This window comes from Gobio gobio (assembly GCF_949357685.1).
Source record: "Gobio gobio genome assembly, chromosome: 15".
Taxonomy (NCBI): Eukaryota; Metazoa; Chordata; class Actinopteri; order Cypriniformes; family Gobionidae; genus Gobio; species Gobio gobio.
Window position 1 is genome coordinate 43,614,316 of NC_137108.1, and position 255,257 is coordinate 43,869,572.

General features: G+C 37.8%; 6 protein-coding genes and 1 long non-coding RNA gene across 12 annotated transcripts in view; 5 read left to right on the forward strand and 2 right to left on the reverse strand.

The window, feature by feature from the left end:
- The first annotated feature begins 2,039 nt into the window (after positions 1-2,039).
- mtmr11 (myotubularin related protein 11) lies at positions 2,040-54,809 on the forward strand. Its single transcript, XM_079837352.1, has 17 exons — positions 2,040-2,392; positions 16,752-16,821; positions 27,054-27,190; positions 27,385-27,454; positions 27,587-27,726; positions 29,911-29,995; positions 31,833-31,980; positions 33,392-33,479; positions 37,772-37,860; positions 37,951-38,075; positions 39,831-39,909; positions 40,293-40,363; positions 43,183-43,355; positions 46,726-46,896; positions 47,773-47,988; positions 49,239-49,538; positions 51,537-54,809. Exons 1-17 carry the CDS (start codon positions 2,336-2,338, stop codon positions 51,954-51,956), a joined length of 2,439 nt encoding a protein of 812 aa, XP_079693478.1. The 5' UTR covers positions 2,040-2,335; the 3' UTR covers positions 51,957-54,809.
- On the reverse strand, positions 54,589-58,958 carry LOC307138781 (uncharacterized protein). The gene is made up of 2 exons (XM_079837353.1): positions 58,695-58,958; positions 54,589-57,491 (listed from the first exon to the last, which is right to left on the reverse strand). The coding sequence occupies exons 1-2, from the start codon at positions 58,775-58,777 to the stop codon at positions 57,131-57,133; spliced, it is 444 nt and encodes a 147-aa protein (XP_079693479.1). The 5' UTR covers positions 58,778-58,958; the 3' UTR covers positions 54,589-57,130.
- Positions 58,959-76,600: 17,642 nt separating this feature from the next.
- On the forward strand, positions 76,601-126,191 carry sv2a (synaptic vesicle glycoprotein 2A). Its single transcript, XM_079837865.1, has 13 exons — positions 76,601-76,738; positions 101,039-101,777; positions 108,890-109,070; positions 110,784-110,935; positions 114,280-114,413; positions 114,527-114,616; positions 115,808-115,918; positions 117,193-117,281; positions 117,364-117,528; positions 119,549-119,682; positions 120,951-121,154; positions 121,255-121,414; positions 125,073-126,191. Exons 2-13 carry the CDS (start codon positions 101,180-101,182, stop codon positions 125,254-125,256), a joined length of 2,202 nt encoding a protein of 733 aa, XP_079693991.1. The 5' UTR covers positions 76,601-76,738; positions 101,039-101,179; the 3' UTR covers positions 125,257-126,191.
- Positions 126,192-137,383: 11,192 nt separating this feature from the next.
- Positions 137,384-142,985, forward strand: bola1 (bolA family member 1). Of its 2 annotated transcripts, XM_079836544.1 has the most exons (3): positions 137,384-137,455; positions 138,812-139,266; positions 139,930-142,985. In XM_079836544.1, exons 2-3 carry the CDS (start codon positions 138,829-138,831, stop codon positions 139,963-139,965), a joined length of 474 nt encoding a protein of 157 aa, XP_079692670.1. In that variant the 5' UTR covers positions 137,384-137,455; positions 138,812-138,828; the 3' UTR covers positions 139,966-142,985. The 2 variants fall into 2 exon arrangements, with proteins under 2 accessions (XP_079692670.1, XP_079692671.1); XM_079836545.1 differs by lacking the exon at positions 139,930-142,985 and having other exon boundaries at positions 138,812-139,453.
- A 2,421-nt stretch (positions 142,986-145,406) lies between these two features.
- Positions 145,407-194,662, forward strand: nr2f5 (nuclear receptor subfamily 2, group F, member 5). Of its 2 annotated transcripts, XM_079836547.1 has the most exons (7): positions 145,407-145,503; positions 152,070-152,127; positions 164,416-164,541; positions 169,381-169,498; positions 190,450-190,730; positions 191,438-191,684; positions 193,076-194,662. In XM_079836547.1, the coding sequence occupies exons 4-7, from the start codon at positions 169,495-169,497 to the stop codon at positions 193,390-193,392; spliced, it is 849 nt and encodes a 282-aa protein (XP_079692673.1). In that variant the 5' UTR covers positions 145,407-145,503; positions 152,070-152,127; positions 164,416-164,541; positions 169,381-169,494; the 3' UTR covers positions 193,393-194,662. The 2 variants fall into 2 exon arrangements, with proteins under 2 accessions (XP_079692673.1, XP_079692672.1); XM_079836546.1 differs by lacking the exons at positions 145,407-145,503; positions 152,070-152,127; positions 164,416-164,541; positions 169,381-169,498 and adding an exon at positions 179,908-180,980.
- Positions 194,663-243,193: 48,531 nt separating this feature from the next.
- Positions 243,194-255,257, reverse strand: part of LOC307138755 — a 30,830-nt gene continuing 18,766 nt past the window's right edge. The window contains exons 3-4 of the long non-coding RNA XR_013818058.1: positions 246,690-246,820; positions 243,194-244,093 (exon numbers count right to left, since the gene is read on the reverse strand). This is a non-coding gene — a long non-coding RNA (uncharacterized lncRNA). The remainder of the gene's footprint in view (positions 244,094-246,689; positions 246,821-255,257) is intronic.
- The window catches only part of rpz (rapunzel), an 11,050-nt gene continuing 1,974 nt past the window's right edge, over positions 246,182-255,257 (forward strand). The window contains exons 1-3 of one of the 4 annotated variants that reach the window (XM_079837306.1): positions 246,363-246,427; positions 250,160-250,218; positions 252,805-254,159. In XM_079837306.1, coding sequence (XP_079693432.1) covers positions 252,861-253,541 — 681 coding nt within the window. In that variant the 5' untranslated portion in view covers positions 246,363-246,427; positions 250,160-250,218; positions 252,805-252,860 and the 3' untranslated portion in view covers positions 253,542-254,159. Of the gene's footprint in view, positions 246,428-250,159; positions 251,126-252,804; positions 254,160-255,257 lie in introns of those variants that run through there. The other 3 variants (XM_079837305.1, XM_079837307.1, XM_079837308.1) reach the window with 3 other exon arrangements.

A 255,257-nucleotide genomic window follows, 5' to 3' on the forward strand; every position in this document is an offset into this window, starting at 1 on the left:
TTACATATCAATATTCCTATAGAATATTAGATATTATTATGAAAATGTTGCCAACTATTACTCCCATTATTGCATTTCTTTTTTCATTACATTAACAAGAACACATTAATATGCAAATTAGAGAAAAATATGCAAAATAGAGACATTCAATGGAAAAAAATACGTTTATGGCAATTTTACCCATTGCATAAAGTAAAATGGTATATCAATTAATTCCATTATATCTTTCATAACATGGTTGAGAATCATCTTTAATCAAAGATGAAAAAAAAAATCTTGAAACCTAAAAAAATTGATTGCTGAATGAAAAAAAAAAATCCCATTGTTTTTTTTACCTATTCGTGTAATTTCATGTCATTTTATTTTTTAATTAACTGAATCACGTTGTCCACTTAAGAGGACGTAGCATGGCATTAATAAAATATAATTTTTCAAAAAAATTTATTTGTTTCTTATGCTCTAAAGTCTAAAGAATGTAATGACATGAAAAAATACTTTGCTTTCCTGGGTCTTAGGAGGATAATCTTATAGATAGATGACTGACAGACACTCAGACAGATAGATGACAGACAGACAGATGATAGATAGACAGACAGATATATATATATAGATAGATGACAGACATACAGATGATAGACAGACAGACAGATATAGAGATAGATGACAGACAGACAGATATATAGATAGATGACAGACAGACAGATATAGAGATAGATGACAGACAGACAGATATAGAGATAGATGACAGACAGACAGATATATAGATAGATGACAGACAGACACACAGACACATAGATGACAGACAGACAAATAATAGACAGACAGACAGATATATAGATTGATGACAGACAGACAGATGGTAGACAGACAGACAGACAGATAGATGACAGACAGAGAGACAGACAGACGATAGACAGACAGACAGACATAGAGATAGATGACAGACAGACAGATATATAGATAGATGACAGACAGGTAGACAGACAGATAGATGACAGACAGACAGACAGACAGATATATAGATTGATGACAGACAGACAGATAGATGACAGACAGACAGACAGATGATAGACAGACAGACAGACAGATATAAAAATTGATGACAGACAGACAGACATAGGGTAGACAGACAGACAGATAGATGACAGACAGACAGATGAAAGACAGACAGACAGATGATAGACAGACAGACAGATAAATAGATTGATGACAGACAGACAGATAGATGACAGACAGACGACAGACAGACAGATAGATGACCATCAGACAGATTGATGATAGACAAACAGACAGATAGATATATAGCTCGATGACAGACAGACACTCAGACAGATAGATGACAGACAGATAGATGATAGACAGAGAGAAAGATAGATGGCAGACAGACAGACAGACAGACAGACAGATAGATGATAGACAGAGAGATAGATAGATAGATAGATAGATAGATAGATAGATAGATAGATAGATAGATAGATAGATAGATAGATAGATAGATAGATAGATAGATAGATAGATAGATAGATAGATAGATAGATAGATAGATAGATAGATAGATAGATAGATAGATCGATGAGAGACAGACAGACAAAGTTTTTTGGATTTTTGAATGGATTTTAATGGAAAAGATGCTTTTCCAAATGATGTGTTTATGTCTACCAGAAGGGGCTAACAGGGCTATGCTAACCAGCCAAATCTTGGAATGACCTATGATGGTGAATGCATCACACTGTAAATGAAAGTTCAAAACGAATGCATTACATAGTGTGATACTTCAGCCATCTGCTCTGTTGTGCAATACTGCACAAATATAGAAGAGGTCATGTGGATGTTTCACAGAAAATGTGCATGCACGCTATTTACAGTAGGCTGCATATACTACACTGAGAAAATAGTAAGAGTACTACGGTAGCATGCTACTCCGAGGATAGCCACTGATGTCCAAAAATGCTGTGGTTCACTAGGTTTCGAGAGCTGATGGGAGCAGCGCACAGAAGCGCATTGAGTGTGTTTCGCGGGACTGGCCCTTTAAGAGACTCGGTCCTGGTTTTCGTTACTCAGTAACACCCGTGTCATTTGACTATGGCGAAGGGGCTGTAAACAAACGCGGCGGAAAAGCGCGTTCTCTGTGTGAAAAATAGATTTGTGTTTGAGATGATTTCGCGTTTAGCTGGATATGTTAACATAGTACGGACGCAGAAATGTGCGAAAGTGATGCAGACAGAACGCGAACCATCCGCTTTCAGTAACATGGACCAGATCAAACCTTCACCACTAAACCTCTACCAAAAACACTATTTATCCTGTTAGTCCGGCTCTGTTTTAGGTTGAAATCATGTTGACAGGGTCCAAAACCACCTTTAAAGTGAGACAGATGGTCCCGGACATGAAGGTAAGCATTATGTTAAATAATAATAAAGCTATATGATTTATTTAGGAGTCTATTCTTGTTTTCTCATGTCTGCGGTATCTAATACGCATTAAAACATGTAAGCAAAATTGGTTTCGAACATATCTATGAACATGTATTTCATCGGTCAGTAAGTTTATAACAGATGCGTAAATGTTTATTTAATATCTGTGTAACTTTCATGTACATAAGTCACTTTCCCGGGAAAACTACATCTATTAAATTCGTAATTTTACCAGAAACTGTTTTAATGGATGTGACCACAATCTGCAGTTGTTGTATGAGTCAAAAAATAGTTTTAAACTTTTCCAAAAAAGTCTTTTTTTGTCTGGCGTATGAATTTGAACTCAAGTCTATTAGATGAATTAAACTAGCAGGTTAACTGGTTTAACTTTTGGACCTGAACTCCACTGGTGCTTACTATTTTTCAGATTCTGTGATTATGAATGATGGAATATAATTTTCTGTTCTATTCTACTCTCATTAAAACATTCATTTCACTTTATTTTAGCAGAAACTCTGGTTGAGAATCTCTGGTCATCTCTGGTTGAGTCAGTTTTTCCACTGAGAGAGAAATTTATAACTATAAAAATGCTCTTTAGAAGGAACACAAAATCATAAATCTGCTTTATGTCTGGCTGTTTGTATTGAACAGAGGCTTCTTTATTGGATTTTTAGTTGGGATTCATTTTTTCCTTTTTCTTTTTTGGTGTACCTTTTTGGTGTACTTTTTCTCACAGGGTGTGGTGAGTTTATTGTTGTGATTTCAGTCATGCATTTAGCATGCTGGAACTCATATACACATACACATCTTTGTCACAATTTGTATATATATATAAATAAATTACCTTTCGTTTTTGTATAGAAGAGAGGAGATCAGACATTCTGCCTAACATCTCCTTTTGTGTTTCATTGAAAAAAGAAAATAACGCATGGTCTGAATGACATGAGAGAGAGTAAATGATGACGAAATTGTCATTTCTGGGTGAATTTATCATCTACTTTCTTTAGTTGTAATCTGCTGGTGCTCACTTCTTTTTTCTCTCTGGCTATTTTAATCTGCCTCGGGGGGGAAAACGCTAGCAGATGCCTCCGCCCGCGGATTCTGGGGAGCGTAGAGGCCCTGATGTGCACAACATCTGGCTGTTGCCATGGAAACAACCTACCCAGAACTCACTTGGTGTGGGGATTGTAAATATGCACTTTGTGCAGTGTCAATACACGTAATGCAAGTGGCTGTTCCCTGCGCAGAAAATGAATCCGAGTGTCTGAGTGTGTAGATGGTGTCAGATTTAGTGGATGGAGCCCACCCAAGCTGGTGCGTTTGAGAATGGGCTGACCTATATTTTGCTCCAGTGCTGTAAATGAACAAATGGAAAAGGAATTGTGAATGTAGCAGTTGTGGCGAGACTTTACCACATAGGCTTTTTCATTTAAAAGTCATTACCAGCTCAAACCAGTCATAACATCATCTTTCAGAGCAGTGGCGGCGCAACATTTTGTGGTGGAAAATGGGAGAAGGACAATTTAATGTTAGTAAAATTCTCAGTTATTTATTTCATATCATATTATCTCAGAATGTGAATTTCTTGTTGCAATTTCACCATTGTAACTGAACCACCGCTGCTCTTCCCCAAATCTGCCTTAGAGGACAGAGAAGGCAAATCCGAAATGTGTCCGAAATCGTACTGTCTGACTAGGTACTGCTTTGCGAGCGCTAAAAAGTATGTTCTTATATAGTGAAATTCATATCACGTGACCTATCAGTGTCAGTTACGTCACTTTACTGCCATTCATAAATCCTCTCCCGTGGCCAAATGGCACCCTAAACACTTGCGGCCTTCCTACAAGTCCACACTTCTGTGGCTTAACGCCGCTTTGAATGTTGGGAAGAAGTTTGCTGTTGAGCTGGCTTCAGTACGGGTTTCTGCAAATGTGTTCATCGAGGGAGCATATCGACCGCAAAGGGGGCTATTGCGAGCACCCTTCTGACACCTAAAATGACAAATGGGACGCCCTATGGCCTCGTGCTGGGTTCCACTCCAGTTTTAGACACGCACTTGCGAACTTCCCTAAGCACTTCCCCTCGGGGGAATCCCTGCCACCATTTTGAAGTGCGGTCCACTTCATGAAGTGGACGAGGGAAGTTTATATGGACAGACCCTCGCTCCCTTGATTTTGACAGAAGGAGCGAGTCATATGTACACTTCAGGCAGCTTCATATCCCACAATGCAACACGAATGTGATGTCACAGCATATCGCGTTTAATTTACCCCACCACAAACAACTTTATGATAATTTAATTATTTTTGAAAACATTTAAAACAACCCAAACACACATATATACATATAGAATGAAAAAAATCAACTCCATAGTGGATTCGAAGTGATCAAGGGCTTAGGACGTTCCAGTTCAGTCCATTGCAAAGGTTCCTCCAGTAGTGGGCACTCATGCAACGTAAGCAATGACGCACATCCGAGTGAACGAGACGGAGGGAAATTAACGAGTGAAGGGCATAATAAAAATGAACTGGAACGCAGCAATGGACTTAATGTACACTCGCTCTCGGCAGCCATTGTAAGTCCACAAAACTGTAAGTGCATATGATGTGTGCCATTTAGGGCGGGGCCAAAGTGTCCAGCGAATGCACACTTCAGAATCTAGTAGGTCATCCGGGGACTTTTCGCCTACTGTTTTTCAAATACTATGAATTCGGGCATGCTACTCTGTTGGCATACTGTTTTTCGCATGCTATAGTAGGGAAGTATTCGATTGGAGACGCACTGTTGGTACCCATAGCCTCCATTAGTAAAAAATTTGCCAATCACAATTGAGTTTTTCAGTTTTTTAGAAAGTGTTTTGAGAGTGTTTAGAAAAAATACATGGCAGAGGAGGCTTGCCTCCCTTCATCAACCAATCACTTTAGAGACGTATAGTACGTGATATTAGTTTGAACTGCTCCCACTAATAATGTACCCACTACCTTAATAATGGAGAGTACAGATATTGAATATTTGATCGCCAACAAATTTACTAAGGGTGTGTAGTTTTGCTTGGTTCTTTTGGTCCAGACCTTAGTCCTGGTCCGCTTGGGGTGCGTTCACACTTGAAGTTTGGTTCGTTTGGTCCGGACCAAAAAACAAAAACAAGTCAAGTCAAGTCAAGTCAACTTCATTTATATAGCGCTTTTAACAATGTAGATTGTTTCAAAGCAGCTTTACAGTGTAAAACAGGAAAATAATGCAGCATAATTTTATTCAGCTGTATAGCCATTCTGGAAAAAACGCTGATGTCATCAGTTCATTTCAATTATCATACAGTGACAGTGTGGGCTTTAGATCAATAATTCGATCAGTAATTTAGTTTAAATGGTTAATTTAGTTTATTATTTAGATTTATTTCGATGTTTAGTTGAAAAATGTAGTGTAGCAAAACAAAACATATAGTCCTGCTCACATTAGCGTTCACACTGGCATTTTTAACAAAAGTTATCCAACCAAAGGCATAGGGATACGGTCACAACCTGATTGGTCGGCTTTTATGACGTATATTTCGTGACGGAGCTTGCTTATCGAACATTCAAAACAATACTGTGTATATATGGTTTTATTTTTACCTGCTAAGAACTCACGAAGAGCTCCTAAAATGTTCAAAACATTCAAAACAGCAGCAGGATTTCCTCCGTTGAATGCAGAAACGAAGATCTGCATATATTGATGAGGCACTTTACCTCCTCGTTGCTCCACGTTTGCCCTCTACTCATTTTGGATACACTGATCTTTCCGCGTCGTCAAATCAGCTGACTTGTAGCGTCGCATCTTGTGATATCACGTCCTGTTTGTGGTTCGTTTACATGTCTTTGGTCCGTGTTGCGTTCATATATCAATCGAACCGCACCAGAGTTCGTTTGGAAGCGGACCATAGACCCATCTTTTTAGCGGTCTCGGCCCGCTTGTTTGGTGCGCACCAGGGTTCAGATGGCAGCGTTCACATATGTTCAAATGAACCGCACTAACCGATCAATCGCACCAGGGTTCCTTTTAATCGAACCAAACATGACAAGTGTGAACGCACCCTTAGTTAGCGTTCACATTGGCATTTTAACATCGAACCTAAAGATAACGAACCTAACGCCATAGGGATATGTTCACAACCTGATTGGTCGGCTTTTATTACGTATTGCGTCGGAAATTGCCAAACATCCAAAACACGCTGGTCTAAATGTGCTCGTTGCATGTGCGTCGCCTACATATGATGGTATTTTGACCAGCTGAGAACTCGCAAAGAGCTTAAAAAATGTGTAAAGGAGTCAAAACAGCGGCTGGAATCCCTCCGTCACACACACAATTGAAGATCTGCTGTGAAGAGATGCGGTTCTGATGCCTTTGCTGAACTGTGATGGGCAATAGTGCGACTAAAGCCCTATTCGCACGGGATTAGTATTATCTGGGGACCTCTGGTGATTTGTAATAATTGCAGAGAATGTCTGTAATCTTAATCCCGTGCGAATCGGCCATGTCTGTAATATGTAAAGTAAAAATTCCCCTGCAAATTACCTACCATATTTCGCCAAACACAGAGGTCCTGTGATAATATTAGTCCCGTGCGAATCGGCCTCTCTGTGATTTGGCCGGGATTAGGCGGATCGTATATAATTTTTGCAAGGTTTTTGTTTCCTGTGCGCATTTTTATCTTTATCTTTCACGAAGAATGGAGCTAGGCTGCATATAATGCGCACCGTTATGAATTCCGTGCGGCCGCGCGGATTATACTTTCACTTGAATGAGCACCAATTTGGGAGTAAATTGCTTGAATGGTGTGTTTAATATTATTCTTAATGAAAAACACAAAAACAGAACAGTACAATGACAAACTCGCTTAAATGGGCGCTTTTACATTTAGGTTTGAAACTGAATCTTGATCCGCCGTGTATTGTTATTATAGTTCAGTTTTTAAGTGTAGCGTCTGTTCTCAAACTGAACTAAATTATTTGTATTACTATAAAACAATCAAAATGATATAGATACGACTGTTTATAATTTCATACAGCTATATCTAAAACGAAAAAACATTTACAAGTCTTGACATCATATCTGGGAGATAAGTCAGTAAATTCGAGTAAAATCAAAGGCTTGCTTATCCCGTGCGAATGCGCCACGCAAAATTCAGATGTGGGGGAGTAATTTCTAAATCACACGAGGTCCCCAGATAATACTAATCCCGTGCGAATAGAGCTTATGACGAGAAAAAACAGTTATGCTTGAGCTTTCTGTTTCAGCGCTCTCTGGTTGCTTGTTTGGTGCGCACCAGGGTTCATATGGCAGCGTTCACACTTATTCAAATGAACCGCACTAACAGAGCTATCGCACTAGGGTTCGGTTTAATCGAACCAAACATGCCAAGTGTAAAAACACCCTTATACAATTCAAGCAGCTGCTACAAATGAAGGAAGTTGCAGTTGGACTGGACATATAGGCTACAGCAATCAGCTTCACTAAACGGCCGTTGTTTTCTCTTTTTTACATTATGTTTTGACTTAAATTGACCAAAAAAAGCAATTTTAAAGTTTTTTAAATCGTCTGGAGAGGATCCCAGGCCGCTACAATTCGTGTGCTTCCTCTATTTTGAAATCCACGAGCCGTCACTGTTTCAGAGTAGAGTTTTAGAGTTCTTCAAATGAGAGTCTTGGGATCAGCCTGTCTGGAATTTCGATGGTTTAAAAAATAAAACTATAAATATGACTCACTGGTTCCCCCATGGGTCAGAATACAAATACACTGCTGTAGGGCGACTTCCTAGATCAGAAATATCTCATTCATTGTTGCTTTGTTTGGTTCGAGCGGAACACGCCATGTGGCGTATGTAATTACTTCAGTTTATGTTATTGAAGTGAACGCTGTCATCTGGTTTTGGTGCGAGACGATGGTTGTTTAAATAAGGGATTTGCTGAAGCTTTGTTTTTAAAAAAGAAAAGCTTAATTTTTTTTAAAAAAGACGGCGCATAACATAAACAAGACTGTGACACACCCTCTAATTGACCTTGGAGCTTTTCCGGCACTGCTTTTCTTTATGAGACATGGGTTTCTTTTACCATCATCTTAATAAGCTCCATAAAGAGAATGACGACACTGTAAGCTTTGTAAGACAACATATGGCTGGAATAGTGGCAGTTTGTACGTATAAAACGCAATTATTTTTGATTGCGTGACGTTGGCCTATCCTACATGACTGTCACAGTTTTAGGGTGATGCAGTTGTGTTCAGAGTGAGTTTTTAGTAAGTTGCTATGTGGTTGCTAGGGTGTTCTGCAGGCCTAAGGTCTTTAGATATGGCTCTGGTTCTTTTTTGTGGGATTTTCCCCACTCACTTGTTTTATCATTCACCAAACGAAATGTACACTTTGGAGCATTAAGGTTTTTTAAAAGTGTCAGTAATATTGTGAAATATTATTAAAATTTTAAATAACAGTAATAGTTTTCTATTTGAATATATTTTAAGATGTAATGTATTCCTGTGATGTCAAAGCTGCATTTTCAGCATCATTACTCCAGTCTTCAGTGTCACATGATCCTTCAGAAATCATTATAATATATGCTGATTTTAGGCACAGCATTTATTATTATTATTAATGTTTTGCTTTACAGTACTACCAATCATATAGTTTGGGGTCAGTAAAAATTGTATACATATAAAAAACAAATAAGTACTTTCAGTAAAAGTGACAGTAAAGAAATCGATTTTATTTGTTTGTTTTTCAAGAAATAAATTTTTCGAAGTGTCTATTTACACTTACACTGACGTCTGGTTGGGCCAGACAAAAGGACGGAAGACTGATTTGAGTGCAACATCAATAAAAATTAAGAAAATATTTGAAAAGTGTGGAAATAAAGTGTATAACGTGTGTTTATCGTGCACTGAAAAAAAAGTGTGTGGATTTACATGATTTAATTGTGTAATCGGTCCCACATGAATCAATCAAGTTAAACAAACATAATTTGTTCAAATAACTTCAACATCTTGGAATGAATACATTTTAAGTGACCCAATTAAGTAGTCTGAAAGTGAATTTTTAATGGCTCCCTGACATGATTCAGGCATTCAATTTCATATATTTATTAATCCACTTCAATTTCATATACTTTAATGTTACACAACTGAATTATAATACTGCAGTGGCTAGTTGACAAACTTTTAGCTAGCAATAGCATACATTAGCATCTTAAATGCTATGCATTAAAAGCTCCTTCAGCAAAACCGCTATGACATTAGCTGTATCAATCCATGGCCTAAGCAAATGCTCCACTCAAATTGTTCTAATAATTCCAACATAATTGAATATTAAACACTATTAAACACAATCAAGTCTCTCCCTTTCTCATCTTGCTCAAAAAATACATAAAATAACAATTTTACCTATAAAATAACATTTACTCACTCTTGATTTAGCCATATGCAAAGCATGCTGGGAACTAACAAGCCCCTCCCAGTCTCAGTTAATGCAACACAAATCATTCATGTAATCCCAACACAAATGGATTAAGTAAACTTTAATTTGACTTATTTTTAAGTGGACTGAACACAATCAAATTACGTTAGGACAAAATGTATAGCAATTGTGTTGCTTTAGCTCATTTGAATTATTAAGCAATTTGAAATTTATCGGTTTAGCGGTTAGGGGTAGGTTTAGGGAAGGCTTTTATGGTCCCAATAGGCCTTTATCACAGAGGAATTGAATACCGGAAGTGCGCGTCGAAGCAGTGTGCTGATTCTTCCGGTTATGCATGTTTTCAATGTGCTGTGAACACCTAGCTGAACAAATGACAATTAAAATAAGCATCTGGAGGATGATTTAAAAATCCAGACATTTTCCGAGACAGGAGAAGAGATAAACTGATCATTACTGTGTTCAGGATTTTCCAAACTCTGTTGAACTTGTCGTTTTTTAATCCGACATAAGCCGAGGGTCGTAAACATACGTGATTATTTCACCACACGGTGTCAGTGCACGTCTAAATAGTGTCCGCGATTAAGTGTGTGTGAGACCTGACGAATAAGATCTGAATGAACATATTGATTTGTATTAATATTTTAGTCATTGTTCTGTCACTTTTCAATGACAATCATTTCACTGTAGCCTACAGTATATGTAATTCACACATTTATGCCAAAATTCAGTCACGCTGTTAACGTATTACTGTTTAAGATTAATTAAATGCTTAACATTGTTTACTTTCTTTAAGGCAGTTACCGCGCATTCATTCATCTATTTATTACATGAAAATGAACCATGGTTTTTATTAAAAATAAAATAAAACATGGTTATTGTAGTTTATCATGGTATTTGTAGTAAAACTAATACAAATGGTAGTCAATCCACGAAAAAAAAAAACTATAATAAAACCATGGTTAACTTTCGTAAGGGTGTTTATCAGTCAAATTAATTAAAAAATGTAACAACAGGTATGAAATATGATTAGCAAGAGAAACGTTGATGTTAATGTTAATGAGAAGACAATCACTGGACTGCGGCAGGTTAGAAATGTATTTATTATTCAGAATGCACATTTGGATGGGAACATTTCAGCAGGCTGACGATATGAGACGTAAACATCCGCAGTTTGGAAATGCATAGGCCTACAACACACAAACATACAACTTCATCCCACCATATCAGTCTCACCCTCTCCTCTATTCTTTTAGTGTCAGGAAATGGTCAAATCTGAGGTAAGGATGTCATTATTTAGTATTAGAGCACGGGATCGCTGCAGTTACACCCGCATTTTGATTGAGTCGCGATGGGACCGGAAGTAGAGGTGCACTGCTTCGCTTTCCGGAAATAGGAAGTGTGATAAAGGCCTATAAGGCGGCATTCATTTAATAATTTTAACAAATATAATAATTTTCACTCTATTATTGCATGCTGATTAATGTACAACAACACTGAGGTGCAAATCAAGTCTGTCACTATTTATAAGTATAAATATCATCTAACTAGTGTAAATAGCAGATCGCTAAGATATAGTGCTATTTTCATTAAATAGAATCTATTTAAACTTGGTGTAAATAGCAGCTATCGCTACAAAAATATGCTATTTTCACTTAGTTCATATAGCCGCTGCCTTATTTATGGTTTTAGGATTAGTATTTAGTTTTAGTGTTAGTTGACCCTTGGAGTAATATTACACTTTTACAAGGAATTAAGAGTCATGGCTAGACAGGAATGATTTTTCATTTCAGGCATGTCCGTTTTATAAGAACAAAGGTGCTATTTTTAAACATCTGAACTGACATGCAGAGATAATGCTTCAAACATTTTATGGAAATAGATGCATTGTTCCCATTTGTTGACATTACTTTGCTGTAGAGAGAATGAGAGATGCACGCATGGAGCGCATGAAAATAATGAGCCGCTGAACAAAAGCTCAGCTCTTTAAAGCGTTGGGTTTTTAAGCGTCCCACCGGGCCTCTAGTTGCCTCATTTAGCTTTAGATTGATGCCCGGCACAAAGGCTTATTGTGCCTCTAGGCGATGACTAATAAACTAGTGTGAGGTTTATATGGTGGCATAGTGCATCCCCGTCCTGGCTGATTCAGGGGAGAAGAGGCCTGTATGTTCCCTCCGCTGCATTCTCTGGCCACAGAAACCAGGGGAAGCCATGAGCAATGGAAACTGCAACGAGTCTTGGCTGCCTCTGCCCTCAGAAGGAGGGAGGGATGTGTTTAATGGAGAAGAAAGAGGCAATGAAAGAGATTACACGATAGCGGTGGCGACCATGTGACTCGGAGAAATGAACCCTCAGCAGAAATGTGCTACTTTGGGGTTTTTTTTCTTCCCCATTTATCTCTCCTATACTGATTGCACTTTTATTAACTTCCTCTATATTCCTTTAGGAATGCTGCACAGTGGAATTTTGTAAGTTTGGGGGGGGAAAACAGAGTGTCTATTTACACCAAGTGCAAATAGCGTGCCTTGTTGGCAAGTGCTATTCGCACTAGCTCTGCCTAACAATGCCTGTTTGGGAAATACAATATTAAAAAATGTTTTCAGTGGCGTAGTCACTAGTCAGTAGAGCGTAAGGCTTAAAGATCTAGGTTTTGACGCAATCGACCCGGATTTTGCTATCTTCTCTTTTCCTATCACATCGGAAAGGCATTTACTTTCAATAAAAAAATAAGCTAAATAATAATAAAAGCATTTATTGGGTAGGAGTAGGTAGGTGGAGGGAGGACGTTTATTGTCCCATTTAAGGCGGCATCCATTTAATAATTGTAATAAATATAATCATTTACACTCTGTTATTATTGCATCCTGTTTATGTACAACAATACTGAGGTGCAAATAGTAGCCTATGTATCTGTCAAAAAAAGTATAAATTGCATGTAATTACTATTTACACATATTGCAAAGAACTACTTTTACATGGTGTAAATAGAATATATCACTATTTTCACTTAGTGTAAATATCATCTATCGCTAAGGAAATATGCTATTTTCACTGAGTGTAAATAGAATGTAGTTACTATGTAAATAGCATCTATTCCTATAGCCAAATAGTGCTATAGTGCAAATAGCTGCTGCCAAAAAAAAAAATATCCCCCTATATACAGATGCAAGAGTGTGTTCTATTAGTTATCATCATATATAAGTGTCTTCATTGTTGAACTGGATTATATATTTATCAATTTTATTTATTTATTGGCTTCTCAGAAACAAATGTTATTTAGCTGGTTTCATTTATTTATTGAAAATAGTTTTCTGTTCATTTGAGAGAAAAAAACTTCATAGAAAACAGTTCTCCTCCTCTGTGTAAACACTGGTAGGTGATAGGTTGTTAAAGTGCCTCTCTTATGCTATTTTAAAAGTTCCTCATTTTATTTTGCAGGTCTCCTACAATAGATTTACATGCGTCCAAGATAAAAAAACTGCCCAGTCTGTTGTCATTGGTCTACTCTGTTGTGATTGATCTACGGCTTATAGTGCGTGTTGGAAACTGAAAGGCCATAACCATATCTGAGTTTCAGCTCCGGAGGCTTTCTCAGCGCTTGATACACAGTGATACGAACAGTAACAATGGTGTCAGTTTTACCATATCAGCTTGAGTCCTCATCCTTTTGAAATGCATTCAAAGTGGATTCAAAGTGGATTCGCAGCTCAGAAAACAGCTTCTTCTCGACATGTCAACAACACAAACCAAACTCTTCCAGGCCTCAGCTACAGCTTCAGTGTTTGAGGGCGGGTCAAAGTAAACATTGTTCACGAGCAGCCAATAAAGAACATATACATGGAGTGCAGAATTATTAGGCACGTTGATTTTCTGATCATATTTTTTTTCCAGGCACATTTGACCAATTCCAAACCACAGTAATCCTAATAACTACTATTGATTTAGTATTTAATAATGTATAAGTGATATATAATTGTTCATGAAGGCTGGAAATGAAAATCACCTTATATTCAGGTGTGCAGAATTATTAGGCATGTTTTCTTTTACAGATAAATTGAGCCAAAAAAGAGATTTAACTCAGACTGAAAAGTCAAAAAGTATTAAATGCCCATGAGAAGGATGCAATACTAATGCAATACTAGACATTGCAGTTAAGGCATGACCATTGGACAGTGAAATGCTCGTTGGGTCAGCAGGATCTGACAAAAACATGTGGTGAAGAAAAGACACCTATTAACTGCAAAAGAATTAAGAATTAAGGTGAAGAATTAAGGGTGAAACCATCAGGAACCCTTTAGTCTCCAGCGCCACCATTTTCCAGAGCTGCAACCTACCTGGAGTCTCCAGAAGTGCAGGTGTCAGGATCTCAGAGACTTCAGTTAGGTAAAGAATCCTAAAAAATGACCCCCACTAAATAAGAATCATAAGCTGAAGTGTTGTAAAATACATGAAGCCTGCTTTTTTTATAGGCTTTATAGGTTTTATAGGTTGAGAATGACTCTTGAAGGACCAGCACCACATCCTCTAGTACCACTGTTTGAAGAATTCATCTTCCAGAATCTGGCAGTACGTTTTGGGAGTTCATTTTAGTCCATCCTGAAGTCCGTTTTGCAGAGATGGACTAAAAATGAACTCCCAAAACGTACTGCCAGATTCTGGAAGATGAATTCTTCAAACAGTGGTGCAAGAGGATGTGGTGCTGGTCCTTCAAGAGTCACTCTCAACCTATCTGTCCATAAAGCCTATAAAAAAACCTTCTTCATGTATTTTACAACACTTCAGCTTGTGATTCTTATCTAGTGGGGGTCATTTTTTAGGATTCTTTACCTAACTGAAGTCTCTGAGATCCTGACACCTTGCACTTCTGGAGACTCCAGGTAGGTTGCAGCTCTGGAAAATGGTGGCGCTGGAGACTAAAGGGTTCCTGATGGTTTCACCCTTAATTCTTCACCTTAATTCTTAATTCTTTTGCAGTTAACAGGTGTCTTTTCTTCACCACCTGTTTTTGTCTGACCCTGCTGACCCAACGAGCATTTCACTGTCCAATGGTCATGCCTTAACTGCAATGTCTAGTATTGCATTAGTATTGCATCCTTCTCATGGGCATTTAATACTTTTTGACTTTTCAGTCTGAGTTAAATCTCTTTTTTGGCTCAATTTATCTGTAAAAAAAAACATGAATAATAATTCTGCACACCTGAATATAAGGTGATTTTCATTTCCAGCCTTCATGAACAATTATATATCACTTATACATTATTAAATACTAAATCAATAGTAGTTTTTAGGATTACTGTGTTTTGGAATTGGTCAAATGTGCCTGGAAAAAAAATATGATCAGAAAATCAACGTGCCTAATAATTCTGCACTCCCTGTAGGCTGGCATAATGCAAATTTGTTACGTAGCTATGTAACAACAAGTGAGATGCAATTGCTGACAACTTTTTTCGACTCATAATATTAAAAGGGATAGTTCACCCTGAAATGAAAATAAAGCCATCTTTTACACACTCGGCTGTTGTTCCAGTGCCCTATGTCTTTCTATCTTTTTCGGACCTCAAAAGTAGAAATTTAAAAAATAGTCCTGCACTCGCTCCTTCCTATAATGGCAGTGAATAGCGACCTGGCTAAAACATTACAAAAATGATACAAAAGTATCACGCAATGATACAGTGAGACGTGCGCCACATATGGAAAGTGTTCAGGAGGCATACTATAAGGTTTTGCGAGAAAGAAACCGTATTATTCAGCCAAAACACTGAGCTCGGCTGTTACTGTGTGCGTGTTCCTGTGAGTGCGTGCGAGCCGTCAGCAGCCGCACTGTTGTCATGGTACCCAGGATAAACACACACACGCACCATTTTGAGAAATCAGGCTCAATAGAAACAAACGTGACTCTCGTCTTTTCTATAAGGTATATGATAAGAAATAATACTAATAAAAAAGTAAACCTCCTGAAGTGAATGTTGTGTACCGGTTTTCATGACGTAACATGGCGTGAACGGCTGCTGACGGTAACAGCCGAGCTCAGTATTTTGGCTGAATAATACGGTTTCTTTCTCGCAAAACCTTATAGTATGCCTCCTGAACACTTTCCATATATGGCGTGTGTCTCACTGTATAATTGCGTGTTACTTTTTAATATTTTTTGGAATGTTTTAGCCTGGTCGCTATTCACTGCCATTATAGGAAGGAGCGCGTGCAGGACTATTTTTTAAATTTCTACTTTTGAGGTCCGAAAAAGATAGAAGGACATAGGGCACTGGAACAACAGCAGGGTGAGTAAAAGATTACTTTATTTTAATTTCAGAGTGAACTATCCCTTTAAATCAAGCATAATACGGGCACTTTAATTGACCTCTGAACATTTGTATAACTGCAGTTACCATCTACAGGATGTAGCCAGATGCTTCTGGTTCAAGCTCTCGATATGGAAAAGTTACAGAAGGAGTGCTGAGGAGTTTTCCTCCATTGCGGTGTGTTAGGAGCTGTGGGTTCAGACCTCTGGAAGTATGTCACCCCTGTTATACTTCTGTTCTACTCGGTAGTGGATTGCAAATGAAAGACGCTTTGTTTTAAATTGGGGCGATAACATCAGCGTATGCAGTTTTAGCCTCTTGTAAATGAAGCTACTTTTGTGGTTTAGTTGCGCTGTGGAAATGAAACCTGAAAGACTATTTCGACAATTTTAGACCCCATTTCCTCTGTTAAAGTATCAGAAGGAAATAAAATATACGCCCAGACCAAACAATCATCCAATATTTTTCTGCTTAATTAGGTTGCTATTATTCTGAACCAGATGATTTTAATTAATTTTGAGATAAATATATTGTGTAAAATGATTTTCAGCAGTTTTGTAGCTTCATTTCTTTATTTCCTTTGTGGGTTTGTTACAGGAGCGGATGATGAGCCACAGTAGCCTTCATGCACGGGGGAGAGATGTGCTCGGCCTCTGCTGTTTACCAGGTGAAGTCTCACAAATATATTGACATTTATTAACAGGATCTCCATGTTTTATCTACGGGGTTATTTTTTGATTGTCATTTACACTAGCGTTCAAAAGTTTAGGATCAGTAAGATTTACCCCCGGTTTCACAGACAATGCTTAAGCTAATCCTAGACCAAAATGCACGTTTGAGCTGTTTTAACTGAAAGAAACTTGCACTGACAAATCTTAAAATATGTCAGTGGCATTGTTTTGTCTCAAGATGCACACCAGTAATGTTTTTTTCTTGGGCACGTTTATAAAAGTTACTTAAATGTCCTAATTGAACTAAGGCCTAATCCTGGCTTAGTCTAAGCCCTGTCTGTGAAACCGGGCCTTAATGTTTTTATTTATTTATTAGTTTTTTTGAAAGTAGTGCTCGCCATGGTTGCATTTATTTGATCAAAAAAACAATAAAAACAGTAATATTGTGAAATATTTTTATAATAAAAAAAATAAAAAAAGTTTTCTGTTTTAATATTTTTTTAAATGTTATTTATTTCTGGGATCCAAAGCTGAATTTACAGCATCATTACTCCAGTCTTCAATAATATTATACAAGTTTTACTGCCACTTATGAACAATAAAAAATAAAACCAGGAACAGATTTTTTAAACTACTTTTAATTATTCATACATTGGAGTTTGTCAAACTACAGTGAAACTGCACTGAACTACACTTTTGAAAAGTTAGTAAATTTAGTCAATAAACAATTAAATTGGATAAAAAAAAAAACATTGAAAAGCGTAGTGATAATGATATTTAACTATATATTATTTTGCTACCAAAATTTTTTAGTAAAATTACACATACTGTAGGGACTTAGGCCATGTGTCCATTAAAGTATTTATTTTCTAAAACCAGCATATTTTTCCAATAGTTTTCACCTAGCCGTCCAATCACAGTGGAGGAAGGTCGGGACAAATACCACAGAGACTAACCATTTTATCTCATTTAGGATTTTATTCACAGAAATATTGATCATTGCACACATCAGTTGTGGTAAACTTAAGCTCAGCCTCAGTCATGCTTGCTTGACGTGCGAGAACCAATGAGGTTCATTCTCGTGTTACACAGCACGTTTGAGCTTCTGCAAGAACCAATGAGGTTCATTCTTGTGTTACACAGCACGTTTGAGCTTCTGCAAGAACCAGTGAGGTTCATTCTTGTGTTACGCAGCACGTTTGAGCTTCAGCAAGAACCAATGAGGTTCATTCTCGTGTTACGCAGCACGTTTGAGCTTCTGCAAGAACCAATGAGGTTCATTCTCGTGTTACGCATCACGTTTGAGCTTCAGCAAGAACCAATGAGGTTCATTCTCGTGTAACGCAGCACGTTTGAGCTTCAGCAAGAACCAATGAGGTTCATTCTCGTGTTACGCAGCACGTTTGAGCTTCCGCAAGAACCAATGAGGTTCATTCTCATGTTACGCATCACGTTTGAGCTTCAGCAAGAACCAATGAGGTTCATTCTCGTGTTACGCAGCACGTTTGAGCTTCTGCAAGAACCAATGAGGTTCATTCTCGTGTTACGCAGCACGTTTGAGCTTCTGCAAGAACCAATGAGGTTCATTCTCGTGTTATGCAGCACGTTTGAGCTTCTGCAAGAACCAATGAGGTTCATTCTCGTGTTACGCAGCACGTTTGAGTTTCAGCGAGAACCAATGAGGTTCATTCTCGTGTTACGCAGCACGTTTGAGCTTCAGCAAGAACCAATGAGGTTCATTCTCGTGTTACGCATCACGTTTGAGCTTCAGCAAGAACCAATGAGGTTCATTCTCGTGTAACGCAGCACGTTTGAGCTTCAGCAAGAACCAATGAGGTTCATTCTCGTGTTACGCAGCACGTTTGAGCTTCCGCAAGAACCAATGAGGTTCATTCTCATGTTACGCATCACGTTTGAGCTTCAGCAAGAACCAATGAGGTTCATTCTCGTGTTACGCAGCACGTTTGAGCTTCTGCAAGAACCAATGAGGTTCATTCTCGTGTTACGCAGCACGTTTGAGCTTCTGCAAGAACCAATGAGGTTCATTCTCGTGTTATGCAGCACGTTTGAGCTTCTGCAAGAACCAATGAGGTTCATTCTCGTGTTACGCAGCACGTTTGAGTTTCAGCGAGAACCAATGAGGTTCATTCTCGTGTTACGCAGCACGTTTGAGCTTCAGCAAGAACCAATGAGGTTCATTCTCGTGTTACGCAGCACGTTTGAGCTTCAGCAAGAACCAATGAGGTTCATTCTCGTGTTACCAAAGCATCTCAACTGAAAAAAGCCGAAACGCTCTCAAGTGTTTTCAGAAGGAGGGCCTGGTGTTTTCAGCTGGTTAAAATACTTTGGTGGACACATTGTGAAAACCAACGAGTGATTAAGGAAATCATATTTATGAATCAGTTCTTTGAAATGAATTTATTCAGTAAATACAAATCATCTGAACCAAATGATACTTTGAAATTAATCTCACTTCCCAACGCCACATGAGAGAGGGGAATATTCTAGGAGAGTGTGTTTTTTTAGTACAGTGTGACATACAAAAACAGTGATGTAGTGTTTTGGCATGTGACTCCGCTCTTTGTTGGAGTGTTTTGAAAACCCTGCTGAAAAATGTGGTCACGTTAGTAGCTTCACTGCTTTTAGGTAGCTGATCCCAAAAGGAAAGCACCAGGTCTGGATGGTCGTGGTCTGTGCGGGAGAATAGCAGTCTGTCTTTGTGGGTGTGAATGGGTTTAGAAAACAATCGCTTAGTGTGCTGAGTGTGTGTCGAACCCCAGCAGCCCCTCACCATAATCTCAGCGTCAGCAGTGTGTTAAAGCAGCAGCTTTACTCAGGAATGTTGGCATGGCGTGAGTCCGACCCGGACAACCTAATCTGTAACACTTCATATCAGCACTTACACTCTACGGCCCTTTGGGAGGATAGAGCGTTTCCCACGTGTCAACATTAAATAGAGACGCTACTAACCTCAATGCTCTACTCTCACACAGCTCAGTCTTTGTTGTTATTCAGCTTTCATAGTCTAATACTGTTTGGACTCCAAACACACATACACACCTGTCTGTGTTTTTACTTTTCACTGTTTACATTTGTGAATTAAACAAAATTCTCAAGGACATTTAATACCAGTGGCCCCCAAAACGTTAGGCACTTAAAATATAAAAGTAATGCAATAGGTTTAGACATTTTGACATTTTAAAGTGTGAATTATTTTCATTGCCCGGCCAAAAAAAAAAGTCAATGTTTGGATTTAAATAAGCAGAGTCTATGATTGGATCATTATTGCAGAATTGATTATGTTTCTATCATGGTTATATGTTTGCCAACAGTTCTTCTAACCCTAATTGATGGTTGTTTAAGAAATGAAAAGCTCCACACTCCATGTGGGAAGACACAACATGGCCATATTCCAGGATGACAATGTCAAGATGCATCAGGCTCAAATTGTGAAATAATGGTTGGGAGGGAGCATGAAGAATCAGACCTTAAATTCATTGAAAGTCTTTGGGATGTGCTGGAGGAGACTTTACACAGTGCTGGACTCTTGCATTGTCAATACAAGATCTGGACCAAAAATGTATGCACCTCTTGATGGAAATAATTAAGATAATTAAAAAACAATAATTAAACTTTTGAGTGGTATATAGACTAGTACAATATAGACATAAATACAGTAGTAAGATATAGACAGTGTTGACAGTATAGATAATATTCTTGGTTGAACACTAGCGCATGTCATGACTACTCTTTTGTTGTGGGATCCTCATTCATTTGAATCTTAGAGGTCTAAGCTTATTGATATCACAAGTCGCATCCATCCACAGTGCTTTGAATATGAAGTGCACAAATACAGATTAACCATTCGGAGTCAAAGGGCTCACATTGCAGATCCCCGTGGACACACACGCGGTCTCCTCGCCAGTACAGTCATGTCTAAGACTCAACGTCTATCCGCACGATCTCTGATAACGCTCCAACACAGGACAGAGGAAACTGAATCAGTCCCTGGGAGGAACCGTTCAGAGGATTTTGAAAGAGTAGATTATACTGTACATACTGCTGACAGCCTACTATTTTAAAAAATGTATGTAATGCAATGATAAATTATTCAAACATGTAGTACGCTGCATTGTTGTAATATGACCTCATTATGTTTAATTCAGAGGATGGCATCCAGTTAGCATCTCACAATCAAAATTAGGGTCATTTTGCAATTTTTCTACCAATTTCACTGCATTGTGTGATGCAGCATTTTGTGGGGTGGTCTTGTTGTTGTACTGCTCATTTCGGCTGATGCTTACAGAAAATCACATGGTGCACATATTGCAAAAATAGTTTGGGTAGTATAGTAGTATGCAATTTTAAACATACCCCATGAGATATTTTTAAATTGTTATATATAAAGTTAACATGTTCTTATTTGTGCTGTGAAAAGAAAGGAATTTGTCATTGGCTGTTACTGCAGCAGATGTTATTATTTAGCTGTGTTAGTGTATTTTTTAATTAGATTTTGTGGTTTATTCTTGTAACTGGGACAAAAACCCCAGTGAGTTCTGACTTCCAGCAGTAAACCAGCTCAAAATGACCGACAGGCAGTGAAGTTTTGTTATTGGCAAAAAATATTAGCGTGTGTGTGTGTGTGTGTGTGTGAGTTTATTATTTTTTTGAATTTATTTATTACTTTTTTAATTGTATTTATTGTTATTAAAAAAAATTTTTTAATTCATTAATTTATTACTTTATTTTTTAATTTATTAATTATTTATTTTTATATATTACCTATTATTTCTAATTTGTTACCTATTATTATTCATAAAAAACATTTTTTAACTTCTTATTTAATTTTTTTATTAAAAAAATATATATTTTTCATTATTTATTAATGTTTTACTTAATTTTTTTTATTGATTTTTATTTATGTTTACGAGCCCAGGTCTGATTTCTCCAAAAGCCTAATTATGTGATACCTATCAGGAAATAGGGACATTTTTGCGCTGTTCTATAAAAAATGGCCGGAGCTGTTGGGTCTTCTTTATCTTACTGATTTAAAGTCACTGTAAGCCAATCCTACTAGTAAAACCTTGCTGGCAATGTTTTAAGCAGAAGCATATGAAATAATATGGTAGATGTTTGCTTCTTTATAATTGGGAATGCTAGATGAGGCTATGCTTAATGGTTTATCATTCACCTAATGTCAAGCGGTGTCCTAACCTAGATAAAACCAGGCTGATGTGAATCTGAGAGTTTTTTTAATTACCTTTTTTTCTTTTTAATTTTAGTTCCATTTTTAGTAGTTTTGTTGTGATTTGGGGCATATTTTCATCATTTATTTAAATATGTTATACACTTTTTAATATGCTGTCCCGTCATATATATAGTGAGGAAAATAAGTATTTGAACATCCTGCTATTTTGCAAGTTCTCCCACTTGGAAATCATGGAGGGGTCTGAAATTGTCATCGTAGGTGCATGTCCACTGTGAGAGACATAATCTAAAAAAAGAAAATCCAGAAATCACATTATATGATTTTTTAAACTATTTATTTGTATGATACAGCTGCAAATAAGTATGTGAACACCTGTCTATCAGCTAGAATTCTGACCCTCAAAGACCTGTTAGTCTGCCTTTAAAATGTCCACCTCCACTCCATTTATTATCCTAAATTAGATGCACCTCTTTGAGGTCGTTAGCTGCATAAAGACACCTGTCCACCCCATACAATCAGTAAGAATCCAACTACTAACATGGCCAAGACCAAAGAGCTGTCCAAAGACACTAGAGACAAAATTGTACACCTCCACAAGGCTGGAAAGGGCTACGGGAAAATTGCCAAGCAGCTTGGTGAAAAAAGGTCCACTGTTGGAGCAATCATTAGAAAATGGAAGAAGCTAAACATGACTGTCAATCTCCCTCGGACTGGGGCTCCATGCAAGATCTCACCTCGTGGGGTCTCAATGATCCTAAGAAAGGTGAGAAATCAGCCCAGAACTACACGCGAGGAGCTGGTCAATGACCTGAAAAGAGCTGGGACCACCGTTTCCAAGGTTACTGTTGGTAATACACTAAGACGTCATGGTTTGAAATCATGCATGGCACGGAAGGTTCCCCTGCTTAAACCAGCACATGTCCAGGCCCGTCTTAAGTTTGCCAATGACTGGATGATCCAGAGGTGTCATGGGAGAAAGCCATGTGGTCAGATGAGACCAAAATAGAACTTTTTGGTCATAATTCCACTAAACGTGTTTGGAGGAAGAAGAATGATGAGTGCCATCCCAAGAACACCATCCCTACTGTGAAGCACGGGGGTGGTAGCATCATGCTTTGGGGGTGTTTTTCTGCACATGGGACAGGGCGACTGCACTGTATTAAGGAGAGGATGACCGGGGCCATGTATTGCAAGATTTTGGGGAACAACCTCCTTCCCTCAGTTAGAGCATTGAAGATGGGTCGAGGCTGGGTCTTCCAACATGACAATGACCCGAAGCACACAGCCAGGATAACGGCTCTGTAAGAAGCATATCAAGGTTCTGGCGTGGCCTAGCCAGTCTCCAGACCTAAACCCAATAGAGAATCTTTGGAGGGAGCTCAAACTCCGTGTTTCTCAGCGACAGGCCAGAAACCTGACTGATCTAGAGAAGATCTGTGTGGAGGAGTGGGCCAAAATCCCTCCTGCAGTGTGTGCAAACCTGGTGAAAAACTACAGGAAACGTTTGACCTCTGTAATTGCAAACAAAGGCTACTGTACCAAATATTAACATTGATTTTCTCAGGTGTTCAAATACTTATTTGCAGCTGTATCATACAAATAAATAGTTAAAAAATCATACATTGTGATTTCTGGATTTTTTTTTTTAGATCATGTCTCTCACAGTGGACATGCACCTACGATGACAATTTCAGACCCCTCCATGATTTCTAAGTGGGAGAAATTGCAAAATAGCAGTGTGTTCAAATACTTATTTTCCTCACTGTATATATAGTTTTAGATTTAGTTAAAAATAACAACAATGAAACTGTTAAAAGCATTGTGGAATTTAATGCATTTTCAGTTCTCATGAAACTGGAATCCTAAGCTCTGTTTTTCTAATAGTCCAGTAATCACTGTGACAGTCTGATCTCTATGCTTCCGTCCTATTCTCTCTGACATCTGCGTCCATGATGCCTCAGGAATGAGCTTTGAGATCCAAAGCACCCTTGAGAGTCATAAAATTAAGAAACTCGCCTTTGAAAAGTGACCAGAAGAACCCAACTCATTTCATGTGTTGAGAGCGTGTTCATGCCTGACTCTGGGCCGGTTTAATGGGCTCTACCAACTTTAAACTTCTGTCCTATGTCTTTTATTTTTTATGATTGTGTGAGTTTTATGTCAACAGAATCATAATTTCCTTCAAACTATTTTTGAAATACCACATATCCTTTTATATATGTGGCCTACAGAGCTTTTGAAGATTGCCGTTGAATTAAAAACCAGATGTTTGTGTAATTCCTTTCATAAATATTAGTTCCCACATTTTCCTGTTTTATCTCCACATTTTACTTTTCCTGTTGCTATAGTAAACTTTAAAGGGCCCTATTATGCCTATTTTTACAATTTTGCCTATTTTTACAATACCTATTTATAAAATAAGTCTCTGATTGTCCCCAGAGTATGTGAAGTTTTAGCTCAAAATATCCCACAGATAATTTTTATAGCATGTTAAAATTGCCACTTCTCGGGGGGGTGTGGTGTGTTTGGGTTTTTGGGTGTCCCTTTAAATGCAAATGAGCTGCTGCTCCCGGCCCCCTTTCAATGCTTCTAGAGCTCATGCTCCAGCATACCGGCAACAACAAAACAGTGCAATCTCACGCAATGAAAATGATCATTCTGATAGCACGTAAGACGTAAGGGCAGCATGAGAGAAAACAGGCAGAGACAATGGTAGCGTTAGCAGCATTAGCCGTACAGTGCCTACAAGCTCTTTCAGAAAGGCGATTTGGAAGGACTCACAACATATGACACGTGATACTTACTTTGTCTGGACTGGATCTGAAGTTTGCGCACAAAGTGTTGGTATTGACCATCTTTCAGAATCAACATTTTTGAAAATCCAGCGTTGAAAAGACCCTTGTTTGCAGGGTTGGGGAGTAACAAAATAACTTCTTATTAAATGTAACTTACGTATTTAAAATATAAAATTTGAGTAACTGTATTTCATTACAGTTACATTTTAAATGGGTGGTAATCAAATTACAGTTACAGTTACAAGTGATTCTTTTGAATTTGAATTTAATTTATTTAATTTAAACATTAATGTAAACTGTTACGGGCAATTAATGTGAACAGCAATTGGTGATTCTCAGACTCTGACAGTCTGCAAAGCATCCTAAGCTACAGTTCTGCTCATAAGTTTCATACCCCTTGCAGAATATGCATAATTTTACAAATTTTAACAAAATAAGTGGGACCACAGAAAAATACTTTTATTTAGTACTGTCCTGAATAAGCTATTTCACATAATAGATGTTTACATATACTCCACATGACAAAATTGCCAAATTCAAAAATATACATACCCTTGAATCTTAACTGTCTGTCATTACCTGGATGATCCACATCTGTTTTCTGTTAAGTAATTTGTTTAGGTAATTGCGACTATTTATCTTACAATTCCGACTTCTTTTCTGAGAAGTCAGTGTGAGATATATACTCGCAATTGCGAGTTATAATGTCCATTTATGAGGGGGGAAAAGACTGACATTTTTCCTCAGAATTGCGACTTTAAATCTCGCAATTATGAGAAAAAAAAGTCAGAATTGTGAGGAAAAAAAATTGCAAATACTGTTTTTATTTTTATATTGAGTGGCGGAAAACAAGCCTCCATGAAACGCAATGCATTAAGAGTAGGGGGTGAACATTTTTGACCAGGTTGTGTGAAAAATGTTCTATTTTGTTTAAAGATTTTTTTATTTAGTACTGCCCTTCAGGAGCTTATATCTAGACAAAATGAGTACAATTTACCGTGTTCATACAAAATCAAAAGTTTATTCACACCCCAAATCTTAATGCATCTTGAGCATCAATATCTTTTGCTTTTTTCTAAGATTGTCTGCATTTTTTGCTTCAAAAATATTGTGGAAAACTGATTTTGTTTAAAATAATATGCAGAGGAAAACCAAATCCTTTGTTACTGTTAATATTTTCTTATATCTTGGGCTTCACTTTCTAACTTTCCTTGTATAACACTGACTTTTCAGCCATGGTACGTGCGCACAATTAGACAAAACATTAAGTAGTCCTTGGACACATTCGCACACACCCAGACAACCCAGACAAAACATTAAGACGATACACATACACCCATGTCTTGCTTGATTTTATATTGAAATACCATATATGGTACGGCTTGATTTTAGGTACCATGATTGGATGCTCAAGACATCCTGACAAATGTCTTTTTACTTAGACATTTCTTCCTTAATAAATTTGAGAATGTTACAGTCCTGCACTGTGTCTGTGTTTGCTTGAGCATTCTCCCGAGATATTTCGCACTGCAGCTGCTGCCACACAACACAGGGGTTGGAATATTGGACATCGACTGATGATTGAGAATATTGATAGTCTACCTAAAAGTTCAATTCTAACAGTTAGGTGGTCCTTTTGTGCTACATACCTAATTCTTAGTATTCCATTGTATTCTAAAGTATTTAGATTAAGTTACAAAACTTGTGTAATCTAACGAAATACATTACAAATGACTTTTTAAAGCATGCATTTTGTAATCTGTAGTGAAATACATTTTAAAAGTATCCTTCCCAACCCTGCTCGTCGTTGAAGCAGTACGGCGCAAAATAATTAGCGCAGACGTATTAGACTTTTACAATTTTCTTTGGGACATTTCCTTTTGAAAATGACATTTGACCACAATGTCCTCAGTGTCTGAGGGACGGGGCTTCTCCCTACAATGGCATTATTGTAGGGGGGAATCTGAATCAGCTTGTTTTCAAGAGACTGCTGGGAATTATAAAAACAAAAATGAGTGAGTGGATTTTTACCATTATAGGATGGTTGTTCTCACACACTGTGGACACACATCGGTGTTCAAACACCTTTATAAAAGTGAATTTTGCATAATAGGTCCCATTTAAGCAGTATAGATGACTCCAAGCTAGCAGATATGGACTAAATGTTTGCACTTCATAAGCATGTCGTTTTCATCGTGTGTGATTCGCTTGTGTTCGTCTTCAGGAGAGTGTGTGCTGCAGCGGGCCGTGCTGGTGAGGAAGAAGCTGTCGGCTAAGGAAGGAGGAGGCTGGTTGTCTGGGACTCTGTTCTGCACTCATTTCAGAGTAGCCTTCGTGCCTCAGGACAGCCAGAAACCTGACGTGAGTGCCACAGATTGCTGAGATGTTTCCGGAATGAGAATCCCAGCGCTCTGTTTTTCCTGCGAAAGTTGAGCCTTACTGTGAACTGTGAAGTGCTTTTGGTGCTTGCTGAAGTTTATAAAGTCTCTGGCAGTCTAGTGTAACATCCTCTGCAGACATATTTATCTTGATGGCTTCCTTTTCTCCTTCTTCAGGATAATGCAGATCCCGTGCTGCTTGGAGATCATGATGTAGCTCTCGCCTCTATTGACAAAGTTGTGGCAGGTGAGGCAATCTTTACTGATAGATAGATAAACCATCAGTCGGTCGGTCAATCGGTCTTCATGAAACCTGTCAAGAACACATCTAGGTCACATTTTAACCCAATGTTTTAATACATCTAAATGTCTGTTGTAGTGGGACCGTCTCGCAGCAAGCTTGTGACCCCTACCTGCTCTCTGAAGTTCACCCCGGAGGAACTGGTGTTGTACTGCCGAGACCTGCGTGTTCTCTGCTTCCTGTTCGACAGACTCACGCCTGATACTCAAGCTGTGGAGGTTTGTCTTAATATAAGGCCAGACATACACCGCTGTTAAAAAGTCTCATATGCTCAACAAGACTGCATTTATTTGATCAAAATAACAATGGGAATATTGAGAAATATTATTACCATTTAAAAGAACTGTTTTCGATTTTAATATATAAAATTGTATGTATTCCTATGATGTCAAAACATATATAATATATATTTGCATATATAATATTTTGCATCATTACTCCAGTCATCAGTGTCACATGATCCTTCAGAAATCATCCTAATGATGATTTTCTGCACAAGAAAAGTTTATTTTTCTTATTATTATTATTATCAATGTTGAAAACAGTTAATGCTTAATATTTTTGTGGAAACTGTGATACATTTTTTCAGGATTCTTTGATAAATAGAACGTTAAAAAGAATAGCATTTATTTGATCTTATAACATTATAAATGTTTTGCTGTCACTTTTGATCAGTTTAATGCATCTTTGCTTAATAAAAGTGTTAAAAAAATCTTAAGGACCCCAAACTTTTGAATGATACTGTGCTTTACCCTAATACAGATATCATTTTTTTTATCATTTCAGGAATGTACATAGGCAAAATATCTTCTATTAAAATCTAATTTAATTTTTAAAGTGCCAGTGAACCGGAAGTAGCAACTGAGTTTTCTTCAGTGCTGTGGTGTATTTCCAAGTGAAACGGAATATTGAATAGAGGGCAGGGTTTTACTTTAGCGCACCTCCTCTCCATCTCTCGCTCATAGCAGACTAACGGTTTGAGGGGAGTGGTTAAAAGCATAGTTCACCCAAAGATTAAATTTAGCCCATGATTTACTCACCCTCAAGCCATCCTAGGTGTATATGACATTCTTCTTTCAGACGAATACAGTCAGAGTTATATAAAAAAAAGTCCTGGCTCTTCCAAGCTTTATAACGTCAGTGAATGGCTGATCTGTTTTGAAGTCCATAAAGGTGCATCTATCCATCATAAAGGATATCCACATGGCTCCAGGGGGGGTTAATAAAGGTCTTCTGAAGCGATGCGCGTGTGTGACAAAATTATCCATATTTTAAACTTTAAAAACTAAAATATCTAGCTTCAGGCAGACGGCCTACGCAAGTGTAGGAGCATCGCAAGCGTTGACGCCTCTCGCGGTTCATACAAATATGGCTGGGCAACAAACTCAAGCCCCTCTTCTCTTATATTGAAATCCTCCGGCATTTCTTTTTAAAAATTCTCATTTTAGACTTCTAGTTCATGACTGGTGTTTTGTTTTGCTCTATCCTTGGGTCATGGGTCTGTTGAAAACGCTATATAAATGCATTCCATTTTTACCATTTATCCTCTGCGCTTCGTCAATACATCATGCATCAGGTCAAGGGTTACTCTTTCGGCTTAAATCGAAGCGTATGGCCGTGTCGGAAGCTAGTTATTTCAGTTTATAAAGTTTAAAATATGGATATTTTTCTCACACAAGCACATCGCTTTGCTTAGAAGGCCTTTATTAACCCCCCTGGAGCACTTTTATAATGGATGGATGGATGCACTTTTATGGACTTCAAAACAGAAACAGCCATTCACTGCCGTTATAAATTTTGGAGGAGCCAGGACATTTTTAATATAACTCTGATTTTAATAGTCTAAAGAAGAATGTCATATACACCTAGGATGACTTGAGGGTGAGTGGGCTAGTTTTCATTTTTGGGTGAACTATCCCTTTAAGGATATTCAAACCCAAGCCGTCAAACTGACGTCGTCGGAAAAGGAAAGCCATTCCAGACCGAAAGTAACTTTTCAGATTTTGATTAAAGATTACCGCAACAACAAAAAAATTCTGTGTATTAACTTGCATGGATTAATTGTTCACCCTAAAACCTGTACTGTGTGCTGACAAAGTAAATAGGGTCAATTTTGATTTCATGAGGACATTTTAAAATGACTATTATTATTATTAATAATTATTATTATTATTTAAAATGAAAAAAATAATTTATCCAAATACATGGTTGCTTTTGAATGGCTATCAATAAAGAAAGTTTTTTTTTCTTAAACCAGGTTGTCTAGTTAAAGCATAGCCATCCCAACTGCTTACCTTGAGCTTGAAGTATTTGCGTTTACAGTGCATACTTGTTATATGTTTCAAGTCTTTATTGTTGATCAACATACTAATGACTGCCTCACTACTTTAACTTGCTTTCAGATTACGTATACCATTGCTAAGACCTACCAGCCACTGAAACCTGGGACCATCCTCTCCTTCCAAAATGCTGCTTTGGGGAGCATTGGTGAGTTATTAATAATCAATGCAAAAAGCCGTTATGTTTGTAATTTTGTAATTTATTTTATTTCAAACAGGGGCAATGTACATTAATCAACATTCATGAATGTAAATGTACCCAAATTAGCCCATTGGCTAGTTTTCATTGGTAGTCCCTTTGCTAGATGTTATTAGGCCTAAAAACTAAAGAGAAAAGAAAAAGAAAAACTAAACCATGCATAATATTATGACCTAAAGAAACATTTTTAAACTTAATGAGTCTTTTCCAGCTATGCAGGTTATACTTATTTAAAATGGAACAGTAGTGAAAACTAAATATATATATATATTTTTTTTAAATGTAAGTGCTTGTTTATATAATAATTCAATAATCCAATGGTTTTAGAACTATGGAATGTGTGTTAGACCAGCTTGTCAAACAATAAGTGATATGAGAAAGAATCATAGAGTGAAAGTATATCTGTGCAGCCTCATTTGATAAAGAATTTCTGATAAACCTAAAATTTGCCAAGTTAGGTTGTGGGTTTTGAAACCAAGACAGGAGTCCAGATGTACCCTTAGGTATATACATTCTGAAATAATTTATAATCTCTCTCCCCAAAGGAAAATATCCTGCTCTATATCAACACTTTGTCCTTTAGAAAATAACATACAGATGGATTTTGACACATTTAATATCAGATAACACCGATTGAGCCAGGATGTAACTTTTGCCATAATCATCTGTCAACTTATTTGCAACCTCTTCTGCATTTTTACCAGGTGTAATGAGACACAACTGATAAAAGCGAGCGAGGAGATCAAATCCTGTGTTTATAGATAAAGATAAGCTGTAGATATTATTTTTGGCTTATCTACATTGCGACTCCAGAATCCTGAGGGTTGTCAGAAGATGTTTTGCAATGTTTATAATTTAGAATAATATGTGAAGTTGATCTGATCATTGAATCTGATTAGACCGTTAGCATCTCACTCAAAAATGACCAAAGAGTTTCAATATTTTTCCTATTTAAAAAGGCTCTGCGTAATATCATTGCTCCGCTGCACCCATGGTACAGCAGCAAAGTTCCTTGATTATTACGCAGGAATGAGAGTACAGTTGCTAGCCATATCGGCCTAGAAAATCACAACTTTTAATTTTTCGTCGAAAACGGTAAAACTCAATAATGTTCCTTTAATAATGAGCTAGATGTTATTTTTACTAAGTATTATTATACAGATGAATATAAATGGAAATGAGTGATTCTTTCTTGTGGTCATTTAGTGAAAATTAGTGTGGAAAACATACAGCTCTGGAAAAGATTAAGAGACCACTTAACATTGATTTCTGAACTTGGAGTGGTCTCCTAATTTTTTCCAGAGCTGTATAAATATGTTATTGTATTTTACATCTTGCATGACACATTTTGAATCTACTTTGCTATAATGGCCGAAACATTTTTTTTTTTCAAGAAATTTCAGAGCAAATACATAAATATTGTGATTTTATATTTTCAAAAAGCTGAATAATTTTCAAATATCATAGTTTTCTCCCTGTTGTAGCCTATGTGACCCCCATATTTGACATTCAAACGAATCATAGAAGGAAATGTGAGCTAAAGCCACATCTCTGAGAAGGAAAGTGACCGTCAACCAGATGAATAATGGAAAGTAATCTGAAACAGGTCACCTTCTAGCCCTTTTTCAACCTTGTCAAGGTTTGTTTGTAGTCAGTTCATGTTCATTGCACCAGTCCACTTGCTCTCTAGCAAGCAAATTGAGTTTGCAGCTATCGGGAGGTTTTGCACATAATCCGGATCTTGTAACCAATCCAAACATTCAATGCCTCTCTATGCCGTCTATAGAAATGAAGCAGTTCCTAAGCAACAGGAGGCGTGACCCTGCCATGAACTGGTTTGAGAGTTCGTTGGGTTGGGAGCAGGAGCTGGAGAGGACAGGTGCCACCGGCTGGAGGGTCAGCTCTGTCAATGACCGCTTTGAGATGTCCACCAGGTAGAGATCCGCTTTCAGACCTCCTGTGCTCAGATTTGTATTGACATTAGAGGGTGTTTTTCCGCTTTTTAGACACGACTGATGTTCTGTGTTTCATAACCGGTTACTAAATGCTGTTCCCACACATACTCCAAGATGAAAAACCATTTGTGTGTTAAAATTGCAATTCATACTTCTCATCCCATTTTTGTAAATTAAGACAATTTACACAAATTGGATGGGGAAAAAAAGCTAAATAATAAAAGTTATCATTTAAACATTAACTGGCCACACTTGCTGATTTTTATATACAAAGTAATAAAGTTAAATAACAGCTATATGTGCAGTAGTGGCCAAAATCTTCACATCTTCACCCTTTATTATTAATAATTATAAAAATGTGTCAACGATTTTGTGCAATATATTGCATAGTTGTGGTGAAGTCAATTGTTTTATTTGAATGATTAAATCATGTCAAATTGGGTGGACATAATTTTGGCCAGGCAGTCATACAAATAAATTATGAACAAAAATAAGAGACGATCCATGAAATATTAGAAATAACTAATTATGTTGTAGTCAATTCTATGTGCTGTGAGCTGTGTGCATTTGTTTCTGCATAAAAATATAACCTGTTGCCCCTTTTTTGCGTAATAATTTTGTCAGATAAATACTAAGTTAAGTATTTTGTTCTTCCCCTATTTAAAATATTTAAAAATATATATATTTTTCCTCATATTTTGATGGTTTAATTGAACTTTGTAGGGTCATTAAAAGCAAATCCCCAAACCAATCCCCTCCGAACATCACACATAATATTTTTTTGTAAAGAAATTAATACTTTTATTGAGCGAGGATGCATTATATTGATAAAAAGTAACCGTAAATACATTAATAATGTTACAAAAGATTTCTATTTAAAAAAAATGCTGTTCTTTTGAACTTTCTACTCATTAAATAATCCTGAAAAAAGTATCCGTTTCTACAAAAATATGAAGCAGCACTGTTTTCAACATTGATAATGATAAGAACTGTTTCTTGAGCAGCAAATCAGCATATTAGAATGATTTCTGAAGGATAATGTGACACTGAAGACTGGAGTAATGATGCTGAATACTCAGCTTTGCATCACAGGAATAAATTACATTTTAAAATATATTACAATACACAACAGTTATTTTAAATGGTAGTAATATTTCACAGTTTTTACTGTATTTTTGACCTGATAAATGCTGACTTGATAAGACTTTTTTCAGAAATATATATATAGAAAAAAAATCTATTATCTTCTAGAGTAGAAACTTAAGTCTATATCTATTTGTGCCTGCAAGTACAGTGAGCTCACCACATAATATCATGTTTGCACAAGCATATCCAATCATAATCGCATGTGGAAACTGCTCACACTTTTTTTCCTTCTGTGTTCTTGCAGTCTGCCCAGATTCAATGTGGTTCCTCAGAGGGTCCTTGACACGGAGCTCAAGAAAACATTTGCCCACTTCAACGAGGGACGCATCCCAGTGAGTGCCTTGACACACACTACATGAAATTAAATGTGACATTATTTACTTCTTCAATGAATGAATGTTCCAAAATGGAATGTTCCTAACTTTTGTTTTCATAATACTTTATATTGTTATCGTAATCATAATGTAAATACTTTCTACCAAGGCTGCAGGGCAGGGCAAAATGATATGAACTTAAGGATAAAATCACATTTCACACAGAACTTTGTTTCACCTAAAATGTGTCACATTGCAAAAGTAAAGTCTTTGAATGATGTTTCATGTTGTCCTTAGTAATAGTTCATCCAAAACTTAAAATGGTCATCATGTACCCATCATCATGTTTTTCCCTAAGTGCATTCTATTTTTTCTATGTTAAAAAGGGAACATTTGAAGAAATTTTACAAAGGTATTTTCTATACATTGACAGTTTATAAAGAGTAAGTCTGTCAAGCTTCAGAAAAAGACATAATATTACCATAAATGTAATATGTAATATGACTTTAAAGGAATAGTTCACCCAAAAATGAAAATGATCCCATGATTTACTCACTCTCAAGCCATCCTAGGTGTATATGACTTTCTTCTTTCATCTTAAAGCAGCACTAGGTAACTTTTCAACCTTCATAATATATTTTCAAGACTCTTGTGATGATACATCGACTTACAATAGGTTGAATGACACGTCTGCGATAGCCTGACGGGGTCTGTATCGTTTTTAATCGTACTTCTAAACTTCGGGTTTCAGGTAGTAACCCGAGAACAAAAAGAACTACAAAATTCGACTGCTTTACGGCATATAAGTCACTTCCACCACCACCCCCACTTCCTTAAATTCGGACGTGCGAGCCCGAGCCCAACTATCGTTTGTTTGCCGGATGTTATAGTCATGGCCGAAGCAGCACAGAAAAATAAGAAAGCAAAGGTTTTGTCGGAGGAAAGCAAAAAGAGGAAACGAGAAAGTGATCGGATTAAAGGCAGGACGAGGATCAACATTGGGCCAGCGTTTGCTTATTGGCGTGAGCTGGAGGAGGAGGGGCTACATTCTTGCAAGTAAATACATAAGACATACAAAATCATATTTTAGGATACCTAACATGTCTGTGATATTTGTTTATTTGTCTTGCCTCAAGCTATAATGCAAATCGATTTTTCAAATTTGCAGATTCATCTATGGTAGCTTGATATTATAATATTGACGATATATGGTTATTACCTACCACTCAAACATTGAATTGAAGTATCATATAGATTCTGTAAAACGGGAACCAATAGACTAGGCTACTATAATGACGCTGGCTTGTAAACGTGAGCATCGCGATCATTTGGCGTTTGAAAAAAATAAAACCCATGAAATTATATTCATATGACATGCTGAAACATATGCCACTATACCTGGGATGAAGACATTTCACACGCGACGCAAGCAGAACGCCTGAATGTGAACTCCAGCAGTGTTCAGGGCTATCATGGTTGTCATGTCAACAAATGCACGTGCGATGCATCCCCTGATGTAGAATGACAGTTTACGACAGTAGTAGAGGACAATACTGTTTCCCAACTGTAGGGGGACCCCGAGAGCAAAACCTACCTAATGCTGCTTTAACACAATTGGAGTTATTATATTAAATAATATATGTAATTGTAAATAGTTTTTGAAGCTCCAAAAAGTGTATTCATCCATCATAAAAATAATCCAAACGACTCCAGTGGGTTAATAAAGGCCTTCTGAAGTTGAGCGATGGGTTTGTGCAAGAAAAATATCCATATTTAAAAAATATAAAGTATATATTGACAGCTTCAGAAGGCATTTATTAACCCACTGAAGTCGTATGCACTACTTTTATGATAGATGGATGCGCTTTTTGGAGCTTAAAAAAATCGTCTCTATTCAATGCCATTACAACACTGGGAAGAGCAAGGATGTTATTTAATATAACATAAAAAATCATTTAAGTGTTTACCTCACATTATTTTATTTAGTTTTTAAAGTTAAGAAACTCAAAGTTTAAGTAAGCAGAACTTTCTTTTGTACTCATACATTTTAATTGCTCTTAACTTGAATGATTTGAGTAAGTAAATTCATACATTTAACTTAAAATTATCATGTAATCTCAATTTAAAGGTTTTTAGTATTGGAAACTTGGCTAGCTTTAAAGGGATAGTTACGGTGGCCCAGTAGTGCACAACACAACGAAATTTAAAAAGCATACACAAGTTCACAACACAATAAAATAAACCCACAACACAACGAAAAGTCCACAACACAACGAAATAGCCACAACACAACGGAAATGCTCCCGACCACTAGGGGACTCTCGGAGTGCGGTAAAGTTAGTTTTCCTTGCATTGTTCTATATAGATTCGCCAATCTTACAAATATTTAAACACTACGATCAGTTTTAAGTGTGCAGTTGTATATCGACATGAAATATCAATTAAAAATCACTTGCATGCATAATAGCTGCATATTTATACTCGAGAACGCTTTGACCCGCTGCCTCGGCGCTAAGGGAGCGTCTGCCAATTCCACCAAGTTGAAACATAATTTGTATGAATTAAATTAACAGGGTTTTTTTTTATTTTCTAATTCCAATGTTGTGTTGTGCATTATTAAGTCAATTTTACCAATACAATCAAGCTGTGGAATTTTAACATGTCTGTTTTTAAATGTTAAAAGTAATTTTAATTCATACAAATTATACGTTTCAACCAATTGGTGGAATTGGTAGACGTTCCCTTAGCGTCGTGGTATCGGGTCAAAGCATTCTCGAGCATAAATATGCAGCTATAATGCATGTAGGTGATTTTAAATTAATATTTCATATTGATTAACAATGGTTAGCCTACATACTGTTAAAACTAATTGTGGTATTGATTTCTTTGTAAGATTGCCGACTCTATAGAACAGTGGCAACTTTACAGCGCTCCGAGTTCCCCCGAGTGGTTGGGAGCATTTCCGTTGTGTTGTGGCTCGATTTCGTTGTGTTGTGGCTTTTTCGTTGTGTTGTGGCTTGTTTCCGTTGTGTTGTGGCTTGATTTTTTTGTGTTGTGGCTTTTTAGTTGTGTTGTGGCTTGATTTATTTGTGTTGTGGCTTTTTAGTTGTGTTGTGGCTTGTTTTCGTTGTGTTGTGAACTTATGTTTGCTTTTTATATTTCGTTGTGTTGTGCACTACTGGGCCACCGTAGATAGTTCACCCAAAAATGACAATTAGCCCATGATTTACTCACCCTCAAGCCATCCTAGGTGTATATTACTTTCTTCTTTCTGATGAATACAATCAGAGTTATATTGAAATATGTATAATATTAAAACGCCTTCTTTATTCATCTTACGGAAAGAGCGTAATTGGTGCAACAGTGGCGTTGGACGTGGCATAAGCGTTTTGAACTGCGAGAGGCGTTACACTTTCTTCGTAAGTTGAATACAGAAGGCGGTCCGCCGGAAGCTAGATATTTTACTTTATAACGTGTTAAATATGGATATTTTTCTTACAAAAACCCACCGATTCGCTTCAGAAGGCCTTTATTAACCCCCGGAGTCGTGTGGATTACTTTTATAATGGATGGATGCACTTTTTTTGGTCTTCAAATTTTGGACTGCCATTTCCTCCCTTTATAAAGCTTGGAAGAGCCAGGACATTTTTGAATGCAACTCTGATGGTATTCGTCTGAAAGAAGAATGTCATATACACCTAGGATGGCTTGAGGGTGAGTAAATCATGGGATCATTTTCATTTTTGGGTGAACTATCCCTTTAACTAGATAATTCAGTAAATGCTAGGTAACACAATGCTTTGATAGCATTGGCATAGTTGAATGATAAAAGCAATATAGGACATTTAACATATATCTGTTCTCAAACTAATCTCATGCTCCACTCGTCACCATGATGGGAACACCCCCCACCCCCCACACATAACAGAAAGTTGAAACTCTTCTAAATTAGCTTAGCAAAACTTTTGAGTGCAGTGGCAAAGCATGCTGGGAAATAGAAATCCAAGCCCAGTTTCAGTTAAATATAAGTTTGTCTAAATTAAAAGAAACAAGTTCATAAAACTCAAAACAATGAACAAAATTCAGATTTCTCAAAATGTGTCAGTTTTGAGAACTCAAAAGAAAAAGAAAGTTCTAAATACTCATAAAAGTTCATTTGAATGAACTAATTTGTTTCATTTAAGTTTACTCCACTCAAACCCTTAGGGTTTACAAGTGTGTTCGGCTGTTTAATATGGGACAGCTTGGTCTACTGAATGTCAAATTTGTATTGTTTTATCATTTATAATAAATAATTAAACTCCCCTCAGCGATGGTGCTGGCGACATCCTCGCGGCAGTGACTTACTGCGAATGGCCAGCTTCCAAAATAACATCTACCATGAGAAGGACGACATTAGGTTTGTCATTTTATTTTTTTCAAGATTAGACATCCCTTAGCAGCAGTCAAGCATTCATCGATAAACAGAGCCCTTGTCTGTGATCTTCAGGAACCTGGAGTCGGTGCTCTTTGGCGGTCAGCAGCTGTGTGTGATTGTGGATCTGGGAGAGGAAATGCCATCACCTGCAGATATCCAACTGTCTCACACGAGACTCCGGACTCTTTGTCTAGGCGGTCAGTACTTTGAGTTGATTTTTGATGACCTGATGATACCCTGGTTAAATTTCCAGGCTGGGTTATGCTGGTTTTTCCAACTTAGTGATGCTTAGGCAAGCTTGATGGGTGCAGCAGCACATCAGCATCCAAAACCCCTTTATTTTAAAGGAGTCTTATTAGGCTTTTTTACATGTTCAACTTTCTTTAGTGTGTAATGTTGTTGTTTGAACATGAAAAAAAGTCTGCAGTGTTACAAGTACAAAGTCACTCCAAAGGGAGTTATTCTCTATATCAGTAAGCAATGTTTCTGAACGCCCTGAAACGCCTCCATTGTAGTCTTGAGTTTCCTTCTGTGAATGTACACGTCATTATTAGTTAGTAGTAGTGTGCTAAAACTTGTGGTTATAGCAAGGGTCGTGACATTTCCCAAACACGCTCAAAGCAGTTGACCAATTACAACACACTGGTCCAGCTGGCCAATCAGAACACATTGCACTTTTTGGAAGGAGGGGCTTCATAGAGACAGGAGCTAAAAAGAGCGTTACTGACAGACTGGGAAGACAAGAGCTGCAACAATGTCAAATATGTGAAAAATTATGTTTTTTGAACATTCAATTATGAAAGCAGACCACAAAAACAAAATTAAGACTTTGTAAATGGGCATAATATGACCTATTTTAAAGGAATAATTCAGGAATAATTTACCCAAAAGTGAAAATTCCTTCATTTAGTCACTGTTGAGTCACTGTTGTTCCAAACTGAGACTGAAAATGTCTTTCGTCATTCGCGGTTAAATGTTGTGACTTTGTGCAACAGCTGTTTTGAGACTGGGAGACTTGGGTGGGGATCTGAAGATTTTGTGTACAAAGGTCAAGAGCTTCTATTGCTTGAAAAGATCAATTTTAGTCTTACAGAGATACAGTCTTATTGTTTTGTCTGGCTTCACATTCCTCCTGTGGTTGAACCCTCACTGGCCGCAACATTCCTCATAGTGGTGCGAGTTCAAAGAGCAGCTCGCCCAGTCCCACCACAGACTTTTGTTTCTCCACATTTTTCTAGTGTGCGCTGCATTTTTGCATTGTCAGTTGCATAATACCATAGAATGCTGGAAAATTCCAATTGGTTCAGTGTAGCCAGGCTGATATTTGGCCATTGTGAGATTATCGGCATAGACTGTGCAAGAAAGACAGCAAAATGTACATTTGTAGTTGCCCCTTGAGTTAAAAAATATTGGCAAACGTACCAGTCTGTCAGTAACGCTCTGTTTAGTTCCTGTCTCTATGAAGCCCCTCCTTCCGAAAAGCACAATGTGCTCTGATTGGTCGGCTGGACTATTTTGCATATGCATAATATTATTAAAATGCATAAATAATTAAATTAGGAATATTGTGATGTGTTCGTTCCCGGAAGAAAACTCAAGATTACAATCGAGGCATTTCATGGAGTTTAGAAACTGTGCGCACTGATATAGAGAATGACTCTCATTTTTCACTTTGTGCTTCATAACTACCTAATATGTGGTAAATAAGTGTTTAATTTAATTTGAGAAATTTTATGTACGTGTTGTTTTGTTATAATTACATTTTGTGATGTGAATTGTGCATTTTATATTTCTATCTATTATTTATATTTATTTATTAGCCACACTTGTTACATTTTTGTTTTATTTTTACATCATAAAATGTAATTATATTTATATATTAGCCATTGACCAGTATTGTTTCACAATGTGTCAGTCAATAAAAGGCATTTTTTTCCCTCTCTGCCCTACAGATATTTCATCATCTGTATCGGTACCTGATGACAAGTGGCTCTCCACACTTGAAAGCACTCGCTGGCTTGACTATACCAGGTATATATATATACATATATATATATATATATGTGTGTGTGTGTGCATGATATGAATATAAATTGAAACCATATCACACTTTGGATGCATCATGAAGAAATGTTATCTGATCTCCTGACTAGCATACCACTATTGCTCTTTCTGCACCATATAGTATGGACATGCATGTGAATCTCGTCTATGCATAAAACACCTGGAAGACCTACACTGCATTTGCTAAAAATGTGCAGTTATGCAAAAGAGCATACTGAACCCCCCACAATGCAATGCACTAAATTTGAACTTTTATTTCCAGTGTGATGTGTTTGATGTTGCCTTTATCAGTGTATCACACTGTCTGTGTGCTTTACCCTGCTGTGTTTGATGTGATTGTGTCTCCACAGGTGCTGTCTGAGAAAAGCCGCAGAGGTCGCTTGTTTGCTCAGAGGAGGTCACATGACTGTTGTTCTCCAAGGTTAGTCACACTGATCATTAACGACCATCTGACCTGACTCTGAACTTTGCACCCCAGGAGCACACAATGACTCATGTGTGTCTTTACTGTTCACACACATACAGCAAAATCCAATCTGTGCTGAATATCAGTGAGAAAACATAAACGAATATAACCTTTGGCCTTTGAGTGTGCACTACTGTTCAAAAGTGATTTAAAGCCCTTTTTTTTTTTTTTTAATTCACGTATTTGACATTGTTGCAGCACCTCTCTTCCCAGTCTGTCAGTAGCGCTCTGTTTAGTTCCTGTCTCTATGAAGCCCCTCCTTCATAAATCACAATGTGCTCTGATTGGTGGGCTGGACTAATGTGATGGGATGGGATGTGATGTGATGTCAACCGCTTCGAGCGTGTCATGCCCTTACCATAATGATGAGTTTCAGCAAACTACTAACAGGCCCTATGGGATTCAATTCCTGTCTAAAGTGTTGCGGTCACGGATAAAAACATAAGCATGAATAAAACATTTTAAAACGCATGTAAAAATACACTGCACAAACTGAAAAAAGAATGCAAAATGATCAGAATAGCAAACAATGTGGTCACAGATAAAAATATAATAAACGTTAATTGAAAAATGAAAGCGCATTTAAAAAAACAACAAGCATGAATCAAAACATTAAATGCATTAAAATTGATATTGCTCAAATCTTTAACTTGTGTTTATATGTTCTTAAAAATTGTTTGTTTTTATTTCTATTATTTTGTGCTCTCTTACATTTTGCGCTCATATTTTATTTTTTGTACGCGTGTGCTGTTTTTCTCTTCGCTCTTCTTTCCACGTTCTGCGCTTGCTTTTCCAAATATTGCAGTTAGCGTTTCATGTAAATTAAGGCGAGCTTAAGCGCCACCATTGGTCCACTAGTTCTAGATTGACAGCTCCTTTAACCAATCAATCGAAGAGGGAAGCTGTTGTTTTTAAATTTCTGATACATGCTTATTTATTTTTTAAATAAGATACTTTAGGATGTGTTCACACTGCAGGGCTTAATGCTCAATTCCGATTTTTTGAAAAAATGCGATTTTTTTGCAAGGCCGTTCACATTTCCAATTAAATGCGACCTTTTGTGATCTCCTGTGTGAACGTGAAATGACCCAGAAGTGACCCGCATGCGCAGAAGAGTACTCAACGGTCAACGACGTCACTTGTTGTTTACGGAAGTAGCCAAATATGGGTGTCAGCATTGGAGTTCGTTTAGCTTTATTAAAGTTATTTTCGCAACGGAGCCAGCACCATTACAACCTTCTCATGTTAAGAAGAAAATTAAAAAAGAGGAGGAGAGCAAGGTTTTTGGCCATGGCGTTTTGTGGAGCAGTGGTAGCAACGTCGGTACAGAGAAATGTGTGTGTGCGGAGTCGCAGCCAGGAGTGGTGGGATACTGATGTGAGTGGCTTTACTGATACCGAATTCGTCAGTAACTTCAGAATGACCAGATCCACCTTCAATTATGTTTGCGAGTGCCTTCAGCTAACTTTGTCACGGGAAGAGACACGTCTGCGGCGGCCCATAACAGTGCAGAAACGCGTTGGAGTTGGAGTGTATTGGCTAGCAACAGGTGCGTACTTCTTCTTTTATTGGCGGTTAGCAACTATTTCTTGTGCATTACCGCCACCACTGGACTGGAGTAAGGAACGGGAGTTACAATTATGACGTTTGTCGCGTATCAACGACGTGCGGGTCGGATACATGTGACCTGGCAGTTCAGACTGAAGACGCATTTCAAAAGATCGGATATGTATCGGATTTGGACCACATACCCAAGTGGCCTGGGTCGCATTTGAAAAGATCGGATCTGTGTCGTTCAGACTGTCATGAAAAGATCAGATACAGGTCGCATAAGGGCAAAAAAATCGGAATTGGGTCGTTTCAGCCTGCAGTGTGAACGCAGCCTTAGACGGGAATGTAATCCCATAAGGCCATGTCCATTTATTTTGCATATGCTTAATTATTTAAATGAGGACTATTGTGACGTAACACTAAAGAAAGGTAAAAATTTTAAAAAGTATAATGTGTCCTTTTTATAATACTTTAATGCAGCAAGTATGTATTAAATTGATCATAAGTGACAATAAAGACCTTTCTAATGTTACAAAGAAATTCTACTTCAATAATATGATGAATGAAAATGTGTAAACTAAGTGTAATTTTACCTTTCACCAGTTATTTAAATTTGAGTATTCTAGCAAAAGTCTTGGCCTTTTTTTCATAATGCACTCAATTGCAATTTTTTTCAAAGCCAATGTTGATGCTACTTGAAATCTGATCCTTAACTGCATTTCTCAAAATCTTTATATATCATATCGCAAACTAAGTAAGATTGCAGTTTGTAACAATAGGATTTCATCTCTTTTTAACGACTCTTAGCAGAAGTTAAAACATACCACACAGTTGTGATTTATTCTTTTTCCTAACCCATAAACCAACCAACAGCGACATCTGGCAGTGCCCTTCAATTCTTTAAATTCCCATTTCATTTTACAGTCCTCTAAAACGTTTGTTTTTCTCCACGTGACCCGCAGCTGCCCTCCAATACACATCAATATTCGGTGTGTCTTGACAACCAGTGAATAACTTCAGGAACGAGTTTCTCAGATGAGGCTGACACACCCATCTATCACTGTAAAAGCCTGTTCACCACATGTGTGCTGAGCAGAGACACTGAGAGACACCACGAGAGGGCGATGAAACACCCTCATCCACTCTTCAAACTTAAGGTGTAAAGCTGGAGTGTATTGCGAATAATCAGATGAAGCATTGGTTTTTGCTCTGTGTTTCCTCAGAGCCGGAGGATCGAGACATGAACTGTGTGGTCTGCAGTCTGGTGCAGGTGATGTGTGACCCTCACTGCAGGACTGTGGCTGGATTCCAGGGCCTGGTTCAGAAAGAATGGATCACGTCCGGACACAAATTCCTCAGCCGGATCAACTACCACCGTGAAAGTGATAAAGAGGAGGTAAAAGAAAGAGAGGCATAAAACAGGTTCTGTTCTAAAGCCTAGGGATCTGCCCACATACATTCAGACTTTTCTTATAACAGTGCGAGATAATGTAGACCAGGGGTTTTCAAACTGGGGTCCTCTAGAAGGTTCTAAGGGGTCCCCAGAAAAATTCTGAGAATAAAAAGACAAAGAAAAAATGGATAAAGTCTCATTTCTAAATGTTTCTCTATTTTCTTGCCGTATACATATTTCCCAGAATTGTATATGTTTGCTTTGTATCTTTAGGGAGTTTTTCTCACTATAGTCCCCTTTATCTTGCTCACTGGGAATGTAAGGCAGTTTTCTTAACGCAGTACATAAGCTGCTTGCATACATTTATTGTGAAAGTTGCTTACATAATACATTTTTAATTTAAAATTATCTTCTTCAGGTTTATGCATCCAACATTATAATTATAGCTCATTTAAGTTTGGAAACAATATGTTGTATTTATAATGTCATTCTTACTATTTATCTAACTATGTTTTTTTCATATATAAAATAGATAGGAAGGGGGTCCCTCGTAAAAGGTTCATCATATTTGGGGGTCATTGGCATCATAAAGTTTGAAAACCCCTGATGTAGACAACCGTTAAAAAATTTGGGGACCGTAAGATTTTTAAATTGTTTATGAAAGATGTCTTTTGTGTTCACTAAGGCTGCATTTATTTGACTAAAAATACAGTAAAAACAGTAATATTGTCAAATATTTAAAATGTATAGTCAAAATAACTGTTTTCTATTTTAATAATTATATTTTAAAATGTTATTTATTCCTGTGATGCAAAGCTGAATTTTCGGCATCATTACTGCAGTCTTCAGTGTCACATGATCCTTCAGAAATCATTCTAATATGATGATTTGATGCTCAAGAAACATCTATTATTATTATTATTATCATCAATGTTGAAAACAATTGTGCTGCTTAATATTTTTGTGGAAACCGTGATAGATTTTTTCAGGATTCGTTGAAGAATGGAACATTCAAAAGAACAGCATTTAGGTAGGAAGACAGAAAGGCGGATCACTAGGTTTTGGACATAGCCAGAAGATTTATTGTTTTCAGCAAAACTGTATATTGTTATCTTCCTTTCCATCAATGTTCTGGCCCAAATTAAACCTCATAACAATGAAACGATTCATGTTCACTGTTAAATAAACTGATGAAACTAGTTGCAAAGTTAAGGATAGTGTACTAGCACAAAAATACACTGCACACCTAAATATGAGTGAAAGTGTATTTTAAATTCTCTGTTGATTAAAATAAACATTTTAAAACTATATTTCCCCTGACATTTTTCATTAACATTACCAATAAACAGTACATTTGTTACAGTATTTATTGATCTTTGTTAACACGAGTTAATAAAAATATAAATGTTTAATGTTTATTCATATTAGCTCATATCCAATGATTAATATTAACAGATATTTGATTTTAAAGTGTATTACTAACTAAATTATGAATTTACAATAAGATTAATAAATGCTTTAGGCCCCGATCACTCAGAACGCGTTTTCGAACCTAAAGCAGGCGAGGCGCACCGCACCGCACCGCCTTTTATTGGTCAACGTTTTTTTCATTTAGAAAAGAGCAGTGCGCTGCAGGTTTTTTTCATGTTGCTAGGAAACCCCTGAATCAGCTAGTCCAGTCAGTCTCATCAAGGTAACGGATGCCACAACGGAAGGTCCACCTCTCCATTCATTCGATTGGACAATAGAAAAAAAACGCGATGACGTTGGACGCTTTTCCGCTCAGAGTTGCGCTGCGTCCCAATTCGCATACTATCCGTACGAAATAGTATTTGAAAAAAGAATTCGTATGTCCCAAATCATAGTATGTTGAAAAGAGTATTCCAAAGATTCCCGTATGGTCTACTATTTCCGGTCAGAATTCGAAGTGCAGATCGATGCGCACTCTAACGGCTGATATTGCCCACAACCCATTGCGAGATGGACGAGGATTCGATTAGAACTACAAACGTGGATAAAAAGTGTTAAAAAACTACAAACATGATGGTTACGCAGTAGAGAGGATTAGATAAAGGGGTTTGAGTGAGCAATTATCAGTATTTAACCTGACAAAAGATATTTATTCAATGTTAGCCTCATTATATTTCACCGGCAGCAGCATTGAGAACTTTTGTAATGATACGTTTGGCCATTAACTTTGCAAACACATGAGAGGAGTCTCTGCATTAAAGACCCACGAATGGCAGATCAACGTGCGATTACATTTCTCTCCGATACGGTAGGAAATTAAATTGAATGTGGAGGATTTGAACTGTGATGATGATTGACAGGGCAGTTTAAACGGTGACGGGACGCACGTAACTAAGCAACAGAGTCCGTTAAAGATGACGAAGCAGTATGTCCCAAAGCTTGCATACTCTTCTGCTACACACTCAAAAGTATGTACTTTTTATTCACAAAAAGAGTACATACTTTTAGGACGTAGTATAAGTAGGCGAATTGGGACGCAGCATTGATTTTTTTTCAACTTCAGGCGCTCAGAGCGTTCCTTCTAAAACACGAGGTGCAGCAGGCGGTTAAAACGTGCGCCGCCAGTGGCATAACGCTCTCTGCCAACAGAAATCTATTCAAAAGAGGCGCCTCTCGCTGCAAAAACGTGTTCTGTGTGGTCGGGGCCTTAGAAGTATTCCATTTGTTTTATTTAATTGTTAGTTCATGTTACTGTGTGTAGTTAACTAATGTTAAAGTCAACATGAGAATTCTTATTTTTTATGGAAAATTGCTGTTTTTATCATAAATTATTTATTTGTGAAGTGGAAAAATAATAGTTTTATAGTTATCTAATACCTACACACTTTGTGTCTTGTATGAATGACACGTTGTCAATGTATATGATGTGCTGAGGTGTGATCATGCGCGTCAAAGGGATAATCCAAGTAACTTCCCCCTCCCTGTCAGTGACATCTCTTCTGTGATGTCATGTTTTCTAGCGTGAGGGCGGGACAACCTGTCACTCACATGAGATCGATCAATAGCAAACCACAATAATCCAATCAATTCCCTGTGGATAAAATCAAACCCCGCCCTACATTTTTCCTTGTTCGTGAAGCTGTCACTCAGATAAACGTTGCGATAGGGAAGAAAAGATTCATGCCAACTTTAACAAATGGAACCTTATTGTAAAGTATTACTGTGAATTTTTTTTTTTTGTGCCCATCATGAGGTTGTGATGAGCACATATGATGACTAAATGGGCTGTTTTAGCTGAACTTTTTCTTATTTCTAAAAAATAAATGCTTATGATACTTCAATTTCTGTTTGAATTCAGTCCTGTTGTAAATGGGTTGTATAATGTATCTTTGCCCTCCGGCAGGCGCCTGTGTTCCTGCTGTTTCTCGACTGTGTATGGCAGCTGTGGGCGCAGTATCCCGCACGCTTCCAGCTTACCGAAGACTACCTGCTGGCGCTGCATGACAGCGTGCACCTTCCGCTCTTCAGCAGCTTCCTGGCCAACAGTCAGAGGGAGAGATGTCGCCGTACACAGGTACAGGCGCTGATAGTTTCACAACACGCGTCACAAAAGTTGCAAACTACATTAGAGCCATTTAATGCAGCAATAATTTTGTTTGTTATGCCTTGCATCACCCTTAAGGGGTTAATTTTACAATAAGGCTTCATAAATTTGTACATTATCTTCCTTTTTCATGGCTATTTATCAAATACATACACTACTGTTCAAAATTTTGTGGTCAGTAAGTATTTTTTTTGTTTTTTTATGAATGAAATTAATACTTTTATTCAGCAAGGACATATTAAATTAATCAAAAGTGACAGTAAAGAAATGTATAATATTGCAAAAGATTAAATACTGTTCTTTGAACTTTCTATTCATCAAAAAATCCTGAAAAAATTACCATTTCCTCAAAAATATGAAGCAGTACAACTGTTTTCAACATTGATGATAATAATAACAAATGTTTCTTGAGCAGCAAATCAGCATATTAGAATGATTTCTGAAGGATCATGTGACACTGAAGACTGGAGTAATGATGCTGAGAATTCAGCTTTGCATCACTATATTACATTTTAAAATATATTCAAATGTAATTGTAATATGTCACAATATTACAGTTTTTAATGCATTTGTTATCAAATAAATACAGCTCTGGTGAGCATAAGAGGCGACTTCTCAAAAAAAATCTCACCGACCCCAAACTTTTGAACAGTTGTGTAAATAAATGAACACAATATTTATCTGAGTTATTATTTTATAATTTGACTGATAGAAAGAAAACATGGAGTGATGCAAAGACTAATCTACTTCTAAATTATTGCTACAGTAAAGCCTAACTATTCTCTGTTTATTAGATAATCTTTTGATCATTAAGTATTGCATATTTCTATTGCATTTTCCCTGCAGCATCTTCCCCAGAGCTACACCCCAGTAAACGGCCTGAGGGAATTGCCCATGGGCGCCCCGGAGGAGCCGGTAGACCCACCTTTCCCCCCGGTGTGGGACTGGGCCCTGCAGTACAGCAGCCAGAGACGAGCCCGCTTCACCCAACCAGTGTTGCAGCCCGCCTGTCCTCCACCCGTCCTCAACGGAAACCTCAACACCAACCTGGACCGCAGCTGGGTAAGATTTATCAGACGTTAACAGTGACATTTCAGCAATTATATATTGCTCCTGTATAGGAATAGGGATGTTGTTGCGCAGTGGTTAAAGGTCTGGCCTGTTAACCTAAAGGTTGTAGGTTTGAATCCTTCTAGAGGCAATCTAAGATCTATCACCATTGTTCTCTTGATCAAGGAAGTTAAAGGGATAGTTCACCCCAAAATGGAAACGTTGTCGTCATTTAAACTAATACGTTGTCTGTTTTCCATACAGAAAAGTCAATGATTATTTATGCCGCCAATCTTCAAAAAGCTTATATTCCAAGTCTTGAAGAAAATCATATGAGAGCTGTGTGTGAGGAACAGACTGGTTTAGTTCTCAAATCTCATTTGCATTTTTTTAAACAACTGAAATTTGAGTGCCATGTTGGAAGTGCAATACCATATTATTATTTTTTTTTAATTAATGCTTTTATTCTGCAATTGATAAATTAATCAGATGTGACAGTGAATACATTTATAATGTTACAAAAAAATTATATTTAAAATAAATAATTGATAATAATAATGTTTCTTGAGCAGCAAATCATCATATTAGAATGATTTCTGAAGGATCATGTGACAGTGAAGACTGGAGTAATGATGCTGAAAATTCAGCTTTGATCACAGGAATAAATTACATTTAAAAAAATATTAAAATTGAAATAATATTTCACACTAAATGCTGCCTTGGCGAGCATAAGAGACTGTAGTGTACAAATCACCATCCACTGTGTTTTACAGAAGGCAAATAAATAATAAAACAGAGACAGAATGACATGATCACTGTAGAAAATTAAATGTGACTTGACATGAACGTGAGAAAACAATGACAGACTTTTAATAGTTATATAGTTAATAGTTTTCCAGAGGGATTGTCGCTGTAATAAGTACACTGTACAAGCATCAGATATGATTTCTGTCTTACTCCTTCCTTTATATAGAGGAACAATATTGAATAGGGAATCGACAGTACAGGACAGAGAAATTAATTATCACATAATAGGCATTGCTTGTGTCAAGTTAACGATCATTGATTCATGTTTTCTGGGCCGCCCTAGATGGCTGGAAATCAAAAGGGAGGTTCTTTAAAAAGGAGGCCAACTAATAAACCTGTGCCAAAATGAGGTCATTTTCTAATTTGGATGTCAACTGAGTGTACCGCTTCATTAGCCTGTTAAAGAGAGTGATAATGCTGTTGATTCCCCCCCTCTCTCTCTCCTTCTCTCTCAGCACAACGATGGCCTGCCAGGTTCTGTGTTCCTGCTGTCCCGTAGCATATTCTCCCATCCCTCCAACCTGCTCCCCTGGAGGAGTGGCAACTCCGGCTCTTACTGGAAGAGCCACCGCAGAGCTCCTTCCTCTGAGAGTCTGTCTGGGCTCGAACGTCTCATCAGAGCCTGTTCGCTCTCTGAACCTTCGGAGAGCAGCACAACCCTCCACGATCCATACGAGCCCCTGCTGCCCCTGCTCTTAGGGCCCTGTGTCAGAGTATGGAGGGGCTGCTATTTACGGGGTGCGCTACATGCTCAGGTACACTGCTATGGTGTTCATTTTTTGGATGTGACCAGACAAATGTATTTGTAAGGTTGTGAATTTAATTTAAAACAATTTGCAAAGCTGTGTTTTCATCTCCTCTTTCCAAGGGAAGAAAATCATCACTTTCTGAGGGGAATTAGTTGTATCTACTTGGGAAACTTGGGAAGCCATTGTGGCTTTTTTATTTGATTTTAACAAACAACAAATTATTTACAGTTTTTAGATTCAGACAGAACACTTTGAACTTAGCTAGCAATCACCTGGATGTGCATTATATCTAGAGCGACATCATGTCAGACACTTCTTGGAGGTGATAGTAGCCGATTTTAAATTTATATAAATTAAATATGTGGATGACAGGCAGGCAGATGGACGGACGGATATATAGATAGACAGAAAGCTGAACAGACGGATATATAGATGGATGGATGGATAGACAGATGGATGGATAGACGGAAAGATGGATGGAAGGATCGATAGATAGATAGATGGATGGATGGATGGATGGATGGATGGATGGATGGATGGATGGATGGATGGATGGATGGATGGATGGATGGATGGATGGATGGATGGATGGATAGATAGATAGATAGATAGATAGATAGATAGATAGATAGATAGATAGATAGATAGATAGATAGATAGATAGATAGATAGATAGATAGATAGATAGATAGATAGATAGATAGATAGATAGATAGATAGATAGATAGATAGATAGATAGACGGATGGATAGACGGATGGATAGAAAGACAGATTGATGGATAGTCGGAAAGATAGATAGATGGATGGATGGATGGACGGGTGGATGGATGGATGGATGGACGGATGGATGGATAGACGGATGGATAGACGGATGGATGAATGGATGGATGGATGGATAGACAGACAGACAGACAGATAGACGGATGGATGGATGGATGGTTGGATGGATAAATGGATTGATGGATAGAAGGACAGATGGATGGATGATAGAAGGACATATAGATGGATGGATGGATGGATGGATGGATGGATGGGACGGACGGACGGACAGAGATGGATAGACAGATGGATAGATTGATAGATGGATGGATGGATGGATAGACGGAAAGATAGAAAAATGGATGGATGGATGGATCGATGGATAGAAGGACAGATGGATGGATGGATGGATGGATGGGACGGACAGAGATGGATAGACGGATATATAGACGAATGGATGGATAGATAGATAGATAGATAGATAGATAGATAGATAGATAGATAGATAGATAGATAGATAGATAGATAGATAGATAGATAGATAGATAGATAGATAGATAGATAGATAGATAGATAGATAGATAGATAGATAGATAGATAGACAGATAGACAGATTGATGGATTGTCAGAATGATAGATAGATGGTTGGTTGGATGGATGGATGGATGGATGGAAGAATGGATGGATGGATGGATATACAGACAGATAGATAGATAGATAGATAGATAGATGGATGGATGGATGGATAGACAGACAGATAGACGGATGGATGGATAGACGGAAAGATGGATGGATGGTTGGATGGATGGATAAATGGATTGATGGATAGAAGGACAGATGGATGGATTGATGGATAGGAGGACATATAGATGGATGGATGGATGGGACAGACAGAGATGGATAGACGGATATATAGATTGATAGACGGAAAGATGGATGGATGGATGGATGGATGGATGGATGGATGGATGGATGGATGGATGGATGGATGGATGGATGGATGGATGGATGGATAGATAGATAGATAGATAGATAGATAGATAGATAGATAGATAGATAGATAGATAGATAGATAGATAGATAGATAGATAGATAGATAGATAGATAGATAGATAGATAGATAGATAGATAGATAGATAGATAGATAGATAGATAGATAGATAGTTGCAGATGCTCATGTTGTTAATGGCTTGTGATTGAGTGAGTTTTTATAACATCAGTCTCTCTCCACTCTTCTCCTGTAGGCTTTCTCTCACCCCATGTCTTCCTGCAGTCAGCATCCTTTAGAGCAGCTTTCCTGGGAAGTGCAGCAGCTCCGAGAGAAACTGGCTCAGGCTTCTAACAGACGCCCGGAAAACCAGACTAAACGTCAGGAGCCACGCCGACTGGAGTCCAACCTCAACCAGAATGCCAACAATGGGACCTTCCTCTTCTCCTCTTCCTCTAGAACGTCTCAACAACAGCCGTCACCCAGCCGAGGTGCGGGCCTCTCCTCCGCCCCACCCAGAGCCCAGCGGACGGCATCCGATCCGCCCAGGCCTGCACAGAGGAATAACGGCAAGCACACGTTTCTATTCGGCCACCAACAAGAGCCGCAATCAGGTCTGCGTTACATTCCCTCCCCTAGTGCCAAACTTCCCAAACGCCCAGGAAACACACACTGATCTGGAGGAAGCGAGGAAACGGCACCCTCTGGTGTTTGTGTTACTAAAGCGATATATTACGGTACAAACAGAAACTGCACTAGAAATCTACACCACCATTCAAAAGTTTGGGTCAGGAAGAGTTTGGGTCAAGTCTCTTGTGCTCACCAAGGCTGCATTTATATGATCAAAAATACAGTAATATTGTGAAATATTATTACAATTCAAAATAACTTTTCTATTCCTATGATAACTCCAGTCTTCAGTGTCACATGATCCTTCAGAAATCATTCTAATTTGCTGCACAAGAAACATTAATGATTATTATCAATATTGAAAACAGTGCTGCTTAATATTTTTGTAGGAACTTATGCCTTTTTCAGGATTCTTTGATGAATAGAAAGTACAAAAGAACAGCATTTATTTGAAATAGGGAAATTTTGTAGCATCATAAATGTCTTTACTGTTGCTTTTGATCAATTAATGCATCCTTGATGAATTAAAGTATTAATTTCTTTTTTCTATTCTTTTTTTTACATCACTTACCCCAAACTTTTGAATGGTACTGTATGTGCTTTTGAAAAATGACACTTTTTGTATGAGCAGCTATGTAGGATTTAGTAAAAAAAAAAAACAGCCTAGCAAAAAAACATCGACAATTTATGATGTGAAATTCTTCCTCTGCTGTGTTTAAAAAAACATTTAAAGCTGCACTATGTAAGTTTTCCGTCCACTAGAGGTCGCCTGTTCAAAACAAAGGCGTAGTTTGATGACGCCACGTTTGAGTGCAGAATCTTGGGACATGTGGTCTTCACCTCACAACCGGTGGAAAATAATCGGTATAGGACTCGGGCAGAAATCATTTTTCATGGATGCATTTATTAACGTTACTGTAGTATAAAGCAGAGCAGGACCGAGTGTTGTGGAGCTGAGGAACCGCTGGAGCAATTGTTTATGAGAAGAGTGGCGGGACTTTTATTATGACACAGTCACCGGCGCCACTTCCGCTTTTCCGGTCATGAGTATGAGGTAACGCCGCTCTGTTTATCATATTAGACATATTTGAGTGTGTTGAAAATTATGTTATTACGTTACTCTGTGCGTTCGCTCGGCGGCTGCTGTGACACTTGTTCACACTGCAGTGAGAGTAAAGCGTTTCCGGAAAAAAAAACCAGAGGGTAACGCAGATATGACGCAATCAACAGGCGACTCCCTCACACGTCCCGGTTCCTTGGTTAAAATAGCAATTTCTCATGATTTACAAATAGTTGGAAACATTTGGGAAATTGTAAGTACTCAACCGAACAAAATACATAACACTGGCCTAGTGGTTTTTGGATATTTTACATAGTACACCTTTAACTAAATGAAGTGTTGGCCAGTGTTTTAAGAGCCTTTCATTTACTCACATTGTTCCAACCATATAATGACAGATTTGTCTCTCTTTTATTGCATGAACTATTCCTTTAGGTAAAACTAAAGAAAAGAAAAGTAGATTGTGATAGTAAATATGTCTGCATGTTGTGTGTGAGGTTCATGCCAAAATATTGATCTGATAACTGTGTGGGTCAAGAAACGTGAAAGTTCTAGCTTTAAGTAGTTTATGTAGCAGTAGTTCACGGTACGGTAGGCTAGTAAAATAGTGATTTGTGTTTCCTCAACCAAAAAAAAAGCGGGAAAATGGCTGCTATCACGCTAATAATATAACAAGGGAGGTCTGGCGGTTCCCTGAACGGCCACAAGATGGACACAAAATAATCGTCAGCCTCAGTGTTGAATGCAAATTAAGCATTTGAACGGAAACAAAATGCTGTATCGCCTCAATATTCACAAGCAAGGCACAATGCTGTCCAGTGTGTTGTGCACTTTTGTATTTTATGAAGTATTAATGCAAAACAGGAAGGAAATGGAGACTAGATGCAACATTGTTGACATTTCGAACATTATTTATATGCTGACTCCTAAGTGTTACTTGTGTTTTTATAATCATTTGGTCATGAGAGTCAACTCAATTCGTGTATAAAGAATTGGGGGGAAAAAAAGGTGTGGTCACATGCTCATGTTGAATGACATTTTATATCCTAATTTTTATATTTGAAACTTCTGCACAGCACACACTCTCTGTTCTGAATTCCTCTGGACTTGGTTTTTCATTTCCTGTGGTTTATTTGCTTGATGTTCTACAAATGACAGTGTTCGGAACTGCTCATCATTCTCTTACAAGAATAGCTCACCCGAAAATGAAATCCCAATGCTGTTGTTTTTGCTTATTTTGTGTTGTAAGGTAAAAATAACAGCGTTTTGGTACAACATGAATGTGACCGTTTTCATTTTTAGGAGAACTTTTCCTTTGAGGTTTGACGGAGAGAACTCGCGCACCTCTGTGATGTGGGTTACGAGACAGATCCGTCTTTGTGAGACTGGAGAAGTGTTGCGCCACTGTGACAACAGTGACGTTCTAAAATTGAGAGAGTAGCTCCAGAGGTTTGTGTCCTACTTTTATTTCCCCTGCGGGGAAAAGGTGCTGGTAACATTAACATACGGCACCGTGTTCAGATTTCACCCGATTGTTTCTCTCGCAGCATCCGTGATTTTTCTGAGTTTCAGCAGAAGTGGACTTGAAATATATTGCATCAACATATTTCACAAGACTGAAATTGAGCAAAAGTTTATTTGCTAGCACAAGAATTGCTTGCATTTAATGAAATGACCCAATGCTTGTGCCTTGAAACTGATTTCAGTTGTTTTGTACTTTTCATCCTTGCATCTGCCACAGGGACGAATCATTACATATTGTCATTTTTTTCATTCCTTATTCTTTTATAACAACCTTTATTGGCACATTTTAGATAAATAAATGCATCTTATAGTCCTAACACTTTTTGTGTTTTTTTCTTAATAATGGTTATTCTGGCGTATTAAAAATATATGACAAATGGGTTCTGACATAGCTACTCAGATCTTATCAAAATATAGATATTTACAACATGAGCACTTTGCAAGAAGCATTACAACATTTAAAATTCATGAATTGCGAAATGACTTAAATAATTGTTAACATCAATGCCACTCGTTACAAAAAATACTTGTATAGGCCTACAGATACACACTAGAGCTGCACGATTAATCGTTAAAAGATTGCAATCTTGATTCGAACACTTTTAAAGTCTATTAAAGGCACAATATGTCGTTTTTCACCGCTAGAGGTTGCCTATTCAAAACACAGGAGTAGCTTGATGACGCCGAGATTGAGCATAGATTCATGGGAGTCTTCACCTCACACACAGCTAGTGGAAAACAATCAGGATGGGATTTGGGCAGAAATCATGTTCATGGGTGAGATTATTAACATTAATGTAGTATAAAGCATAGCATGGCCGAGTGTTGTGGGAGCACAACGAGGCAGCTGGAGCGATTGCTAATGAGAGACTAGCGTAACACATGACTGGAGAGCAGCAGAACTTTTATTATGCCACAGTCGCCGCTTCCACTTCTTCCGGTCAAGCGTATGTTGACTAACAAAGCGCTGTTTTATCATATTAGATACATTTGAGTGTGTTGCAAAGTATGTAGGCTACTAACGTAACTCTGTGCGTTTGCTCAGGCTATGAGACACTTGATGCACACTGTAGTAAGCTCGATATTATGGTAAAACATGGTAATCGCAGTAAATCAAGAAAACAAGATTCAAATAAGACTAAACGTGTTAAGCTATACCACATGAAAACATACTATAGTATATTATAGTAAAATTACTCTAGTAAATACTATAGTGTTTTTGAACCTTAAATAGACAGTAAATTAACAAAGTGTAGTAAATACTATAATATACTACAATTTACTGTAGTATCTTTACTATGGTTCAAAAACACTATAGTATAGAGTAATTTTACTATAATATACTATAGTATTTTTTCATGTAGGATATAACAATTATTCGATGTATCCAAACAGTTAAAACATATAATATATTAAAGCGTCTCTGGTGTTTCCATGGTTTCTATAAAACCGGAAATCGAGGGTAATGCAGGAAGATATCTTTGATAGGCGAGGCACGGACATGGTCTTATTTCTCTGGATTTAAACATTCTTAGAAACATTTGGGATAATGTAAGTACACAAGTCAACAAAATATAAAACATTGTTCTAGTGGTTTTTGGATATTTTCATCCAAAAATCTTACATATTGTGCCTTTAAACCTTTGATAAAATGATACCGGGACATTGGTGTTCGCTGAGAGAGCAGATATCATATACAGTAGTAAACAATCTTTTCAACATATCATTATTTCACAGAATCTGTGTGTATCAAATACTCAAATAATTACAGAAGTTCTGAGATAAAAGGTATTTCGTTTATATTTTGAATATAATATTTCTGATGTTTACGGTAGAAATTAAAATGGCGCTCGACACGTCGAATAGCGATTGTATCGATTACATTGTTACGCCATTAGGTGGCGACAAGTGACTGCTAAAATGTATTTGTCATTTAATCATTTATTCAAGAAATTCGTTTAAAAACCCTGATTCATCCGGTAACGAAACAAGTTAACGAAACAAGTGAAATATTTATAAGGGACCGATTTGAAACAATTCATTCTTATTAAAAACGAAATGAATTAACATTTGTCAGCACCTCATGTGTCACATCACATGTTATTTTGTTCTGTTCAGAATCGTGGGAGACTCGTGATCTATTTGAAACACACACACAAAAATCGTGCAGCTCTAATACACACTTAGGTAAGCTTCACTGTAAATCATCTGGCATTAAAAACAAAATACAACCTGAATCTACTATCTATGAACAGCCAGTAGTTTGTGTAATAACTTCCACCAGTAATGGAGTAAAACACTCTTACTTTTCCTCAATTATGACATTGGAGAGCATATGAAACCTATTAAACAATTCACTTACGACGCAGGTCTCACTTAACAATGTATTCTCATGTTACAGATAATAGATTCAGAATATTGAACCATGAAGCTCAGTCCCTTGAAAGCAGTAGATCTCAACCGGCACACGTCACACCATTAAAATGAGTTATTGTGTAGTTGTGTGTATAGTTAGAAAAGCAAGCTTATAAACATGAGAGGAGAAAATTCTGCCGATATCTTTTGTTGTTTGCATCTTTTGTGTTTCCACATGATGTCCGATGTAAAACCTGGGTCCTGTTGAGAGAACCACTGCATTAAGTGACACAATTGTTCCCACAGGCCTCGACTAGCTGCTGCTTTTGATTTTCGAAGGGCGAACAGTGGGCCATGCCTCCTTGGCAGCTGTGGGCTGAAACGAAGCCCCCCAGGTGACGGAGGGTTTTGCACATTGGGCAGGGATATTCGGCCAGGCCTTCTATGTCCTCAAAAGCCAGGTTGACGATCTGATCGGAGCAGGGGTCGCAGTAGAGGTGGCCGCAGGAGAGACGCTTCAGCCTGGCCTCGTAGGTGATGCAGCACTGGCAGTGAGGAACATCAGAGCCCACAGACAGACTGCCGGTCAGAGAACTGCTCTCCATGCTGGCCGCCTGACTCGAGCCGAGCTTCGTGGACGACCTGCCGGACCAGGGGAAAGAGAAGTCACAGATGACATCTCTTTAGGATTTGAATTGTTTTTCTGTATTGTTGTAGCTCGACTGGAATAGCATTCTGCTAGCAATGCCAAGAAACTGCACATGCACATCAAAGTGAATGTGAAAGCTTTTTAAGTTGGCGTATATTTTATCATGTAAATGCCAGAGCAATAGCTTTTTCTTTCTCTTAAAGGTTTCAACATAAAATCAGACATTTCTCATCAAAAACTGTTGGGTCTAAAAGTCTAAGAACGCACTGAAAATATGGCATTCAAATTCCAATTTAAAATGTATTTCATTAAAACACATTTTTCTATTTCTAAATAACATTTTTTTTTTTATTAAAATTTTTAAATGAAATTGATTGGATTTTTCTCAGTAATTTAATTTCAAAATAAAATCAAATACACGGGGCCAAAAAGTCTAAGACCACAATTTAAAAAATGGAAAAATTATCTGGAATAAATGTATTTTTTAATTTAAGAAACATTCGTAAGTATTTCATTTTAAAATGTTCAATTTAGTTTTATGCTCAAATTATGCTGATATACATACATACATACACACACATATATATATATATATATATATATATATATATATATATATATATATATATATATATATATATATATATATATATATATATATATATATATATATATATATAATTTTAGGAGACACTTCTGAGACTGTCCTCTTTTAGGAGAAATATGACATGCTCACAATGGAAGGGAGTGTTGCGTAACCTGTAGTGTTGTGACCATGGCATGAATCTCACCTTTACCAAATCCTTCATCATTTCAGTGTTAAATTCAGCCTCGAATAACAGCTTAGACCAGCCTAAGACGGTTTGCCGGTCTAGTTTAAGCCAGTCTAACAGCCTGATCAAGCTAAAAGTGCCCCAAAACAGCCAGACCATAGACCATCAAAACATAATTAAGGTATCTTATTATTGTGTTGATTTAGCAGGGCATGTATGCCGTGCATTAGGTTTTGGTTCAACCATGCATCGTGCAATCTACACGCATTTTACAGCGACAGTGCACATCTTTGTAAAGATGATGTTCGGAGCAGGTATTGCCATAGCAACCCATTTATAGTCTGCCATTGTTCAGTCAGCCAACACGAATCCTGCCAATGCATACTAACACATTCACAAATAATGCGCACCGACATGACGTACCTGTGCGAAGAGGACGGAGAACCTTTAAAACAGTCCCAGCTCAATGTCGCAATGATCTTCCAACACATGTTCATTCCTCTCATGGTAAATGGCTGGAGTGATGATGTGACATCTGTGCAGCCGACTCATAGTTTTTAAACATGTTCACGCACGCGATCAGACACCCAGAGCGCCACGCGCGGCCGGTAAATAGGTCATTAAAACGCAGTTCACGACGCGATCGGTGGTTTATCGTTCTCGAGGTGGGAAACAGGTCGATAAATCAATAGGAGGCGATTGCTCTCGATGGTCAGCGCCAGTGGGATGCAGATAGAAACTGAGCGAGAGAAAGAAAGGGGGAAATCTGCTCATCACGCGCGCGACTCTCTGGTGAGCAGCGCTGCGCGAGCGTCTCTACAGGATTCTGTTTTCAGAAAGTTCAATACATGCAAATTAAGTCATAACTCGACCCCGGTGCGCTTAGAGATGTTTTATGGCAACGTTTTAACATTTGTTAATTAAAACTATGGATGCGTCTCAATCAGCCCCCTAGTTCAGTAGTGAGGGCACTAATCAGGGAGTCAGCCTATTGACTTATGTCCTGATCAGTGCCCTGACTATCATATTTTTATGTTACTAGGCTCAATGGTTGCTATTAAGTAGGCTATTCCAATTATTCATAGGCCTACTTTTTTTTTTTAGTTACAATTAATATTGGTGTGCATTAGTAACATTTTAAAGTGTCATAGTCTTTACAACAATTGTCTTATTTAATATTATAATGAACTGCACCGAAATATGCAAATAGGCCGCTGAACTGGAAAATTAACAATTTGAAGTTGATGTTTAAATTAACATGTTCATCCTCACTGTAGGTGCACCCTTTTAATAAAGTCTGTATTGTATTTTCTTTTACCTTATTTCGTTTGGTTTTAGTTTTACAACCTGGTCGTGTTTACATATGTTTTATGTGACTAGCTGCTACCAAATGATGGATGAATCTGCACCAATATACAGAGTTTGATTGGATTTTTGACGTCATGGTAAGAATTTTCACCTTTATTTGAAAGGTCGATTAACCTTTTTTTTTTACTATCATACGTATATAAATATACAGTGGGGAGAAAAAGGATTCGATGTTGCAGGTTTGCTCACTTACAAAGCATGTAGAAGTCTGTAATTTTTTTATCATATGTACTCTTCAACTGTGAGTGACGGAATCTAAAACAAAAATCCAGAAAATCACATTGTATGATTTTTAAGTAATTAGCATTTTATTGCATGGCATAAGTATTTGATACATCAGAAAAGCAGAGCTTAAAGGAACACGCCGACTTTCTGGGACTTTATCTTATTCATCATACCCCCCAGAGTTAGATAAGTCCATACATACCATTCTCATCTCCGTGCGTGCGATAACTCTGTCTGATGCACCCACCGCTAGCCTAGCTTAGCACAAAGACTGAAGGTAAACGGCTCCAGCTAGCCTACTGCTCATTAAGTGACAAAATAACACCAACATTTTCCTATTTACATGTTGTGATGTGTATAGTTACATCGTGTACTAAGACCGACGGAAAATGAAAAGTTGTGATTTTCTAGGCCGATATGGCTAGGAACTATACTCTCATTTCTGTAATGATCAAGGAACTTTGAGCCGTACCATGAGAGCAGCGGTGCAATGATATTATACAGCGCCTGAAAATAGGCTGACTTCCGTCAACATATCCAACGTGTAACAGACTTCATTGAGATAAATCTTATTGTTTCTGTGTACATTTTTGACTTCAATTTTGACGTCAGGCTATTGACGTCACATTTCTGTGTGTTTAAATCATAGACCGTAAAAAAATATGGACGACGCGACTTCATTGACTTCCGCTGGCCAAAGTTGAAGCTTTCATAGGCCCGCTCACGGCGCTGACATCTTGGGACCGAGTCTGCGCAGTAGTGATCTCGGGACCGGAGTTGCGCAGTAGAGAACAGGAAGTAGAGGCGCGATTATCAAAAGCCCGCCCAAACTCTCGCAGATGCAGAACAATTAATGTTGGTGTGAAATAAACAGTTATGGAAGTGTAGAAATTAAAGCTAAAGCTCCAATCTCCTCCCAAAAATCCAGAAAAAAGTCCGTTAGTGCCTCAGTGACAACTTCACTCAGAGAAGCCGTCAATCTCAGCTGTCAATCATGACGTCACACCCCCCGTTTTTATAGCATCAAATAACTCACTAAAACTAAACTTATTTAAAAAACGAACACTTGAAATGAAATTATTGTAATAAAAACTGCCTAAAATGACAGAAACCATCTTTAGGAAACAATTATTTGAAGTGTAATTAAATTGTTTAGTGTGTCTCGCGCCCATTCAAATACATAGAGGGGTGGGGTTTAGGAGCTATACTGGGACCGGCCACCGGGGGGCGATCGAGGCGCAGAAGCTTCAATTTCTGACTGGAGCACTACAGGCTTGGTTTAAATGGGTTTAAAGGGTAACTAAACCCCTGCTCAGAGCTTAACTCCACCCACTGGCAATTTTCAAAAAATGCTGGAAAAGTGGGCAGAGCCCGGCGGACACAGAGACAATACTGTTTCCCAACTGTAGGGGGACCCCGAGAGCAAAACCTACCTAATGCTGCTTTAATCACCCCCGAAAATGCATACGGTGTGTATGTGCTTTTTTACTGTCATTTGTAATGAGTATTTTGGGGTATTTCGCTGTATGTTAAAGGGGCTATATGCAACTTTTTCCCCAAAATAAACGTAACAATAGCCTTTTTATTTTACCATTTATGACTCAAACATCTCCTGATGAGCATACTGACACCTTGTCCGCTCACAGTGGGTGCACCTATAAGCCTGTATCCTATTTTTACTATTTTCTGGCGGGTCGTCTTTTCCCGCGCTGTCTGCGGATGTGACGTCACCACCGCTGCGAGAGCGAGCAGAAAATGAGAGCAGTTCTGTTTTTTGGCCACAGGTGTCAGTCGCGAGTTTAAATTTCAGAAAAACGCATATAGCCCCTTTAATGATAATGCTATGAAGAGAGAGAGCATTTGTGTATGGGGTGTTAATGCGCACTTCTTTGCTTCATTTGTTCAGCTCTTACGGCGATTTTTTGGAGATCAAACAGTTTCAATAAACTCAATGAAACATCATTAAAGTCTCGCCATCATTCGTACGGGTCCATTACACAACGTGATAATCTGCTTGCACAGAGAGCGCTGGGGACTATTTACAGGTGCTGTATAATATCATTGAGCCACTGCACCCATTAGAAAGCAGCAAAGTTCCTTGATCATTACACAGGAATGAGATTATAGTTCCTAGCCATATCAGTCTAGAAAATCACAAATTTTCATTTTCCGTCGGTCTTAGCAGGGCCGTGCAGAGAGTTCTTCAGAGGCAGGGGCTCAAATGTAAAAAAGGGGCAATATGTAAATATGTATATATTAGGGGTGTAACGGTACACAAAACTGACGGTTCGGTACGTACCTCGGTTTTGAAGTCACGGTTCGGTACGGATTCGGTACAGCAGTTTTACAAAATTGCTTTTTATTAATTTTTATTCAACAGTGGTTTAATGAAAAAAAATTTGTGTCTGTCCTTAAATTAATTCAGTTATAACTAAAAGTTTCTTAAAGATAATGCTGTAAACTATATAGGGAGCCCTTACATATTGCTATTAAAGATTAACAACAGAGCCCAAACTATTAGCCTAAATTCATTTGCTATTTATTTTTAGATATAAAAATCAACACTCAAAAGCTTCACATAAGGCAGTTTTTGCATTAATATCTAAATCTATTTTTTTTTTTTTTTCTCCAACTCGTTGAAATATAATCGTTTAGTGGCTGTAATTTTCATGACAGGTTTATACATTAAATAAACAAGACATCACTAACAGGGTAAGTGGTATATAATATATAGGCTAATATAACGAATATATAGGCTAATATGGTGCATGTATTCAGTGAAAGAGTTAATCTCTCTAGTGAACTCACAGCTGTGGACACTGAATGACTTCTGAGGTAAATGTGATTCTACATGACATTGTTTGTTTACAAGCTGTTTTATTGTCTTTCCGCGGTTGAAACACCGATGGAGCGATTACACAACATATGATACGTTTCAATAAGTTGTAATGTATCCTCAACATACCTTTAGATATTCATTTCTTTAGGAAGAGATGATCGCGTTCACTCGCGCGCCGCGCGCTGCCGCTTGAAGTTGAACTGATACGCGTCTTTCTGTCACGTCACATAATAGAGCGTTAAAATGGCATTTATCGTTTGAATTTCGTGATAAATGGACTGAATACTTAATATGTTCGTGTGGGAACTCGGATTGAAGTGTGTTCCGCGCTTTAAACAAGCCGACTGTTAACTGTTATAGATTGCCCAATGGAATTTGAACTTGCTTTGCCAGATCACGATTGTTTGGTGTATATACATGACAAACGGGCATTGGTGAATTGTGTAATACTTTAAAATATATAATATATAGATTTGTAATTAAATCAACACATTAGCTCTGATTATGGATGAAAAAAAAATATTGGTTTATTTTTTCCCGTAAGGCCACACACTCTCTGAAAGCACCATATTTGGCTCGAGAGCCGCTTCCGAACAGAGGAAAATCAGCAATCAATCAAAATGCACGCAACCCATAGCAACGCGTTATGGCAACGCCTCAACAGAAATTGTCCGACTTTTGAGCCGTTCGTTTCTATTGTATACATTGTCATCAATGTCATGTTATAATAATCACATTTTTATTTAGTTTTATTGACCACGATATTATCATTGATATTTGTCTGAGAGGGGCACTTTTGATTCATTTTGAAAAAGGGCAGGGGCTCGAGCACCCAAAGCCCCCCCCTCTGCACGTGCCTGGGTCTTAGTACACGATGTAGCTATACACATCACAACTTGTAAACAGGAAAATGTTGACGTTATTTTGGCACTTATTGAGCAGTAGGCTAGCTGGAGCCGTTTACCTTCAGTCTTTGTGCTAAGCTAGGCTAGCGGTGGGTGCGTCAGACAGAGTTATGGCACGCACGGAGATGAGAATGATGTGTATAGACTTATCTAACTCTGGGGGATACGGTGAATAAGTCCCAAAAAGTCGGCGTGTTCCTTTAATATTAGGTACAGAAACCTTTGTTTGCAATTATAGAGAATGAGATCATACGTTTCCTGTAGTTCTTGACCAGGTTTGCACACACTGCAGCAGGGATTTTGGCCCACTCCTCCATACAGACCTTCTCCAGACCCTTCAGCTTTCAGGGCTGTTGCTGGGCAATACGGACTTTTGCAGCTTTTCAGCACAGATTTTCTATTGGGTTCAGGTTTGGAGATTGGCTTGGCCACTCCAGGACCTTGAGATGTTTCTAACGGAGCCACTCCTTAGTTGCCCTGACTGTGTGTTTTGTCATGCTGGAAGACCCAGCCACGACCCATCTTCAATGCTCTTACTGAGGGAAGGAGGTTATTGGCCAAGATCTCGCAATACATGGCCCCATCCATTCCCCTCAATACGGTGCAGTCGTCCTGTCCCCTTTGCAGAAAAGCATCCCCAAAGAATGATGTTTCCACCTCCATCCTTCACGGTTGGGATGGTGTTCTTGGGGTTGTACTCATCCTTCTTCTTCCTCCAAACACGGCGAGTGGAGACCAAAAAGCTCAATTTTTGTCTCAGCAGACCACATGACCTTCTCCCATTCCTCCTCTGGATCATCCAAATGGTGATTGGCAAACTTCAGACGGACCTGGACATGCTCTGGCATGAGCAGGGGAACCTTGCGTGCACTGCAGGATTTTAATCCATGACGTAGTGTGTTACTAATAGTTTTCTTTGAGACTGTGGTCTCTTCAGGTCATTGACCAGGTTCTACTGTGTAGTTCTGGGCTGATCCCTCACCTTCCTCATGATCATTGATGCCCCACAAGGTGAGATCTTGGATGGTGCCCCAGACCAAGGGAGATTGACCGTCAACTTCTTTCTAATAATTGCACCAACAGTTGTTGTCTCCTCACCAAGCTGCTTGCCTTTTGTCCTGTACCCCATCCCAGCCTTGTGCAGGTCCACAATTTTATCTCTGTCCTTTCACAGCTCTCTGGTCTTGGCCATTGTGGAGAGGTTGGAGTCTGTTTGATTGAGTGTGTGGACAGGTGTCTTTAATAAAGGTAACAAGTTCAAACAGGTGCAGTTAATACAGGTAATGAATGGAGAACAGGAGGGCTTCTTAGGGCGTTTTCACACCTACCTTGTTTGGTCCGGATTATCTGAGTTTTCAGTTTGGTCCGAATCAAAATTAAAGGTGTGAAACCTCCCCCGTATCACAGTCCGGACCAAACAGACGAAATTTGGTCTGACGAAAAGAGGTAGTCTCGGTCCGGATCAAACTGAACAAAGGTTCGGTTCGTTTCTAGTGTGAAAGCATTTTCTGTATGGTTCGGACTTTCAGACCATTTACAGGAAGTTACTGTTTAAGTTTAAATATTATAATGTTATTTTTAAATTCAATGTAGGCTAGATTGATCATGAAAAGTGAAAAGATGCGCAATATGTCAGAAGACAGAAGGTCAGAAATGATTTTGAAAGAAATTTTGTATGATTTTGCTTAGAAAGCCTTTCTTTAATGTGAATTTCGTTTCGTATAAATTGTATCTTAATTTTAATCAACTTTTAATCAGATAATTGCCTGGATTTAATAGATACATTTAGCAAATAGTCTATAGCAGACAATAATCGCGGGAGCGATCACATGCTTTGCACATGAACTGGAGCGCGTCTCAAATAAACCGAAACTCAGCAGGCTACTTGTCTCACAAAAATGAGAAATACATGTAAATAAAACGTAACGAAAAGAAAATAGTCAAGCAATGCGCACTGTTCAATAGTGGCAACGATATGCGTCCGTTCATTCCTTCTTGTCAAAGACGCTGACGTCAGACGCACGTCCGTTTACAAACCAATCAATGTCCAGATGCAGCCCACATAGATGATGACGAGTGAACGTGAGTGTGTCATGTAATGTTCTTTAGTGCGCTTGCATAATTGCAATGTGAAACCAAACCAAAACTAACCGAATGTATAAAATGTGTCAAAACATGAACTTCGGTTCGGACATTGGTGCAGACTTTCAGGTGTGAAAACACCCTTAAAGAAAAACTAACAGGTCTGTGAGAGCTGGAATTCTTACTGGTTGGTAGGTGATCAAATACTTATATCATGCAATAAAATGCAAATTAATTGAGGGGCGTGTCTACGAATGATGGTGAGAAGAGAGCGCGTCATTATCTCGATAGGCGAGATTCATTGGTTTTGTTTTGTTTCGTTTCACAGAACTAATAGATGCTGGCTTTTGCTTGAATATGCTCGTGTGTCATGTTCGCTTGTTTGTCCATTTGCGATCGTATTGTCGTTCACTTCAGCGATGATAAAGACCCATTCATTTCCACATCCTACAAACCACTGTCTGTTTCACGCGTCAGCTCTGAGCTCCCAAAGTGTGTCCGAAAAGTAAGACAATAAACTCCTAATATAATGTTTGCTTTGGTTCCTCATTTCGTGATCAACATAACCCTCTAATCTTGTCATAATTGTAATATGTTCGCTAGTTGGTCTGTCGTGCTCGTGCTATCGAGTTGTTCATGAGAACTGTGTTTGTGTTTGTTGGATGGAAGGGATGACATTTTCACTGAACATTCGACCTGGATTACCATAGTAACACACATTGCTTTCACTTATTGATGACATCATACCCTCGGCCGGCTGGCACAGCAGATTCCGCCATAGTCGTTGCCTGGGTTACGTATGTGTGGGGTGGAGCTATCAAAATAGGGGCGAGACCCTTTTGGGTTAGGGGCATGTTTGTTTTGGGGATTTGAAATATCAACATCGTTACCAGAAAGCACTTACCCCACCTTTAAAGGGTTAGTTCACCCAAAAATTTAAATTCTGTCATTAATTACTTACTCTCATGTCGTTGGACACCCGTAAGACCTCCGTTCATCTTCGGAACACAAAGCAAGATATTTTAGTTGAAATCCGATCGCTCAGAAAGGCCTCCATTGACACAATGCACGGTACACTCTCAAGACCCATAAAAGGTACTAAAGACGTCGTTACAAAGTCCATCTCACTACAGTGGTTCTACAATAACTTTATAAAGCAACGAGAATAGTTTTTGTGCGCAAAAAAAACCTAAATAACGACTTATATAGTGATGACCGATTTCAAAATAATGCATCATGAAGCTTCAAAGCGTTATGAATCAGCGAGTCGAATCATGATTCGGATCGCGTGTCAAACCGCCAAACTGCTGATTACGTGACTTTGGCGATTCAAACCGCTGAATCGACTCACTGATTCATAACGCTTCGAAGCTTCATGATGCCTTGTTTTGAAATCGGTCATCATGATATAAGTCGTTATTTAGGGTTTTTTTGCGCACAAAAACTATTCTCGTCACTTTATAAAGTTATTGTAGAACCACTGTAGTGAGATGGACTTTGTAACGACGTCTTTAGTACCTTTTATGGGTCTTGAGAGTGTACCGTGCATTGTGCCAATGGAGGCCTTTCTGAGCGATCGGATTTCAACTAAAATATCTTCATTTGTGTTCCGAAGATGAACGGAGGTCTTACGGGTGTCGAACGACATGAGGGTAAGTAATTAATGACATAGCTTTCATTTTTGGGTGAACTAACCCTTTAAGTGACTTTAAACGTGGCGTGGTTGTTGGTGCCAGAAAGATTGTTGGGCTGGTTTTCACTCAACCATCTCTAGGGTTCACAGAGAATGATCTGAAAAAGAGAAAATATCCAGTGAGTGGCAGTTCTGTGTGTGAAAATGCCTTGATGCCAGAGGTCAGATGAGAATGACCAGACTGGTTCCAGCTAGAAAGACAACGGAGCAGAATTTGGCATAACCAACATGAAAGCACCTTGTATCAGCGGTTTAGGCTGCCTGTTGTGTAATGGTGTGTGGGATGTTTTCTCGCCACACTTTGGGTTTCTTAGTACCAATTGAGCATCATTTAAACACAACAGCCGACCTGAGTATTGTTGCTGACCATGCCCATCCCTCTATGACCACAGTGTTTCCATTTTCTTATGGCTACGTCCAGCAGGATAACGCACCATGTCACAAAGCTCAAATCATCTCAAACTGGTTTCATGAACATGACAGTGAGTTCTCTAAACTCAAATGGCCTCCACAGTCACCAGATCTCAATCCAATTGAGCACATTTGGGATGTGGTGTGGAACGGGAGATTTGCATCATGGATGTGCAGCAACTACGTGATCCTATCATTACAATATGGACCAAAATGTGTGAGGAATCTTTACAGCACCTTGTTTAATCTATGCCACGAAGAATTAAAGCAGTTCTAAAGGCAAAAGGGGGTCCTTTTACCTGTTACTGGTGTGTGTGTGTGTGTGTGTGTGTGTGTGTGTGTGTGTGTGTGTGTGTGTGTGTGTGTGTGTGTGTGTGTGTGTGTGTGTGTGTGTGTGTGTGTGTGTGTGTGTGTGTGTGTGTGTGTGTGTGTGTGTGTGTTCTGTTAAACCCTATGGGGACCAAAGGACTGTAATACCAGTAATACCAGTTTTGGCCTTGTGGGTAAATTATTTTGGTCCCCATTCATCACGTTTTCCATATTGCATGAGAATTGTGACTTGGTTAATAATGTAAAACAACCTCTTTAAATAGGTTTTCCCTTCACCTAAGAAGACCTGGCAAACTATTTAACAAACCTGTGTGAGATAGCATCTAAAAGTATATTTGAAACAAAACAAACAAACAATTTCTTTGAAACACTAATCTTACTGAAATCTTTATGATGTCACTTAATAATTTGGAACACAGTGTGTGTGTGTGTGTGTATACACTGATCAGGCATAATATTATGACCACCGACAAGTGAAGTGAATAACACTGATCATCTCTTCATCACGGCACCTGTTAGTGGGTGGGATATATTAGGCAGCAAGTGAATATTTTGTCCTCAAAGTTGATGTGTTAGAAGCAGGAAAAATGGGCAAGCGTAAGGATTTGAGTGAGTTTGACAAGGACCAAATTGTGATAGCTATAGACGAATGGGTCAGAGCATCTCCAAAACTACAGCTGTTGTGGGGTGTTCCCGGTCTGCAGTGGTCAGTATCAAAAGTGGTCCAGGGAAGGAACAGTGATGAACCGGCGACAGGGTCATGGGCGGCCAAGGATCAATGATGCGCAAAGGCTGGCCCGTGTGGTCCGATCAAACAGACGAGCAACTGTAGCTCAAATTGCTCAATAAGTTAATGCTGGTTCTGATAGAAAGGTGTCAGAATACACAGTGCATCTCAGTAGCCTGTGTAACCCTGTCCACCGCCGAAAGCGCCAACAGTGGGCACGTGAGCATCAGAACTGGACCACAGAGCAATGGAAAATGGTGGCCTGGTCTGATGAAACATGTTTTTTTATTACATCACGGGTACGTGTGCATTGCTTACCTGGGGAACACATGGCACCAGGATGCACTATGGGAAGAAGGCAAGCCGGCGGAGACAGTGTGATGCTTTGGGCAATGTTCTGCTGGGAAACCTTGGGTCCTGCCATCCACGTGGATGTTACTTTGACACGTACCCCCTACCTAAGCATTGTTGCAGACCATGTACAGCCTTTCATGGAAACCGTATTCCCTGATGTCTGTGGCCTCTTTCAGAGGATAATGAGATTCAAGTTTATTGTCATTACACATGTACAAGTACAATGCAACGAAATGAGTTTGGAGCAGCCTCCGAGCCGCAGCTATTTAAAGCGCCGCCATAATGTGCCTGCCACAAAGCAAAAATAGTTCAGGAATGGTTTGAGGAGCACAACAACGAGTTTGAGGTGTTGACTTGGCCTCCAAATTCCCCAGATCTCAATCCAATCGAGCATCTGTGGGATGTGCTGAACAAACAAGCCCGATACATGGAGGTCCCACCTCGCAACTTACAGGACTTAAAGGATCTGCTGTTAACATCTTGGTGCCAGATACCACAGCACACCTTCAGGGGTCTAGTGGAGTCCATGCCTCGATGGGTCAGGGCTGTTTTGGCAACAAAAGGGGGACCAACACAATATTAGGAATCATAATGTTATGCCTGATCAGTGTATACACACATACACACACACACACATTTATAATATCATGTCTCATATACTATATGATGAGAATTACTATTAAATATAAAGTGGAAGCTTTTATAAACAACATGCCATCACTGTGTTAAAGCTTTAAAAGCATTCGCCTTTTCGCTTCATTAAGCAAATTAGATGCTATTCCAGTCTAAACTGAAGACTTCCATCTGTTTAATTGTTTAGGGCCGTCCCGTACAGCTGGAACAGCTCTTGATGTGGTCTGTCTGTTTTGTAGCTTGTGTTTATTTAGACATGCAGTGTGTTTTGCTGATACTGAAGAGTAGACCGATCTAAATAAGGATTATAATATTAAGGATATGACATGCCAACAGGCCCCACAGCGGCTGGGACCAGAGAAACGTGTGCTCATTGAGATTTCAGAGACATTTTACTTCTTTTCAGTGCCTGCAGCAAAATAATCATGAATTATTGGCATAGAATATTTCCAGAGCAGACAAAATCCAGCTTGCTTTCCTGTCAACACTGCAGTGTGGCACTTTTTAGGGCACTAAAAAGTCAGTCTGCAGGGAGCCGTTAACAACAGTTAGTAGTACATCCTCTTTCTTTATAGACTGGAACCCCAGAGCACAAATGAAGATGTTGAGTTGGAAGCAGAAGTTGTTTTAATAGCTGAAAGGTGCTGTATCCTCATGAGACGGAGAGGCGTAATTCAGCATTAATGAAGTAATCCATTGCTGTGACAAGCTTTCGAGGAATTCAATAGAACAAATAATTTCATTGCACTTATCTTGGCTTGTTACAGCTTGATGATGATCACCCTATAAGGATGTAGCAGCATATGGGTGATTTGGTTTCTTCATTTTCCTAACATTCGGATGAGGCGGAATTATAAAAAAAGCACAATGTTCTTGATTAAATTGTTTACTTGCTCACTAAAATGTTAGGCACTTCTAAAGGACCACAACATAACCAAGTGCTTTGCATGCTCTTAAAGTAATCATGAAATACTGTTTGCAGCCCATTTTTTATTTGGAATAGTGTGCACCAATAAACCATGCACAATATGACCAGAAACATGCATTAAAGTAAATAGGCCAAATGCATACTGACTTTACAGATGAATTGTCTTTTTTCCCCCTGAATAATTCAATATTGATTGGCCCATAGCTCTTAGATGGAGACTTTCTAAGATCTGTTTGCAAAGTAAGATGGACTAAGAGCAAACGCAGACGGCTGAGCAGCGTTACAATTAAAGCCTACACTCTAAAAACTGCTGGGTTAAAAAATAACCCAACCTCAACCCCACCGCTGATGGGTCACTATTGGACAGGACACGCACTGGGTTGGTTTGACCCAAATGCTGGGTTTTACCGTTTGACCCAACCAGTGAGTGATATTAACTATTCTGCAGGGTCAAATATAACCTATACATTGGGTTATTTTGTTGTCTACCACAACTTGTTACAAATATAGGTAACTATTCATATTAACTTCTCGAGTCAGAAGTGAAGAATCCTGAAAGTTCCGCAAATAATAAAAAACGAATAAACCAGTTGCTGGGTCAAAATAACCCAACCAGCTGTTTATTTGTGAATGACCCCCTTACAATTGATTTGATCCATGCAGCATGCAAGTGTGTGTTTACAGTACTCCAAACAAACCAGAATTTTGACCCAGCATAATCAACCCAACAATGTGTTTACAGAAACAACCCAGAACTTTTTTGAGTGTGCTGTATCATATTTGATATGCCTCTAATTTATCAATATGATCCAAAATGTCCTGTTGCACACAATCTACGATGCCGTTTGTCATCTGGTTGATGGTTTATACTTTTTAGCAAGTAAAAGGCCTTTTATACAATTCTAAAAACAGTGTGCACGTGTCGTTTAGATGTAAAATCTCTACTGCTTTTAATCATGTAGAAATCAGATTAACTTTTATATTGTTAGTAATATATTTTAAAGACGAACACTTACTGAAGCAACTTATACATTTACTTGATTATCAATACATACTTCTTTTTTTTAAGTAAAAATCATGTTAAAATATGAGTATTAAATCCTGCTTTTGAGGAATATATATTTGTTCATCTCTAAATCATCATTGTATTGAATTACATTATATGTTTTGCCCCTACAATACAGAACTTTTCTCATAAACTATAAGCATTTAATATCATCTTAAAGGATTAGTTCACTTCAAAATGAAAGTTTCCTGATATTTTTCTCACCCCCATCTCATCCAGACGTTCATGTCTTTCTTTCTTCAGTCGAAAAGAAATTACGTTTTTTGAAAATGTTCTCCCCATCAAAGACTTCCATGGCAACCAAAATGTTGAAGGTCCAAATCAATGCAGTTTCGAAGGGCTTCAGAGGCTCTGCACAATCCCAGACGAGGGTCTTATCTAGCCAAACCATCTGTCATTAAAAAAATAAAATAATAATAATATACTTTTTAACCTAAATTGCTCATCTTGCGCTGCTCTGCGACGTGCCAAGGATTGCGCAATCACGTGGTCAAGTACACGTTAGAATCAAGAGGACCTTCTTGAATTAAAAAATGTAAAATGTGTTCTGCTAATAATGACATATATTAAGTAAACCTGGCTTTCAGATATTCAAAAAGCTGACAGAAAATTACCGTTTTCAATATAAGAAAAATGTAAGTACAGTTAGTTTGACCTGTCATATCACTTTAATTTAGAATATTCTGTCAAACTGGTAAGTTTTTAGGGGCTTAAATAAAATACAAATACATCATATTTAAACAAGTAATTGTTAAAGGTGCACTGTGTACATTTTAGCGGCATCTAGTGGTTGTAAATTGCAATCGCCCACCTCTCACCCCTTCCTTTCGAAGCTCATAGAGAAGCTACGGTGGCCGACACAGGACAAAAATGTTGTCGTCGGGGAGAGCAGAGAGTGACTAGCGCTCTGTAGAGAAGTTTGTCCATTTAGGGCTACTGTAGAAACATGGCGGCGCATCACTGTAAGGGGACCCGCGGTGTATGTAGGTAAAATGGCTAAGGTAATAAAACATAACGGTTCATTATGTAAGGTCTTTATACACCACTGAAAACATAGTTATTTATATTATATTTAATTTCTGTCAACATATCCTTATGAAAATTACACACTGCACCTTTAACTAGGCTATGTTATGGATTCATTCATATGCAAATTATCCCCACCCCCACTCGCTCGCACAATCTCAGAAATACAGTCGGCCAATTTACTGAGGTATCTCTGCACAATGGCGCTCTTCACAACGTTGGACACATAACGGTAATTAATATGATTATCCTTTTGCTTGACTACGTTATTAAACAGCTGATAATGTGTTGCTATTGTTACACAAACCATGTTCCCTTTTGCCATCTCAATCTGGCTTCAGTAGTCAGCATCCTTAGAAAGACTTTGAACAACTTAGAACCTGAGTGGAGAAAGGCATAGTTCATCATAACATCGTAAGACCTACATCACATAATTCACCCACTATATTGCTAAATGTACCCGATTTTTCATGTCAACAGAAAAATATACCAGGATAAGGTATCTCTTGAGACTCTCCTGCTTCAGTAATGATATGCTAAAGCTCGCCCCCCTCGTGATGTGATTGGTTACAAGTTTGTGACATCAGAAACACCAGCGATTTCAAACCACGTTTTTGATACGGTCTTTGGTTCACTGCTGTTTTAAATAGAAAATACTCAACAATGGTGTTGACTTGTGAATTTGCACATGGTTGTCTTAAAGCATATTAAAAATAGACATATAAACAATATTAAAAAACTTGATTTTCACCACAGGGGGACTTTAAAATCGGACTATTGTTTCACATGTAAGGCTTTACAGGGTTAAGAAAAGTAAAATGTCTCTATTTCATCAGGCCATTTTAGAAAAGAAACTCTAGGTTCGCATGAATGAATCAGTTCCCTGTTGTTTTGATGTAAAGGTATGTGATGCATTAGCTTCTTGAGAATCCTGGACACCAGCAGATGTTCCTGTTGTCAGCAGGAGAATGGTGACTTGCAGCCTTATTTGAAAACCAGTCACATCGTCATACTGCCTGTTGCTAAGCACTGCATTAGCCCATTATGACCGATAATACTGGCACTTCTGAAACTACGTCTGACAGTCACAGGTTTTGCAGTGCATGTTTCATCGCAGATACCCAGTCACTCCACAACAGATTGCAACATTACCCAAAACGATGTAGAACCAGATTTTTCCAGTTTTGCAGAGTTCATGTTCCATACGAGGTGTACTGCAAAACATCAGCTTTTAAAAATGAGGAAGGAATCAGCAACTGTAGCTAATATAACCAAAGCACCTCGTCATGTAAAACTGGGTATTAGGAAACTGCTGCCAATTATTTGACAATTATGTTTATAATAAATACACAGTTTCTTTTAAGAAAATATAAACTGTTGTTCATGATAAGTAATATCCCGTTTTAAAACCAATCATTCTAAGTTTTGATTGGATGAGATTGTTGTAAAATGCACACAGGTGTACATTTCTTGACATTCATACAGGCTACAGTTAGACTTATGAATTATATTATGTGGCAGAAGAATATAATTTTTTTGGTATATACTGAATATTTGTGTCTTATATCATATTTGTGTTCCATAGTGCTTCGCTATCGTTAATAAAGAATTTATGTCTGACTGCATGCTTTATTGCTGCAAACCACTGTCAGTGATAGCTGTGGAAAAAAATCATAGCCTCATGGCATATTTAAGAGGGTCTTGACATAAATATTGGCTTATGTGATTTAGTATGTGGTTTTGATAGTCCACTGTCCCAGGGGTTTTCAAACTGGGCTCTGAGGGCTGCAAGGTCCATGGAAAAGTTTAGAGAAAAACAGTGTAAAATAAAATCATAAATTAATAATAATTAATAAAATGTAACTAAATAAATAATATGCATTTGATTTAAATTAGGCTATCAATTTGATTAATCGCGATTAATCACATCTAACACAAAAGTTTGTGTATATATATATATATATATATATATATATATATACATATATATATACACACACACACTGATCAGGCATAACATTATGTGCGGTGAAGTGAATAACACTCATTATCTCTTCATCACGGCTCCTGTTAGTGGGTGGGATATATTAGGCAGCAAGTAAACATTTTGTCCTCAAAGTTGATGTGTTAGAAGCAGGAAAAATAGGCAAGCGTAAGGATTTGAGTGAGTTTGACCAGGGCCATATTGTGATGGCTAGATGATTGGGTCAGAGCATCTCCAAAACTGCAGCTCTTGTGGGGTGTTCCCGGTCTGCAGTGGTCAGTATCTATCAAAAGTGCCCCAAAGAAGGAACAGTGGAGAACCGGCGACAGGGTCATGGGCGGACAAGGCTCATTGATGCACGTGAGGAGTGAAGGCTGGCCCGTGTGATCCGATCAAACAGACGAGCTACTGGAGCTCAAATTGCTCAAGAAGCCAAATTGCACCTTGCAATTTACAGGACTTAAAGGATCTGCTACTAACATCTTGGTGCCAGATACCACAGCACACCTTCAGGGGTCTAGTGGAGTCCATGCCTCGACGGGGAATAGGAAGGAAGTAGGTCATAATGTTATGCCTGATCAGTGTATATATATATATATATACATACACACACACACACACACAATATATATTTGCAAACTTTTGTTAGATGCGATTAATCTTTTTGACAACGCTAATTTAAATAACACATAGCCTACTATTGAGTAGAAAAAAATTTAACAATAGAGACTAAATATTTTTCAAATATATTTTACACACATTTATAATATAAAATTCTCGCAGTATAAACTGAGTCTTCTTTATACATTAATATATACCATATATATATATATATATATATATATATATATATATATATATATATATATATATATATATATATATATATATATATATATATATATATATATATATATATATATATATATATATATATATATATATATATATATAGGTTAGCTGCATGTTATATTTTAGATGTGGCGATCCTTTGCACGAGGAAGGATGATAATATTTGGGGGTCAGTGGCAACAGTCGATGGAGAGAAAAGCACATTGTTTTTTGGCCAATTATGTGCACGAGTTAGAGCACGTGCAATCATGCACAGACCAGTGATTTCAGATTAAGTGCATGTTCTTAAGAGGCCAAGGCATTTATACTAAACACACACCATATGACATTAATTTATAAAGAATCACGACTATTTCCACAATCTTTTACTCGAGGAAAACAGTCGTTTCCGCAAAACCTTATGAATGCAGCTTGGATTAAACACTTTTTTTATCATAATAAAAACACGTTTTAATTAAAGCACTTGTGATGTTGATTGCAGATTAATTTAGGATCGCGCGCACATTAGAGAATGGTGTGCTCGAGACTAGGGACGAAGGGATCGCTCCAAGGTGCGAATTAGCTAATTCTACTATGGCGATGGCTTGGCTTATGAATATTAATTACGTAAAATCACGTTCGCGAAATAGACCTAACTGATTGGCTGAAAGGCAGAGCGTGAAAAGAGTGCAAATCACGTGACGTTCGTCCAGCCGTTTGACTGAAAGACAGTTGAGTGAGCCTATCGACGACCTTTAGTACGCGGAGAAGGCTCGGCTATGAATACTAACTAGATTACGTAACTGGACGCTCCAGGAAGGTTACCATGCGACGTCAGTGTGGACATTAATATTAATAAGTCAAGCGTTCGCCATAGTAGGAATCGTTAATGTTGTCGGTGTAGTAGGGTTGCACCCCGTTAACGTCACACGCGCCTTCGTTACAGGGTGAAGATACAGGCAATGTCACACAGCCATCCTCATCATCACGACTAAAAATTCTCCCTATCATATCTACAGTTATTCTTGACAGCATTTGGAGAAAAATAATAACCGAATCGCACTGGTAAGTGACGTTTATTGCTAATTCGTGTTATGGAGCTGATTTTATAATTAGTGTGTCTATATAGCCTAAATATGATTTAATGCCCGTCCATGTTTTAAATTACACATTTATATAGGCATGCATACGTGTTTTATGTTGTATGTTGCAGTTTTAAGCGTTTTTAGGGAGGAGATGCATTAATCTGAAAAATAATGTGAGCTCATCAATGATGGATGCAAACGTAATATTCATCAAAAATGCATCTTTATATAGACAACACTGTACGTACATGATATACAAAACTGTTTAAGGTAATATTTTATCATTGGCTCATGCATCATCTCATTAAACATTTTGTTTTTTTACGGTGAGCAGATTTTTTGTGCGCTGTATTTTTGCACTTGCACTACAACAAATTGTTACTTATTCACTGTATGTTAATCTTTATTTCCCATGTGTTAGAGAATACATTAAAAGAGCAATTGACAAAATACATATTCCCATAGAGACATATAAGGCACCTTAAGCCTCGCCCCTTCACCTAATATATCCATAAGAATAACACTGTTCGGGCTTTTCCATTTTCCTCACTGGCTGATTTTAGGCTGCTATCGTTTGCAAATGATTAATCCCGAGAAATATAGATTCAAACGAGACGTGTGGCTCGTGAAATCTTGAAGCATCAAAATGACCTTGCAGCAGACATGAAGAATGGAAACCTGGTACATGTGCGCGTGTGTGAGTGTGAATCTCCTCGCTGATTTATTCATTGCTGATTGCATTCAGTCTTGTCACGACAGCATGTGCCATTTGGTTTGACTGAATTCACAGTGATGCTCTGTGGATCTACATGTGTCCTTATTACTGCTCCTCTTTCAGTCTAATTATGCCTTTGAGCTGGAAATAACCGACCATCGCTGATGACGAGTGCATGCAAATAATGATAAGTGTGCTCGTTTCCTATGTAAAGAGTAGATTGTGCATATGCACAAATGGGAGTATTGCTAGAATTGTATGTTCTAGCAATGCAGAGATTTACGTTGTCATTAGTAGCCAGCAAAATCTGTTCTTGGCAATTTTTGGGTAAGATCCCGCTATACTGTACATTTTTCTGGTTGTCTATAATGGTTGACTTTGATGGGCATAAAAAACAAAACATCTTTGAAAAGTCAAAGATTGCTTTCAATGTTTAACATTGTTTAAGTTTATTTTTTTTCTTCCCCTCTGGCACTTGGTTATTTTTTATTTATATATATCTTGTTTTTTTTTTTGTTCCTGTTGTGAACTTGTTACATTCTCATTTCTTGGCATTAATACAAATAAAAATAAAATAGCTAGCCATATAGCCTATATGTTCATTGGTAGTAATTCATAATCTTTGTTTATTAGTATTGATATTGAGTTTTATGTAAAGGTTAAACATAAGGGGGTTTTCACAGCGATGCCATAGAAGAACCAATTTTGGTTCCCCAAATAACCTTTCAATAGACAGTTTTTAAAAGAACCATTTTACACTGTAAAAAATGCTGGGTTAAAAATAACCCAAGTTGAGTTGAAAATGGACTAACCTAGCAATTGGGTTGTTTTAACCCAGCTGTTGGGTTAAACGTTTGCTTAAAACATCGCTGGGTTAAAACAACCCAATTGCTGTGTTAGTCCATTTTCAACCCAACTTGGGTTGTTTTTAACCCAGCATTTTTAAGAGTGTATGAAGAACGTTTTAATAATATCAAATAATATAGAGAAGTTGTATGAATGTCAAAGGCTCTTCATACAACCGTTGATGCCAATAAAGAACCTTTACTTTTAAGGGTGTATGTACACTCTAAAAAATGCTGGATTAAAAACAACCCAAGTTGGGTTGAAAATGAACTAACCCAGCAATTGGGTTGTTTTAACCCAGTGAATGGGTCGTTTTAAACCAGCATTTGGGTTAAATGTTTGTTTAAAACAACCCAATCGCGGGGTTAGTCCATTTTCAAACCAACTTGGGTTGTTTTTAACCTAGCATTTTTTTGAGTGTAGAGCTTTAGTTAGTATTTGATTAGAGCTGTATTCTTTATATATATTTCTAGTATGTTTGAATTTAGCATGGCAGCAGTATTTGTGATTGTTTTTCTCAGTTGGAATAATCCCTTCTGCTTTTTTACATTGTGACTATATTCATAAGCACACATTAAATCTACTTTATCAGAGTAATTCAAATCTAAGGAGACTTATCATTGTCTTTAATTGGCCAAAAAGCATCACAATGCAGAATAATATTAATAGTAGTCCAAACTGTGGCTTAGTGATATGCAGAAGTCTGACGTGCAATGACCGGTCATTGGTAGGATGAGCTACCGCGTTATCATAACTTTGCTCCGGCCAGGCTCCTGTCGAGGACTTTGAGAGAAGCTGTTTCTCCTAATGTGAATTGATTTGCAGTCTGTTTGTGGTGCGCAGCTCAAGCTCCGGTCCTCTGGTGCTGCCTAGGATTGCAGTTGTTCCTCAATCATTGTGTGCTCTCTGCGCTGCAGTGCTCTTTTCAGAGTAACCTTGAGAGGAATCCTCAGAGGAGTGATGTGGCGAAGGAGGAAGAGAGAGAACAGGGTCAGGAAAAGGGTTTAACGGCACGGCAGGAGCGTTTGTCTCTGATCTCTGCTGCCTGGTGCTGATGTCTAATCTGACTGGGCCATCATTCAGGAATCAGGAATAGGATTAGCACTTGAGGCTGTTGCAGCGCTTTTTTATGTCCATGGAATATATTGGATAACATTTTTAAAGGTTGGAAATCGTGTTAGTTTTCAATATTTCCATATCCCGTTGTGCTGCTCTAGTTTTTAATATGAAAAACAATTTATTAAAGTCGGCGTGAAACGGAATTTGCGATAGTATTTTCTTCCCAATTGTTATTTATGTCTGAGTGAAACGTCTTCTCAAATTTGAAAAAAATTAGGGCGGGACTAATTTGTTTTTGTCCATTTACTGGATGGTTGTGGTTTGCTATTGGTGGATCTCATGTGAGTCACAGGTTGCTCCGCCCTCGCACTAGTAAACACGTCATCAGAGAATAGAAGAGATTTCGCTGCAAGAGGAAGGGGAAGTTATTTTGATTAAAGATTACGAGGTCACTTACATTTAAAATAAATCCTTTATAATAAAAACGGCAATATTCCATTAAAAAAAACAAGAATTGTCCAATTTGATTCAAGCTGTAACCATGGCTGAATCTGAAATCGTCCCCCTATACTCTCAAATAGGACCATTTTCTGAAGGGACAGCCATTTGTTGTGGTCTCCGAAACCATAGTGGACTTTATCGAGTGCACTCATTCTATCCCACATTGCACCGCAAGAATGAGTGTACAGCTGGGGCACGTTCAAGTCATAGATCGTAAAAAAATATGGACGACGCGACTTCATTGACTTCCGCTGACCAGAGTTGAAGCTTTCATAGGCCCGCACACGGCGCTGACATCTTCAATTCATTATGTTGGTGTGAAATAAACAGTTATGAAAATGTAGAAAATAAAACTAAAGCTCCAATCTCCTCCCAAAAATCCCGAAAAAAGTCTGTTAGTGCCTCAGTGACAACTTCCCTCAGAGAAGCCGTCAATCTCAGCTGTCAATCATGACGTCACACCCCCCGTTTTTATAGTATCAAATAACTAACTAAAACTAAACTTATGTAAAAAACGAACACTTGAAATTAAATCAAGTTTTGATTTCATGGTGACTTTAAGAAATATTCCAGGTGATTCTTCCTTCCTTTTTCGAACAAAACAGTTTATAGGTTTTTTTTGCCTTTGTGTGTTGAATATCAGGTCAAAATCAGGGCAAATGTTTGGAATGAAATCGCAGGCATGCCAATTTTTAGAGTGAAATCGAAAGCATCTAAATAAAAGCAGAATCTCAGAAAATATATTTACACACCGAGGTGGAGCCGTGTGTAAATATATTATTCCTATTCACTTTGTACCAAAGATCTATACATTACTCTCCTTGCATGTGTTCACAGAGAGAAGGGTAAAGGCTGTCAACAGAAGTGACAAATAACAGTGGCATCACAGTCCTCTTTAGATATGTGATTTATTTTGAATTATTTTCAAGGTTAGATCCAAATGTCCTCAGTTTCACGATGATGCAAATGGAGGATGAGGGGTTTCTTTGAAACTGCAATATGCTTACATTTAGGTTACTGCATGAGTCTGCATCATACTGTAATCTCTTACCCATTAATCCCTGCGGTAAAATATGAGCTTTTACAGAGGGAATTCTCATCATTCTTTACTTTATACACCATGCAGAATGTGCCATGACTACTTCTGCTATTTAAACCTGTTGAGTTATGTTTACCACTTTAAGGGTACGTCATAAAATCATAATTTAAAGGGTTAGTATACCCAAAAATGAAAATTAAGTTATCATTTACTCACTCTGACTGGCCTAGAAAAAGCTGTGAGGAATCAAGATTAATTAGAACACAACACAAGATGTAATATACTGGGTGAATATATCCGTCGTCGCCGCAACAAGAAGTTATCTCATTCAGATCTGCCAACTCCAGTAGAAGTTGAATAATAAAAAATAAAAAAAGTGGAGTCTCATAAACGTGCAGTCATGCACAGAAGACCAATGGCCAATGCCATGATTTTTGTTAAAAATACATTACATTTTATTGGTATTGTATAACCCGAGAACACTTGGAATATATGGCAAGTCGCATAGGACCATTCTGTGATACTTTTGCATCTTTTTTAAAAGCTTGATGCTGGTCGCTATTAACTGCCGTTACATGAACACCGTTACATTTCTCTTTAGTGGTCTGAAAAAGAAAGAATGGCATACTGCATTAGAACAACACTAAGGTGAGTAAAAACATTTCCCGTCATTTATGAGACACCGCTTCCTATTGATGGACTTTTCCGGCTTTCCGTGTTTTCACTGTTATACGGTAGGGGGCGTTATTGAATCTCCGGCTCAAAACTAGGGGTGCACCGATCCGATATTAGGATCGGATATCGGCCGCGATACTGACAAAATAGCTGGATCGGGGATCGGAAAAATGAACAGATCCACAAGCCGATCCAGGTGTTTTTTTCCGTCGCAGCAGAACCTACGTCATTCGTCAGCTTCACGTGTGTCGCATGCTAGAAGGGAGCGAGCCAGAGAGTCGGCTGTGTGGAGGAGATATTTCACGCTTGCCACGCCAACTAGTTCGTCGCTGTTTCGAGGGTATTACTGCAAAGTCAGGGTCTTTCCTGCATTGACATGTTTTTGACGGCCAAAGCCTAATTTGATGAGTTATTGTGATTTACGAGTGATGTAGAACAGATGCTGTGCTTGTGACAGAGAGACCGATCTGAGAGCTCCTCCCCCGCGCGCGCTCTCTGGGTCTTCAAAATAATCAGTGTTCGCTCTCATATTTCACATATTAATCCAAATCAAAAGCTCGGAAGACCGAAACCATGTTGCACGTGACACATTCGGACAATTTTGTCCTTGAATTATCACTGGGTGTGAATTGCACTCAAAAAACATTGACTCTTCTCTGACCAGCTGACATAAAGCATACTTTCAATAAGCGGGAGACAAATTATATCCAGTTATGAAGTGTTTTCTGTGTGTTGACATCTTTCGCGATGTTCTAACAGACGGGATTCGCACACAACGCGTCTGCTAATGTCCGATTCGTGACCTAATGACTCCTTTGAACCGAATCATTTTAACGACTGGCCAGAACAACTGATCTGTCCAACACTGAACTCATGAACTCAGTTTATTAATTTACTCAGAACGCAACTGAAATGAGAACACAAGTGTGCTTACCCAATTTAGCAAGAGTGAGTAGTAAGAATTATTTTTAATTATCAACAGTATTTCATCTTATTTCTGTTGACAATGTGTAGTAAAATAAATAGGCCTAGCCTACAATAATTTAATCTGGAGTGAGGTGAAACCAGAACAAAGTTGTTATTAGCTAGCTGAAAATTTTTATTAAATTGCATATGGCAGAAAATTAGACTATTTGTTAATTTGTAATGCTACTTTTTTAATATTGATATGATTATATACCAAAACAATTATCTGTAGTGTAAAAAATGTTTGGTAACTGTCAGATTACTATTGTATGTTTGACCAATACACTGTTTTTTGTTTCCACTGCTACATTTTATTTATTTAAAGAAGTTAGATTACATTCTATTTTAGATTTGAATGCACAATTGTTTTTTAAATAAATAAGAATTCAACACCTTACATACATCTGTTATTTTGTCTTAGTTATGTTTAGTTAGTAAAGTCTGGTGCCTTTAGTCTCTTCAAGGAAGGTATAAGGTGGAAGATATACAGTTTATTATTAATTCAACAATATATCGGATCGGTATCGGGTATCGACAGATACACAAAGCCCAGGCATCGGTATCGATATCGGGACTGAAAAAGTCGGATCGGTGCACCCCTACTCAAAACACAGGCGAAAAAGAAGCAGAAACAAGCAATAAAAGCAATGCTTATGCACGTTGTAGTCTTTGGTGAAAAAACTCAGCTTCTCACCTTTTTGTTCAAAATGTTGCTTTTTTTATGAAACTTAAACAATTCAAACAATTTTGTTTGTTTAAAAGCAGAGGCTCTGTTTTTTCTTTTGATATATTGCATAGAGACAGAGCGTATTTAGGCCACGCCCACACCGGGGGGGAAAACAATCCAACGCTCTCCATTGACTTTGCATTGCGGGAGGCTGCCTCATTGTCATTTCGGACTTATAACAAAAAACAGAACAATGTCTAAAAGCTGATATGTGACAAGTGTACAGCAAACAAGCTAAAAAAACACAGAAATAAGTTTTTATAAGCTGTCGACCCAAAAAAACGAGCGTTTAAGAAGATAAAAGTGGATACAGGCAATACAAAGTGAAGCTTCAGCAGGATGAATTGGTAAATTTTGGGATCCTGACACTCAGTATGTCTCAGTATGTGTATGCGTGTCGCTCTGTCTCTATGTTCAGATATTCATACAACTAAATATTCTGGGGCCATTAAAGTTTTGTGGAAAATTATAAAAAATTCTGGTATTGGCTGGAAAAAAAAACAGGCAGGGAAAGAGTTCATTTTCATTTTTAAGTGAACTAACTATCGCTTTAAAGCCGTTTAAAGTATATGTGACATATTTCCTAGTGAAACAGGATATACTTCAAGGAATAATGGGATGGAGCTTGTTTTTATCAATCTGGAATTGATTGGATTGCGATATATATGAATAGCTATTTGGTTTGAATAAAAGCCTAAATTCAATCTGTTCATCATATAAAGCGATCGGGTCCCTTGACTTGATATGGATTTACTTTACAGTCACTTTATGGACGTTTTGAAGTGTCAGTTTTGATTGAATAGACTTTCAATGGGAGGACAGAATTCACTCAGATTTCATTCAGATATCTTCATTTGTTTTTTTGAAGATGAATGAAAGTCTTAATGGGTTTGGAAAGACAAAGGGTGAGTAATAAATAACAGAATTTTAATTTTTGGGTGAACTATCCCTTTAAGAAAGTAAATAAGGTCAATTTTAATTTCATGTTGACTTTAAGGATGATGATTTCCTTGCATATTATATATTTCACTTTTCAGTGTTTAAATTTGTACTAGTGACATTTTGATAGAGTAGAAGCACTTCCTGTTTTTAAAGAAATGTTGCATTGACAACACCCATCCAAAAGTGGTTCAGTCCAGTTTGTGCTGGAATATTTCGGGCTAAAATGGAGGCAGGGCAGAGAGGATGCTGGTGGTGCTGATGTAGCAGAGGGCAGGAGTGACTGTGGCCATGGTGACAGCGCACACCGAGAGATTTGTTCCAGGGCTAACGTGACTCACAGCGGCTCTGTCCTTTCCTGCGAGACCGCTGTCGAGATGCTCCCAACCATACACTAACATCCTCCTCTCTCCTCCCTCTATTCCACCACACTCATTCCCAGATCCATTAACTCAAGGCTTCTGCTGTCACTCTCGCTCTTTGAAATACACCAGATGCAACGAGCTTTGGCCTTGTTGGCAATACTTTAGAAAGCACGTTCAAAGTGTGTTCAATTTATTACTCTTTGTAAGATTAGAGTTCAAACAAATATAAAAGCTGACAGAAGGTGAAGCAAAAATGTTGTAGAGGCTGGAGCATAAATAATATATGAAACTTTCTAAAACTGCTTTGTTTTAATTTTAATATAATTATACAATGTATATATTATATAATATCATACAGGTTTGGCACAAATTGAGAGTGTAAATAATGACAGAAGAACTATCCCTTTAATGCTTAAAATATACACTGCCATTCAAGAATTTGCGGTCTGTATTTTTCTGCTTTTATTTGATCAATAATACAGTATGATTTTGTAATATTATTACAATTCAAATCACTTTCAAATGTTTTATTTGAATATATTTTAAAATATAATTTAGTCCTGTGATGAAAAGCTGAATTTTCAGCATCATTACTCCAGTCTTCAGTGTCACATGATCCTTCAGAAATGTCTTTGCTCAGTTCAATGCATCTTTGCATCCTAAATTGAAAAAATGAAATCATACTGACTCCAAACTTTTGAACGGTAGTGTATATTTTTAAATTCTTAATTATAACAAGTTCCTTTAAAGCTGAAATGTGTAATTAATTTGACAATATCACCTAATGAAATTGCACAAATGAAACTCCTCCTGTTTTCCAATAGTTGAACAAACAGATAGTCCCTCCCCAAACTCACTCCATTGGCTGAATTAAGCTCTGAACATGTTCTTATCATGTTTGTTTGAGATTCACTCGTTTACTGTTAAATTCACTTCTGTTTATATCAACTGCTTCATCTCATTATAGTCAGTTATGCCAGGGATGTTGGTAATCTCATATTTGTCCTCGGTGAACCCCTGGGCTGTCTGTGCGACCACCAAACACATATTCCATCTGCCTGCTGTATAATGGATAGCTTAGTTTTAAATGTTGTACAAATAATCGCTCACAATGTTGAAAATGGCTTCAATACCCTGATAAGACAAGTGACTCAGCATGTATTGTTCCTGAAGGGCGCACAGTTAAGGCTTAAATTGCTTTTCAAATTATTTACATGAATAATTAATTCGCCTGTTAGGTGTATTAATAGGGTTATTATGTGGGATGACATGTAAAGGATTTATAATGCCGCCTTGTAAGAAATGTTTTAGTAATTTTAAGTCTGTAATTTAGTCACAAATATTGGTTAATGGCATTGCTACTGTAGGAATAAATTGTATGCATTCGTTTGAATATTTAATTATTCAAATTAGTTTTGAGTGTTTCTTCTCAAATCTGTATGTTTGTACCATGCGGCAAACTCCCGCAGTTTCTCTTGAAAGCCAATACGGAAGTGACTTAAACTGCAATTCATCGACTGGCTCCAGAAGGGAGCAGAATCTCATTGAGCCCCATGTTAAAATGCCCAACTTTACAGCAGAATAATGCATGTTTACAGCCTGGTACAAATTGTGGTTTTGGTCTATACAGCTAATTTTGCCCTTTATGACAACTGTGAGGGGGTGAATTTTTTTATAACTCATTCGTTTACATTATATAAAGCTTGAAAGTTCTGCATAATTAAGGGCGTGGCCACTTCGAGTGACAGGTGGATAGCCATTTATCTGCTGTCAGTTAGTCATCGCGCCACTTCAGCTCCGCCCACCTCCCGCCTTTTTGCCCATTTTCTATTATCCGGGAGTGACGCGCTGCCAAGATGGCGGAGGCCAGCTCGACCCTACTTTACGCTTCAAAACTGCTCATCAGAATCCTATGGGTGACGTCACGGACACTACGTCCATATTTTTTTACAGTCTATGGTGTGTACATACTGCTTTTGCATAATAATAATTATTATTTACCCCTCTTTATTTCTTCATTCGAGACAGATCCAAGCATATGACTTTTGATCAAATTCCAAAGTCTTGTCCATGCAATGAAAGTGAATCAGGTCCAACATTATTTGGACCCCACCTTTCTTCAAAATATCTTATTTTGCATTTTGCTGAAGAAAATGGTGGAAATGATCTGTAGGACCCGTCCTTAAAGGGATAGTTTACCCAAAAATTTAAATTCTGTCATCATTTACTCACCCTCAAGTTCTTCCAAACCTGTATGAATTTCTTTTTTTTCCTGCTGAACACAAAATATATTTGTGCTTGCACACACAAGAAATTTTTCTTGGGGCTGAAGCTTCCAGTGCACATATACAATACAAACACAACAAGAACATAGTAATACAAATTCTGAGATTAAAAATATGAATATAGCATTAAAAAAATATTAGGTCACAGTTAAGTTTAGTCAGAATAAACATTTACAGATTATAAACATATTTACAGTATGTGAGTAGTATGAATAAATATAAATATCTCCTTGAGTTTAGAAGATATTGCACTAAACAGTGGGACTATTGCACTCACAACTTACAGGCATGTCTTGAAAAATGTCTGTAACCAAACATTTGATGGGCCCCATTGACTTCCATAATTTTTTTTTTTTCCCGATATTATGGAAGTCAACGGGGTCCATCAACTCTGGTTACTGGCATTCTTCAAAATATCTTCTTTTGTGTTCAACAAAAGACAGAAACTCGTACAGGTTTGGAACAATTTAAGGGTGAGTAAATGATGATAGAAGGTGCGTCTCAATCAGCTCCCTATAGTTCAGTAGTCAGGGCACTGATCAGGGAATCAGTCAATGGGCTAACTCCCCGATCAGTGCCCTGACTACTGAACTAGGGAGCTGATTGAGACGCACCCAGAGTTTTAATTTTTGGGTGAACTATCCCTTTAAGATGGTTAAACAGTCAAAAGTTCTAGGTTTTTTTTGTCTTTGGGTGCGTTTGCATGGCTGTCATTAGTCATGATGGTACATACTCTTCCTCTCTCTTGGCGTGATGCAGCTCAGTTGGTCACTGTTGTTGAGCAGGTTTCTCCTCTCTTTGCCAAACTTTGACCGCTGACATTTAATTGGCTTAAATCTTCCGCCAAAGTGACACTTTAAAGAGGCCATATTATGCCTTTTTACAGTCTTTGATTTTGGTTTTGGGATCTGCTAGAATAGGGTTTCGTGCTTAGGTTAAAAAACAAATTTTTCACATATAACATTGTTGTACTTGCAGCTCCTCTCTTCCCATTCTATCAGTAATGCTCTGTTTAGTTCCTGTCTCTACGAAGCCCCTACTTCCTAAAAGCACAATGTGCTCTGATCGGTGTGTTGTGTTTGGTCAACCGCTTTGAGCGTGTTTTGGAAATGTCACGGCCCTTACCATAACCACAAATTTCAAGTTGGAAATGTGAAAAAGCATAATAGATTCTCTTTAGAGGAGCGCATGGTGGCAAAATATCCTATTTTAGAACAAGTATTTTTCAGTCTCAGCGCAACAGCTGATTTTAGTACAGATCATAGACCGTAAAAAAAACAATGGACGACACAACTTCATTGACTTTCGCTGAAGTTACTGAAGCCTCCGGAGGTCCGAATATGGCGCTGATTTGGGACCGAGTCTGCGCAGTAGCGATCTCGGGACAGAGTCTGCGCAGTAGCGATCTCGGGACAGAGTCTGCGCAGTAGCGATCTCGGGACAGAGTCTGCGCAGTAGCGATCTCGGGACAGTCTGCGCAGTAGCGATCTCGGGACAGAGTCTGCGCAGTAGCGATCTCGGGACAGAGTCTGCGCAGTAGCGATCTCGGGACAGAGTCTGCGCAGTAGCGATCTCGGGACAGAGTCTGCGCAGTAGCGATCTCGGGACAGTCTGCGCAGTAGCGATCTCGGGACAGAGTCTGCGCAGTAGCGATCTCGGGACAGAGTGCGCAGTAGCGATCTCGGGACAGAGTGCGCAGTAGCGATCTCAGGACAGAGTCTGCGCAGTAGCGATCTCGGGACAGAGTCTGCGCAGTAGCGATCTCGGGACAGAGTGCGCAGTAGCGATCTCGGGACAGAGTGCGCAGTAGCGATCTCGGGACAGAGTCTGCGCAGTAGCGATCTCGGGACAGTCTGCGCAGTAGCGATCTCGGGACAGAGTCTGCGCAGTAGCGATCTCGGGACAGAGTCTGCGCAGTAGCGATCTCGGGACAGTCTGCGCAGTAGCGATCTCGGGACAGAGTCTGCGCAGTAGCGATCTCGGGACAGAGTCTGCGCAGTAGCGATCTCGGGACAGTCTGCGCAGTAGCGATCTCGGGACAGAGTCTGCGCAGTAGCGATCTCGGGACAGTCTGCGCAGTAGAGAGTAGGAAGTCGAGGTGTGACATCAAAAGCCCGCCTACACTCCCGCAGATGCAGAACAATTCATTATGTTGTGAAATAAACAGTTATGGAAATGTAGAAATTAAAGCTAAAGCTCCAATCTCCTCCCAAAAAAAGTCTGTTAGTGCCTCAGTGACAACTTCACTCAGAGAAGCCATCAAGCTCAGCTGTCAATCATGACGTCACACCCCCCGTTTTTATATCATCAAATAAACCAAACTTATTTTAAAAAACGAACACTTGAAATGAAATCATCGTGATAACTGCCTACAATGACAGAAACCAACTTTTGGAAAATACATTTTGAAGTGTAATTTGATTGTTTAGTTTGTCTCGCGTCCATTAGAACACACAGAGGGGCGTGGGTTAGGACCTATACTGGGACCAGCCACCTGGGGGCGATCGAGGCACGGAGGCTTCAGTTTCTGAGTGGAGTGCTGCAGGCTTGGTACAGATTGTCATGAGCCTGTTGCTAGGTTAGTGGCACAAAAAGCTGCATTCACTATTATGCATAACAACTTTATCGCTGCATGTCGCCATTGACTGGCGGCTGGGTCACGACTCGCTAGTGGGCGTTCCCACTACTGGTTGCCTTATAATGTTTGTTAATGACATTCACGGATGTTACTCCATGTTGAAAACAACGAATCAGTTTTCTTGCGTTGCCGCTACAAATAAACATTTTGGAAGGAAATGGGATCAGTACATAAAATGCTTAATATTAAAGATGAACGAGAAACAGTGAGGGCTCTTTGGCATCGCTGCGAAAACGCAAGCGCCTGTCTATCTGGGTTCACGAAACCATTCAGGCTCTGAGTCAGCATGGCAAGTACAGCTGTGTGTACAGAGACATATCATAAATTATAAGAAAGTTGCTAACCGCTAAAATTAACTTCTCCTCCATCTTACCTCGACACTCCACTACAGGATGTAGTGATCACGTGTGCTCAAATGACTTCACCCCAATTGGATATCGCTCCCGAAATTCACTCTTCATTTGCATAAAGTTAACATATCTCAACTTGCATCGCTGGACACGCCTAGATCCTGTCGCCAACAGTCACTCGTGTCGCCAGAAATCGCCAGCTCCCTATTGCAGTGAATGGGATCGTGTCGCTTTGTCGCAGTGTCTCGCTGGTAGTGTGAACATGGCTTAATAAGCATACAAATACACAGCACATACAACTATTGGGTCAAATTATGAACTATTATTGAATTCAACCATTTTTTGTTGATCATTTTAGTTCTTAAATGATCAACATTTCTCTCGCTTTGTCTGCTTTTTGTTTCTATGCTCGTCACAGGGCATTATGGGATTGCCTTCTGTGAAGTATACATGAGATGCTTTATAATTTGGTCAAAATAAGGTATTTTAGAAAGCTGCATAATCATTTTCTCTAAATGCTAAATGGGCAACTGTGTGTATTTTGCTGAGTGGAACAATGCCGCGGGTTGATGTTTTTGGGAATGTAGTCACGGGTGCAGATGATCCTTAATGTGGCTATGTATTTACAGTACAGGTTTTTTTTTTTTTTGTAAAGAAAGAGAAAATTCAGCCTTCACAGTGGGTTGACAAACCCTGTTAATCTCAATGAATGTCAACATTCTGTCAAAGCTATTTGATGTGAGCCGGCAATCCAACAGCGCTCTGATCCTAAACATCTGCTTTAGGGATTTTCATTGACATTAGCCACTTGATGGAATTATTGTAACATGATATCAGATCATGACTTTATAATCAGCTTAAAGGGATGGTTCATCCAAAAATGAAATTTCTGTCATCGTTTACTCACCCTCAAGATGTTCCAAGCACTTCTGTTGAACATAAAAGAAGATAGTTTGAAGAACGTGGGTAACCAAAGAGTTAATGGACAGTCAATGGCTATAACTGTCTTTTTGCCAACATTCTTCAAAATATCTTCTTTTGTGTTCAGCAGAAGAAAGAAACTCATACAGGTTTGGAACAACATGAGGGTGAGTAAATGATGACAGAATTGTCATTTTTTGGGTGAACTATCCCTTTAACTGCGACTCTACACCACAGAAGGAGCTCTGAAACATAAAATTACTATGCAAATAATGTAGAATACAATTTATGTTATTAATCCTCATTTTCTGATAACTGAAATTATAATTTTTAAACTTGACTAGTTACAGTCAGGCATCTAAATTGGATGATGTTATTAAAGTTAAGTAAAGGGATTTTACAAAAGACGATGGAGAAGGAATCTGAGGTAAATATATAAAAACAATATTCCTCAGAAAACATATCATAATATTTTGTTTAGAGAAATGAATAAATAACACCTCTTGTCAGTTTTTCATGTTCATGAACAACATAATTTGAACAAAACTAGTTGAATTACTTAAATTAACTTCTATGTTTGTTCACCTAATTGTAGTTTCTTTTTTTAATCTGAAAACTAGATAATTTGCATTTTAAAAAGGGTGAGTGGTTTTATCTAAAATATTAAAGGGATTGTCCAACTAAGAAGAAAAAGTTATGTCATAATTTACTCGCACTCATGTTGTTCCAAACCGGTTTGACTTTATTCTCTGTGGAACACAAAAGAAAGTAGTATTTGTTTTTCTTCACATAATGAAAATCAAACTTTCAAAATATCAAAAGTCATACAGGTTTGTAACGACATGAGGGTGAGTAAATGATGTCAGAATAAAAGTTTTTAGGAGAACTATGCCTTTCAGATACATATGATGGGGACATAAAAATGTACTCTAATACAGAAATGAGCCCCTCAGGGCTTTCATCATAGGTTTGTGTTTTCATTGGCAGTTTGTATTTGCTGAGATTCACTGTAGTCCCATGAGCCTCTTCACACTCTAGCTGATGCGTTGCTTTCCTGTCGTCTCTTGTTGAAAATGATGATCTACACTCCCGCTGGCGTTGTCTCTGCTTCAAAAACTGAATTACATAATTGGGTCTTTCATCACTGGTGAACAAGAGGCGAGGCCATTGCCCACCCCTATATCAGAGTTAATTCACAATCAGCTTGATCCTAAAGACATGGTAGGAATAAAGATGAGAGATCTTTTACTGTTGGGTTGCAACTTCTGGGATATTAAATAATTAAGAGCTACAACATAAAACGTGTTTCACAGCCCATTTTACTTTCATCTGATATATTTCCAAGTGCTACAAGATTATCAATGAGAAAAAAATGTCAGATGGTACTCATTAGAATTTGTTTGTATACACTGTATTGCCAAAAGTATTGGGACACCCCTCCAAATAATTGAATTCAGGTGTTCCAATCACTTCCATGGCCACAGGTGTGTAAAATCAAGCACCTAGGCATGCAGACGCTTCTACAAACATTTGTGAAAGAATGGGTCGCTCTCAGGTGCTCAGTGAACTCAAGTGTGGTACCGTGATAGGTTGCCACCTGTGCAATAAGTCCATTCATGAAATTTCCTCACTACTAAATATTCCACGGTCAACTGTTAGTGCTATTATAACAAAGTGGAAGAAATTGGGAACAACAGCAACTTAGCCATGAAGTGGTAGGCCACGTAAAATCACAGAGCGGGATCAGCGCATGCTGAGGTTCACAGTGCGCAAAAGTCGGCAACTTTCTGCTGAGTCAATAGCTACAGACCTCCAAACTTTGTGTGGCCTTCAGATTAGCTCAAGAAGAGCGCATAGAGAGCTTCATGGCATGGGTTTCCATGGCTGAGCAGCTGCATCCAAGCCTTACATCACCAAGAGCAATGCAAAGCGTCGGATGCAGTGGTGTAAAGCACGCCGCTACTGGACTCTAGAGCAGGGGGGACTTGTTCTCTGGTGTGACCAATCACGCTTCTCTGTCTGGCATTCTGATGGACAAGTCTGGGTTTTGCGGTTGCCAGGAGAACGGTACTTGCCTGACTGCATTGTGTCAAGTGTAAAGTTTGGTGGAGGGGGATTATAGTGTGGGGTTGTTTTTCAGGGGTTGGGCTTGGCCCCTTAGTTCCAGTGAAAGGAACTCTTAATGCTTCAGTATACCAAGACATTTTGGACAATTTCATGTTCCAAACTTTGTGGGAACAGTTTGGGGATGCCCCTTCCTGTTCCAACATGACGCACAAAGCGTCAGTCCATAAAGACATGAATGAGTGAGTTTGGTGTGGAGGAACTTGACTGGCCTCCACAGAGTCCTGACCTCAACCTGATAGAACACCTGTGGGATGAATTAGAGCGGAGACTACGAGCCAGGCCTTCTCGTCCAACATCAGTGCCTGAACTCACAAATACGCTTCTAGAAGAATGGTCAACAATTCCCATAAACACACTCCTAAACCTCCCAGAAGAGTTGAAGCTGTTATAGCTGCAAAGGGTGGGCCAACTCCATATTTAACCCTACAGATTAAGAATGGGATGTCATTAAAGTTCATGTGCATGTAAAAGCAGGCGTCCCAAAACATTTGGTTATATAGTGTATATACAAACATATTATATCTTATATCAGATACATATATATTATATCTTATTTATAAAGAAGTATTTTTGCAGTATGCCATCTCTCTTGATTCATAGCAGATCTAGAGGAAATCAAATTTATATTGTACAAGGGCACTGTCTTCCTCGTCTTTGTGCTTTACTGCATTTTTGATCTACTGCAGTACTAAATCACATCTAAATGGCCTATAATCTCATATTGTTATTAGGGCAGTATATCAGAGAGTAGATGTGACAGCTCTGGGCTAGGCTTTGGTTCGCAGAGCTTTTAGGCCCTGTTCTTTAGCACTGACATATGTTCCTGTACGAGTCTAATTAAAACTCTAGTGCTCCACCAAGAGAAGGACTGTTGTTCCCAGCAGAGCCATCTCACACATGCCGCTGCTCCTACACACTACTATTGCTGTCCTGTCTGCAGACCTGAATAGAGATAAAATGTATTTGGGAGCTGTGGGGGAGACGGTTACCATGACACCGGACTGCAACGGAGCCTGTGTGCTCTGCCTATGCTGGACTAGTTATAGGGGTTATTTACAGGTTTAATAGTTTGACATTGAGTGTCACTGAGAGCTCTTAAAGGGATAGTTCACCCAGAAATTCACTCGTCATTTACTCATCTGCCTGTGTTTAAGATTGCTTTAAATAAATTTGTGTGAAGATTGGACTGAAATGTAAAGACATGCCTTCAAATATTACTCTCAAATCTCTTTGAAAGTGCTATGCTAGAACAGCAAAGCGAATTACAACTTAAATATCAGTTTGTTTCTCACATTAAGCTAGCATATGGTTTCAGACAACTTGCAATGTGGCATAGAAGTTGTGTTGACTGCTTTAGGCTTTTATTTGACAACCACATTTGCAGTGTACTTTCATTGTGTGGAAGTTTCATTGTCTGTAATGTTTTGTGTTCCACTAAATTATATATGAAGATGAGTACATGATCACTGTTATTTTAGTATTATATACTATAATAGTTATTATTAGTATTCTGAATTAGTTTTTAGGTTTTCGTTTATTTTTTCCATTTAGTACATTTAATTCTTTAACTTAACCTTATTTCAGTATGTTGCCAAGGCAGTATTTTTATGACCATTTTCAAAATATATTTTAAACTTTTTAACTATCAACTATCAGTTAATGATTATACTAAGTACATGTGAACAATATTAATTTAAAATATGTTGGCTATAGCTTACTATATAGTGCATATAACAAATTGAACGTGATTTCTTTCACATGAACTGTTAATTAGTTGATAGTAATAATAATAATATTAAGTGAATAATAGAACATCATTGCATTGTTCTTTTAATAACTGAAATATTTGGACATGTAACACTTCATTTAACACGTAATTACATTAAAGATGATTGTAAATATAAGGGTAAGTGCAAATGCGTAATGTATAAACTAACTTGTTTATATTATTAGCTTATAAGCTATCAGGCTAATCAGGTATCTGTATGCTATAGACTTGGTCGGCATTACTGGGAACGCCCACAAAAACGTCATATTCGCCCAATAGAGACAGAGTGGCACACGTCATAATCTGAAGACCACGCCCACCAGAGGGAAAACAATCCAACGCTCTCCATTGACTTTGCATTGCGTGAAGAGGCCTCCTTGTCATTTCAGACTTATAACAAAAAACAGAACAATGTATAAAAGCGGATATGTGACAAAGTGTACAGCAAACAAGCTAAACAAAACCCAGAACCAAAAACCAGAAGTTTTTATTAGCTATTGACACAAAAAATGAGAGTTTAAGGACACAAAAGTGGATACAGGCCATTGAGACAGAGCGCGACACGTTATATTACAATGAGAACTACACACACTGGAGGGGAACGTAATCAGCCACAGGAAATATAATATATAAAACTGACATTTGGATATTTGACTTAACAGTGACAAAATGTTTACTGCACACATAGGCATACTGAGGCATACTGAGTGTCAGGATCCCAAAATGTACCCATTCTTCCTGCTGAAGCTTCACGTCTTATTGCCTGTATCACCGTTTGTCTCTTTAAACGCTTGTTTTTTTGGGTCGACAGCTTATAAAAACGTAATTTCTGTGTTTTTTAGCTTGTTTGCTGTACAATTTGTCACATAGCAGCTTTTAGACATTTTTTACACAAGTCCGAAATGACAAGGAGGCAGCCTCCCGCAATACAAAGTCAATGGAGAGCGTTGGAACAGACATTAATGGTCATTATAATGTAGTTCAAACAGTTATCATAATATGATTTTGTAGGAATTATTATCAAGCGCTAAAAAGAGTACCTATTAATGATTTGAGCCAATGGGAGGACACGATTTGTCAACACACCTGTCCAAAGAACGAAAACAAACAAAAAATGAATGAACTTTTAACAGGAAAAAAACTCAAACGAAATCAAGTTTAATTGTTCTGAACATAAATGCTTATCTGAAATTACCTCAAACCAGTTTATAACGTTTTTTTATCGTTCTGTTTAATATTTTAATTTGGCAGTCAACCAATTAATTAAAATAGTACGGCCTATGCAAATGTGACATCGATGCATCCAACGTGAGTGAAATGCCCAAATCTGTCTGGTTGCTTTTCACACTACAAACCACGCCCCTACAAATTACACCCCTTACTACAAGTTACACCACCTTACAATGAAACAGCCAATTAGCACCTCCCTTGAGAACCACTGATGTCATCACTAAGACCGCTCTTCTTCTACAGTAAATTTTAAATGTATTGAAGGGGTAGGATTAGGGTCATTTTTAGGGTTGGGGGTAGGTTTTTAGCTATAATTTTCATAGGTCTGTATCTGATTGTATTTGAACCGCTACTATTCAGGAAATGGAAAAAAAAAAGTGTCACTATATTATTAACATTTGACCAAAAACAAGCTCAAATGGCGTTATGAGGTTTTTCAAATTAGTGTTTTGTCAGTCATTAGAGTGGCCGCATCTGAGGCATCGTATTGCCTTTTCATCAACAGATTACCAAGATTATTGTAGCTATGCGGGAAAATACTGATTCTGCTTGGAGGGATTGATTTTTTAAGCCCTGGGTCAGAATGCCTTTGATTATTTCAGCCTAGTAAGTGAAAGCAACATTGATATTTGTGTTGTTTTGAATGTGTCAGCACTTTATACATCAAATACTCGTCAGAACCCACTCATACATGGATTTTTCTATACCAAACACTATCTAACCAGCCCTGAAAGCAATCTATGTTAGAAAGGATTTTCCCAATGGCAGTGCCGGCCTCTGTATTGGCAGACATTCAGAGAACATGCAAGGATTGTGTGTGTGAGAGTGGAACGGCCACAGAGGACAGCATACGGCGGATCCCTGCCCGTTGCCGCCAACTGGGCCATTTCTCCCTTGGACCAATCGCAACTGCCGATGAGCTCATAGCGCCCCAGATTCACCTTTACAGACATTTATAGTTTTACAACCGTCTCCTCTATTGCGCAGTGTTTACTTTGAGTAACAAGGGAAGCATGTCCGTTTGTTTAATTGGCATTCACAGCTCTACGATCCACATGGCTGTTCAGTTTCTGTGTATTCACTTATCAGTGGCACGATAACGTAATAGGACTTGTGCCGAGGTGTTAAGAGCAGTGCTGCTGACAGATATCTGAGATTGCCCCTTTTTTTTGTCTGTCACAGAGAAGGCCGAATGTCAGACTGACCGGCTCATTATCTTCACAGACACAGGGCGATGTGGTTGCTGAGAGATGGCCGTCCGGCTGATGAGTTCTATTCAGAGAGGAAAACACAGCAAGAGAGATAGAAAAGGACAGGCAAATTACATTAGAATGTGAAAAAGACTGACTTGTTTACATGTAGTTTACAAAAAAGAAGAGTCATTAGGAATAGGATTTGTAAGGATTTTAATGATTGCGGCTCTGTATATCTATGTATATGTATGTCTATATATCCTAAAGATATCTGTGTGTACATGCATATATGCACATGTATATATGCACAGTACCACTCAAAAGTTTGGAAACATTAATATTTTTAATGTATTTGAAAGTCTCTTAAGCTCACCCAAGCCTGCATTTATTTGATCAAAAATACAGAATAAACAGTAATATTGCGAAATTTTATTACAATTTAAAATAACGGTTTTCTATTTTAATATACTTTAAAATATAATTTATTTCTGTGATTCAGAGCTGAATTTTCAGCATCATTACTCCAGTCTTCAGTGTCACATGATCCTTCAGAAACCATTAATATGCTTATTTGATACTCAGTTATTATCAATGTTGGAAACAGTTGTGCTGCTTAATATGTTTTTGGAACCTGTGATAGTTATTTCAGGATTCATTGATGAATAAAAAGTAAAAAAGAACAGCATTTATTCAAAATAGAAATCTTTTCTAACACTATAAATCTTTTCTATCAGTTTAACATCCTTGCTGAATAAAAGTATTAATTTCTTTCAAAAAATTACTGACCCCAAACTTTTGAGCGGTAGTGTATATTGTTACAAAATAACTTTTTATTTATCAAAGATTCCTGAAAAAGGATCACAGGTTATAAAAAATACTAAGCAGCACAACTGTTTCCAACATTGATAATAAATCAGCATATGATTTCTGAAGAATCATGTGACACTGAAGACTGGAGTAATGATGCTGAAAATTCAGCTTTGCATCACAGGAATAAATTATATTTTAAAATATATTAAAATAAAAAAACATAATTTTAAATTGTAATAATATTTCACAATATTTCATTTTTTTTCGTATTTTTGATCAAATAAATGCATTCTTGGGTGAGCATAAGAGACTTCTTTCAAAAACATTAAAAATAGTAATGTTTCCAAACTTTTGACCGGTACTGTATATATTATGTCATAGTACTAGTACATAGTCATAATACATAATATTATTTAATAGTACAGTTACACTGGTTCAGCATTGAGTACAAAGTAAAAACAGTTAATTTCCCAAGTTGTACATGATAAAAGTAATAACTTGTGTTTTAGTGAGTGATTCAAGTCCACTCTAAATGATTCAGTGAATCATCACTCATTTTTGATTAGTTAAAAAGAACCAGCTCATAACATTTATTAATTCCAAAATCATTCTTCACTAGTCGTGCTGTAGTGAGGACAACTTGAGGTGAAAGAGGTGTCCGGTTCTTGAATCCTAACCTTAAATATGATGCTTTTCAGGTTTGCGCAGTGAACAATTTCTATACAGATCTTTATGCGTTGCTCCAAAGTTCCCTCTGAGATATTATTAATGTGGCTCAATTATGCATATTAGATTATTAATGCAACTGGATCCAGACCAATTTCAACAGATTGTATGAGGCAACACAGGCCGATGGTTTCATGAATTCCCCTCTGGAACATTTTAATCAGCTGTTTTTTCAGGGAGGCTCAATTGGTTACTTAAAGTGTTTTCCCCAGAATGTAAACTTGAGGAAACAAGGTCACCGTGAGAGCTGCACCTATTTACATGCTCTCAGTGTTACCCATGTAGTATTTGTAAGCTTACAAGAATAAGACTTTTTTGCTGTTATCACAAAAGTGATTAATGATAATCAAGATGAATGTTTCTGCTGGAAAATCCTGCTGAAGCCAAGCTCCGTGTAGTAGCTGGTTTTAGTAGTAGCATGGTTTCTCGTTGGTCCAAGCAGGTCATTAGCTGATCCAAGCTGGTTTAGATGGTTGATTAGCTAGAGTAGCAGCCATTGGACCTGGTTGACCATTTTTTAAACTAGTTTGGTTTCAGCTGGTACAACCGGTTGCATAGACTGCTTAAAAGTTAGTCATCTAATTTTTGTTTCTTCAAGACATGTCCCAGCTGTTTAAAGTCGGTTACATAAAAAGGCAGACTGATTACCTTTTGTTTAACTGCTAGTTGGTCAAACTAGTTCTTAAAGGAGTAGTTCACTTTAAAATGAAAATGACCCCATGATTTACTCACCCTCAAGTCCTTCTTGGTGTATAAGACTTTCTTCTTTCAGACGAATACTATCAGAGTTATATTATTAATACATATCCTGACGCTTTCACGCTTTATAATGGCAGTGATTAATCCATTGAGTTTGAAGCTCAAAAAAGCACATCCATCCATAATAAACGTACTCCACACGGCTCCAGGGGTTAAAGGGTTAGTTCACCCAAAAATTTAAATAATGTCATTTATTACTCACCCTCATGCCGTTCCGCACCTGTAAGACACAAATTAAGATATTTTTGTTGAAATCCGATGGCTCAGTGAGGCCTGCACAGCCAGCAATGAAATTTCCTTTAATGTACTAAAAACATATTTGAATCAGTTCATGTGAGTACAGTGGTTCAATATTAATATCATAAAGCGACAAGAATATTTTTGGTGCGCCAAAAAAACTTATATAGTGATGGCCGATTTCAAAACACAGCGTCATGAAGCTTCGGAATCTGTGTTGAATCATGATTCGGATCGCGCGTCAAACCTCCAAACTGCTGAAATCACGTGACTTTGGCTGATTCATAACGCTCCGATGTGAGTAATAAATAAAATGATTTAAATTTTTGGATGAACTAACCTTTTAATAAAGGCCTTCTGAAGCGAATTGATGGGGTTTTGTAAGAAAATATCCATATTTAAATCTTTATAAAGTAAAATATCTAGCTATGGAATATGGAAAGCTCCAGACCGACTTCTATATTCAACGCAGATAGTGTAACGCCTCTCGGAGGCTAGATAAAGATACTTTATAAATATTTAAATGGTTCAAAATGGTTTATTATGGATGGATGTGCCATTATAAAACTTGGAAGCGTCAGGATATTTATTATAACTCCGATTGTGTTCATCAGAAAGAACAAAGTCATATACACCTAGGATGGCTTGAGGGTGAGTAAAGCATGGGGTAATTTTCATTTTAAAGTGAAATAATCCTTTAAGACTCAGTCTTAACATAGAGACTAAGTTAATGCAACTGGCAGCTGTGTGTTTTTTCTAGCAGGTGTATCATTTATTTGACATTGTAAATGCATTATTTTAAGCAGGTCAACTGTGTACAAAGCATCCATAGTTCAAGAATACAAATAATGTCTTTTGCTAGTCAACATGAAAAAAAAAAGTCAGCCAATAATGGTGTACTGTTTGCCTTCTTTGTATAGAATATACAGACTACCAGCAAAGAGCAAGATCTAAAAGAGCAAATCTCATGAAAACATGCCCATGTAATATATAACACATTTTATTTACAGAAATTACATTAAGCACAAAGACAATTAAGTCTTTTTGGAGCTTTTGCATATTTGCATTTTATTAAGTTTAGCATTTTCATAATAATTATCCAAATAAAATAATAACTATAATACAATTAATGACAATGATTTATTTTTATTTAAATGAGCATAAATGCAGCACAACGAAACCACTATAACCATTATGAAAAAATACTTTAAAATGTTACACTTTTTATTTATAATTTTATTTTGAACTGGACAACTTGATTTTTTAACTTGATTTTTGACTAATGCACCTTAATTTCACCATGAACGATAACAATGCACCTTATGTTATTTGTAAATTCCAGTAATGCTGGAATACCTCAGTGCATCATCTTGAATAACCGCATGTGTTCTTCTATATTTCCAGGCTGTCGTTTAGAGCTCTGCTCTAGTAGGTGCTGTCCAAGGTCCTGAACTTCTCTAGCCCAGCTTCACTCTACTACATGCTAACAAGCAGCTCCTGACACCCGGTTCCAGCACTCTATACATCAACGCACAACTTTCAACCATGGATGAGGGTTACAGAGACCGTTCGGCCTTCATTAAAGGCGCTAAGGACATTGCCAAAGAAGTCAAAAGGCATGCCGGTAAAAAGGTGGGCCGCCACGTGGACAAGGTGGCTGATGAGTACACCAAACGCTCTTATACTCGCTTCGAAGAGGAAGACGATGATGACGACTACCCCGTACAGGCCCAGGACGGCAGCTACTACCGCAGCAATAGCAGGGCCAATGACGACGAAGGGGCTCACAGCGACTCTACAGAAGGTCACGACGAAGATGATGAGATCTATGAGGGCGAGTACCAGGGCATCCCCAGAAACGACTCGGTGGAAAAGGGTGACAGACAGGTGGACGGAGTGGGACAATCTCAGTTCCGGGACACGGCGCAGTACGAGGGCGAGCGAAGGAAGGACCAGGAGGAGCTGGCGCAGCAGTACGAGACCATCCTTCAGGAGTGTGGCCACGGACGCTTCCAGTGGACCCTCTACTTTGTGCTGGGTCTGGCTCTCATGGCTGACGGCGTGGAGATCTTCGTGGTGGGTTTCGTCCTGCCCAGTGCTGAAAAAGACATGTGCTTGTCTGAGCCCAACAAAGGGATGCTGGGTAAGTCAAGAACAGCTTAGTAGCTTTTATTTGTGGTTTCTGCTATGGAGCGGTTCTGGAAGATTTTTTTTCTATTCATTTTTCCAATAGGGATTTTAAGAAAGTGCTTAAAGAGTTGAACCAAACCAAACCAGACTTTGATTTAAAGCAAAAAAGTGTTTGAAAATCAAAAACTTAACAGCTTTAATGAGGGAAATATTACTATATTACAGTTATTGTTGTCTCTTTGACAAATTGTCTTTGGATTAAAAACCACCTGCCAACAGGCTGACGACGGGTTTGGTTCCTGTACTAGGACGTAACTCGCTGCTTAACCACCATAGTACGATAGCCTGGCTCCGCCCTCCTACGTACTTCCGCTCAATTTTAATTTTCCTTCAGTACTCCGTCTGGGATTTCGGAATATTCTCTGGTTTTCTCCGGTCAAATTTAAACCGGTCCAATCAGCGAACAGAGGGAGTGGCTGAGAACGATGACGTTGATGTTGTGCGCTAGTTTGAGATGACATATGTCACGACCAAATGTTAGCGATTGGTTATGGCAGATCCAATAGTTTTAAACTTCAACAGAGTTCCCGCCTTCAAGGAAGTTAACGCTTGTCAATGGACCAGTGGCCAGACTCTCTGTACAAATGAAATGTACGAGAGTCTGGTAGGACCAGGCTAAAGAAATCAACTAGCTAGTCACGATTGTTTCCAGAAACCAGATTGTCACAAATTTGTCGTTCAAACACGTTGGTTAATGATGTCACGCAGATTTTGGAGTAATAACTTCCATTTGAGATCAAATTAATGCTAGTTTTTTCCCTATAAATTACAGACATGGCATCTGAGGACTAATTCTCATTTTTCTTCAAATCTTTTTTCTCCAGATTCAATCCTAGGCTCGTTCTTACGTACTAGAGCACGCAAGCACATGCACACTCTTAAAAAACGATGCTTCAAATCTCTGATGTAAATGACATAAAGCATATACGTATATTCGAAATAAAAGATATAGATTATACTGAATGTCAACTTTGCTCAAGATAAGGATCGATTAAGCCCACGTCATGCAAACCACATCTCGAGAGCCAACTTTGCGATGCTGTTTGCAAATGTTCGTTGGGAGCTATGGTTTCAGCAAACACTGACTCGTCAAACTATGTTGATAACAACAGAACTTAGCTAAAAGCTAACGATGCTTTTGGGAAATGCACCCCAGGCTGAGAGACCAACTAAGACCAGCAAAGATAAGATGTGTTTTTTCAGTAGGGATGTATAAAACCATGTCCAATGGTCATTTTTGCTTAAATAAAAATGGCTTTCTGTGACATATAAACAATATTTATCTGAAGGCTAGTTTCCACTGGCATCTTGTGCCCAATTCACCATCTGTCAGTCCATCCAGCAAGGACACTCGACCATCCTGGTTGAACCCAACGCAGCATTGACGCAGTTTGAGCTATAATTAACTGACAATAGACTGCTGAAGAGCACAGTGTGCTTGCTCTCATGGTTTATTCTGATTCCTTTGGTGTATGATACGATGTATGTTCTAGTAGTCTGTGGATGGGTAGAGTCATTAAATACCATGTTACATACCCCCCCCCCCCCCCCCTAAAAACAAAACAAGGTATTATCATTACATCACGTGGGTCAACAATTACTTTTTGGTGGTTTTAACTGCTGTACTCATCCATCCACGCAAGATTTGCTGATGTTAGACCATATTAATTATGTTTCTTTATGTTGTCTCTTTGTTAAATGATTACTGTGACATCATTGTGTTTTCTTTATCTTAGTTCACGGCGTCACGCTATTGGGTTACAATGTGAGCTAGTGTGGTCATGTCAGTGCTTGTTCATTGATATATTCTGCCTGGGTCTCAGCTTGAGCGTGTGTATGTGCGAGTGCCATCGGGGAGCAGGGCCCTTGGTCTCTCCCCCGTTACAAAACAGCCCTGACTCATGCAGGAGTGCCGTCTGCATCTCTGCCGGGTCCTAGTGCCGGAAGTTTCCATGCACGCGCAGCTGCAGCTCTGCAGCAAAAATGCTTCAGCCTCTGTCACATGACATGCTCCAATCAAATCCAACAGCGTGGATGTGTGGGATGAAATGGCCCGCAGAGGGTTTTTTTCTGCTCACTGCACCCAGCAGTCAACCTGCATGTTTCTCTACTGATGGCTTTAAATGCAATGAACGAGACCTACGAGAGAAGGTCTGTTTGTGTAATATGAAAATATATAACATGAAGAAAACACTATTATTATTTACCACGGCACTGAAAGTAAATCCCCTCATTAAATGTTATGACAAATCAGCAGTCACATAGATTTTATGGTTTGATGGATTTGTATTCATCATTTTTTGGATGGATGGATGGATGGTTGGATAATGAGATAGATAGATAGATAGATAGATAGATAGATAGATAGATAGATAGATAGATAGATAGATAGATAGATAGATAGATAGATAGATAGATAGATAGATAGATAGATAGATAGATAGATAGATAGATAGATAGATAGATAGATAGATAGATAGATAGATAGATAGATAGATAGATAGATAGATAGGTAGGTAGATAGACAGATGGATAGGTAGAGAGAGAGAGAGAGCTCTAGATGACAGCGGCTTTTGTTTTCAGAGCTTTTGGCCTGCACAAATGCTGAGCAGTTGTGTGTTATCGTGAGAATGGTGAGGGTTAAAGGTGACGCCGCTTTACCTTTGACAGAGAGCGTTTAGTCTGTTTCTCACCAGAACACCGGGTGCCAAACGGCACATTAGTCTGGGTGAAACTGAAGAACAGAATACACAAACCTGCCACAGTCCATTGCGCTCCCCTCATCTATGACGCAGAGAGACACTCGCAGAAAGAAAAAAATTGCACTAAAAATAGTGTCCCAGCCCCTCCCCCGCTTTCTGTCTCTTTTTTCCTCACTTCCTCAACCCTGGAGCCTGTGTGCTTTCCTGTCAGTGTGCTGGAGAATCACAGCCTCCTCTCTCGCCCTTCCCCCTCTGCTCTTTCACTCTCTCTCTCTCTCTCTCTCTCTCTCTCTCTCTCTCTCTCTCTCTCTCTCTCTTTGAGGAGGCGGAGGTCAGCTTTCTCCAGGCATTTGCCCCGCCCCGCCCCGCCCCTCCCCTCTCCTGCATCTCTGAGACCCCTCTGACATAATGCAGGCGGCCCCGCCCACTCAACCATCACCGAGCCCTAATTGGCTGGGTCGTACGGTCCTGTCCATCCATACAGTATCAGTAGCGTAAAACACACAGCTTCCCTTTAAATTCAAAGCATGTGGTTAACCACAAACACAGCTATGTTTATTAATGCTGTCAGCTGAGCAAGTTGTGTAAAATCGCACGACACGTGTTCAGTGTTGTCTTCTCCATTGTTCATGTCTCCCTAGCAAATGTGCTCTAGTTCACTGGCTTTGAAGGTCATTAAAAGACCTGCATGAGAGCAGAATTCAGCAGAAAGCAAACACCCTACACGTATAGCTAGACAAGTTTGTTAATGTTGTACGTTATTGAGAAAATTATCATGCTTTCATCTAGTCTGCTGTCATTCTAAATGTGTTTTTTTGTTTTTTTATTAAAATAGCACTTAACACAACAGAACTTTTTTGTGCACTGCAAAAAATAAACTTTTGTTATGTTTCCAGGGGGGAAAATATATATAAATTATAGAAATATAGATGGATAGATGCATTTTCTGATATATTATTGCATTTTAAGGAATATAAATGTTTTTTTAAATTTGAAAACTTTATTTTTATGTATTTTCAATATGTATTTTCAATGTATTTTCAATATGTATTTTACCGTGATAGGTTGCCACCTGTGCAATAAGTCCATTCATGAAATTTCCTCACTACTAAATATTCCACGGTCAACTGTTAGTGGTGTTACAACAAAGTGGAAGCAATTGGGAACAACAGCAACTCAGCCGTGAAGTGGTAGGCCACTTTTGTAAAATCACAGCGCGGGGTCAGCACATGCTGAGGTTCACAGTGGGCAGAAGTCGGCAACTAGAACGCTACTTTCCTGACTGCATTGTGCCAAGTGTAAAGTTTGGTGGAGGGGGATTATTGTTTTTCAGGGGTTGGGCTTGGCCCCTTAGTTCCAGTGAAAGGAACTCTTAATGCTTCTGCATACCAAGACATTTTGGACAATTTCATGCTCCCAACTTTGTGGGAACAGTTTGGGGATGGCCCCTTCCTGTTCCAACACGACTGCGCACCAGTGCACAAAGCGTCGGTCCATAAAGACATGGATGAGCGAGTTTGGTGTGGAGGAACTTGACTGGCCTGCACAGAGTCCTGACCTCAACCCAATAGAACACCTGTGGGATGAATTGGAGCAGAGACTGCGAGCCAGGCCTTCTCGTCCAACATCAGGGCCTGACCTCACAAATGCGCTTCTATAAGAATGGTGAAAAAATCCCGTAAACACACTCCTAAACCTTGTGGAAAGCCTTCCCAGAAGAGTTGAAGCTGTTATAGCTGCAAAGGGTGGGCCAACTCCATATTAAACCCTATGGATTAAGAATGGGATGTCATTAAAGTTCATGTGCATGTAAAGGCAGGTGTCCCAAAACATTTGGCAATATAATGCATATTGGGTAAAACAGACCATTTTTTAAATACAGTGTGCAAATTTGATCAATACTGTAATTTTCATTATTGAATGAATTGAGTTTATAAACATTTCTCTTGCTTCGTTTCACCATCAGAACCAACGCTCTATTCTGGTGACCATCCGTGCTGGTGTTTACTGCAGGATCTAGCTTTGACTTTGTGTGGCAGCTGTCAGCACAACTTTTCTCTCACCTTGGCCTCATAATAGGCCGCTATGGTAGACAGCCGTGATGATGGGCCTTGATAGGCATCACTGCAATGCAGCACAGTGGTCTGTTATCTCAACCCTTCCTCTCCTGGGCCCATCAGCTTACACTGCACAAACCCTGCACAGGACCACAGCTCTCAACACCTTCTGACTGTGCCAATGAAGCACTGTGTCCGCTGGGCAATGCAACGGCAGACAGGAGTGTGTAATAAAATGGGACACTGGGATTTAAAAAATAACAAGGCCATACTCCTACTAGCAGCTGAAAGTTGTGTATGCAGTCTGGGTTGAATTTGATGACGTAAAAGATTGGGTAACTGCAGAATTAAAAAAACTGACAACAACACAAAGACAATAACATGAACACCATAAAAACATAATATACACAACATGTAAGATACTCTTTTAAGAGACTTTTAAGACTGTTCATCTCTTTTAAGATACTTTATCTTAAAATATGAAATATTTATTTGTGTGTATGTATATATATATGTGTGTGTGTGTGTGTGTGTGTGTGTGTGTGTGTGTGTGTGTGTGTGTGTGTGTGTGTGTGTGTGTGTGTGTGTGTGTGTGTGTGTGTGTGTGTGTGTGTGTGTGTGTGTGTGTGTGTGTGTGTGTGTGTGTGTGTGTGTGTGTGTGTGTGTGTGTGTGTGTGTGTGTGTGTGTATATACGTATATATAGAGTCAAACCAAAAATTATTCAGACACCAGATATATTTTTTACCAGTGGGTGCAGGACACTATAGTTCATTTATGTAAGTGAGGGTAGCAAAATAAAGTAAACTGTGACATAGTATACCCAAAAATTCTTCATACAGTGGACTTACAGTCAAATTTGGGACCAAAATTATCCAGACACTTTGACCTGACCATGTTTTGCTGAAGTGTTTTTTTCTTTAATTGCTAATGCAACTTTTTACACCACAGACTGAACAAATTGGTTGACCTAAATTGGTATTATTATATTGTATACTTAAATTTAACAGTTGACAGCTGATTGAATGATTGTAATCCATTACATACCTTTCTATCAAAGTTATCTGACATTATCAAGATGAATTTGTTTTGACAGTCTTGTCATATTTTATTACCATTTTCTAAACTATAGCTAAAACTGTGATAATGTGAGAAAATGTTGAAGGTGTCTGAATAAATATTGGTTTAACTGTATATATACAGTGAGGAAAATAAGTAAGTTTGTAACGTTCAACGTTTGGAATCATTAACATTTTTTTATGTTTTTGAAAGAAGTCTTCTTATGCTCACCAAGACTGCATTTAAAGTATTTGATCAAAAATATTATACAATTTAGAATAACAGTTTTTTTTAAATATAATTTTAAAATGTAATTTATTCCTGTGATGTCAAAGATGAATTTTCAGCATCATTACTCCAGTCTTCAGTGTCACATGATCCTCCAGAAATCATTCTAAAATGAGGATTTGCTGCACAAGAAACATTTCTTATGATTATCAATCAAAAGTATTTTTCAAAGTATTTCCATTTTTTGTATATTCATATTTTTGCTTTATGGAGTGATTTGAAGATTCCTATGCGAATCATATAAGTGGAATGTGTATGACCCAGAGTAGTCGTCTATGTAGTGGCTGCAAACAGTAAGACAGCTCACTAGGTTTTAATTGTGTTTCGGATGATTGTGTGCTTAAGTAGCTTAGCCAACAAGACCCAAGGTGTAAGAAGATGTTAATCCAAGGTTAAATGTAGTATGAAAAACATAACCGATAACTCTCCTCAGATGTAAAAGAGCACCATCTGAGGAATATCATTTTCCGTGGGTCATTCAAATTGTATCCGTGGGATGATTCATGCACTTCTTAATCATTGGCGTGGCAGCACATCTATGCCAGCGGTGCTAGCAGTGGTGCCGCCTGTCTGCGTTCACACTCTCAGTCACATGACCAGCTGCTGGTGGAGCTGTGAAAGAGTCGTCATGTGTGAATTCTCTAAACCAAAGAAAACCTCTCACACGAACAAAAGACAAAATCATTTTGAGGTCTCAGACACAAAACAACGAAAGCATTAATTCTATAAAAGAAGCAAAACTTTGACATTTTAATTGTATTTTTGCTCCTGTAGCTCTAGCAACAAGCGCCAGCTCCAGAATTGTCCTTTTCCCTAACATACTGCTCTATTGGTCACTTTGATTTACTGTCTGTGTGGAGTATCCCCATGAGTCATCTTGATCTGATGCGGTATGATTCGGACAGGATGCTGGTATGGTTATTGATCCCCCTGTCTCTCTCTCTGTGTCTTTCTCTCACAGGTCTAATTGTGTATCTGGGTATGATGGTGGGTGCCTTTGTGTGGGGAGGTTTGGCTGACAGAATCGGGCGGAAACAGACCCTTCTTATCTCTCTCTCCATCAACAGTGTCTTTGCTTTCTTCTCCTCCTTTGTCCAAGGATACAGCTCTTTCCTGTTCTGCCGTCTGCTCTCCGGTGTGGGGTAAATGCACATTTCACAACACCACTGTCTCTTTTATATTTATAATCAAAATTAGTGGTTAGATATGAGGGTAGGGCAAAAATTCCAATTTGGGTCCCTTTCAGATAACTCTATACAAATAAATATGACATCAAAATAGTTTAAATAAAGTAATGCATTCTAATGATATTGCGCATTATAAAATATCTGTTTTTCCATAAAATAAATAAAGGTTTATATCTATATCTATACAGTCAAACCAAAATGTATTCAGACACCTCCAAACATTTCTCACATTATCACAGTTTATTCGCTATAGTTTAGAAAATGGTAATCAAATATGACAAGAACTCTGAGTTAAACTGTGTCATAACAAATTAATCTTGATAATGTCAGATACCTTTGATAGAAAGGTATGTAATGGATTACAATCAACCAATCAGCTGTCAGCTGTTAAATTTAAGTATACAATTAGATAATACCAATTTAGGTCAACCAATGACCAAGCAATAATATGTCAGTTTACTTTATTTTGCTATCCTCACTCACGTTTCTGCAAAAAATTATATCTGGTGTCTGAATAATTTTTGGTTTGACTGTGTATATATATATATATATATATATATATATATATATATATATATATATATATATATATATATATATATATATATATATATATATATATATATATATATATATATATATATATATATATATATATATAGAATGTCATTAATATATATATATATATATATATATATATATATATATATATATATATATATATATATATATATATATATATATATATATATATATATATATATATATATATATATATTAATGACATTCTATATATATATATATATATATATATATATATATATATATATATATATATATATTAATGACATTCTATATATATATATATATATATATATATAGAATGTCATTAATATATATAAAAAATATATATTTTATATATAAAAATGAAAACTAATTAAAAAAAAATATACATACATACATATATACATATATATATATATATATATATATATATATATATATATATATATATATATATACATGATTTTAAATTAGCGTTTATTTTATATATAAAATATATATTTTAGCCATTTGTATTAGTTTTTTTAAATATTTCTATTTAGCTTTAATTTATTTTTAAATTTTAGTAATATTAGTATTTTTATTTCAGTTAATTTCCAAGTTGCAATATTTCTCATTTTCATTATAGTTAATTTATTTTTTCATCTTATTTCAGTTTTGAAAAAAATTATAGTTATAGTTAGTATTAACTATAATATATATTTACATTTATAAATGGACTTAAACTTTTCTTTTAAACTTTTAAAAATGTTCTTATATTTCTTATATTTACTAATTTTAAAGGTGGCATTTTAAACAAATTATTTATAGAAATATATTCTAATAATTCTGGAAATTCCCCATATACTGTGTGTATGAGCATATAATGTAAAATTAGTAAAATAGTACTAAAAACTACATTAGCAGCAGTTACATTTAAAATTCTACTTTTCATTTTACTTTAATCCTACTCTGAAATGTTTACTAGCTCAATTCAGATTTAGAAATGTAGCACAATGATGTTTGAGTTTTTGATGTTTAATATTGAATTAGTATAATATTTTATTTATTTATTTAAATGCACAATATTCTAATATTGGAGTGGCTCTCTGTTTCCTGCTGTAGGATCGGAGGCTCTATACCCATTGTGTTCTCCTATTACTCTGAGTTTCTGGCTCAAGAGAAGCGTGGAGAGCACTTGAGCTGGCTCTGCATGTTCTGGATGATTGGTGGCATCTACGCTGCTGCCATGGCCTGGGCCATCATTCCCCATTACGGTAACTATCACACTTAAATCGTCGGGGTGGAGTACTGTAGCTTAATGGTTAATTGATCTCAGCTGGTAGCTGATAGGTTGTAGATCCATTAACTCACCACTGTGCCCTTGAGCAAGACACTTTACCTCAGGTTACACCAGAGGGGACTGAACCGGTAACTTAAGATGGAGACGTCACTAATTATCGTGTCATGTTGTGGTGATCAATAAAGATTTTAGGGATGAACAATCCGAATAGAGGTTATAAATCTCATCAACTCCTATTCAGAAGTGTCTGTCTATAGTCCTATCCGCACGGTAATTGTTTCTCTGGTGGACGTCGTAAAAATACATTTGCATGCCACCTCAGTGATAAAACTTGTGCATTCGGATGGCAATTTATTCATGGTGGAGGAGCGAGTTTTGTGATAAATGCGTGTTAGTCGCATTTTGTCTGCTGTAAATACAACGTCATATGCTTGGAATAATAAGAATAAATTCATATTTGATTTAACAATAGGAAAATAATATCTTAAAGGGTTACTTCAGCCATTAGCATTAAGCTTTGTATCAGTAGAAACCCAGTAGTATATTCGAATGATCGTACTTTCCCCCCTCATGTCCCCCTGAGACAAGAGAATTATGCATTTCTGGAAAAAATCCTCCAATGACGCAAATATCGTCATTTTGCGTCATTGGAGGATTTTTTTGGCCAGAGGCTAGAGACTACTGCCTATAGTAGGAGCTAGTTCCGCATGTTTTCAACGTAAATGCGCTCAGCTCAGGCATTCATAATGGAGCAGTGTGGAGTGTTTTAACTTTTCAATGAATTCCTAAGAAAGTTAATATGCGCTTCAATATGCGATCTGAAAACGCACCAGACTGGACACGTGTCGTGAATGACTGCCGCGCTTACCTCAGCTCTGCTCAGCTCTTCGCTCTCGTGATGAATGAAATCTGACTCTCCTGCTGCGTTTGTGTCATGACTTTCGTTCGGCTCACTCACACTTTATTGAAAAGACACGTTCAGTTTTTAACGGTAGTGTCTGTTCTCTAACTGAACTAAATTATTTTATTACTATGAAAATAAAACGACGGTGGGGTGGTGTCATGGTGGGCAAGTGATAACCAGTGGCCGTGGCTTTGGGAGTTGCCTCGTTGGGCGGCGAAACAAGTGCATTCTGGGAGTTGTTGTCCTTCATCCACATGAGACAAAAATACATTTTCTGTCTTTTCAGTCTCAGTCTAGAAGGCACCAAATTCAAAAATAATTTCACATTTCTACTACATAAATGACCCAGTTTAAATACACATTCATCTTCCCAGCGCTGAAGTACTACCCCTTTAATTATTATTTAATGATTTAAATCTCCTGTTAATTTCAAAATGATGGATGTCATTTAAAAAATGTGGAAATAAGCTGAAATAAGTTAATACAGCCTCTTATTTAGGCTGCATGAGGCAAACATAATGCTGCTTGGTTATTTTGACGTATTGCTGCCTTAATAACGGCCCATTTCAAATGTTTACGTGCTTTTCTTCTCTTTCCCTTTTGAGTGGTTATTAAATATTGTTCTTGTAAATACTTATATAAATAGCATTTCAGTGATACAAGTGTAGATCTTTAAAATGCATACCAATTACCACGAAGCGCAACCATACGTACGCGCTCCGCAGTGGTCACAAAGGATATAAACAGTGCATTTTGAAGTGATCTCTTCTTGAAAACTCAGAGATGTGGATTCGGACGGCAATTAAATGACCGCACGACCTTGGTGATTGTCAAAAACAGTAGGTTATTCGGCCGGGGATTTTTACACGGGTGGTGGGAGAAAAACACTGACATTCTGGATTCGGGTGGCAATAAAATCTCTGACTAGCCCCTGTAAATGATAAAAATACCTTACGACCCCATGAAAAACAATTACCATCCATATAGGGCTTATGAATACTTACCAGAAATGCACACTTAAAAAATTATTGGTGTAGTAACAATATTCACTCAAGATTTACTAAAGACACGCAGTGATTTCCCTTTCAGGCGCAAAATTTATAGGAGGAGAGTATTTAAATGAATCACATGAGGCAATTTACTAAGATTTGCACTTGCCAATTTACTGGTGTTTGTGGCATTATTTACCGCCCCCAAAAAAGCATGTCTTAAACCAGACGCTAACAAGTAGATTGCGTTGGTCATTATGGAAATAATCTGGCTGCGTCTGTGTTCATTCATTTGCACGTTGTCAATAGATCACGCGCTGAACTGTCCACTCCCATCGGCGCTTTTATGGAATTGCGCTCTCAAGCTAATTTTCCTCTTGCCCTATAATAACTAATATAGCTTGATGCACAAACTGTACCAGGTTTGGCTTGGGTTATGAATATTAATTATGTTATATGTGAATATTAATATTTACTTGTTGTAAATTAAGCTGTAATTTTAGCATTAGCCCTTTAAAAAGTTTACAGTCTGTGAAAAATGGGAATGACAGGAACTATAGATGTATCTTTGGTGGGTACATTTGGATATCTTAAATTATTTTATGACTGTGGTAATATGCATTCAGTGTAATGCAAAGTTCTGTCATGAAACTCTAGATGGCGCAGGCTGACCAGTCCACACGGAGACGCGTTTAGCTGTATATGTAAAAATGTTGTACCGTTTCAGCGTTTCGTCCATACGGATCCAACACGAGAGTGGATAAATCTGAAAACGACACCCTTGCGTTTTCGTGTGTACAGCCAATCCGTTTATTTTGTGAAACTATTTGATGTCATCACACCACGTCCCGCACGGGAAAGACTAGAAGGGAAACAGCTACGGGCACTGGGCATGCGCGCATCAATATTGCTTCATTTAATTACTTTATTTGCATTATTGGTTTAGGGTTGGGGTAGGTGAGAAAAATATTGGATAGGGAAAGCTCTGGCTTCGTGTGGACGGGGCTTCAATCTGCTTGCAATCACATCATTCTCTATAGTTCCTGCTGTATCAGTAGCCAATGAGCTTGCTGCTCAACCTTCAAGTGCTGGTCAGCATTTTCTGTAGCAGTTGCAGCGCGCTTTCAGAAACCCTTCACCTTCCCCAGCTCCACCTGTATAGATCTGCTATTGGTAATTCATGTACGCTCTATTGTACAGCAGCAGCATGTCTTACTTGCACACAGCAGCGTGTCGGTATGTACTGGCAGTAGCAAGAACCGCACTTGCTCTGCAGAAGCAGCGATAACAACAGCAGCAGCGTAGCAGATCTATTTCGCCAAGACCGAACATATCAGTGTTGTCATATCCATTACCATGCAAGCACTCAGAGAGGTGTCATGAAAGAAATAAGTTCACTAATAAATGACCGTTTCTTTAAACCAGGCTGGAGCTTCCAGATGGGATCAGCCTACCAGTTTCATAGCTGGCGAGTGTTCGTGCTGGTGTGTGCGTTTCCCTCCGTCGCTGCTATCGCAGCACTGACCACCATGCCAGAGAGCCCACGCTTCTTCCTGGAGGTTAGTGACGTCCCACTTCCCGGCCACTGTTTTTTGGTTAATTCTGTTGGTAAATCTTGCAGAATAATCTATTAATCAAAGAGGACTTTAATGTAATATGTGTGTTTTAACAGAACGGGAAGCATGATGAGGCTTGGATGATTCTGAAGCAGGTCCATGACACCAACATGAGGGCTAAGGGATACCCGGAGAGGGTTTTCTCTGTGAGTACAGCTAGAGGCATCCCTCATTCCTTCAGAAAGAGCAATAACATTCGGACAGAAGTGATTTGTGGGAATTTTTATTTCTCAATATGAATTAGAAATGAATTATGATTATGCAGCCATGGTTCAAATAGGTTTCCATTTATATGGCTGAACTGGGAATTAAATTGGCTTTCATTCACATTCAATAAAGTTGTTATTTACTTGTAAATTATGCAAACGTGTTGCATGTGAATATTTTCGGACATCCTATAACTATTATAGACCCTTTCAAAGTTCACTGTAATTAGCATTGTGAATCTTAATCACACTGCTCACCTCACTGTCAAGTAGTTTTATAGAAATATACACTCCTGGGCTCACAAAAAAAAGGCAATAAATATTTAGTGGTCTTTTAATGGTCTTAACCATTTTAATCACTGGTCAGGAAATTAGCAATAATTGCACAAATACTGTAGATAATGTAACTTAGCACAGAATAGCCTTTACCAACTGGCTTTTTGACAGCTTTTTACAGGAAGAAGAGTCAGTGTTGTTCCACTCAATGTTAATGGCTTCAAACAGTTAATGAGTAGTTAAAAATGTCTCCCAGTTCATTTGAGTTCAATGTGAGACCAAATATTCACTATATGGTTCAAAACTGGATTCTGACCAGGCCAAAACATGAGCCTGATGGGTTTGTTCTCAATCCACTTCTCTTTGCAGTTTGGGCAGGAGCATTGTCTTGTTGAAAAATGGCATCTGGATCATTCGTCATTTGTGGGAAGCATGCCATTCTGCAATATTCTCCTGTACTCCAAAGCATTAACTGACTCCATGCTTCACTCTGATAGAGATGCATTTATTATTATATGTGTCATTCTTTATTATTATATTATTTCGAAGACAGCGCTCTGGAGCATCACCATGCAACTCGTGTTTCATTGTGATTCATCACTCCACACACAACTTCCTATATTCTGCCAAAAACTTCATTCAGTCTTTGATGTTTTTCTGAGACAACTTTTAAGTTGTGCATTTGCTTACATTTAGCTAATTTCCTGACCAATAATTTATGGTTAGTGTTTAGCCATTTTTTGCAGAGGATAGCCTAAATATAGGCTATTCATGAGTAGAGTCCTATCAGTTAACCACACAAACCTATCAGTAAAGTATCAAGGCACTTTCTCAAGCATGTTGTGAAATCCCCAGGTCACCACCATTAAGACGGTGAAACAGATGGATGAGTTGGTTGACATGGGTGGAGAGGCCACAGCCTGGCACCAGCGCTGGAGGATCAAGCTGACCAACCTCTTCCACCAGGTAGAGTACGGCAAAAACAGACACAAAAATAACCCACCACCATATGAAACTTCAGTTTGAAATCGTCTCCAGGGACATATTCTGAACTTTTGTACCATTTTATTTTATATCGGTCAAGGTTTCTTTCACCAAAAATTTGTCATTTCATTGTATATAAACATTTTCAACCCTTTCTCTGACTCTAACCTTAAACAGCTGTTCACTACCATTCAAAATATTTTTTTGAGTGAAATTCATATTTTTATTTCTCAAGGCTGCATTAAATGGATCAAAAGTGACTAAAGACATTTATAATCTTACAAAAGAGTTCTATTTCAAATAAATCCCGTTCTTTTGAATTCTGAAGAAAATGTACCCACTGTTTCCATAAAAATATTAAGCAGCACCAGGCTTATTATTGTTAACCAAATCTAAAAAAAAAAAAAAAAAAAAAAAAAGTTAATTGAAATAAAGGTAAAATAAAATAATATATAAATATTAGATGAAAATTATAAATGTTGCTTTATTTAAGTTGAAGCAATAAAAATTAACTGGAAATAAATAAAAACTAAAATACTAAAATAAAAATATATATTTGAAAAGAACAAAAACTAATAAAAATGTCAAACGATGACAATTTTATTTTACTAAAATTAAAATGAAGGATCATGTGACACTGATGCATTCAACTTTGCATCACACAAATGCATTTATTTTTAAATATATTAAAATAGAAAACCATAATTGTACTGTTTTTACTGTATCAATATTAACAATATTACTGTTTTTACTGATCATATAAATGTAGCCTTGGTGAGCAGAAGAGACTTCTTTCAAAAGCATTAAAAAATCTTTCTGACTCCAAACTTTTAAATGGTAGTACATTATGTTAATGATTGCTGTTATGATTGGCTAAACTCTTTGCATGAAATAAATGTCAATGATCGATTTGAAATATCCTCATCGATTTGCTGAATACCAAATGGGCATTGATATATAAATGTGGATAGTCATATATTAACATGCTTTTGTATTAGTGATATTGTTACCATAGTGATTCTGATTGACACATGGCAGCTTAGTTTCCATAAATTGTAAATGTTGAAGTGTGTCTACATACAGTAAAAAAAATAAGTGGAAGATTGACTTGGAAAAAATGTTCATTTGCATTGCTAGTAAAGAGAAATGGCAAGTAACACATCGGATTAAGCATGACATTTTGTAGAAAGTAGAAAGATTGAAAGAGTATTTTCTTGTAAAACATCCTCCAATAATTTTTTATGTTGGGTTTCCAGGTGTGGAGCAACTTCCTGACGGTGTTTAATCCAGAGTACCGGAGGATCACCTACATGATGATGGCCGTGTGGTTTTCCATGTCCTTCAGGTAAACTACACAGAACTTTTCCAGACCATCCAATGTTTTGTCCCTCTGCATTGCTTCATTGCCTGTTGCTCTCTTCCTTCAGCTACTACGGGTTGACCGTTTGGTTCCCTGACATGATCAAATACCTGCAAAAACAAGAGTACTCCTCACGAACAAAGGTCTTCATCAAAGAGAAAGTGGAGCATGTGACCTTTAACTTCACCCTGGAGAACCAGATCCACCGGAACGGAGAGTACTTCAACAACAAGTAAGGGCTGTTCACAGGCAGTATGGCAAACATATTTCAGTAAACAGAGCTGACCTTTCTATAAAAGATGAATTGTTTTGTGACTTTCCGCTTGCTTTTTAAAGGAATATTCCAGATTAAATGCAATTTAAGTGTGATAGAATGTACTTAACAACCTAGAATGTCTTTGGAACACACAGTTTTTTTGAAGAATGTAGCTTGGACAATGATTGCTATTGCTATTGTATAGTTTTATAGTAAAGGAAGTTTTAAAATGTCCCACACAATATTATCTCTGTTCCAAGTCAGCTGACTATCGAGAGAGCTTTTTAAAGCATCATGTGTAAAGGCAACTTCTTTTGGGCTTAAATATAAAGCATCATATGCAGTGTTTTTTATTTACATACTATAGCCCCGTTTCCACCAAAATTACCCAGAACATTTTGTCCCGAAGAACTTTTTTCCTTTTCAGTTCGGTCTATGTAAAGAGTAAGGCAACTTACTGGAGTTCAGAACAGAGCTACTGTCCCTCAGATGCTTTCATGTGAAGCCTGTGATAGTGTGATCACCCTCAAGCCCTTTTATGGAACCAATAATCAGTCAGTGTCCTACAGTTTTGTTTAAATAATGTGTCCCAATTATTAGCAGCTGTTCCACTTCAGCTAGATCTGTGGGAAAGACTTTATCTAGGTTATGTTTAGCTAAGCAGGAAGGCACAGCTAATCTCTCTAATCATTCATATCGTGTGTGTATGCATTTAACATGCAGTTTTAATTTACTATAAGGTCTCATTTATTAACATTAGTGCATTAATTCACACATGACTAACATAAACTAACATTGAGCAATATTTTTACAGCATTTATTATTTTTTGGTAATGTTAGTTTATAAAATGTTTAGTCATGTTAGTTCACAGTGCATTAACTAATATTAGCAGATGCTTAGGGCCACCTAGGACCCAATGTGGTAGCTGTTTTAAATGCCTGATCAATACAGATATATACAGTACAGATAAACTTAACAGAAACCGATTCAGAATACAATACAGTAATTCATAATACATGATTCTGGACAAGCAATTGTTTAAAACTGTGTTTACACTTTGAAATAAATTTAAAATATTTATATATATTTCAATTATTTGAAATATGTAATTGATTGCTATAACATGCCTAACATTTTACTTCAATTGACAAACTAAGTAATAATACCAATACAAAATCATAACATAGTAACGTACATATAATGTAAATAATAAAGAATAATAAAAAAAAAAAAATACTATACAGAACAGGTGGACAAAATAAATACAACAGGATATTTTTAAAATTGTATTAACATTAAAGCGGGGCTATGGTTTTTAAGATGTAGGGTAAGTGCAACCGTGGTGTATAAACTATGCTAATCGGGTAGCTGTATGCTATGCTAGAACGTACGCTAACTCAAAAAACATTAAGAACGAGATATGCGGGGATAACAGGGAACACAGGCAAACAGGAACAGGGAAAACAGAACATGTTACACGTGCGTGACATTTCACATTTGTTGTATTTTTGTTGAAATAACTAGGTTTCTTCTTAGTTTTTTTTATCAGTTATGTACATTGGGGTTTTGTGTTACATCTAATGTTGTTACATTAATGCTTATTGCATCACTTTAGTGTCATGATGGTGTTTGTGTGAATGACACTTTGCACCTTTTATATATTAGTATTTACCTTCTCAGCTTGTGGAAAAGCTGCTTGCGATGAGCTTTGATTCATCATGTGACTTTCTCATCACCACCTGTTTGTGAGGGTTATCAGTGTATTACAAAGGTACACAACAGATATTAGTATAGGTTTGTGTATTAGCATCATATCAGTTAATGAAATACTGTAAATTTAAGTTAAATCTGTAAAATGTTATATTTTTTATGGTACATTTCTGGCAACCACAGCTGCCATTTTTATTTTGGACCACTTTGTGAAAGCTAAATGAAATCGGAATACCGCCAAGCGATACAAATGTCTTAGTGGATCTTTTCTCTTTGCCATTAAAGGTTCTTGAATCTGAAGATGAAGTCTATGGTATTTGAAGACTCCCTGTTTGAGGAATGCTACTTTGAGGATATCACGTCAAGCAACACCTTCTTCAGAAACTGCACCTTTATCGCCACCCTTTTCTACAACACTGGTGAGAAGAACACCGCTTTCACCCTCCTGGCTATTAACAAATATAGCACTGCTGTTGAATGTGATTGACACATTCAGACTTATAAAATATTTGGATTCAAGCTGTAGTCATTCAAAGCTATGAGCCTTTATAAGAAGACACTGTGGTATGTTTTGCTACGGCTAAAATGGCCCCAGTTTCTAGAGCTATTAAACACATTTCAGGTATCCTAGCAACACCAGCTCAGATTCTTCCTCTGCCAGTCTGTGAGGGAATGACAATCTGCTTTTCCTGATTCATTCAAACTGGGCGTTCATGATCGTTTCTCTGAGCAGATTGCGGATGAATGATGAAACTAAGAAACAAAAGCTCTGTTCTAAAATCTAGTAATCTGCCTACCTAGAGAGCATTTCAACTTTTACATTTACGCTTTTACTCAAGGCAACTTTCAATTTAAGGTGTATTTTATCAGTTCATGCATTCCCTGACATGAGTCATATTGCTGTTCCAAAAGCTAGGCAATCCCAGAATGTATTGCTATGAGCTTGATGAATAAATTCATTTAAGATGGCAATGAAGTGGCCTGGTTTCACAGACAATGCTTAGATAAAGCCTTCGTTAAAGGGTAAGTTCACCCAAAAATGAAAATTCTGTCATTAATTAATTACCCTAATGTCGTTCGACACCCGTAATACCTTTGTTCATCTTCGGAACACAAATGAAGATATTTTAGTTGAAATCCGATGGCTCAGAAAGGCCTCCAATGGCACAATGCACTTTACACTTTACACCCAAGTTTGGTTTGAAGACAAAAAATGTACCAACCACAATGTTCTCTCACATGTTCAGCGTAGTCTTGCGGCTGTCAGAGCAGAAACTAAAGCTGATGCTCTCCGTATGTAAATTGTGCAAGCTTATTTTGTCCATTAGATCGAAAGAACTGAAAAAGCACATACATTTACCTGCCCATAGACCCTCCCCTCAATGAAATCAGGACAGAAGTGGTTGAAAGTGGACCAAAGAGATGGATTAAAACACTTGGTGTAAATGTGAATGTCTCCCTCATCTACTTGTGATCCGATCGACCAAAGCACATCTACCAGGTGTAAACAGGACCAGAAATGCTGTTGTTTTCTAATCCTTCTAAGTAGTTCAATGCTTTAGAACACATGCATAAAGATGACATCTATCTACTGATTCTTATAGCAGCCTGACCTAGAAGTGTTACATAAACTGCTGTGGAGTAATAGTTGCTGTGTTGGTTAACAAGAGCCCTCGTCTGTTTCTAGACCTGTTCAAGTACCGGCTTATCAACAGCAAACTCGTCAACAGCACCTTTCTGCATAACAAAGAGGGCTGTATGCTGGATTTCAGTGATGAGAACAACGCCTACATGATCTATTTTGTCAGCTTCCTTGGCACACTTGCTGTCCTGCCTGGGAACATTGTGTCTGCTTTGCTCATGGACAAGATCGGACGTCTAAGAATGCTGGGTAAAAAACAACAACTTTTGAGTAGCATCAGAGCTTAACAAATTGCCAATGAACTTTATAAATAATAAACATTTGTTCTCACTCTCCTCCTCTGGTGCAGCGGGTTCCAGTGTGATTTCCTGCGTCAGCTGCTTTTTCCTGTCGTTTGGAAACAGTGAATCTGCTATGATCGCCTTGCTCTGTCTATTTGGGGGCATCAGCATTGCATCATGGAATGCCCTGGATGTACTAACGGTGGAGCTGTACCCCTCGGACAAGAGGTGGGCCAAGTTCATATTTTTGTGATTACTACATCTACCACAATTCCCTTTTCACTCTTCATTGTATTAAAACAATGACCTCAGTAAGTATTTGGACACTTGCACATTACGCCAAACTTTAAAATGTATAATTGCCATGGAAGTAGATAAAAACAAGATTCTCTTCTCAGTACATTTTTTTTAAAATACTAAATGAAAATGATTAGAAAGATTAATAGATCAAACGTATGTCTGTAATTTTGTGCTGCATTGCCACTGCAGTGCAGATCAAATACATTATAATTTAGGGGATGTCTAAAAATTCTCAGTCAAAATGAATGAAGTCTCAGTGGTTCTGCCACAGAGTCCTATGCATTATTTCTAAGAAAATATGTTGAGAGTGCCTGGTTAACAATGTGTGCTCTTTAGCACCCCTAAGAGGACATTTGCTGAACAACTATTTGATTTCAGAAATGTTTTGACACAGACAGACAGACTGACATACAGAGAGACAGACAGACAGACATACAGACAGACAGACAGATAGACAGACATATAGATAGATAGATAGATAGACAGACAGACAGACAGACAGACATACAGATAGATAGACATATAGATAGATAGACAGACAGAGAGACAGACAGACAGATAGATAGATAGATAGATAGATAGATAGATAGATAGATAGATAGATAGATAGATAGATAGATAGATAGATAGATAGACAGACAGACAGACAGACAGACAGACAGACAGATGTTAGATGTTAGATGTTAGATAGATAGATAGATAGATAGATAGATAGATAGATAGATAGATAGATAGATAGATAGATAGATAGATAGATAGATAGATAGATAGATAGATAGATAGATAGATAGATAGACATATAGATAGATAGATAGATAGATAGATAGATAGATAGATAGATAGATAGATAGATAGATAGATAGATAGATAGATAGATAGATAGATAGATAGATAGACATATAGATAGATAGACAGACATACAAACAGATAGATAAACATATAGATAGATAGATAGATAGATAGATAGATAGATAGATAGATAGATAGATAGATAGATAGATAGATAGATAGATAGATAGATAGATAGATAGATAGATAGATAGATAGATAGATAGATAGATAGATAGATAGATAGATAGATAGATAGATAGATAGACATACAGACAGATAGATAGATAGATAAACATATAGATAGATAGATAGATAGATAGATAGATAGATAGATAGATAGATAGATAGATAGATAGATAGATAGATAGATAGATAGATAGATAGATAGATAGATAGATAGATAGATAGATAGATAGATAGATAGATAGATAGATAGATAGATAGATAGATAGACAGACAGACAGACATACAAACAGATAGATAGATAGATAGATAGATAGATAGATAGATAGATAGATAGACAGACAGACAGACAGACAGACAGACAGACAGACAGACAGACAGACAGACAGACAGACAGATAGATAGATAAACATATAGATAGATAGACAGACAGATAGACAGACAGACAGACAGACAGACAGACAGATAGATAGATAGACATAGATAGATAGACAGACTGACAGATAGATAGATAGATAGATAGATAGATAGATAGATAGATAGATAGATAGATAGATAGATAGATAGATAGATAGATAGATAGATAGATAGATAGATAGATAGATAGATAGATAGATAGATAGATAGATAGATAGATAGATAGATAGATAGATAGATAGATAGTTCTTGAAGAATCCTGTAAATTAGTTTCCACAAAAATATGAAGCAGCACAACTATTTTCAGCATTGATTGATAAAAATTATAATCTTTCTTGAGCAGCAAATAAGTATATTAGAATGATTACTGAAGGATTATGTGATGCTGAAAAATCAACTTTGACATCACAGGAATAAATTACATTTTAAATTATATTGAAATAGAAAATAGTTATTTTAAATGTGAATAATATTTCACAATATTACTGTTTTTACTGTATTTTGATCAAATAAGGTAAATGCAGCCTTGGTGAGCATAAGAGACTTTTTCAAACACATGACAAAATCATACCACCCCTAAACCTTAAAGGGATAGTTCTCCCAAAAACCAAATTTACTCCATGATTTACACACCCTTAAGCCATCCTAGGTGTATATGACATTCTTCTTTCAGACGAATACAATCAGAGTTATATTAATAAATATCCTGGCTCTTCCAAGCTTTATGATGGCAGTGAATGGCAGCCCAAAATTTGAAGCTCAAAAAAGTGCATCCATCCACTAAAAGTAATCCACAGGGTTAATAAAGGCCTTCTGAAGTGAATCGATGGGTATGTGAAAGAAAAATATCCATATTTAAAACTTTATAAAGTAAAATATCTACTTTTCCGGCAGATCGCCTTCCGTATTCAACATAAGAAAAAAAGCGTAACTGGTATAACTATGACGTCGGACGTAGCGTAACCATTTTAAACTGCGAGAGACGTCACTTTCTGTTTAAGTTTAGCCGTATGGATTACTTTTATAATGGATGGATGCACTTTTTTGAGCTTTTAAATTTTGGGCTGCCATTCATTGTCATTATAATGCTTGGAATAACCAGGATATTTATTAATATAACTCTGACGCTGCATTCACACGTGGCGTCGGCGTTAACGCTTGACGGAGGGCGTGGCTGAAGCTTGGTGATGACACAATACAAGCACGATACATAACATTCACCAACCGTCTCTGCCACCTCCTTCCATGCCTGGTCTCTCTGGTTTGTGTCCCGGTATGTATACAAAGATTGGTCGTACAGAACCGGGTGATTACCCACCGCAATTATCAGTTTTTCCTCCATTTTGATCATGCAATTGACCGTTCGCAAAGACCCGCCTCCTTTAGTTACTGTTGCCATGTCCAACAAGCCATGGCGCTCTCACACCACACACATGTCTCAACTTTGAAATGGTGATTTTTTAAAGAAATTTAAACAATAAATACCGTTTTGTGGCTCTTTAATGTGTCGTGATTGCTGTAGTGCCTCAGTTAAAGCTGCTCGTTAACCGATCATCTCTTCCTTCTAGTTCATTGATAAGCATGATATAAACATGAATGAACATTAAAAGAAATGTTGTTTCAATCGCGTAAAGACGTCAGTACACACTGTTTTTCCAAGTTCAAGTCCACCCGCGTTAATCTCCTAACTCTCCTGACTGCTTTGTCGGACAAAATGGCAGATTCGGCGATGTGATTGGTCAGATCGCCTGTCAATCAAATTTGCGGCGAAGGGTGAATTGGCTAGCGTCTGCTCTAGGGTTGCATGAACGCAATTGGCTAGCGTCTGCTCTAGGGAAATCTGATTGGATGTAGCCTGCGTTGGCGCTTGAAAAGTTGAGAAATTTTTCTGCCGCTTGCAACGCGAGTGAAGCGACACGACGGAACCCACAATTCAGTTCGGCAACGCGTGATTGTATTCGTCTGAAAGAAGAATGTCATATACACCTAGGATGGCTTGAGGGTGAGTAAATCATGGGGTCATTTTCCTTTTTGGGTGACCTAACCCTTTAATACGGTAGTGTAGATGTATATAGATAGATAGTAGGACAAGTGCATGGATGGATAGACACATCCATTTTATGTAATTTTAAAATCTTTTTCTCCTTTTTTTCAGAACTACAGCCTTCGGGTTTCTGAACGCCCTGTGTAAGTTAGCCGCAGTTCTGGGCATCAGCATTTTCCAGTCGTTCGTGGGCATCACTAAAGCGGTGCCCATCCTCTTCGCGTCGGGGGCTTTGGCTGTCGGAAGCTTCTTAGCTCTCAAGCTCCCTGAGACTCGCGGTCAGGTGCTTCAATAGTGTGGCATTCCAGCCAGCAGTTGGCAGCGTTTGAGTAGGGAATGCCCGACTTTGTCGCCACCCCCCCAAACCCCAAACCCTATCCGTGAGTGAGCAATGCTGGAAGCAGCCGAAACAAATCCCACATTTACAGATATCTTCATTCCTCCAATATGTGCAATTGCATTTAATTTCAGTTTGATTTCATGTATAAATATGTCCCCTGCTGATATCTCATTGTCTCACAGGAATATTGTGTGTGTGTGTTTGTGTGTGTGGAAAAACTGCCATGTTAAACACATTCCAGATTTGCGTTATGGTACGAATGTGAAATTTAACATGTTCCTTTTGACTTTCCCTTTAATCTTCACCCAAGCCATCACGCGGTTTGAAAACCATCACTGAGGACCCGTGAAATCAGTAGATAGATATATTTGAATGGACAGTGTTGATCTAGTGGTGCTGGTGATGGTTGTTGTTGCTTTACTCTAGTCCTTTGTGTCCCAAGAAGTGCGCGACCGTCTGCTATATCGGCTCAAGCACTCCTCACTTTTTAGATGTTTTACAGCATAAATGCTAACATCACATGACTATAGACAGTGTATCATTGGTTCACTCATTTTTTTGTTGCGCTCCATCTGACGAATTCGGTTGTTCTTTCAAAATGTGTGTGAATTGACAGTGTTGTGCATGCAACGAAGCGCGACGTATGCTTGAAGATGGTGAACATAACTGATGACAGTGCTCCGTATTACGCTACTCTACCCATGATTCTTTGGACGTGATGTAAAATATGAGATAAGTGACACGATAGGTTGTCATTTGTATGGTTTAGTATGCCATTATTCATATTTTGCATCGTTTTATACTGCGTTCCAGAGTTTGCAGCCGTTTTGAATGTGCGCAAACCTTACATCCGCCCCGTTCTCAGTCAAAACAAATCCATTGAACGCGTGAAAAAACAAAAGGGAAAAAAATTAATGAAGCACAATGTGATTTGATTCAAAACAATAGGTTTATTTTGATGATTATGTAAATGATGTATTGAATATAAATATATAAAAATTAGCTGTAATTCTGTCTGAGCACTCAAACTATTATTAAATATACAAACATATATATATATATATATATATATATATATATATATATATATGAAAAATATTTACATGTTCAGATGTTGAACTAGTTTCAACATAATGTCTTAGATAGATTCCATTTGATGTATGTATATATACAGTTTTTCTGTTCATTAAGGGATTTAATTTTTTTATCAAAGCAAATATATTAAAAAATGTCTGAATAAGTCCACTGATTTGCAGCACACACAAACGCCCTCCTTCATGTTTTCTCTTGTGTTCTTGTAAAGAAACAGAGGTATCCGTCTGTATGTGGGTGTGTGTGTGTAAAGTATGGAAGTACGTGTGCTTGCATGTGAAGTGTTCTCTGAATATTTGTATTTATTTATATAACCGTTTATGAGGGTTTGATTTTATAGTATTTTTTACTTTGAGTATCTGTAGAAACAGATGTAGTGCCACATGCAGGGTGAATTTTTTGCTGTATCATTGTTGACCTGATGTTCAATTCTTGGTGACTTGGTAGCAGTAACTGAATATAGCATCAAAAAGAAGCGAAAGTCAAAACTCGATGATGTGTTGTAAAGTTTGATGGGAAGCAAAAACCATGGATATCCTATTAGGACAAGCACTAAACCGTGCACCTTGTCCGATTCTGTTACATTTTACCAAGCACAATTAATACTAGTTCCATGGAGTGTCATGGAAAACTGGTTTAATAACCAGATATTGAAGCAAAAAAAAGAAGACAAACCCCTCCCGGCTGGAAGCTATATTTCAGCCCTGTCGTTTTAAACACAGCCGGCGCTTACACAACAACAGTTTTTGGTGTCATTCAACGTTCTTTACTGCCATTTTGTAGGATAGCAGCCATATGTGCTCAAAGTAGACACAATTCAACCAACCATTTTTAGATTTAAAAACACTTTAACCAAAGTGGTTACCAAACACATTCTATTCATTTTAGGCAGAAATGTAACTTTCGAGCGATTAAAATGTTTATAACAGCCTTACATACTATTATTTCAATTGGAACGGCATTGCGCAGTGCCACGCGTCACATAGTTTTAAAATGAACTGTCGTAGAAACTGCCATCCCTGCCGTGACCTTCGGTCACCTGTAGTGTCACAGATGCTGTAGTGACAATCCGTGTGTGTGCCATGTGTGACCGTGCGCATCTTTAATTGCCAAATATTTTCTACTTCCTCGGTTTCTACTGGCAGATCTCTCATCGCGGCAGACGAAAATATGATTTGTAATACATTGACGTTCTAGCAGGGTGTGATGATCCAAGCAAGCGAATAAAGAAAAACAATATGAAAAACAAAAACAAGGCTTAGGTGTGGGCGATATGACCGAAAACTTATATCAGGATATGAGTCATTTTACAATTACGATATACATCACGATACAGTTATTTTGGCTTTAAATTAAGTTATCACATTTTTTAAGACATTGAAATTTCATACTTCTTGTCACCATTTTCAATATCGCAAAAAACTAAGCCTAAGTTTAAAAAAAAAGCTCTAATGCTTACTCAAGACAAGTAAACGATGATAAAGAAACTAATTACAAGTAACAAACTACAATAGAACAAAGACACAAATGAAATAGACCTACCTGAAAGACTTCAAGCGCTAGAAATAATACTACACAAATTGTATAAAGTAATCATATGTATGAAAAAACAATGCAGTCTTCACTTTGTAAATAAAATATACATTTTATTCTTATTAAAGTTACAAAAGTGATTCAGTCAAGAGCAGTGAGAGATTTTTAACATTAATAATGAGTCGACTGCAGGTAAATTTGGATGCTGTCACTTTAAGACTGACTCGTGTGTGGTTCTTTCTCAACTGTTAATGTTCACTTAAGACATAAACAACTGTTTACTTGCAAATACATGGTCATTTTGACACATTGGTATGTGTATTTAACCGTTCAAGCCCAATTAGTCGGCAAAAAGCACTCGGTTCTCACGCGCTCTATGAGCAGCGGCTTCATGTCGCGCGTCTCTCAGACAGCGCTGAGAAACAGTCTCTCAAAGAGCGTGCACATACAGCGGAATAAGTTCCTTCAACGGTTTAAAAGCACTCGTTTTTAAACCGCAATACTTAAAAACGCATGCAAGCGATAAGCCTTTGTGACTGCGTAGCACAGCAACATCCCGTGAGCGTAACCGTGATAAAGACGATGGCTGCGTCCAAAATCGCATACTTCCCTACTATATAGTAGGCGAAAAACAGTATGTGACACAAGTAGTATGTCCGAGTTCACAGTACTCATAAACAGTAAGCAAAAATGTACCCGGATGACACTTTACCATCCCATGAGGCCACGGGAGAAGATTTACGAATGGCAGTGAAGCGACACTGATGCTAGTAGTTCACATGATAATGACAACATGGCGAATGTAGTACGTCCAGATTACATTCATACTTTTTAGTGGTCGTGAAGTAATTACTTAATCAATGTATGCGATTTCGGACGCAGTCCTAAATCTCCGCTTGACAAATTTCTAGCGGTATATCGCCCACCCCTAACAAGGCTTATAGACATATCTCTCGTTCAGGTGTTTTACGCACTTAATGCTCGCGCAAACGGTTAAAATTAGCCGAAAGCTGGTCACAATTAGAGAACGCTTGAAAACGAAGACCAATAAAGATTTGGTTTGTCAGTGAACTGTTTGTATGCATAACCAATCATTCGTTAATATAGAACTTATTCGATGTCACAGTCCTGCAGTTTGTAACCCTTCATATGGTCACATCTCTTAATGTGTCGCTGTTGTTCCCTTCATTGAATTGCTGTCGTATGCTGTGAATTACAGTAACTAATCTCAGTGAAGCAGTGACTTATCTCTGTGTACAAGCAGACCTGGATTTGGTGCACGTCATCACTTAAGATTGTGTACTGGTTGTAAGACATTTGGGTTTTGTTACAGGGTCTTTTGTATTTCTAAACGTGCTCACTTAGCAACCGATCGTGTGTGCAAAAAGAAATCAAAGCAATAAGTGGTAAACATGTTCGCTCTGCCCCCAAACTATTGGGCAAGAAAGCACACTAAAATGTCCGCTGGCCATATTTGATGAAACAGCAGCTGAAAGAAAACAGGCCAACATCCATGTACTCTACGAATATACCATAGGTCTTCTGATGCTTTTGTCAGTTTCAATGTATTACCATAATTTAAATGTGACAGAGAGTTTATCACCTTATCATTGTACTGTGCTGTAGAGATTGTAGATGTTTGTATGTAAATGAATAAATATGTGGAATAATAAAACAAAAAGATAAAAATGTTGAACATGAGAAATAGAGTACTACTGTATGTTGTTCATTTTGTGATTTGTTTTTTTGTACATGAGAATGGAAATGTTGACATTATCGCTGAATATAGATTCCATCCTTACCGAAATGGTTCTGTATTACGGTTTGTGAGAGATTTACTTTTCGTTTTTTGACTCGTATTCAGGGGGTTGGACTGCGCTTGTGCAGTTAAAACTGTCCCTCAGTGGATTTAAAACATACATACAAATAATAAACAAATGGTATAATGCTTGAATAGATTATTTGAGTTCTTGATGCACCACTCAGACAAACTTTGTTTGCATGCTAAACAAAATAAATCTGGGTAACACTTTACCCTAACCCTATATGTAAGTACATGTAGTTAGTTATCAGTACACAGTACACCTTAAAATAAAGCGTAACCAAAATCTGTTAAGTTAAAGGGATAGTTCATAGTTTACCTCAAGTCATCCTAGCTGTATATGACATTCTTCTTTCAGACGAATAAAATCGGAGTTATATTACAAAGGTCCAGGCTAATCCAAGCATTAGAATTTGACTCATAGTTGCTCTGTTTTTGAAGTCCATAAAAAGTGCATCTGTCTGTCAAATAACTGCTCCACGCAGCCTTCTGAAGCGAATCGACGCGTTTGTGTAAGAAAAATATTCATATTTAAAACTTTATCAAGTAAACTTTCAGCCGACCGCCTTTTGTGGAAAAGTGTTGAATGTTGAAAGTGAAACTCAAGATGCGTACATGACGTCATGAAGTCGCGCTAGTCTTTCGATCGGCAGAGGAACTTTTAACAATTTTTCCATAAGCATAAATTGAACAGGGAAGGTGGTCGGCCGAAAGTTTACTTGATAAAGTTTTAAATATGGATATTTTTCTTACACAAACGCATCGATTCGCTTCAGAAGGCCTTTATTAACACCCCAGAGCCGCGTGGAGCACGTTATTTGATGGGCAGATGCACTTTTTATGGACTTCAAAAACAGAGCAACTATGAATCCAATTTTAATGCTTGGATTAGCCTGGACTTTTGTAATATAACTCAGATTTTATTCGTCTGAAAGAAGAATGTCATATACACCTAGGATGACTTGAGGGTGAGTAAATTATGGGCTAGTTTTCATTTTTGGGTGAACTATCCCTTTAACTCACCCTCACGTTGTTTCAAACTCGTATGACTTTTTCTTTCGTGAAACACCAACATACATGTTCTGCAGAATGTCCAAAGCCCTGTTTCCATATAAATTAAAATATTTTATTGCCATGCTCAACAAAAGGGTGGGAAAGCAGACATGATTTGACAGTTTATTTGAATAATAATCAAATATGTAAACCAGAGAGAAACAGCGTAGCTTTGACGTTTGACGTTCGATATTCGCAAGTTTAGGGACCACAGCAGCTATGCAGCTAAAGTGTCAGCTATGATGCAAACCTTTTACATGTTTGATCATTTTAATTCAGAGATAGGTAAAATGTTGAGAAAGATGAGGACATTGATATGGCGAGTGAATGGCACAACAAACTCGATGATTTGAACTGTGCTTGGCTAGATGTGAACTCTTGGAACAGGACTTGGGCAGCGACTGATGACGATTCACAAGTTCACCAGAACACAAGAACGCATATTGAGGCCTTGTCTCAAATGGCACAGGCACACCTGCGTGGTCTTGTGGACTTCTGGTCATGCGTTCAAGTCCTCCTGGAATGTTCGTATTTACAAGGTGAGAAGTATTTACGACATAATGTGCGTTCAAGTCTCTTTGGTCGGAGCAAGATGGCGGTGTACCTTCTTTTAATGAATTTGACGAAAATACAGCAAGGTTTGTTAACTCTGCTTATAGAAAATGAACAAAGAATGTGCATCAGGTGAGTTTTAATCTTTTACTTTTTTAATCAATCTATGAAGCCACTGTAAACGGTATATGATTATATTGGACTAATTGTTTTATTACAATGCTAGCTTACTTTGTTGTAAATGACAAAGCCTGACAGTGTCACTGCCAAATACACGTTATATTCAACTACAAACGTTGCATCCATTGATTCCGCCATGTTTCCCACTGGTATTTACGACTTTGTGGTGGCATTCATGTGCGTTCAACTGGTCGACATGACTTGAACGCACCAGATTCAACTCATGAGCTAATGTGTGTGTGTGTGTGTGTGTGTGTGTGTGTGTGTGTGTGTGTGTGTGTGTGTGTGTCAAATAAGGGCGACATACAAATTGTGCAGGCTCAAGGGTCAAACAATTAACTGTTAGCAGCCTGCAGTCGGCATCGTGGCCAGATACAAAAAAGGCAAACGTAAAAGAGAGCATGACCTTTGGGCAAAGGGTGGCAGACAAAACATTATTCAGGCATTTCTTAGACATGGTGTAGGAAAAGGATAGGCAAGGTGGTCCACCCTTGCGGAATCAATTTTCAACTCTCATTCACCAGACCAAAAACTGGCAAAATGGCTGCAAACTGTTTGGACCGAGGACAGGAAATGTGTTCAAGGACAGGTGCTTCAAACAGACAGTTCTGGTAAATCGTATTTATTTGAGAATGTAGTGTTTCTCAGTTTTTGGGGGTAGCTAGATATAAATAAGTAAATCTAAGTAGCTCGCATAACTAATTTTTGCAGTAGCTTGACAGTAGCTTAGCCATGTGCTTTAAGTAACTAAGCAGCTTGGCCAAATCTACTTTATTTTCACTTAAAGGGTTAGTTCACCCAAAAATTAAAATTCTGTCATTAATTACTTACCCTCATGTCGTTCGACACCCGTAAGACCTCCGTTCATCTTCAGAACACAAATGAAGATATTTTAGTTGAAATCTGATGGCTCTGAAAGGCTCCATTGGCACAATGCACGGTACACTCTCAAGACCCATAAAAGGTTCTAAAGACGTTGTTACAAAGTCCATCTCACTACAGTGGTTCTACAATGGAGTGAACTTTATGGAGTGACGAGAGTAGTTTTTGTGCGCAAAAAAACCCCTAAATAACGACTTGTATAGTGATGACGATTTCAAAACACGGCATCATGAAGCTTTGAAGCGTTATGAATCAGTGAGTCGAATCATGATTTGGATCGCGTGTCAAACCGCCAAACTGCTGACTTTGGCGATCCAAACTGCTGAATCGACTCACTGATTCATACAGCCAATGGGGTCGCTGTGTCTATTTCTTTTACTGTCTGTGGTAAAATACGCTGTTATTCTCATAAATTGTGTTATGAAGCTGTGCTCAGCTAAAAACAGTTAGCATTTTAGTCTCTAAATGAAATAGCATGAAAACACATAGCATGGTCTTTAAAATCTCAGAATGTTATCATTGATTTATATGACAACAAAGCAGCCAAATGTTTTCTTTCGAATGAGTCTACATGTTTAAAGTCCAAAGGCTTCATGAACTATGTATTTTAATTTGTCATTTCTTTGATTTGGGTTCCAACTGGGGACACAAGTTAACAGGTTAAAGGCCTGTTCACACCAGGACGATTTTCGCGCGCGTTTATCGCCGACGTTTAACGCCTCGTGACTAAACAATGGGCGCCAATGTGAGTGTGCACACCGACGCGTAAAACGCCAGGCGTAAAAGCGTAATTTAAAAAAAAAACGCCTCGGGTTCGTTTTTTTATTTTGACGCGGCGCGTTAAAAACTGGCCGACCAATGAGATCAGCGCTTTTGTTCACGTGCCTGGAGCTGCTGAAGTGACAGTAAAACACGACTTGGTGGCGCTCAAGCACAAAATCGGTCTTGCCTAGCACGCATTGATACGAAGAAGAAGTAGTAAGTAGACAAAGAAGAAGATGGGCTGCTAATGCCGCTTGCCAGTTAGCAAAAAGTGTGTGAATGGTTTTGCCATAGACATAATATATCTGTGGTTTTGGCAAGCACATAAATGCTGTCTCTCTTCTCCTTCTGTGTGACAAGCGAGTGTCAGAGGCTTAAAGTGCCGCAGCACCACCTTGTGTACCGGGAGCGCATCTACTGAATGTGCACGTTCACTCGGCGCATCGCCAGTGGAAATCGCTTGGGTGTGAACACTCAAGACGCGCCGAAAAACATCACGAAAAACGCTGGCGATAAGCGCGTGCGATATTCGTCCCGGTGTGTACAGGCCTTAAGGTTGTGGTGTTAAAGTGGATTTATAACACTGTTGAACGCTGCAGTGTTAAGACGGTCAAATCATGTCTAAATCATGTCAGTAGCTTTTCACTACTGTACAGAATCATATACAAAATAAGCCATACTTTAGGTCATTCCATTCAAATGCTATTGAGCTATAAAGTGTATATATACACACATACACACACACATACATACATACATACATACATACATACATACATACATACATACATACATACATACATACATACATACATACACACTTTAAAGCTCATGAGCATTTGAACGGAATGACCTAAAGTATGGCATATTTCTCATTTTATTTCTGTCAGCTGGCCACTAGATAACTGCATGGCTGACTCATCTGCCAACATTTTTGGTAATTGTATGGATCTATACGGTTTACTGTAAATGTTTATTTATGTACATGTTTACAGACTGTGGGTGGGAGCCAAAGGATACATCCTCATATTTAAAATAGCTTTAAAAACATACTAAACAATGTTTTATTAAACATTTTAAAATGATGGGTAGGTTTAGGGGTGTGTGTGTAATCTGCCTACCATTTTATGATTACTTTTGAACTAACTTGTTTATCACATATATTTGAATAGGATAATCTTGTGACATTGATATAAAAATACAAAGGGAAAGAAAATATATTCCATTCTTTGCTATGAAAAACATTTAAACATTTTTAAAACATTAAGTAATTGATAATTTAAAATAATTTATTAAAAACAATAATTAACTTATTATTATTGACTTTTGAGGTTTTTTTATTTTATTGATGATCTAAAATATTAACTTCAATTCTCAGCGGTTTCTTTAAGAAAATATATTTGGGCAAAGAAGTTGGGGGAATCCCTGCACCATGTAAATATGACATTTTTAAATATGAAAATGAATACAAAATGACGTGAATCTATACATTTTAATGTGTTTAAAAGACGTCCAAAGACAGTAATACATAGTTAAACAACAAGGATGGACCACCTTGCCTGTCCTTTTCCTACACCATGTCTAAGAAATGCCTGAATAATGTTTTGTCTGCCACCAGCCTTTGCCCAAAGGTCATGCTCTCTTTTACGCTTGCCTTTTTTGTATGTGGCCATGATGCCGACAGCAGGCTGCTAACAGCAAGCAGCTCTTAATTGACTCTTGGGAGCCTGCACATTTTGTATGTCTCGTCTCCCTTATTTGACATGCCCATTAATGAGTTGAATCAGGTGTGAGGGAGACATGCGTTCTTGTCTGTTCTTGTGTTCTCGTGAACTTGTGAATCGTCATCAGTCGCTACCCAAGTACTGTTCCAATTCAGAGTTCACATCTAGCCAAGCACAGTTCAAATCATTGAGTTTATGCCCTTCACTCGCCATATCAATTTCCTCATCTTTCTCAACATTTTCCCTATCTTTGAATTTTAATGATCAAATATGTAAAAGGTGTGCATCACAGCTGACACTTAGATGAACACTTTACAGTTTGTTTGGATACTGTAAGTCATTTTGTTCAAATGCTATAGAAATGTGTACAATGTCATATGTAACTGGCGGTCCCTAAATTTGCAACTATCGAACGTCAAACCAACTTTATGCCTGTCAAAACGCTGGCGTATTTTAGTGTATTTGTTATATATTGAGATGAACAGCAACCGTAGTTTAAAGGATAAGTTCACTTTTAAATAAACTTTTGCTTATAATTTATTCACCCCCATGTCATCTAAGATGTCCATGTCTTTCTTTCTGCAGTCAAAAAGAAATTAAGGTTTTTGATGAAAACATGCCAGGATTTTTCTCCATATAATGGACTTCAATGGACTCCAAATGGTCCAAGGTCCAAATGACAGTTTCAGTACCACTTCAAAGGGCTTTAAACAATACCAAACAATACCAGTCGATGAATAAGAGTCTTATCTAGCGAAACGATAAATTTCTGCGAGAAACTGAGCAGTTTTTATGCTATTATTTTACCTCTTAACAGACAAACGTAGATGCCTCATTAGCGCCTGCACGGATCAGTAGAATGAAGAATCTACGATCGATATATCTATGACCACATTCATATTTTGACCTCACTTAGCGGAAGTTATGGCGGACCATATATTGAATATTGAGTGTTTTTGTTTGATTTCAGCAGTGAAAATAGTTCCAAAAAAAGATCTCAGCAGAACCATAATAACACATCTCACAACAACAGTGTGTTACTGAATGATTCAGTGTTTGAATGAATCAGTTGAATCAAAGATTCAATGCCCTATTCATAAACCTGCCTCATTCCTGAATGAATCAGCCGTTTCAACGAGTCGACTCAATGACTCACTCAGTCGGTCACCTTCAAAAATATTTAAAGGTCCTGTTCTTCGTAATCCCATTTTTCAAACTTTAGTTAGTGTGTAATGTTGCTGTTAGAGCATTTATAATACCTGTAAAATTATAAAGCTCAAAGTTCAATGCCAAGCGAGATATTTTATTTAACAGAAGTTCCCTTTCAAAGCCTACAGCGAACGGCTGGTTAGGACTACATCCTGGTATTTGCTGCTTTAATTACGTCAGTAGAGCAGTTTGTCGACTAACCTCCGCCCACAAGAGTACGCGAAAAAGGGGGCGTGGTCTTGTTGCTCCCGCGTGGATAAGAGTAAGTGTTGCGTTCGGTTGCGTTCGTATAGTTTGTTTGTCGCCATGTCGTCGAGACGCTGTTATTTTCATCCCGGAGTCAAGTCACCTTTGTTTGGCTTTCCCAGGGACGCTGTACTTAGAGATCATTGAGCGCATGCATCCCCGTTATGGTGAGAGGCGTGACCTTTCCGGTAACGTGCGCTCTGCGTGCGCTAAGCTGCTATCCAATCACAACACGGGAACCGCTGGCACAATCAGAACTCGTTACGTGTTTCTGAAGGAGGGACTTCATAGAACAGGGAAATCTTTCAAGCCGTTTTGAGGACAGTGAAAACAGCAGTATACAGATAAGTAAATTGTGTGAAAAATACTGTGTTTTTTTACACGCGAAACATGAACACATGTTATATTGCACACTGTAAACACAATCAAAGCTTCAAAAAAACACGAAAAACGGGACCTTTAAAATAATCTGATAGCATTATTTAATGCAGTTGTAATTTTTCAGCGTAAATTATTCAATTTTATTGGCAACGGTCCTATAGGCTAGTGTCTTATTCTAAATTAATTTATAGATCAAATTTAAGAATATAAACTGAAAGCTGAAGCACAGCCTATATTTAATAAGATTATAGAAAAAAATGCCCTTTATAAAATGTAAAAATATCAAAGATATGCAGATTTAAATATGTCAAAGCTGATTGAACAATTAAAACACACACAAAAAAAAATCCGGACAAGCACATTTTTTATTTGGACAAGTGAAGATTTACTTGTCTGAAGGACAAGCATGTGAACAGGCTTAATGTCGAGCCCTGTGAGGCAAAAAAAACTGGCAGGTAAAAAGTCACTGTGGCAGGTAGTCAAAAAAGTTTATTTCAGGCCCAATATATATAAAACCTAAACTGTTTAGTATAACCAAACGCTTTAGTATAGGCCTATCACCAAAACAAATGTAGAACAATGTATTTGACGCAACTCTCTTTCCAGCCGCTGGGCGGCAGTCGAGTCATTTCTGCCCGGCGCCATCTAAACAGTGAAGGAGGATCTGCATGACTCGCTTCCTGTGTATGTTATTGCAAAAACACGCTGAAGACGAAAGGTGAGTGAAATAATTGTGACCATGTATTTTCTAGGCCACTTGTCATTTGTTTAAATAAACCTGTGCTGGAAATGACATTTTAAAGATCAAATGTGTCAGGAAATCTAGAAAATATAAATTCTAGCCACTTCGGCTGGGTGTCAATATGAAGCTGCGTGAACTTTGCGACACCAATATACCATTTATAGAGCATGACATTTATTTAAGAGATCAAAACAAGCAATAGATTTCAATTTGGATATATTTCTCAGTTCTGCTATAGGAATTACGGGTGTTTAAAATGTTCAGTTCCCTTTTATACATGTTTCGACAGCGTTGCAGCAAGCAGTCCGAGATATGAAAAATATCTGGCATTTAGGTCATTGTGGCATTTTTGTGCCCCCAGTGAAATAAAATAAATCAGATTTGTTTTCTTCAAATGATAATAATATTAGTTTTCTTTAACAATTAATAGAGCATATTGGCGAATTTAAAATAATTGTATAGATTTTCTTTGGTCCTCTCTGGTGGTGCATTAAAAAGTGTCAGTTTATGAATTATAATTCAAGAGGGTCTTGTTTTCCTTTCAATAATCCAAAACGTTTTAAACACAGGAGGTAGGAAATGTTGGGAAAATTTGTCATCATCCTCAATATCTTAAAAGATTTACTAGCTTTACTATAATCCCTAACAAACGCTGAAAAGGTCAATTATCTCTAAATTACTATAATATTATTTATGTATGCTGCTTAGATTCTTGGATGTATTGCATTTGAACAGGTTTAATAAAGGTAAAAACAGCAGCATAAACCTCAGTATATACAGTATGATGAAGTCTCTGATGTTTTGATGTCTTAGTTTGTCTCAATCTAAAACATCCAACCTTTTTGATAAAATTATGAAAATCATTATAAAAATATAAACTCCTTACTAAGAAAGCCATCAAATATCTCCTTTATTATAAACGTACACATCACACCACAAGTATGTTACAGAATGCATAATGGTCTATTCGTAGTTTTTAAGTCCTTAAAGGGATAGTTCACTCAAATGAAAATTCTGTCGTCATTTACTCACCCTCAAGTTGTTTCATACCTGAATGAATTTATTTCTTCTGCTGAACACAAAGGAAGATAATTGGAAGAATGTTCGTAAATAAGCAGATCTCGGCAGCCATTGACTACCATAGTATTTTTTCCGCACTGTGATAGTCAATGGCTGCCGAGATCTGCTTGAAGTTATTTTGGGTAAAAAAAAAAAGATATGCACAGAGAAATAATTTATACTATACTGTAGTATTCCATAAAAAAAAATAAGGATTGTCTGTTTTGATTTCATGGGGAATTTAACAAATTTCTCATTGATGTTTTCCTGCAGGTGATCTCCTGCGCCTGATGCTGTCCAGTGCCCTCCGCTGCCTGCGTCCCTCATCCTGCACCCTTGCCTTATCAAGGCAGCTGGCCCATCACCGGCCTCACATGGATCCCAGTTGTCCCCGTCCTGTAGAGACCACCATACGGACAAAACTGACCCAGGACCTCAAACCTGAGCACCTGGAGGTCATAAATGAGAGTCACATGCATGCTGTGCCCCCTGGTTCAGAGTCCCACTTCAGAGTTCTGGTGGTGAGTCCTCAGTTTGTGGGTCTTTCCCTCTTGCAGCGTCATCGGCTTGTAAACGAGACCCTGCGGGAGGAGCTCAGCACCTGCGTTCATGCCCTCGCCATCCAGGCCAAGACGCCCCAGCAGTGGAGCAGCAACCCCAGCCTGGCCAAAAGCCCCCCGTGCATGGGAGGATCCAAGCATGATGACACAATGACCGAGAAACTGAAGGCGGGTCGAGAATGACTGACATTTCATTTCAGAATCAAAAACTTGTATGGGCTATTATAATAATCAGATGTAGTGAGTTATTTAGTTGCACATTTGCTTCATGCATATCTTTCATGTTGAGCTGAGCGACGCAACTCAATATTTAAACTACTTCACTACAAAACATTAATAAAGGAAATTGGTCTTATTGGCTTGGACTGGTAAAGTAAAATTAATAAAACACAATTTATAATTTACATCAAAAGGAAATGTTTATTTCGTTTTATCACTTGGAATTCAAATTAGCAGTGTTTTGAATAACTCTTAAGAATGATGTGACCAACTTGTTATAATGTTACTTTTCAAGTTGATAAGCTATTGGTCAAAAGTTTGGAATAATTATGATTTTTTTTTCATAAGTCTCTTCTGCTCACCAAGGCTGCATCTATTTGATCAAAACAATGAAATATTATGTTTTAAAATAACGGTTTTCTATTTTAAAATATACTTTGCAGTTATTTTAATTTGTATTTATTTTGCATTATTACTGTTGTACTGTATTTTTATCAAATAAATATTGGTGAGCTTAAGGGACTACTTTCAAAAACATAAAAAATTGTAATTATTCCAAATATTTGATGCATATATTTATTTTACTTGAAACTTTTATTATCTTGCTTATAGAGACCATATAGAAACAGAAGACGGGCACTGCTGTGAAGAAAACTTGCCTGGATGAGCGGCCAGTTATATTGCAAAGGACAACGGTCATTATTCAGAAATATTTGACTGCTGAATGCTGCTGTTGACCAATCAGAATCAAGTAGAGAGTCACCTAACGAGAGCAGGTACTTTCACCCTTCTGGCTTCTAAAACGACTGAATTATCTCAAATCTATACAATAGTTTGCATAAAGTGTACCAGCAGAGGGCAACAGAAGATCAGAGTCGGTATACGAATAACATGATATCTGTGGATTGGTGTCTCTTCCACTTGAAAATGACTTCTGGTTATGTAATTGAATATAAGCAGAGCTTAATTGGTAGCAAAACAAGCTCGATCTGTGTTTGACACCTCCAGATCTGGATCTGGCTGTGTGGATCCCCCACCTTAGACACGTCTGAAAGAAGTTTATTTATTTAGATAAGCAGTGTTAAAATGATTCATTATAGCAACAAATATACTATAGGCTCACTATCCTTAGGTCAGCTTTCATAATCTAATACAAATATCATCAAGATATAGAAATGTGTTAGACAACATGCAGAGAAACACTAATCTTTTTTAACAGGAAAAAATAAATAATTAGATATCTAATAGCGATATGTTTTTTTTTTTTTTTTTTCATTTTGTCAAGAGTAAGTAATCCACACACCAAATCAAATTATGCTCCTTGTTTTTGTTTTTTATCAACCCACCTGACAATTTCCTACATGTATAAAATTTGGCACACTTTTCCTTTGTTTGATATGTCAGTTTAATTTATTACACAACTCTCAAGAAAATTCCTGTTGGTCACTTGCGGCATTTTACAGTCAAATATATTTGTATAATATCCACTAAACCGTATAATTGACTGTTGCCACTGGAAAACGATCTCACAATTTAAACTCAAATCAATATTTCATGACAGTTTTTATTATTATGATTATTATTTGGTAAGTATACATTTAAGTACACTCACCCGGTCATTCACTATGGCAAAATGAACTTCATGCTTCCTTGGGTCTTGCTTGTTTTGTAATAATAATGGACTAACTGTGTATCCCTTACTTATTTTCTCTCTGGTATACTTAGGAAATTCAGACAAGGGGATTTTGTTGTGAACGTGCATAAAGAAATTTATAGAGAATAATCTGCAGTATATGTTGGAGAACCAGATTAGTATTAATTGTACATTACCAAAAGTTTGGAGTCGGTACTTTTTATTTTATTTTTTATTTTTTTATAAAGCTTTTGAAAGTTTCTTATTTTTGTCAAGGATGAATATGTTTGCTCTAAAATATAGTAATATTGTAAAATATACATAAGTCTTCGGTGTCACATGATCCTTCAGAAATCATTCTAAAATGCTGATTTGCTGTTCAACAAACATTTTTTATTGTCATTGTCATTTTTGTGAGAAACGTGACCTTTTTTGAGGATTTTTTGATGAATAGGAAATTCGAAAGAACAGCATTTAAAATCTTTTGTAATATTATAAAATGTCTTTACTGTTACTTAACAGTAACAGTAAAGTCGATGCATCCTTGCTAAATATAATTATTCATTTTTTAAAACTGACACCCAAACTTTAGCACATGTACTGACAGTGACAAACTGTAATCCCTAACTGAATACAAATTACATGATGAAAATTGTAACATAATCTATTACGTTGCACATTTTGGTTATATAATCTGATTACTTTTGACCTAACTCATTTATCACATTAATTTGAATAGAATGATCTTTTAACATATAGATATTAAAATGCTAAGAGAACGAAAATTAATTCCACTTTTTGTTAACATGAAGTGTATTACACATACACTATATTGCCAAAAGTATTGGGACACCCCTCTAAATCATTCAGGTGTTCCAATCACTTCCATGGCCACAGGTGTATAAAATCAAGCACCTAGACATGCAGACGCTTCTACAAACATTTGGGAAAGAATGGGTCACTTCAAGCGAGGAATTCAAGCGTGGTACCGTGCAATAAGTCAATTTGTGAAATTTCCTCACTACTAAATATTCCACGGTCAACTGTTAGTGGTGTTATAACAAAGTGGGAGCAATTGGGAACAACTGCAACTCAGCCACAAAGTTGTAGGCCACATAAAATCACAGAGCACATGCTGAGGTTCACAGTGCGCAAAAGTCATCAACTTTCTGCAGAGTCAATGGCTACAGACCTCCAAACTTTGTGTGGCCTTCAGCTGAGCTCAAGAACAGTGTGTAGAGAGCTTCATGGAATGGGTTTCTCCATGGCCGAGCAGCTCATCCAAGCCTTACATCACCAAGAGCAATGCAAATTGTCGGATGCAGTGGTGTAAAGCACACTGCCACTGGACTCTAGAGCAGTGGAGACGTGTTCTCTGGTGTGACCAATCACGCTTCTCTGTCTGGCAATCTGATGGACAAGTCTGGGTTTGGCAGTTGCCAGGAGAACAGTACTTGCCTGTCTGCATTGTGCCAACAAGAGTAAAGTTTGGTGGAGGGGTGATTATGGTATGGGGGTTGTTTTTCAGGGGTTGGGCTCTTAGTTCCAGTGAATGGAACTCTTAATGCTTCAGCATACCAAGACATTTTGGACAAATTCATGCTCCCAAAATTGTTGCCCCTTCCTGTTCCAACATGACTGCCCACCAGTGCACAAAGCAAGGTCCATAAAGACATGGATGAGCGAGTTTAGTGTGGAGGAACTTGACTGGCCTCCACAGAGTCCTGACCTCAACCCAATAGAACACCTGTGGGATGAATTAGAGCAGAGACTGCGAGCCAGGCCTTCTCGTCCAACATCAGTGCCTGCCCTCACAAATGCATTTCTAGAAGAATGGTCAAAAATCCCAACTCCATATTAAACCCTACAGATTAAGAATGGGATGTCATTAAATTTCATGTGCATGTAAAGGCAGGCGTCACACAACTTTTGGCAATATAGTGTACGTCAGGTTTTCTTAAACGGGTTTGTGTAGAAACTGCAGGGGGTTTCGAAATTGTAGTTTAAAATAAAGCAATCAAATAAAATGCTTACTAAAAAATATTTGACTTGTTTGTGGTCTCATTGTGACTAAATTTATTTGTAATTATAGCTGCCTAACTAGCTGGCCGTTCTTGTGTGTGCATTTCCACAAAACTGGAAGACTTTCTGAACATATATAAGCAATAGGATTTTTTTTTAGAAAGAAACATTTCAAAGATAAAATTTGGAAGAATTTAATTTTTTTTGAAGAATTAGGGAGAATCGGTGAATTATTTTTGTGAATGAGGCATTTTGTGAATATGAATATTAAATATTGAATATTTAAGTGGTTAGTTCACCCAAAAATTTAAATTCTGTCATGAATTACTCACCCTCATGTCGCTCCAAACCTTTAAGACTTTTGTTTATCTTCAGAACACAAATGAAGATCTTTTTGATGAAATCTGAGAGATTTCTGTCCTTCCATTGACAGCTACGCAACTACCACAAAGTTCATAAAGAGATCATAAAACTGAATTGAGTGGTTTAGTCCACATTTTCTGAAGAGACTCGATCGCTTTATATGACAAACAGATTGAATTTAGGCTTTTAAAAGGACCGTTCCCCCGAAAAATTAAATCTCTATCATTAATTATTCAACCTCATGTCATTCCAAAGGGACAGAAATCTCTCAGACCTCATCAAAAACATCTTCATTTGTGTTTCAAAGATTAACAAAAGTCTTACAGGTTTGGAACGACATGAGGGTGAGTAATTCATGACAAGTAATCGTACAATCAATAAAAAAGTAACTAGTCTGATCACGAGTATTTTAAAATGTAATATAATCTAATTACAAGTATAGCAATCTGATTATATAATCCAGATTACATAAAATCAGTTACTACCCAGCCCTATTTACTGAATTGATATTGTATTATTGACCTTATGCATGTAGATGGTTTGCTGTCAGTCGCTGCTGCTTACAGTGGAGCAGGAGTGGACACAACTGTGCTTCATCACTGGAGTATGGAGTCAACGGAAGGTAAAATAGGTTTCCCTCCCGAGTTCCTTCATGTGGAACAGATGACTCCGATCACAAAGCCAGGGAGGAATCACAACAACTGGTGTCGTCGTTTGGCTGAAAAAGCAGCAACATGATCATTTTATGACTCTGTCCATTAGAGAGAGCCCTGGGGTGATCCCACACAGGTCAAACCAAAGCGTGTTTAACGGTCGCCATCTCAGGGGTGCACGGACGTTCCTGAAAGTGTGATTTGTGTGCTTGAGTTCCAGGTGCGGCAGTGCCTGAAAGATACATGATTGTGATGCAAGCCAGAACAGGAAGCCCTGTAATGCAGGTGGGGCCTGGGAGGGTTATATGGCCGAACGTTTTCCATCCACAGAGTGGCCGAAGGCTGATGTATCCGTAACGGGGTCACGAGGGCTGCCAGGGTGGCATGGTTCAGTGGGAACCGGCCTGGTAGTGCGTCACAGTGGGGAGAGTGATGGTGCCAGGCCTGGCTGGGACCCGGGACGGTGCGCCGTTCCCGCCAGCGTTTGATTTACAGGCTTGTGCTGGATCTGGACTCCCTGACACAGCTGACCTCTCTAGGTTGAGGGTCAATAGGTTAGGGATGGGAGCACCAAATGGTCGTCTGAAAAAGCTCCTATAGGGGCTGGCCGTCTCTATGGAATAGCCGTCTGTACCATTCCTCCGTCTGATGCAGTGTTTGTGTACTGTGGGGGGTGACACGTACACCATTTGCTGGGAAATGTTCACATTTAATGTGATGAAAACGCTCTGTGGTGCTCAAAGGTTTAGATCACCCAAAAATTCAAAATCTCATGCTTATGTGGTTCCAACCCTGAAATGAGAGAGAAAAACGCATAATAAAACAATTTTAATCCATACTACTTTTGTGCTATATTCCAAGCACTCGGAAATCATATGATTTGCTTTTGTTAATATTGTTCTTTTCCGATAATCATCACCCTCATCTTATCTTTCAAATCTCGTACATGATCCGGCATGCATAATACAGCAAATTTCTGTATACACATGTCTTACTGACCTCTTTTTAAATGAATGCTTTTATTCAGAAAGGACACATTAAATGAATCAAAAGTGACAGTAAAAACATTTATAATGTCTTAAATATTTCAAATAAATGCTGTTCTTTTGAGCTTTCTATATTTATTTATTGAAGAATCCTGAAAAAAATGTCCACAAAAAATATGAATCGGCACAACTTTTTTCAACATTATAATAATAATAATAATAATAATACATGTTTCTTGAGCAGCAAATCAGAATAAATGTTACAATAGAAAACAGCATTGTTGCACAATATTACTGTTGTTTTGTATTTTTGATGAAATATCTTACAGACCCCAAACTTTTAAACGGTTGTGTATACACACACTAATAGTACATGAGTGATTATATGCAATTTTTATGATGAATTTTTTTCTTCTTTTTTTTTTATTTTAGAGACTGTTTAAATCATCCACCTTCACTGCATGGCAAAGAACATTCGGGATATCTGCATAACATCTCATTTTGTGTTTTACAGAAGAAAGTCATAAGGGTGAGTAAATCGTGATGATTTTCTTTTTTTGGGTGAACTTTTTCTTTAAAAAGAATGTAGATGCTTGGATCCCATTATAATCATATGTATCTTTGCTCAAAGCAAAGTTTGCATTGTTTTCAGATTTCAAACAAAGAGTTGAAACAGTGCATTCAGAGGGGATATTCTCTGCACTGATTGTTTATCCATTTTGGAGGCAAAGTAGACAATTAGATTTAAAGTGAGGGTAATAGCTCATTAAGTCTTTTTAATTTGGAGGATTTTTTTTTGTCCGGCTGCTCGGCAAACGAATGAGACTAGTGAAAGAGAGGAAAGACAAAGCTGAAATGGGGAGGACAATATCCTTGTGTGGGAGAATTAGTTACACTCAGTAGTCCAAGTATTCAAAGCAGAGAGGAGATCAGCAGGGATTAAGACAAAGTCTACACAGGTGGGTGATGGGGGTCACATGACAGGACATTACCTCGTTTGGGACATTAGCGAGTAAGACAGGATGATATTTGAGTGTTATTCAATGACATGGCTCATGGTGAAACTCAATCTGAAGCATACCACACTAATAAAAACAACAAAAGACTTATAAATCTTTCCTTAAAATGTAGTTAAAATACAATACCTCTTTAAAAGTCTACACAATCCATAGGAAGAGTTCATAAAAATGTGAATGTGTCTGGAAAAGTAGCATTTACATTAAAAATGCACTACTACATCGAATCGATTAATCATGATTAATCACATCTAACATAAAAATGTTTTTATAATGTGTGTGTGTGTGTATACAAACTTTTATGTTAGATGCGACTAATTGACTGTAAAAAACGGCTTCCTTAAATTTTTAAGTACAATCAACTTGGATATTTTCAACTTAAATTACATTAAACTGACTTAAAAAAGAGTTGAATCTTTTATAACTTATTTTAAAAAAGTCGACAATTGCTTAACTTAGTTTGATGAGTTAAAGCAATGCAAAAACACATGTTGTCATAACTTATTGATCACACACTTTTTTTTTTACAGTGTCATTTTTACTTATTTTATACATGCGAGTGGTGCTTGCTTCCCATGCAAAAGTCAGAGTTTAGGGGTTGCTAGTTTGTTCACTAACCTAAAGCATGACAAATAGTTTCTTAGTCTTATTAGTTAGAACTCTCCACGTTGTACGGAAATACATCTATTTGAACTCTGGGTCAAAGTAACACAGCCTAGTCAAATGCCCTTTAAATACCACCATTTTAACAAAATCTCGTTATACAAGCACACTTCATAAGAACACAAAAGCTAAGCGATGACCCCTATTTGAATAAAGAGCGCACAAAACGAGACTGTCCAGAATTGTGAGGAAAAAATTGCAACACGTTAGCGATGGTTTCTAATTCCCCTCATTAACTTTGACCCTAAAGAGCCCGGGATAATGTTCTTCACCTGGAAATCTCCCACTCAGGGTCTAATTGTGTGGACGCAGTCAGCAAAGGACGGACGCGGAGGTCATCTGCCGAAAACAGGCCAGTGAATGGAGGGTTAATCTGCGGCTGTCCAGATGCGTGGCTCGCTGAAAAGAGTCAAAAGCGCCTCGCACAAGCTCAGACAAAAAAACGTGATCTATTGTTGGCGTGTCAGCCCCGCGTGATATATTTTATCCTACACGCATGGACAAAACGGATCTGTGATTATACAAGCGCCGCACTCTCTCCCCGACCGCGTCCGCTGAAGAAGTTCTGGACACCAGGCCATTTGACCTCTGGGTCTTCTGGTCTTTGTTCCAGATGCCCTCTGTTTTTCACCCCGCTCTGAACCCAAGGCTCCAGTGTTCCCTCTCAAAATAAAGAGACGGGGGCCCTGCCGGTTTATTTTCATTAGTGCTTTAAAACGAGGCCTTTGAGAGCATAAAAGGCCAAATGAAAGAAAGCCTTAATGTGGTGATTAGGGGTTAAATAAAACATTTGAGCAAACAAACCTTGAGGTTGGCCGAGGGTTTACTGCAGTTCCTCTCAACCCTTTAAGTTTAACACATGATCTGCTTCTCCAGCTGATCTGATGTAGAGATTGTTAAAGTGTTCAATAGGGTTGTGAAGGTGTATTGAGAAGTACAGCACACACACATCTCCTGTTTCTCACTTGCCATACATTAGTGCTGGTTTGGTTGGGAAGAGGTCCGCTCTGGTTACAGCCCTGAGGTGGTTCACGCCACGCTACAACCCCTGACCCTAAGCATTAAACTTTGGCACTTAATTCACCTCGCACTACTCGTGAATGATACCTCAAATCAAGTAGCCAATTGAGGATAAGTGTATTTGTACAATTCTCATCATAAAATTAAGTATACTTGTTGAAGGAGGTACCTGAGCCATATCTAAAGACATAGAGATCCTGGTGTCATAGAGATTTGAGGGTGGGCTCTTTTGTCAAGGACCTAGCAACAATCTAAAACACCTTAGCAACCACATAGCAATGTCGTGCAACCACCCGGAACACCCTAATAAGGGATTTTATTCAGTGATGCCATACATTCTCAAAAATAAAGGTTCTTTATTGGCATCTATGTTTATATGAGGAACCTTTAACATCTATACAAAATGTTCCTTAGATTTTTTTAAATGTTCTTCAAACACTTAAAAATAAAGGTTCCAAAAGGGGGGTTTCACAACAATGCCATTGAAGAACCATTTTTGGTTCCCCAATGAACCTTTCAGTGGACATTTCATAAAAGATCTTTTTCTTAGTGTGAAGAACTTTTTAAAATCTAAAGAATCGTTTTCCATTATAAAGAACCTTTTGTGCAATGGAAAGATTCCATGGATGTTAAAGCATCTTCATGGAACCATAGTCAAGTCAAGTCAACTTTATTTATATAGCGCTTTTAACAATGTAGATTGTTTCAAAGCAGCTTTACAGTGTTAAACAGGAAAATAATGCAGCATAATTTTATTCAGCTGTATAGCCATTCTGGAAAAAACGCTGATGTCATCAGTTCATTTCAATTATCATACAGTGACAGTGTGGGCTTTGGATCAATAATTAGATCAGTAATTTAGTTTAAATGGTTAATTTAGTTTATTAATTAGATTTATTTCGATGTTTAGTTGAAAAATTTAGTGTCCCCAACTGAGCACGCCAAGCCAGAGGCATAGATGCCAATAAAGAACCTTTATTTGTAAGAAATTAAGAAATTATGGTTCTTTTAAGAGCTGTTTTACTAAAATGGTTCTTCTATGGCATGACTGTGAAAATCCCCCTTTTAGAAGCTTTATTTTTAAGAGTGTAGAAGAACCATTTTAGGTTCCCCAAAGAACCTTAAAGTGATCCGTTCTTAAAGACCCCCTGTGGTGAAAATCAAGTTTTTAATGTTGTTTATATGTCAATGTGGTGTTTTTAATATGCTTTCGGACAAACCATGTGAAAAAATGTAAAGTCAACAGCATTGATGAGTATTTTCTGCTTAAAACTGCAGTGAAAAAAAGACGCAGTATGAAATCGCGGATGTTTCTTATGTCACAAACTACCTTGTAACCAATCACGTCCTGAGGGGGGCGGGCTTTAGCATATCATTAACTATGTCTTAAGAGTCTTAAGAGAAACCAGGTTATCCTGGTATATTTTTCTGTTGATATGAAATATTGTGTACATTTATCAATATAGTGGGTGAATTATGTAGATGATATATACTATATGCCTTTTGCCACTGACGTTCTAAGTTGTTCAGAGCGTTTCGAAGGATGCAGATTTTTCGAAGGCAGACTGAGGTGGAACATGGTTTGTGTTACATTATTATAACACAATTGTAACACATTACTAGCTGTTTGATAATGTAGTCAAGCTAAAAGCTAATCAACCAGTGTTGTAAAGAGCGATACCTTTATGCAGCCTTTACTTCAGTACCTTGAGTAAATGTTGACCAAGTGAATCTCTGATCTGGTATGATTGAGTGGAGGCGGGGCTAATTTGCATATTCGTGGGTCTGCGTATACTTAATGAAGTATGATTTCAGAAAATACCTGTGAAAAAAAAAATACTACAGTTAAAAACAGTTAAATATATCAATTTGGTGATCAAAGATGAGTTTTAAGGGTACTTACGCAGCATTCACTCAGGGCGTCAACGCTTGACGGAGGGCGTGTCTGAAACTGGTGCTGACGTGACCGTCATGGTGACAACAGCCAATCATATTACTTTTCCAGTGTTGCATGAACGCAATTGGCTGGCGTCTGCGCTAGGGCATTTGCATAGGCGATCTGATTGGCTGACGCCTGTGTTGGCGCTTAAAGTTAAAAACTTCTGCCGCGTGCAACGCCAGTGACGCGACGCAACTGAACCCACAATTCAGTTCGGCAATGCATGGCGTCACCCATTCAAAGTAAATGAGAAGCGTTGTCGCCGAAGCCCCGTGTGAATGCAGCGTTAGTGTGAAAAATCTTTTGTGCGTTGGAAAGGTTTCATGGATGTTAAAGGTTCTTCATGGAATTATAGCCACTAAATTATCTTATTTTTTTAGAGTGTAGCAATATATTAGCAAATGTTGCATGAGCAAGAACATCAGAAAATGTAACAGTTATCTGTTGCTTTTGTGTTCAGAACACATTTTGCATAAACGTTTAGACTGTCAAGGTTCTTGACCGTTTGCAAACAGCCCTTCTCGGAAACCCTCCACCTCACTCACCCTTCACACACACAAACTAAACCTCCCCACATTCATGGCTTTTTGTTTGGACTCGTTTGACCATAAAATATCCTGCATCTACCAGCAGAAATGCATCTTGCTCTTTGACTTACTCTTAAGTGCATTATCTGTGCAGCTTTCTGACAGCCTGCAATCTTCTGGTCTTATACCTGAGGCTCAACAGCTCGGCAGTCAGGTCTAGGAGCGGTTGAGTTGTTTATTCCAGGTCAGTGATGATGGCAGAGAGGAAGATGAGACAGAGGTATGGAGGTATTTATTGTTACAGCCCTTAGTCAAGTTAGATTCCATATTTGGTGTGAATGAAAATTACGCTGTTTGGAAAACATATACAGATAATTAAGTGGAATGTTCACACACACACACACACACACACACACACACACACACACACACACACACACACACACACACACACACACACACACACACACACACACACACACAAACTTGTTGCTATGTGTTAACATTCTGAAATGGTCTCTTGAAAATGAAAATCTGAGATGTAACAGAATGATAATGATAGTTTTAGGTTATGTATTTCTGAAGTGAATGTTCTTCTCCATCCCCCCTTGCACTTTTATGAGGGCAGTAACAAACAGTTGCTTCTGTTTTTTCGCTCAAGCCTTTTCAATGGCAAGAATCAGAATATAAAGTGTTAGTATTCGCTGACAACCAGAAACATATGCGAGCGTGTCCTACAGAATTTCATCTCGCTCTTTTAAGTGGCTTGCTCCGGGGCGACCAAGTAGGTCAAGAGAATTGACATGAGGTGAAGAAGTTCACAAAAGCGTGAGGAGAAGGTCAACCGTAAAAATCCCCCCCACTTTGGTGTGGAAAAGGGTGGGACACAGAGACAGGAGACATGGAGGCTGAGTTAGAGCGAAACACTCTTGTCAATGTTCTCTGTCGACCCCCAGTCAAAACTACTCACCCCTGTCGCACCCCTGCTCAGCGCTGGCAGCAGTGGGCAGCTTTCTCGCACTCTCCTCGCGTCTGCACCGGCTTTCTGTATCAGTAACTGTGAGCCCAAACAACAGGAAGCATGTCTTCTCATCCCAGCAGAACAGTGGGAAGAACTGACCCATGCTAAACGTCAAATATCAACTGTTGCACAAAGGTCCTTCCTTCCCCCTTTTAGAAAGTGTCTATATATTCATGTATATACATCATATATTTGTATATGCTGTGTGTGTGTGTGTGTGTGTGTGTGTGTGTGTGTGTGTGTGTGTGTGTGTGTATATTTATATACACACATAATGTACCTTATTTTGCAACATGTAAGTAAGCTATTTTCTGTGAATGTGTGAGACTTCCGATTCATGAGCCACTATAGGGAAATAACGTGCAGTAAATTATAAAACTATTTTTGGTAAAAACCAGAGTGTGTTTATAATTACGACAAAACTTTAAAATAATATGGTAAAAACACCCATTTAAGCATTAAAGCGGATGACACTGGAAGACCGACACAATCAATTTACAAATGACCTCGTCTGCGCTTACGTTAAAAATAAGGTGGATATTATACGATTAAATTTTATATAAATGGATAAATATTATATGAACATGCATACTAATTTCTTTTTACTTTTAGATTAACTTTGATGTGATCTAAAGCTTACTTAAAGTTAAAACTTACATTTAATAGCATGGTTAAATGTAATTTTTTAGCAAATTTCAAAATGAATATCAATTTTTTTTTTCACCTTTTACATTATAATAATGTTGTGAAGCCTAAAATCACATGTGGCGTTTAAAATGATTGATTCATTTTTATATTGGCCATTTATTGATAATCGGCCGTAACATGAAAGTTGGCTTTTTACCAGCCATAATTTAATATTGGTGCATCTGTAGTATTTCATGTGTAAAAAAAAATGTTTTCAAACAGGTTTCCCGGACACTCCCTGTATTGGTCGGGCAGACAGAAACCCACACCACTGGTTAAGGTATGTTGCCATTTTCCCCTGCCCAAACAAACGGAGCAAGTTTTGACTTTTCAGGTGAATCAACCTACGAATTGTTGATTTATAGTTGTGCCTGCATATTAAACTGGGATAGGGGAAAGAGTTTGGTAATTGCGTTTACCTCTAGGGAAATGCCTCGATAGCCCAAAACTGTCACCTAAAGTGATGACAGTGTCATTTACTGTAAAGAGCTGTCACATCAGACCCTAAAGTGAGAGCAAGCACTTTTGGGAGGTGTGGAAAGAGGAGGGAATGTGAAAGGAGGTAAAAGAGAAAGGTGGTGGGTTAGCTCCTGCTCCTCCTTTTTGTCAGGGGAAAGAGGATGAAACCTGTCATTAGGAGGGTTAAATGAAGAAAGCCCTCAATGGGGAGGCCATTGTGTTGGAGCATTGAGGAGGGTTAACTCTTTAGTGCCTCAAATAACGTGGCTTGCTGCTTTGTGGAGGGCTGAAAGAGACAGAGGGGGGCCAAACGGAGGCCCCGGCGCTAGAGAAAAGCCCTGTAGGCCGGGCCACAGTGGGGGTTGACGGGGAGGACAGGGACCTTTGGGGATTTTTTCATCTCTTGTTTTTCTTTCTTTCTTAGCAGCTCATCCAGAACCTGCAGTTTTAGAAACTCCCTGAGATGGTTCATTCGCGGGAGATTCCGTTCCCTTGTGTTGAAAAAACGCTGCGTGAATGAATGCATAGTTCGCATTTAAGCCTTCCTTCAATGCACGGCTTAGAGATTTGCTCATCCCAGTGTTAAATGCTGTTTGGGGTCAAAAATCTGTTGGATTGTAGAGTGCCGTCATAATGACCTCCTTCACAAACGGCTGAAAATCAGACTGAGCTAACGAACGTAAATAAATATGCACCCGTGCGATTCTATGGGCTTCGGTGTGCCACGGGTCCATTGTAGTCGCTGTTCTTGAGTGTTTGTGTAATTATGCGATTAACAAGTGGACTGATTTCAGAGGTTAAAAGGAGGAGGTGGCTGTCCATTTTAGCAGAAATAATTGTAGATCTGCCAAAAAATCTGCAGCTTTAGCAGTGGAAAATGAACCATGAAATCTATCTGAATCTTAACCTTAGTAGTATTGCTATTACTGTAGCTATTCATTTGCATATTTTGTCAAATGTTCCGCTCATTTTGCATGCATTGCAATATGTTTTTTTCCAGAAAACGAGACTGAAACATTAATTTTACATGCATTTCTTCACACACTTTTGCTTTGTTCCTGCTAAATGAGTAAATGTAAATGCTTGACAAAGCTTTGATTCATACCCCCATTTGAAAGCTGTACACCATGATATTTTGGCATATCCGCTTTAACTTGACCCTCTTTCTGAAGAAAGTGTTTCACAAGTTCACATAATCTATAAGAGTGATAAGGGTAAACACAAGTGTGTTTGGCACAAAAGAGGGCTTTTTTCCCTCCAAATCTAATGAGGAGCTGTAAAGGAGGTATCACACATCAATTGGCAGGATGAGATGAATAGTTCTGTCCAAACTTAAATTTGCAATGTCTTTCATGCCTCTCAATGCAACTTGAATTTGCATTTAGAAGGTAAAACCTGTCTGTTTACTTGCTTGGATGAGTTTTATTGTTCTAAACGATGTTTGACTTACACGTGTTAAGTGGTCGTTATGAACAGTTTACCCACAAATGGGTCCAAATATATTAATAAAGATGCATCAGGCAGATGCATGCATTTCTTTTACGAGTTGAGATTTCTCAGAGAATGCACAAGTTAGCCAAAGGTAATTTAAAGAAAAAGAGGTCTTTTGATTCGGACTGAAACTAAATGACTTAACCTCCCTTAACTAGTCCCATCTGAAAAAAGCTTTGGTTTAACATCTAGGGTCACACTTGCTTATCCTCCCTCTGTACCCATTTGCCTTATAAACCTATTTGGCCAATTAGTGACTCCATTGAATGGCTCTCATTCAGGGCTAGTGCAATCAGTGCTTCAGTAGCTCAATAAAAGCCCAGTTTAGCTTGATCAGGATTTGCTCCTACAGAGAGCAGAAGCTGAGGTCATCAAAAGCCCATTTAAACCATCATGCAGTGCCAGCATTCTCATCATGCAAAATAAAGACAGCTGAGTCTTGCAATGCGCCGATGTTTCTTGTTAATGGCAACCTTTGTCCTCTGTAGATGAATTACCAGAGACAAATTGAGGATCAAGTGGAAGTTGGTTAATGAATACTCGCTGCAAGACTATGGTGCTTTCCTAGTTTGTCGACACGCCGAAAATGTCAAATGTATTGAGCTGCCAATTTCTTATGGCAATACAAGCAAACAAACTGTTGAGAGATGCGGGAGAGCGGGACACAAACTAACACTTTTTGACTTTCTCAGTTTGTGTAAATCCACTTGGGGTTCCCACATTAACTTCACACCTGTCTAGTACAATTATGTGGTTTTGTTTCATTAATACAGTTTATACTTTTTTCTTGATTTACCCTGAAAGAATGAGAGTGAAATGTGACAACATGCCCCATGCACGTTGTAACATGACCAAACGACAGCTTAAAATGTTATGATCTAATAAAATATAAAACTAAATAAAAAATATCCAAGGCAAACTAAAATATTTTGTCAATAAAATACAATTATTAACTTTTTCATATAAAATAATGGCATTTTTGAGTTTGACAACAAACACACTGCAAAACACAGCTATGCAGCATTGTTCAAAACAATAATAATAATGAATAATTTCTGAACATTGACTTTGTCTTCATTCACCTCTTTCTCATGGTTTCTCCATAGAATTCATAAAAGTATAGAATAGAAAAGCAGTTCTATTAGGGGCTCATTGTAACACAGTGTGACAACTGGGATTAACCCCGGCTCGTGTCTTCTGCTGTTAGATCAGCATTAAAGAACTTTCTCAACTGTTAAATAACAGATATAAGATTAAAATAATACCAGATTTGTCTACTTTTAAATAAACACAAATAACATAAATGAAAAATTAACTTAAGTAACAAATTTACTTTTGCTATGGTTAAATAAATGTTCAGTGATATCTTCCAAAGATTTTTTTTATTTTGGCGCAATTTTCTCTCTAAATAATGTTGATATGGCAACTAGTAAATACACTAAGGTTCGTCATCCTGGCATGTGTGGAAAGTGTTAAACCATGTGTGTTACAACTAACCCCGCGTTAGGTTGGGCCCCACTCACCCCTATATATATCGTTCTAAACAAGTATACCGTTTAAAGTTGGAAATATTTTTTAAATCCAACTTTCTATAAAGAGCTGGGCTATAATAGTTACATTTTGCTACAAAATAAAAAATCAGGCCGTTGAGATTTGCTATATATTGCTTTACATGAATGTAGGCTGCTGTATGTGGATAAAACTTTATAGAGCTGTGCGTTAATGCAGTTTACATTTTGTGGTGATATAAACAATCTATATATAGTATACTATATACAACTTTTTTTATATCGCTCTGTGATAACATGGTTTACATTTTTCACTAGTAAAACAACTTTTGCTATGAATTACTTACCACTTAGATTGGTTGGATATATGTATAGCGGTTGTATAATTTGTTTTTAATGTAATACTTTAGTTTAGTTAAGTCCAATTCTCACTATTAACTAACTATCAACTTCAACTTTTGCCTCAATAAACTCCTAATTACTGCCTATTAATAGTTAGTAATGTAGTTGTTAAGTTTATGGTTATGCAGAAATAAGGCATTAATATGTGCATTATAAGTAATAAACAGCCAATATCCTATTAATATGCATGCTAATAAGCAACTCGTTTTTTAGTGAGAATTGGACCCTGAATTAAAGCGTTATCATGCAATTAATTTGAGTTATTCATTTGTTTTGTGGTGATATTAAGAATTATGAAACCTGTGAGGTTTTGTTCAATTCATAACAATTTGATGTAGTGACAAGCTAATTACAATTTGGCGATGTGTATGACTGACACAGTTAGGTGATGCATAGATGAAAGGGAAAAACATTTAGATCATATCCCGCAGGCTTCACCCACCAGTACGTTTTACAAGAAATTGCTATTTCAGTCTTTCTAGATCAAAATGAACACATTTATGTTAAAGTTTCTTTGTAATTCATTGTGAAATGTGCTATCAGCTTCTGAGTGAACTTTGTTTTGTTTCAGTGTAAGCAGTTTAACTGAGGAGTTCTTTGAAAGTAGTGATGGCAAAGTACTCATAGGCCACAAAACACATTTAACACAGTATAAATGTCACACTTGCATATTGTAGGTTGTGTATTGAGTGTCGTATCTCCATTAAAAAGGTTGCACCTTTCCTCGGTGGAGGTTGTTGTTTGTGGCTGGCTGTGAGAGGAGGGTAGCTAATCACTTTCCCTTCTGCCTCTTCACTGGCTGGAGTGAAAGATCACAGTGCTAGCGGGCCGTCCGGCCCACTGGAGCCCACAGCTCCTCCTTGCCCTATTCTCTCGCTCCTGGGGAGGCTGGTTGAGGCCGCTGAGCCATTGATCGGGTGAATGATGGCTTCATAAGGCAGCCTGTCGCGGGTGGGACTGTCGTGAAGGAATGTCATCCCACTCTCCCTTTAGGCAGGAGACAGATGCGAAGGCTGAGCTGCTTTCCCATGATTCCCTGGGGACAGCGTTAGGACAGGTTCTGATGCTTCTATTGTGCATCGTAGTGTTTGTTTCTGTGTGCTTATGAGGCACAGGCGTGTGTAGCCATGTGTCGTTTTGATTCTGGCTATGGAAAAGATGGCGAGGGGGGGCGGCTGGAGGGGAAATGCCCTCTGTGATCAGGGATGACCATAATAACCAGTTTGCGGGATCCTTCTCTTTCTGCCTCCTGGGCTTTTGGGGCGACGCCACACACTGGTTTCCCTCTGGCTCTCTATTCAGGCTGTGGCTCTCTAAGCACAGGCGTAGAAATCGGCTACATTTAATCAGACACGGTGTGGAGGATCAGGAGAGCTTTTCCTTCATTGATTTTCCACAGTTAAGGATCCACCACACTTGGTTACTGGGGTTGAAAGGATTCCTCAAATAACAGAATAAATGAAACCACATGCTGTCTTTACAGATGTTCTACTTTTATTAATCCAAACAGCATAATTAAAGGTACATTTTATTGCTCAGCGGTTGCTCTTTCATAGCTCAGGAGACTTAATGGAGTTCTCAGTTGTAAATTCATTTAGGTATCAACTTGATGTCTGAGATATTTCTCGTATAAGCAACACTTGAAATAAAAAAAAGACCTGCGATGGTTTCCCGATCTTAAAGATGAAACCATTTAAGGATTGTTTGATTTTAGGATTAGTTGATCGGTTGTTTTTAGTCTAGTCAAAGTGAAAAAGATACTTTAATGTAACATAATTGAGAACTCCATGGAGACTACTTTTTTGGAGATTGTCTGTTTTAAAGTATCAACTTTATCTACAACAATGTCTCAAACTGTACTCAGATTTGACAAAGTCTGTAAATCTTTTTTTTTTTTTATTTGTCACTGATGTTTAAAACACACCATCTCTGACTTAGCAGACTTAATGGAGTTCTCAGTTATGTTTTATTTAGGTATCAACTTTGTCTCAGATGTTTCTCCTAGAATAAGTCTAAAAGGAAGAGTCTATTGCTCAGGGTTTGCTCGTTCATAGCCCAGGAGACTTTTCACTTATGTTTTATGGTTTAATTGCTGACTTTGGCTAATCTGAGCACAGTTTGCTTGATAATGTTGAGATGTGGTAGTTGATAGTTTCAGAAGATGTTTAGCGTCTCAAACATTTCTCAGATTGCACTGCAAGCACCATTACAAGTAAAGATCTCATTAGGATATAAAATAATTTGTATAAAAAATGTAATGATCTGAGCTGCTGTCCAAATTAATTATCTCTATAACTGTACGACAACAATTGTCTTATTTTTTTATTGATCCTTTTAGAAGAAACATCTCAGACAGCCTAAAACACCTTTAAACTGAGAACAGTCTTAAGTCTACAGTTTTTGAGATTGTTGGTCTGAGCAAATGACCCTAGTAATCTTAAAGGGTTAGGACACCAAAAAATAAATATTTCTGTCATTAATTACTCACCCTAATGTTTTATTCCAAACCGTAAGACTTTTGTTCATCTTCGGAACACAAATGGAGATCTTTTTGATGAAATCTGAGAGATTTGTCCCTCCATTGACAGCTATGCAACTACCACAAAAAGTTAATAAAGAGATCGTAAAACTAATCCATATGAATTGAGCGGTTTAGTCCCAATTTTCTGAAGAGACTCGATCTTGTGATAAAGAGATTTAATTTAGGCTTTAATTCACATTTAAACATTGATCAGCGAACATAAAACTCAAACGTGCTGCGTAACACGAGAATGAACCTTATTGGTTCTTGATGAAGCTCAAACGTGATGCGTAACACGAGAATGAACCTCATTGGTTCTTGATGAAGCTCAAACGTGATGCGTAACACGAGAATGAACCTCATTGGTTCTTGCTGAAGCTCAAACGTGCTGCGTAACATGAGAATGAACCTTATTGGTTCTCGCTGAAGCTCAAACGTGCTGCATAACACGAGAATGAACCTCATTGGTTCTTGCTGAAGCTCAAATGTGATGCGTAACACGAGAATGAACCTCATTGGTTCTTGCTGAAGCTCAAACGTGCTGCGTAACAAGAGAATGAACCTCATTGGTTCTCGCTGAAGCTCAAACGTGCTGCGTAACATGAGAATGAACCTCATTGGTTCTCGCTGAAGCTCAAACATGATGCGTAACACGAGAATGAACCTCATTGGTTCTTGATGAAGCTCAAACATGATGCGTAACACGAGAATGAACCTCATTGGTTCTTGATGAAGCTCAAACGTGATGCGTAACACGAGAATGAACCTCATTGGTTCTTGATGAAGCTCAAACATGATGCGTAACACGAGAATGAACCTCATTGGTTCTTGATGAAGCTCAAACGTGCTGCGTAACACGAGAATGAACCTCATTGGTTCTTGCAGAAGCTCAAACGTGCTGCGTAACACGAGAATGAACCTCATTGGTTCTTGCTGAAGCTCAAATGTGATGCGTAACACGAGAATGAACCTCATTGGTTCTTGCTGAAGCTCAAATGTGATGCGTAACATGAGAATGAACCTCATTGGTTCTTGCTGAAGCTCGAACGTGCTGCGTAACATGAGAATTAACCTCATTGGTTCTTGCTGAAGCTCAAATGTGATGCGTAACACGAGAATGAACCTCATTGGTTCTCGCTGAAGCTCAAACGTGCTGCGTAACATGAGAATGAACCTCATTGGTTCTTGCTGAAGCTCAAACGTGCTGCGTAACACGAGAATGAACCTCATTGGTTCTTGATGAAGCTCAAACGTGCTGCGTAACACGAGAATGAACCTCATTGGTTCTTGCTGAAGCTCAAATGTGATGCGTAACACGAGAATGAACCTCATTGGTTCTTGCTGAAGCTCAAATGTGATGCGTAACATGAGAATGAACCTCATTGGTTCTTGCTGAAGCTCAAATGTGATGCGTAACACGAGAATGAACCTCATTGGTTCTTGCTGAAGCTCAAACGTGCTGCGTAACACAAGAATGAACCTCATTGGTTCTTGATGAAGCTCAAACGTGCTGTGTAACACTAGAATTAACCTCATTGGTTCTTGCTGAAGCTCAAACGTGCTGCGTAACATGAGAATGAACCTCATTGGTTCTTGCTGAAGCTCAAATGTGATGCGTAACACGAGAATGAACTTCATTGGTTCTCGCTGAAGCACAAACGTGCAGCGTAACATGAGAATGAACCTCGTTGGTTCTTGCTGAAGCTCAAACGTGCTGCGTAACACGAGAATGAACCTCATTGGTTCTTGATGAAGCTCAAACGTGCTGCGTAACACGAGAATGAACCTCATTGGTTCTTGCTGAAGCTCAAATGTGATGCGTAACACGAGAATGAACCTCATTGGTTCTTGCTGAAGCTCAAATGTGATGCGTAACATGAGAATGAACCTCATTGGTTCTTGCTGAAGCTCAAATGTGATGCGTAACACGAGAATGAACCTCATTGGTTCTTGCTGAAGCTCAAACGTGCTGCGTAACACAAGAATGAACCTCATTGGTTCTTGATGAATCTCAAACGTGCTGCGTAACACGAGAATGAACCTCATTGGTTCTTGCAGAAGCTCAAACGTGCTGCGTAACACGAGAATGAACCTCATTGGTTCTTGCAGAAGCTCAAACGTGCTGCGTAACACGAGAATGAACCACATTGGTTCTTGCTGAAGCTGAAATGTGATGCGTAACACGAGAATGAACCTCATTGGTTCTTGCTGAAGCTCAAACTTGCTGTGTAACACTAGAATTAACCTCATTGGTTCTTGATGAAGCTCAAACGTGATGCGTAACACGAGAATGAACCTCATTGGTTCTTGATGAAGCTCAAACGTGCTGCGTAAAAAACATGAGAATGAACCTCATTGGTTCTTGATGAAGCTCAAATGTGATGCGTAAAACACGAGAATGAACCTCATTGGTTCTTGATGAAGCTCAAACGTGCTGCGTAACACGAGAATGAACCTCATTGGTTCTTGCAGAAGCTCAAACGTGCTGCGTAACACGAGAATGAACCTCATTGGTTCTCGCTAAAGCTCAAACGTGCTGCGTAACATGAGAATGAACCTCATTGGTTCTCGCTGAAGCTCAAACGTGCTGCGTAACACGAGAATGAACCTCATTGGTTCTCGCTGAAGCTCAAACGTGCTGCGTAACACGAGAATGAACCTCATTGGTTCTTGATGAAGCTCAAATGTGATGCGTAACACGAGAATGAACCTCATTGGTTCTTGCTGAAGCTCAAACGTGCTGCGTAACACGAGAATGAACCTCATTGGTTCTTGATGAAGCTCAAACATGATGTGTAACACGAGAATGAACCTCATTGGTTCTTGCAGAAGCTCAAACGTGCTGCGTAATAAGAGAATGAACCTCATTGGTTCTCGCTAAAGCTCAAACGTGCTGCGTAACATGAGAATGAACCTCATTGGTTCTTGCTAAAGCTCAAACGTGCTGCGTAACATGAGAATGAACCTCATTGGTTCTCGCTGAAGCTCAAACGTGCTGCGTAACATGAGAATGAACCTCATTGGTTCTCGCTGAAGCTCAAACGTGCTGCGTAACACGAGAATGAACCTCATTGGTTCTCGCTGAAGCTCAAACGTGCTGCGTAACACGAGAATGAACCTCATTGGTTCTTGATGAAGCTCAAATGTGATGCGTAACATGAGAATGAACCTCATTGGTTCTTGATGAAGCTCAAATGTGATGCGTAACATGAGAATGAACCTCATTGGTTCTTGATGAAGCTCAAATGTGATGCGTAACATGAGAATGAACCTCATTGGTTCTTGATGAAGCTCAAATGTGATGCGTAAAACACAAGAATGAACCTCATTGGTTCTTGATGAAGCTTAAACGTGCTGCGTAACACGAGAATGAACCTCATTGGTTCTTGCAGAATCTCAAACGTGCTGCGTAACACGAGAATGAACCTCATTGGTTCTCACACGTCTGGCAAACATGCTTGAGCTTCCGTTTACCACAGCTGATGTGTGAGTTGATGAATGTTTATATGTGAATAAAAGGATAAATTAAATATGTTCATCATGTAAAGCGATCGTGTCTCTTCAGAAAATTTGGACTAAACTCAATTCATATGGATTAGTTTAACAATCTCTTTATGACCTTTATGAAGCGACAAAGCAGTAGTTGCATAGCTGTCAGTGGAGGGACAGAACGATTTAATCAAAAAGATCTTCATTTGTGTCCGAAGATGAACAAAAGTCTTACAGGTTTGGAACGACATGAGGGTGAGTAATTAATGACAGACATATTGGGTGAACTAACCCAAAGTTTCAGAAGTGTTGTTTTTAGTCTCAGCTTTGAGATGTTTCTCCTAAAATTCCCTATAGGAGAAATAAAAAGGCACAAATGAGACAATTGTTGCTGCAATTGAACTGCAGATCATTTGAGTTAAAAAAAAGAAAACGTTTAAGCTCATATTGAGATCTTTGACTTTTGATTGCATATTTTGGTCCATTCGAATGCTTTATGCCAAAAAGATTCTATATAAGGAGAAATGTCTTAAATGACTAATATTTTTATGGGGGGGGGGGGGGGGGGGGGTTATGGGTTATTTCATTACTTTCTATAGTGATAAAGTATGTTTACGAGCTTCTTAATGCATAAAGTGATTCATTCAAAATAAATCCATAAAATGATCCTGCGACGCGAACCCCTAAAAGGTTTTATATATGAAGCACCTGACAGAAGCCTTTAAGGTTCTATATAGAAACTGTTCTTCTAAGAGTGTATGTGTTTGTCTGTTAGGTATCGACCGCCCAAATTTCAAGTAAAAGGGAAAAGTAACAAAGCGAGATAACCGCTTGACAAAGTGAGGCAGTATATCAAATGGCACGACACTCACTCAACAGTCAGTTTGTTGTCGTGCACATGAATGGAACTAAAGCTGTGCGCGCACACTCGCAAGGCAAGAATTACTCAGACGCAGTACAAGAAGCCTTTTCAGTCAGCCTCAAACACTGATTACATTGTAATGGTGCAATCAAAGAGGAAAATGACAGAGGAGCTCCATAATACACCACTCATAATGGTCAGATGGTTCAGAAAGCATTGTGCAAAGCTTTTAAGTTGCACTAGTCTGTGGGCAGTTGAACAGGAGAGGGGGAATCGCACTTTTAAAACGCTCCCTTGAAGTCACAGACTATTAGCCAGATATTATACGTAATTGTGCTCTGTGGATCACAGGAACAAGGGGTATACATTGGTAGAAGTCATCCCGAAAGTGTTTCTGTGTGTGTGTGCGAGTGTGTGGGAGGGTTGCAAGAACAGGAGATTTTTTGTGTTGGAGAAAAAGAGCCTTGGACACTTCATCTTCTCTTCTGTGCGCTGCCAAAAAGGCCAGAGGTCAAATGTCAGGGTGAATGAAGAATTCCGAGCTGCATGCCGACAGATCGGGTTTCAGGGCCGGGGGAGGGTAGGGAACAGCCCTAGAGCAATAGGTGCCAGTTATATGTGTGAGCTTTTCTGAGCAACTTTTATTTAAAACATCTCCAAACTGCCCTTTAGCTCCGAGGCTTTATGAGGATTCACTCAAAGTTGCACATATTTTCTCCAGACAAGAAAATTTTTGCCTCCGAACGCATGATTTCCCAATAACCACTGACCCCTATGTTACGTGTGGAACTTGTTAAAACAACAGAAGTAATTAGTTTAAATGTGTGTTTCGGTTTAGCGTTTCTTTGAGGGCTAAAAATAAATGTAGAAGTTAAAGTGTAGTTCTTATATGTTTTTATTATATTCAGAATACTGAACATCAGTTCGAAAAAGAAAGCCAAACTTATTTTATGATTCCGCACTGATCAATTACTCTGAGCAAATTGTTTTTTTTTTGTTTTGTTTCTTTTCCTCAATGTAAAAGTTGAAGACACTTAAATTAATTTTAAAAAAGTCTTTGTTTTACTGGGTTAATTTTTTACCTTTCTGCTTTAAAACATCAAACGGAGGCAAACAAAATCAATCTTGTAACTCAACCTGGCTTTTTGTTTGTTAGAAAGCTTAGTCTCAGGCTCTATAAAGGATAAACAGCTTCAGTATTCTTTAGTCTGTCTATTGTGAACTCTGTAAATGATCATCATCCAACATGTGTTCTGTGTCTCAGGAGTGACTCCTATGCCAGAATAAGAGGTTTTTTTTTTACATATTTGCTACATATTTCTGTGCAATATATTTTCTGCATCTTAATTACTCATCTAAATTACATCTGCATATGATAAATAACTGTGTGTGTGTCCTGGTTAACCCCACGTTATGGGGACACAATGTCCCTTGAAAGATGGCAATATCCGGAATCCTTGTCCTTGTGGGGACATGTTTTGGTCCCCATGAGGTAAACCGCTCATAAATCATAAAGTAATGTTTTTTGAAAATGTAAAAATGCAGAAAGTTTTCTGTGATTGGTAGGTTTAGGGGTAAGGATAGGGGCTAGAATATATAGTTTGTACAGTATAAAAATCATTATGTCTATGGAAAGCCCCCATAACATGAAAACCCAATGTGTGGTGTGTCTAATTTTCAGTCAGACTACTTATTTATGACTATTTATTTAATTAAAATCATTTAATAATAAATAATATTGCCAGAAAGATGTGTCATATTTCATCATCTTGGACTGTTCTTAACCCCACTGCTGTGAGTCATTGCCCTGTATAATGCTTTTCTCAATCCTTCTAGAGAGCGTGATGTTATCGTAGAGTCGGCTCTGTTCCAAAAACGAGTGAGCTGCCCTGCTGTCTATACCTTCTAACTCAAGTGGGACCTCATACGTGACTGATTTGAAGCGCTCTACATGGGAAACCTGTAAGTAACACAAAGTAAAATAATCTATTTTTATTTTTCCATAAACGGTTTCAGTGCAAAAGCATGATTATGATGCCTCAAAATGCTGCCTGCATAGGGAGCTCACTAGGTTTTGGAACACATGCAGCCATCCTCTCCACCCCTCAGAGCACTGCATCCTCCACAACCAGTACAGACTGCCAGAATGAATCGCCTATAATGGGGCGTTTTACAGTAACACATATTTAACCTCTTTCATGGACCACCTGCTCTGCAAATGGCCGTGGATCATGAAGGACCCAAACAAGTTGTTGACGATTCAGATTGAGGTCCAAACAACAGAGACTTGGCTTGACACCCAGCCCTCGGGGGCTTTGAGTTCCATCCCTTCGAAGTCCAGATCTTGGACTAATGGGGCAGTTTGTGGAGTGGAAAAGCTTTGATGCTGGCCTTTTTAACAACATGTCCTTTCTATGATTGGGGTGAGAATTGGCCAGCAGGGTTCCAGGAGGAAAATGTAAACCATGGATTAGCTGGACTAATGACCCCTTGCCTGTCGTTGATGTTAATTAGCGTTAATTGGGGCCCCTGCGCGCTTTTAGAGGGTTTCGGAACGAGAAGAGGGGCCGCCCTGCACATGGTGGAGCTTTCAAAGCCGCCCCTTTCGCTTCTAACACTAGGGCAGGAGCACTTGTGCGCTGACGGCGTCTCTCTGTTTGTTCTTCGCTCATTGTCAGAGCCGATTTGTTTTCGCCACAATGATTCCCATTCACTTGGCTTGATCTTCACAGTTATTCAAGGGGTCAGCTTTTTTCGGGTGGTGGTCGTGAGCTTTGATGCCCCCCATTCCAGATCCAAATCTGAGCTAACATGCCTTTTTTGGGGAGCGTTTGAATTTGCATACTCAATCCTCCGTGGATTAGGCAGTACCAAACTGTTGTTTGGGCTCTGACCGCTGCGCTGCCATGCCTCACGCACCCGGACGGGGTTTCTTAGTGTGAAATGAGGCCCCAATTTAGTGGATTTTTTTGGGAGGGGACTAGCTAACACCTGGTATCACTTTATTTACCCTTGTCCGTCTCAGGTCTTGAAAGCTCAGGAACAGCGGGGCCATCGGGGCGGCCCCCGTGGACGTCAGGACTGCCTTTGAAGGGGGGAAATGATGCCCCACATTGGAGCCTCGCCGATGACTTTACCAGTACCGTGACCTTCGTGACCTCATATCCCCCTCCCCACAGCTGCTGGCCCCCATTGGCCTCCGCTGGACTGCGGTGGTGGAGTGAACGGAGAGCATTGGATGGGGGAAGAACGGCGAAAGGTCAACCGGTGGTCAGAAGGTTTTTATTGGGATTGGGAGGCAGAGGGAGAGGGAGAGAGAATGTGTTAAAGACCACCGTCTGAGATTTTAACTGCGGGGAATTTGGCCTCCCTTCTACGTGAAAACCAGGCTGCTTGGACACCGTGTCTGATGCAAGCACAGATCCTTCACACACCTTTTGGTTTTAAGAAGAATCTGGGATTGCATTTACATGACATGCATTAAAGCTGTGCATTTAATCAGTGTGAATGTTCCCTGGGAATCGAAACCCATGACTTTGGCATTGCTGGTATACCATGTTTTACATGTTGAGCAACAGTACAATTGCATTTATGCTTTTGAAACACACTTTATCCAAAGCAACTTACATTGCATTCAAGGTATACAGCTGATGCATTCCCATGCATTCCCTGGGAACCGAACCCATGACTTTGCCATTGCTAACGGCATCAGAATAATTGAATGATTACCGTAAGCTATACTGATGATGAATCACAACTCTCTTCCACTTCAATCATAGTGCTATAAGACTTTGCTATAATAAGCTAGACCAACTGAGGTTGAACTTTTAATCTGCTCCAAGATCAGCAGTGTCATTTTTCACGATTCCTCACGCTCCTGCTTATTTCCTGTTTTCGGGCTCTTTATCAGCTGCTGGACACAAAAATGACACGAACAAAAATGCCCTGCTAAAGATGTATTGATGCTACGTGTCAGCACTGTTCCACCCAGAGCAGATTTCGAACCTCCATGGGTGGGTAATGTGTGCTTTCCAGGCGGCCGCCATGTCGGAGAAAAACAGTGAGAAAACACAAGGTTATCTGCAGATGTGACCCTCTATGTCACGCTCTCTCCGCTAGAGCCGCAGCACAGAGTCACAAGGACTTTCCCTCCAGCGGGCCTGCTTGAGTAATTTATTGCACCATCGCATGACTGAAGTCCGGGGGTAAAAATGGCCATAAACATCACATTATGGCAGAGAGGTTGGTGGGGGTGTTTAGCAAATCTGTTACAGCCCAGTATTCTGCCTTGTTAAGCTCATTGGTCACAGTCTTCCAGCCTGATAATTTATAATCAAATATCTTTCTCCGGTGACGCGCTGTACATGAGCGCCAAGTTTTGTGTTTCAGTGAGAGGTAAAGTCCATTTTTCTGTCCGAAAGTTCAAAGCAAAGTGCAACAAATGTAGAAAACCAATGTTTTTCTCTATTTCCCAAGATGCATGTTCTCATCTCTCGCTACAGGCAGTGGATTCAGTTTCTCTAGACTCTCAATACATTTCTCTAGACTTTACAGAGGAGACCGAGGCTAGTTTTTACACTTTTACACCATTAAAACAAAGAAACTACAAAAATGTCCACATTTACATGCATTCACAACAATTCTGCAACACACAACAATTCATAAAGTAGCTAATTTGGAAAAGTAACACAAAAAAAATGGCAACACTTAGTTAATGCATTAAGATATCATGAACTAAAAGAAATTCCTTGGTTAATGTAATTTATGAATATACATTTGTTCATGTTAGTTCATAATGTATCAACTAATATGTTTCATTTGTTAACATTAGCTAATGCATTAACTAACATGAAATAACATTGAGCAATATATTCTTACAGCATTTCTTAAACAAAAATATTAATGTTCTTTCACAGTGCATCTACTAATGTTGGGGGGGGGGGGGGGGGTCTAATGCTATTTCATACATTCTGACTTATTCACACTGTTAAAGAGTTTGATTCTCATGCTAAACAGATACAATTTCAAAAATCGAGTTGGACATATGCTCTAGGGCTGTTCCCTACCCTCCCCCGGCCCTGAAACCCGAAAATTTCTGTGCCAAATGAACTCCTTCGGGATTCGAACCAGTTTCAGAAAGTAATTTTGAGTATGGCCCTGTATGACATCATAACGGGCGTAATTTCTTCTATGGGCACTTCTCCCGGATGAGCGCATGCGCCCATCAACCAGAACGAGAGCAAGAGCGCGTCCATCAATGAGCTTCGTTCTGAAATTGTTCAACAATTTCACTAAAGAAGTGTGTTTATGGTTGTGAGGGAAAGATACATTTCCCAAATAACCCAGCGTTAAGGAAACAGTGGATGCAGTTTGTTTTTCCGGAGCAGTAACAGAGTTCTGCAAGTGTGTTCGGTCATGAGTCGAAACCGCAGGCGGTGAATGAAACTGCATCAAATGTCTTTTGTGTTTTGTTGGCAATCGGCGCGTAAGTGCATATAATGTAAACAACACAAACGTATAGTGAATCGAAAGGTATCCAGGGATAATGCCATGATGTATTTTGTGTGGGTGTGTGTGTGTGAGTATGTGCTCCGCCCACTGCACGCCTCCACGAGTTTGGCTGTTTTCGTAAGGAATCGGTACAGCGTATCTGTCTTTTATAAATATGATAAAACTAAAGATTCAAAGGATGCAATACTAGGTACTCAAGATTAACATGAAATTGGCAGATACTTTGTGTGCTATGTACCCTTTAACAGACAAAACTTTTGATCTTATAAATGTATTAGTAAATGTTGACATTAACATTAACTGTGATTAATAAATGCTGTAGAAACGTTGTTCATTGTTAGTACTTTAGTAGTTAACTAATACTAGCCCGCAACATAATAAAGGATAACACCCACCCTGGGCATGGACTGTTCAGCCTCCTGCCTTCTGGGAGGCGATACAGGAGTCTTAAAAGCAAGACAAACAGACTAAAAAACTGTTTTTATCCATGGGCTATAAGGACTCTGAATGTGGACTTAATATATTCTATTCTGTTTTAACATGCAATAACATTTTAAGGTGCAATATACCTTTTAACATATAATGTGACTGCTTTTAGATTTATTATTAATTTAGTGTTATTTATTTAATTTTTAATTTTATGTGTGTTTTTTTGTTCGTTTTTTTTGCCACTGATCAGATGGGGCATGTACTGCAATGACAAAAAAAGCTTCTATTAATTTTAACAAATGAAACCTTATTGTAAAGTGTTACAACTAATATTGCTTCCACTTTAAATGTTTAAATGAATGTTCATTCAAAGATATTTCATTTAAAAGAAATAGCATTTTAATTGCAACCTATGAACATATGAAAAATACCCTTGTCAGTTTAACCTTTAAATTCAAATGTATCTATCTATATATTACCTTTTATTGTGTTGTCTTGTTCACTCCAGTAACTATTACAAAAGTATTATGATTTATTGGAATGTTAGTTTGCGGACAGAATAATAATAATGAAAAAAAAAATAGATTATTGAAACAAACATAAAACCACTGCTGAAAAAACCCTCATAGTTACTGAAACTGAGCACTTATGACAATCTCCCTGCATGACAACTAGCCCCGGTCTCCCGTTCACAGTCTACACACACGCTCTTTTATATATCTTAATTATCTCTCTGTTCACTTTTGGTTGCTTTTTCCTTCTCTATAGGCATCTTTTTATGGAACTGACATTCCTGTCTAAAACAGAAGCTCTTGTTTAAGGAGTCACCCTCCTAACCAATCCCTTTTTTCATCTTCCTAGGTTTGAAGCCTGGGAGCAAAGGTCAAGACCCCCTCCAGCTTCAGAGGCATGTCAGGTCATGCTAGCCACATACTGTTGCTCTCCCCGTTTAGCCCAGAAAACTCCTAACAAGAAATGTGTGAGTATACAAGTGCCTGTTTTGAAAGTCAGAACTACTTTTTACTTATCAAACCCAGAAATTAAGAACCCAGAAACTTTCATTTTGTTCTCAAGCCGTTCTTGAATGGAAATATGGTGTGATATCATGCTCAAAGGAAAATAACTCAAATATTTCAAACCTGTTTAAAACCTGGAGGTTATGTCTTAGTAGATGTCGGTTGAGTCACTACAATGCAGAACGTTGTGGGTTGTGCTTCAGGCGGGTGTCCGGGGTCATGAGGGTCATCAGTGCCTTTGCCCGTATTTTGACTGTATCAGCAAATGGCAAGAGCTTCATATTGCTACCACTGTGAAAAATGAGGCTTGGATGCATAAACAGGAAAAAAAATTCGGGAGACATGCAAGACTCCTCAGAATAGATAAACAAATAACCGAATAAATCTAGAGGACATTGGGGTGAGGGCAGGCAACCCCATACGGGTCAGTACAGGAACAGATAAATCTCAGTTAAAGACGCCATGCTTCACAACGTCTAACCGCTTAATCAACTCTAATCGGACAGAGGAAAGAGGACACTGTCCTAACAAACCGCAATATGAAGCACAAATGTAAAGGCACTCATCCAAAAGTTAAATATGTCCTTACAAGAACGTCCTATTATAAATTGGCTGTTTTTTTTAGACAAATGCCTACACTCTGTTAAACGTACTTCGTTAAATTAAGGAAAACTTTTCCACTAAATTTAATTACATTTTTCCGACAAAATCGAATTTGTTTGAAATTATTTCTTGTAATCTTGTTGTATGAACTTAAGTCAAAGACTACAAAAAAAAAATTGTAATTCCTACTAGATAAAGCGGTAGACCTGATGAACATGTGTAGTGTGGGCACTATCAAACTCATTTATTTTATTTATTTCAATAAAAACTAATAGTCAATGCAACACTTGTTCACATGCTAAGTGTAACATTTGTAGCATGCAAAGCAAGTAATGATCAAGTAAAACATGTCTTATCACTGGCATTAGCGCAGTTCTAGCTCATTGAGAACAGCATAGGTTTATTTTTACGTTGCCACCCACAGCCTAACCACAAGGTCTACACTTCAGCATAATGGTAACCTCAAAAATCGGCAGAACACAAACGTGTTTAAATGTCAAATATATCTGAACATGAAAATATTATAGGTCTTTCCCTTTACTAAACAACACATTAAACTTTCAAAACATTAAGGCTGCGTCCGAAATCGCGTACTATGTATAAGTAGGTATATGTATATGTATAAGTAGGTACTTATGTATAGTAAGCTTCGCGACCGTTAAAAAAGTATGTTCTATATAGTATGAATGTAATCCGGACATATACATCCGCCATGTTGTCGTTATCATGTGACCTAACAGCATCAGTTACGTCCCTTCACCTCCATTCATAAATCGTCTCCTGTGGCCTCATGGGATAGTAAAGTGTCCATAGTATGCACACTTCAGAATATCACCGGAAGTAGTAGGTCATCCTGGTACTTTTCGCCTACTGTTTTTCGAAATACTATGAATTCGGACATTCTACTCTGTTGGCGTACTGTTTTTCGCATGCTATATAGTAGAGAAGTATTCGATTTCGGACGCAGCTTTACTCTCCTGATCCATCCCTATGCAAAGCATGCTGGGAACTAGAAATACACTGCCCAGTTTCAGTCAGCGTAACAGAAATTATTCATGCAGTCCCAACACAAATGGTTTAGGTTAACTTAACATTTTACAAATTTCATTTCATTTAACGTAATAAAATTGAGTGCAAATGGCAATTAAGTAAAAAAAAACTAAAGATTTGTGTTGTTTCAGCTTATTTTATTTAAATAAACTGAGCAAAGAGCTAGAATCATTATATATATATTAGTGGTATAATATATATATATTAGTGGTATAATATATATACTAATATATATATTATTATTATATATATTAGTGGTGGGCCGTTATTGGCGTTAACGTGCTGTGTTAACTTGAGACTCTTATCGGGCGATAAAAAAAATATTGCCGTTAATCTATTCTCAAAATTGAGTTGGGAGCTGGGTCTATACTACGCAAGCTATGATGACTTTCACCTTGATATTTTAGCGCGCATGTATACCTAACCGAATTGCACTGTAGGGGCGAGAGAACGAGTCTTCGAACCTGTGTGTATGCCTACTAGTGTTGTCAAAAATATCCATATTTCGATATGTATCGATACTGAAATATCTGAAACGATACGATACTCATTTTCTACAGTGTCGATATCAGCTGCGCTCTCCTCTCTGATCGACAGCGCCACCTCCTCTCATTCAGTCCAGTTAACCCTCTGAACATGTCGAATGAGTGTTCTGCTGGATTTTTCCTCATGACAGCGTGTTAGTATTGGTGTGACCGGTCTGAATTTCGCGCGGGGTTAACATAACGTTAATTCTACTAATTCCCGCAGATTTCACACATACCGTAATAAAGCCGCCTCTGACATACAAGTGCAAAAATTAGCTCCTTTTTCCAACATATTAATGGTCAAATACACTCAAAAATGTCTCAATGCCCATTTTGGTCAGTTTTAACGTAAACACAGTCGTAACCAACTCACAGGAACAATGTTTGGGATCCATGTGTGCGTCAGGTCTTAAAGGGGTGGTAAAACACATTCTTTTGAAGGTTTGGCTGTGTTTGTGGGGTGCACTGTAACATGTGTTCATGCTTCGTTTTAAAAAAAATTGCCTTATTTGTCATATATTTGACCTTTATTCTACACTGCTCTGTCCCTCCTTGTAAAACGGTCTGATGCTTTCCGGGTTGTATGAAGCCAGTCCCTCAAAAATACGCAGTGGGCTCTGATTGGTTAGCTGGCCCAGTGTGTTCTGATTCGCTAACCGCAGTGCACGTCGGAAACGTCACGCCCCTTACCGGAGGCTGTTCAGTGTTAGAAACAACGGCGTCAATAAAACCATATGAGCTCGAATCAGACCCAGAACATTTGAGTGAAGATGATCGAGCAGAACCTGTTCAGTCCTCGAGAGTAAAGACTGCGGATCTATAATGATCGCTACTGAATGGCACTTTAACTTTTGTATTTTTAGAACGATTATAGCCAAATATCTGTCGCAAGAACTAACGTTAACCCAAAACGAACACTAAGCACTGACTTTAGTAAGTTAGCCAAATCACACACAGAACCATGTTTAGCATGCCTGAAGATAAACAATACATAAAAGCTCTAATCAAAGAATCATTTACACTAATGCCAGGTTCGCTGTTGAGATTTTAACGTTAATGTTTGTAACGTTAGATGTTCGTCGGATATCGTTAAGTATGAATAAGCATTTAACAGACTGGTTTGTAGAACAGCGTTGTCATCTGTTTACTTCCTTGCTACAACCTATTACAGGAAAACACATCGATGAAAAATAAATCAGACTTACAGGTTGTGGCCCGTGAACAGCTTCTGTTTGTAAATCCAGCTTTCAGGACAAGCCGTTGTGCATATCCTGTATTGAACTCGCGAAGTTTGTGGAAGTTTGTGTTGTCCTCCGTGAAATGTGCAGCGCGCGCGTCCTGCATCCACGCACCGGCAGTGTTTTTTTCACGCAGCTGACGTTGTGCAAATCTGGCATTGAAATCGCGAAGACGGTGGATGTTTTCCTCTGTTAGATGTGCTTAGATGTTAGATCTCCTCTGCAGGGAGCCCTGCGCGCGCCTGATTCCCCGCTGACTCAAACACACGTGCATATAACATGCTGTATGTTAAACGCTCTGCAACGCACCCCCGTCCCTATGAAGGCTGAACAGAGCAAGTACCCCAGACCTGCAATCCGGATGAAAATAACAGCGTTTCCTCGGCATCGCGGCAACAACACTCCAGCCTACTATACCACAACAGCGCCGCGATACAAAATGGCCTCACCCCCCTTATTTAATATTCTCGGAGGAGGGGTTTATGTAAATATTGGGCCTGGTGATGTCAGCAAGCCCTGGAGGAATGTGTGTAGTCGCCTACTGGCCGTTTGCTGTAGTTCTTAGAAACTGATTTCTTTAAAAGCAAATATCTCCCTTTGCTTTAAACTTTGAACGTTGTAACTTTGCAGATGTTGTTTATGCTCAAGCAGCAACATTACACGCTAGCTAAAGTTAGAATAGTGAAATCGTGGTTTACCACCCCTTTAAAGGGACAGAAGTTATTTATTATTCAAACTACAAAAAGACAAACGATCACTTACAAGCACACATATTCTGAATGCCTTTGGCAGAATTCAAATTAGCCATTTTAATATAGATTAATCTATATTAAAAAAATGTATCTATGCCCACCACTAATATATATATATATATATATATGGGAATATATATGGGAATATGTATGAACATTTATATATGGTTTTTTGGCAAACTTTTATAGCTAAAACTTAGATTTTAAGATTATGAGTTTCAAAACAGTTCAAATCATCCAAAAGTTTCGAATCAGCTAGATTATATGGGAATTATGTTTACACCATCCATCCATCCATCCATCTAATCTATCGATTATGGTTGATACTTTCGAGTTTCAAAACAATGTTTGTGTTTGGTTCAGAGCTTTTAATTGGTCTATGAATCGGTGAATAGGTGACAACTGACCATTCACGACTTTGGAAAGTGGACCTTCCAGACCATATTTTGCTTCATACTCAGGTTACCTAAGTGATTGTTTATGGGTACATTTTTGGACTGGGCTGTCTTTCACGTCAGAAACAGGAGCACTGAATCATGGGTCACAAACTGTCAGAGCTTCCATAAATTAACCTGCAAACCAGTGGCCTTTGCATTTCCTAGGCCATGCTATGTGGTCATGTTTACTCCCTGACCTCAATCTGGGAGTCACTGTGCCAGTTGCTGCACTCATCCGTCACCTCACACTAGGCCTGAGCTCCCTGTGCATTTATCTTCACAATCAGTCAAAGTCAGAGATGCTTCTGACACATGAATGTTTGTTCTCATGATGATCATACAATTCTATATAGCTCTGTTCAATACAAGAGAAATCTGGTGGCACGTTTACAGATTCAGTATTGCTCATTAAAGGGAATTTTTCACTATTTACTCAACCTTATGTTGTTATTTATTCAGATTTAGGTTTTCCCTTATGTCATGTCAAGATCACGGCATTTTTTACTTTTGGTCTGTTAAAGCTATTTTATGACCACATAAGACACAAGTTGATGAATGCATGACTACATTTGTGGTGTTTTTTTGTCCTTTTGGAGCTTGACAGAAATTATGTCCATAAACTATCCTTATGTGGAATGCATGATGATCCTTCAGAAATCCTCCCTTTTTGTTTCACGGAAAAAATAACAGCATATAGGTTTGAAACAACATGAGGGTGAGTGAAGTTACAGAATGTTTTTTTGTTTTTTTTACTTTAAAAGTTGAACCTCTAATTTAGTTGAATTATATTAGAAAACTATTAATTTCATTTGGACATTTTTAAATGCCATCACTGTATAGAATTACACATAATCACCATCCCTACCGAATAACGCCCTTGGTCAGTATGCCACAGAATGATCTAATAGCCAGTCAAAAGGCTAATTGGGGGACAGGTAGGGTTACATGTGACAACAATTAAGCTAAGCTAAAGGCCAACTTTATGGCCTCTAGCGCTAGAAGTGCTGTGCTAAACAGGGACAACAATAACATCAAGTTCTTTTCTTTGCATGCTGCAAAATTGGGAACCATATGTTTCGTGAGCATATCTAAATAATTTATTTTCTCGCATTTACATTTATTTACTATACGCGTCATATTTAAACTTGTTTTAATTCATTGTAAATTATGCTGGCAGTGTTTTGATTGTTTTAATGCCATTGTTTTGCTAAGGCATCAACACAAAGATGAATGTTTACTTTGCATGTAACGTTGCACAGAGAGGGAGGCATAACTGTTTAAACTGGTTAATGGAAACCTGCACTTACTCAATGGAGGAAATGTCCCACAGTGACTTTTGAAGATTTTGACGGAGGTGGGAAAATATTAATGTTTCTCAATGCTGTTGATGTGCTCTTTAACGGTTTTATAGACATATACAGTGTTGGAGAAAGTTCAAAGTAATGTGCTACAGTATTGCATTACGCCCTAAAAAAGTAACTAATTGCATTACTTTTTCTGGAAAGTAAAGCGTTGCGTAATGTGTATAAACTTTCCATTCTGGATTGCAGAAGAATAGGACACAGGAGAAGTTCAACACTCTCACTTAAAGGGATAGTTCACCCAAAAATGAAAATTAGCCCATGATTTACTCACCCTCAAGCCATAGGTGTATATGACATTCTTCTTTCAGACGAATACAATCAGCGTTATATTAAAAATATCCTGGCTCTTCCAAGCTTTATAATGGCAGTGAATGGGAGCCCAAAGTTTGAAGCTCAAAAAAGTGCATCCATCCATTCTATGAAGTAATCCACACGGCTCAGGGGGTTATTAAAGTGAAGCGATGCGTTTGTGTAAGAAACATATTTGTATTTACAACTTTATAAAGTAAAATATCTAGCCTCCGGAGGACCGCTTTCCGTATTCAACTTACAAAGAAAGTGTAACGCCTCTTGCAGTTCAAAATGCTCACGTCCGACATCTTCGTTGCGCCAGTTACGCTTTTCCCCTAAATTGAATACAGAAGGCGGTCTGGCGGAAGCTAGATATTTTACTTTATAACGTCTTAAATATGGATATTTTTGAGCCGGGTGGATTACTTTTATAATGGATGGATGCACTTTTTTGGGCTTCAAATTTTGGGCTCCCGTTCACTGTCATTATAAAGCTTGGATTAACCAGGACATTTACTCAGATTATTCATCAGAAAGAAGAAAATCATATACATCATGGGGTAATTTTCATTTTTGGGTGAACTGTCCCTTTAAGCAATAAAAACAAGGGAAAAAAATGAAACGTGATGTTTATCTAAAGTCATTTTTGCTCATTTGTATGGTTGAAATGGATCATCATAGGTCAGCAGCAAAGACATTGGTTAATAAAGGGAGATTAAATACATAAAGTGTATTTTGTACTATTTTACAATTATTGCAGGTTTGCGTCATATTCTGAATTTGCATTTCACTCTTTTCGTTTTTTTCGTGGATCACTGAATCTGTTTTTGTGCAAGTGAGATGAGTAAATGCATGCTCACAGACATTTAATCTAGAACAGGGGTGTCCAAACTCGGTCCAGAGGGCCACTGTCCTGCAGAGTTTGGCTCCAACTTGGCTCGACACACCTGTCTGGAAGTTTCTAGAATGCCTAAGACCTTGATTAGCTGGTTCAGGTGTGTTTATTTGGGGTTGAAGCTGAACTTTGCAGGACAGTGGCCTTCCAGGAGCAGGATTGGACACCCCTGGTCTAGAATAACTGGTCTCAATAAATATCATGTTTACACAGCGCACACAACACAGCACTTACTCCCGATTTCTCTCAATATCTGGACAGCAGCTGTCAGTCCATAAATGGGAAAACAAAGTAACTTGAATTAGTTATTTGAGAAAGTGCACTGTAAACCCGAAAAAGTTGGCGGTCAGTTGCCTCAATTTTTTTAAGTTTAAGTAAGCTCGCAGATTTTTATTTTGTAAATAATACATTTTAATTGCTCTGAATATTTGAATAAGCTCATTCATACATTTAACTTAAAAATATAATATAATCTCAAATTTTAAGTAGTGGAAACTTGTCTAGCTTGAACTAGCTAATTCAATAAATGCCACACTGCTAATTGGTTACACAATGCTTTTGTAGCATTATCATAGCATAGCACTTTCTGAAAAAGCATTTAACATATATCTGTTCTCAAACTAAGCTCATGCTCCACTCGTCACCATGATAGTAACCCTACAAAAAACCCCAACAAGAGAAACCCTTCTAAACTAGCATACCAAACATTAAACACTACTAAATCTCCCACTAAACATTAATCTTGCACAAAAAAAAAAAACATAATATAACACTTAATTTTGGCATTTACCGTCTTTTTGAGTGTCATGGCAAAGCATGCTGGGAAATAGAAGGCCCAGTTTACATTTAAGTTTGTCTAAATCAAAAGAAACAAGTTAATAAAACTCAAAACAATGAAACAATTCTAATTACTTAAAATGTGTCAGTTTTGAGAACTAAATACTCATACAAGTTAATTTGATTGAACTAATTTGTATAATTTGAGTTGGCTCTACTCAAACCAAATAATTATTTTGAGCGTTAAGGTGTACAGGGTAACTCAAATATTTTGTTGTAAATTTAAACGTAATGCATTACTTTACTATTTACTTGAAAAAAGTAATCTGATTACATAACTTGCATTACTTGTAATGCATTATCCACAACAATGGACATATTAAAACAATAGGTCCCGCTAACAAAGCAGTCTTATTTAGTGCTTGTTGCATACTTTAAACATTTGAGTTACCTCGATTTGACCTCTTAATTTGGTTATCCTAATCATGTCCACTGTATTCAGTTGTACAGTTTATCTTAGTTACACGTCTCAGTCCAAACGAAAAAAGAAGTTAACAAATGTTTTTCTACTTATACTCTTAAGATAAAGGCTCTTTATTGGTTATATGGTTCCATGAAGAATCTTTAAAATCGATGAAACCTTTCCATTGCACAAAAGTTTTTTATATTATTAAAATGTTCTTCACACTAAGAAATAAAATGTGTTTTTTAAGAACTGGACGTTTCTTTGGGGAACCCAAAATGGTTCTTATGGCATCACTGTGAAGGTAATACTTTACAGTAAGGTTCATTAGTTAACATTAGTTATTTAACATGAATTAAAATGAACTGCACTTATAATGCATTTATTTAATTTCAACACTAACTAATGCATTATTAAAATCTTGTTAACATTAGTTAATGCACTGTGAACTAACATGAACAGCTGGATTTTTATTAACTAACATTAACAAAGATTAACTAATGCTGAACAGAGGTGTTGTTCATGGTAGTCCATGTTAACTAATGCATTAACTAATGTTAACTAATACAACCTTATTGCAAAGTGTTACCATTTTATTTGCAAGTGTGTATGTGTTTCCTCATAAATATAATTTCCATGATATTCCACGAATGTTGGCAAAAAGTAGAGCAGTTAACCTTTGCTGTCTGAAAATAGTTGGATTCATTAAAAACACTAATAAAAAAGGTTGTACCTTGTAAAACGCAAAAGCAGTATTTTAATCAATTAAGCAAAGTCAAGTCAAACTTTATTTATCGAGTACTTTTACTACACTTGATCTAAAGTGCATTACAATAAGGAGGAATTGCAGATTCCTAAAATAATTCTGCAATAAATCCAGTCCACATTGATCTAATTTTGAAGACAGTCCCAATATATTCTTTTTGAAGTATCACTGAATCATTTGCAACAGATGCGCAGTAACGTGCATAAACAAGGCTTAGAATATGACATCAGTTAGTTAGTTCAATGTATTTAACATTTACACTTCCTCACAGCTTTTAGGTGTAATGGTAAACCCAGTGCATGTCACTGTAATTTACAGCGTGGCCTTTTGTGCTTTAACACATTCCCAATATGCTCATTACAGACTAAACTAACAGAAGTGAAGCCTCCTGCGAGGAGCCTTTGTCAAATGGTGTAAACTCCAACACCTCAACGACACGCTAATAAAAACAAGGTAACTAGCATGCCTAGCAATCCCATCATTTTTCTCTCTTAAGTAGACATCAATGTACAATTATTTTTGTTTGTTTATTTGCTTGTTTATACATTTCATGCCTGAAAGTGTGGAATTAAAAGTGCACAAAGCAAACGTATTTATGAATTGGATTGAATTTAAATCTGTTATGATGTATGAAACTGAACGCACACAATTTGTTAATATTATTATTGAAATGTAACATCAAAATGATACCTGTTTTCTAAAAGTATACTTTGGTTGATGAACTGTTCTGATGAAAGTAAAACTTTGTTTAAAATCTGCTTTTTAAAATATAAAACGGTTTCTTTATGTAACATATAGTCCTGTCTAAATGAACAGTTTAATCTAGAAAATATTATTAGATAACATTAAAATTCTTCAGGGAGCAAATTTTTTGCCACTTTCAGTACTTTTCTCCCCCGTCCTGGCAAATAATGACAATGCAAAAATAATCAGTGTTAATATCTTTTTGTCAAGATCTCTTGAGATTCTCTGCTTGAGATTGTTAAACAATTCACATTAATTGTGCAAGAGCAGCGCCTTTGTCCAATTGGACAAAGACTTTTTTTTCTAGCACCTCCACTGACCAGTTGAGGAGCTTAGAGTATCCAAGCCCCGCCCCTCGTGAAGGCGTCACACACTAATATGGTCAGTATGCCCTTATATGGAAGGTAATGGGCGGGGCTTCAGTAACCACGGCTGTTTAGTGTCACTTTCACCGAATTCTTAACTACGGTTTCTCAGAGATGAATCGGACAGCTGGCGGGTGAAACACAGTGAATCTCCTCTTGTAAACAGAACCTACAAGTTTTGACGGATTATTTAGGAACTCTCCTGGTACAAAGAATTGAGTCATACGGAAAGAACTTTTAGCGTTTTTTTCATTTTCATTTTATTGACATTTTTCCTCAATAACATTTCGCATGCGGTTTTGTTTAGACGAAGAGTATGATTAGGTATCATGTCAGTGTGATTATTGGAAAACGCTCTTTCTTTTATAGTTTCCATTAAATAGGCCACCTAATAATAACAATACGCACATCCGCGGTCTATCTCACAACAAACGTCAAACGTGGGATTTGGAGAAGATCGTTAAGTTTCAAACACGGATGGTCGTCTCGCGACGTGCGCGTGTTATCGCTCGGACGTTCTCGCGCATAATTGACAGTGTACGGAGCGACTGAAACTTGAACATGTTTTGGGGATTTCTCACGCAATAATTATGCCACCTTCTCGTTTACTTTGTAAATATCCCAAGACCTGTTCTGAGTAGAGAAGTAAAGTTTTTTTTTGTCGTAGGAAGATCTCTGAGGTGGGAAGCGCCGCGCGCCTCGTCTAGATCTCATCGAGCGTCATTCAGGATCGTTTGAACTCTCCTCCCCGCTTGAAAGGAGTCGCATTGTATCGGTCGTTACCACAGAAAGTGTTGCGGGATAGCATGGCAATGGTAGTAAACCAGTGGCAAGAGAACATTTCGGCTGATCCCGGCTCCCAGCTGCAAATGTGCAGCCAGGAGCCCGGCGGGACACCGGGGACTCCCTCGGGTTCAACCCCGGGCAACGACGCGCTCTCCGGGGACAAAATCCCCAACGTGGACTGCATGGTTTGCGGGGACAAGTCCAGCGGCAAACACTACGGCCAGTTTACGTGCGAGGGGTGCAAGAGCTTCTTCAAGCGCTCGGTGAGACGGAATCTGAGTTACACCTGCCGGGGGAACCGCGACTGTCCCATTGACCAGCACCATCGGAACCAGTGCCAGTATTGCCGGCTGAAGAAGTGCTTGAAAGTCGGAATGAGGAGAGAGGGTAAGATCTGAGTGTTTAACTGCTGCATGCAATTTACAAATAGCCTACAAATGTAGCCTAAAAGATGTAATAAGACAAACCCGATCGGAAATGTAAAAGGTAGCACTTTACAACAAGGTCTCATTTGTTAACATTAGTTAATGTATTAACTAACACGAACTAACCATGAGCAATAGATTTGTTACTCTTGCCTATTTGTTAATACAAATACAGATGTTTATGTTAGTTCACAGAGCATTAACTAATGTTATCAAATACAACTTTTGATTTTAATAATGTTAGTAAATGTTGAAATTAAGATTAACAAATGCTGTGCAGTTCATTATGAGTTCATGTTAACTAATGAAACCTTTTAGTGATAAATGATTCAAATGCTATAATTGAAACTGGGAGACATTAGGAAAAATATATTTAAAACAAATCCATAGTACTTAGAAATAATGGTTCATGGTGGTATGTTCAAATCTTCTAATCAATATCATTTATACATTTCTTTGGAGATCTAAAAAGTTCTTGATTACAGAAAGTTGATATTATTTGACATTGCAGATTCTTCAGATCAGTTTTGTCCATGGGTTCATTAAAGCACCAGTACATAGATGGTTTTCCAATGAACTTAAAACAACCCCATCATATTAGTAATTTTGGTTCTAAATGGAAAAGTTTTTTTGCTACAATTATTGTTACTACTGTAAAATGATATAGACTATAAATCAAAGAGATGTCTTTCAAACAGAATATTTTAAACACATCTGAGGTGACAGATATCATGTTACCTGTTGTTTTTGTTAACAACAAATGTTATAACTGATATTTTTTTGTACAAGTGACCTTTTTTTACAGTAGAATTTCCACTAGAATTGAAAATATATATTTTTAAGTTTAAGTGCTGCTTATAAAAAGTGATTTTCAACTTCATACTGAGCAAGAAATGTTATTTGAAACTCTGAAAACTGATCAAAACTCACAAAAATCTTGCAGAAATTATTGTGCAATGGCTATTCTGCTGTCAAACGCAAGTTTCACCTTAGAAACATTAAGTGGTTTGAGGACTAGATTCCTCAAATAACTTTTTATTCTACAGTAAAATATCTACTGATGCTTAAAAAAAAAGCCCAAAACATATTCTAATCTGAATAATCTCCAAAAACCACAATAGCAACAACAAAAAAAGGTTCTTCATGTGAATGATGAACATGAAGAACCATCAGCTTTTATTTAATGAGTGTAGAATTTACCAGTGATGGCTTTTTTCTTTCAGCCACTGTGTTTAAAAGCTCATTTCAGCAACAATTTATTTTAATTATATATTTAATTGTTTGTTTGTTTGATAGTATAATTCAGACTAATCTTGACTATTTCCCTGTTTAATTGCGCAAATAACATTCAACAGCAAGAGAAAGAAAATCATTTTCACAAATCCAACATACATTTCCTTGTTTTCAGATTAAGATGAGACCTCTGGAGTCTAAATAGTAATTTGTGGCACGATCAGTTTGCAAAGTTATGGTCCATTTCGAATGCAGTTCAAAATACTAGTGTTATTTACATAGTTGCGGTGGATAAGTCGTCCACTTTGCAGATGATTATGAAAACTCAGCAGAGTTCCTAATTCGTTTGAGTTATGAAAATCACTGCAGGGAAATTCATCTAGTCATGCCTTCAGACTGAAAGAACATTCAGTCTCCTGATTCTCTGTTGACCTTTGATGTGAATATGAGCTATCTGTGTATAAGAAGTCTAGAATGATTCTGTAGCCTGTTATAATACTGCATTTCTGTCAAAGTAGACACTAACATCTCTAACACCTCAACTCAGTCATTATTGTATTGGCTCTTTCATGGATTTTCCGATCATCTTTAGTTGCCTGTTGAGTTTTCTAATGCGTAGAGGAGACCGGGGCTAGTTGTCACAAAGGAAAGTTGTCACACGAGTCAAAATACAAGTTCCCCAGTGGTTTTATTTGTTGGTTTCAACATTTATATAATAACTTATTGTTTTGTTGCTTTGTCTCTCATAATTGTGTTACTGTTTAATGTTAATGAACAGCCTATGATAGCAGATTCCATTGTGACAACTTGCCCCATACAGTGTGATACATCGATTTAAAACAACATAAAAGCATTGAAATCCTTTGGAATGACAGTGCCTTCGTGTAGTAAACTGTGAAAACATCAGCCGCCTCAGCCGTTAAAACATGTTAAGACATTGGCTTGCTTTACCTGTCTGCATGCATTCACTTAAATCAATAATACACTTTTTTTTCCATCAGGTTGCACTGAAAAAAAAAATGGTATAGAAATTATTTCCACTCAAAAATTGCTAGTAGTAGAAAAACTGAAATGCTATTTTCTTGTACTCCAAATAATCTTTGTTTTATTTACAACTTCTAAAGATACTTGACAGTGTGTGTGTGTTGCATTTGCACCTACAAAATAGATATAGACAAGAACACATGCAGCCTCGCTGCTTCTTTTCATTCATAAATGATATCTCCTCTGAATTATGCAATTCAATCACTCGCAAAGAGAAGCACCTTGTACTGAGCCATTACAGAAATTCTGCAGTCATAACACAGTTTGAGCCAAACAAACAAAACACTTGGCTCATATACCTTGGTCCTTATGCATGAGCTTTATGATTCACGTATCTATATGACCTGTTGTGAACAATATCTTGTAGCACATCTTACAGATTACATTAGATCTTTGAGGCGCTCACAGTCTTTGTTAAATATGTAGATAAATGAATAAACTGTATGTTATATATTCATGTTTGTGATTTAGTGTCACCTCTTGGACGCTCAACATTGTATTTTACATGAAATTTCAACAACAAAAAAAAGTATTCTTTTAGCAGTTCAGAGCCGGCTTTCTTTGTATTGGTGGGCTCCTGGTCATTACAGGTCCATGTAATCCTGCTAATAATTTGTCTATCACAAATTCACTAGATCATGTAATCTGTGAGTGTGATGTAGATAGACGGATCTGGCGTGCTGTCCATGATAGAAGGGCTCAAGCAAAGGACTTGAGCTCGAAGATACTGTTCCTCCCTGCATTACTTGATTAAAGAAAGATAGCCGTATTATTGCATAGAGAAGTTAACAGACTATATGTGTATTAGGATTAGGAATAAATTGGGAAGGATGAAGGAAGAATTGTAATAGGAGTGAGGTAAGTAGATGCGGTTAAACTTTATTTTAAGGTGTCTTTTTACACCGTAATCATACATTTAAGTACTGAGTAATATTAAGTAACTACATGTAAATACTATAGGGTTAGTTGCATGTAATTATGCATAATTACTATAGTAACTACATGTAATATATGTAACAATGATACTGTTAAACCGCAGATGCTTATATATCTTTGAAATATGACTGACAGGATTAGATGAGCTAATCTGACTTATGTTTAGAACTTTTTAATCATCATTCTTAAAAATGTATGGAAGCTTTTTTACACCACTGAATAAAAAAAGGTTTTTTTCTCACAATTGCGAGTTTACATCGCGCAATTCTGACTTTTTTCTCAGATCAGTGTGATTATAAACTTGCATTTGCGAGTTATAAAGTCCAATTCTTAGGGAAAAAAATCTAATTTATATCACAATTCTGACTTTACTACTCAAAAACAAAGAGATCTTGCACACTATCGGTACTGCATACGTATCAAAAATAGCTTTATTCACAACGCTTCGGTCCCATGACCTTCATCAGACTTTATAACTCGCAATAGCAAGTTCATATCACGATTCTGAGAAAAAAGTCAGAAGTGTGAGACTCGCAATTGTCAGAAAAAAAGAGAGTCGCAGTTAACATTTTTTAAATGTTGTATTCTGTGGTGGAAACAAGCTTCCATAAAAAGTAAATGGTTCAGGTATCAGTCAGATAATGCCTTTGATAGATCATTGGTAGCCTTGAAACTCTTGAACTTTTGCACAACTTATGCTTGTTATGGATGAGGTCATACGCATTTCGCTCTAAGGTTCTTTGTTTTCCGCAGCTCTCAGAAATCCCACTCTCTCCTCCTACGAGTTCATCACGTGCATTTGGTAATGAATGGGGCAGAATCACGCTGCTGTTTCCACTGAGACCCTCACATAAGCATGTACTTTTTAGTGGAGATTTCAGACAACAGAATGTGACCTTCTCCCTATTAAAAATAGATGTACCTTCTGGGGTTGTTCGGTAGAACTTTCAAAGAACCCGGAAGTGCATACATTTTGATGCGACATTTCTTTCATCATTATCTAGGTTCAAACCCATTTCTGAGCAACACAAAGGAACATTTCTGAAAATTCCATAAGAGTATGGGTTCGAAACGCAATTGTGAATAACAGAATCCTTTTACCTTGCACCAGCACATTGATCTGAAGAACCCATAGCAACCTAAGAAGGATTCAGCTAGCGCATTCATGTCTTAAACTCAGAGATGGTCTTCCTCTTAGCGCTCCTCTTCTTCGATCGCTCTACCTGTTTTTACACCTTACGGCTGCTCTTGACATGACTGACATTCCAGCCTGACAAAGGGCGCCTCTGATTGAAAGAAAGCAGCTTGATTGCCTTGTCAGTTCCACAGGCTTCTGCAAGTACGTGCATCTGCTGGAATGTTACTTGTGCAGGGCCATGACCTTTGTCAAAGCTAGAAAACGACCACGGAAAGTCTGACACTCACACGTAGAAAGGCTAGCGAACAAAATCTCATAGACTTACATTTAATGAAGAACTTGAGTCACATCTAGAGACCAGCAAATATACAGAGACTTGAGCTCTTTTGTAATTATTATGATTAAAGTAGAACCATTAATAATAATAATAATAATAATACAACACGTTAACTGATGTAATATATACAGTCAAACCAAAATGTATTCAGACATCTTCAACATTTTCTGAACTCAGAGTTAAACTGTCAGAACAAATTCATCTCGATAATGTCAGATAACTTTGAAAGAAAGGTATGTAATGGATCAACCAATCAGCTGTCAGCTGTTAAATTTAAGTACACAATTAGATAATACCAATTTAGGTCAACCAATGACCAAGCAATGCTTCATTTTGTTCAGTTTGTGGTGTAAAAGGTCACATTAGCAATTAAATAAAAAACACTGAAGCAAAACATGGTCAGGTCAAAGTGTCTGGATAATTTTGGTCCCAAATGTTTTATTAATTTTATTGTAAGTCCACTGTATAAAGAATGTTGGGTATAATATGTCAGTTTACTTTATTTTGCTACCCTCACTTACTTAAATGAACTATTAGTGTCCTGCACCCACTAGTAAAAAATTATACCTGGTGTCTGAATAATTTTTGGTTTGACTGGATGCATAATATATATATATATATATATATATATATGTATGTATATATATATATATATATATATGTATGTATGTATGTATGTATGTATGTATGTATGTATATGTATATATATATATATATATATATATATATATATATATATATATATATATATATATATATATATATATATATATATATATATATATACATACATACATACATACATACATACATACATACATACATACATACATACATACATACATACACACACACACACACACACACACACACACACACACACACACACACACACACACACATACATATATATATATATATATATATATATATATATATATATATATATATATATATATATATATATATATATATATATATATATTTTAAAAACATTAAACATTTTATTTCAGCTATAGTTGCCAAAGAGTTTAACTATTAAAATAAGTAAAACTAAAATAAAAATGAATGAACACTATATAGACATATTAAAAGTCCCGTTTTCAAATATTACCTTTCATATTGTTTATGAAAAATGTCTTTCTCCTGTTGTCTCCTAAATTAATTAATCAATTCTGAACTCCCGAATCATCTCGAGTCTTCAGCAATTCCAGTCTCACTTTCTGTTATGTAGGATTGGAACAAATTTGCATAATGGCAGCCTGTGGTCTTCATTGGCTGCCCGTAAACACTGTTTACTTGGACCCACTCTCAAACACTTGTAGCTGAGGCCTGGAAGAGTTTGGTTCGTGTTGTCAACATGTGGAGAAGTCGCTGTTTTTGAGCTGCGAATCCACTTTGAATGGACCACAAAAGGATGAAGACTCGCGCTATAATTGAGACTGTAAAACCGACGCTATTGTTACTGTTCGTATCACTGTGTATCAAGCCGTGAAGCATCCAGTGCTGAAATTCAGATTTGGTAATGGCCGTTTCGTTTCCGACACACGCTGTAAGCAGTCGACCAATCACAATAAACCGAGCCATCTGACCAATCAGAGCAGAGTATAGGCTCTAGGAAAAGAGGGGTTTAGAGAGACAGAAACCGTTTCAGACACTGAGAAAAGAGGTGATGTGATGTGCAATGTATATTATGAGTAAATTCAAGTGTTTTTTGACCTTCTAAGAATGTAAATCTATTGTAGGAGGCCTCCAAAACAAAATTAGGAACGTTTAAAATAGCATAATAGGGGCACTTAAAAAAACAAAACATAATTACAAAAATTTAAATGAAAAATTCTTACTATTAATAATAAAAACTATAATAGTATCTCAATGAAATACCACTGGTAAGCAGCCGCCTAACCACCCAGAAATGTCATGCAGAATAGCCTGGAATGTGAAAACGTCACATTGTAACAGGATTGGATGTTGGCAGCATGCATGCAGATGCCGTTAACAGCGCATGTCCGCCATGTGCTGCCGTTGCAGAGCGTCTCGGGAAACGTGCTGAAACTGTGACTTCATCCCATGACCTGTAAGTCACTTGCTTCCCATGTGCAGGGTGAAATATAGGTCAATGGAAAGTAAACATTAATAATAGACAGGATCATAGCAAAGTCCAAATGTGACGGCTCTCTGTGGGGTTTGGGTAAATATCACCCTGCCACCTGGTCGATTGGCTAATCCTGCTGTTCAACCCATTTGAACAGGTGACCTCTGGCAGAGGAGACTCTGATTTGCTGTGTAACATAATGATTCTTCAAATACAGTCGAAAAGTCTCAGAGGCCTAGATTTTTTCTTTCTTTCTTTTTGAATGGCTTTAAACAAAGTTTTAGGATTTTGAAAAACTGTAAAACAAGGAAATGTTATGATCTTTAAGATTTTGCCCTATATCCAATTCAAAAAATATTTTTACTCTGTTGCTATGCTGATAATCAGTTTTGTTATTGTTAACTAAAACTATAAAAAAGGTTTATTGATTGAAATGAAGCTGAAACAAAGTTAAATAAAAGGATTAGATGGACAAATTAAACTTAAAAAAGGTTTCCTTGGCAAGTACTAAAATGACAAAAACGAACAAATGAAATGAAAATTAATTTAAGCTATAGAAGTATTTAAAAAACTTAATGAAACATGAAAATATAAAAATGAAAGCTAATTCAAAATACTAATAAACACTATGATAATATATAAATAGTACTAAAATGACACTGCTGATAACATTACTGAAATGTAAGTTTAAGAATGCATTCAAATGAATCATAACCTGAATATAGCATCCAGGCTTCGGACTGTTCAGATTCACTGTTCATATTCTGTCACAGCATGCGCCTGTGTTTTACTTGTTCAAGTGTGACGTGCTCCTAATTCAAAATGATTCAGGCAATGGATTTGCTCACCTGAGTGAAGTTAAATGTTTGTGCTGAAATGTGATCGAACACCTCAATGTCACACATTTCTGCTCAGCAAATATTGTGCACCTGCCCCCGCCCTCCTCGTCTTATGGCATGCCGGAGCTCCATCACAACCAGTTTCAGGAGAGAACCACAAACAGTGAGAGAAAGCAAACGAGGAACTGGAAAGTCCGGCTTCTGTAACTTTTGACCTCTGATTGTGAGTGGGGTTAATCCCATGACACATGTGAAGCACCATTTAGATTTTTCAGAGCCCGAATGCAGTTCAACTGTGGCTCTGATTAAATGTACGCTGCTAGAGTACCCGAGTTTGCTCTTTTTTTTTGTAGTTTTCCTGTTTTATGCAGAGAGAGAAAAGGGTCCATTTTAAATTCCCAAACCTCCAAAATCCCCTTCATTTCTTTTTATATCAAACTCAGTCTGGCCGCTCAAACAAACTGATTGCAATTCTGTTTGGTGCCACTAGTGGTGCAGAAAAACCCCACCTCACCTTTAGCTTAACATGACGGTGTTTGGCTTTTATCTGAACTGGAATTGATAAGAAATTTTAATTCTGCCTCAGATACTACTGTGTAAAAGTCCGGGGTCAGTAAGATATTTTTGGAAAAACATTAACATGTTTATTCAGCAAAGATACGTTGAATTGACCAAAAGTGACTAAAGACGTTTACATTGTTATAAAAAATATATATTTGAAATAAATGCTGTTCTTTGAACTGTCTATTCCTCAAAGAATCCTGAAAAAAACACTGATAATAAAAAGCAGCAAATCATCATATTAAAATGATTTCTGAAGGATCATGTGACTGAAGACTGGAGTAATGATGCCGAAAATTCAGCTTTGATCACAGGAATACATTACATTTAAAATATATTAAAACAGAAACCGTTTTTTAACTGTACTAATATTTCACTATATTACGTTTTTTACTGTATTGTTGATCAAATAACATAACAGACTTATTTCAAAAACATTTTTAAAAAATCGTTTGAATAGGACATTCTCTCTGCCATTCAGTTGTAAATTATATACATTATTGAAGCGTTCATTAGGTAGCTGTATTTTCCATAACAAAAGTTTCTGAATCCTCCTGTTTCTCCACTTTCTCTTCCTTCCTTCCTGAAGGAAACTCTAATGAGAGCATTGTTTGTACCGGTTCCTTCCTTTTAATGTCTATTGTGATTTACATATATGCTATGACCCCTTTAAAAGCATTTCAAAATCTATCACAACATATATTTTACTCTAATGATTATAATAAAACTATAATAATACATCCAGGTCCAGATCTGTCATTTAAGAGAAACAACTAAGATAAAGTTGATACTTGAATGAAACTCTATTATGTCTAAGAAACCTCTGAGCAATAACATTTTCCTCTGGGGTTTTGTCACTCTCTCTCTCTCTCTTTTTCATTCGGTGTTCATTTCATGCTCCCTCTGGTTTATAGTAAATGGAGTGATTGGCCAGACAGCAGGATAGTTAAACAGGTGTTTCCCAAATGGGCACTGAGGTGCGTCGTTGCAGGAATGGCCTCTGTTTTGCCCTTCGCCTCTGGCTGAACCATTTGTTTGAGGAAGTGTGAAAAACCTAATTTCACCCATAGTGTTCACTCACTTATTACTCATTGATGGATAGCAAAGGGGTCGGCATCTCTCTGATGGGTTTCACAGATGCTATGACTGCATTCACTTAGACGTTAGAAAGCAGAAAGACTTGGCTTGATCTATTCACATTAATATCCACTTCTAATGGCTCTTTGTTTTTTATCATCTCTTCCTCAGCTGTCCAAAGGGGTCGTATGTCCAACTCGCAGTCCAGTCCAGGACAGTACCTGAGCAATGGGAGTGACCCATACAACGGGCAGCCGTACCTTTCGGGCTTCATCTCTCTGCTTCTACGGGCCGAGCCATACCCCACCTCACGCTATGGAGCCCAGTGTATGCAATCCAACAACCTAATGGGCATCGAGAACATCTGTGAATTGGCCGCCCGTTTGCTCTTCAGTGCCGTGGAGTGGGCGAAAAACATCCCTTTCTTTCCTGACCTACAGCTCATGGACCAGGTAGTTTGTCAGAACTCTCTTAACATATTCAAGCTTGGAGTGGTGGCCAAAATTATTAGAAAACCTGACAGATCTGAAAATATTGACCTTTTTTGTCTCCAAAACATGATTTTCATAATGTTCATGAAACATGCAGATGGTTGCTCTGACCATCAAATATCAGATGTAGTGAGTCATACTGTTTTTAACCACTTTTAACTTTAATATTTGGTATGTCCACCTTTTGCAGCAATTACAGCAGCACATCTCTCTGGCATAGTGTCAATATATTTCCTCTGAGAACTTCAACACTAATGTTATCCCTTGATTTCTGCAACTGAAGGCTTTCCTATGAATGTACAATAGATCTGTCCAGTTTATTTTCCAACCCGCCCCGGGGTTGAGGTCCAGACTTTGAAGGGGCCAGTCCATCATTTTCAATGTTCCAGCAGAGTCTTTTCATCGCAGGTAGTTCCGGCAATAGTTAGAAGAATGTTTCGGGTCATTGTCCTCTTGGAAAATAAATCCAGGCCCAATAAGACGACTCCCAGATGCCAAGTGTTCTAATAATTTTGGCCACCACTATATATTTATATACATATACATACGTTGAAATCACGTTCCAGGGGGCCGGACTTGACTGGTTTATTGCTATAACAATAGTGAGAGCAATGTTATAAAAGACAGCAAAGTTAAATAATTAATAATTGGATTACATTTTTGTGTAGGTGGCGCTCTTACGCATGTCGTGGAGTGAGCTGTTTGTTCTGAATGCTGCTCAGTGCTCTATGCCGCTGCATGTTGCGCCCCTGCTGGCCGCTGCTGGTCTACACGCCTCTCCCATGTCAGCCGAGCGGGTGGTGGCCTTCATGGACCACATACGCGTCTTCCAAGAGCAGGTGGAAAAACTAAAAGCCCTTCAGGTAGACACGGCCGAGTACTCCTGCCTGAAGTCCATCGTACTCTTCACTTCTGGTAAGAATAACTAACTTTCAGACTATTTGGTTCGATTAGTATTTATTATATGTCAATTGAGTACATTTTAGGAGCACAGAGTTAACCTCAATAATATAATTTACAAAAAAACATCAGTTTTGTTGATCTGTTTATGTCAGTACTGACTATTTTGAGGTTTTCCGTGAGGCTTTCAATTGTGTTTGTTGGTAAATAAATAATAGAAATAGAAAAGTAACCTGATTTAATAACATGCACTACATATAAAGCGTTACACACTAAAAACAAAAACGTGCCAACAGAGCACAGAGCTTCAGATTCGGAGATGTCTTGCCCACTGGTTTAGATTATTTCTGATTCCCTGCTCTACCTGTCAGAAACCCTTTTCCAGCCCAAACCTACACTTTTCCAAATGGATGACTGAACCTACCGCTCTCGATTCGTTTTTTTTTTTTATCACTCAATCCTTCACGCTTCCATCTATTATTGAAACCAGGCAAGCAGCCCCCCGCCCCAACTCAACTCCACCAACATGGCTGAATTATGCATGCTGAGTTACGGAAAGAGGGATTCGCTTCAGTCTGGCTGTGACCTACATAACCTCTGTAGCCCAGGGCATCAATGTGATCCATCCTGCAATTCCAGCCAAAGCCCCCTCCACCCCCTGCCGAGACCTGCCGGCAAGAGCTAACAGGGACAGACAAACTCTTGTGGCCCGTAACCTCAGCCCAAACCTCCTATCACCTCACATTGCCCGACAGGCCTCTAATGTCAGCCAGTCGCCCTGATTGCCCGACGCGGTGCAGTGGCAGCTCCCAGCGTGTGTTCACACTGTGAAACACAAAGAGAGAGGGGGGATGCCTTTGCCGTGTAACGCCAGTGTAAGGGGGACTGGCGCAGAATCACGCAAGGCTTGTCAGCGCTGACATTACGCCAGGGATTGACACATCAGTGCCCCCCTTACAAAGCGCTGCCTACTGTAACTATAGATGTCTTTATCTGGACTCATGGGACATAGACAGAAGTGGCGGTTGTGTCCAGCTCAGCGGGAATCCTCGCCCTCATAGAAATATAAAGCAATTAATCTTTTGTCATCAGAACTGAAGCTCAGCAGGATCAAGTGTACGCATACACCAGTGATGAGTAGCATAACAGAGAGAACGGCAAAAGAGGTCATTGGTTAAAACCCTGCAATTCTACACGCTTGAGTGTATCAGCTGCGTCCTTTTCAACCATAATCCAGTTTAACCAGGAGTTAATACACTTACTGCTGTGCTTAATTTAAATTTGGATGGATGGATGGAATGCATTACCCGTGTTGAACTGCAATTCTGAAAACTCCTTTTCCTGTCATTTTTATTCAAATTCCAGTTCAACAGTATTCCTTAATCTGCTTTTACTTTCTACTTTAGATGCCATGGGTTTGTCTGATGTGGCCCATGTGGAGAGCATCCAGGAGAAGTCCCAGTGTGCTCTTGAGGAGTACGTGCGAAACCAATACCCCAATCAACCCAACCGTTTTGGCCGCCTATTGTTACGGCTACCCTCTCTGCGCATTGTTTCTTCCCCTGTTATCGAACAGCTGTTCTTTGTGCGCCTGGTTGGTAAAACACCCATCGAGACCCTGCTGCGGGACATGCTGCTTTCTGGCTCCAGCTACAACTGGCCTTACATGCCCGTCCAGAGAGACCGGCCCATCTCGCTCCATTACAACGAGAACGGGCCCTGATCCCGCCCTCATAATCCATATCACACCCACGCCACCATGGGGTCACGGCCGATACAGGGAATCTGTCAGCAAGCCACGCCCCTTTCTGCCACATCATCACCGCTCACTTATCTGAAGCACCAGCCGTTTGTTCTGTCAACGGGAATGGACCACAGCGTTCATACAGACGCCGAACTGTTTCCCACAGAGGTTATCTATGAACAAGGACTGTTTGGCTCAAAGTGCAATGTCCATTCCTGATTTTGACTCAACCAGAAGCCATTAAAGCTGATGCCAAAACTTTACCAGAGAAGCTATTAACTGTAGACGGACCTTGAAAACTGCACCACTTGTATTAACGGGAGAGTTAAGATTCTGTCCGTGTGTGTGTGGTGAAGTAAAAACTGAAACTAAGATCCCAGCAGCTGAATTTGGGGTGGACGAGATTTGTATTACATCCCCAGTAAAACGGAGAGAAATGTGACTCTTGCAGGACTCGTTGGAGAGAAAGCCATTGCCAAAGTAGGACAGGCATCTGAACTCTCGGGAGCATTTTGTGGAACCGATGACTGAGGTGAAATTTCGTTTGTCTAGTTGATTTTTGCATTTAGGTCTGATGAAGTGGAAGGACTTGAAAGAGGCACTTGAAACCAGCCAGATAACCCTCGCTTTTCGTGCTTTCCTCAGCTACATCCAAATATTCAGCACATCCAGACAGAATGTTGCCGCATCAAGCACAACATGCGTCTTGTTAAATGCAGGTGTTTATCTCCTGTAGCATCAAGAAAAACACTAGGGTGAAATAGGGTATTCTGAAACATTGGGGAATGTCAGGAAAGCTCTGATGTGTCCAAGCCAACCAAGTCTATGCTAACTTTATCACAAGACAACCCATCTAGAATATGGCAAAGTCTCATTTGATCATGTAGAGTGTTGAGGTGACAGGCAACTGCACAAAATGACACTGCTTACCCTAATTCGCTCGATAAACTCAAAGACCTCAATTATGCCAATAGTCTGCCTTTGATGACCAGGTATTTTGTGTAGCATACTGTAGGTTTCATCAAGTTTTTTGTTACTTTCTCGCTCCTCTGAATATGTTTAAACCCCGCTGTCACATTTTTTAACATGGCACTACAGCTTTTAAGGCAGCATTTGGATATAAAAGCCATTGGGACCTTTGAAAGCAGGACCTGTTGTATTAGTTCACAGAATATTTCTATCAAAGTATGTTTTTCTGTATTTTAGGTTTGGAGAAATGAATTAAGGAAATAAAATCTGTCATTCACAGAATTGCTGCTGTTGTTTTTGGCATTTTGTTTATTCTGGTTTGGGCCATAACTTTTTAAGCCACTCGTTTATAGATTTAATGTAGGCATGTGTTTTGAGCACTGTCACAAGTATAAATGGATTTGAACCCAAAATGCATGTGTATCTGGCAGACGTTCCCACCACCACAATGGATAGAAAGAATCATTTTACCAGGATCTTCGGTTGTATTTGGTTTGCACTATCAGCTCAAATAGGTCAATTTTAATCACATCAAACCACAAAATGTTTCATGTTTTGTCCCAGGACTACTAGCCATTGTAATGCATTACTTTATGTTGGTCATTCTTAAAAGTAGATTTAATTTTATATATATATGTCGGTTTCCCCATTTCAGTCTGAGCTTATAGGCACAATGGTCTTCAACTTTGTAAAAAAAAACTTTGTTTTTCCCAAAATGTTCTTCAGCTATTTTCTCTAGAAGTTTGTTTGGTCTTCCTGACAGTAGGACTTCAACATATTGGCTTATTTCATGTGATGTGAAATGTGCATCTAAAACATGAATTCATTTCAGGCACAAGAGCCTTGATCCACTAAACATAGGGGGCATCATTTATAAAATGTTGCGTAGAAACCGCCTTTATTCCAGAAGTGAAATTTATAAATAGCAAATGATCTTGAAATTGTGCGCAGCTGAATGGTTTCCAAACACCGATTTGTAAATGTTGCCTAATTAATTTCATTAAAGGGTGGGTGAAACACTCAGTTTCAGTCAATCTCATGTCAATCTTGAGTACCTATAGAGTAGTATTGCATCCTTCATATCTCCGAAAAGTCTTTAGTTTTATCATATTTAATAAAGATACGCTGTACCGAGTCTTTCCGAAAAAAAAAACAGTGGATGGAGGTGTATCGTGTGGGCGGATCTAAAGAGTCACGAGCATGCGCAGCTATTGCGTTGAGAGCTGAAAGCTGTGACATCCTTAAACGTGGAAAAAAACATTATCCTAAATAAACCATGGAGATCAATCAGATTTAGCCATACATATATGATCCAGAATCAGATCTAGAGGCTGAAATTGAACCGGAGAAGAAGCAACGACGACTACAGCAGGACGTCTCAATGGTATGTACTGTAACTGTAACTTATATACTTGCTTAGCGACTTTTACAACATTTGTGTGCATTTACTCAGGGTTTATGAGGATATAATTTGGTTTATGGACTATGTTATTTAATGTTAGCAGTAGCAAGCGGAACGGTTTTGCACGTCAGACTAGTGCGTGTTTACATAGAAAAACAATGGAATAGTAACATATTTGAATGAACGAGTCGATAGCTAACAACACAAAGACATTTAAAGCAGTTTTACTCACCGCCTGCTTCCAACACACGAGTCACGACCGTGAACCTTAATCGCTGGGACTGCTCCATCTTTCGGCATTAGACGAGCTACAAATCCGCCGTCGAACTGGGCCTTGCTGTTAAAACCATTGTCGCCGAAATGCATGGAACAAACAAAACACTTGCACAACTCCGAGGCTGCTCGGGATAAACAAACTCCATCCATTGTCCCATTAACACTGGGTTCTTTGGGAAGCTGTACAGGGTTGTCTTGCCCTGACAACCAAAAACACACTTCTTTGGTGACATTGTTGATGTGGTGAAGTCCTGTGACTGCAGCGCAGCTGAGCAAAACGCGTTGATGGACGTACTGCTTTCGCTCTCTCGCTCTGGTCTTCGGGAGAAGTGCCCTTAGGACCCGTATAAGGAAATTCCGCCCCATTTGACGTCACATAGGCCCATACTCAAAAAAAACTTTCCGAAACTTGTGAGAAACCGGAAGTACTCCATCAAACGTCCAACTTAATTTTTGAAACTTTGTCCATGTTTAGCATGGGAATCCAAGTCTTTAACAGTGTAAAAAACTCAGTATGCATGAAACAGCATTTCACCCCCCCTTTAACATATAACAGAGCACCAGTCAACATCCAAATCCTTTACTTGAGAATGGCGAGCAGCAAGAATTGCTCGGATTTCCAAAAACCTGCAGTATTTTGACTCTCTGCCACAAGGAAAAGTGTGTACGTCTGCTCAGACCCTGATGTGGCGCTAAGCACTTTTCCATGTAAAAACCTGTTTTATAAATATGACACACTCCAAGGCCCTGTTTACACCTGGTAGTAAGATGTGTTTTGGTCAATCGGATCACAAGTAGATGAGGGAGACACATTCCCACTTAAACTTGGTGTTTAATCCGTCTCTTTTGTCCACTTTCAACCACTTCTGTCCTGATTTATTCAAGGGGTGGGTCTATAGGTGGGTAAATGTATGTTTTTTTAGATCTTCGATCTAATGGACAAAATATGCTTGCGTATTTCATTTCTGCTCTGACAGCCGCAAGACCACGGCAAACGAGTGTGTGTAAGAAATCAGGAATGGTGAGAGAACATTAGATGCTTTTCCACCGTCGGGCCGAACGGTTCTTAGAATAGTAAGGAACGGTTCCAGTTGTGTTTCCACTTGAGCCTGGTAAGGCACGGCACGATTACAAACTGTTCAAGGGCTGGAATTCTAAGCACGGTTAGCTAAATGCTGGAAGAAGGCGTGTAGTGACTTCGCCACTCAGGATTTGTCACTTGTCTTTTGCCTGGCTACCAGTGTGCTATTTGAGCAACGTAAATGCAGATTAATAATACAATTAAAAGAAATACCTGATTGCCCTCCATAACGCGGTCGCAATTTACATAAGCTGCTTTTCCACTGTCAGGCTGAACGGTTCTTAGAATGGTAAGATACGGTTCCAGTTGTGTTTCCACTTGAGCCTGGTACGGCACGGCACGATTACAAACCGTTCTCGGCCCAGAATTCTCAGCACGGTTGTCTACTAACCATGTTGGTAGAATCAGTGAAGTGATGTCGCCACTCAGGATTGGTCACTTGACTGTTGCCTGGCTACCAGTTTCTCTGTAGCTGGCTAAGTGTGCTATTTGAGCGACGTAAACACAAATTAATAATACAATTTAAAGAAATATCTGATCATCCTCCATAATGCGGTCATTATTTACATCTTATTTCATCAGTAAACCATTATGTTACTGTCACATATCAGTATGGAGAAATGGGAGCGAGGACTCAAGTGCAGGAATGATGGTGGTTTTTATTGTAACAACATAAAACAAACACAAACAAAACTACCCACGAGGGGGAAAAAACATAACATAACCAAATACCGGAATGGGAACATGAATCAAAAGAGGGAACAGGATACATCCGACATACCGACGACAACGAACCAGCACAGGACTGAAGACACAATGGCTGCGTCCGAAAACCTAGGCAGCTGACTCGTTGCCTCGCCTCGTGACAGTTGCCAAGGCAACGACTGACGATTTGTATTACCTTCCAGAGAGCAGCCGTTATCATCCCCACAGTGGAAAATGAAACCAGAACCGTACCAGCTGTCCTGTATCGGCTTGGAATAGAACGATTACACAATGAGAACCGTTCGGCCCGACGATGGAAAAGCGGCTATACTGTCTTTAAACAAACTTGCGTTACCAAGGCGTTTGAATTACATTCCAAAGAGTGGCCGTTATCAGCCCCACAGTGTAAAAGCCGCTATTATGCTTGGGTCTTCAGTCGTCAAAGTTTAAATAACGTCTGGCTAGCGTACTTCCCATAATGTAGGCAAATCCTTTTGTGGCTGTTCGTCCGACCACATGAGCGTTTACACTACGAAAGCAATCCGGTCAAATGAGTCTGGAAGTGATCGAAAGTGGACATTTTAGACCCCGTTTACACCATAGACTGTAAAAAAATATGGACGTAGTGTCTGTGACGTCACCCATAGGATTCTGATGCGCAGTTTTGAAGCGTAAAGTAGGGTCGAGCTGGCCGTTGCCCTCTTGGCAGCGCGTCACCGTGTGTCACTCCCGGATAACAGAAAATGGGCAAAGAGGCGGGACGTGGGTGGAGCTGAGGTGACGCGATGAGTAACTGACAGCAGATAAATGGCCATCCACCTGTCACTCAAAGTGGCCAAGCCCTTAATTATGCAGAACTTTAAGGCTTTATATAATGTAAATGAATGAGTTATAAAAAAAATTCACCCCCTCTCAGTTGTTGTCATGAAGGCCAAAATTTGATTTATAGACCAAAACCACAATTTGTACCAGGCTGTAAACATGTTTTTTTTTCTGCTGTAAAGTTGGCCTTTTTAACATGGGGCTCAATGAGATTCTGCTCTCTTCTGGAGCCTGTCCCTATTGGCCAGTCGATGAATTGCAGTTTAAGTCACTTCCGTATTGGCTTCAAGAGAAACTGCGGGAGGTTGCTGCTTGGTTTACACCTGTAATTATCGTCCACTTGTGGTCTGAAACACATCTTAATACCAGGTGTAAACAGGGCCTTAGTTCAAATCTGTTTATAAATGAGGCCCCAGGATTTCATTTTCGGTAAGTGAATATAGTGAGCAGCTGTGCGTTGTTTTTTTTATTTTAATTTCTAGGGCGTGACTGAAACTTAGCCATTGTGATCTTTCAAGATAATTGTATATGTTAACCAATTTAGTTCGGGGGCAATAAATATGATATAAATATAAATACATTTAAGATGATTTATTCATATTATATAATTATATTATAAATAAAGATGATTTTCTATGTATGAACATTTCTTTTCATACAATTCTTCTTTTAGAAAATATTCATTAATGCATAATGTTTAGAGCTCTGTTGGAAGGGTTATAAGTCATGCTTATTGTGGCCTTGTGGTCTCCAGACCCCTTCCAGCAATAGAGCAGCTAGTATGAAAATTACTTATACCTTCATTTCAGAACTGTCACTCCAGCTCAACGGTGACCTCTTCACCTCAACATCATGCAATATTACCTCACTGTGAATATAAAATATATTTGCAGCACCATGTGCCCCGGGGGTAAGTTAAATGTCTGAATGTAGATGCATGTTGGTTTTTATCATCTCATAAATATTTCAAGCAACTATAAGGATTCTTATTGTATTTTACATCTTCAGACTGATAAAAATTCAGCTTCAATTTGACCATTGTTTGGACCCTGACATGTTTTAATAGTCATGCGATGCCTCAGCTTGTGGTTTAAATGACAAATCTGAAGTCATGCCCCATAAATCATTCAGACGTGACAGTGATTGTTCCAAACTCTACTATAGCAAACAAATGGGGTGCTGTTGAGAAGTGCTCGAGTCACACGCGTTTAACCTCTAACTGATGTGACAATCTCAATTTAACAAGAGGCCTGGATGAACTATAGCAACGCACATATTGAATGTTAAGAATGAAGTCGCCCGCAGCTATAGCTCTTAAACTTGAACATTGGTCACAAGGGCAAGCGGTCTGACTCTGGGATGTTTGGCCAGCCAGATCAATAGTTGAGACGTCAAATTGAATTGAGGTCAGTCTTTGTGCATACGAGGTCTCTCGTTTTTGGCTCGCTGTCAGGAAGCCAGCTGCTGAAGCGGAGCTCCTGCCCTGTGGCTGTTTAGGGAGCGCACAAAGCCATGCTGGAGAAATTTGGGACAATTGCTTATCAAGGGTGCTGAAATCAAAACCCCATTTACTTAGGCGTTTTACTCATCTGAAAATGAAATCAATTTCGTTTTCCAAAGCACCCTTCCTGGAAGCAATCACAATCCCATAAAACTAATGACTGTGACTAAAAGAAATTCTTCCAGCACAGTCACTGGGACCAAAACTCCCACCGCATTTGAACAAAGTCGTCTACCCTTTCTGTAGCTGTTATAAATCCTTAAAGAGGGCCTGACGAGGATATGTGGCAATGGCATCAATATTGATGTGGGAGAAAGTCCCTCCAAAAACCCAGTTAAGCCACAGGGCATCAATATTGATGGCGTTGCATTGCCTCCCAATTGCCCCAGGGCAACTCTCAAATAGTGATTACCAAAGTGCAAGAGTTTCATTATTACACACCCAAAATAGAGACAAGCATAATCTTCAATTTAAAGATTTGTAAATCTCCCCCCAAACTTTACATGTTAGATTCTGAAATGGGGATTCAAGAGTGCTCCGTATGTTTCTTATTCTCTTATTTGTGCAATATGTGAATGAATCAAAACTATGATAGCCTGTATAATACATTTTTATTAGACTGTGAGAACTAGGCTGCGCTTTAAGGGTTAGTTAAGGGATAGAAAATTCTGTCATTAATTACTCACCCTCATGTCATTCCAAACCCGTAAGACCTTCGGTCATCTTCAGAACACAAATGAAGTAGGCTGACGTCATCATACTCAGATTCTAGTCAGAATATGAGTCTGATACGGCTCCATTGGGCTGTGATAATTGGGCTGTGTTTCAACCGAACCAAGAAAGAAAATGCCTCTGCACTCAATTGGATAGACCTACAACCAATCAGAGCAATGGAGCGACGCATAGTTGTCAACCAAACTTTATTGCATTCGCGCTGGAAGAAGTAGAAGAAGAAGATGAGTGTAAACTATCTTTGCCGGTGTTGTAAAAAAATATTTAAGGATACACGGAGTACTTACCAAAACGATCATCCTTTTTGAGAGAAATAGTGAAGGTGAATGCATATATACGAACAAGTTCTCCGTTTAGGTTTAGAACGAATTCAACCAAGCGCTCTTTGGTGACGTGAATGCTTAGGTTACTGTTTATCATCTGTCCATCGTCGTATAAAGCCCGCCCTGATAATTTGATTGGTCCGAGCAGCTCTGGTTCGAACATAGTTGCTCCACAACAGATCAAGTCCAGACGAACTTCCCGACCTCAAATGTTGTGGGCGGGGCTAAGTTCGGCTGGCATCCAGGCTACAAATGAAGATCTTTTTGATGAAATCCAAGAGCTTTCTGTCCCTCCATTGACAGCTACGCAACTACCACTTTGACGCTTCAGAAAGTTCATAAATAGAATGAACAGATTGAATTTAGGCTTTTATTCACATAAACATTGATCAGTGTAATCACTGAAGCTTCTGCGTAACACAAGCTTCTTCGTAAACTTCTGCGTACATGAGAATGAACCTCATTGGTTCTCGCTGAAGCTCAAACGTGCTGCGTAACACGAGAATGAACCTCATTGGTTCTCGCTGAAGCTCAAACGTGCTGCGTAACACGAGAATGAACCTCATTGGTTCTTGCTGAAGCTCAAACGTGCTGCGTAACACGAGAATGAACCTCATTGGTTCTCGCTGAAGCTCTAACGTGCTGTGTAACACGAGAATGAACCTCATTGGTTCTCGCTGAAGCTCAAACGTGCTGTGTAACACGAAAATGAACCTCATTGGTTCTCGCTGAAGCTCTAACGTGCTGCGTAACACGAGAATTAACTTCATTAGTTCTCCCTGAAGCTCAAACGTGCTGCGTAACATGAGAATGAACCTCATTGGTTCTCGCTGAAGCTCAAATGTGCTGCGTAACACAAGAATGAACCTCATTGGTTCTCGCTGAAGCTCAAACGTGCTGCGTAACACGAGAATGAACCTCATTGGTTCTTGCTGAAGCTCAAACGTGCTGCGTAACACGAGAATGAACCTCATTGGTTCGCGCTGAAGCTCAAACGTGCTGTGTAACACGAGAATGAACCTCATTGGTTCGCGCTGAAGCTCAAACGTGCTGTGTAACACGAGAAAGAACCTCATTGGTTCTCGCTGAAGCTCAAACGTGCTGTGTAACACAAGAATGAACCTCATTGGTTCTCGCTGAAGCTCAAACGTGCTGTGTAACACGAGAATGAACCTCATTGGTTCTCGCTGAAGCTCAAACGTGCTGTGTAACACGAAAATTAACCTCATTGGTTCTCGCTGAAGCTCAAACGTGCTGCGTAACACGAGAATGAACCTCATTGGTTCTTGCTGAAGCTCAAACGTGCTGCGTAACACAAGAATGAACCTCATTGGTTCTTGCTGAAGCTTAAACGTGCTGCGTAACACGAGAATGAACCTCATTGGTTCTCGCTGAAGCTCAAATGTGCTGTTGTGTTTGTATTGTATATATGAGCTGGGACGACTTATGGGTTTGGAACGAGTAAATAATAACAGAATTTTCATTTTTGGGTGAAACTCCTTTTAAAGGAACAGTTCACCCAAAAATTCTAATAAGTGCCCGGTTTTACAGACAAGGCTTAAGGCTAGTTCCAGACTAAAATGCATGTTTGAGCTGTTTTAACTGAAAGGATCTTAGAATGTGTCAGTGCCAATGTTTTTTTTCTCTCTCTCTCTCAAGATGCACACCAGTAATGTTTTTTCTAAGGCACATTTATAAAAGTGAAATGCCCTAATTTAACTAACGCTTAATCCTGGTTTAATCGAAGCCCTGTCTGCGAAATCAGGTCATAATGTTTTAAGGTAAAAATCAATGATGTCTGTGAATATACATATACTAAATATACATTTCTCAACTTTTCATTTTGTGTTCCACAGAAGAAAGAAAGTCATACAAGTTTGGAACAACATGAGAGTAAGTAAATTACTTCTCGTTTTTAGTTGAACGTTAATATTTTTGTTTTAGGTTATTGATGTACCATAAAATACAAACTAGAGTTTGAAATAGCCTGCATATTTTTATATATCAGTAAGATTTTTGAAAGAAGTCTCTTAGGCTCACCAAGACTACATTTATTTGATCTAAAATACAGTATTGTGAAATATTATTACAAATTAAAATATCTGTTTTTTTGTTTTAATATATTTTAAATGTAATTTATTCCTGTGATGTAAAGCTGAATTTTCAGCATCATTACTCCTTCAGTGTCACATTAGTCTTCAGTGTCACATAATCCTTCAGAAATCATTCTAATATGTATATCTTCAATACACTGTTGACTCTTCCCTTACACCAGACCCTACCCTTAAACTTACCCACACCACCACACCTGTCCCTAACTTTACCCGTATCCCACCTCAATATCAGCAAAAGTGTTTTACAATACAATATGAACACAATAAGTACATTGTACTTATTTTTGGATGTAAGTACATAGTAGTTAAGGCGACCAAATATAAAGTGGGGCCATATTTATTCACTGAAAACTAAAAACAAAATACAGTTTCATGAAAGGCAGCGTTTTTTGTTCATCCATTAGCTCAGTTGTTTATTTCTGTTCACGAGGGCTATGAGTCACGCACTGAACTGATGCCCAGTGACACACATTGCGTTAAAAGTTCACTGATTCAAGACAATTCTATACGAGTGGACAGAGCCATTAAAGCGTCCCAGATTCACAGGATTTTTCTTGGCTACATGTTTGCAGGCGAATTTCCCTGGGGGTTTCTTCTTCCTGTTTCATTATGATTTCCATACTCCACATTAATGATATCATACTCTCACTGTTGCCTACCCCTCTGCTGGAGCACAGATATGATTACAGTGATGCAGTTTCTGGGTCAGTAAGTTAAATATTTCAGATGGTTTATTTTTAGGCACGTCTGTTTCCACTTTATGCTTGCTCTCCCCCTGTTTTGCTTCCCCTCAGTCTCTCTCTTTCCCCCCTCCTTTCTGGCTGTCTTGGCTTTGGGCACCATTTGACCTAGAAAGTCATCATCACATGGCCTTAAGGCCTGTCAATGTTACCCAGAATCGGTATGTGCCATAAGCAGAAAGCTGAGTGGTGTGGTGAAGTTATAAGTGTTTTCATCTTAGTATGTAGTGGCGTCCAAAAGTCCTCATTTGCGCATTAAAACACTTATTTGTCTTTTTTTAATACTTTTTGTAAAATTACATAACATATTATTAGCATAATTTAAATAAAGAAGTTGAACTGAAAAATTTATGAAATTCATTATTTATTAATATTTGATGTGTCCCCCTTTTTGCTTTAATGACAGCAGCACTCGAGCTGACATGAACAAAACCTGATGATCCGTGTACAAAGAGATAACATTGCCACAGTTTTAAAGGTCCTGTTCTTCGTGATCCCATTTTTCAAACTTTAGTTAGTGTGTAATGTTGCTGTTAGAGCATTTATAATACCTGTAAAATTATAAAGCTCAAAGTTCAATGCCAAGCGAGATATTTTATTTAACAGAAGTTCCCTTTCAAAGCCTACAGCGAACGGCTGGTTAGGACTACATCCTGGTATTTCCTGCTTTAATTACGTCAGTATGTCGACTAACCTCCGCCCACAAGAACACGCGAAAAAGGGGGCGTGGTCTTGTTGCTCCCGCGTGGAGAATAGGAAGTGTTGCGTTCGGTTGCGTTCGTATAGTTTGTTTGTTGCCATGTCGTCGAGACGCTGTTATTTTCATCCCGGAGTCAAGTCACCTTTGTTTGGCTTTCCCAGGGACGCTGTACTTAGAGATCATTGAGCGCATGCATCTCCGTTATGGTGAGAGGCGTGACCTTTCCGGTAACGTGCGCTCTGCGTGTGCTAAGCTGCTGTCGAATCACAACACGGGAACCGCTGGCACAATCAGAACTCGTTACGTGTTTCTGAAGGAGGGACTTCATAGAACAGGGAAATCTTTCAAGCCGTTTTGAGGACAGTGAAAACAGCGGTATACAGATAAGTAAATTGTGTGAAAAATACTTTGGTTTTTTTACACGCGAAACATGAACACATGTTATATTGCACACTGTAAACACAATCAAAGCTTCAAAAAAACACGAAAAACGGGACCTTTAATTTTTTTCATTAGTAACCTAAAACATTGTATACAATTATAATATATTTATATTATACATTAATTATTCATTAATACATTTAAATGATGTACCTATGTTGCAGGAATTATCTACGATAATATTAAAATTTTATATTAAATAAATATGGTAAATATAAATAAATAAATATTTTTATTATTACGTTAAAATAAACTATTACAAATTCTTTTTTAATAAATACTAATTTAGTACTACTAGTAATACAAATTAAAAGAAATACTAATTGCCTACTGGTTTCTTTGTTTTAAATGAATATTTAATTTATATTATATCAAATTTATATTAAATAAATTATCAATATTGTTATGGGATTTTATATTAAATAAATATGGTAAATATTAATACTGTAAATAAATTGTTATTATATTCAAATAAATTAATAAACTAGTAATTAATAAACTAATTGAATTTAATTAAATATACTAATTAAAATAAATACTAATATTATTTTATCTTTTTAAAATGTATATTGAATACATTATATAAATTATTATTAAATGTAGTAGATTTAGTAAATCTAAATAATTTAGTAAATTAAATAAATGTAGTACTACTATTAATACCAATTAAAATAAATACTAATGGCCTACTAGTTTCCTTGTTTTACAAAAAAATGATCTAAATGATTATTACATTTTAAATGTATTATTTGTATGTCTTATTCATGCCAAAATGTTTTGGTACTAAATCGAAATAATTAAGTACTAAATTAGTAATAATATTAATAAATATTACATTGTAAATAATATTAGTATTTATTTATTTTATCAAATGTATATTATTTAATAAATTATTATTTATTATAAATAATAATTTTATTTCTTATTTATTTTGTCAAAGTATTTATTTGTTTACAATTTTTTCAAAATCTTACATTTTTCTCTTTAAATTAGGCTCTGAATCACAGATTTGACATGTGTTCTCCGTTGACTTATCCGAGGGAATGTTTAGAACTTCGTAAACGATGGTCGTTTGAGTTTTACTTAACTTTTGCTGAGTTTTGCATGCACAGATTGTGTATAGTTCTGTACTTCACGGACAAACTGTATTTGCCCTCTGCAGAGCTGCACATTGATTCCTGATCTCCCTTTGTGAACTGCGCTGCAGTGATGCCAGCACTGATGGATCTACTACATTAGATCACAGTCAAATTCTATCGAGTCATTCGGTACAGTAAGGGCAGGCTAATTGATAACTGTTGCAGAGATGACATGCCATTGAACTGTTAACAGAAGGGGAACGAGTTTAGATGAGATACAGCGCTCGGTCCTCGTGGCCTTTAGGCAAATTTCCTATCATGTGTTCTCCACACTTCACTCTGACGATTGATCACATCTGCCACTATATGCAGTGTTTGCCTGAGCAGTTAGTATCTGCATGTTTTGATCAATTAATATGTTTGCCTAACCGATTTTTAAAGGAATGTTTCACCCAATGTTAGGGGATTTTAGGCGATATCAGTCCAGTATTTTCAGAGTGCTACAGCACAGTGAAACCAATGGTGTTTGGTGGTAATGACTACTTGGATGCACCAATTAACCATTTTGGAATCTGATGCAAACATGAATTACATTTTAGAGGTTTGATGTGTAACTACATTTTTTATCTACTCCTCGGTTAATGTACGACTTCAAAATGACTTTTATTTTTATTGACTACTTTAATGATCTTTTTTTTTTTTGGAGATTAAGATTAATAAAGTTATTGTCTCCCAAAATAAATCAGTCATCAATAATTCCAGTCTATGTAAGTTTATAACAATTTTGCATAATGGCAGCATATGGTCTTCATTGGCTGCTGGCGAACAATGTTTACTTTGGCCCTCAAACACTGTAGTTGTAGCTGAAGCCTGGAAGAGTTTGGTTCATGTTGTCGACATGGCAAGAAGACACTATTTTTCTGCACTACAAATCCACTTTGCACTTCTAAAGAGTGAGGACTTGCGCTGGAATTGAGACAAATTGAAAACTGACTCCATTGTCACTGTGTATCAAGTACTGATGAAGCCTCCATATAAGATAATGGGAGTTTTGCTTCTGACACATGCTATAAGCGGTAGACCAATCACAACAGACTAGCCCATCTGACCAGTCAGAGCAGAGTGTAGGCTCTCGGAAAGGAGGAGTTTAGAGAGACCAGGGCCCTATTTTAACCATCTGAGCACATGGTCTGAAGCACATGGCTCAGGTGCACTTAGGAAGTGTCCGAATCCACTTTTCCTAGTTTAACGACAAAAAAAATGGTCAGCACGCCAGGCACATGAGGGTTGTCCAAAAGGGTTGTCTCTAGTCTCTTAATGAGTAATGGGTGTGTTTTGGGTGTAACGTGCAGTAAACCAATCAGAGTCTCATCTCTCATTCCCTTAAAAGCCAGTTACGCTTGCACCATGGTGAATTCGCTATTTACATGGCGGAATTTGGGCGGCGGAAAGACTGACCACTTCTCCAGAGAGGAATCCTTTTATTTGTAATATTTAAAAAATTTTGTGTGCTGCTGCATGTCCCTGTGTGTGTAATAAGCAGAGTGTATGCTCATTGTGTACCCGCCAGTGTTGGGCAGTAGCAACTGCAGTTAACCCTTGTACGGTCTTCGTTTGGGAATTACACTCAGGGTCTTTGGGGTCTCTACAGACCCCAGGCAACAAAATGTAATTTTGTAACAAAACAAATGTTTTTTTTTAGAACAAATGTAATTTTACTCTGTTTATTAATGTTTTTACTCAACATCTGTGCAGTTTTTGGAGTATTTATAATAATTTTTACATTTATATAAAAAAATATTCTTTTAATGGATTTTCACACAAAATCTTTTTTTTATAGGGCTGGGCAAATCAACACGGGCAATTAATTTTTTCAGCTTAACGCATTAAAAATATTTAACGCCAATAACGCAGCGTCCGTTTTTGTATCCATTTTTGCCTAGTGTTACATGATCACGCTCCTATTCAAATGCTTGTAAATGCTTCCAAGCGCGACAAGACACAAGAGAACGCGCTGTATGCCAATGTCCTGTCTGTGTGGCTGCGTCTCATGTCAGCTAATGGAGGGACACTCTGACACACACACATACACTCGACGCAAAGACAGAATCGCGTCAGTCTCCTGCTCACATCGAGTTCTCTTTTGCTCTTGAACAAACAATAACAACAACACAGAGCAATTTGAGTATTCTCATATTAGGAGTCTTAAATTAGTTAAATAATGTCTTAAATTAATTTAAAGAGTTGTGAGGAAATTAGATGCGTGAGATCCGCGTCATGTTCGTCAGTGGCCGTTCTTAAAGTGACAGGAGCACTGATGATGCCTGTCATTAATGTTCATCACAGAACAACGGGAACAGATAAAATTGTAGCTTTAATGATGATTAATCTATATTTAATTTATTATTTATGCAGTTAAGAAAGGTGTTTGTTTGATAACTATTACATTTCTGTATATGTCTAACAGGGAAGGCCATGGGTAAATATAACATTTATTATAATGGGTTTATGTAAAGATTGTTTTAAGTTCACTTAAATTAAATTGTTGTTTTTTTAAAGCCTAATAAATGTTGAAATTGGGAGCTTTCAGTTATACTGTAATGTAACGTCATTAATGTTTCATAGAGACATTAGTATCAGTGACACTGGCCTTCATTCATAAAAATATGCCATTACAACACATATTTAAAATATACTGTTTTTACATTGTTTCTACATTAATTTGGAGAGTAAATGAAATTATTACAATATCAAAATAATAAAAACGTAAAATATTAAAAACTTGCGATTAATCGCGATTAATTACAGAAAAAAATGTGATTAATTAGTAAAAAATGTTTAATCGATTCCCAGCACTATTTTTTTAATCTAAAATTCACTTTATAAAAGACACAAATTTCTAACTTTCATTCGTGGGGATAACATGGATAATTTGACATGGTTTAGTGTAAGATTTTTGCCCATCTTTTGGAAAATACACTTTAAAGACTTTTACCAGTAAATGGCTGCAGAGCTCCACTATTTGCTGTGCTATTTAACTGAATGAAAGACATCTTTTCACAAGTATTTTCCTGTTCGATACATATCTAAATGTTCTGAAATAACAATGTGGTTTAGCGAGGCACCGTCTGACTCTGCAAGCATTGCCAGTCCAGAAAGAGACAGACTGGGCACACAAGATAGCTGAGAAAGTTTTATTGTACCGAGTCGTTGAGAGCGCTGTGAGCGCGAGTTTATTTTGTTTGTATCTGAGAGTTCTGAATAAACACGAGTCCCAGTTACACGTCCCGGTCTTCCTTCTTATTCTACGAACTTTGTAACATGTGGAAACCCTCTCGAATACTTTTGCTACGCTTTTTTTTTTACCATCACAGCCGTCGAGATGATTATAGCTTTATTTTTCGATTTTTCCCATCACATGAAAGGATTGAGCATTGAGTACACAGGCAGACTGTTGCGTGAATGCAGTGAATGCAGTGATCTCGTCATTGCAGTGCTATTTCTCTCGCAAAATGCTTTCACCACAACTAACAGCAAACACAACATCGATATGAATACAGTAAGAGCTTTGTTGTGCAGCGTCATTCATTATAACGACAGTTTGGACAAGTGTGCAGATACACTCGCTACGTGTGATTGCTCCGAACATTATAAAGACAGTGTTCTTTGATCACTCTCTGTAGTTTAATCATTTAAATAACGGATTTGTTTCATGCTACAAACAGAAACGATGTGAAGTTTATCGTTTCAGTCACTGGCTTGATTCACTGATGCATTACGCTTAGGGCATCAAGACGGCCAGCGGCGGGACTGACATTATTAAACGATTTAGAAAGAAAGTCTGTGTGAACTCGAATGATTAGCTACACATCAGAAATCACTGATCACAGAACAGGCATTAATGAACACTGTTACTCACTGTTTGTGGCGGAGCTGTCGAATCCATACCGTAAAAGTCTGTTTGTAAAGCCTGTGCTGACATCGTGACTGATAAACTGAATCCATTTTCTCCAAATTCTCTGGGCGGGCAAAGCAGAGGAAGGGGAGGTAACCGTTCCCCGTATGACGACATACAGGGAAGATTCCAGATCGGCTCGTCTGAGCTTTCATTTTCTCAAAGGCAGAGCAGGACACCTCAAAATTTCAAGCCACTTGGGGACCACATACAGGCTAGGGGAACTCATATTAATGTTAAAAAACCTCATAAAATGAAAATGTCATGCCATGGGACCTTTAAATAACACAAAACATACTGCACTTTTGACTTTAGAACAGGTTTTTGTTGGTCAATGGCGCAGTTGTTTTCAGTTGCCTCAAAATAGTAACACGCTAACAATACGCCTAAACACACCTTGTTTCAGACCTGCACGCCCATGGGCTAACAGATGGGCGCAAGTGCATTTGTAATTTAAACAACATGGCGCTGGACGTGAAAATGATAACTGGGGCGAAAACTATCAAAAAACACTTGCGTCATGCCTGCTGTGCCTGCGCCAGGTGTGTGATAGGGCCCTAAATCTTCGAATTAACTGTTTTCTGACTCTTTAAGAAATGAGATGATGTACAATGTGTATTATGTAAATTCAAGTGTTTTTTGACCTTGGATGCATGTAAACCTATTGTAGAAGACTTCAAAACAAGATGAGGGACCTTTAAAATAGCATAATAGAGGCGCTTTAAAATCTCCTTTCATCTACCACAGGAAAAAAATTTATTGCATATGTGTTTGAAATGACATTAGGGCGACTAGTAATGACTAAAGAAAGTCAATTTGTATGTGAACTGTTCTTGTAAGATACTATTATGCATATATAACTATATATATATTCACATTTCACACAGAATGACCTCACACGACATTTTAAGCACTCCGTCCATCTTGATAACTCGCTCTTAAATACGCTATTAATTTGACGCGTTTTGCACAATTGTAGCATGCAGTTTAACACCAAAGAGAACCGAGGGGCCCGTCTGCTCATCATAAATTACACATGCACTGAATTCATTAGTCTGTGTACTGTTTTGTCTTGTGCCCTCAGCATTTTTCATCGCAGACACGCAGCGATTTCAAGCCGGTGCCACAGAGGGTCATTGTGTCTCTGCCAGCCTCTCACAGAAGCCCCATCCAACTTCTCACCTGCAGCATTATGCTCTGTGGATCTCACTCAAGGGTAATTGGGACCTCGCATTCTGGGACCAGCTCTGCCTTTGTTCCCCTGGTCGGATGCACTGACCCGGATGTGTGAGGTCGCAGTCATGTTAATTGGCGCGGGGTGTTGCAGCTGCATGATTCGCCGTGTTTTTCCATGAGTCTGTGTGTGTGGAAATTGCTCATCGGAGTGAATAAATCTGTTTCCAAAGGACAACAAAACACTATTAGATAAAAACACATGCTGATTTAACACATTTAAAAATGTTATGAGCAATTACTTCATCAATTGTATCTATGTTGTGTAAAAGGTTTCTCCATCATCCTCTTGGCCTTCGGGCCGTTCAAGGGCTCCCCCACCTGTCCATCTGTCTTTACTCTCAGTGGATCCGCAGTCAGCCGGCTCTGTTCCGGACAGGAATAGAACAGCTGTCCCTGCGGACTCTGCCCGGTCCCGTAGCACCTGTTCTGACCTCAGGGACAGTTGTCTCTCCATTTGTTTTTTTTGCTATGGCAAGGTGTCCTTGGATCTTAGCTGCGCTCCTATACAGTAAGAACATAATGATTATCATGGCCAATATGATCTGCCTTATGTGTTTTCTCATATGGTTTTCAACAAACTATTCAAATATTTACTTTATTCAACACTAAACAGCATTCTTAATATATATAATTCATTTTATACTCATATAATGTTATATATTTCTATTTTACAGGAAATTCAACATCTGCATAGCATGAAAATGAAACTGCATAGCAATGCCCAGACAACCACAGGCGCACCATTGCAGTGGAGAGTTTTGCACAGGTAAACTGTTAAATACATTTGGCACTTTTTTTTCTAAATTTAGTACAACTTGTTGTAAAGCAGTCGAGGCAAATTTTATTGTCACTATTTATGTCTCTACTGGAACTTCAGCCATTTTACAGTAATATATTTTGAACTGTGCAGCTATACATTGTATGAATAGCATTGGTGTATGGTAATGTGTAAAAAAAACATGAATATAAATATCAGGGAATTTCAAAAGTGTGAATTTCAAGTCTGGAAAGGTCCTCCTAAAAGCTCATGGAACTTGCAGTTGCACTTTATTTTACAGTACATGCACTTTTAAAGGCACAATATGTAAGATTTTTGGATTCAAATGTCCAAAAACCACTTGAACAATGTTATATATTTTGTTGACTTGTGTACTTACATTATCCCAAAATGTTTCCAAGAATGTTTAAATCCAGAGAAATAAGAAATTTTGACCAGGACACGGACCGTCGCCTATCAATGACATTACCCTCGATTATTTTAAAGAAACCATGGAAACACCAAAGATGCTTTAATATATTATGCGTTTTATTAGACAGGTGAGCAACTGTTTGCTAGATTCATCGACAGAAATCATTGTTATATAGGTCAACACATTTAGTCTTATTGTTTAAATCTCATTTTCTTGATTTACCGCGAGTACTAGGGCTGGGCGATATGGACAAAAAGTCATATCCCGATATATTTAGGCTGAATATCGCTATACGATATATATCGATATATAGATATATAGATATTTTTTCTGCAAAGTGAGACCAAATGTTCAGTCAAAGTCAAAGCCAAATATGACGTCACAAGTAGTTTTATTGAAACCGGCCATTTCAGTGAACAGTTGCAAAATCAAATGAATAAATAGTAAACAGGTTTCTTCACCTGGTTCATAATTAAATGCTCAGCTGTTCAAATAACAATTTACATTTACATTTACATTTATGCATTTAGCAGACGCTTTTATCCAAAGCGTGTGCAATAAGCAATAAAATGTAAAAAAAAAAAAAATACTGTATAACAATAGGACAGGAGTACCTTTTTTGAAATCAAACCTCCATAAGGTGCACATTTAAATAAAAAAATATCTTAAAAATAGCCTATAAAATAAAATAGGCCAATCTTTTTCCGAAATAAATATATTTATATGAGAAAAGTACAATATCAAAAAAATTTAGTTTTACAACTATAAATGGCTTATTAAAATCCAATAACAGATTTTATTCTCCTTTCTAACAAATCCACAGATGCAAATAACGAACATTACAAAAGAATATGACAAACCCTAGTAACTTAAGGGCAGCATTACTGTTACAGACACGCTGTTTTCATCTCCCAGTCTTGAATGAAGTGAACTGTCACGCTCATGTAAGGCTCACACGTCCTGCTCGACCACATATCGCTGGTCAACGCAAAATGGGTCACGTTAGCTAGCCGGTCAGCAAGGCTCTGTCTGATTTCAGTGTACATTTGTGGCAGTGCTTCTCGTGCAAAGTAGTTGCTCATATCTCGGGTCCATAGTTTTCAGTAGCTTTTGGAATCCGACTTGTTCCACAGTTGCAACGGGGACCATATCTTTAGCAATGTGATAGGATACCGCTTTAGTTATAGTACACCACTTGACACTTTTCTTTTCATAAGGCACATTGCGGGAAAATGAAGTTTGCAGTGAGCTTTGTTTCGGGGCTGGAGCTTTTTCGGGTTGTCGATGGCTTGCGGCTGTGGCTTCTTCAGCGCGCAGTTTCAAAGACTCTTCGTACTGCAGTTTGTGCCACTGTTTTAGGTGGTGAAAAAGATTTGTAGTGCTTCCACCCCTGGCTGTAACTTGTTTATTGCACTCCCTACAAATAACGTGATGATGTTGCTCATCTGATACTTTGAATCCGAACCATCTCCAAATTACTGAGCCACTGCTTTTTCTTTTACTAACCAATTCCTCCGCGCGCTCCGCAGACGTAGTTGCTTCCTCCATGTTTGTTGAAGAGTGGCTTTGTGCCCGAAAAGGAGGGGGGGTGGCGCGGGGAGCAGCGCAAATTTGAACTATATCGATATATGCGATATGGTCTAATTCCATATCGCGTCTAAAAATATATCTATATATTTTTTATATCAATATATCGCCCAGCCGTAGCGAGTACCATGCTTAATATCGATCTAGCTTACTGCAGTGTGCAACAAGTGTCTCATAGTAGCCGCCGAGCGAACGCACAGAGTAGCGTTATAACATAACTTTCAACACACTCAAATGTATCTAATTTGATACATTACCCCTCATAAGCTTGACCAGAAGAAGTGGAAGCGACGACTGTGGCATAAAAGAAGCTCTCGAGCCGTGTGTCACGCGCGTCTCTCATTAGCAATCGCTCCAGCGACCTCGTTCCGCTCCCACCCTGCTTCATACTAAGTAACGTTAATAAATCTTTAATACATTAGCTCATTCATGAATATGAATTCTGCCCGAGTCCCGTCGCTTATTCAAAACAAAGTTGTAGCTTGATGACGCCTTGATTTCGCGGAATCATGGGAGTTGTTATTTTCACCTCTACAATGGCGAAATCAAGGCGTCATCAAGCTATGACTTTGTTTTGAATAAGCGCCTTCTAGTGGTGAAAATTACATATTGTGCCTTGTACCTTGTTCAATGTACTTACCCATGAAAGTACTGAGTAATGGTTAAGGTTTAACGGTAGGTTCATGGTTACCTAGTTATTACCCAGTTAGTATAATTACTACAATAAGTGCATAGTATGTACGTGCGAAACAGGACTGTGAAATAAAGTGCTACCAAAATTGCTATATTAATTTTTAGGAAAATAAAATTCTGAAGTAGTTATTTTTCTTTTTTTTTTCTTTTTTTTTGTACAATTTATATAAAAAGGGATTCAAATATCATTATCTAGTCAAAGATAATGAAATTGGAAATTCATTACAATACATACCCGAAAAGATTTCCTGACATGAATACAACATTTGTCCAAGGAAGCTTAAAGAAAAAGGCCAATACATATTTTTTTATAACTTAATCAATAAAGGCCTACAATTTTAAGGTTGAATTTTTCTGTTTGGTGTTTTTGATGTAAACTCCCTTTATCATTGTTTTGCAAGTCTTTTTATTATCTTATCTGTCCTTTTTAAATATTTATATATATATATATATATATATATATATATATATATATATATATATATATATATATATATATATATATATATATATATATATATATATATATATATATTTTTTTTTTTTTTTTTTTTGTACAGCACAATGGTCAACTACTGTTGTTTTTATTGGGCTATATAAATTAAATTGGCTTTGATTTGAAATCAATAATTTGTGTTGCAATCATTAAATTATTAAATAATGATTACAACTATTCAAAACAAAATACAGCTACCATTTAGATTTTTTTTGTAAGAAATTAATACTTTTATTCAGCAAAGATGCGTTCAATTGATCAAAATTGACAGTAAAGACATTTATAATGTTACAAAAGTATCATAGTTTCCACAAAAATATTGTGTTTTCAACATTGATAATAATAAGAAATGTTAATTTAGGTAATGATTGTGAGTAATGTTGAAATCACTGGAATAAATTACATTTGAACATATTTAAATAGATTTTGTATTTTTTTATTTTAATTTGTAATAATAGTCAAAAGCATAAAAAAATCTTACTGACCCTAAACTTTTGAACAGTAGTGTGTGTGTGTATATATATATATATATATATATATATATATAATTATTTTTTTCACTTTGCTTTGTTGATATTCAGTAAGATATTTATTCTGAAAAGTAAATGAATAATTGTTTTAATCTCATTTTTTGAACGAGGCATAGGTCAGGTTATGTGCTTTCTACATCTAGCACGCTGTCAGTACTCTTGTAGTCCAGCACACACTGTAGGGCTGCTCGATTATGGAAAAAATCATAATCACGATTATTTTGGTCAATATTGAAATCACGATTATGTAACACGATTATTTCACATGACTTTGGGAATGTGTTGTATTTATTAAAAATACACCTTTCAACAATTCAATTGAAATTGTAACATTTGTTGTACTTTTTGAACTATTAAAATAAATAAGATAAACAATATGGTTCGGCTAGATATGCTTTTCAGGTACGTCTAACATTAGTTTTCAGGTACAGAAATGTCTCAAGTGTAAAATAACATTGCATATTTGAGTGCATAAATTAAAGATGAATCCTATTAAACTTACAAAAGCTATTCAATCCGGATCGGATATGCGTCGTCTTTTTCGACTGTATAAAGTTCACTTAAGGCATATACAGACTATGTCTGCTAGGATACTCATCAAGATGGACATGTTGACATACGTTTTGTGTGAGTTTGTCCGTTCAAGAGCAAGACTTGAAAGAGAACTCAATATTTGCGCGCTGAGAGACGTGTGCGCGCTCTCGGATGATACATTATCAGATACAGATACATTTCCTCACAGCGCGCGCGGCTTCTCATTCGCGTCTTCTGGCACTAAACCCGGGTGACGACGGTGAAAACGACTGGTCATATTCAAACATACGGCAGCACTCGCATGCATTGAACAAAGTTTACAAAGAGAGAATTATTTGAAAAATATGAGGGGAAAAAAGGACGTTTACACAGCACCCCTGCTCTCTTCAGTTTTTGTTTCTTTATTAGATTGTCATAGGTCACTCTGTTTAATTTTCAAGTGGTTAAACAAATTCGCGGTGTTCCCTTGCGTTGCAGCCACTGCCATGTAGCAAATCTTGCACGTAACATGTTTTTGCTCGTCGTCTGATTCCTCGAAGCCAAACTGTTCCCAGACAACGGAGTTGGTTTTGCCTTTTTTGCTCACCAAACGCTGCTGTAACTGCCCTCCTTCTGCCATCTTTACTCGCGCCGAGTTTTTAAATTCCAGCGGATGATATGCACACGAGACTCACGAACTGGGTGAGAGAGATTGTGGCTTAATTCGGGAGGGGCGGATGAGCGCATGCGCGTTTCATTCAGAACGCAAGGCAAAATAATCGTTTTTTCTCGATTGTACTATTTTGGTGATCGTTGGGAGGCAAAATCGAAATCGAAATTCGATTAATTGCACAGCCCTAACACACTGTACATTTCCTATAGGTTCAGATCTCCATTCCCCCCGGTTTGACACCCTCTGGCTCACATTTGCCCCACTTCACAACACAATGCAGTTGTTAATGGGACTCTTAAAAGTAATTCAGCTTTCATCTCGGAAAGTCGAGTTTACACTGCCTAGCACCGCTGTAGTCCCCTCCCTTGTGACATTTGCAACAGAATGCCAAACACAGAGACAGGAATGGTATGTTCGACACTGACCCGTCCATGACCCCTGCACCGCATTTTGCAATCGCCCCGCTGGGCGTGTCATGTTAGGATAGTTACAGCGCTGTTGCGTATGTGCTTGATAAAGCGTTAGTTGCTGGTGTGCATGTGCACTATTGCAGTGTTTCAAGGAAATTCAAAGCAATGCATCCATCTGGATGCCGCTTGCTAAAAAAGCGGCTATTGTTGATTTTCAGCTCGGCCGTTTTGCATATGGCTGTGTCGAAGGTGTGAGAAAGCGAAAAATGTGTGTACGCAGGGGTGAATAGTGCAAGATGTGCGTATTAAGTGCTGGTGTGTCGGTCTCAGGGTTGGCTGCCCCTGTTTGTAGCTCCCAGGGAGATCTGTGACCGACGCTCCTCAAGTTGAAGGTTCATCCTCAGTTCACAGGATGGTTCACCCAGCGGTCAACAGGCTATTCTGTATACCAGGGCACTCTCGCGCTTTCTCACTCCGTCTCTCCCTCCCTCTCTGGCCCTTTTCTAGCAGTAAGCAATCAGGCAACACTAACTACTGTACGCATTAAACACTGAATCTGGCTTGTTTTTACCTTCATTGTCAAAATACCAGTAACACGGCTTGTTTCAGGTGCTTTGTTCTGCTTGAGCCGAATGTTTGCCTTCACGGATGTATGTTTTGGCTGTTTTATGTATCATTTAAATGCTCCTTGCAGGCAGACAGACCTTTTGAGCATACTGGTCTGGCATTGCTGTGCAATTTTACAGTCCATTTGTCTCTCACCCAAATGCAATGACCTATTTCAAAGGCTTAACTTACAAAAAAATGAACTGATACGTTTAAGCTCGTCAGCTGCAGCCCCTATCTTTCATATGATGAAAAGGGTGAGTAAAACTCTTTAAGCAATGAATAACAAATTAGAAAATCACGTTAGTTCTCATTTTAATCTTAGAACTGAAACTGGGATGCACACAACCTGAGTGAATGGCCAGTGAAGTGAGAAAATTTATTGGCCAAAAAATATAATAAAAATTATTATTGTTGCTGTTATTATTATACAAATTTATGGTTGGACTTTATTTTACAGTAGGGTGTACTTAAGCCGAAAGTATAATTTTTTTTTTACGCGTACGCAAGCGTATGCACACAGTCAAATCTCTGCAAATTGAGCTATCTCTCGCTACGAGTTATAACCCATGTAAATATTGCAAAAAATTAAATGTACTAAGAGCGTACTCTTCTGATGACGAAAAGGTGAAGTATACTTTGGCCTTTACATGTACTTACCTAAGAAAATACTGCTAATTTAAGGTAACTACAGGGGTTAAGGTTAGGTTTAGGTGTGGGTTCAGGATTAGTACCTAGTTATAACCCAGTTATTGTAATTATTGTAATAAACAGGAATGTACAAAAAAAGTGCTACCAAATTTATATAAAAAAGAAAAACATATATAAATATATTACATATACAGTAATATATAATATACTGTAGTTTATGTTTGGATACAGGTATGGAAAGACGTGAGGGTGAGTAGATAATGACAGAAATTTCACAAAGTATACCTTTAATAGTGAATATACATTGACATATTGCACCATAAAACCCTATCCTATAATAAAATCATGTTCAGAGGTTGTTTTATTCAGATGGATTTCTTACAATTCAGATGACTTTAACTTGCAAATAGTTTCTTATCGCTAAACAAATTTTTGATATATAAAAATTCTATCAGTGAGTTATGAGTTGATGGTGATGTAATGTTAATTGATCTGGACTGCTGACACAAAGGCTGAAGGTTCTGTTCCAAACAAGTGTGACCCTGCAACCAGAGGCTTATCACGATCACAGTCTTGCTCTCCCAGCCCTGCCCTTTAGCACAGCACTTAACCTCAGGCGGCTCGAGGGGAGGGTCTCTGCAATTAGTGCACTGCGGATTGCTTTGAATGTAGAGTATCTGCTAAATGACAAGTGACAAGTAAATATAAAGGATCAACGATTCATTTGCTTCAACTAAAGGGAAAATATATCAACAGATGAGAAGGTGGGGTCTTCATTTATATGAAATATCACAATGTTCACGCAGAAAACGTGTCTTGCGAGCTGCAAGATCCAGTCAAGGAGGGCCGTTCCATCGCTCGTTTGGACAGTTTACCTTCCCATACAGCTCATAAATAAATGTAAAAACAGGTTGCAAGACTATGAGGAGGGTTATTTTAATAGGTAATTGTCACCAAAGAGCGCTTGGGTTCAATTTGTTCTAATCCTAAACAGAAAACTTTTGTATGCATTCACCTTTACTATTTATACTATTATTTACATTGATTCTTCCGATCTCTTATATTGGGCACTTTTTGCACATAAATTATCTTATTCTTACTGTTGACATTGAAAATGATGCATGTGTTTTTCTGAGGGATTGTCGTTTTGACAGTTTCCACCTGGACGTATAGTCATATTTGCTAATTATCTTTAATGTATTTGCCCTGTTTTGATCCGATTCTTTTTAACAACACAGGCTAAGATAGTTTACACTCATCTTCTTCTTCTACTTCTTCGAGCGTGCGTGCAGTTGAGTTCTTTTGACAACTAACGTTATGCGTCGGGCCGTTGCTCTGATTGGTTGTAGGTCTATCCAATTGAGGTCTTTCCTGGTTCGGTTGAAACACGCCCCATAATCACAGCCAAACGGAGCAGTATCAGACTCAAATTCTGACTAGAATTGAGTATGACGACGTCGGGCTACATTTTTCCCTTTGTAAGGAATCACTTGAAAGTCATTCAATGCATCTAAAATCGCGCACTACATTTCAATTTCTTTGCGACTGTATGTTCTATATAGTATGAATATGGTTAGTAAGAATAAAATTCGGATATACTACATCCGCTATGTTGTTACTGTCATGTCTAACCAATGTTAGTTGCGTCGCTTCACTGGCATTCATAAATCCTCTCCCGTGGCCTCATGGGATAATAAAGTGTCCAGCGAATGCACACTTCAGAATCTCAGAGGAAGTAGTCCGGGGACTTTTTTATACTATGCATTTGGACAGACTACTCTGTTGGTGTAATATTTTTAGCATGCTATATAGTAGGAAAGTATTTGATTTTGTACGCAGCGATTTATTTACTGTTTATTTGTATCTGCCGTCAGACTATCTGAGATGACTTTGCCATGCTGCGTTGCTATGGGTTGTGTCTTGCTTCGGACTTGACTGACAGACTGCCATTCTGACCCCGCAAGCTTCATGCTTTCTAACTTTAAATCCACTTTTTTCTCTTTTTTCATCTACCAATATCTTTTTGGCCAATAAATATAATTACTGTAGTAATTGTTATATTAGATAAGAAGCCCCTTTTTAACATGTTTTAATTTGAATAACTTTAATGTTTTTGAGATGTGCACCTAGGGAAAATACAAGTATCGGCAGATACTAAATATTCAAATACTTGGATTGAGGGCACAATTTATTTTTTAAATAGTAATAATATTTAACAATATTACTGTTTTTACAGTATTTTTTTTATCAAATTAAATGCAGCTTTGGTGTCATAAAAGAACTGACCCAAAACTTTTGAACAGTAGTGTATATCTTTTGTCATTTTTTTTAGTTAATATTAAGATATTTAAACTTTTTAAGTCGTATTTTGAATGAGCACCAAATTGGATGCAATGAAATCTCAGCCGTGGTTTTTTTTTTTTCTTGTGTGTTTTTTTTTTTTAATCCAGTCTGTACCAGAAAACCATAATTGGTTGACAGTGTAAATACTGTGGCAGTGTATGAATGTTAACACATCAAGTTGACTGTAATGCATCAAAAATGTCTTATTAGAATAGCAGACTGCGTTGCTGGCTCTCTGCCTGACTGTCTTCATGTATTGCTGAGTTTGATTTTGCGTGCGAGATCGAAGCTCTTCTTTATGGCTTGAGTGCGACCTTTGTCAACCCCTGTGAATTAGCTAGAAGCGTATCAGCTGCGCCGGCCTTTTCTCGACCGTCCTATTAGCTGAGTAAAGCAAAGCGGGGGTCACCTTTAAGTAACCTTATCTTGTAATTGGGTTCAAGGTTAAGTGACCTGGGAGCGAGAGGTCCAGGGTTAAGGTTGGGGTGACGGGGAGGGAGGCAGCATTTAATCACAAATGGGGGAAGAAATCAAGGACCAGGATTCAACTGTCTGGGTCAGACCTCTGTGCGATCTGACCGCGGGGGTGAAGGGAAGTTGTCGAGCAGCCCATATTCAAGCCAAGGTCCTCGAAGCTTTTAACCTTAGCGCAAATCGATACGAGCAGCGACGGGGCTAATATTTATCTTACAGATGGGAGTATTAAACGAGGGCTTTGCCAGACCTTCCCTTGACGGACCGGTAGCATCCCGAAGCTCCTCTAATTGAAATGTATGCGGGAAAACGGCCGATGAATGAAAAACAGCCCTGACAGCTTTTCGCTCCAGCGACTGCCCCACATTAGCTGCCCGCGAGGAGATGAATGACCAGCGGCGCACGGGTTCAGCCGGAGCGACCCACAGACCCGTCCACTGCCAAGGGCAAGGAAATTGGCCAGATTAAAGAGCTTGTAAATAACGAGTCATAAACATCTGCCTTATAAGATCCTCCGTCCACATGGGCCTCCATCTAGAGTTTTTCTTTGCCCATCGAGCTCTTACAGTCTCTTGGATAAACTGTACAGTGTTACTGAAGAAAAAAAAAGACTTAAATGTATTCTTCATATTGGGATGTTGTTGCATCCTTTTTTCCGTGATCCTTTGCTTTAAAATTACTGTTATTTATTTACTAGGCAATATTTAGAACATTTTTAATGATAATTTCACAATGATTTTGTTGGCAGTGATCTGAATGTGGTTTAAGTGGGATTTATTTGTTTCAAATAGGATCTTTGGTTTAAATCTCATTAGCAAAAGTCTGATTCATCTCCATGAATTTGTTCTTACAAACGTTTTAATCAATTTTTCAGCAACTTTTATGCATCACACACAAAACAATACACACACACACACACACACACACACATTCCATTTTAAGTTGTACAATAAATATAGGTAAGTTAATACTGCTTTTCATGATTATGTATTGTTTTATCACAACAGCTGTTATCTTTAATAACTGTGCCAACTTGCTCAATTAACAAAAGCATAATAATATAATATATATGTGTATGCATGTACATACTTTATATATTTATTAAATTTTTTTGAAAATTTTTTGGTGTTTCAAAGACCTAAAATGTCAGGTGGTGCGACCAGTAAATTTACATTTAAAAGTATCAATTCCCACTGCAATTGCAAAATGAAGTAAGAAATATAAATGTAAACCATTATATAATGTATACAAATAATAAAAAACAACAACAATAAAAACCCATAAAAACTCCTTATGGAAAATTGTGTTCTGAACACAGAAAAGTGTCCGTTTATATGAATTGGACTAAAAGGGCAATACATAGAAAAGGGAAAGGGAATTTACCATGTGATATGCATTTTACAATGATTCATATGTATATTGTATATTATTTTAAATGAATATATGGTCGCTTTAAAAAAATATAATTTTTCTTATTTGTCATTTACCCATATATATATATATGTATACACATATATTTTATAAACAAATATTTATGTTAGATGTGATTTGACAGCACTAATATATTATATTACACTATGTTATATTATATTATTATGCTTTTGTTAATTGAGCAAGTTGGCACAGTTATTAACAAATTTGACAGCACTAAATATAATAGAATAATATTTTTGAATAAAAGATATTTGAATATCTTAGTGAATTTTGTAAAATGTTCTGCTATTTTGTTTATCTGTATCTGTATATGAATATGAATATATATGTATATGAACGTCTAGTGACTATTAAATGAAAAACAGCCAATGGAAACAATGCCTTGATTATTTAGCATTTTTACAGATTTTAGTTTGCATTAAAACAGCAATAATGTTGGTTTGGTCAAAATCAATACTGATTTTAAAGAAAATGTACAATATGTGTTTGTCGCACCTAATGTCAAGTGTTGATATGCATGCATGATGTCGCTCTAATGAAAGATGTGCTTACTTTGAGTATTAATACATCTCATATAGCTGTTGCAAGGCACGCAAAACTGAATGCCAGCTAAGAGCTTTAAGAAAACACTTATTGATTTTATTGAAATTCACACTATTCTAAAGATGCATTCCCTCTGCGACAGCAGTCCTAGGTTAATGCATATCTGCAATGCATGTTTACTATGAAACAAAATTATTGATTGTTGTGTTTAACACACATTTAATTGTAAACTCTATTATAGGCCCCGATAATCCCATAAAGTTTTTAATAATTCAGCGATGCTATTATGTTAGTGCAGATGCAATACTTTCAATTATTCTGTCCTCTGACAATTTGCTTTAAACACCCTCTCCCTTCCCCTTCAATTTATTGGCTGCCATCTTTGACCCAAAGAGTGACCCCCATCTTAAACACATTTCAATGCAGCCAACAAAATTAATCTGACAGATAAATCACGGTCTTACAAATGCTTGTGGCGAGGAAGACAAGGTCAAAGTCACAGAGGGAATATAAAATTAAGCTAGAATCAGAGTAGAATTATAACATTTACTCCATATCTGAAGGTTAAAAAAAATGAAGATACAGATATTCTAGAAGCAGTGGTTCGCTGTCTGCCGTCTCGGCTCTGTTAATAGGCCAGGTCATTTTAAACAGTGAACAGCTAGCAGCTGATTTGATTTGTATGACAAGTCAGCCAATCGAGCATATTCTCAATGACCTTTGAACTCAAAGCTTTCCCGTTGGCTGCTTGGGGATGCCACCTTCACTTGACCCCTCACCCTACACAGTCATTCCATGGTCATGTGAGAAAACAGGGCCCGCACAGCATGTCTAAAAGAGTCAGTGTTTATCTATATACCTGCCCCTATTAAGCTTTTTAGATTTTTAATTTGATTATTACCTTTCATGCAGTGTGTATAGCTGCTTGTGAATGTAAAATGTCAAACTTTTAAAGATCAAAGCGCACGGCAAATAACAAATGTGCATAATGCCAGCCTATGGTCTTCTGGCGAACAACGTCAACTTTGATCCGCCTTCAGATACACTGTAGTCGTAGCTGAGACTGGAAGAGTTTGGCTTGTGTTGCATTGCATTGCAATGCATTGTGAATCCAGTGAATCAAATGGACGAGAGATCGCGCTCTAACTGATATGAAAAAACCGAGGTCATCGTTACTGTCCGTATAGGTGTGTCTGACCAGTCAGAGTGAGAGTTACTCAAAAATCTAGTTTTTGTACCCGATCTGGTCTAATATAAATAACACCTACTTTGCTGTTGATGGCACACTTTGTAGAATAGGCTATATAGGCCTAATTTCATATAATAACCCATAAACTGTACTTTTGATATAATTCTTATTACGATTTATATATATTTTAAAGTGTCATTAATGTATAATACTAAATAAAATATTCTACTTTAAATTTTATTTTGACAATTTAGTAGAATAATTGAATAACTGATAACTGAAATCTGAATAATAATCTTAAAGCTAAATTTTTTATGACTTATGTACAAGCATATCAATATTTACTTATTTAATTGGCCATATTTTGGTAAAAAAATAATAATAATTGAAGATATGTCCTAAAAAATTTAAAAGCATAATAGATTTTGTCATAATAATAGAATTCTCTCAATTAACCTATAGGTTTGAATGAAAGTGAAGATGCCTGAAATGTACATCTAATTCATGAAAATATTAAATAATAGCCCCGTTAATTACACCAGTAACAACATGCCACTTGGGGCCTTCTGTGCCAAATATGGCTGGGTCATCTTACCCCAAGAGTCTAACTTTATCTTTTTACTTCAAAATAAAAGCTATAACATTTACTCCACAAAGCCAAAAACATTGTGTCCACAAATCCCTCATTAACAAATAGACACAAAAACTCTGATATTCAACATAATACAATGTCATATATCACTATTTTCGATAGACACAAAATTAGATCAAAACTGTTTTGACTGACTAGTAAGTGTAAGATGAATAATTTGTATGGACAAGCACCCAATTCGCCCCCATTGCCACCCCACCCCACCCCAGTGCCCCTTTTTTGGGTTTGGGCCACTGCCCCTCAAAATGTCTGTGCACGGCCCTGTATATAACTTTATATTTTTAATCAGAAAATCTTAGCTACTGTGCCTTGATGGCTATAACACATTTAGCTACATAAAATCTGAAATTTATGGTAAAAATACGGCAGCTGTGGTTGCTTGAACTTTAACGTAAAAAATAAAGTGACAACATTTTAGGCTTTACAGGTTTACCTTACAGTTAAAAAAAGTATATAGGCTACATTAACTGATATAATGTTAATATACCAACCTACATCTATTTTGTACTAAAAAAACACTAGTGGTAACGAGAAAGCCACATGTAGAAACAAAGCTCAGCTCTTCCACAAGCTGAGGTAAATACCAATATATAGAAGGTGCACACTATGGAAGATGATTGTGACTTTTTATCTCACAATTCTGACATTTTTCTTGCAATTGCAAGTTTACATCTTCGCAGAAACTTATTTTCTCAGAATTGTGAAATATATGACACAAAACCCTAATGTGCATAACTGATAAGAAAAATAAGAAACAAACAAGAAAAAAACATCAAACAAGGATTTAAGAATTTTCACGGTAAATGATAAATTGATTTTTTTGTTTTGTTTTAGTTTTTTTTTACAGTATATGCCCTTTATCTCAAATTCATTTGCATTATTTATTTATCAGAGCATTATTTACAACAGTGCTTAATGGCGTTTGAGGTCACATCTTTAGCAATCCAATTCTTAATTCAATTTCTGTCTGTCTGTTGATTAGGCTATCATATGGGTTGGGTTCAGAAATTTTGAAATATAGACCAATTTGTAGCAGACGTCACAGTTACGTCACTTGCAGCTGCACACGCATAGTGGTGGCAGAAAAATAGCGGTAACAAGTGGAGGAAAATGGGCAAAATCCACAGAATAAGAGGACAATTTTTGTTGTGGCTTTGTGTGTCAGAATCAGAATGCAAAAAATAGTTGAAGATACCCTTTGAAGCTAAACACAGACGTTTATGTTGCAAGTCTCAGACTGGACTGATGAAACCTGCAATGATTAGTCTACTATTAAAGCATGAATTTGATATAAACAGTAAGTCTACATAATATTCACATATCATGTGCAGTTATTAGGGGACATCTACATAGCAGTTACAGCATGAAATAATATTTAAACCTATAACATTTTACATAGATAATTTTTAAACTACATTTTTATTGCACAATTCTTGACTCTTTTTCTTGCATTTGCATGTTTATATCTCCCAGTTCGGACTTTGAGGGGGAAAAAAAGTCAGAATTGCGGGATATAAACACCAAATAACGAGTATATCTCTAAGAATTGTGTGATGTGAACTCTGATTTGCGAGAAAATAAAGTCAGAATTGTGAGTAACTTTTTTTATTCTTTTATTCCGTGGCTTCCACAGATTTTCCACATTTTCTCCAACAGGTAGGCTCTGCCCACAAAAAAAAAAAAACATAATCGCTGTTTGCAAACACAAAATAGGTCTATAGCATATGGAATAATATTCATTATTTCATGGCTATTTTTGAGTCACTTTTGAAGCTTGACAGCCCCCAGTCAACTTTTTTATTCATTGTCGAATTCTTTTATTCATTGTCGAGTCACCTTTGGTTTCCATGGAAGAAAAAAACTCCTGCGGCTTTGGAACGACACAAGGGTGAGTAAATAATCTAACATTTTAAGTGAACTATTCCAAGTCTTTAAGGTGATGTGGTGCGATTAGACGGATCTGTAGAGAGCTACTGTTCAGCAACACGAGGAACATCCTCCTTATTTTACAGCTGGTGGGATTAAGGGGGCTTCCTGTCCCATGACTGACCTTAAAAGCCAATCCAGATGTCCTACAGCCCTCGAGACAAAGAACTCAGGTGACATATCTTATCTTGAGGGCACTTGAGCTCCTCTTCTAAAGAAGCAGGTTTTTTAAGTGCTCCGTCATCCCGGCAAATGCCTTTTCAATTATTGCACAAGTTTCTCCCTCGCTTGTCTGCAAACACCGTAATTGTCCAGGAGAGAGCATTATGTATTCAGAACGGCTTCAGAGGTTTGTCTGGGGTTAAAAGTGACACATCTCTGAATATTAGATAAAGGAAAAGGCCACACAAATGGAACCTCAAAGAGCGGTTAATGCTCATGAAGAGATTGGAGGATTAGGTGCTCCTCAGGGCCAGATTTTATGCTGAGCTCATAGTATAGTCCTTAAGCCAGGAGAAGACTCTCAAATGGAGGGCACAAAAGATGAATATGTAGGAACAAATCTTCTGAATCTTTTTAGACATCTGATACGCTATTGTTCAAAAGTTTGGGGTTCGTATGATTTTTTAAAAATGTTTTTGAATGCTCTAATGCTCACCAAGGCTGCATTTGTTCGATCTAAAATACTGTAAAAATAGTAATATTGTAAAGTATTATTACAATTTAAAGTTTTGTCTTTAGTGTATCTCATTCTAATATGCTGATTTGCTGCTCAAGAAACATTTATTATTAGGCATTGGCTATTTGCACTAGGTGAAAATAGCATATTTTCTTAGCGATAGATGCTATTTACTAAGTAAAATAGTGATATATTCTATTTACACCATGCAAAAGTAGTAGTTCTTTGCAATATGTGTAAATTGTAATTATTTATACTTTATTTTGGCAGATACATACTATTTGCACCTTAGTATTGTTGTACATTAAGAGGATGCAATAATAACAGAGTGTAAATGATTATGTTTATTAAAATTATTAAATGGATGCAGCCTTAATGGGACAATAAAAGCCCTCCCTTCACCTACCTACTCCTACCCAATAAATACTCTTATTATTATTAGCCAATTTGTTTCCACTTTTAGAGCATTTTCTTCATTTTTATTGAAAGTAAATGCCTTTCCGATGTGATATGTGATGGAAAAACAGTGAGCTCGGCAAAAGGCAAATTAGAAACCGGGTCGATCGCGTCAAAACCTTCATCTATGAGCCTTACGCTCTACTGACTACGCCACTGAAGACATGAGAGGCATACGTCTTTTTTGTGTGGCCCAACCAAGCGGCAACCTCCCCCAGTTAAACTGTTAAACTGCTTAAACTGCAATTCATCAACTGGCCAATAGGGACAGGCTCCAGAAGGGAGCAGAATCTCATTGAGCGCTATGTTAAAAGGCCCAACTTTACAGAAGAAAAAACATGTTTACAGCCTGGTACAAATTGTGGTTTTGGTCTATACGGCTAATTTTGCCCTTCATGACAACTGTGAGGGGGGTGAATTTTTTTATAACTCATTTGTTTACATTATATAAAGCCTTAAAGTTCTGCATAATTAAGGGCGTGGCCACTTTGAGTGACAGGTGGATAGCCATTTATCTGCTGTCTGTTATGCTGCGTTCACACCAAACGCGAATAGAGCGTTAAAATCGCGTCTACCGCGTCTAGTTGGACGCTTGAACATTTTGAATCCATTCGCGTGTCCACAGTGAAGTGTTCGAGCGTATAAATTGAGCGTTTGAAGCAAAATAGACGCGCGTTCAAGGCGCTCCAGGAGAAATATGTCATAAAACACCACTCTGGCTCTTTTCATTTTCATTAAAAATATATATTAAGCATTAATAGCCACAGAAATGTGGTCCAGGCAACTCCTACATTCTCTTCACTGCATGTATATTTAAATATCCTTAAAAAAATAAAGTTATGAAACTTCTCTTTTCCCTCAGTCAAAACGGTTTGGCAGACAACAAATTATAGATTCATGACACCAAAGATCGCCTGTTAGATCCACACAAGACGAACCACTACAGGACATCAGAGCCAGCGGCAAACGTCAGAAGGACTGGCCGAGGAAAGGCTGCTCTCGCTGGGTTAATGAGTGCTGAGCGCCCGCTGATCGCCTGGATCTCACAACTACAAAAATGCATGATTATTTTTTTTTAAATAGGCGATCTCTTTATAAATAAACCACAGATTTGAGCTTTAAAGAGCACCTATCATGGAATTTTGGAATTTACCTTTCATGTATTGTGTAACATAGATCTAAGTGAACAAAAACATCCTGCAAAGTTTGAAATAAGACAGTGCACTGTATATATAGTTATTTTCTTTCAAAAGTAAGAGTCGACTCTGAGTCATTTTTAAGAATCGTTAGAAGACTGAAGCTTTTTCTCGGACTAGATGACGTCAACTTGTCAAGTTATTTGAATACGATACGCCCACTTATTGCGCTCCAAGACGCCAGTGAAAACTAGAAAACATCATGGCGACGAGACGCTGTGTTCTGAAGTTCGACTCAAAAGCAAACTTTTTTCATCTGCCCAAGGATGAGCATTTGAAGACTAAGTGGCTTGAAGACAAACCATACATCGTCGCGATTGAGTGTTTATTAGTCTTCAAATGTCTCTATTTGCATGTTTCGCGATCCCAGGAAGCTTTTATTATGGACTTCTATTATGGCACATGGTATCTTCTTCGTCTGTCTGTACCTTATATGGACGACATGTGCACAGAGCGCCCTCCGGCTGCCAGTATGAACTGAAAACAACACATAAGAGACTCAATCGCTCATGATTAGGCTATATCTGCGCATTTTGAGGAAGTATTGAATAAAAAATACTCCTCTGTTTAGAAATTTGACACAGACATATGAGAATCTATCAATATGTCTCCTCATCTGCACACTTTTGAACTAAAAGCCCTGAGGGATGTTGATTTGTCGCGAGTCTTCGTGAGGAGAATAGAGGAGTTTTTTTATGAATGGGATCAGCTGAGGCTCTTATTACAATCAAACGGTACCGACGCGGTTTTCATATTCATAACTCCTGACACATATTAACAAATTACTGTCACTATAAGACTTTGATGGGCGTTCCGTTTCCGAAAATATCTGCACAGACTAAACCAATCACAACTGACTGGGTCATCGGACCAATCACCGCAGATTAGCGTCACGTAAAGGCGGGGTTTTGAAAAGTGAATCACTAAAGGAATCATTTGAGAATCGCTGTCAAAACAGGTAAAAATAAATGCATATTATAAGAAAACTAAAGTCTTTTTTGTCATTGCATGCATGCATGCAAAACTGTTGTTGGGGACTTCTAAAACAATATTTGGAACATTTTAAATGCCATAATAGGTGCTCTTTAAACAACTACATTCTCACCTGAAAGAGTCTTAAAACCTCATTTTGTGACACAACAGTACTATTTTTAAATTATGCAGGGTTTCTCATCACGTCACTTTACCACGTGACCGCAGCAAGCAGGCTCCTGATTGGTTAACGCGGCGCGAATTGACGCCAAAGTTCAAATTTTTCAACTCGGGCGTCAGAAGCGAATTTGCTTCAAACACGCACAAAATGCACAAAAAGCACCACTCGCGTGTAACGCGCGTATCGCGCAAGACGCTCAATTCGCGTCCAATTCGCATCATTCCATAGACCGTAAAAAAATATGGACGACGCGACTTCATTGACTTCCGCTGACCAAAGTTGAAGCTTTCATCTTACATCTTGGGACCGAGTCTGCGCAGTAGCGATCTCGGGACCGGAGTTGCGCAGTAGAGAACAGGAAGTAGAGGCGCGATTATCAAAAGCCCGCCCACACTCTCGCAGATGCAGAACAATTAATTATGTTGGTGTGAAATAAACAGTTATGGAAGTGTAGAAATTAAAGCTAAAGCTCCAATCTCCTCCCAAAAATCCAGAAAAAAGTCCGTTAGTGCCTCAGTGACAAGTTCACTCAGAGAAGCCGTCAATCTCAGCTGTCAATCATGACGTCACACCCCCCGTTTTTATAGCATCAAATAACTCACTAAAACTAAACTTATTTAAAAAACGAACACTTGAAATGAAATTATTGTAATAAAAACTGCCTAAAATGACAGAAACCATCTTTAGGAAACAATTTGAAGTGTAATTAAATTGTTTAGTGTGTCTCGCGCCCATTCAAATACATGGAGAGGCGGGGTTTAGGAGCTATACTGGGAACCGGCCACCGGGGGGCGATCGAGGCGCGAAAGCTTCAATTTCTGACTGGAGCACTACAGGCTTGCATCATTCGCACAAACTGGACGCGCGAATTAGGCGGAATCGCGCCGCAGGAGCTCCAGATGCGCGTCAACACGCCTTTCCATTGACTTAACATTGAAATCACTCGCTCCTGATGCTCTATTCGCAGTAGCATTAGTCATCACGTTACCTCAGCTCCAGCCCATTTTCAGTTATCCGAGAGTGAAACGTGGTGGCAAGATGGCAACGGCCGACTTTATGCTTCAAAACTGCTCTTCAGAATCCTAAGGGTGACGTTACAGACACTACATCCATATTTTTTTTTGCAGTCTATGGGCACAACTAGGCATTGTTGGGCGGAGCTAGTGTAAATAGCACTATGGTGTAATAGACACTCCGTTATTATTATTATTATCAATGCTGAAAACAGTCGTGCTGCCTGTGATGCATTTTTTCAAGATTCTTTGATGAATAGAAAGTTTAAATCAAAGTTTAAACCTTTGATCAATTTGATCTGTCTTTCTTTGCTGAACAAAAGTATTATTATTTCTTTAATCCAACTGACCCCAAATATTTGATCTTTGCTTCCTAAATCATGTAAAATATATATTTTTTAAAGGGTTATTTATCTATAGATCAGAGATTCTCGACTGACACACTAAACATGCATCAAACCATCTTTTTGTTGGAACCATCAAAAGCCATATGCTCAATTAAACTCTTATATTCGTGATATTAACACGGACAGGTTGTGTGATGTGCCCTTGTCCTTGCAAACCATAAAAAACTGCTCAAGGGAAAAGAAAACACCACCCAGACTACATTAAATAAGGGTCCAATTGCAGTGAGGATAAACATGATTGATGCTAACCAGTTCTTTTTCTGTTTTACTGTTCAGTTTGTCATGTTAATATTTTGCTTTAATATTTAAATACGCTTGTAGTTACGCAGTTAATATTAAAGGGATAGTTCACCCAAAAATGAACATTCTGTCATCATTTACTCACCCTCAAGATGTTTCAAACCTGTATGAGTTTCTTCTGTTGAACACAAAAGAAGATATTTTGAAGAATGTTGGGACCCAGACTGTTGATGGTAGCCATTGACATCCATAAAAGAAAGAAACTCATACAGGTTTGGAACAACTTGAGGGTAAGTAAATGATGACAGAATTTTCATTTTTGGGCGAACTTTCTCTTTAATACATTTCAATGTTTGATTTTAAGAGCATTTTAATATCAGTGCTGTTTTAGGTCGCCACTTTGGTTCTAAAGCAAAACCAGTCGACAAGACACTGTAACAGTTTTCCACATCATCCCACATATTTCTATTTTCGCTGGGCCTTCAAATTCCCCTTGTTCAGTTCATAACATCATTCTACCCTTCCATTTCTCCTCGCTTCTCTTCCTTTCTCAGTATAAGGTTGTCAGAGTTTTTTGGGATCCGGTGAGCTGTGAAATCGCACAAATTGCTGTTGCTTTACGTCTGGCCCGGTGACAGAAAGAGAAAGAGGAGGAGGAGAGAGAAGAGAGATTTTCTGCTCCAACACTTCTGAACCTTTCCTGCCCCCCCCTGTAATCACACACAGACACAGAAGCACACGCACAGCTGCAAAACTGCATCACCCATACCCCCCCTCCATCTCTAATCCACTCTCATCATACAATCCCTCACCCCCACCCCCGTTCCCACTCAACAACACCTCCACCACTTTGCTTCAGAATCCGGGTCACTTCACTGAACAACCACGCGAGGCCTCGAGAGTGATAAAACCTTCCGACATGGCACTGCATCCTCTGATAAAACCAACACTTCCAACAACTAATATACACAAGTGTCACAAGCACTAACACTGGTCAAAGTGTGATGTTTCAGACCAATATCTGGGCAAACATTTGTAAATAATGAGGCTTCACTTGTTTTGAAATTAGTTATCAATCAGTTCTGACAATATTTACTCATTGATTGACTCATGATGTTCATTCTTCTGCTGAACACAAAATGAGAAAATCATTTCTAATGTATACAATGTAAGTGAAATGATTATGTTGCGCTCCAAAAATTACACAAGGAATGCTTAATAAAGAATAATTAAAATAAATAAAAAATAATTATTAAAATAGCCCAACTACATTTAAACTACATTTAAAAAAATATATATATATTAAAATAAATTAAATAAACAAAATAAATGTTGGAGCTTGACAGGGCCCGTTCTCATTTACATTCATTATATGGAAAGGATCATATCAGAAATTCTGCTGAACTTTTCTACAGGAAAAAAAAGAAAGTAGTACAGTTTTGGAATGACATGAGGGTTGCCAAGTATTTTTGCATCTTTTGTGTTTTTGAGTATGGTAATGGTACACAAGGTAGGCCTACCCATTTTGATCTGCTTTTGCGTCTGGTTCACTATCTTTGTGGGGTCTCCATGGTTTTTATACTGTACAAACTGTATATTCTGTCCCCTTACACTATCCCTACCCCACCTAAACCTACCCATCACACAAGACTCTCTGCATTTTTACATTTTCAAAAAAAACTCATGTGAAACGCACGCACGCGCACACGCGCGCACACACACACACACACACACACACACACACACACACACACACACACACACACACACACACACGATATAATCGATATTTTCGATGGTGGAGGAATGAAGAGTTCAAACCTGAAACAGTTGCACGTCCACGAGCTGGGCAGCTTTTTTTGAGTCCACTGTTGTTTAGTCAGATGTATACTTCCCTCTTGTGGTGGATTGCTGATACTACAATCTCAACTTTATCCAATTTTTTTTTCTGTAACTGTCTTTACTTTGTCTGTAGCTTTGAGGTTTCAATCATTTGCAGAATGTTTTTCTTAAAGAGCGTGTAGAAAAACACAAGGGTACCATTATGTAGGCTAGAGCTGTAAGGTGTAAAGATATGCTCTGAATCGCGTCTTGACCGTTTTAAGTCACTGTAACGTTATTTCGTGGCTAGTTTTTTTTTTAAAACTGTATTTGAACATTTATGACGTAGATAAACTCCAGTTTTACCTTTCTCTTTTGTGTCTTTATGTAATTAATTCCGTTTAAAGCAGAATTAAAACATTCAGACATAGTGAGTGATCTTTTCTGATCGTCAACCGTTTGTTTGCCGTTGGGAGGTGCTGTGATGTTGACGACACAACACTTCTCAATGACTCTGACCAATGGAAAAAGTTAAACTAGTCAGCTGCAAATATGACTTGACCCCAAAAAATCTAACAAAAGGTTTCTCAGTGGTTTACTGTAGTATCAGATGTGCTTAAAACATAGCCTACTAAAATTTACCAAAGTTTGACTCCCCACCCACATGAAAAAATACTATAGTAGGTAGGCCTATATTATAGTAAAATTACTCAAACAAAGTGTTGTAAATACTATAATATACTACAATATACTGTAGTATCATTACTATAGTATGGTTCAAAAACACTATTTACTAGAGTAATTTTACTGTAATTTTATACTATAATATACTATAGTATTTTTTCATGTGGGCAAGAAAGGCCCTATTTTCAAAATGGCGACTGTCAGGTCCTTAAAATGACCATTACTCCTTTGTATTCCTCCTAGATCAGGAATACTGGTGCCTGATACATGTTTTGGCCTTGGAATATTCTAATTAGCATATTTGCATGATAGATAAGTGATTACAAGTACAATTATATTAATTAGTTATAAAATAAGTACAATTTCCCTTAAGTAATTGCATAGCCTATTCTCCTTTCTCATAGTGTATTGTGTTGGTGGTTTCTGTGGTTCATAACCATTCTTTTGATTCCAATAAAAGATGAATTCATTAAAACTGTGTGGTACTGTAAAATGAGTCAAAGCGCTGCCACGTGAGGGCTCAGTACCGCTAACCACTTGTATTATTTTTTTTATTTAAAAAAAAAAACTTTTATTATTTATACATATCTTTTTCTATTTTCTTAATTTGTTTCCTCTTATTCTAGTTTATTTTTTTTTTATTTTTGCACTGTGACCTTCACTAGATTTACCATAGTCATCACAATCTTCCTCCCATATTGGTTGATTATAGTGATTCTCACAATTCCCAACTTGACATGGTCCACAAGCAGGTATGCATGGTAGTTCATATGCCCTGCAACTGCACCGTTGTGTTCGGCAGGCAGTTGTGCAATTTCAGGGGATCATCTGCAGGAGGCTTTCTTGGGCAGCAGTCTTACTGATCATAACTGGCAGGAACCGGTTGTCCACCAGTTTCCATCCCCAATCCACTGTGTTCATGTCACCTTCCTTTCCAATCCACACCATGATCTGGAAGTAAACTCTTTGGCAGTGGTATTTGGTTGAGGACTTGGTGGTAACAGGCAAATTGTCTTGCTAAAAAGGTTGTAGTGCAAAGAGGCAAGTGAATTGGTACTGCCATTGCCTTGGTCCAATGGTCCTCTATAGGGGTTTTCAAACTTTATGATCCCAAGGACCCCCATATGATGAGCCCTTCCTAAAATCCATATATTTTTATGTATGAAAAAAACATTTAAACTGTTAAATAGTAGGTGTGGCATTGTTTCCAAACTTGGAATTGGCAATACTTAATGTTGGATGTATAAACCTGAAGAAGAACATTTTCAATTAAAAATTATTTGAAAAAGCAACTTTCTTAATAAATGTATGTAAGCAGCTGATGTACTGCGTTTAAAACCCCAGTGAGCGAGATAAAGGGGACTATAGAGAGAAAAACACACTAGAAAGATACAAAGCAAACATATACAATTCTGGAAAGTGTAAACGGCAAGAAAGGAGAGAGACATTTAGAAATGAAACTTTTAGAAAATGTTTGGTAGACTTTAACCATTTTTGCTTTGTCTTTTTATTCTCTGAATTTTTCTGGGGACCCCTTAGAACCTTCTGGAGGACCCCTGGGGGTCCCCGGACCCCAGTTTGAAAACCCCTGCTCTATGACAATCCTTGCTTGATGTGAGAGCAGAAACACATTTGTACAGGACTGGATGGTTGATTCACCATTCACAATTTTCTGGTATGCTGTCTGTTTGCCAACACTAAAAATGCTTGAATTTATCTCACATCCTGAAGGCATGAATAAACAGCTACTGGGAACACAAGTCACTAGGACTTGTTTCATCTCAGTGATGTAGTAGCTTAGGTAGCTTTGGACTTGTCTGAATGAAAATAGAGACCTAAATTGTTCGCCCCAAGGAGAAGATTGAGTAAGTCTGTATCCTCTCCTATCAAGGTTGTGGGCTGATGTTCTGAGGTCTTGACTGCAGCTTTCACAATGTTCTCGTTTGCATCCCCTAATGCATTGATAACAGTGCAGCCCTTCTTCTCCAGCTCCTCGGTTATAGGATTGATAAGTTTGTTACAAGATCTGGAAAGGAAATTATCCTTTCTTCCCAAAAACTCAGTCTCTGCATTGAAGTTAATGATGGGGTGAGTGTTTTCACCACTTCTCTGAGCCGTATTGTCTTTGATGGAAGGACCTTTGCTATAACCATCAAAAAACGACTATTGCTTTACCATAATGGCACCGTAACTGTCACCCTTTTTCCATGCCAAGCGGTGAACCAGGGAGCCACTGTCAAGGACATAATGTTCATGTGGTGGGATGGAATCCAGGACAGTTTTGTTAGATTTCTTGCTTGAGTACTCAGTGACTGCCTGCGCTAGTCGGGGCTTGTTGGCTTTAGGAAGGGGCTGCAGGAATCTTCCAGGGAAAACTGTTCAGTTTTCGACATGATCAGGAACCGTTGGAACATCAAAGCAGGATAAATGGTTCGGTCTTGGGCAACCTTGATGGTGGAGTCATCTGCAAGGGTTTTTGCCCGGTCTTTCCGTTTGAAGGATATTCCATAAACGGGTTTAAGTAGTCAAGGATGAATTTTGTTTGAGCAAAATGGTATACACTGTGCTGTCAACAACATTTCCGTTAGGCAAACAATATCAAATGTCAGTATTCTCTTCCACCATCTTCTGAATTGCTGAAACTTGTGAATTTAGTTGTTGGGTTTAGTATAATGCCACTTTTATACTCAAAAATATCTATAGAGGATGCATTACATATGTATTACCTTATTCAAATTGAAATGAGTGACCATTTTAGAGGGTTCAACTTCACAAAATTCAGAGTTGTTTATGATCAAAGTTATACAACTCCAATTTAAGTTACTTTTGGGTGCAATAACTTTTACATTGAATATCAAGTCTGTGTTTTAGCAACAACAACAAAAAAGGGTTTGTGTCCAAAAACACGTACTGAGTAGGAGGAGTTATATGGCTAGTTTACATCTCTGTTTCACCCCAACAAAGATAAAACCTTATATCAATCTCACAAAATCATGTATTCCATAAGTATGTAATCATGTCAGTCCAATGGATTCATAGACCCAGAAAACATGGGGTTAGACACTAAGATTACTTGGCTAGGTCATATAATGAAGGAGTTAGGATATTTTAACGGCTTCCTGCTCAACTTGAAAATTACTTTGGTAAACTTTTAGTATGTTATTAAGGACACCTAATACTATTACTACAAAAAAAAAACACACATCTGAGAACCCTTTTGTTAGATTTTTTTTTGGGGGGGGTTAGGTGTTTTTTTTCCTTCCATATATGCAGCCGTCAATACACCTAAATGCTGCCTTCAAGTGCTGTCAGAATTATTGTAAATAGTAAAAACAAAAATTGACATGAACGCCCTCTCAAGCCAAAATTTGAATGCGATGAGCTCGTAATCACGATTAAAGAAGTGGGAAGTAGGATAGCACGTGAAGGCAGAAAGAAATATAATACTCCTTCGTAGAAATATATAATATTCGCTACAAGATTCGGTGATTCAGATTTTACGTTGCACAACTAGTAGAAGACTTGCCACTGTCAGACAGGCTGCTCACGTCACATCTACGTCGTCAAGCTCAGCCATCAGGAAGTGAGGGCTTATAACTGACTTCAAATTTCCCCGTTGAAGTCTATGGAGTCGCTGTGTCCATTTCTTTTACTGTCTATGAAAATCATAGATATCCATAATAAAGGCTAGATGTCTCGTGCACACTGCTGGCCAATGGAGGTCGACGTTCGCACCTGGCGGCCATCTTGTCACAGGCAGCTCGCTCACTCGTAACATTGTTTTCATGGGTGCTTGCACTTTTTAAATAACCATAACTTGCTCAATTTTCTACCGATTTTCAAACTGTTTGGTTTGTTTAAAAACGTCAGAGATGTAGTTATGACACTGCATACTTATGAAAAATTATTCATAATTTTTTCAAGCATCCATAATTATAGCCACGTTAATAATGTTTGTAAGAAACCAAACCATTTGTAAATCCGTCAAGATTTCAGTGAGAAGATTATTTTTGTTCATGCAGATCACTCGCCTTACATCAGGTACCACCAGGGACGGATTGGTAATCTGTGCGTTCTGGAAAAGTCCAGAACGACCGTCCAACTGAGGAACTGAATTCCTCTTACAACTGAATTGCTGAAACTTGTGAATTTAGTTGTTGGGTTTAGTATAATGCCACTTTTATACTCAAAAATATCTATAGAGGATGCATTACATATGTATTACCTTATTCAAATTGAAATGAGTGACCATTTTAGAGGGTTCAACTTCACAAAATTCAGAGTTGTTTATGATCAAAGTTATACAACTCCAATTTAAGTTACTTTTGGGTGCAATAACTTTTACATTGAATGTCAAGTTTGTGTTTTAGCAACAACAAAAAAAGGGTTTGTGTACAAAAACACGTACTGAGTAGGAGTTACATGACAGGCTAAATCGTTTACATCTCTGGTTCACCCCAAACAAAGATAAAACCTTATAGTAATCTCACAAAATCATGTATTCCATAAGTATGTAATCATGTCAGTGCAATTTAGACAAGTCCAATGGATTCATAGACCCAGAAAACATGGGGTTAGACACCAAGATTACTTGGCTGGGTCAAATAATGAAGGAGTTAGGATATTTTAACGGCTTCCTGCTCAACTTGAATTAAGAACACGATTTAAGAAGTGGGAAGTAGGATAGCACGTGAAGGCAGAAAGAAGTATAATATAATACTCCTTCGTAGAAATATAATATTCCTTTTGTTTGTTTGAATACTGCTGTTAAAGAGGCGACAGATGGAAATCAATCAGAGCTGTTGGATATAAACAAAGATCATAGCCTACTAGATTAAACCGCTTACTTCTCATGTATTGTAGTTGGCGTCTTGATACCAATAAAACACTCGGTATATAGTTAGAAATATGCAGCATAAGCCAACTTTTTGATTGTTTTTTTTATCCCTTATCACTGTTCTGCACATTCAGATAATTCAATGTGTTCATGTGCTTTTACTTAGGACGAAAGTTAAATATAAAATTTAAGATGTATTAAATAACATAAAGAAACGTAAGGAGAACTACATGAAACAGTCATAAAAATAGGTAATAAATAGAAAATAATTCTGCTACTATCATTTCCTCTACCCATGATCTGACATATGGGTCAATGACATGGCATGTATTTTTTGTGTCCAAATTCATTTTTTTCCTAAAAAGAATTTTAATAAATACAATTTTCTTATATATAATCAAATTGATCTACAATATTACCCTTTTAATTTTTTGGAAATTCAATTGACTTTTTGAGTTGTGGTGTTTGAAAGACCAAAAATGTCAGGTGGTGCGACCGTCCGAGCGTACAAGCAGAAAAGAAAACTGCAATAAAAAGGGTCATTTTCTCAGTAATATTCTTAATCAAATAGTTTGGCATGATTTTACGTTAAATTCCTTACAAATGAGGGAAAATAGTGTATCAGTCCTATTTCAAAACTATTCTATTACTTAAAAAACTTTTGTCCGAAAAATGTACTTCTCCAAATGTCAAAGAGGGGGTCCGACATAAAAATGAAATAATGTTACTTTAAGAAAACCATGTGACAAGATATGACATCACACAGAAGACCCCAGAGGACCCATTTGATACAGTAACAATGTTAGTCACCCTCCCATAAATATTAGATCATTTGACATTTTTGAGTAATGATGAGGTTGATTCAACTTATCGTGTCAGGTGGTATGACCCCTGAAAAAGTGTTGTTATTATAAAAATGTGTATTTGATTTAAAAAATGTATGTATAACCTTGAGCATATGTTCAAACTAGAGCTGGGAATCGATAAAAAAAAAAAGAAGTAATTAATTGCATTTTTCCCCTGTAATTAATCGCGATTAATCGCAAGTTTTTAATATTTTACGTTTTTAATATTTTACGTTTTTAATATTTTGATATTGTAGTAATTTCAGTTACTTTCCAAATTAATGTAGAAACTATTTAAAAACAGTATATTTTAAATATGTGTTGTAATGGCATCTTTTTATGAATGAAGGCCAGTGTCACTGATACTAATGTCTCTATGAAACATGTAACGCTAGGCAAAAATGGATATAAAAACGGATTCTGCGTTATTTGCGTTAAATATTTTTAATGCGTTAAGCTGAAAAAATTAATCGCCCGTGTTAACGCGTTAATTTGCCCAGCCCTAGTTCAAACATTTGTATAGGTGTCCAAGTTAATGCCTGTTAGATTTGAATTGAGTTTGAAATGTCAGGTGGTGCGACCAGCAAATTTACATTTAAAACGTTATAACTCCTTATGGAAAATTGTGTGTTTGAACACATAGAAAAGTGTCCATTTATATGAATTGGACTAAAAGGGAAATATGTAAAGAAATGGAAAGGGAATTTACAATGTGAAATTAATTTTAGACACTACAATGATTCATATTGTATATGTATATTATTTTAAATTAATATATGGTTGCACCACCTGACATTTTCTGGGTGGTAAAATCTGAAATCTTGTTTAATAATGAATTAATGCTGTCTTAAAAGCTGTAAAACCAATATGAATCAACACCATACATTTTTTGGACTTAAAAAAATCATTTTAAAATGCTTAAAATTATTATTTTTTAATCTTAAAAACCTTATTTGTCATTGACCCATATACACTTTGTTATAGAGCTCAGAGTTAGAGGACACAGTTTGTTTGCTATTTCTTTAAAGCTTAACCTCAAGAAGTTTTGTTCTGCACTTTGCCTTTGTTACTTGACATGGGTGGGCTATATCTGTCCACCCATGTGTTTGTGCTATGCCAATATTTAACGCTAGAAAATAAAGTTTTAAAAAAATGTATGCGCTCAGCACTTGTGAATGTTGAGGAAGTATTTGACAAAGATGGATATCTACTGCAGGTTGGTTGATTTTATTTTTCAGTGACTGTGGAAGTATGTGAGGACAAAGATAATCAAACAGCTAATCTAACAAAAAGGAAAACAAAACGCATGATCTTTGCTACCTCCCTACCTATCTAAATCCAAGAGGAAAAAGAAGGAAGTGGCAGATCCTACAGCACCATGGACAGTACCCACAACTTGTTTTGGACATTGCTATAGCTACCTTTTTCAAAGAAATTTTATTTTGCTTGATTTTATGGTAATATAGCCTAAACTTAAAGATAAATATGCTGAAATATAAAAGGGCTTGAATGCTACAGTGGAAAGTACATAACATACTTGTAAAATAGATGTAGGGTAAAAACAAATGTATTTGACTTCCTTTGTTTTTGGTTTGAAATTTGTGTAGGAAAAGTTAAAACCACAAGCGATAAAGGCTATAGTGAAGAAGGGGAGAAGCACTAGAAGAAGTCAACAACGGAGAGGAGGTGATGAATGAAAGGGAACTGGATTTCCCCCAAAAGAAGTATGAAAAGACTGAGGACTGGTGAAGGACACCTGACACCCTATCAAGGGACACTTAGCAGCATCTCCAATATTGCTGGTTATGGCTAGATTATAGAGCTTTTTAGTTTACCTGATTTTATTTAATTTTGCATTAACTGCTTTGTAGTGTAACAAATAAAATACTTGTTTATTTTTTATTGTTACTAATGCCTTCTGTGAGACTTTACTTAGAACCTCAAATTAAGCCTCAAAAAAGAACCACAAGGCATCATTCCTGAAGAACAACAACCTGCGGGCGGGTGAGTACTTTATGGATTAGGCAATATTTGACAATCCTTACCGTACCTGAATAATCGGGGTTAAAGGTGTAAGATAAAAAGATACACCGACTTAAACTCACATGATCCGTCAGCCATTTCCCCTTTCAGTCACATGCCTGAAATGTTTTATACTGTATGATTGAGTGCTGAAGAACTCGTAAAATGTCTCCTACTCAGTTTGAATAATGTTCATTACATTCAGCCTCAAAGCATTGAATGAGTGATACCATGAAAATCACATTTTCCTTGATCTTTTTCCATTAAAGTTGTGGTGCAGTAATGAAGACACCAGAAAACACACTATTACTCCAGTTTCTATGAATGTTACATAACCAAACCAGCCATGTGGCAGTTGTATTTTTATTTATACCAACATATATTTTGTAATCAAAACCTACAGGAACTTGGACACATGCAATGGAGACAATAACTGCACATAAGGTGGACAAGGCTTTATTTTGGATTTCACAGTACAGTGTCATATCTATAGCCTACTCTTTATTATAAAAATACATTTTAACTCAGCATTATGTTGACAGTATTACACAAAGAAACATTTTACTCACCTTTATGATTATTACAATAATCTGTTGTTGAATATGTTCTATTTCAGTCAAACGGGTTGGAAGGAATTCAGAAATTAATAAATTGTTGGGGAAAAAAATCAATCATAGCCACTGGGACTGTTAATATAGTGTACACTACAGATCTTGTTTATCTGATAATCTGCATAAATTCTGGCAGAACAAATACAAGTCAAAGGCATTTTTGTCTATACGTGTAAAGTTTTTAAAATTGGAAAAAAAAAAGACAAGAAGCTGTTACGAACAAAAGCAAACTTACATTGAAGAAACCTTTTCCATTAAATGAAAACAAAAAAATAAAAGAACAACTCAAACAAATGTACTCCCAATTTCAAATGTATGCCTATAATAAAAATAAATAAAATAATATTTCATGGTAGACTCTTTTAAATCAAAATGCTTGTCTGGACTTGGGGTTAATTTTATTAAATTAATATAAAATTATAATATTATTAATGAATGCCTGACATTAGTATACACATGTCAGTGTTTAGTATAGCCTACACACAATTAATTATAAGCTATAAATATTATAGAATACGATTGCTGAGATCCATCAAAATGACTGACCTAAACAAAATCTCTGCAAGCAATCTACCAAGACTGTCTGTGAGTCTACGATTGACATTGAGTTTTTATCGTCCCTTCATACGTTGTCTCAGTGCCTGGCGTCATATCAGAATCAACAATCACAGTTGGATGATGAGCAGGTGATGTTTGACGTTAGATCAGGTGTTTCATAGGCCGCGTACACCTGTCGGTGATAAAAACACATAGCGTGGGGCAGTTAACGGATGCCTGTCTGAAAATAATCCTTCACTTGAATGTTAGATTGTGCGTTCGCCCTAAGACTCGTGTAGTTGAATGCATTGTAATTGTTCCCACTTATTTCTGTTTCATCACTACATCCCGTCCACCACGCGCATCTGTCTGGTTTGGCGTGTTCTCCCCGCAGTTTTTTGCACGACGCCGGTAAGCGTTTTTGTTGTTTTAGTATTCAGTTTTTGCACCTAAGCATGCTTAACGCTTAAGTGGGCTACACACCGCTACCGATGAGTGTTTTAACACCGTCCGTTTACCCAGTTAAAACAGAAACATGACGAAATCAGAGTTTACCACCAACGTCCTGAGGTAAATAATTATATATAACTGCACTCTAAAAAAAAAAAAAAGGTTCTATATGGCACCAAAAATGGTTCTTGGCTCGTAATCATATCGGGAACCTTTTTTAGTGCTATATTGCACCATTTTTGGTGCTTCAGTGGTTCTTCAGAGGTTCTTTGTTAAGGTGCTATATAGCACCTCTGAAGAACCGCTGAAGCACCAAAAATGGTGCAATATAGCACTAAAAAAGGTTCCCGATATGATTACGAGCCAAGAACCATTTTTGGTGCTATATAGAACCTTTTTTTTTAGAGTGTATACAGGAACAGCCAAACAATGTTTGTATTTGCATGCAAATATAGAAATATCTAAACTAGAAATATCATGGCTGCAGACTGGGAGGGTTGTATGTTAGGCTTACCAATGTAGCTACTTCTACTGGATGCACAAATGCATGACACATGAAAATATGAGACAATGTAGATTTGACTAAACTGAGGGACTACAGAATAGCCAGAGACTTTATATTTGCTCGTTTGAACTGACACGTGTGACATTTTGAATTCAAATATTTAAAAAGAAATAGTGATGGAATAATGATTTTAAACTAGTTAGAGTGAATAGCTCACAGCTGTTAGAAAAAAAGAGATCTGGGTATAATGCGTATGTACAGGTTTTTTTGTGTGTCTGTAACACCATGTTTTGCTCTATGTATCACAGTTTCAAACATTTAATATAATATTTATATCTAGAAATTTACTATTTGAATTAATGTACAAAATACAGACTGGTGTGCTATAGTCTAACCCAATAACACACATTTGAAACAAAAGGATTTTGAAGAATTGTGTGCATACATTTGTGCTTACAACTACTCATCCTGTGACTTCACACCCCTGTTCATTTAGATAGATGTTTTCTTCTGTGGGAGTTATTTTTGGTTTTAGCAATTTTCTTTGTTTCAAGACATCTAAATATTCTAGAGATCACATTTAAAAAGCGTATCCTGTGTTTGCACCATTTTGCCTATAAAAAGATCTGTTTTTGACTATGTACAACACGTGTTAACAGCATCACAGAAATTCATTGAGTTGCTTATAATAATTTCTTGTTTTATTGGATGAATATTGTTCTTGTACGCTGATTTGTGCATTAATGAGACCACTGAAGGGCTGATTTTAGAGCATGTTCATTGTCTTTAAAGGAACAATAGCTTGGCAATGTCTGTGCTCTTAGAAAGTCTGTGTAATGGAGATATTGAGGCATTTCATTTTGATTTAAAACAGCGATTAAACACTGGTTTATCTCAGATCAGACCTTACTCCTGTTGATTTGGTATACCTTAAAACATATTTTAAATTCCACTGCTAAGCTTTTCTTATTATTGATAGAAACAGGTGTCCTATTTGGAGACAAACTGAACCCACTGGAAGAGTGCGCTTTTCAACGTTGTGCCAGCATATGCTATAGATGGCTCATATTTCAGTATCCTATTTGACTATATTTGGTTTATTCTAACCCTTAATTTATTATTTAAAGCTTTATTTTAATAAAAGCCCCCCATGAATGGCTTCCACTTAGTGTCACCAATGGCAGAGCTTGGCAGCTGGCCTGTTTGGAGGCTCTGTGTGCCCTCAGCTGCCTCCAGAAGTGACAGTCGGTTCTCTGTATAGACTATCTGACTGTTGGAAGGCTGGAATATTTGAATGTCATTGGGGGAGGTCATCTGTGGCTTGAAGAGGGGGCTGGTCAATAGGGGTTCATATAGGCCTCTCCAATGGAGCAAGTGGAGACTTGCATTAATATTGGTAGCCAAAGGGCCCTTTTTAAGGCACCAGGGCCATCTTTACACCAGTTTAAATGGTATAGTCCAATTTGAACACCCCTCCATATTGAGCTAAAATGGAAGAGCCTCTTTTGCAGTGTTTGCTGGGAAGAAGAAGTACAGTCGGGATTGGGACTTTGAAGAGAGCAATCTGAAAAGGTAAGAGGAGCTGTGTTCCCCAATGGCCCAGGCCACTAATGGATGGATAGGCTCATTGGGATGTACATTGGCCCTAATGCATGTCTGTATATGGATTTTTACATGTCTAGCATGGTGTCTGTATAGGGTGAGAATAGATATCATGGTTAGCATGAACAAGGAAATATGGAGGGAGCTGCTAGGGGGAGCTATAACAGGGCATGCAGCAGCTGGCTGAAAGTGATCTACTCCAAATGGGCTGTAGACTTTTTAAAATACTCACAGTGGTTGGGAAAACACAGGAAGATGTTAAATTGTTGTGCTTTGGCTTGTTAAAGAGGGTCTGCAATTGTTCTGTCTTGATCCCTTGGCTGCTTGTCCAAGGGAAGTGGCCAATCTGACATGCAGGCAATGCTGTACAAAAGAGAGGAAACTTGTTAAGGATGGTCCCTGAAGAATAAAACGTACTTAAATGTACTATAAGCATGTAAATCAGATATAATATTGTGTATTTTTGTGATTTTTACAAGATAATTTTGACATATTAGCTTCTCTGAGTGAACTGATAGAGAGCTTTAAAGATGGCCGCTCCTTGGAGTGGTGAATGCTGTTGGGACGGCTTACTTCCTGACGCACTCGACACGCTGGATTTTTTTTTATCACTGTGCTCAAGCAAGCATATAAAACTGTTTTCAAATTAAACTGAGAAACAGTTTTTTTTTTTTTTTTTTTTTTTACAGTTAAGGAACTAATAATAAGAGTTCTGGCTAGTATTGTTGACTTGAAGAAACCTTTAGGAGATCATATTCCAGTCTTAACTAAGTGTGTGTGGAGAGTAAACACTCTAACATGAACTGTTTTTCTAGTTGGACATAGAGTATGGGACTAGTTAAGCACACAGTATGGACTATTCTCTGATTAGTCTTGCTAGACAAATGGCCCTTGTCTAAGTTCTGTAATGGACTAGTTAAGGCAGCACAGCTTTTTATTATTTATCCATCTATATGAAACTTGCAACATTTTGCTATTGTGTTGGTACAGATGATCCATTAACCCTTTCAGTGATGCTCATATTAAGCAATAATCATTCATCTTTTGATTTGTGTCTTTCCTGTTGGAATGGGGAGAAGTTGTTATTTAAAGGAGTTATTTAGTTAATGTAAATTAATCTAATCTTAATTGTTTACACATATTAAAGCATAAAGATGAACTGAAAGGGTTAAATACTCAAGTGTTGATCATATTAATTAATAATCATTCATCTTTTGATTTTATGCGTCTTTCCTGTTGAAATGGAGGGAAGTTATTTAAGTGAGTTATTCATTAAATATAAATTAACCTAATCATATTTGTTTACACATAATAAAGCATAATGATGAACTGAAAGAGTTAAATACTCAAAAGTGATGCTCGTATTCATCAATCATTAATCTTTTGATATTGTGCTTGTCTTTCCTGTTGAAATGGAGGGAAGTTGTTTTATTTAAATAAGTGAGTTATTTAGTTCACAAAAATAAAAACGAATCATATTTGTTTACACATAATAAAGTATAAAGATAAACTGAAAGGGTTAAATACTCAAAATGGATGCTCATATTAATCAATAATCATTCATCTTTTGATATTGTGCGTCTTTCCTGTTGAAATGAAGGGAAGTTTTTTTATTTTTAAATGAGTGAGTTACTCAGTTAATGTAAATGAATCTAATCCTATTCATTTGCACACGATAAAGCATAAAGAGATAAAAGGGTTAAATACTGAAAGGATGGAGGATGTAGTAGGTGCAACTTTGTTATTCATAGCCTAAAACCATCCAGCATTTAAAGGGTTAAATTTCAGTCCTCATGGGGGCATCACAGGCAATGGCACCCTTTCACTTTGTCACTGTCTGGCGTGTTTTGTTTTATTTTTTTATCAGAAATCTAAAAATGTAAATTACTGCCCCCTCTGGATGGATCAGGAATAAGGGTCTGTGTCTCCAATCGGAAAGTGAGAACAGTAAACATGCTCTCATTTACAGTTGCATCCCTTTTTTGCTTTATACATTGGTCCTCCAAGCTCTCAGTGCAATACCATTACAGTCATCAGTTCAACACTCCATGAGTTTTAACCCCTAAAGGCAGATCAGAGCTACTATCACATCGCAAGGTATAATTCTACTGTCAAGTTTCATAAGATCTCTTATTTCATAAACTACTGAAATACTAAAATTGTCACATACACTTGTAAATCCAGCAAGTGTAAATGTTAAGTTTCCCTGTTTGAGGATGGTTGTTCAACTGAGTAAACATGAATTTGACACAGCAGCCTGCAGTGTTCTTACGGTGATGGATGATTGCCCTCCTAAAAGTGCTTTTTAACAAATTAACTTGTATATTTTTTTATAGCCATACTTCTGAACAATTATGCCATAATATTCTTTTGAAAAATCATTTAATTTGACATCAAAAAACTATTTGTGGATATGTCACTGTTTAATTGCTTACAGCAATAGTTCACCCAAAACTGGTCATTTACTCACCCTCAAGTTGTTCCAAACCTGAATGAGTTTCTTTCTTCTGTTGAACACAAAAGAAGAAATGTTTTAAAGAATGTTGGTAACCAGACTTCCATAGTAGGGTGGGAAATGCTATGCCATCAACTTTTTGATTGCCAACATTCTTCAAAACATTATTTTGTGTTCAGCAGAATAAATGATTTCATACAGATTTGGAACAACTTGTGGGTGAGTAAATGATGACCATTTTCATTTTTGCTTGAACTATCCCTTTTAGTACTGTAGGTCAGACATTTACTTATCATGCCAACATTGTCACCCCAAAGTTTATAAGCATACTCTTTATCTTTCCAAAGTAATAGCGTCATTCTTTTGAAAAGTCATAATCTTTAATGAGCCATAAAGTGACATAAAACATTTATTGGACCTTTAGAATCAATACTGTCTTGCTTCATAGCAAAGATCAGATTTTATTCTTGCCATGCCAACATTTTCACAGGTCCATCCCAAAATTTCCCACCCAGATTTTGTGAGATATGACGTTTTACTGTTAGCCTGTTGCCCTCTGAAAGTGCTTCACAAAAAATAACTTTTATATTTTTAGGGCCATATTGTTTCACTTGTATAGAATTATGCCATTTTAATTTTCCTGTGACGTGAAGTCATTTTATTCAATGAGCCATAATGTACTCATTGCTAACTTGTTGATGTGTCAATGTTTATTTGCTTTAATAACAGTAGCCCAGCAAACAAAAATGTATTCATTTGACAAATGTTATGCAAACGTTAAGGAAGCATTCCACATTAACATTTTGCAAATATTACTTTTGAATATTCTCTGAAGTAGTAACATTTTAATGATGAACATCCATCTAAAATGTTTCAGGAGAAGAGTTCCATGAATGATGAATGAATAATGTTTTTGTGCTTATGTTTTGAGAACATTATTAAAGTCTAGATAACTTCCAACGAACATTCAATTAACGTTACGTTTGTTCATAACTTTGATAGAACCTTGCAAAAATGTTACCTTATGAACATTCCATTAGCTGGGAAGGTGTGAAATGTAATGTTTACAAAAACTGACCAGCATAAACGATAGCATGCTGCGTGAAACGTCTGATAATGTTCTAACTGATGCCACCATTTTTATCGCTTGTCATTCTTGCAATTTCAACAGATAACTGACCCGAAACTCTGATTATACTTTGCTAAAATGTCTGCTTTTTTTTTTCTCTCCCTCTGTTCTGCTGCAGGTACTCGGAAGAACAAAAACAAGATCTCCATTTGTGACATCCAGCCTTCTCACTGCAACGTAAGAGCTCATTTTCCTGTCCTAACTGGTTAGAGGTGACACTCATTCTCTATTAAACTAAGTAAAAATGTGACCTTTTCTTCCAAGCATACAATGCATATTATTTTCTTAGCTGTCGGCACTGTGTTTTATAAAATGAACCCACACAAAGCCCAGTTCAGTCAGTCACCACGCATGTGTCAAGAACTTGACTCTCTTACAGCTGTTCAAATGGCAGCTGACATGCACTGTTGCCCGACAGCCTCTCCTTTCAGCGGTATATTCATCCTTTGTTTACGCTTTAGTGGCTTGTCTCACTTAACCAGATAAGCCACAACAGGACATACCTGCTTCCTGAATTTTTACACACGACGTCCTCATTCATGAAGCACGAGTGGAATGAATAAAACCTTCTTATGTAAATGTTGCATTAAATTAAATGTAAGAAATCCATTCAGCATGTGTTTGATTTCTGAGGCCCATAAACTGTTTTTCCCCCGTAGACAGTATCATTTTTGACTCATGCATTAGTATTAGACTAGTCAGAGTTTCCTCTTTTTTTTTAAATATATATATATATATAGGCAACCAAAATGTTCTCTAATTTACTCATCTGCTCCCACTAGTTATTAACTCTTGTCTAGAAGTGACGAGATTCATTACTGAACTTGTCAGAGCGCATTGCAGCCATTTCCCATGCAGGGTGTGTGTGTTCTTCAGAAAGGGGATTGCGGAAAAGCTGCATTTTTTCCCCCTCTCCCTTCTAAACCAATCGGCATCGCTGTAGTATGAGTCACTCCCACACCCTGCCCTTTTTTTGACAAAGAGGGAGGGGCTGTTTCTCAGACCGGACAGTGAAATGGTGGCTGCTTGTACAAAAACAGCAGCAGCATCATTAGGATCTGAACGGCTACAGACGCATTGAAAGGTAAGATTTATAGCTTAGAGCATTCTCCTGCTTAAACGTGTATCCTGTGACATGAGTGTGGAATGATATTGCTGCATCATTTAACCCAATATGTTTTGCCGTTCATCTAACCTCCCTCTTAAGCTAGTTATGTTAGCCTGTTTACATGTCAGACTGCCATTCATTCAGTCTAGAAACCTGACTAAGATAAACTGCATGTTATACAAGAAACTCTGTTCCATTTAGAAAATCTTTTCGTTTATTTTAAGGAAAACACGAGTAAAGCTACATGCATGACGACATTCATTATGCCATGTGGTTTGATGGGAATGTCAAGCCAAACGTGCTTATCAACTGCATTGTTTTAGTTTTAGAATTACTAGTTTTGTTTGTTTTTCTGTGCAAACCGTTTTTTAATTAGTACTTTATATTGAATATCTTATTTTATGTGAATATGAATCGATGCTTTCTGTGAACTACCTTTCTGAAAGCACAACCTGTAAATAAAATGTAATGTATGTTTTGTTTTTAAGTTTAGATAATTTAAATATCTACAGGTATGTCCCTGGCGGGAAAGTTAAATTTTAGTTACTCGTTAGGGAACAAGGTACAGTTGAGTTATTACCACACTCGACACAGCAGATTCAGAACTGGACAGCATCCAGGTGTATTCCAGTAGAGACTGATGTTAATAGCTAATCTAACATCTTGATACTGTAATATGTGTAAAAGTACAAAACGCACTCAAATATTAAAATAGTCCATTTTGAAATTTAGCATTGAACTATTTTAGAGTTTTCAGTATTGAATTAAATGAGAGTTTACATTTTAAAATAGATTTTTATATATATATATACAGTAAAAATGTATAGTATATTCAAACGGAGAAGATCCCACAAAGCATTTCTCTATTTTGACACTTCAAGTTCAGCTTCAAAATGGCAAAATGCGTTGTTGAATTGCCTTCTCGGTAAAGTATACACGATGCTGGTGCCTAAAGGTTTTGAAGCAGAAGGAAAAAAATACTTATTTGCTTTTTAAAAAAAGTTTCTGTTTGGATTTAAATGGGCAAATGCTTAAGAGTCAATGATTAGATGACTATAGCAGTGATTTGTATGTTTCTAGCATGTGTTTGGCAACAGTTCTTCTAATCCTAATTGATAGTTGTTTAAGAAATGAAAAGCTACACACTCCATGTAGGAAGACACACCATGGCCATATTCCAGGATGACAATGTCAAAATAAATGTCGAGGTGCATCCTTTTTGGTCAAGATCTTGTTTTGACAATGCAAGAGTCCAGCACTCCGTAAAGTCTCCTCCAGCACATCCCAAAGACTTTCAATGAATTTAAGGTCTGGACTCAGAGGTGCCAATTCATGTGTGAAAATGATTCTTCATGCTCCCTCCCAACCCTTCTTTCACAGTTTGAGCCTGATGAATCTTGACATTGTCATCCTGTAATATGGCCATGATGGGTCTTCCTACATGGTTGTTTAAGGAAGGGGAAAAAACTACACACTCCATTAATTAGGGTTAGAAGAACTGTTCTTATTTAAATCCAGACAGCGACTTTTTTTTTTTTGGCCGGGAAGTGTATATTTAAAATAAAAAAGCATGCCAGTTGTTGAATGTTCAGGACCGAAGTGTTGAAGTGTAATCTGTTCCGTTAATAATAAGAACATGTTCCCTTTTATTTCAGAATCAGATAAGACTGAAAGACTAAGAAGAACCAAAGTCCAAGATTCAGACCCATCTATGGCAGAAAAACAAGAGATCAAAGCGACTGCGGTCAAAGTGCTTTTCTATGTGGAGAAAATCTCCTCCTTCGCCTCCTCCATAGATCCTCTCTTTGGGATTGTGACTTCAGTGGTTGGGGTTGTCAGGAAAGGCCTCGGGGAGGAGGAGGAACATGAGATGGCCAAGGACTTCGAGCAGATTCACGAAAAGCTGAAAACCATCTCAGAGAAGAACAAGGAGGTGCTCCAACAGATCCGCATTGATGAGATCAACGAGAGTTACGGTAAACACGAGGAAGTCATCAAACATCAGTACAGTGCTTTCAACACCATGTTGGAAAGGGTAAAACTGGACCCTGAGAACTCGGATCACCACATGCAGGAGTTTGTGAAGATCTACGAGAAGGACCAGAGCGATTTGAGCTTGGATGTGTTTTATCGTGGTGTGAAAGGCAGCGCTCTGTTTGGGAGGTCCATCCTACAAGTGTACCTGGAGAGTTGTAAAAGGAACAAAAAGGTGATGGAGGCCCGCTGCTCTCACGTGGCCCACCTGTTTCACATCGGCCTTATGTCGCTGATGGCCTACTGCACCGCCACTGAAGATGACGAGGATGAAGTGAGAGAGAAATGGGGTCCGAGGGTCATTGAGATTCAAGCCAAAATGCAAGAAGTTCTGGATCAATGCACTGAGGAAAACTGAAGTCGCACTGAACAATTGCTGAGACAAATCTATTTCACATGCTGAAAGTTTTAATGTAACAAGCAATCTTGAATAACGAAGTTTCAATAAATCCTGGGGGGTGTAAAACGGGTCATTCTTTCTCTGCTTGCCAATGGACTTTTCAATGCAATACTAAAGTAGTGCAACGCTCTTAATACTGTTTATCACAGCCAATTTTTTTTTTAAAGAATAGCATGTTTTGGTCATTATTGTAATTGATTATATTGTAAAAATATAGATTTCTAATGATGTGTCTTTCATGTTATTTCAAATTATTATATAATTATTTTCTTATGTTTTGTTATTCTTTGCACAATAAATGGATTTTTTTTTTCTCTCATATGGCAGTTTGTTGTCATGTTATATGACCAAATGTGATTTCTGCTGAGTCAATTTGTGATGTGATCACTGACTGTAGAATGCAGGTGAATATGGAAATTGCTTTGAATGCAAAGTAATTTGCATTAAATGCAAAGTTTTTAAAGTTTCAGAGACAGATTGCAGTGGTTGCTTAGTCTAATCTAAAAAAAAATGTTTAAAGGAATATTGCGAGTTCAAGTTTAATAAACAGCATTTATGGCATAATATTGATTACAACTTCCAGTTTCTTTCTTTCTTTATTTCTTTCTGGGTTATGAAGGGGCACTTATAATAGAAGTAAAAGTGGTGGATGGGTCTTTTGGTGCTCCCTCAGCACTTTGTGCATGGTGGGAGATGCGGTGAAGCACACATTCATACATACAGACAGTCATACATGCGTACAGTCAGTCATACATGTACGCATGTATGACTGACTGAATGTACGCATGTATGACTGTACGTATGACTGAATGTACGCATGTATGTATGACTGACTGACTGAATGTACACAAGTCATACATGCGTACATTCAGTCAAATGTACATAGTCATACATACATGCGTACATTCAGTCAGTCATACTGTAGAGATGGTGGTCCAGTGGGTTAGGTAATGCAGAAGGTTGCTGGTTCGATCCCAGCGGTCACCACCAGTGTGTCCTTGAGCAAGGCACTTTACTCCACGTTGCTCCAGGGGGATTGTCCCTGTAATTAGTGCACTGTAAGTCGCTTTGGATAAAAGCGTCTGCCAAATGCGTAAATGTAAAATGTCATACATGCATGCGTACATTCAGTCATACGTACCTAGTCATACATACAGTAAAACCACAGAATTCCTTTTTTTGTTTTACATAACTGTGACTATACACAAACATATTTACAAACTTGTTAGATGCGTTTATAGATGGCTACATATATGAAGAAAAAAAAAATCTAACAAAAGGTTTCTCAGCTGTTTTTGTAGTATTAGGTGTACTTAATAACTAACCTAGTTTGCCTAAGTTTGACCACTAGAAAGGTGTAATATTCAAGATGGCGTCCAAGATGAGCAGAAGCCATTCAAATATCCTAACTCCTTCATTATTTGACCTAGCCAAGTAATCTTAATGTCTAATCCCATGTTTTCAGGGTCTATGAATCCATTGGACTGACATGATTACATAATTTTGTGAGATTACTGTAAGGTTTTATCTATGTTTGGAGAGAACCAGAGATGTAAACAATTTAGCCTGTCATGTAACTCCTACTCAGTGTGTGTTTGGACACAAACCCCTTTGTTGTTGCTAAAATACAGACTTGACATTCAATGTAAAAGTTATTGCACGGTTATTGCTCGA

Excerpts from the sequence above, each read along its gene's own strand:
- LOC307138781 (XM_079837353.1), bottom strand. The coding sequence starts at position 58,777 with ATGAGAGGAATGAACATGTGTTGGAAGATCATTGCGACATTGAGCTGG. Across the intron at positions 57,492-58,694 it reads TCTCCGTCCTCTTCGCACAG|GTCGTCCACGAAGCTCGGCT; the intron begins GTACGTCATGTC and ends CTGGTCCGGCAG.
- nr2f5 (XM_079836546.1), top strand. The coding sequence starts at position 180,614 with ATGGCAATGGTAGTAAACCAGTGGCAAGAGAACATTTCGGCTGATCCC. Across the intron at positions 190,731-191,437 it reads ACCTACAGCTCATGGACCAG|GTGGCGCTCTTACGCATGTC; the intron begins GTAGTTTGTCAG and ends ATTTTTGTGTAG. Across the intron at positions 191,685-193,075 it reads CATCGTACTCTTCACTTCTG|ATGCCATGGGTTTGTCTGAT; the intron begins GTAAGAATAACT and ends TTTCTACTTTAG.
- sv2a (XM_079837865.1), top strand. The coding sequence starts at position 101,180 with ATGGATGAGGGTTACAGAGACCGTTCGGCCTTCATTAAAGGCGCTAAG. Across the intron at positions 114,617-115,807 it reads ACCCGGAGAGGGTTTTCTCT|GTCACCACCATTAAGACGGT; the intron begins GTGAGTACAGCT and ends TGAAATCCCCAG. Across the intron at positions 115,919-117,192 it reads TGACCAACCTCTTCCACCAG|GTGTGGAGCAACTTCCTGAC; the intron begins GTAGAGTACGGC and ends TTGGGTTTCCAG.
- bola1 (XM_079836544.1), top strand. The coding sequence starts at position 138,829 with ATGCTGTCCAGTGCCCTCCGCTGCCTGCGTCCCTCATCCTGCACCCTT. Across the intron at positions 139,267-139,929 it reads CAATGACCGAGAAACTGAAG|AGACCATATAGAAACAGAAG; the intron begins GCGGGTCGAGAA and ends TCTTGCTTATAG.
- mtmr11 (XM_079837352.1), top strand. The coding sequence starts at position 2,336 with ATGTTGACAGGGTCCAAAACCACCTTTAAAGTGAGACAGATGGTCCCG. Across the intron at positions 16,822-27,053 it reads CGGCCTCTGCTGTTTACCAG|GAGAGTGTGTGCTGCAGCGG; the intron begins GTGAAGTCTCAC and ends GTTCGTCTTCAG. Across the intron at positions 40,364-43,182 it reads CATGACTGTTGTTCTCCAAG|AGCCGGAGGATCGAGACATG; the intron begins GTTAGTCACACT and ends GTGTTTCCTCAG.